Below are 280,703 nucleotides of genomic sequence, written 5' to 3'. Positions count from 1 at the left end.
ATGAGCACGGTGTTGAGTGTGGGACGGTTCACTACAATAGACAAGCTCAAATAGGAGCCCGTATGTGATGGACCGGGAGACACAAAGGCTTGGATCGAGGCACCAAGGGCTAGCAGATGGACCGTGGATGGCTAGCAGTAGCACGTCAACAAGGAAGCGAAGGGTGGTGATGAAGATGATGTTGACCAAAGTCAAGACAGGCGCGCGAGCACTTGGTTGTCCATAGGTCAAAGACAAGCTGGTATATTGGTATATCAGAGGACAAGTGGTGGCATCACGAAGCATGCGTTGAGGTAAAGCAAGGTCATGAAGACATCGGGATAGTCGGATGCACGAGGGAAGAGTTGGACGGTTTTGCCCCTCAGGTGTGTATCTATAGTAGGGGTGATTTAGTAATCAATAGTGTCACTATATATAAGATGTGGCTGGTGTCGTTAGTGGTATCTTACCATCCTAATTTCATTTCTATATATAGGCTTAGGCAAGTGCTTAAGGAGAAAGAGATCGAGAGAGAGAGAGAGAGAGAGTTGGGCACCTCTTGTTCTAATTTCTTCACTTTTTAGTGAGGATGAAGGGGAGGTGGTTAGCCATGCTTTCATACATGATATTGTGATGCAATCCATGTCTTCATTGCTTTGAATCCAAGTAAATTTCGTTCTCTGTTGTTGCATTTTTTTTCCTTTTTTTTGAATTGTCACAAGCTATTTATGTGGAATTTTGTTCTTCGCTTTTTTACTGTGATTTGGGGCAGATTTTTTGGGAAAGTCAATACTAGGACATGTTAGAAGGTATTTTGGTCCAATGGATTGAATCCTTCACAAGCACTTTTGATTACGAGTTTTCCTTAAATTTCCCTCCTCTTAGGTTTTCCTGATTTTCTGAATTTCGTGGAAAAGCTTCAATTTCCTTCTATGCTTCAGTTTGGTTTGGTGTCACTAAGATGATGTGAGGTTGTGATTCAATTTTTAGTTCAGTTGGTATTGATCCAGATCATACATGGTGATTGTGTGTGCTGCTCCATTGGCAGTCCAAATACTGTGTAGTTGTGTTTTTCAGAGTACGTAGTGGCTCATCAACTGCAATATAGTTCAGAATTTCAACATCACCTCAGTCCTTTTCTTTCTTATTTTCTTGAACTCAGTCTGATTGTGATCTCTTTGTTGCATCAGTTCTTCAGTTCAGTCTGTCTGTCTGTGCGTTGTGTCAGTTCAGTAATTTTCGTTGGAAAGTTTCATTTTTTTTGCAGATCGGTCTACTCTAGTTTTCTGCAGAGACAATTTTTGTTGGGAGGGATACACTGCAATTTTCAGTTCTCAGTAGTAGCTACAGGCTGACGTCAGTAAGTGAAATTTTGTATTGCAATATGGTTCAGTTTTCAGAAAGCCAGTTCGGTCACTCGGTGGTAGCAAATATTCAGTGTTTCAGTTTCTGAATACTATGCTGTTTGTGCAAGTCGGATAATGCAGCAGCATGCCTTAAATTTGTGAAGTACTGAAGTGTCACTTTCATGCAATAATCAATACACTATTCAAGTAATTTAAAGAATTAGTTTATTCCTATTGCATGATCAAGTCAACATGTATCTGCTCTTTGCTGCTGAATTTTTGTGAGCTGGTCAGTCATAGTTTACAGCAAGTCCTTGAGAATTTTGTGAATTGTACTTTTGCTTCCATGCTGCTTTGAAAAATTCCTAACTGTTTCTAGGATCAACATATCACTATTTGACGTATATGCCCTTGGCAATTCGTGTTGAATTATAATCGGTCAAGAATTTAAATCGGCTCCCATTCGTCTCCCCTGTGTGATCATTATTTCGGTCCTTCAAAGACACATCTAAAAACATTTTCTATAGTAGTAATCACACATGCTCTTACTTATCATGAAATCCTTACTTGTTTATGGATTTATTTATACATACCTGGACACGCTTATACTTTCTAGCGTCGGCTGCACTGACAACCGGTTCTGGAGGCACACACTGCTAGGAGCAGCAGCAACTGCTGGATACTGCAGCATCGGCGCTCCCTGCACCTTTTTTTTTTTTTTTGAGAAATCAGCAGGGCTTTTGCTAGCATATATCATATAAGAGAAGAAGCAAGCAATGTTTGATTCTGTCTCTTGCTGATGCTGAGCTGATGAATACTGATTTTAGTGAAAACTAGACCGTCGCAACTCATCATGCACAATTCCACCACACCGGCTGGTTGAATAACTAACAACTTCACGTCGTAATATTTGCTCACTCTAAACTTAGTCGTAAGGGCCCAACTAGTAAAAACTCAACCGCACTAACATTTGGCTAAAAACTAAAGCAACTCAGAGCACCTCAACCCAAGAACCAACAGGGAAAACAATTTTCTATGGCAACTAATACCAAGCACAACTAACAAACTTTGATGCGTTGTTGAACACCACTGAATACAACTAGCAAATTTGACGTGTTAGGAGCACCAACAACAACACACCTTGGAGCACCACAATGGCGACAAGAGTGCAACAGTGGGGCTGGAAAATCCTAGCAGTGCCTTCAGGAAGGAAACGGCATCAAAAGCACTGACAACACAGGGTGGATTGCAAGAGTTTTATTACATATTGTACAAAAACAAATCTCAATGTATGGCATCATGGGTCTACTAGAATGAACAAGTTTCAGTTTCAAAAAAAAAAAGAATGAACAAGTTTCCCTAGAGTTTATTATCCTAAGGAAAGGCTCAAAAACCGTAGAGAAACTGTTTCCCTAGGGTATTTCCTAAGAAAAGACCCTTAGAGAGGAATTCGACGGAAAAGGAAGACATCCCCTGCGGTTTTGGTGAAAACCGCAGGAAAAAATTCTTTTCTTAGGGGTGTATCCTCTAGGGAAACTTCCTCAGCTGGCAGCATCTAATCCTTGAAAGGTAATTTTCTTAGAAATCTTTCCCTAGAAGTTAAAACTGTAGGAAAAGATTAACAGTATTCCATTCAAATCTTTCGCATAGATTTATATTTGAATTCAAATATTATTTTATATTTGTATTTAATTACAACAATATTTTTAATTCAAATCACACATAAACACATAATTAAGAACTCATCCAATCTATAACCACAAATATAATGCATACATTTATAGTTATAATATTATCATAATACAACCAAGTCATCTCATCTGTAAGACCTGCTGCTCCAATTAGCGCTCACTAGTACTTCAAACAAATGTGCAACAAGCAATAACAACTATAACTCATGGTTTGACTACAATAAAAAATAACAAAAATTGATCTCCCTCTGGACTTGTCGCATTCACTTATAGTTCCATTCACTACCGGATGGGAGGGGTTCGCCGTATGCCTGGCGCACACGGCAAAGCTCAAATTGCACACGGTGAAGGCTTTGCCGTGTGTTGCTCACGGCGAAGAACACACGGCAAACTCTCCCACGGTGAACCTTACTTTTACTCATGGCCAAATGTTGGCACACGACAAAACTTTGCCGTGAGTCAATCTTGACACACGGACAGCTTGACGGCAGGGTTTGCCGTGTGTCACCATGCAGGCACACGGCAAAGTCTCAATGTTTGCCGTGTGTCAGGGTTGGGCACACGGCAAACCCCCTTCCCAAGTTTGGCATTTGCATCTTTGCGGCCCAGGGGATTTGAACTCGTGACCTCTCTCGCGTGCTGCTCTTAACCACTGCACCACACTATAACTTGTGTTTATATTGCATTTCGGTTCCTCAAATATTATACCAAATTATATGTAAATTAATTATTTGAGATCCTAAATGATTTTAATTCAAAAAGTTATCAACTACAAAGTTTTATAACTTTTTGGGATCTATAATTTTCATTTAGAGAGTTTCTCCATCTGAGGTCGTTTACAAAATTTGAATTTCAAATTTGAGAAATTCAAACGTAGTTTTTACATGACAAGATGATTCCAAAACAAAAAATTGTCAACTACAAAGTTTCATAACTTTTTGAGATCTACAAAGTTTATTTAGAGAGTTTTTCCATCTGAGGTTATTTAAAAAATTCAAAATTCAAAATTTTCATTTAAAATACTGCAAATAATGAAGAAATAGCAAACGATTCCGAAAAATTCCCAAATTTGAACACGACACAACCTATGTTTCGAAATCAAACTCAAATATGAAAGTCGAATCCTACTCCAACTCATACTCCTTCACTTATAATTGTGTGAAACTTCTCCGAAGATTGTCCGGTTTCTACACATCCTACATGACAACTTGTTTGAAATCTTTCCAAACTTTTTCTATGGCCTCTATGTATGATAACATGATATATGTACAAGTTTTAGGAATTACAGAATAAAATAGCATTTATTAGAATTTTTGAAAAGTACCCATTTTCGGCGTCGTGTCTCCTAACCACGGCATTCGAAAGTCATTTATGTTTCGAATGTGTGTTCTCAAACAGGGTTGGGTAACATGAATATCATTTTTCCGATATTTTTTTCTAACTATTTCACTAACTCATAGTTCAAATTTGACCGCATCCGGAAAAATGAAAATAAATGATGTTAATTGCAAAAATATAGCAAACATGTTTCAAATTTTATGAAATTTGAGTATAGAGTTACAAATGGTGAGTGTGTAGAGAAGAAAAAATTTGGAGGACCAAATTTGAAGAAAAGATAAATTGTTTGTCGTGTGTTGCACCCCTGGCACACGACAAAGTTTGTGTTTGCCGTGTGCCAGCCTCAAGCACACGGCAAACCCAGGCTTTGTCGTATGCCTTGAAAGGATCAAGATGCCCAAGAGGGGGTGAATTGGGCTTCTCTAAAAATTTAAGCAACCTATATGCTCCAATTCAACCCCTTGTGCCTAGTGTGTTCTAGAGAGCTACCGGATAAAAGTTTCCGGATAAAAGTTTTGCAACCTAGTTCCAATCCTATTCTAGCATAGCAATTCTAAGAATATAAATGCTAGAAAGTAAAAGAGTAGAGCAAGAGAAACGCGGTGATGTTTTGCCATGGTACCAGAGAGTCGCCACTCCCCACTAGTCCTCGTTGAAGCACCCGCGCAAGGGTCTTGCTCCCCACGCAAGGACCAAGTGCTCTCTACGGGCTGATTCTTCAACACTGAAAGGTCCTATTGGCTAGAGGGGGGTGAATAACCTATTTAAAAAATCTACAAACTCACTAGAGCAAGAGGTTAGTAAATAACAAAGCGAAGCTTTTTGCTCTAGCTCTAAAGGGGTGTTTGCAAGCCACCTACCCAACAATTCTAGTAGCTATGATCACTATGCACACAAGAACTAAGTCTCTACAAGTTACACTAGTGAACTATACTACACAAGGCAAAGTAAACAACTAAACTAATTACACTAGTTTGAGGTAATGTAAGAGAGATGGTTTGATCTTTATACCGCCGCGTAGAGGGGATGAACCAATCAATAATATGAAGTCCAATCATCGGGAGAAATCCAATGAACAAACACAATGGAGACAAACAATTTTTCTCCCGAGGTTCACGTGCTTGCCGGCACGCTATGTCCACGTTGTGTCAACCAACACTTTTTGGTTCGGTGGCTAGGAGGTGTAGCACGAACCTCGTCCTCACTACACTACAAGAACCTACCCACAAGTGAGGTAGCTCAAAGACACGAGCAATCCACTAATGTTGCCTTTGGCTCTCCGTCGAGGTAGGCACAAACCCCTCACAATCACCGGGAGATGGCCACGAACAATCACCAACTCGTGCCAAAGCTCCTCCGCAGCTCCAAGCCGTCTAGGTGGCGGCAACCACCAAGGGTAACAAGCAAACTCGCTGCTCAACGATCACTAGTGCCACTAGATGCTCAAACTCTAAGCAAATGCAACTAGGATCTCTCCCAATCTCACTTTGGATGAACAAAACTTGAACAAGGTGAGTGGGATGTGTGGGAGTATGCTCACAAGATGTATCAACAAGTTAGAGAGTCAAGAGACTGAGCATGAACCGGCCAAGGCATATAAATAGAAGTCCCAAGCTTCAACTAGCCGTTGGCAGTTTACCCCACTGTCTGCGTCCACACCGGACGCGTCCTAGTTCACACTGGACGCGTCCGATGTGAGCCAGACCAGCGTCCGGTGCTCCTGACCGTTAGAAAGTAGTCGTTGCCTCTGACACTGACAGGGCACCGGACTCTAGCTTTTTCACGCACCGGACGGTCTCACGAGCGACAGGACGAAAACTCAGGAAGGTTCGCAAACTTGAGCCAACACCGGTCGCCACACCGGACGCACACACCGGACGAAAACTCAGGGAGCTTCGCACGAAGAACTTGCACCGGACGCTAACTCGGACGCGTCCGGTGTGCACCTGACGCAAACTCAGAGAGCTTCACCGAGAAAGCGAACTCATCGGACGAAACACACCGGACTCTAGGAGAAAACTGTTCCTGAGTCCGGTGCCTCAACTCGGACACATCCGACCTCATACCGGACGCGTCCGGCTTGAAAGCGCTGCACGAAATGATCCTCAACTTCTTCCCTTGCTTTCATGTGCCAACACCAAAGTGTCTCAACACTTGTGCACGTGTGTTAGCATATTTCAAAAACATTTTTCAAGGGTTACTTAAATAGTTCACTAGGTCCTAATGCATATGCAAGGAATCAAATCACCTAGTGGCACTTAGACAATCGTTTTCACAACGAGATTACCCCTCTTAATAGTACAGCTATCTATCCTAAATGTGATCACACCCTCTATGGTGTCTTGATCACCAAAACCAAAACCCTAAGCAATACCTTTGCCATGATCTCCATAGGGTTTTGTTTTTCTCTTTCTTCTTTTCCAAGTTGAGCACTTGATCATCTTGTGGTCATCACCATGATCATCACTTGCTCCATCACTTGGCATGTACCAACCTCATTAAGTCTACACACTCTTAGTATAGAGGTTAGTACTAGGGTTTCATCAATTATCCAAAACCAAACTAGGGCTTTCAAACACTCCGTCGCGGTGAATCGCCCAAAACCGCTCACAAGCTTGACAAGAGCCACCCACAAGAACTCCGGACGGTCTTCATGCCTCCAATCACCACCGAACCGTCTAGGTGGTGGCGATCACCAATAGTAACAAGCAAAGAACTCTCACTTGACCCAAACAAGGCACTAGAGAGTGGTGAATGCACACTTAACTCTTGGAACTCAACTAGAGAAGGATTCACTCGAGAAATCTCTCAATTCTCAATCCTCTCTAAGCTCTTGTTTCGCTCTTGCACCACAAGGTAATTCTTAACTGATCAAATGGGCAAGAGACCTCCCATGGACGAGGTAGAGGAGTATAAATACTCCCCATCAAGTCCAAGTGCCGGCCAACCATTTTTCACTGAAACAGGAGCACCGGGCGCACATAATGTTGCTCTGGACGCACTGCACAGAGCGTCTAGTGACACATTAACGGCTAACTGTACTGCCTCTGATAGAGTACCAGACGCATCCTCAGTGGGTCCGGTGCCATCGTCCGGTGTGAGGGGAAACTTACACTCTCCCTAGGTATGGGACCGGACGCTCCTCGGTGAGTCCGGTGCTAGTATCCAGTGCCCTAGTCAACTGCAGACCTCTCTGGTTATGGGACCGGACGCTCCCCGACGAGTCCGGTGCGAGCGTCCGGTGCCTAACCCTAGGCACCCAGTCACTCTGACTCAAGTCAACCTCACCGGACGTACTCACATAGCGTTCGGTGCAGCGTCCGGTGCCTACTTAGGCACCCAAACTTCGTCGAAACTCGATCTTTCCAAAACGAAGTTTGTTCCTCTCGATCTAAGGACTTTCTCAGAGTTGCCTAGTGCTAGGTTTACCATGTGTGCACCACATCTAAACCTAAAGCCTTGCCTAGGTCAAGCTACCCATTCAATGTCTCTCTTAATAGTACGGTCAAAGGAAAACAAAGTCCTAAACTACTCTAAGTGCCCTTCTTCACCATATGGCACTTAGACCTAGTCTCGTCCCGACGATGTCCAACCATCCTTTGAAAACCGACCATTAAATCGGCATGAATGATCTAGTCCATCGATCACCATTACCATGACCTAACACTAATGACTTTGCCTCTGCAAAACACGCGTTAGTCATAGTAATCAACATTGTCATTAATCACCGAAACTCATTAGGAGCCTAGATGTTTTTCATGTCTAACGGCCACACACGGCAAACGTTGACGGCTGGGGGTGGGCGTTAGCGTGGGGTTAGCTTTTGCCGTGTGCCCTGGTTTTGTCGTGTGTTGCTCACGACAAAGGTTTGAGTTCGCCGTGTGTCTGGTGTTTGACGTGTGCAACACACGGCAAATGTCAGGTATACCATGTGCCTGGTGTTTGCCGTGTGCGTGGGCTAGGCACACGGCAAACCCGAGCTTTGCCGTGTGTTGCTCACGGCAAACAAGCGGGCACACGGCAAAGGCCGGCTCTCCGGTAGTGATTCACTGGACTTGTCGCATCCACCACTTGTAGTCCAGAGACACTTGCATTGCGGGTCATCTCCTGTTTGGCTAAGGGGCCTATTTACATGCCATCAAAAATTCAAAAGTTTATAAGATTCTCCATCACATCGAATGTTACGGTACATGTGTGGAACATTAAGTATAGATAAAAAATAACTAATTGCATAATTTATCTGTAAATTGCGAGACAAATCTTTTAAGTCTAGTTAGTTCATAATTGAACAATGTTTGTCAAATACAAATGAAAGTGTTACAGCGTATCAAAATTCAAAAAGATTTTGCGTCTAAACAAGATCTAAACATCATGACTGCATGGCGGTGAAGGTGAACCCATGGAAACATGGGGGCAAAACGGAACTATAGCTGGGGAGCGCCCAAGAGCCATCCCTCTGCACCGATGTGCCGCCTTGCCAGCATGGTAGGCAGGGGGCTTGTTGCACGACGGGGCACACTGCCACTGATGTTGGCTTCATTCCAGACATTGCCTGCAAGCATTAAGCCTAAATAGATGAGTGATATTATGGTATTACATATACGATCTAGTTGCACAAATCAGCTTAATCTTAACAAGTTTCAAGTTCCTTTTGTTTTATTTTAAAAAAAAATCTAGAAGTTCTTGATGGTCGAATGGTGTAATCATCATGTTTGTATATACTGGAGTCGTCTGACGGTACGCCTGCACTTGCTGTTGATAACTGACGAAAAATCAAAGTTATGCGCGTTCATTGTTCAGAGTTCAGACCTGAAGAATGTGCTGTTGCAGTGACTTGATGTACCGGATGGTTTGGTCCAGAGTTGAAGCTTGGTTGCTCTAAAATGTTATAGAGTAGACATCATATACTACGTACCATTCTATTATGACCAAAGTAGAGTACAATTTGTGGTGTCTAGTGTTTAGTAAAAACTCTGATCGTGATCGATGAAAGTCGTCACAAGGGGCATATATATCCCTTGTTATTAATTACTATCATCAGTCAAGGTTGTCCCGCTCGATCAACATAAGTATTACTGTGTTGGTGACTGAGACTGAGATTGAGAGGATCATATTCATATTATCTATTTACTTGTCGTAGTAGTGTTCTTACGTTGTTGGGGCATCCTGGAACGAGCTGTTGCAGGGTCTTCAACTTCTCCTTTATCTTCAACCGTCTTCTCTGCATATATGCAAAATTGCAAATTAGTAAATGCAACATGCACACATGCATGCAGCATGCTACGTGAGTGAAAGTTAAATTAAGCAACAGTAGTTAATTTATTACAGAGCAAATTAAGTTGATATTAAGTTGATATATACACACACTGATATCATCGACACACAGCACAGATAGGCACCTTCTCTGTCAGGCTGTGCGCTTCAGCGTGGTGATGAGACCGCTTTCCTCGTCCTGTTGATGATGTTTTCCTCTTCTCCTGTCAGAAGAGACGACGCAAACAGCTATCAAAACGACGCAGGAGGGAGGATACTGAAACTTATCTGTCAGGCACTATCTGAAGACACCAACACGGAGGACTTCTTCCCTTCCGTCGTCACCACGCACTCACCTGTAGCTTGTGATCCGACGACGATTCCAGCCCCTTCCCTGACGGCACCATCTGATCATCATCCACCACCCAAGCGCGCCGGCCGGCAACGACGACGGCATCACCGCCGCCAGCGACCTCCTCGCCGGCGCCGCAGACGATCGGGAAGAGCCACGACGCCATCTCGTCCTCGGAAGGGGGCGCTGGCGGTGATGCCAGTCTCTCGGGTACGGGTACCGCCGCCGCGGCTGGCTGCGACGACAAGGCCGCGACGACAAGGCTGGGCTGCCCCTCCATGCTGCCACGGCCGCCGCCGCCGCCGCCGCCGGCGGCTCGTCGCCATACCAGCTCAAAGAGATCATCACTGCGCGCGATTATTAAGGCACAAGTCATCATATAATTAAGCGCAAGTAATCTTGCATTTTTTTTTCCTCCAACATCGATCTATGCGCGATTATTAAGGCACAACAGTTTCAGGCTTTCAGCCAAGAGAAGAATTTGATGTCAGCTAGAACACGTAGTCGTTGTAACACGCGCGGCTAGCGTAGATAAATGCATGACGAGTGGTGGGGTGCTGGCCGCACACGTACGACGAGGAGTGGCGATCACCGAACAAGCCGAGGAAGTCTTGTGCGCCACCGCCGCCGACGAGGTCCTGGCAGCTCATCGTCATGATGGTCTCCATACGGCCGGGCAAGGCGAGGAGTACTAACCCAACCCACAGAGAGCGCCTATAATAATGTCTCTCCAGTATATATGGTGCAAGAGTGCAATGCCTGCTGTGCGTCACGTACATGCATGTGTACACGTACGTACATATTTATAGCGCGCGATCGGTTCGGTTGTTGTAAAAGAGTGATTATTTCTGCTCTGGATTTACCCGCGTTCACCGGCCGGTAAACGGGTGAATCAACGAAGTGTGCGCCATGACGAGCTAGCCTTATCTCCAGCTATATATATATATATAGCAGCATTTGTCTTGTAGTAGCACGAGCCGGCGGCCAGCACAGCAGCAACAGTTTCAGATGTCCACGGCTCCTCCGCGCGCGGTAGCTAGCTACAGACATTGACGGCGGATGGAAGCTACCTAGAGGTAGAGAAGAAGATGAGACCATGGTGCTTGGGGAGGTGCATCTATCGTACGTGCATACTACATGCAATATATATATATATATATATATATATATATATATATATATATATATATATATATATATATATATATATATATATATATATATATATATATATATCGTGCGTATGCTCTCATCTTGCGCCATGAGGAGGTATCTAATTTAGTTCATTAGAACCTATTCCCTCTACTTCAAATTATAAGACATTTTAAAAATATTAGAGAGTCGAAATATCTTAAGTTTGACTAAAATTATAAAAAAATATAAAGATTTATAACATTAAATAGGTATACTATAAAAATATAATTAATAAAGAATATAATGATACTTAGTTGGTATTCTGAATATTATTATTTTATCATATAAATTTAGTCAAATTTAAGATTCTTTGACTCTCTAAGATTTTTAAAATGTTTTATAATTTGAGATGAAGAGAGTATATCGTGCCTGTGCTCGCATCTTGCATCACGGAGGAGGAATCATATATAGTTCATTAGATTGACATGGTTTATCCTCTTCGCAAGAAGGAACTTCCTTTTATCTAGGCAACTGAGACTATGCATGAAATACATCAATATTTTAGATATATACATATATAAGAGCGACCCACTAAATTGAGAATAAGTGATCCACTTTTTCTCTAACCAGGAATGAAACAGGTTGAAGGTAGATGCAAGCGGGCTCTCTGCAGCTGCCCATCACCCACCTTCAGAATCTGCTTGGTCTGCAGGACCCGCCAGCTCCTTGCTTTGCTAATCGCCACCTCTTGTTTTTTTTTTTGCGAGCAAAGAGAGAAAACTTTATTAGCTAGTCTCCGGCAAATTACAATCGACTCTAAGGAAGGACCAGGCACACGCAGGCGCTCGTCCTGACCAAGTCGCAGAATGTTTACATTGTCTAGCTAATAAAGCTAATGCGTTAGCAACTTGATTGCAATCTCTCTTTACTAGGGAGCACTTCCAGTTTCTCATTAGCCGGACCAGTCCACTTGCCTCCTCCATGATTGGGCCCACCTCCACCTCTTGTTAGGCTTTGCAGAAATAAACAAGGAGACCTGCAGGAGCTTTGCATGCTAGTCCACCACGCCGAGTACTCCGTAGCAGTAGCACACGCATTCCCCAAACTGATTTCCCAATTAAAAGTCTCCAAACAACCTCGCGTATCTTTTTTTTGACTGTCAACGGGGAAGTCGTTCCCCACCTGGTTTCATATTAATTGGCCCTTTCCAAAAGATCTTCACAGGGCATTTACAATTACAAATACAAGATCACATAGAAGATGATCAACATAAAAGATTACAGAGGATAGGGGGGTTTTGGTTGCATAAACTTCAGCCTAGTCCTTGTACGTCTTGCCATCATAAAGATGTGGCACATCTGCTAAGTGTTTCTTCTTTCTCGACAGTCTTGTATCTCCATTGCTCAGAGGCTAGCTTGCAGGAAGCCAGAATCTGGTCTAGTGTGTGTAGTTCATTCCTAAAGCCCGCTGCAAACAAGAGAATTCCTCCTGCGATGCACCCCCTGAGGGCTAAATGGTATGGAGATTGTCCTTCCTGCTGCTTATCATACTAGACCTTGAACGCTACGTTGTCGCCCACCATAGTACAACTTATTTGTCCCATCTAGCTAGCACCGATATAGAATATGCTTTGTAGCCCTGTATGAGATAACACATACTCAGCAATGTATGTACCGAAAAAATTGCTTTCATTGTACATACAATGTGTACATCACTTAACTATAGTAGGAGTATTATTATATGATGAGTTTTGTTATATTTATCCGCTGCTAAGATTCTTTTTTACTAAATCTGTCAGAATCCTATTTGTTTGATTGTGCTTTGAGAGTTATGCTATAATTATCTGCTAGGTAGTATTTAGGAAAAAAAAAGGTAACAAATTTTTTAACTACAAAAAACCTATATCGACAGATAACTATGCATCAGCAACTTGTGTACATGTCCCACGGCCGGCTGCTTGCATTGCTCCTTGCTGCTGCATGCATCAGCACGACGACCGAAGGTTCTGTAGAGTGGAGGAGACTGTAGTACAGCCCCTGCAGACATTTTCCTGGTCGTCTCCTCCTGCTGGTCTTGGGCGTACACGAGTTCGTCACATGGTCCAAATGCAACGAATCAAACGGGATGATGCAGAACAATATATAGATCCGAACAAACACGTAGACGGCGCCGCCGGATAAGAACATTCTAGACGCTTAGAAGCTGTTGTACGTTCCAAGTACTTGAACCTATATCACGCCTGTGCTCGCATCGTCTTGCGCCATGGAGGAAGAATCTTATTTATAGTTCATTAAATTGCCACAGTATAATTTATCCTCTTCGAAGCACTACTGAAATGCCCCTCTTTGCTGACTGCCAAAAGCAGTCGGCAAAGACTCTAAAACAGGTGGTAAAGGTTTTGCGGACTGCTTTACACGTGGCAGTCGACAAAAAACACGTTGCAAAAAATTTATCGGCAAAGAAACCTTTGGCGCCTGCCAAGTGAAAAGCAGTCGGCAAAGCCTTTGCCACCTGTTAGCATGGCAGTCAGCAAAGGAGACGTACGCCGTTGTGAGATGACGGAGCGCATCCCGTTTGCCGACTACCACGCGACAGTCGGCAAAGGCTTTTCTTAATTTTTTTGGGCAGGTGGCAAAGTTGTTTTAATTTTTTTAGAACAGAAATTCTTTGGCGACTGTCTTTATTGGCCGGTGGCAAAGGATTCTTTTTGCCGACTGCCTTTATTGGCAGGTGACAAAGGACTCTTTGTTGACTGCCTTTATTGACAGGTAAAATAACTTTTTCTATACAATTTAAAATATATTTAATATACTTAATAGGAACATGTGTACATGACTATATATATTATTAGTAGTCCAACATGAATCCACTAAATACAAATATGTCTTTGTGTTGCATCAACATAACAACAAAGTACACAAGGCACGCAGACTTTTGGCACCCATCTACCCAAATCTTCTCCAAATATTTGGTATCAACATAAAAAACTCTTTGCACAACCACAGAACTGAGAGTACTAGCTAAACATTTACTAAAATGAGTAACATTGGACAAAGCACAGGCATCAGCCTTGCCTTTGTCGCTGCACCTCCATATCTCCCTTAGCTCGAGTTGCAGATTTGACAATTCAACCAAGACAGCCACCTAGCAAATTGGCAAAGAAGACATCTTGATCATCCAATATCTGAAATTAAGATTGCAAATAGGCATTAGTTAACTGGAATATTTCTCCTTATTTATAGACATGGTAGAAACATGGTGTAGGTCCAAGTATGGGGTCCTGATGATAGAAATAAATAGCCTAGTAGAAAACAAAAGCAAGTTTACTAAAAGCTCCAAGCAAAATAATTGCTACAGGTGGTCGGACGATGCATGAACTGCTACAGTTTATGTATATGGTTGTATTAATTTTTCCGTGGATGAAAGACGACAAGTGGTATTGACTAAATCAAATCATACTCACCACAAAATGAGATGGTAGTTTCTGAAATCATAAGGTCACTTCTGGTAAACATTCAAAGTTCCTTCACTCCCATTGTTCAAACGAGCTGGGTCATAACTGACATTCAACAAGGCAAAGGTTAACAATGTTGGATAAATCGATGGCAAGTGGCAGGACACTATAGAAGAGAAAATAAATTGCCTAAAAATTTAGAGCCTATTGTTCATTGCTCTAGCACACTATAGAAGGGAAACTAAATTGTCTAAAAATGAAAAACATTTTGTCCTCCATGCTGAAGCCGAATCTCTACATAACTAGTATTTAACTGATTATGGTAGCAATTAGTGACAAGCAATCAAGAATATAGCTAGTATTCATATAGCATGCTAAAAGCAGTTAGCATGCTTTTAGCGTCAAATCTAAGCAAACAACAGTTCTATTATCTAAATAGAAGAAATCTGAGTAGCTAAAATAGTAGCAACTACTGCGCTACTAAACGTACTGCAACTAGCAATTAACCGGCTTTAAAAAACTAGCATTAACCATTGCACTACAAATCTATAACTTGCAAGTACTTGGAAGCTCGACATGTGAAGCTATAATTATATTGGCTGCCTATTGGTCCTTATCACCAGAAGGAAGAGATAAGATGAGACAACTTACACGGCCTATTGGTCCTTATCACCAGGCCACTTTTCTAAAGTTGCTCTCTTCGGTCATATTGTTCCAAGACAATAAAAAACTGCAAGAGGCATGAAACTTACTTTAGCAACCATCCAAACACAGTAGTAAGGTTATAAACACGATGTGAACTGCTAGTCCGATATGCTACTTACCAGAAAGAGACAATTCATGGCTTCACTGCTAGAGTGTCATAATAGTATAGAATAATAACAATATAGATAAAAACAGCTCTCCATATATGGCATCAATTTCCACTTCTGGCAGTTTTAAAAGGACATGGTAAAGATATAGCAGTTCTCAAAAATTTTTATAGCCTCCACATGTGATTTTGGGACACCACGACAAATTTCGTAATTTTGTGACATTTTTTGCTATATTTCGTTAATTAATTTCTTTTAATTGAATTTTCGTCGCATAATCAAACTTTGAACTGCAGGTGCATGAAATAATGAAACTTAGGCATTAGAAAAATGATATTCATGTTGGAGAGTTTATTTTGAGTCCATGTTCAGAAATTCATCCAAAATTTTGAAGTTCTTGTCCATGGAACATGACCATTCAAGTGTGGTATAAGTGCTTTTTAATTATATAAAATTCAAACGAAGTCAGAAAATTACGAAACTTGTTGAGGTGTCATGTTATCACATGTGGAGCCTATAATAAAAATTTTAAAAATTTTGGAGAAAGTTGCGACATCAGATGTGTAAAACCCACACATCTCCGCATGTGTTCACATGTGATCACATGTGCAGATGTCTGGGTTTTGGATATTCGACATTGCATCTTGCTCCAAACTTCCTCAAACTTTTATCATAGGCTTCACATGTGATAACATGACACCTCGTCAAGTTCCGTAATTTTTCGACTTCGTTTGAATTTTATATAATTAAAAAGCACCTCTACCACACTTGGATGGTCATGTTTCGTGGACAAGAACATCAAAATTTTGGGTGAGTTTCTGGACACGACCTTAAAATAGACTCTCCAACATGAATATCATTTTTCAAATGGCTAAGTTTCATTATTTGATGCACCTGCAGTTCAAAGTAGGATTCTGCGGTGGAAAACACAATTAAAAGAATTTAATTAACGAAATATAGCAAAAAGGGTCACAAAATCACGAAAGTTTTTAAGGTTCACTCTTATTGCATGTGGAGGCTATGAAAAAAGTTTGAGAAAATTTGGAGTAAGTGACGACGTCGAATGTCTAAAACCTAAATTCAAATTTTAAAAATAAAAAATTTCATCTTTGCCGACTGCCTGACGGCAAAAGGGACGGCGATGGGCGCCGTTTGTCCCTAGCCACCTTTGCCACCAGCTTTTCTTTGCCACCTGCCAGACAGTCGGCAAAGGACGTCTTTGCCGACTGCTTAGAGTGGCCGACAGCTCAAGACATTTAGGCAGTCGGCAAAGAGTCCTTTGCCAACTGTTTTTAGAGGCAGTCGGCAAAGAGTATGTTTGCCGATTGCCCTGTCTTTGGCAGGTGGCAAAGGATTCTAGCAGTCGGCAAAGCTCAGTTTCCTGTAGTGAAGAAGAATTTTTTTTACCTAGGCAACTGAGACTGTGCATCAATATTTTGAATATATATAAGAATATCTCCAGCAAATTGAGAATAAGTGATCCATTTTTTCTATAACTAGGAATATTAGAGAAATTGAAGGCAAAATGTGATTGTCAAGATTGAGGTGTAGAAAAATTCTTTTGAAAACCATTTCACAGGAGAAACATGGGAAAGAAAACATCCATTCCCACCTCATTTTTTCAACACGCGCACGTAGGAGATCGAGGTAAATATGGCAAGCCAAATACAACAGAGAGAGAACTTCACTGAATGACCACACATCAAAATGATAGAGATTGGATACGATCAGTGCAGTACTAGCCACATGTAATTAAGTAGCTTACCTCGGTGAAGAAGTCAGTACCTGCAGTATAGATTAAATATCTGTTTGGTAAGATTTTTTTACGGCTCCGACTCTAGCTTCTTCGGAGTAGTCCTACCAAACATTTTATAGAAAAAGTTGTTTTAACGAAAAATAGAAGAACCGAAGCCATTTTAAAAGAGTCACAAATTCTAGCAACTCCAAAATAGCCTCGACTCCTCCAGAGGAGCTCCTCAGGAGGGAGCCCTACCAAACACCCCTCATACGCACAGTTGTTTCCTACGTTTTTTCTACACTCATGTCAACACTCATTCTAATAAAATTGCTATATATGTTTTGCATATACATTCCTATCATATTCCTATAATTTTTTCCTATTTCTGCATTTCTTGAATCCTGTATTCCAAAGAGGGCTATATGTATAATATGTAAGTGTATGTATGTATATGCTACATGCTACGTCGTATATGATGAGCTGCAATAGTGCAATCCATGCACACACTATATATCGTAGCTAGGTGAGAGAGAGAAAACATATATAGATGTCAGGGGACATCAGGTAGATAAACATGGAGAGATCAACAAGATAGACATGCATGGATCCGCGGTGGCTCTACTCTGCAAGTACTCGCCACTTGGTAGCTATAGGCTTGTTCACCTCGCCGGCCACTGAGGCTGGTGGCATCCATGCATGTTAGAAAAATACATCTCTAATCTTAATTTATCATTAAATTTCCTTATAGTGGAGAAAAAAATAAAATATATTTTTCTAACATAACTTATGATGTCATTTATGACCTCAAATTTGATATGAAAACTCAACTTATTCATGGATAAACAAAAAATAATTCTATTATGGTGTTGGTAATGCAGCGATATGTGTTAATAAATAATGTAGTTTGTTAATCTAAATAGCTTGAATGAAGATGTTGGGTACCATAATAAGGGATACCCAAATCAGAGCAATGAAAAAACGCAAAGAAACGTATTAACCACAATCATCAGGGCATCGGACGCAAGTTCCGACTCGCCCGACCCCTCAGGACATCGGACGCAAGTTCCGACTCGCCCGACCCCTCAGGGCCTCGGACGCAAGTTCCGACTCGCCCGACCCCTCAGGGCCTCGGACGCAAGTTCCGACTCGCCCGATCCCTCAGGGCCTCGGACGCAAGGTCCGACTCGCCCGACCCCGTCCAGGCTCGGGCGCCGGACCCCACTCCGCCTGGGCAGCAAGACTTCCACCGCACGGCGCCCGTACCCACGACATGACAGACGCAACGGCTTCCATACCGCGGCAGGGCAAGGCGATAACTATTCCAACCACCCTGGTCACTGTGGCCTTACCTCTGTCACTATACATCCTTACCCCTTTCACTGTAGCGCGCTGCCGCACAGTAGGAAGGGACTGGGAAAGGTTAATCAGCACCACTATTTGAGGTCTTTTCCCACTGTTGACAGGATGTGCAGCAGTACTGGCGATCCGACCCCCGCGACCCCTACAGGGCTCGGTAACCCTCTACAGGGGCAGCCATACCGTCAACCATCCCTCAAGGACAAGATGGATCAGCTCCAACAGGGTCGGGACTGTGGTTTCACCGTTCCACCCAGGGAAATCAACTCATGTAAATCTTTGTCTCCCCTTGAGGCTATAAAAGGGGAGCCAGGACTCATAGCTAGAGGGAGCTCAGAGAAACACACACGCACACAACACTCTTTCTCAGAGCAGCAGCCCGCACTCTTTCCACCACCAAACCGAGACCTGGGACTTAGCCCTCTCTCGCAACCAGCTTGTACCCCCTACTACAAGCACCTTTGGGTGCAAGGTTATACAAAATCTACAGCCACACTGGACGTAGGGCATTCTGGGCCCGAACCAGTATAAACTCTCTGTGTCTCACTTGCATCACCATCCAAATTTGGGCAGTCACGCAGACTTATACTCGTTAGTGCCTAGATCACGAGTCTAGACGCCGACAGAAGATATAATGACATTTTAGTTTGATGTGTTAGGGATGCTAATGTGGACACTTTGCATAGCGAGATAGTTGAATATGCTATATGCTAGTGGGATATTCTAGTTAATGTTGATGTGGATACTTTGTATGACAAGAGAAATAGCTAGTGAAATTTATTTATAAGAGATATGTCTAGACTAAGCATACAGTGGTACCACAGTAAACAACAAAACCACTAAACTCAGCCATAAATAACCATATCAAGGTGGAACCCCAACGGCCCATTACGGGAGGAAACCTCCGCCACAAGGTCTCAGGTCGAAGCCATGAGCCCATGACCTTTTAGACCTCTCAATGATTTTGAGATATGTGTTTCAAGTTTGCAAAGAAAAGATCGGAATCCACGTACTTTATTAAAAATCTTCCATTTTTCCCACCTCAACTTAGTAAAAAATCTGAAAAACATATTCCATGCATATATAATTTGCAAAGTCATTCATAAACAAGTCGTTTTGACTATTTGGTACGTAGATTTTGCTACGCATCTAATATATGTCTAGATAACAAAATATATGTACCAAAAGATTCAAAGTGACTTATTTAGAACCGAATTGACCTAGAGTCTAATTAATTTAGGCGCCAACATGTACACCTCTGCAATATACACATACATCGATACACATACATCGATCAACATTCGTTCAGTACTCATTGTGTCATTGCATATATATATATGTGCATGGATGGATGGGTACTAGTAGCTTTTTCTCCATATAGTTAATCGATATTATACATATATATATAATGCATATAACTTGTTTCCTGGAACTAAATTTGTTCTGTCTCTGGAACCTGCTGCCCTTACATGCATATGCATTTGCAGCAGGCGCCGCTGCCGGGTACACCATGAGGTCCATATATGATCGCAGCAGCTGCTGCCTGTGTCTTCAAAATTGAGTCACCACTGGAAGAAAGGGACCGAAAGGCACCAACGACGGAGGTGGTGCAAGGGCGCCAACCCTGGCCGGACATGCCCTCTCGCCGCCATGGCCAGCACCGCTGGAGGAAGCGCGGCTGCAGGCGGCAGCAGCTCGCCGGCGGCAGCGACAGCCGTGCCCTGTGGCAGCACGACTGGGTAAACTGCTGGTGGCTTGATGGCATCGCACCCCAACGAGATTGCCTTAGGTTGGACCTGGATTTGTTGCTGCAGTGACTTGATGTGCTGGATGGTCTGGTCCAGAATTGAGGCTTGGTTGCTCTGAAATGTCACAGGATGGGATCGAGCAGAGACATACAGAGATCAGACATTGATCATAATAATTAAGTGCCTATGTGTATGTTGATTTATATGTAAAATGGCGGAGTGCGACGACGACCTTGTCATCGCACCCTGGAACGAGCTGTCGAAGGGTCTTCAACTTGTCGTCTATCTTGCGCCTTCGTCGCTGCAATATATACAGATGTATATAAATAAATATGACATGCTACGTAGCTGAAAGAACTTTTTGGCAAATCGATCAACTGGTAGCTGAAAGGTATATGCATGCATCAGATCAGGATTCAGGACTATTACTGAAGGGCTCTACACACGTACTCCTTCAGTACCTTCTCTGTCAGGTTGTGTGTTTCTGCAGGATGAGACCTCCTTGCTCCTCCTGTCGCTTTCTTCCTGCTGCCACAGGAGTAGTAGTTTTCTGTTGAATCCTATCACACGAATGACACAAATCCGATGAGGATGAACACACACACGAACGCAGAGAGTTGGTTGCTGTAAAGCGACAGCGTTTTCCATTGATTGTATTCACTATATAAAGGAAATACATGATGTGTTACAAGGAAATAAAATGACCTGCTAATCCCGGCATACTCGTGATCAGTGGTTGCCATCCCAACCACCTGGGCCATGCCGCAATCCATGGCCTGCCTCTAATGGCGTTAGGCGCCTCTACATTCTATAATTAGATGCTCAAGGACTTATTCAAACATTCTCCTCCTAAGTCCTGGAGCCACTAGCCTAACTTTTTCATGCCGATTTCACTACGGAGCTCTTGAAACCGAGAACGACCGAGTGCCTTTGTGAGGATGTCGCCCAGCTGATGCTCAGTGCCGACGAACTCTATATCAATCAGCCTTCTGTCCCAGCACTCCCGGATGAAGTGATATTTTACATCAATGTGCTTACTCCGGTCGTGATGAACAGGGTTCTTCATCAGTGCGATGGCGGATTTGTTGTCCACCATGAGCTTCGGTGCACGAACAGCACCTCCGATCAGCTCTGCCAGCAGACGTGCTAGCCAGACTCCTTCGCACGCTGCTCCGGCCGCCGCTATGTACTCTGCCTCGCAGGACGATAGAGCGACCACTTTCTGCTTTGACGATTGCCAGGCAATCGGTCCACCAGCCATGAAGAAGATGAGACCGCCAGTGCTCTTGCGATCGTTTACGTCCCCAGCTAAGTCGCTGTCGGAGTAGCCTGTTAGCTGGGGCGCTGTTTCTCTTCTTCCAGCCGGACGATAGTGCACTCCCCAGTGCACCGTACCTGCCACATACCGAAGGACTCGCTTGACTGCCGCGAGGTGCTCCTGTCGTGGCGCTTCCATGAACCTGCTGAGGTACCCAACAGCGTATGCTAGGTCCGGCCTTGAGTTACACAGGTACCTGAGGCTGCCGATGAGGCTGCGGTACTCGGTGGCGTCAACAGCCGGCGTCGTGCCCTCTTTTAGAAGCTTCAATTTCATCTCCATGGGTGTGGCACTTGCGTTGCACCCTGTCAGTCCGCCCTTGTCAAGGATTTTGGCGGCGTAGGCACTCTGTCGCAGCGTGATGCCATGAGCACCCTGGGTGACCTCGAGTCCAAGATAGTAGGACAAGAGCCCGAGGTCACTCATGCGGAACGTGCGCAGCATCTGCGCCTTGAACTTCTTGACAGCGTCGGCATCACCACCCGTGATGATGAGGTCATCGACATAGACTCCCACGATCAGGCGCTCGGCACCTCTGCCCCGGGTATACATCCCGTGCTCGTTGACGCAGCGCGTGAACCCGAGCGCCAGCAGCTCGGCGTCGAGCTTCTGGTTCCATGCTCTCGGCGCTTGACGGAGTCCGTAGAGCGCCTTGTGAAGGCGCAGCACCTTGTACTTGTGCTTGTCGTCGATGAAGCCAGGGGGTTGATGGACGTAGACCTCCTCTTGGAGCTCGCCGTTCAAGAATGCCGACTTGACATCCATGTGGTGGACGCCCCAGCCGAAGTGGGCAGCGATGGCGAGCACCAGCCGCACTGACTCGAGTCGTGCAACTGGAGCGAACACTTCTTCAAAGTCGACGCCGGGCCGCTGCACATAGCCTTTCGTGACGAGGCATGCCTTGTACTTGGCGATGTTGCCCTTTTCATCGTGTTTGACTTTGTACACCCACTTCAATCCGATGGCGCGGTGCCCCTAGGGAAGCTCGACCAGCGACCATGTCTGGTTGTCGCGGATCGACTTCATCTCCTCCTCCATCGCGCCGACCCAGTTTGGATCGCCCTCGGCTTCTTTGATCGACCTGGGCTCCTCCACACTCACGGCGTGGCTGACAGTGTGGAGCTCGGCCTCAACTGCGTCGCGATGCTCCAGCCCAGGCGACGCGTCTGTGCCGAGGATGTTGTCGAGGGTGCGGTACCTGTGTACCACCTCATCGTCATCATCGTCCAGGTTCGGGTCGGTGGAGAGTGGTGTCGCGAACTCGACGTGAGCTCCGGCCCCTTGTGGTGTTGAGGGCACTCCCAAGATTGTTGGCGCGCTCTGGGCGCCTGGTGACGTCGTGCGCGGACCGGAGGACGTCGACGCTGTTGGAGCCGGCGTGCGCGGTTTGGGAGAGACGGGCTCAGGGGCCGGTCCCTCAAGCTGGTGGCGCCGCAGCTCGTACTCCTCCGCGATGGCGAAGGGGTGGGGCTCGGTGACGTCCGAGGCTGCTCCCCATTCCCAGCGCGCTCCTTCGTCGAAGACAGCATCGCGCGAGACATGGACGCGCTCGTCCACCGGGTCGTAGAAGCGGTAGGCTTTGGAGCCATCTTGGTACCCGATGAAGACCACCTTGCGCCCGCGATCATCGAGCTTCCCAAGGTGTGGGCGCACGTTCTTGATGTACGCCACGCAGCCGAACACACGGAGGAAGTGTACTGGGGGCTTCTTGCCGTACCACGCCTGGTACGGTGTCTTGTCGGTGAGCGCACTCGTGGACGCCCGGTTCAGGAGAAAGACAGCGGTGTGCACTGCCTCTCCCCAGAAGTAGCCGGGCACTCCCCGTGCGCGCAAGATGCTCCTCGCCGTCGCCACGACCGTCTGATTTCGGCGTTCCACCACGCCGTTCTGTTGTGGCGTGTATGGAGCCGAATGGTGGCGTTGTATCCCCTCTCCTGCACAATATTCACCGAACGTAACCGAGGTGAACTCACCACCGTTGTCCGTGCGTAGCACCTTCAACTTTTTTTCCGTCTCGCGCTCGACACGGGCCTGGAACGACATGATCGCCGCCGGTGCGTCCGCCTTGGAACGCAGGAGAGTGAGCCACATGTAGCGGCTCATGTCGTCGACGAGTAGAAGGAAGTAGGCATTCCCGGCCGGTGTCGTTGGCGTGATGGGGCCGCAGAGGTCGCCGTGGACCAGCTCATGCTGTTCTGCAGCCCGAAACTTAGCCGCCTTGGGGAACGGCGTTCGCTTCTGCTTTGCCAGCACACAGTCTTCACAGACTTGCTCGACGTGGTCGATGGAGGGCAGTCCGAGCACCATGTCCTTGCGCCCCAGCTTCCTGAGTGACTGGAAGTTGATGTGCCCGAATCGCTCATGCCACCTCCAGGTGACATCACCGGCGCGCGCGGTGAGACACACCGGGGCGACGATGTTCATGTCGAGGAAGTAGAGCCGGCTCGAGGAACGCTCCACCTTGGCGAGCAGTTGTCGTTGCAAGTCGAAGAGACGCAGAATGCCGGACTCGATGAGGACCTTGGAGCCGTCCTCATCCAACTGCCCGATGCTCACAATGTTGGTAGTGAGCCGCGGGATGTAGTACACGCCCTCCAGTCGACGGTGCTCGCCATTCTTGCAGGCGAAGAGGACGGTGCCCTTTCCCTCGATGTTTACCACCGACCCGTCGCCAAATCGGACGGTGCCGGTGATGCCTGAGTTCAGCTCGGCGAAGACCGACCGCGATCCCGACATGTGGTTGGTAGCTCCGGTGTCGAGGACCCAGCGGCAGGGCCCCACCGCCTCCTTCTCATCCTTCCTGAGATGAAAGAGGACCTTGGGCTCGGCGAGGTGGACGTGCGCGCGTGCATCGGCGGCGGGCGGCGGCGGCGGCGATAGGGGAGAGGAAGCAGGCGACGCGATTACCTCCGTCTCAGCGGCGATGTACATCAAGGCCCGTTCCTCCTCCTCTTCAGCCTGGGCCACATGGGCCGCGGCCTTCTTTTTCTTGCTACGGCAGTCTCGGGCCCAATGACCCTTGTTGCCGCATTTCTTGCAGGGCGTGCTAGGCGGCGGCTTCCCACCACCAGGGTTGCCATGCAGCGCCCGTGCCGTGACTGTCATGATCGTCGCGCGTCGCGCCTTGGCCACCTCGACCACGGCCGCGGCCATGGTTCTTCCCGCGACTGTTGGAGCCACCGCTGCCACCGGAGCTCTCCTGCTCGCGACGGCTCTTGCGACGCGCCTCCCAGTCCTCCTCGCAGAGTAGGAGTCGCCCCATACCATCCGTGATCTCCTTCGGCTTACCGCGTTCCTCGAACACGCGCAGCCGCCCTATGACGTCCTCGATCGACGTGTTGTTCAGATCGAGAAACATCTCGAGGGAAACGGCGGCTTGAGACAGACGATCGGGAACCACCTGCAAAAGTTTCTTTACCACCTCGGCGTCCGTGATATTGTCGCCGAGGATGCGGAGGTTGGTGGCGAGTGACGTGATGCGGATCCCGAACTCGGAGACGGTCTCGGCTTCCTTGAAGACGAGCGCCGCGAACTCGTGGCGAAGCTGCTGCGCGCTGGCGTCGCGCGCGCGGTCGTCGCCGATACGGAGCACCTTGACGGCGTCCCACGCCTCCTTGACGGTACGCTTGCGAGCAAGCGTTCCCCACATCTCGGAGGGAACCGAGCGCAGGAGACCCGCCATGGCCTGTCGATCGTGCTGATAGTCATCTTCATCGGCGTCCTCGTCAATCCCGAGCTCGACGGCGTCCCAGACCCGAAGAGTCTGGAAGTTGACCTCCATCACCAGCGCCCACTCCGGGTAGTTCGTCCGCGTGAGCATCGGCCAGGCGACGTTCGCGGACGAGCGCTCGATGACGCGCTCGACGACGCGTGAGCTGGAGCGGCGGCGACTGTGTGAACGGCCACGACGTCGCGGCGGCGAACGCGAGGGCTTGATCTCGTTCCTGCCGCTGCCATCATCCATCGGCTTCTTGTTAGATGGCGACTGAGATGTCATGGCGGCGGTGAAGAAACCAGGCTTTGATACCAATTGACACAAATCCGATGAGGATGAACACACACACGAACGCAGAGAGTTGGTTGCTGTAAAGCGACAGCGTTTTCCATTGATTGTATTCACTATATAAAGGAAATACATGATGTGTTACAAGGAAATAAAATGACCTGCTAATCCCGGCATACTCGTGATCAGTGGTTGCCATCCCAACCACCTGGGCCATGCCGCAATCCATGGCCTGCCTCTAATAGCGTTAGGCGCCTCTACATTCTATAATTAGATGCTCAAGGACTTATTCAAACAACGAACAACGCATGACGATCCGTCAGACCTTTCATCAAATTTGCGGTCTTTTGGAATCCTAACAAGAGATGGCAAGCGATCGATCGAACACGCAAATTATCTAATAATTAATTCGAATACTGAGATTATTAGTTGTGTACGTAAAAACTTCGTTTTGGCGGCACTTTTACAGAAGCAAGCATGATGTGCTAGCTGCTCTGGGCGGAAGACACAGCAAGGCTTGACGGGCAGTCTGCACACGTCAGGCCGGGCTTGGGTGGAGTTTCTACTTTCTACTTCACTTTTGGTGAACCATTCTACTTACTGTGAAGACCTCCGGCCTGTAGTTTCTCATCGAGCTGCCTGGTTTGTTCTCAGTGTCGTCTGTTTTGCTGCGTCGACTGCTTTAGGTCTCGTTTGTAAGCTGATAGGAGTTTGCTGTGGTATCCCTAGTATTAGTACTACTAGTTAGTATTTACGTTTGCACGTATCGACTCTTATGTATGTGCCTTTTTTTGATCGAAAAGAATATAATGGCAGGACAGCCGAAGGACGACAGGGCAGAACGATTGCTGCACGGCAAGCGCCACCCACTAGATCTGCAGGTCAGTGTGTAACAGCATGCGACGAACTGGTCACAAGTTTCCATCTCCTGATAGCATGTGATAGTGGCTTCCAGTCCGTGAGAAAGTGAGGCGTCTAGCGCTCTTGCAAGTTTTAAGTAGCTCGACTTTTAAATTAAAAGCTGCATTGTACTCCATCTGCTCAGAAAAGAATACAATTATAGGATTCATGGTAGTCAAAGTAACTCAAATTTGATCGAGTTTATAGTAAATAATATTAGCATTTATATCTTCAAACAAAATTTATGATAATAAAATATTCTATAACTAATTAATGATACTTATTTTATATCATGAATGATAGTAGATTTTTATATAAATTTAGTTAAAGTTCAAATTGTTTAACTTCTTGAAAAACAAAAATTCTATTCTTTCCTGGATGGAGGGAGTATCTCATAATCTATTACTCCCTTTGTTCTAATTTATAGGATGTTTTAGTTTTTCTATATTACTTTAACTATATATTGACAATATATACCTAAGTGTATAGCACCAAAAAAGCCATGTGCCTAGAAAATCCAAACGCATTATAACTTGAAATAGAGGGTGCATATTATTATGGTAGATTAAAAAAACAACATGGCTCACCATGAGAAAATAGTAATTATCACATTTATCTAGAAAAGAAAACATATACTACTCGATCTTGTGAGGAGAGATATGGCTTCAATTAAATCAAAGAGTCCATACTTAATATAACTATTAGAGAACTAATAACTTATCTTCAAAACAATCAATCAAATTGATTTCCATACAAATTGGAACAAAAAATACCTAACCACTTAAAACACACTTAGTAAACATTATGAATGAAGGAAAGATACCTGAATAAATAGTCCATAAACCTCATAGTTAGTAAACTATATAAATTCAATGGTGAAGATTATAAAAAAAATTAGTAGTTTGATTTCATATTTTGGAAAAAAAAAATAACACAAATAAAATTGTTAGTGTATTTTTCAAAAAATGAAGGACTCATAGGTACTCCCTCCATTCCAAATTATAAGTCATTTCTAAGAATCTTGGAGAGTCAAAATATTTCAAGTTTGACTAAAATTATAGAAAGAAATACTAAGATTTGTAACATAAAGTAAGTATACTATAAAAATATAATTAAAGACGAATATAATGATGCTTAGTTGGTATCATAATAATAATTATTTTATCGTATAAATTTGATCAAATTTAGGATAGTTTGACTCTCTAAGATTCTTGAAATGACTTATAATTTGGGACGGTGAGAGCAATTTTTTATATAAAAAAAGAAAACTCTTATATTCTCGCTAACTTAAAAACTTTCACCTATTATATTGAATCTATATTCTTAATTGTTCATGGCTATCAATAAATATAGCAAAAAATAAAGAGCCTAAAATACACATACCTCAGCACCACCACTGCGGCACTTCTCTTGCATGTTTGGAGCCTTCTCCCTCTTGTGATCCACCGGAGCATCATCCACCGCCGCGAGTCCGCCGGCAGCGGCAGGGTCGTCGCTTGGCTGGTGGTCGTCATGGCCAGCGACGATAGCAGTTTCTTGGCCGCTGACAATCGGGTAGAGCCACGCCGCCATGTCGTCCTCCGAAGGCGGAAGGGTGACCAGCGGCGACGACGGCAACCGGAGGCAAGGTTGCACCTCCATGCTGCTGTCTCCTCCTCCTTGCCGCACCAAATCAAAGAGATCACCGCTGCGATATCCCATAGATTGAGTTGAGATAAACATGCATCAAAAAGTTATATAATCTTTTTCCTAGAGTAATTTTATGTGATGAATGTGTGTGTTTATTAGCTAGAAATATTATATACACAAATGTGTGTGCATTCGAGAGGAACAATGTGGAGAACATTGGATAAACTTTTTTTTATCGATGCACACCAAACCAACTATGCATGCGCAGATAGATATAGCTTCTTTGGAGACAGTGTTATTAGCTAGCTAGGCCGTCATGACGTACGAGGAGTGGCGAGCTCCGAACATCTCGAGGAAGTCTTGAAAGCCGGCGGTGCTGCTGGCCTCGCCGGGATCGACGACGATGGAGTAGCAGAGCGTTGAGCGGCCTCCTCCTGAACCCTGGCCATTATTCTTCATCGTCGTCCTCTCCATATAAAAGCTAGCAGCCTGCAGTCCGGTCTGCTGCTATGGGAATACTTCCTAATCTAACATGTACGACGTACATAGTGCTGCGTCGTCTGTGTTCTCACGTACCTGTACATACATACATACATATATCTAATGGGGAGAGAGGCGAAGAATATTCAACGACGGTGCAGACAACTAACAGGGATCTTTGGATGGATTCATGTTCGGAGTGGCGAAGAATATTCAACGACGGTACAGATGACGACAGAGGTCTTTGGATCGGTGCATGTTCTGGGCTATTCGATCGATCGGTGGCACTTTGATTTGCTTGCTGCTGCATAAAATGGCAGTAGTAGTTCTTGAAATATCTAACGCTACAGACATCCATATCCATCAGATCATCAATTCATCATCCATGGAGCCCTGCAGGAAACTACCACATGCATGGAGTGCTATACCACATCAGTAGGCTAAATCTAGGTATAGAAGACGACGACCATATGGCTGCAAATATCTCTAGACTCTAGGTAAAAGATATACATGCGCGCTAGCTGCTGCTTCCCAAAGACCCAGCAGGTTTCGTCCTTGCTATATATAGTTGCCCTATATATATATAGCTGGCTGGTCGGCCTGCCCTACCATTTGCAAACAGCTGCTGCTTTGCATCAAGGCTCATGTCAGCATGTACATGCGTATGCTGGAACAGGGTATGATCATATCCACATACACGGCCGGATAGATATATGACTCAAATTTATATGAGCAGACAACAGCATCCAATCCCCACAAACAGAGAGACTGTATATCTGTGCATAGGAAAAGCTATATATTTAAAAAACAAAAATGTTTTAGAATTTGTATTGGAGGGAGTAGTATACAACCCTATCCAATCCTCGATGTTTTATTGCGTTGTGAAATCTATCCGCTCGTTGTAATATTAATAAAGAGGGAAAGCTTTATTCGTCATTCATGGTCGTTGCTCACAACCAACCCTATCCAATCCTCGATGTTTTATTGTGTTGTAAATCTATATCTGCTCGTTGTAATATTAATAAAGAGGGTAAGCTTTATTCGTCATTCATGGTCGTTGCTCACAACCAACCCTATCCAATCCTCGATGTTTTATAGCATTGTAAAACTATCTGCTCATTGTAATATTAATAAAGAGGGTAAGCTTTATTCGTCATTCATGGTCGTTGCTCACAACCATCCCAGTAAGATCCTTCCATATCTGTACGAGTTAGAGTAATAATGTGTCTAAACACAATATGAAGTCCAATTCCAAAATGAACTGGAATTGAAGTGTTTCCGTGCATGGTCCACCGTTATTCTCTCTCATGCATCACAAGAGTTATGTGTTCAAGTATGGTGCAGAGCGACATGACTTGGAATGCATAACGCAATCATCAAAAACATCTCTAAACCCCATACACATGCATACTAGTTAGAGCAACACACTTTCAACAAGAAAAAGACAGGCTTATGAGAAATGGTGATCGATTACCAAATAAATTGAAATGCATGACATAGTTAGTATATAAATCTCCAAACTACAAATCGTCCAAATAATCACGCAACAAAGCCAAACGTCTCATTGCAATGCACAAAAAAATTGATTGTTGCCTATTTACATATCTTGAGACTATTTGAAAAGGACCAAACTTGACAAAGTTGTGTGTAACTACTTGTGCTTGTTTGATATATAGGGTTCCGCCGAAGGGAGGAGCCATAAATTGTGCTTTGGCTTCTACACAAAAAATGACTCTAGCTTCTCTTTTACAAGCATAAAATACGGCTTCTCCTCTAAAGGTGTTTGGTATGTGTCAGATGAATTAGATCTAGCAACAATGCCTAGCAAAGTGATCATGTAGACGGAATAATATAGTAGCACACAAGACACAAAGATTTATACTGGTTTTGAGCGCGGTGCGCACTAAACCCTACTCCAATATATGGTGTTGCAGTTGCTCTTGTATTCGTATGCTCAATTATAGGGGTTGTTGCTCCTAACTACGTAGTAGATTAGAATGAGAGAAGTTTGATCATGAGCCCGAGGTCCCTACCCTCCTTTATATAGGCAAAGGGGGTAGGGTTATAATGAGGACGATCGGACTAACAGATTGGATTCTTAGTTTGTTACATAGAATGGGCAACAGATTAATAATCCAAGCTATCGTCTAGATACGCCTATCTTAGATATTTCTGGCTTGCCTTGATCTCCACGTTGGTCATCGATTGCCTCAGCCCTTCGTGGGCCTCTTCCTTTACTATTGCTAGGCTAATAGCCTAGACATGGTCGCATATACGGACGTTGCAGGTACCCCTGGCCCATATATCTGACAGTATGGCTCCTCTGATATTGACAGTAATTAACTCCAATTATAAACCATCAACTAAGGCCCAAGAACTAACTAAAATGAACCAAAGTGCCCTTTGATTTGATTTAACCTAATGAGTTTCACGAGTTTTGGTGTTCTCACTTGTTTTTAGATATTTGATATTCTATACATAAAAGCATCTCAAATGATGAACTAGAGCACACCATTGCGAAGAGCTTGTCGAGATGATCGAAACGGATATATCATTCATTATAATTGAAGTCGCGATGAGAGTCCTCATTGGATACGCTTTGGAACACTCTAGAAGACATCGGAACCATCACCAAGCAATAGTTTTAGGGACTAATCTAACCAATTCCACAGCTTTGGTGAATCATGATTTTTCAGGGATTAATTAAATCAGAAATAAGATGAGAAAGAGTAGGAGTCAAGGAACCAAATCAAATCACATTGGAATTTCGTAAGAATTGACGGTAAAGTTCTAGAAGACACCACAGCAAAGGAGAAGTCGACCTAGCCCTGAGCTAGGCGGGCCAGCCTACCAGGTGGGGCCGGTCGGCCCAGGTGGGACCCTCCTGTCATCTAGCTTCGCACAACGGTTCCCAATCGACCTCTTCGATGTATCTTGACCGTTGTTTTAAGTTGGTTTGATCCAAGGGCTACAATTCATCCCACTAGGCTATATAAGCAGAGGCAGACCCGCTGAGACATCTTGAAGACTTTAATTCATTATCTCCAGTCAAGATCAAGAGAGGGGTTCCCTAGAACCTCTCTAGAGCCTAGCAATCAAGAAGAAGACTAGTATACCTCTAGTTAGGTTTAGATCTAGTCTTAGAACTAGAACTAGAAGAGAGAGAGAGAGAGAGAGAGAGAGAGAGAGAGAGAGAAGATCTAGAGGAAGCCCTGGGCCTGTCGATACTCCTTCTTCAGCTTGTATCTGCGGATTCGAGTTCTTCAGGAGCTTGGATCAGAGATTTCTTCGGTCATCAACTTCTATTAGTCAGTAAGTTTATTGTTCTTTTGGTTTATGAGTTTCATTTGAGTACTTTGATCTAGTGCACTAGGTTAAAATACAATTTGTAGTGTAAGCGCGGTGCTTAGGCTCGGGTTACTCATAGATGCGCCCTATAGTCTGGATCGGTGGTAGATCACGAAGGTGATAGCTTTGTTGAGTCTTATATAGTCCACCTCCCGTCTAGAGGTGATATTCTTAGGAGACCTTTTGTTATGTGGTAGATTCACACTATGTTTGCAACCTTCCATAGTAATTCCCAAGCAGATCAGTAAGTACAAAACTCTCTAAAAGTAGAATTAGACCACCCTAGTTCTCTCCCTCAACCTTCTAGCGTCTCATCCTTTGATTGTGCTCAGGGATTAAGCTAAGATCAAGATCCCTCCATCCATTCCTTTGGGTTCGATATTAAAGCTGGGTCATCCTGGTAAAGTGCTACATCGGTATCTTATCTGTGTGCTTGCGGATAATCATAGATCTTAGTGTGCATTAATAAATACCAACATCTGACTTCTTTGTCGAACCCACTATTGGAGCCAGAGTCGGAACTAGTTGAAGACCGTATTGGATAAAAGGCTCGTTGCAGCTTTCGAAAGGAACTTAGAGAAAATAAATGACCTCGGAAACCAACAACTCTAAATCGAAGGGACATGTCCGTAGAGATTCCCCTTGGCAGGGATTTGAAGGATTGTCTAATTGTATTGTACACAACATGGTTAGCTACTCCCTTGGTTCTTAATTTATAAGTCATTATGACCTTTCTAGAGATACATAGTTTTTGCTATGATCTATAATTAAACCAGTGTGTATATATCTAGAAAAGCTAAAACAATATATATTATAATAGTTTAGAATGGAGTGATTGCTAGCCACTTGTAGCTAGTCTATACTCTATACAATGGGTTTTTATGTACTGCACACGGCGTAGATTCTCCGGTGGATCCCATCAGCACCGTACCTCATTCTCCGGTGGATTAACTAATCTTAGTACGTAGACAGTATGAATTAATTTGTATTAAATAGTTGAAGCTAAGCCTGAGAGATTTTACATGTGTTGTGCAAGCAAGTGCCACGTGGATCGCGTATGCTGTTGCGCCTTCTTCCACGATGGATGGCATATGTATATGAGAGCAAGGTCAGTAATAAAACCAAGTGCTTGATTATAAGCTAAATAATTAAAACCAAGTTATACAGAGTTGTCTCATATTTATCTCTAAGACACTTTCTCTTTTTTATTTCTCTTCACAACACTTGTTATTTTGACCCACCACTACCTATATATCCGTGTCCAGCTTAGCACTTGCATGAGAGCTAAGCTATCATATCTCTCATATCTTCTTTTCTCTACATCAACGTTAGCTTGGCTATAAGCGTATTATTATTCCTGCTCTCTGACCGGATGCTGTACAAACCTTATCCATATGCATGCATGTCCATACAAGTATTGCTTGTTCCCAAGAGCTGGGTACCTGCTGTGTTCGTTACCTACCTCTACCTTGGACTAGGAGTGATCTACGATGCCCGTGCTTGCATGTGTTCGGTCGCTTTTGTCTTTTGCACTGGTGTTTATTGCCCTTCTGATGGCATAATTCATATTGACGGTGCCAGATTGTATTATGTACTTGGTGTCCAGCGATTAATTTAATTGGTTCATTTGATTAATGAAATTATGCATTCCTGTCAAAAAGAAGGTGCTATTTGACTTATTTGTTCCCATCTCCCTCCCGAAACAATAGCCGGGTTTTTTTCGCCTACTCTAGGCCTTGTTTAGTTCGCAAAAATTTTCAAGATTCTCTGTCATATCGAATTTTTGGTCGCATGTATGGAGCATTAAATATAGATGAAAATAAAAACTAATTGCACAATTTACCTGTAATTTGTGACATGAATCCTTTGAGCCTAGTTACTTCTTGTTTGGACAATATTTGTCAAATAAAAACGAAAGTGCTACAGTAGCCAAAAACGAAAATTTTTGCGAACTAAACAAGACCTAACTTTTAAAAGAGTAGACCAGATTTTTCTTTGGATGGTTTCAAAAGTAGTTTTAGCCGATGTGGCCTCTCGTCAGCCGCCTTACATAACACTACATCGAGTTAATTAATTATGACGAAATATTGTGAAATAAACTCTCTTCCATCTCAAGATCTATGATCAAATGTGATGATGTGTGTGCGTCCGTATTGTAAGTGTGCATGCATGTATAAGTGAACACATGTGTTCATATAAAAAAGAATTGACTAAACCACACATTTGTTGATACTGAAGTCAGTTCTATGCGGTCTGATTCAGCCTGGACTAGTTATAATAAAATATAACGTGACCATCTACTATAACAAATAACCAAAAGGAGACGGTACTATATAAGTTTCAAATAATTCTAACAAGGTACCCTAATATAGAGCATGATTTTGGGAAAATATGAAACTGGTTTCTTATTTATTTTTGAGTTAAAACAATTTTCCAATGGAAAATCGTCTAAGATTAAATTCGATTAGATTTATGATTTTTAATTGACAATTTCTTTTTTCCCATTTTTCTTTTTTGATAAAAATATTTAAACAACTTTTTGAAAAGTATTTCTATAATTTATTTTATAAAGTCTAATTGACCTTGAACTATCGATATAGTCTGATTTACTTCTCTCGTGGACTCGTGGTTGATGTGGTTCTATATCAACGAAAACTATTTTTAAAACCACCCAAGGAGCAAAATCTAATGGTTTCGAAAGTTAGAGGAAATAAAAAAACATGACCTTTAGTTGTACTTTACAAAATTTGGAGAAGGTAAAATCGAGTCCCCCCCTATTGTGTTTAGAACCCATCCACCTAGGCCCAGAACCAAGGACTTGCTATCAATATAAGAAGGAAAAAGATCACATTACCTTGCTCAGCTTTCGTGAAAGTCCGCTTTTCTTGTGTGAACTCCAAAATCGGGCAAAACATCTCCCTCAACTTTTAAAACCATTCACCTTACCTCCTGGCTTGGTTATAAGCGGTTTTGAAGGCGATTTTTTCTTTTCCTTTTTTATTTATTTCGGCTAAAACTTTGAAAAATTATAGTAAATCATAAAATAGAAAATTAAATTTTATTGGACTCCATATGAGTAGTTCTATGCGTGCACTGTGTAGATCTACTCATGTAAATTCTAATAAAATTAGATTTTCTATTTTATATTTCTTATGATTTTTTATGATTTTTTTAAGATTTAGCTAAAATAAATAAAAAAGACAAAGACAAAACCGCCTTCAAAACCGCTTGTAATAGGGTTAGAGAGGTAAGATGAATGGTTTTAAAAATTGCGGCAAGTGTTTTGATCTAGTTTTAGAGTTTAGGAAGAAAAACGGACTTTTATAAAAGTTGAGGAGCTAATGTGGACTTTTTTCATATAAGAAAAAGGCACAGTAAGCTTGTGTGGAGAAGAGAATGGACCCAAAATAATAGGCCATTATTGGGCCTCGAACCTTGCCAGCCCAATAGCGATACACACCACGGTGGTATCCATTTCTACCCGTCCCACTCGTGTTGTTTGCTCGCTGGCATGCCCAAAGCCCCAAACTCTTTTTTATAGGGACAGCCCAAACTCATTTGTGTACGTATCTTTCTTTTTCTGTTTTTTTTTTGTGTGTGTGTGTGGGTTTGTGAACGGGTGTACGTATATCTATTGAAACTTGAGCTTGCTCAAAAAAACAAAAATCTATTGAAACTTGAAAGGAATTGCGATCCGACCAAACAAAAAGATTGACTCGTTTTAAAAAAAGGTTAAACTGTTAAGGACAGCACGACGGGTGGGAGAGCACGCGCTCTGCACGAGGGAGGAGGAGGCCGAGGCACAGGGACCCACCGGCCGGTGTTTTGCGACCGTCGCCCGCCGTCAAAGCCAAGAAAAGCCTCACTTTTTCAAGATTTTCTGTTACGTCGAATCTTACGGTATATGTATAAACCACTAAATATAAATGAAAACAAAAACTAATCACACAGTTTGACTGTAAATCACGAAATGAATCTTTGAAGCCTAGTTAGTCCATGATTAAATAATATTTGTCAAATAAAAACGAAAATACTACAATACCAAAATCCAAAATCTTTTCGGAACTAAACAAGACCAAACTTTATTTGGCCATGGCTTTTCACCAAGTCCGATTTACTTCCCCAATTCAGAAAACAAATAAAAACGGGTTCTTTTAACTTCTCTAACGTTTTAAAACCGTCTGATTTTGCTCTATAAGCTTACAAACGATCACGACAGTCATCTATACTGTTTAGGACCTGAGGTCCGCGAGAGACCATGCGAAATGGTCTCTAATGTCATCTACATTATTTTAGAATTAATTATATGTATATTTTTATAAAAATATTTTTCAAGATAAATCTATTTAGATAGTTTTTACATTTATAAACTTAACAATTTAAAAGTTATTGATAATTTATATTTTTATGTTTGACGGACGGAGTATGCATCTCGTTATACATGATTGTTTAGGTCTAAATGTGCTCTATGTCGAAATCTTGGCTCCGCCCCTCCAACAATGAATGTCTGTTCATGTGTGTATAAGGCTAGATAACGAGCCTGACTCGGGTCATTATGAACTTGAGTTGGCTCGTTAAACTCGAGCCAAGTATAAAAAATACACAAAATATAATATTTGCATTTATCTAAAGCTTAAAAATAGTAATAATACAAGAATGATATATCCAATAGTCTTAAGTCGAGCAAATATTCATACGAGCTAAGAGCAACTCCAACCATTATGCAAATGGACTTGGCATTTACCAAAATGCATACAACTCCAAAAAAAACCGCTCCAATCATTATGCATTTGGACTTTGCATTTTACATAGCTATGCATTTGGAGAGAGAAACTTGGCATATATGCCAAAGGAGTCCGGCTATGCAAATAGAGATCACGGGATTCTCGGTTCCACCTCGCAGGCTTTTTTCTTCCCTTCGCGCGGTTTCCCTTCGCGCCGCCACCACTTCGCGCGATAAGAGAAGCATCGCGCATCCTCCTTCGCCAGCTTCGCGCGCGCGTTTGGACGAAGCAGCGCACAATAGGACGACGCAGCGCGCGATAGGACGAATCTACGACGCCTTCCTCATCAACGCCGGCTAGGTACGCCTTCTTCATCAATGGTGAACGGGAGACGACGGCGGGCTGTTCGGCGCGGGATCGATTGGCCGCGCGGGAAGGAGTGCCGCGAAACAAAATTTCCGAGAAAAAAAAGATGATGGACTTAGCATTTTGCATAACGGTTGGAGATCACCCGATTTTAGCCTTGCCATTTTCATTTGGGGGTTTGCAATTTGCCTAAAATACATAACTTCAAATGCATAATGGTTGGAGATGCTCTAACATTTCAATTATTTGTAAGGTGTAAGACATGAAATAATACAAAACTAATATAAGTTATGATGACTTTTTCTCTAAAATTGTAGCTCGTTTGGCTCGTGAGCTGGCTCGAGTTGGCTCGTTATAGCTAATAAGCTAAAATCAGCTCATTATGATAACGAGTATAGCTGAGCCAAACCAGCTACAAGCTGAACGTGGTAACGAGCTTCAAGTTTTCTGTCTAGGCTTATGTGTGTATAACTAACACATGTATTGCCTTAAAAAAAACTAACACATCTATTCATATTTTCGATACTTCAGGGCGAAGTGAGTAATAAATAGGATTGTGTATGAAGTGGTTATGCATACATATATTGTCAATAGAAATCTGTTGAACTTCTACGTGGTCTAAGCCGTAATAGATAAATACAAGTATATATTAACAAATAAACATCTAAAGAGGACCGTATAACATTCAAAAAAATCTCATCAAGGCACTACAATATAAAAGCATGATCTTAGAAATAAATAAATAAAATTATCATTTCTTTAGGAAAACACTTTTTCAATGACATTTCTAAGAATTTAGGACTTCTAATTTCAGAACTATTAGAAAATTTTTTGGATGCCTCATAAAAAACTTGTTCTATATCTATTTTTTTTATAAAGTCCACTGATGAAGTTCAATCTACCTCCTTCGTGGTTAACGTAGTACCTTATAGTACGGCTGATATGACACTACATCAGCCAAAGCCGCTCAAAGAAGAATTCAAACACTTTTTAAAATTAGCCTTGTTTAGTTGTAAAAATTTTGTAAAATGGACACGGTAGTATTTTCGTTTGTATTTGACAAATATTATCCAATCATGAACTAAGTAGCCTCAAAAGATTCGTCTCGCAAATTACAGGTAAATTGTGTAATTAGTTATTTCTTTTATCTATATTTAAGTTCTGTGCATGTTCCGCAAGATTCGATATGACATGGAATCTGAAAAATTTTGTAAATTTTTTTTGAAAAGCCGAGCCCAAAGAGAGGTTATATTTTTTAGCTTTTCCTCGCAGGGGTGGTGGGCCCTTCACTGACCCCGCGAAGAGCGGTCCCACTGGCCGCCGTGGAGGACTACTGGGCCGGACGGGGCCGGCCTCGTTTTAAATTCAAGCCTGTGTGGGCTACCTGCGCCTCCGGCTTGACTAGACTGTAGACTCCTCAGCTGGCAACCAAAAAAAAAAAAAAACACCCTGTAATTCCAAGGACGAACAATTTCAGTTCCGTGCCTCTCAAGGTCGCAGCGGTGTTCCTCTTGCTACCTCTCTCTTTTTCTAATCTGATCTGAAAATACAAATATATTATTACTCCATAATTAAAATAAAAGTCACATGTATTAATAATTAATTAATGCATACGAGACCGTAGGCATGATTTTTCTTTAGTAGTATTCTTTTTCAAGCTTTGTACTACCCATGCATGACCATGTCCCCACTGACCGCTGTCTTTGACATTGTTGACTCCGAGTCCCAACCGAAAGCGACGCTTTCCCGAAAACACCCCTCCGGATCCGGCAAATTAGCCCCTCATATACCTCCGCCGCGCGCTTCCCCCCATTCCTCTCTCTTCCTGCTCCTGCTCCTGCTCCTGCTCTCATCCATCCTCCCTCCTCGATCCCCTCCACGCCGGCCCTGCCGGACCGCGCCGCCGCCGCCGGCCGTTCTCCCCCGCGCCGTGCCTGTGGTTCTGGAGCGGGCGGATTCGTTCGGTGCGTTCTTGGCCCGCCGCCGCCTGTCCGTGTGCCGGAGCCTCGTGCTGCGCGCGGCGTGTTGCCTCCTCCTCCTCCTCCAGTCCAGGTGCGCAATCCGGTACCGTGCTCTTTCCATGAGCCGAGGATTGGAATAATCCACCCTTCCTGAATCCTGATGGGCCGTTTCTTTCGTTCCTGTGCAGTTTGCTTCCGAGCCCTTTTGAGATTCCCCGGAGATCTGCTTAATCCGTGCGGGCTCTCTGGTTCCGATGTGCAGACGCTGCTGCCCGTGAGCGCTGGCAGGAGCCTGAGGTACGTCCGAGGTGGAAGAAGAGGAGTTCGTGGCTGGACGAAAGAACAATCCTTTCTTTGTCCACTCGGCGGCCGCCGCTGCTAGCTTCTCCATTCCAGGTCGGTCGGCTTCCAGTCCAGCCAGCCATGGAGGAGGTGGAGGTGGCCAACAGGGCCGCGGTGGAGAGCTGCCACCGGGTGCTGGCCTTGCTCTCGCAGCAGCAGGACCCGGCCCTGCTCAAGAGCATAGCTTCAGAGACGGCCGAAGCCTGCGCCAAGTTCAGGAAAGTAGCCGCCCTCCTCGGCAGTGGCAGTGGCGGTGGCGGCGGCTGCGGCCATGCTAGAGGCAGGTTCTCCAGACGAGTCCGGCCTATGGGTCTCGTGAACCAGAAGAGTCCCTTGGGGAGCGGCAGTGGTGGCGGCGGCAGCCCGCTGGAGATGATGCCCAGCACCGCTGCTGCTGCTGCTGCGGTGGCGGCTCCGTCTCCATCGACTAGCTACGCACAAATGCGAGCTCGGCTTAACGGTGTGCCAGACTCACGAGGGCTGGATTTGGCCTGCTCCAGCAGCAAGAGTGGCGGCCCTCATCCGTTCGGAGCCCCCAAGCTGGTCCAGCCGCTTTCTGTGCAGTTCCAGATTGGGAATGTTGCGCATAGGTACCCGTTCCACCAGCAGCCCCCGTCGCGGCAGAAGCTGCAGGCCGAGATGTTCAAGAGGAGCAACAGTGGGATCAGCCTCAAGTTCGAGAGCCCCAGCCCCAGTGGCGGCGCTGCTGGCACGATGTCGTCTGCGAGATCATTCATGTCGTCCTTGAGCATGGATGGGAGCATGGCTAGCTTGGATGGGAAGCGGCCATTCCATTTGGTTGGCACCCCGGTGGCGAGCGACCCAGCTGATGCCCACCGCGCACCCAAACGGCGGTGCACGGGTAGAGGGGAGGATGGAAGAGGCAAGTGTGCCACTACCGGCAGGTGCCATTGCTCAAAGAGAAGGTAAGTTAGTGTTCTCAGGGCCATTCTTATGCTTGTTGTTATGTCTTGTTGGGTGCAATATTAACTCCCTTGAATCGTGCTTGCTCTGTTTGACAGGAAACTGCGGATTAAGAGATCAATTAAAGTGCCAGCCATTAGCAACAAAATCGCTGATATACCTCCTGATGAGTACTCGTGGCGCAAGTACGGGCAAAAGCCAATTAAGGGTTCCCCCCACCCGAGGTATAATATGAACTGAACAAGAAATATTCAACTAACATGAAAATGTGTATCAAATCCTTTTCAGTCATAATGATTGATGCATTATTCCCCTTGTTGCACCATGAGAGGTGGCATATCTGCATCAGGCTCTCAGGGTGCCCCTTTATCTGTAGAATAATTGTTGGTTGATCCTCCTCTCCACTTTACCTTTTCCTTCCTCCCAAGTGCTTCTGCAACTAAGGCATGTCGATAACATAGTAGCTAGCGCAATTAAATATTTAGTTAGTGGATAATCTCAGGGTTCAACTCTTTTTGTGCCCATTTACTGAGAAAGCAATGATCTATCATGGGGGACCTAAAGTAGGTAAATTATTATTGCTACATGAATTTGAATGCCATGTTAGGCTATCTACATCCTAATCTTGATTGCGCTCATTCCCCTACCCCATATCAACCTTTAATGTCTGCCCGAGATGATAGGAAAATGTAGCTATACCATGAAGGCAAGCACATGGGGCTGATTGTTCCCCCCAATTTCACATATTCTCATATTCTCTTTGACTTCAATCCAATGCAGGGGTTACTACAAATGCAGCAGCGTCAGGGGCTGCCCGGCAAGGAAGCATGTTGAGCGATGCGTAGATGACCCAGCGATGCTAATCGTGACATACGAAGGCGAGCACAACCATAACCAGTTGCCAGCACAGGCTGCCCAGACCTAGAGGATCAGTAAACTGTCGCTCCATTCAGGAAGCGCCTGGGCCATGCCTTTGCTGAAGGATGACCTAGCTGGTCATGTTAGGATCCGAGGCCTTTGAATTTCGAATGCAGCAGCGATGAACATGGATCCATTTGAGAATTTGATGAGCTGCTTGGCCCCTCTTCTTGAGCTACACGCTGTTACAGATGCTATTGTGGGGACTGCTGCCAAGTTGTTCATCTTTCTTGTGAGCTGTGGCATGTAGTATGATTGAAAGATGGTGCAGGAAGGAAAATGCGGCGTCTGATAGCGACCGGTGAGCTTTGTCGCTGAGAGTCTGAAGGGTTGAAAGCAAAGATTGACAAAAGGAAGTGAACAACCGCGCATTGTTGTAAAGGGTGGATTAGGATGGCAGGGTTGGCTTTTAGCGTGCACAAGTTCGCTTGCCATGACTTGCCTGTGTATGCTGCTTTTTTGCTTTTCTGAAACCTCTTTTTGTTGACAAAAAAAAAAAGGAGAGAGGGAGGAGGTCCGTACTGACCGCTGCAAGCTAGGACCATTTGGATTTTCCAGGTGTAAGCATTCCAGAAGGAAAGGTGCAAAGCTGTTGTTGGTGTGATTTGCCACCCCCAGTACTATTGCTCTTGTGTAAAGCATTACGTGTTAATGATTTCCCCATCCATCTGTGCCACTCTGCAATCTTGAGAGGTCATCTAGAAGATGAATGAATGCTCTAACTAAAACTTTGTACTTATCGTTTTTTTATTTTATTTTTAGGTTTGTCATCATGGTAATATTTTTGTCAAGAAAATTCAGGAGGGCCCAAGAGAACAAAAGTAGGCAGGAAATAGTTTATTAGCATTTCCAGTGTCATGTGTGTTCTTAGCTTTGAATGCTACTAACAAGAGGTTGACAATTGAACACGTTAGCTGACGCTTACAAAGGAGTGATCCGGACATAATAATCACGCACAAGCTAGCATTATTGGAGTGGAGCAGCTCACTGGACAAAAATGCGTCACCAACCGACGATTTATTGCTTGGTCAACCACACTTGAAGTTCTTGTCTTATCCATACAGATCGAGCACCCCCTAATCTAGGGAGATCTAACAATTTCGTACAGGGAAATTAAGGTGGGTGATCTTGGTGCAAGATCTGCTTCATGAACTGCAATTAAAGTGACAGACATCGTACACTACTGTCTGGAGGTCAAGGATGGGATTTAATTTAGCTTCAAGCAATGGCCCAGCATTGTACACTACTGTCTGACGTCCAAGCAAGGACATGACATAATGGGAAGCTACTTTATTTTTCCTTATTATTATATTATATTATAATTTTTTCAAAAAAGTAAACTTTTCTTTTTTTCGAGTAAAAAACTTTTATATCTTACAAAATGCAGCTGCTTCTACTTCTTTTTTTTTAAAAAAAAATGCCTTGATTTCTTTGTCAAGGCTCTCATTATTGAGCGACAGAACAGGCTAACTTGCCATCTGTCGGCTGTCAATAATGATTAAGACACTAATAAGCTAAAACGGAAACAAAATCGATTGGAACATCCTAGCAGCATGCACAGGTTGGAGCGTTGGATACATCGACAGCTGCTTATGTCTGACCAAACATTTGATATATTTAGCATAAAAAGTCTTCTTTTACACCTATGTGTGTCTGTACTTTCATCACATAATTTTTTTCAGGGAGCATAATGATTAACGGTTGGCCTATTTTGCTAGCTGTGACATTTGAACAGACAACTGATATAAACAATTAAGCAAGTACCAAGGACCAACTCTAGTTTGTATTGATCTACTCATGGACGACGGATTTGAGTGAGTTTTTGGCTCTCTTTGTCCCCAAATGGTAAGCGTATTCGATTAGGTAAAATTCAAGCAAAATCTATTTTGACTCTTAATTTCTCTTATAATATGTTGTTATTTTAAAGAAATCAGTATCATCTCGGAGGCTCTTTGAATACAAATCAAGTGGTGCAAATTTTAGAGTTTTTTTTTATTTTTAGCCTAAATTTGAAACATATTTCAAATTTGACCCGCTTATGAAAATATTTTGGCCATTTGGACCCGCCACCATGCATGGCGGGGCAAATGCACAGAACCCCGCCATGCATGGCGACGGGGTACCACTGCTGACATGGCATGGTTTAGGGGACACCTGTTGACGTGGCTAACACGTGGCAAAGAGTACCCCGCCACTATAGATGGCCATCGGGCCGTGCCGTGCCTGCCCCGGGCCGCGCCGTGCCGTCGTGCCGGCCGGGCCGTGCCATCACCGTGCCTCGTGCCGGGGGTATGGCCCCAGGCACGGCCCGGCCCGAAGGCACGGCGGGCCACCGGGCCAAGGTCGTGTCAGGCCAGTAGCAGGCCTATATTTTCTTTTTTTGTTTAGAATTAGCAAGCTACATTTCTTAACAGGCCAATTAGGATGGATGGATGGACCAACAGACCTACATTTTCTTTTTTTAATTAAAAAGCTATATTTTTTACTGGGACATTAAACATCGGGCCGTCGGGCCATGCCTGAGCCGTGCCACGGGCCACGGTGACGGCCCAGGCACGACCCGGTAGTTGTTGGGCCATGCCGTGCTCGGGCCGGGCCAAAATGCCGGGCCGTGGGCCGTGGGCCGGGCCAACGGGCCACGGGCTGCATGGCCATCTATACCGCCACGCATCATGGCGGGATGCAACCCCGCCGCGGGTGCTCCCAGCCTGACAAAACAGGCCACCCCCTACTTTCTCGGTGTTCCCTGGTGGCACTTTCGTTAATTTGTGGTAATTATTGTCTGTAAATTGCACTAATTATACAGTTTACCTGTAAATTACGAGACGAATCTTTTAAGCTTAGTTGATAATTTTTATTAAATAAAAACAAAATTGCTACAGTGTTAAAATTTTAAAAGTTTTTGATCTAAACAAGGCTAGGCCATAGTGTGCACGCTGCGCTCCATGGGCAACAATCAGTAGTCTAGGGTGTTCGGCCTTGTTTAGTTCCTAAAAAATTTTACAAAATTTTTCAGATTCTCCGTCACATAAAATCTTTAGACGTATATTTTTAACTTCAAATAAATTTATTCAAAAAATAGATTTAAATATCTATCTAATGATACTAATTTTATATTATAAATATTAATATTTTTAATAAATATTTAATCAAAAAAATTTTATAAGAAGCGAAAATGACAAATATTTAACAATAAAGAGATAGCACAGTACAACACACTTGCGCTGCTGTGCCCTGGAGCAGCACACTGTAGTCTAGTTGTACTGCTACCTTTTTATTCCTAAATATTTGTCGTTTTCGCTTCTTATAAAATTTTTTTGATTAAATATTTATAATATAAAATTAGTATAATTAGATAGATATTTAAATCTAATTTTTGAATAAATTTATTTGAAGTTAGAAATATACATCTAAAGATTTTATGTGACGGAGAATCTGAAAAATTTTACAAAATTTTTTGGAACTTAACAAGGCCCAACACCCTAGACTACTGATGTTGCCCATGCAAGCGTAGCCTCTCTCTCCACACATACACACTATGGTATGTTTAGATCCAAAAACTTTTTAGATTTTAATACTGTAGCAATTTCGTTTTTATTTAATAAAAATTTTCTAATTATAAAGTAACTAGGCTTAAAATATTCGTCTGGTGATTTACAGGTAAACTGTATAATTAGTGCAATTTACAGACAATAATTACCACAAATTAACGAAAGTGCCACCAGGGAACGCAAAGAAAGCAGGAGGTGGGCTGTTTTGTCAGACAGGGAGCACCCCGCCATGATGCGCGGCGGGGTTGCATCCCGCCATGATGCGTGGCGGTGTACTCCTTGCCAGGTACCCCGCCACGTGTTAGCCACGTCAGCAGGTGTCCTCTGAACCATGCCACGTCAGCAGTAGTATCCCGCCGCCATGCATGGCGGGGTTCTGTGCATTTACCCTGCCATACATGGTGGCGGGTCCAAATGGCCGTGTTTTGAAAATATTTTCATAAACAGATCAAATTTGAAATATGTTTCAAATTTGAGCTAAAAATAAAAAAAATACGTCTCCTAAAATGCAACGACTGCCACTGTCGACCACAATGCAACAGTAGCTGCTCGCCAACTCCAAGCGGTGTATAGTAGTTCCAGTTGCAACACAGCTGCAGCCATCACAGCTGATTGGAGCCAACGCGTGTCAGGGTCCGTCGACCCAGATGAAATTTGTATAGTAGTTCAGCCGTCCTATTCGTTTAGGTGATAAATCATGGTAGTACTGATGGCTGATTTTTTATGAAAAAAAAAATATTACTGGATGACTGACAGATTCGGCTGATAAATTCAATCTATGTCATGTAAATATATAATAAAGTACCTCGTTGTTCTTGATTATATCCAACCACGATAAAAAAAAAGTATAGGGTCCATGCGTTTATTTTACTTGTGTATAATTTTTTTCTTAGAAATATGAGAATCTTTTATTCTTTTATATAATTATAGGACTGAGGCCTTGTTTAGTTGTGAAAAGTTTTTGGATTTTGACACTGTAGCACTTTTGTTTGTAGTTGACAATTATTGTCCAACTATAGACTAATTACGCTCAAAAGATTCGTCTCTTAAATTACAGACAAACTGTGCAATTAGTTTTTGTTTTTATCTATATTTAGTGCTCCATGCTTGTGTCATAAGATTTGATATGACAAGAAATATTAAAAAGTTTTTGAATTTTGGGACGAAGGAAACAAGGCGTGAGTGGTGAAGCAGCTAGCGAAGACAAACTGTTATCACAAAAACAATTGTTGTCCTTAGCAGCCCTTTGGCCTTGTTCAGTTGGCAAAATTTTAGAATTTCAGGCATTGTAGTATTTTCGTTTATATTTGACAAATATTATCTAATTATGGACTAACTAGGTTTAAAAGATTCGTCTCATAAATTACAGATAAACTGTGTAATTAGTTTTATTTTTATCTATATTTAATATTTCATGCATGTGCCATAAGATTTAATGTGACAGAGAATCTATTTTTTTAAAAAAACTTTTTGGAAACTAAACAAAACTAAAGTTTTCCAATAACGTGCCGCCAAAGTATGAGCTTGGGGCCCACAGTCCACTGAAAAGGTAAGTCAATTGGGGTCGGTAGCAGTTTCGCACAAGTCAAGCGTTGCGTGCAAACTTGTAGAAAAAATCCAGATGAAAAATGACTCAAATCCGTCCACGCGTTGATAGCTGCCCTGCACTTCGACGCGTTGATAGCGCTTTGATGTACTGTAGCACCTGATAATAATCTCCAAACAGAGCACGTGAATTCCATGACAGATTTATAGGCACATCAGAGATAAAAAATGTTTCATCCATTTGGAGTTCGATTTTTAAGAAGAGTTAGTGAAAAATAAATAAACACTCTAGAGCTCGAATTTCTCCGGACTAGATGATGAAATGGTTGGCAACAGGGTATTGAATCTTAACTTCTAGAGCTTTTCCAAGTGTTTCTTAAAAAAATTACTCTACTGATTATTCCAAGTGGTCAAAATAAGGCCTTGTTTAGTTTCTATTTTTTTTTCAGGTATTGTAGTATTTTTGTTTTTATTTGACAACTATTGTACTAACTTGGTTCAAAAGATTTATCTCATAATTTATAAATAAACTGTGCAATTAGTTTTTATTTTCATTTATATTTAATGTTTTATGCATGTGCCGCAAGATTTGATATGACGAGGATTCTTAAAAAGTTTTTAATTTTTGACAAGACCTAAGTAGGGAACATGTTTTTGTGCTTCTCTAACAAAAAGTCACCATTAAAATGGCTGCCTACAGGCCGCAGCTGACTGGGTGTGGCCACAGCCCAGCCAACTGTGGAGGCCCGTCATTTCGGGGGTGTTGTTCCCCTCGTGTTCCAAAAACTTTTGGGTTTTAATTTATTATTTTATAAAATAAAATTAAACACTATGCAAATTTTTTAATAAAAAGATAGTTATTCTTCATTTTGATTTTTGACTTCATTTTGGCAATAAATTCTGCATTTTAAATAAAACTAAATATGACTAAATTTTTTGGTATTTTATATTCAATCATTCCAAAATAGTTTGACATTTTTTTGAACTAAATCCTCATTACACGTTCTCGAATAGCATTGATCTCATCACACGTTCTCGCATATTGATGCGCTCATAAAAGGGCAGACTGACAAGTGGCAGGCAACATGCCAACATGCCAACACCACTAGCAAAGCTAGCAAATTTTTTCAATCCTCGTACAGGTAGGGAAAAGTTAACATTGGAGTTCTTAATATTTTTTTTTGTTTTTCTCTTGAATATTAAAAATACAGGGTTAAAGATAAACTCAGCAACCATAGAGCAGAGAGAGTATCAAGAGAAGAATCGGCACTGGCATGTGGCATAAGAAAGCAGCTTACAACACCAAAAGTAAGTTCAGAAGTCCTAACGAGGTTGAGTTCTCAAAAGATGAACAGACAAGCGAACCCATAACATAACCCTCCTTCCCTAAGTCTGAATCCAGCTCCTGCTCCGGATTAGTATCCATAGCTCGGTGGGTACGCGCCATAGCTTCCGCCGTTGTGAGGAGCTGGAGCTGGGGCGCCAGGAGGAGATCCATATGATGCTCCACCGTAAGGTGGATACGAGCTGTAACCTGTGTCCACTGGTTGAGCGGGTGGAGCTGGAGCCGGTGGTCCCTGGGGGGAAGCTTCAGCCATGAAGTTCTGGAAGAGGATATTATCACTGTTCATTAGTTATATAATGGAAAACATAAGAGTGCGATGGACAGAGAACATGCCAACCAAATGAAAAGGTCATCTATGCTAAGTACTCCCAGTATAGGGGCACAGCATGGTAACTAGCAGCCAGTGACGTGATGGCAGATTAAGCCAGTGACATGTGAAGATTATTGACCTTGGAAAATGACAAGATGCATCTATGCTGGTTAAGTAACAAGATATGATGCCAGGTCTTTTCACAATCAACTATATGTAACATATGGTACATATAGTCCAATTCATGCGATAGTTGTGTATTACCACAAGCATTGTACCAATCCAGGAAGCATCCAGCTAGAGGCAGAGTATACTTTGGTTGGAGAGGTGGCATTGATTTAGTGAAGTGCAACGATATGAGAAAGTCGGAAATGGATTATAGCAATATCATATGTGTTAACCAAATTGCTGATGCAGTTTAATAAGAAGGAAAAGTACCTTGATTAGCTGTTGAGCAGTCTGTACTTGTGAAGCACTTCCTGTTATCTCCACTGTCATCTCCCCAGGAGCACCTTCTTGAATACTTATAGTTGCTCCACTATGCCTGCGGATGTAGCTGATACTGGCACCGGCTGATCCTATCACAGCATCAGCATAGGAAAGAGGAACTTGCATGCTGTGTGTCACCTGTCATATAAAATCACAAAAAAAATAAGTTAAGTACAAATGAACATGAGATAGGCATGCAAATAATTCATCATATTAATAACAGTCAAATGTGTAGAAACTAACCTGAGAAGACCCATGTGCTTGGTTTTGATTCCCTGGGGGAACACTCGGAGGTGCATCGCGTCCATATGAAGAAATTCCATAGTGTGGTTGCTTTTCTACAGGGGGCACATCAGGCGGAGGATAATAGCTCTCTTGTGGCCGTGGAGGTGGAGGCATGTACTGTGGGTTCCCACCATAACCTGGGCCACCAGGAGGAGGAAGGTTTGGTGGTGGATGACCCCAGGGTGAGGGTGGAGGGGGACCCCATGCCTGTGGAGGAGGCATAGGTTGCTCTCTGTGCACACTGTGCACTTTCATCTGTCAAGGAAATTTATGTTTTATATGATTACCAAATACTTCATGTAAGTAACCAATATATTGCATAGTAGAATACAACTTGCCTGTGTTTCAAACAAAGGGAGGACACTACGGTCAACAAGAAATTTTCTTAAATGACTTGCAATCAGCTCCACGGCTTTGTGAGCATCAAGAGGTTCACCCTGTATCTCTACAACTCTGTCATCATTCAATGCAACAGGTGGAACATTCTCTGTGATTTGGAAAAATAGTACATTAGTGAAATGGCTGATGTACCATGCAAATATATACAATATGCAATGTGGGGCTTCCAGTGAAATTACTTGCAGAAATAAGGGTAGAAAGTACAAATGATCAAACATGATCCAGAAATAATACTAAAAATATAAAGAAAAGATTAGATAACCTATAAAGCAAAGGGGAGCGGCAAATGCCATTTGGATGTGGTTAATTAAATCATACTCCACATAACATCTATCATTTCAGAAGAGTGGAATTCTAAGGATGACTTCTGTCAGAGACATGCATGCAGAAATGTAACAGAACTAAATTGGTCAATCTTGTCAAGTCCGCTTATCAAAGATCACCAAAACAAAAATATCTCGTAACTAAGTGCACAAATCAATATGTGCGAAAAAAAGCAGACAATGCTCCTAGACCAAATAACCTACACACATTTGCCATCTACGGATTGATCCTTGGTTATCAAAAGGAATTGCAAATACAGAAATCCGCATTATCAGCAGGACTGCCAGGACATGAGATCATAAAGCCTTGCCGTAACAAAGTCAATGCAGGGAAAAATGTAAACCTTACCAACAATCCGGAGAACACACTTTGAAGCATCCTGTATTGATTTAATAGTTGCTCCTTGCTTCCCAATCAGGCTGCCAGCTTGGGAAGCTGGGACCAGTAGCCTTGTGGGCCCAGCGGTGACAGTAGCTCGTTGAGGCTGATCAGTTTCACCATCTAAACCATCTGTTATCCTTTTATGAACTCTAAGCAGCCCATCAACAGCTGGAGGTAGCACTGTGTCTAGTTCATCCTTTGCTGAAATCATTACCTTCAAACAGCAAAGCAGTATCAAAAGATATCAGCAAGTAGGAACAAAAGTATGTTAGGCAGACAAAGATTAGTTTATAGCAACATGCACAAAGACTTATGAAAGGAAATAATGGTACAAGCACAGTATTTCCATCCTGCGGTAGGTGGGATTCAACTACAATTTCTCAGACAAACATACATATTTGCATGCAGTTACTCACCAAGATAACTGATGCAATGCCCCCTGATTAAAGCAACAGACATGTCCTTAACTGCATCAATAGTTTTCCTTAACTATTGTACATGTATCAAGAATGTTACTTCTATGGGATGTATAATGGAATTTCGGATACAGCCATACAGGCGATCTACTCTCAAATTGAATGTTCATTTTATCATATATGCGATTATTAATCTCCAAAAGCAAAAACAATAGATCTATTTAGTCAGTACAGCGTATTGTTTGATGACATTAACAATTGATAATGTTGTGTTACAATATTGGTTCAGCAAAACCAACTCCCCCATAAGGAAGCATCAAGTTGAGAAATATATTCATATTCTTTGTTTGCAGTTCTCATTTCTTTATAGAAGCATTAGAGCATTAATTAGGAAATGATTAGGACTTAAAATCAAGGTTCTGTGCAATATTTTAGTCTTCCATTATTAATTAACTGATGCCTTTTTGGTCAGAGCAAACAGGTCATGGAATTACCCGACAATATATGCAGCTTCTTCACAGGGATCTTCATCCAATATTCAAAAGACTTAAATCACATGTGCAGCAGAGGAGCACAAGACTGTACTTTGGTAACCATGAGTGTACGTCTATTTTGGAATTTGGATACACAAACGACTCAACTTGAGGCCTTAGACAGCAGTAAGAACCTGCAAAGATTACTTTGTTATTTTTGAAAAAACTATTATGTTCTGTGCTTGAAGCCATTTTGCTGATAATCTGTTCCTTGTTAGTTTGAGTGCCTTTATTTGTGGACTAACTTTTAGGGTTAGCAGCAAGAATATGTGTTAACAGGCCTCATAATACACAGTTAACCAAAGAACCATGTCATAGTATTTTATTTTAGTCCGCATTCACATAAATAACTACTGAGTTGGTCAAAATCAGTGTACCATTTGATAACTGACCCAATCTTATTTTAGAATGAAGGTCATGCATGTATGCAATCATAACTGTTTGATCCATGTAGACATCGAACATTATTGATAATTCACTAGTGTACACAATATATATCTTCGAACATTATTGATAATTCACTAGCGTACACAATATATATATCTTTAGAATGATGTATAATTTGTCAAAGTTACTATTTGATCCATGTAGACATCGAACATTATTGACAACTCACTAGCGTACACAATATATATCTTTAAAATGATGTATAATTTGGCAAAGCTACTATTTCTGTCTGATTGTCATTGATAGTCATACTTCTTACAGAAGAGAGATTCTATTTCCTTTCATTTGGTTGCATCCAATAGTTTTGTGATCATTGTAAAAGATCCAAAATCATGCATAATTATTTCCACTGCAAACTTTAAAACGGATTTCACTTATTATCTTTAAATCTATGTTCAGTTTTTTTATAAACTATTTTTTTCCAAGCACATAGACATAGCCATTCTCTATAGGCAGCTACTCATTGTTACTAGTATACAACTTTCTGTGTAGTAACTTGGATGATCAAATCTCATCTTAATATAAAATTGCACTGGAGTTAATATGACGAGTCCAATTATCAGGAGCACTATATGCACCTGATCGCTAAGCTAAACAGCTTGAACATCTAAGAAAATGTTTAGAAGAGCATTTCAGAAAGGAGGCAATAATCTGCAGCTGCAGATGTATGTCAAATTACATTGTACAGTACAAAATTTCAATTACTAGTTCCTGTTCATTTCTACAACTTGCAGCAAGTTTTCCATATTCAACAAGGCTTTCACGACTAAATAACAGTTTACATTGTTAAAGTCAACTCAAGAACTTCCAGATAATACCCACCACACTAACGACTAAACTATTGCAGATCGATAAATAACCATGTTCACAAAGCATCAATTGATAGAATGCATATCATCAGTGGTCAGGGAAATATAACAGCAATTTATATGCTTGGAAACGTTTCCTAGCTGATTCAATCTTCAACATGTCTAAAAGATATGCTACAAACTATACACATGTCTAATCTAGGTATTTTAAAGTAACATTAATACATTATAGCATACTTATCGGTGTAGGCAACAAGCCATCTTCGCACATGAACACTAACATGCCTAGAGAGGGCTATTACTGGTCACACTGAACAAGAAATCATTTGTAATAGCAATGCAACCAGTTAAAGAAGAGAGTGAAAGACTCACCACTCTTTCTGGCACAGCTGGTGGTCCCTCAAGAACCTTGATGCGAGCTCTTGATTCCTCACACATTTTCTTGATGAAATCCCCTTTGCGCCCAATGACGGCACCAACCTTTGTGGTAGGAACCAGTATACGGAAAACACTCTCTCCAGGCCATCCAGGCCACTTCTTGTCATCAGGAACTGTAGCATCCTGCTGCTTCACCCCAGCTTCCACACCGTGGTCTGTGGGGGTAGCTTGGTCCTCTTTGTTCTGACCTCCCACATCTTCATTGTTCATGTTCGCATGCTCTTGGTTACCCAACTCATCTTGCATTAGGTCCTTGGATTCCTCGTCATAGAGCTTTTCTGGTTCTTCCTTGACTTGCACATCAGCATAAGTATTGGCTTCTTCCTCATTGCCAAGGATACTAGGACCTCCGGTGAGGTTGTTCTCCACAGGGTCATCAACAGGTCCATCCATATTTTCTGGAAACAAACAAGCAACCTAGCTCAAGTTAATTACAAAGATGCATAGTACATATGAGCTCTACAGAAGTCGAAAGAGGGGGAGAAAAAGGCTAAGGCAGCACAGGCACCACACAAAACCAGCTGAACTAACAACCACACAATTTTAGTACCCAAATTGATAGAGCTCGTCGCCCGCACACCACAAAACACATTCACCCCGCAGATCCACCTATCCCAATCACGGAACAGCGCAAACCCGAACGCCTCGACAACTAGCACAGACAGTAAACCCTAAATCAGCAGCAGAGCAGTGAGCTCAGACCACGAGCGCCCAAACGGGCGCTCACAAATCGATCCAAACGGCCAGACGCATACTCGTCCATCAAGCAGGCCGCACTAAGCGCACGAGCACAAGGATACTGCGCGCGAACTCAAACCCTAGTCGCTCGCCTCTGAGCTCTTCACCGCACCCTAGGGCTGCCACGGGAGCACGCGACCGCGTACGGATGAAAAGCGAAGGGGTTAGGAGGAAGAGTGAGCGCGAACCTCGTGAGTAGGGGGAGACCTTGCCGGAGAAGACGCCCGGCCGCCGCCACCACCGCCGCCCGGAGGAGGAGGGGAGGGTTTTGAGACGGGAGAGCACGGGACTTGTCCGGAAACGCGAGTGTGTGCTCGTGCGGCTCGGTTTTGATTTTAAGCTGGCCGCGGGGCCTTGCGTTTACGTGTCCTGCCGTGCGTGCGGCCCATGGGCCGAAAATACTTGGGCTCTTCTTAGGCCTGGTTCTACTGTAGCATTTTCGTTTGTTTGTGGTAAATATTATCCAATCATAGATTAACTAGAATTAAAAAATTCGTCTCACGATTTACAGGCAAACTGTGTAATTAGTTTTTGTTTTCGTCTATATTTAATGTTTTATGCATGTGTCGCAAGATTCGATGTGACAGAAAATCTTGAAAAATTTTGGGAACTAAACAAGGCCTTAGGGCACTCACAATGCAAACTCTATGATAGAGTCTAAAGTTATTTATTACCTCGAACAATGTGGACTTGGAGTCTAAATAAGACTTGGAGTCTTATTTTTTCTACCTCTTTTTTTAATAAATATGCTGCCACATCAGCAAAATACCATAAATAATATGTAATTAATTGTTTTAAACTCTATGATAGAGTTTTGCATTGGGAGTGCCCTTAGCGTTTCTCTCCACAGGCCGTTATTGGGCCACACACTGATACGCGGGTCCCACGGAACCGGATCCTGGAGGGGCCGAAGGATCCTCTGCTCCATCGGATTCCCAGATTAATATCATCACGCACAGGGTTGCAGTTGCACACGCAGGCGATCATCCGCAGAGAATCCGGACTAGCCCGCGCCGCAGCTCCACTCGTGAATCTGTTTTTCTTTTTGGAAAATAAAATAGGATATTGCTCGTGATCGTGAGGAAGCAGCCACCGCCGCCGTGTCGTCTTCCTCGTCAGCACGCAGCAGTCAGGTGACACCACCAAACACTCCAACAGCATCAGTGGTAGTGCCGTCGCGTCGTCTCCCACTCCCACCTCCCCGCCCGCCGTTCAAATCTCCCTAGCCCCACGGAGTAGCCCCCTCCCCTAGTCCCCTGTCTGTCCCATCGAACCCAGCAACAGAGCAGCCAGCCGAAGAACGAAGCATGCCGTCGAAGCCGAACGCCGCGTGGCGCCTCGTCCTCCTCGCGTTCCTCCTCGGCACCATCAGCGCCGCCGCGGGCCACGATGACGCGGCGGCGCGGCGGACGATGGAGCAGTTCGCCGGCTTCGCCGCCGCCTCAGGCGACGGCGACGGCGGCCCTTCCAGCGACTTCCACGTCGACTCCGAGGGCCTCCAGCGGCAGGTGCGTTCGTGATGTGCAGGCTATGGCTGTGAAGTGAGGTGTTGTTGGTTTCCAACGGCGTGTGCTTTTTTTTCTTTCTCAGATTGATGAGCTGGCCTCGTTCTCCGACTCGCCCGCGCCGTCCGTCACCCGCGTTCTGTACACCGACAAGGATGTGCAGGCTCGAAGGTAACCCAGTTGAGATTATCCGTTGTGGTGAGAGCAAGGGAGTGAACGAAAGAACGATTCGGCATTAGTCTCTGAAGGCCGTTGAATGTGTCACGCTTGAGAGACCTTTGATGTGCACAGCAATGATCGACCGACTTCAGTTTGCATTATTCTGGGTTCAGATAGTAGTTGATTTATTTGACAAAGTGGACATCCTTATTTCTGTTGTGATATTTATAGCCACAGTTGAGCTGCAATTATAACACACATCCATGCCCCCCTTTGCTGATTGTTGGATTGTGCTTCTGATGATGTCTAGGTATATAAAAGGGATAATGAATCAACTTGGCCTTGCCGTTCGGGAAGATGCTGTTGGTAACATATTTGGCCGCTGGTGAGTTGGCCTTTGATAGCCCTCGGATTCTCTGCTCTTGGTTCATTTCTTGGATTTAGGAAGCATACAAGGATTCTGCTCTAATAATATATATCTCGCTGAAATGTCTCTTGATTTTGTTAAATTTACTATGTAGTGGAATTCTCATGCCCATTGAACATGGCAACCTTCTGCAGGGAGGGTTCTGAGCCTGAACTAGGGGCAGTTGCAACTGGATCTCATGTTGATGCCATTCCATTCTCAGGAAAATTTGACGGTGTTGTTGGAGTTCTGGGTGCTCTTGAGGCGATTAGTTTGCTGAAAAGGTAACAGTTCTGTCTGCCTATAAGTGTTTTCACCATTCCTGGAGCACCAAGGATGATCCTTTGTATTGCATTCTTTTAATGTTGTAGTGTTGTCCATATGTAACGTGGTTGTTTTTCCCCTCTTTTTCTGGCCTGAGTGTTTGTTTACCATTATACATCTTATATATAATCATGTTTCTAGGGCTGATGTAATTGAAATCAGATGAACTGTGCTTAATCAGCTATTATAGGGTTGTTAATTTGATGAAATTATAGAACTGCTTATTGACTAGTTCTTTCTTGTAACCGTCTGGTAGACAACTGAAGACCCACTTCTGCCAGTTGTGGGATGCAACCAAATATCGGGAAGCATACAATTAAATGATTAATACTTAATGAAAATGGCAAAAGAAAAGTTGTGTGCTTCATCTCATTCTCATGTACATTAGACATGTGCTTTAGACTTGAAATATTTAGTTCAAAGCATAATCAGAAACCGGTGAACTACCTTTCTATTCAACATTGGCATCATTACATCACTCTGAATTTTAACAAAAGAGTTGAGGAATGTCAGGCTATGTAAATATTAGACAATGTACTGATTTACTTTGGATCCTTGTAGAGACTCAGTACATTGTTGCCTGATCAATAGAACCAGCAAAGCTTTTGCTGTTTGATAAAAAAAGAGGTTGACCAAGCTGTATTATTCACTTCCTATGTTGTCAGTTGTCACACATTTTGAGGTCATGATATGGGCTATATGAATATTGGACTTAACTTTGGTTTTCATCTTGAGACAAACCTTACCTGTTTGGCCTGCATGTGTCATACAGGTCTGCTTTCCTTCCAAAAAGGTCTTTGGAGGTTATCATGTTTACATCAGAGGAGCCTACACGATTCGGAATTAGCTGCTTGGGAAGGTTGACCATTAAGCAATAAGATTAGTTCCGCTTGAGCTAATGGCTGCATTGCTCTAATTTGTTGCTTCTCATCTTTTTCATCCTTTGAAAACATGCAGCCGCTTAATGGCAGGGATTGAAGAACTAGCTCAATCCCTCAGAAATGTTGTTGACAATCAGAATGTGTCATTTTCGGATGCTGCAGGATCTGCTGGCTATAAATTGCATCTAGAGGACTTGCATAGCGTATTTTTAAAGAAAGACAGCTACTCTGCTTTTATAGAACTGCACATTGAGCAGGGTCCCATCTTAGAAAAGGAAGGTAGGTTCCCAGTAAATTAACATGCTTGCGGTTTCAAATTGATGGTATACAAGTCTTCTCTTACAATAGGTATCCCTATTGGCATTGTTACTGCTATTGCTGCTCCTGCAAGTCTTAAGGTGGACTTTGAAGGGAATGGGGGTCATGCTGGAGCAGTGCTTATGCCTGCAAGGTTAGCATGTTCATTCATTTTATTGTGATTTACATTCTTGTGAAGGATCTTCTTGTAAAAGGAGTATTCTACAGAAATGATGCTGGTCTGGCAGCAGCTGAATTAGCATTAGCAGTCGAGAAACATGTCCTGGAATCAGGATCAATTGATACCGTTGGCACCGTTGGTATGTTTTATAAACCATATTTTGCTTTTTACATCGAATCCATCATGTTTGTGACATCATAATATCATGTAATACATTTGGACCATCTCAGCACATTGTTTTCCACATGAAGTGTGTGGTTTTCCTGCTGCACTTTAATCTGTGGCCATCTTGTTGGATTATATCTTCTCTCCATGCCAAAGAAAACATATCATATTTAGCCAAGTCAATAGACATGCAACTTTGGTATTCTGCTCTTTAGCTAGTGAAGAGTCTGTTAAGCATGATTTTATAATTTCTAACGTTTTATTTTATACCATTGTAGGCTAGATACTCAATTAGACAACTTGACTCCTATTTCAAATTGTAAATATATATTTGTGGAGATAATTATTAACAGCATACGAAGACAGATTCTTTCAAAAAAGCAAAGTTGAACATTTGAAAGCAGACTGTCAAGATATGGTCACCTCAGGATTAATTTGACTAAACTATTCTTCTTCAGGTATTCTGCAGTTACATCCAGGAGCAATCAATAGCATCCCAAGCAAATCACACCTAGAAATTGGTATGAGCCTACATCCTTTTAAACAAAATATGATTGTTCTCAGGAAAATATGATGATTTTCCAACTAATAAAGTCATGGTATCCTTGATGCAGATGTAAGAGATATTGATGAGAAGAGAAGGAATGATGTCATTGAGAAGATTCGCCGGTCTGCAACACAGATTTCAAAGAACCGTGGAGTAGAGCTTTCAGAATTTAAGATCATCAACCAGGACCCACCTGCTCTATCTGACAAATCAGTTGTTGATGCAATGGAATTTGCTGCAAAACAGTTGAACCTGGAGTACAAAAAGATGATTAGCAGAGCTTACCACGATTCACTCTTCATGGCCAGGTGAATTACTGGTCCCAGCTCTGATGTTTCCGATTGCTGAATTGTTCTTGTTTTTATTTCAAACTGGAACATTATCATTAAATATTCCTTTCAAAAATAACTGTCAGTTTCTGCGTTGAAATCTCTGTATGTACTACAGTACTAGATGTTTTAGGTCTCCATGTTAACATAACAAAATGGGAAAATAAATACTGATTCTTTCATCATGAAAGAAAGATAAATTTTTAGAAGATGAACTACCTCGGAATGTGTCAGTGCTCTATTTTCTGATTTTATTGACCCCTCAACTGTCCAACCAAGACAGGGCCACCATCATTTCAAACAGAATTCCAGTCACAAACTGTTGAAAGCTGTGGCTTCACAGGAAATAGAATTAGAGTAGCTCTTTTATACATAACAAGTTAAGTGACGGTATGGAACTGAACAATCACAAAAGATTCAGAATACTAGATTACGATTCCAACACTCATGCAGAAAGTAAACACTTGGCATACTTCTCTGAACTATCTATCGCACTATTCTGGTTATTCCTTCTGGAATTTGTCTTGTAATTTCAACTTTATATCTCACTGGAAAAAGTTTATATCAGTTCAGGATAGCTTGAACCCATGTTTCTTGCAATTGTTTCCTTTTTCTGTTTGAGAACAATCATACAACTGTCCTAGGGACTACCTTATTCAAGTAACAGATCATGAATTCCTTCTCATCCCATCCCTGTCACAACGGAATGGATTACAGAAAAAATTCGTCCAAAAAGTATAGAAATTTGACAAAAACATGACGATGAGCTGAGTAGAGGCTAGTGAGCCATATTGCAATGCTAGAACGTTCTCTTGTTGGTGATGGCAATGTGAATAACCTACAAACACACCTCAGCTTGATTGTGGCATCCACTGCACTGTCTTGTGCCTTGGAAGTGTAGAAGCCATAAAGTGTTGGCAACAGGCAGGGGTACAAATATTGGGCCTCACCAGGAAGTTGGTGTAGGGGTTGCCAAGGCAACAGGGAAGTGGCTGTTGCGGGCGCACCATCAGGAGGTGGTACAGTCGCAAACATGGCAATTGGATGCAACAAATTGCACCTGTGGCTCCATTCCTCATTGCAGAATACAGAGGAGAGCGCAGGGGATGGCCAACTGTGTGGCGAGGTGCGGTGGAGGTGGACTCCCGCGTTGGGAGGTGGAAGATAGGTGGGAGGGAGCAACGAGGAAGCAGAGTTCAGTTTTGAAAAATATTTGATCACGATTGTTGATCTTGCAATCCAAACCAGGGGGAATTTTGAAAATATTGGTTCAAATAACTATGATATCTTAGTTTGGCAGTTCAGTTTTCTCATGATCTAAGTATTCTTGTTCACTTCTATGCAAAACACACACACACACACACACACTTGTGATGAACACTGTACTCACAGGCAAACAATTGAGATTCCCCAATGTAGGCCAGCTTAATGTTAAGAGATTCAGCTTGTTAGTGTTGAGATGTTATGTAGGAGTTGCCAACTTTTTTTTGGCAATCTAGGTTACATATCTTTCTGATTTGCATCATTGTACTAGCAATTAATCAACTGTCATGTCTAATTATGTCTTTGATCTGCAGAGTATCACCAATGGGTATGATCTTCATTCCCTGTTACAAAGGTTTGTGCTCCATCTTATTTTCAATCTCTCAAAATAATAGCATACATGCCTATCACAATTGAAGGTGTTAAATAAAAAATATATCCTAGAAATATTGTGTTCCTTTAGGTGATGTAGGAGCAATAACGTTTCAATTATAGTGATGTAGGAGTAAAAACATTTCAATTTTACCTCAGCAACTACTTGCAAATGAATGGCTACTGAAACCTTCTGTCCCTTTCAGGTTACAGCCACAAGCCGGAGGAGTATGCATCACCGGAGGACATGGCGAATGGGGTGAAGGTTCTAGCCTTGACAATGGCTAAGCTGTCGCTGGAGTGACTTGTGAGCGTTTGGAGGAATCAAGTCATCCGGTGCCAAAACAAACGCCTAATGTTATTTCCAACAATAAGCTGCACAGCATTGGCATCATCTTCCCTGCACCAGGCCTGCATATAAAACCACCATTCATCAGGGTTTAGGAATAAAGCTGTCATCTGGATGATCTGGACCATCTGTTTCCGCGAGGCAACACGGTCTGGATGCCTTCATCGTAGTGTGCTTAATAGGTGAACAATTCACTGGAAATGTCCTCAGAGATGTAAGGAGCATTGTATATGAATCAGATTCATCCAATATGAGATGGCAGTTATCTTATGATTTTCGGTGATTTGCCAGGACTGGCAAGATAGTTTTTTTTAATTTAAAAAATTGTCAAGATAATTTGATAGATCAACAAGCACTACTTCATCATATTTTTTAGAGTTTAGGTGCTGTGGAATTCCTCAGAGCAAGAGAAGGGACTCACGTACCCACAGCGCCGTCCTGGGTGCCAGCAGCAGGGCGGTCGACTTCAGTCAGTGACTCTGCACAATTACTTTTCAAATTCTAATGGTAGTGGTTCATCGACTCCACATACTAATGAGTAATGAGAGTACAACTCAACCAAAGAAACCTAGAGCAGAGTTTCAATCACATATGATTGCGGACCTTGAAAATGCAAACCAATTGATGATTATGAAACTGAAATTAGAGACCAAGTAAAGAGAGCATATGCTTTGAGCGTGAATTTCAATTTCCTAGTATGTTATTGCCTAAAAAATTAGTGGTATGTTCTATTCTCTTCTAAATTCATAATTTGGAGGTCCATATATGTATGACTAATCAAATATATTTATTTGTATAGATTGCTACTTCGGATGATTGATATATGTCAACATCAAGCGCGCCTATAAGTTTCGTAATTTGGCCTTTCCGTATAAATGAACTGCATCCTTTATTTTTCATGATGTATTTTGTGAATTTCGTCGTTAACCAATATTTTTAATATAATAAAACTACTTTTGGTTATCATATTTGTCTATTGTGATGGATCATAGTAGAGTTAAGGCCTTGTTTAGATGCACCCAAAACTTTACAAGAATCTTACGGCACATGCATGGAGTATTAAATGTAGATAAAAATAAAAACTAATTACACAGTTTGTCTGTAAATTGCGAGACGAATCTTTTAAGCCTGGTTACTCCATGATTGGACAATGTTTGTCAAATAATAAAAACAAAAGTGCTACAGTGTTAAAATCCAAAAAAGTTTTTGCATCTAAACAAGCCCTGAGTCGTTGTATTATTTTTGTTCAGCCCTTCCTATTTTTTTTCTGGCTTCGTCCTACATCTAGTGGGGGCCCACCGGCGGCAGCTCCTTGCGACGTGAAGTGCCCTCCTGCCCAGCGTGGCGGCTTCGTGTGTGAGGTGAGTGGCTGGTGCAAACCCACACCTTCACAGGTTCGATTCGAATTCTGTCCCACCCCTCGTCTCCCTATCCGAACCTTTACCCCTTTGTCCTTGTTTAGGCTTTGTTTAGTTTTTTGCCGAAATGTTTTCGTGACATTGTAGCACTTTCGTTTGTTTGTAATAATTATTGTTCAATTATAGACTAACTAGGCTCAAAAGATTCGTCTCGTAAATTTCAACCAAACTGTGCAATTAGTTTTTATTTTCGTTTACATTTAATACTCCATGTATGCGTCTAAAGATTCGATGTGACGGAGAATTTTGAAAAGTTTTTGAATTTTGGGTGGAAGTAAACAAGGCCTACCAAAAACCCAAAATTTTTCAAGATTTCCCGTCACATCGAATCTTTGACGCATGCATGGAATATTAAATATAGACATAGCCTAGTTAGTCCATGGTTAGACATTAATTAAAAAAAACGAAAATACTATAGTGTCGCGAAACCTTTTTCATAAGGAACTAAACACGGCCTATTTGCTTTGGGGACTCGTGCCTTGTTTAGTTCCCACCAAAAACCAAAAACTTTTTAAGATATTTCACGTCACATCGAATCTTACGACACATACATGGAGTATTAAATATAGATGAAAATAAAAACTAATTGCACAGTTTATCTGTAAATCACGAGACGAATCTTTTAAGCCTAGTTACTCCATGATTAGACAATGTTTGTCAAATAAAAACGAAAATGCTACAATAGCGAAATAAAAAAATTTCGCAACTAAACAAAGCCTCGATGGGATCTATCTAATACGATCTATCCCGGTACTCTTCTTTTTCCTTGCAGCTTGTTTATTTTTTTTCTATTCGAGGACAATAATCTAGCTGTAGCCTCCCTCAACGCAGGTCAACATTGATGATGAGTTTCCGGCGGCCGGTGCATCTGGTGGTGGATGACATTAGCATCCGCAACACCTTCAATTTATTGTGACTGAGAATGCTGACTAGCACAAAAAGTACACTCTTTCCCACCTTATGTACCTAGGATCTGCCAAGTTCTGCAGTGCCACGTTCTGATGGAGGGATTCTTATGGTATATGCATGGAACATTAAATATAGATGAAAACAAAAACTAATTGCACAGTTTGCATGTAAATCGCGAGACGAATCTTTTAAGCCTAGTTACTCCATGATTAGACAATGTTTGTTAAATAAAAACGAAAGTGCTACAGTGTCAAAATTCAAAAAAAATGAATCTAAACAAGACGCCCCCCCCCCCCCCCCCCCCCTCGATCTTTAGTTGAGGTTTGTGTGGGCTAGGCTCTTATAATAAAATTGGACATCGGTCCTGATCAATCTTTAGTTGAGGTTTGTGTGATACATACAGTGATAGCAGCCTGCCTAGGCTCTTGTAATAAACTGGAGTAACTATTTACAAGCACACAACTTGTTATGTGTGCCTGTAATGATATCATAGATATAGTTTCAACTTGTAGCGCTGCTCTATGGTTTAACAAGCAGAATGTAAGTAAGTGGTGACTGAAGTTTTTTTTTTTAAAAAAAAGTTTTGGTTCAAATAAACAGATATACTTTTTTCCTCAAACAAAGTTTTGAGAGCTGTGTTCCATTTCACTAATAAAATAAAGAGTGCAATGGTGAGGTCAAACAGACCACTCCCGAACACATTCTGCATCTAGCAGTCTCAACTCTCAACAGCATTCCAGGCATCAGCAGGTGTGATCTTTACTTCCCAATGTCACTCCTATCTTATGAGTCAAACATTTAACAAAACACATGTTGTAGGCACTCCAATTCCTTGCTCCATGATCTGAGACTAGAACTTAGTTTAGTGTAGGCACTCCTTGCTGTATTTGAAAGGAGCATTTTGGTGGGAAACAATTCCTGCAAATTTTTTTCCCCAAACAGACCTTCACACCTGAGTGCTCGACATTTTTCAGCCCTCTGCATATGCAAGAGGTAAATGATGAGCTATTTCTTGTTACCTGCAGAATGTGGGCGGTGAGCAGAACCACTAGAATTAATTGAACTAAATTTGTGCTATATTAGCAGTAGGTAATTTTCGATTGGAATCTGAAATTTTACTTTCCAAACCAAATGTGGCACGGGCCCGGTGCGGCGGGCTCAAGCCGCGGCGTTTGAAATTTAAGTCCCTTTCCGGCATTCCTATTCCCATTCGCTTCCGCCAATTCCTTCTCGGCACAATGGCGTCGCCGCCCGCGCCGCTACCAGCCGCCGCCGACCGCGCGACCGTTCCGACGGCGTCGCCTTCGCTCAAGTCCGCGCTGCTCGTCGTCTTTGCCTTGCTGGTGCTTGCCGTCGCGGCGATCCTGCTGCTCCGCTGCCTCCTCCGCCGCTGGTCCGCATCGTCGTCGTTGTCGTCGCATGCGCATCCACGACGCGCGGGAGGGGCGACGGCGAGGCGGCCGGGCGTCCCGGCGGAGAGGGGTGATCAGGCCGACGCAGGTGCGGCGGGGAGGCGGCTTGTGGAGGCGGAGGCAGCGAGGATGATCGCCGTGGCGGAGGAGGAGGAGGCAGGGGAGGTGCATCCGGCGAGGGAGCAGGCGGAGCCGGAGGCAGCAGGCACGGACGACGACACGGAGCGGTTCATCGCGTCGCTGCCCTTGTTCACCATGGCGTCGGCGCTGGCGGCGCTGCCGAAGAACTCCCCGGACTGCGCCGTCTGCCTCTCGCCGTTCGACGCCAGCGCCGAGCTCCGGCTGCTCCCAGCGTGCCGCCACGCGTTCCACGCCGCCTGCATCGACGCGTGGCTCCGCACCAACCCGGTCTGCCCGATCTGCCGCAGCACCGTCTCGCCCCCGCTTCTCACGCCCTTCCCCGTCGACCAGGAGCCCCTCGGCACGCGGACGAGCTGCAGGAGCTTCCGTGTCGAGCTCGGCAGCGTCAGCAACCGACGCTCCTCCGCCGCGGGCGGCGACGAGCGGCGCACATACTCGCTCGGCGGCTCCTTCGACTACCGCGTCGAAGAGGAGGTCGAGGCCATCGTGTCCCGCATCGTGCGCCCCACGGCAGCAGCGGCGAGGCCGAGGCCAGCGCCGGCAACCGCAGCCCCCGGCGAAGCAGCTCTGGCGGAGGCGGTGGGCTCCCGCGGGTGGCTGGGCGAGTACCTCGACCACGTCAGCGGGCGGCTGAGCCTTGACCGCCGGCACGACGACTCGACGCGGTGGGATCCGGAGGCCGCGGCGGTGGTCAAGTCGGCGTCGTCTCTCTCTCGGCGGTGGAGCTGGCGCTGGAGCCAGGGCAACCGGCGCGACGAGCCCTGGGACACGCCGGAGGCGCCGCGCCGCGCTGAGGGCGACGAGGAGCCGGCGCTCGTGGCCCTGGGCCGCTGGATCTTCGGCTTATAGCTGCGATGATCAGCACGACTGTTGAAGCACATCAATCCGGGTTAGGTCATGAATCATGAATGAAAACCCAACGGCTAAGCATTTCTTTGCTTATTAATTGAGCTTAGCTAGTTAGATTGTCAACTGCTACAGTAGAATCTCTATTATGCTTTGTTGTTAAAATCATCACACGATTTCCGTATCATTGTATTAAAAAAAAGCGCCGAAAGAAGTCGACCACTAGCTTGTTATGTTAGAGAAGCTAAAATTAGCATCCACATCTCAAATAACTTCTAGGCAACTTTAGAGTCTTACAGTTAACACAACATTCTCAACTATACTGCCTCCGTCCATAAATATCTATTGTTTTCGCTTTCTCCAGTAACAACTAAATATATATTAAAAAATAATAATATTTATGATACATCATTAGTATTATTAGATAGATATTTGAATCTAGTTTTTATTAATAAATTTATTTAGAGATAGAAATATACACGTATTTTCTATAAATCGAGTCGAAGTTATCGACAAATAAATCGTGTGTGACAAATATTTAGGGATAAAGGGAGTAAATCCTAGAAATATATTGTGATGTGCCATATGTATGCCGAATGTGGTAACAGAGATCAAAGCATATCAACTCTGTAAGCTATATATTGTATTAAATTAGAGAGGTTGATCATATACTCCCTCCGCTCTAAAAACAAAATAATTTTAGACATTAAAGTATGATAAGTTTAACTAAATTTTTATTAAAAATCTAAATATATATTATACTAGATAAATATCATTAGATTCATGTGAAACAAATTTCTAGATATACTTATTTCGTATTATAAACATTACTATTTTTATATATTTGGTCAAACTTTAGGTACTTTAACTAAGAATACATTTAGACTTAAATTTTTTGCGAATAGATGTAGCACAATGATGGAGCATATCCTAAAGAGGAAAATATATTTAACATTGCAAAAAGAATACAGGTTAAACTAAGAGAAATTATGTGATTTTTATTAGTTATAAAAAAAGAAATAAGCATCCAAGTCGAATTGAGGACAATTTGAACCAGGTGGCAAAGACAGGAGTCATGACTCAAGACCAAAGAAAGCTAGCAAAAGAATTCTCTCCATCCTATAAAAATGCTCTCCATCCTAAAATAAATACACTTTTAGAAACGTGGGAGAAATATCAATACTACTATGAAATTTCAAATATACTGAAAAAATGCTCTCCATCCTATCAAAAAAATGCTCTCCATCTTAAAATAAATACACATTTAGAAACGTGGGAGAAATATCAATACAACTATGAAATTTCAAATATACCCATCAAAAGTATTAGCAATACATAATGATTATTACACAGTAGAGAGTAGTAAACCTTACTGGCATTAGGTGATCTATAAACTAAAGGTACTTTTATTATGAGATAATTTTTATTGTTAATAATGCTAGTATTAGAAGTAGAAGTGTAATTATTCTGGCACCGAGTGAATGGATGATATCATTTATCTGTTTTAGACCGTTAGATTACAATCGGATGGTTCACTGTGATCTGTTATTGAAGAAGAGGAGAAATCCAACCCCGTAATAAACAGATAACGGTCAGGTTCGCCGTTCCCGCAATAGCGCTCCCGCATTCCGTCGAGCAGTGTGATGCCGCCGCCTCCCATCGCCGCCGCTGCCACCGCGCTCCCGGCTGCCCACCTCGCCAGGGTGGTGGCCGCTTCCGGAAACGGAGGCGCGAATCCGCCGAGGACGGCCCCTCGTCGGGGGCGGCGCGGCAAGCCCGGGTTCTCGCGGCGTTCGGCAATCAAGAAGAGCTTCCACCAGGAACAGGTCGTGTTCTCCACCCCGGTCCCCGCCGACCCCACCGTCGCCGTCATCGGAGGCGGCGCTTCCGGCCTCTCCTGCGCGTCTGCCCTCGCCGCGCGCGGCGTCCGCTCCGTCGTCTTCGACACGGTTCGTATCGCTCCCCACTTTGCCTCCCCTCCCCTCCCCTCCACACCAGCCACTAGCGCGGGAGGGAGGCTCACCGCACAGGCTCGCTACTGGCTGATGCAGGGAATGCACGGCCTAGGCGGCAGGATGGCGACTAGGTTCGTCGACGGCGGCGAGCAGCTGGTGTTCGACCACGCGGCGCAGTTCTTCACCGCGAGCGACGAGAGGTTCCAGAGCATGGTCGACGAGTGGCTCGACAGAGGGCTGGTCCGTGAGTGGAGTGGCTTGGTCGGCGAGCTCGAAGCTGGCGGCCGTTTCAGGGCCATACCTTCGTTGACGCCGAGGTACATCGGTGTGAATGGGATGCGCCCACTTGCAGATGCAATGCTGCCTGAGGTATATCTGATTAGCTCCACCTTATTCAAGCTCCATGGAAGTGTAGTAGTATGAAGTTATCCGTATTAACTGCTATCCAGTTACTTGCACATCACCATGAATTCACCAAACATTCCACACCATAGCCTGCTCTAGAGACTTACCCTGATTTTGTTCTCAGAGTTCAATCCAAGTAGCATGAAGTTATAACTCAATGGTTTGCTGAACCTTTGAGTTCTATTCAGTTCTTTACTTGGCTGATGGCTCATTTTGCAGACTGATATGATTAAAGTTTTGAGGCCTTGTTGGATAAGCAAACTTGAGCCCTTCAATGGCTTGTGGCGCTTGTTTGAGAATGAAAAGCCCCATGGTGAATATGATGCCATTGTGATAGCTCATAATGGTCAGTACAAACTTCTTTAATAGGAAAAATACTGTTTCTGTAGGCAAAGCATGATTACATATTTTTTCTTCAGTTTTTGGAATTTAGACAGTAAATTTCTAAAGTTCAGACTTTCCAATTATCTTATTTCTCTACTACATGTTTTATGCAACCCTGATGGCCTACATTATTGAATAAATTAGCACAAATGGTAAATAAATATTGCTTAATTATCACATTTTGTATGATAACCTTTTTTTTTTGGCGACACGTCCATATTTGTTCATTCACCGAAACATTCTAAGTGACATCATATTCCTAGCTGATCCTTCTGTTACACATTGATCAGGGAAATGTGCCAACCGTCTGCTTTCTACATCAGGACTGCCATTACTAACAAAACAAATGAAGGTTTCATGGTTTTACTATTTCAATAATTTTGAACACATGGGACTTATATCCTTTAATTCCTATTTCTTACCAAGTTCATTCAATCAATGATCAGAGACTAGAGCTCAGTTCTGTCTGGGCACTCCTTGCGGCATTTGAAGCTCCTCTTCCGGTTCCATGTATTGATTCACGTGGAGCATTTGAAGGAGCATTTGTGAGAGATGTCGATTCTCTCTCTTGGATGGGCAACAATACCCGCAAACTTTTTCCAATGCAGACAGGCACACCCGAGTGCTGGACATTTTTCAGTACTGCTGCTTATGGAAAAAGAAACAAAGTCCCACAGGTCCTGTTTGCTGAATTTTTTCAATTTTCCTTGTATCATTTTGTTACACCCCCCCCAGTATTGATTGCTTGACAGACAATAAAGATTCCAAGTTACTTCAGCTTTATCAGTTGGTGTCTCAAATGGGTTAAGCTGTTAATTTCAGGAAAATATCCCAAAAGTCACGGCAGAAAAGGTGAAGGAAGACATGCTTGGAGGAGTAGAACATGCTTTAGGGTTATCAAAAGGATCTCTTCAGCAACCAATTTACACAAGAGTGCAGTTATGGTATAACAAATCCATTCCTTGTATCTTTTATAATTCTATTTCTCCACTGAGTTAAAACATGAGTACAAATTAGTGTTGAAATCACAGGGGTGCAGCTCTGCCGATGAACACTCCAGGAGTATCATGCATATTTGATCCCCTAGGGCGAGCAGGCATCTGCGGTGACTGGCTTACTGGTTCAAGCATAGAAGCGGCTGTTTTAAGTGGGATGTCACTCGCAAACCATGTAAAATTCAGATATCCTTTGCTATTTTATAACATACTACAGCACATCTTTGTAGCTTATAAGAAGCTTATTATAGTTGACTAAAAGAAAATAAATTTTAGTTCAGTTGCTAATGCAGATAGCTTTCTCTTTTGCGATGATAATTCAGATAGCTGACTACTTTGTGAGCAACGGAGATCGACCTGAAGAGTTTGCGATTGGTCTGCACGAGGACCTAAATGCAGTTGAAGGGCATGATATCGGCCAGTTTCCCGGGTTAGACAGTCAGACACCACAAGTAGCGGAAGCTCAACTGACGCCGAGCATATGAATGATTTTGTACTGGTCGTTGATGTAGTTTGTAAATGATGAGCTGATTTTGTTTTCTCCTTTTTTTTGGTTGTTACAAGGAACTTTTATATTGTAACATGCATAATGTACATGTATCATCGATGTAGGAATTTTGTCAGAATCTAATGTTGCTGCGCTTACTTTTTGTCTGAAGTTTTCTCGTCATGGATTAAATACAGCATAACAGTAACCACAGCTATTTGAAACATCTGAGCAAAAGAAATTTGGTGACAAAATTAGAAGAACAAGCAGCAATTCTTTCGCCTTATTTGTTATTTATACCAGGCCGCCAAAATTCAAGGGGTTTGCTAAATTGAAGACAATGCCATCTTTGGACCAGTATTTTACACAGTTTCTTTTGATGGTTTTTTTTAAGAAAAAAACATTGAAGATTTCCAGAATTATAGTGCTATGATACAAACTTGAAATTGACATTATTTAACTACTAATGCTAGAACAAGAGCAGTGTCCAAGTATAATAACCAAAGACCATCTGCAAGCAAGAAGCTTGCACAAGTAGACACTAACTTGTCACAGAAATACTGCAGCTATAATTAATAAAAAAGAAGTTCTGAAGTGGTTGCAGCGTATTTTACACCATCATTATGCCATTGTTCATATTGGAGCAGCACATGTGGTTCTGAAGTGTCCAGTCTGGTTGCAGCGGCTGCAGTGAACGACCCGCTTGACTCGCCCTCGGTCCTCTGCTCGTATCCTCTTCTTCCTCGGACGTCCTGGAGGCCTCAGCGACTTTGGTGGGTTGATGACCATCTCCATCTTGGTCTCTTCAGCCTGTCCTTGATCTGCTACTTCATGATCTGCTGTTTCATTCCAGAGGGTCTTGTCTGGGATTGGGTGTATGGTTTGCGAGTAAGTCTTGCGGTATGTTGCCACCGTGAAACAGCTCTCGGTGTAGCGGTGGACGTTCTGCCTACAGGAGAGGAGTGCCGCCACACCATGAGCACACGGCACACCATAGAGCTGCCACCCCCGGCACAAACAGCACCTGTTGCGGATGTCCACAATGTTTGTTCCCTCGTGAGCTGAGATGACCTCGAATTCTGCCTCATTGGCTCGGGCCACCTGGTAGCCCCGTGCACGCTCAATGGCCTCTTGCACACGGCGCTCGGCTGCAGGCACGAGGATTGTGTTCCACTGCATGCTTGCTTCGCGACGCTCGTTGAACCAAGTCATCAGCTGGCGACGGATGCATTCCATCATCTGAATTATAGGAAGGCCAGAGGCATCCAGTATCCAGGAATTTAGCGACTCCGTGATGTTTGCTGTTAGATGACCGTACCTTGTCCCCTCAAAGTAAGCGGTGGCCCAAAGACGAGGAGGTAGGTGCCTTATCCAGACAACAGCTTCTGATGATGTGTCCTCTATCTCCAGCAGCTTAGTTTCAAACTCTATCACAGTCAGTGCATGAGCAGCTTCCCAGAGAAGGTTGACAAGCACTGGATTGTTGAACTCCTTTTTGAAGGTTTCACTAACATGACGCATACAGTACCCATGGAATGCAGTTGGGAAGTTGAATTCAACTCCATCAGTAATGCCCTTCCGTCTATCTGACAGGATGGTGAGCCTTGGCATGTTCTCTGTGTTCTTCTCTAGCAACTCGTGCAACTCAGACAAGAACCACACCCAGTTCTCATCAGTTTCCTCATCAACCACGCCAAATGCCAAAGGAAAGAGAGCACCATCTCCATCAAAACCAGTGGCAAGGAACAAGGTGCCAAGATACTTGTTTTTCAGAAGGGTCCTATCAAGCCCAATGAGTGGACGGCATGCATTGACGAAACCAAATATTGATGCATTGAATGATATGAAGAGTCGCCGAAAGCAATTGTCATCTGGGTTTCCATAGACTCGAGCTATACTTCCTGGATTTGTTCTTTCCACCTGCCTACAGTACTCAGGCAGGAGACGGTATCCTTCCTCAAAAGACCCTCGAACCGCAGCCATGATCCGCTCCTTACCTCTCCAAGCTTGCTTGTAGGATAGGGTGATCCCATGGGCCTTGTGGATTTCTTCCAAAATTTCTTTGGGCTTGCATTGTGGGTTCTCACGTAGCCTCTCTTCGACAGTGTTTGCAACCCACTGAACAGATGCCTGCTGATGGCCAAGATGGTTGATCCCGACACAGCTGTGGTTGTCATGAATGGTTCTGATGGAGAAGGTGGGCACACCGGGGAGCTTTGCTGCATGTATGCGCCATGGGCAGGCCTCGGCAGCACATTTAGCAGTGAACCGGGACTTGTCAGACTTCACCGTCTGTATCTCAAAGTGGCAGGCGATGGCGGTGTTGCGGATGGCCCTGCGGCAGCTCATAACGTCGGGAAACTCCTGCCCCACTTGGAGCTGGAACTCAGGGCTCACAACCATGGTCCGTGACTGGACAACAGGAGCGACAGCAAGAGGACCCTGGGAGAGATCATGTGGCTGCAGTGCGAGCTCATGAGCCTGCTCGAGCGAGAGCTGATCGAGATTCTCATCAACACCCAGGTGGTGCGTCTCGGCAAGCGTCAGCTCGTGGCTCTCCGACAAGTCAAGCTCGTCATGGTGGTGGCCCTGCACTTCCAGTTCCAGTGCCCCAGAGTCCCCCTCATGGCCCTGCCTCAGAGCCAGCTCGCCGACGTGGTGGCCGTGGTGGTGATGGTCGTGCCCGAGGACCAGCTGGTGGTCGTCATCGTGGTGGTGGCCGAGGACGAGCTGGTGGTCGTGCTCGTGCGACTGGCCCAGGACGAGCTCATGGTCGTGCGCGTGGCCGCCGAGGTCGAGCTCGTGGCTGTGGCCGAGTCCCAGCCCGTGGTCCTGGCCGAAGTCGTGGTGGTTCGGCCCCAACGCCAGCTCCGCGTCCTGCCCGTGCCCAAGGACCAGCTCGTGGCTCGCCATCGCTGCCTATCACCGCGCCAAGAAACAGAGTGCCTGAGAGAGAGAGAGAGAGAGAGAGAGAGAGAGAGCAGAGAGCATCAACCAAATGAGTTGAATTGAAAGGAATCAGTGACGAAACCCATGGACAAGCAGCAGCAAATCACACGGACAAGATCCAGGAACAAAGGCAGGAGGAGCGTAGCGAAAGCTCACCGGAAAAGAAATCGCAGCGGCGCCGGCGGATATCAGTCCCGACAGACACAGCGGCAGAGCAATTCGGGCTTCTGGAAACCTCGCCAAGATCCAATCCCGTCGCCGACAGACCCAATCCAACCTTCACACAGCCATCGCAGCGGGACTAGCCACAGCCATCAGCAAGGAAGCAATCGGAAATTCGGAATCGCCACGAGAGCGCCGGGACCGACGGGCCAGTCAGTCCCGCCCGAGATCCAAGAAGCAGAGCCTACCCACCGCACGGCGCCGCGGCGCCCGGCGCTCCGGAGCTGCGCGCCAAGGGGAGGGCGGGGAAACAGCGGGTGGATTTGAAGGCCGCGCGGGGGCAGGGGCAGGGGCAGGGGCAGGGAGAGGGAGCGCGGCTCGAGGGCAAAGAGAGGAAGAGGCGTGGAAAGAAATTGGGGGAGACGAGGCGAGGGGCAATGGTGGAAGACGGGGGCGGCGAGAGGGGAGGAGATGAGACCGGACGGGGGAGGGGCATTTACGTCAAAGCCGGGGCCTCCGGGCTGCGGATCGCTGGGTCATTTCCCGATTTGCCATCGATGGAGTTAGGCTTTTTGGGTACCCAACTTGTGTTGGGTAACTCCGTGCCAAGCATCAAAATTCTCTTTGGTTCTCGGCTCAAACTAATCTTTGGTTGATTTTTCTCCTTTTTTAAAAAAAATAAATAGAACTTTGGTTGGTTTATCTGTTCCCAATTTTTGTATATGGCATCGAACTTTTATCCTTATCTACCGCCTAATAAAAACCCAAATCTTGTCAATATCACTATATGCATGTTTTAAGGACTTTATGTACATGCACGATTTAGAGCTTCTGCGCACATAACTCCGCACAACATTTTAGTAAAAAAACATAACAACTCTTCTTCTCTAACTCTGGCACCCTCGCCCCCACCCCAACCTGGTTCGACCACTCCTGCCACCGCTAGCTCTCCTAAACTGCCCATCGAGCCATTGACCATCTCCACCGTCTGGCCTACCTGCTCCCCCCCCCCCCCCCGCGCCATCCATTCTATAGCCCGTTGGAGTAGATAAGGGGGAGCTTGTCGGAACCCTAGAAAGCAGATCCAGAAGTACGAGGTCTACTTGCCGTAGATCTGGTGCCACTACTGCTAGATCCGCCATGGCTACGGGTGGTGAGGCGCGGGCGCGGGGAGGAGGCTGCCGAAGAGAAAGAGAGAGAGGTGCGTCCATTCAGGATATGCGGGACTGCGAGCCGGGTGTGCGGGCTCATCTTCAAATCCAATGTGTTTTTATTTTAGCATTTCCGATATTTTAATCCTTTTCTCGATATTGTTGGTGACATACAGATATTTTTGGTAATAGACATATCAAAAATACCATTTTGCCTTCCAACTAAACACATGATATAAATTATTGTACTAGTATCTGGCGGCCTTACCCTCCACAACCATTGCCATATTCGTAATCAAGCAGTAGAACGAGCACAAACGAACCAGCACACCAGGTACAGTCCACATCGCCCTTACACTGAGCAACTTGTATAGCCAACTGCATGGACCATCTGTTCCTCTATCAAAGATCCATCTCCACCACCATCTTCTTCCTTGCCGAGCCGTACATCCGCTTATTGTTGATCACCTCTACCATTTGACGATAACTAGTATGAACAATACTAACATCTAGATGTTCATATGCTTATATGAGAATCACATTGTTTTAGGTGGTCAATAAGGGATTTAGGTTCATGCCAATTGCATGTAAAGAATTTTCACTACAGGAAAATTTCCATTTGATATTATTGTGCTCAGGTACAATGCAAGGCCCTCATTGCTTCATTTGCTTGTGAGGACACGAACACGAGATGCGAGATGGAAGTCGATCGGATTGAGAGGCAATTTGACGAGTGTGGTACTTCTCCTGAGTGTAGGTCTCTAACTCTAATCTACTTGCTACTAGCAAAAGAGGAGCCTGCTGCAGTACTTTTTCTTCTTTAGATTCACCACGCATTCTTTTTATATCCGCAGCAGATCCTTTGCTTCAAGCTCAATGTAGGTCATTTTCCCCGTCTTGCCGATCTAGTTACAAAAATCAATTACAGTCACTATTTTAAGCCTGATAATGGGAATTTCTCCGCTATTCCTGGGTGGCTGGTGTTGCTCTCAGTTTATGTGGAACATACAAAGCATCAGCAACACCAATTGCACCCTACACAAGATTTGGATATGCAAGCGATAATAATTCTTTCTAAATTGGAACAGAAATTATGAATTAAGCGTCGTGCTTGTTACAGCAAAAAAAAAGAATCTGTACATTGTACAAAAACAAAGATGACATGATCGTTCAGAAAAAAAAAAGATGGCACAGTTCGAGAAAAAAAATGGCACAAAATGCAGTTGACCCTATCGCATTTTACTTTATAGCTTATCCATCCATGGAAATAATCAACTATACCTCCAAAAGTTCATAGTGTGCAGCAAACAATTAGTTTATGTCCATGGGCTATTTCCAGAATTTACTCGTCAGAGGAAGAAACAAGAAATACTCCCAGTCAATGAAACATCAGCTGAAGCACTGGCATGGCTTAAAAACACCTACCATTTGCTTGCATCATACACATTTCAGAACACCATTGACTAGATTAGCCAGATCATTTTAACCGACTTAGATTTATTACCATTGGGCAAAACTGAACTATAGAAAAGGGGGAAAAAGATGTAACTATTGATTTAACAAGGAAACTGAGGAACCATTCTTTATATCACTGCTATGGGGAACTATTACAATTACACTCAGCTCAGAAGCGAACAGCATGGACTCGACCACACATTATTATCAATGCAACCATTAAAACTCTCAATGCCCATTGGCAGGGCGATACGATGGGTACCTGCTTGCTCTATTAGCTGAACTCGGGAAATCCTGCGCCTGATAAGGGTAGCCACTTGTGTCTGACTCAAAACTAGGCATGGAGATGTCAGTGCGGCTGTATGGCCACTGACTCATCATCAGATCATCAAACTGGCTGCTGCTGGAGTATGATGGGAGATCAAAGTGTGAATAGCTCCGGTCCCTCAGCCTCCGAGGAGCACTGCTCAATGGACTATAAAACCTTGGAGGCTCCTCGTCAAAGTATTGCTCAGACTGGTCAAACAGGTATGGCTCACTAAACAAACCATACTCAGGTGTGCTGGCACCATTAGGCATAGAGAATTGTTGAACAAAACCAGGTTGAAGAACCCTTCTCCTGTCACTCTGCTCCTCATCCAACAAGTCGTTGATGATGTCTAGGTGTGGGAACTCATCAGCGACCAAGCCTTGTGGCTGATAGGGAGTAAATCTGGTAGAAATTTCTGACAACAGTTGCTTGCTTCGTGATCTTCCATTCAAATTGAGCTTCGCAATCTCGCTTCTGATGTTCGAATTCGATGGCATACAATCACTACTGCTGCTGCTGCTGCTGCTCGCTTGTTGTGAGGTCTCTTCTCTGCCCTGATATGGGTTCAGTGACTCGGGCTTTACAGTTCCAAATGTAAACCCAGGTCTCAATGATGTTTCCTCTTTCCTAGACAAGGTCTCTGATGACGGAATGGAAGGTTGCGATGTAAAAATCGATTGCAATGGTGTAACTGCTTGCTCGGACGAACCTTGCTGATGTGTGAAACTGCTTCCACCACCAGAACTTTTCTCCATCATGGCATTGCGATATGTTCGTGACCGGGGAATGAAACTAGGAGCACTGGCAGAGGGTTCATTTCCCAACCGCCCAACAGCACTCATTGAACGAGAAAGAAGAGGTGCATTCGGAGCTGTTGAAGTGACTGGTGCACTTTGTTTCGCCGCAGGGACTTGTGGGGCACTCAAGGGCCTTGATACTGAAATGTCCTGAGTATTTGCACTGCCAGTTACGGAAGCCTGTTTCTGCGCTTCAGATTTGGATGGTAAAAGAACCTGCAGGGGTCTACTTGTAACTAGAACTGGCTTCTCATTCTGGGTTGCAGCACTGGATACAGGTCCTTTATTCGAAACTAACTGAGCTGCCGGGGTTGAAGAGGCACCTGCTGTTGTAGTGGCAGTCACAGCGCCTGAAACTTCGCTTGCACGGTGATTCAAACTATTGGTGCTTTCTAGCAAAAATTTTGGTTGATGAGACATGTTAGGTTGCTTCTTAACAGGGCTCACAGAAGAAAATGAAGACTCCGCCATTCTTGACTTAGAGGGGCTAATGACATCAATGTGCCGTTGTGCATGTTGCTTCCTCTGCAAGACAACTTTATCATCCTGCAAGGAATTAATTTGTATGGTTATTGAACCAAGTTGAACACAAATAGATGAAGACAAAAAAAAAGGAAGAGAAGACTTTACTACAACACAAGATTATCTTAAGATTTAGGGGGGGGGGGGTTGCTTCATGGCACATTATAAATCCTCGACGAATCGACGAATAGCGACCATTATCTGAGATATCCAAGAGATGTATACCTCAGGTTCGTGTCTTTCCTTTGAGTGGCTAGAGGCATTGCTGCCAGATCCTATAAAACCATTATGCGCTGAACTTGATCCACCTTGTGCAAATCCTGCCCGTGCTTCAGTATCCTTATTCCTCCGGTTGTTTCCCCTGAATCACAATACAGCATGATCAATACTACAGCATGACCAATACCAACCTATAGTAAGATTGAGGAGCTCAAGAAGATTTACCTATTGGATGAGGATCTCACGCTTGTCCAGGCACCTCCTGTATATGATCCGTTCACGGTAGCTGAAGGGACCGAGTCTGATGAACAAGTTGATGAGCTATCATCCACAGTAGAGGTCCTCTTCCCTGCATGGTCATTTTGCACCTCACTACTTCCAGGAACAGTAGCTTGTGTTTCTGCATCTGTCTCCCAATTAACAGGACTAGATTCACGGTCTTCAATATCAACATGAAGCACATCTGAATTATCGTCTCTGCTGTCAGATATATCAGAAACTTCTTCAGGGTTGTCAGCATTTGAGGACATTTCTTCCGTTTGTCCAGAAAAATCATCCAGGATTCTATCATCTGAAGGACTGCTGTCCATAAGTATTTCCTTATTGATGTCGGACTTGCCACTTTTCCCCTTATTACTTTTTCGACTATTTTTCTTCTGTTTCGCCTAGAGAGATACAGAACATTATAAAACTCCTCAACAAATACAAAAAGGATGCTAAATAACTAATCATAGTACATTCAAAAAACAAACTAAAGAGAACAGTTAGGACTAGGAACAGAGCAATCACTAATTTCACATACAAAATAAATGAAACATGCCAGAAAAGAAAGCAGAAAAATAGTATTATTAATAGGATGGGCATGACATGCTTGCCCCAGAAAATAAATCTAACCTGTTTTTTCTTGGCACGTTTTTCCTTTTCAGCAGCATTACGCTTTGCCTTAAGTTCAATTTCAGCTAGTCCAGCTGCTTCCTCTTCACGAATGAGTTCCTCTTGGCGCTTCAAAGCCACAGCCTCTTGATGTGCCACTTCTATTCGGCTGTTTCAAAACTTCATAAAGTAAGATATGCATAACCATAACTGGAGTGGGATTTGAATTCACAGATTTCATCAAGAAGAATTATCTTTACCCAAGAAAAATAATGTTAATACATACTATCATAACCTGATACAGCAATTTACTTTACATAAACAAGAGATAGAACTTCTGCAGCTATCTGCTAACACATAAAACAAGCAACATAAAAAAAAAGGCATCTCAAACAAACCATGCATCACTAAGAATCAACAATTTATGTTGCTGACATCAACATATGATCTGAGTATGCATTTGTGCACCAAATATTGGAACAAATCATCTAGAAAAGTTTGCTTACCTGAATATATGAGCCAAGGCAAAAAGCTCCAATGTCTTCCAGCCTAGCTCTATAAGCCGTCTATCATCACGCTCAATAGAATCTTTGCTGAACTCCTCACCTGAGTTGCCATCCTATACAAGAGCATCTGTTAGGGCTCTATACATCAGTAGGATAAACTTCATGGAGAGATAAATTGGGTAAGGAAATGGACATTATGAATACTCTTCTTTTTCAGTTCATAACACGTTAAGATACAAATAATAGACTATTCCTAAGTCCTGGCCCCACTTCAGAGCAATACAGCAAAGAAGTGTTTTTTTCTCGAATAGGCAGAAGAGCTGCCTGTCATTATATCAAGGAAGAAAACACCAATGCAAAAACAAAGCCGGAAAACACACACAACAGCTGCCTGTCATTATATCAAGGAAGAAAACACCAATGCAAAAACAAAGCCGGAAAACACACACAACAGCAGCAGCAACTCAATCAGTAAACGCAGATACACACCATGGCTGGAAGGTGCGGAAATGTTAAGTTCGTTTTGTGAAACGATTTTCAATTTAATATGAACAACATCTGAAAAACTGTGGACCTTTGCGGTCTGCACAACATAAAATGCACGCCATGATAAAACTGCTGTCAAGTTTGATATTGAACGTGTAAAAAAGGGGTCAAAGAAACAAGCCTACCTTCGTGCGGTTTTGTGAACTTTTATCATCCTTTGTAGGCAATGGTTGGTGTGGCAGTGTGTCCAATGCAGCTCTTTCAAGCAGAAGTATCACATCATCAGCCAAAACAAACATGTCCTGATCAATAAGTACCATTGGAGTGCTCCGAGCATCTGTCTCTGTTAGTTTAGGTATCGCCTTTTTGTTCTTGCTCTGGTATTCAAGTGCCTTAAGTCCGCTATATAGTGAGTCAATTACCAAGGTTGATGTAACTTCTTTCTCTATAAAGAATTGTTTCACTAGAACTTTCAATATAGTTTCAGTCTTTTCCCTTGTCATGTGTCGACGCACACTTGGATCCATTGCTAGCCAGAATCCATTGAAACTGCAAAACACCAAAAACAAACAATTTTTTTTTAAAAAAAAAAGGCTTGGAAATGAGACTGGTTGTAAAACACTAATGTGTCGGTTAGAAGTTTATCTAACCTGGACCACCCCAGTTTATCCTCAATCAACCTGCTAAGCTTGCTTCTTCTTTCATCAATAAAGCGCCGGCAAATTTGTTCCACATTTGATAGATACACCCTAATTAGTTCCCTTCGGTACTGCCCATCAAGGCAACGAAATGGACGGTCTGTCTTCTCCCTCGAATATTATAATGCAGAAGCAGAAATGGTTATGCAAAGCAAACAGATACCTCCCACTTGAAAATAATTGATGCTTGCATTGAATGCAAGACGCAAAGAAAACAGATACCTGATAACTTGAACTTGGGCTTTGATGGTAAGAACATCCTCAACAATAAAGCCATCATGTAATTTTGACAGCTCCATAAACTTTTTCCACCCCCAATCATGCTCTTTCTTCCAAAACCGATGCAGTGTATCTGAAATGCTACTTTCCATAAACTACACTTGCAGATGGCAAGCAAAAGCTTGCTTTTTTAGCTCTAGGCACTAGGAAAGCGAGATAGTAGTTCATTGGACTCACCAGAATACTTCGATTTCTTAGGGTCTCTATTAATTACAGCTATTGTAAATTGCGCAAAGTGACTCCATCCTGAGTAAAAGCAAATCATATTGAAGATATATAGAGTAGTCACAGACTGAAGTGAGTCAAATACAATCAAATTATGCATCTACCTGGGAGTAGCTTATCATGGTTGGCAACACAAAGAAAGAGTGAGAGGTGATTGCAGACATCACATCCTTGTGGGTAAATTAAGATATACCTGAAAATCACCTGATAGATCTCAAAATATGATGCAGAAACTATATAAGCATAAAAAACATAAGCAAATTAAAATATCAAATTGAAAAAGATGTACCAAACAAAAAATGGCAACAAAATTATATGCATAACCGCTCATGTCCCCCAATTGGCTTATTCCATGTGTAATCAAATATAAAAATAAGACAAAGAACAGTTCTTCTTTTTGTTCTTCAGTATGTAAGAACTAAGGTAACATGAAAACGAACTTTGTAAACAGAAACTGAGAAGGAAACAGAACACTGTATGCTCAGGACTCCAAGAAAAATATTCACATAGGAAACATGTCAACAGAAATGGACAACAATAGAGAAAATGCTACTTTAACTATAACAATGGTATTCCTTCTCCATGAATACAAATGCTAAGATTACGATTTGCTGGCAAAATGCATATCACCATGAGAAGGCAGAACACAAATTACAGCTTAATTGAACAGCTGCCAGTGAGTTCAACTGTTGACAGCTGCAGTCTGTGACACCCAATGAGCCTATTCAACAATCAGGCAGCTCACAAGGTTACCTGTGCTTGGTACTAGTTTCTTTTCAACATAAGCTGTTCGATCACTTTTCAAATGGATGGTCAACCTTCAGAATTTATAGTTCAAATAAAACATGCAAACAGTAGAAACTGTGCTGAAAATTAAACACAGTGATTGTGTTTACACCGTCTCTAATTAACAGCTATCTCCTTGCAAAGACACTAAAAAGTAAAAACTACTCCCTCCATCCATAAAAGAAAGTCATTCTATTTTTTTCCTAGACCAAATCATCTTAAGTTTGACCAAATTTATACAACAGAAAAATACCTATATTTATAGTACCAAATAAGTGTTCTAAGATATATCATGACATATATTTTCGTGGTATGCCTATTTGGTGTCACAAATGTAGATACACTTCTCTACAAACTTGATCAATAGATATTTGACTTGAGACGATATAGAATGATTTTCTTTCAGGTACAGTGGGAGCAATAGCCAAATCACAAATAGCAGGCAAGTAAGAAGCCCAGGTGCACAGTAGAAACATGTTTGTGGAACCAAAAATCTAAAAAGGAAATGATCCAATTAATGGCAATAAGACCATACCACTTAAATCCACCAACATCAAAGGAATTACTTCTTAGCTCTCTCTTGTTGATTTGGGAGAAATTATCAATTCTCCATGTAAACTTCCCATATAGCTCAGAAGGCCTAGGTCCTATACAAGACAAATAGACAATGGAATTACTAGGTCAAGCACCAGATGCCAAAATATTTAATATTGCAAAAGGTTGAAATGCACAGATCATATAAACCAGCTTATCAGAAACATGTCATCCAGTAGGATAAAAACTAGGTAATCATCATCTCATAATTACAAGCCAATTTTAAGAAAAGAACATGTCCAACTCAACAATGTTCACGCAAAACACAAGAAGCTGAATACTCGCTCCCGTTACAAATAAGGGGTGCCTTTGAATGTTTGGAAGTGATATAAGTAGATTTGTTTTGAAAAATATGTATTTCCAATAATTTTTTGTTGTGCATAATAACAGAAAGTTTAAGTTTGCAATAGTTGACTTGGGAAAACACAAAAATGTTACTTATTTGTGACTGTAGGTAGTTGTTATATAATGAAACCCTATAGTTTTCTAGTACAAGTACAAGCACCTAAGCGCCAACCTTTTAGAACAGTGAACTACAATGATAAATGTTCTTGAATGCAACTTCTGGTGCTCTAAAAAAGTTACATGTGACAAGTTTCAAAGCAGCTTAACTACTTAGGCCCAAAAGGGACCTCAGGCTTGAGTGTACTTGATCTAAATAACTGAATATTGGGATTGCTGGAAATCTCTTGCACACTAGACATAGCTTTTGGTACTGCAACTCACAATGCAGCCTTTTATGTTACACTAGCTTATAGTTGTAGTGCAGAGGATTAAGTTGGCTTGACAAAGCAACTTGATACTACAGACCTAACTCTGCCACAATAGTTCAGTGGATTGTACTTAGCTTGCTGCTGGGAAAAAAATCAACTGGACTTCAAAGTCTCCTGCAGCAGGACTATTTAAATTGGTAAGAAAAGGCATTTCGTGATCAAGATTTATCTACCACAGACAGATCCCACGACCAAACAAGTCACAAGTCAGGACAGTCTCCCTATATTTAGACCAATCATGACAAGTATCACAGCTATCATCTTTTTAGTACATCTCTACATTTGTTGTTCTTGCCCATGCGAAACCAATGAATGATCCATTGGTAATACTCCAGCAATGCTCCTGATTCCTCAAGAAGTTAGTTATCGTAAACCTAAAAAAATGACCCAAACAACTGCAGTGAAAAACTAAACATCCTAAAGGCAATACAAGTATCTAAAGGTAGCATCTTATTGCATGGGCAATTAATTAGACATTTAGACTGCACTGAATCATACCTAAATGGGTTAAGTAGTACCTTAACCAAATTAGTTGAGACTCCTCATGGAACAAATTACCTAGGCATAGATAAATCTAGCTGGTCCACATATTATCATAACATCAGAAGGAAGATTACAAAGATCTAGCTAAAAGCATTTGCAAGGAAGAGATGCTGACAAATGTGAGAAGAGTTGGAAAACATACCACAGTCGTCATCATCAGTGTCTGAGTACGCTGGTGAAGTGGATGGTGTTCCATTCTCAACTTGCTCACTCGACCTCCACTCAGCTAAAGAATCCCCAGAATGACTCTGTTGATCACTTGGCATCTCTTCAGTTGATGAGGATCTAGCATCCGCACCATTGTCCTCAGTCAAAGTGCCAGCCATTATCCTGTCACCTGAACAAGTACAGCTTCGTTGCACTTGTCGTTTTCGTTCCTGCCGTTTCAAGAAACAAGAATGGTAAGTATCCGTTTCACTAGACGACCAGAGATACAAAAGAAGAGGAATCCAAAAGTGAGTCTACAGAGAAAGATGCCAAAAGTAATAAGCCTTGTAGACAGTACAAACAATTGCTTAATTAAAATTAGAAATGTGCTGTGGGGATCTCCCCCACAGTTTTTGCCCTAAAAAACGACAGTATAAACAATTGCTAACTAGCCACTCTACATAACTCATCCCGCGTGCATCTCGTGCCTAGTGGCCGCAGAAGCATGCATGGTTCCAAGCAGGCATTGCAGACAATGGGACAACCATAAGGAAATGGCAATCGAACCCCTGGAATCACATAACCTCGAAGCAAAAGTGACATCCAAAAGAGTGAAGTCATGTCGCACGATATCAGGAACGCTTTCTAATCCCCGTAACGCCATTCCTGACCGCAAAACCTCCTCAAATTTCAAGAGGAAGTAACTGGTCTTATCCGAAAGCAATAATAAATCTAGCGTCAAAAGAGCTGAAAGCCTCCAGGGGATCAAACCATATACATAAATAAAAACTGAAAGCCTCCGCGGGATCAACCCATACATAATAAATCATAAATCGGAGCTGGATTACTTTCCGAAACCGCAAGAATAATATACTGCAGCTGCCTCCGAAACCACCACAGAATGAACGAACGAATTGACTGGGAGTCTGGAACAGGGCCCGACTACCCCAGCCCAATCCAATCCAATCCAAGCGCGCGCCGGACCCGTTCTCGCGAGGGAACGCAGCCTACCAGACCGAACGAGCCGTCTCTAGATCGGGAGGAGCCGCGCCGCAATGCTCACCTGGCCGGGAAATCTCCCCGATTCAGCTCGGATCTGACCCCCGACCGGGGAGGCCGCCACGCGCGCCGTGCGTGCGCCCCCACGGCCCGCGCCGGAGATCGAGAGCTCTCCCTCTTTCCCTTCCGCCCGTCGTCGTCGTCGTCGTCGGCGGCGGCGGCGGAGGGGGGGCGGCGGCGTGCGCGAGCGCCCTAGTCGAGTCGGAGAGGGGGGCGAGGGGGGGAAGAGGTGTGGTGAAATGGAGTCGGGGGAGGGTGGCTGTTGAATAATCGGATCGGGTTTAGGTTTAGCTCCCCTTCCCTCTCCTCTCTCCTGTGCTCTGCTTTCCTTCTCCTTCCGTCCCTCTACGTTTGGCTCGTTTCTTTGTCTTGGCTAATATTCCACGGTTTTTTACATTTTGGCAGTCATTTGCGGCCATCGATAATTATCTATCTCACGGTTTGGCCATGATTTATGATGATGGTTGTATCTTTAGAAGTTGTTTATGGTGGTAGATTACTTCTTTTGCAACGAGTCAACGATGAATAGCTATATATCCAGAGAAAAATAGATTAATGTATATTGATACAAACACAGCTGTTTGACTCTACTATTGGCAACGCAAACATAAATGATTTAAACTTGCGGACGTTACCAATCAGAGATACGATGGAACTAATTTTCTTTACATTTATGTTACTATAGAACTAACCAAACAATATGTTAGACCGTGTGGTAAAAGGCCGTTAAAACGGTTGTAGGGCGTTAATGTCACGTGGTTGTAGTTGTAGAGCACAACACGTGTTAGCTTAAATTGTTGTGGAATGAATGTCAATAAGAGAACACATATTGGAGCTAAAATGTTATCCCGTGCAACAAGTTATTTAGTGCATAAAATTGTAGAGTAAATCATCATCGATGAGAGAGCTTATTTAGATCTCCTAAATTATGGTATTGAGCTGAAAGAAATAAAAAGGAGATCTAAACATATGAATTCAAGGGGACTCTTATATAACCTAATCACCAAATTATGAGAATTCAGTTACCGGCATCTGGTCTACTATTTAAAGATAATAGGCATAAAACATCTCAATCACTTATAATCCAAGATCCAAACATATCTTATTTAGCTATAGCTAGATTTTACAGATATTATCTAGAATCTAGTCTATATCATTAAAATCTTTAAGCAATCTATAGTCAAAAGACTTAGTAGACAGGAAAACAACATCATTCTCTTACGCATTGCTAAAAATTATTCATGCTACAAGAGGGGAAATAGTTAGAATAACTCAAAACTATGATTTGGCGACACAATATCTTCAAATCAAGAGCCACCAAGTTCACAGACATTGAGGCTTTTGATTAGTGAAGAAAACAATTTTACCGGAGGAAATCAATCACCACTCAGTAGTCAGCAAGAACTTCCAAATCCTTTTGAGAATGAAGCTGTTAACAAGACACATACATGACTATTTAAACATGGGAAGCGGTGGAGTGCTATGGTGACAGCACTACTAGGGTTTTAAGAAAAGAAGCAACGCGGCACGAAGCTATGGCTATATATATATATATATATATATATATATATATATATATATATATATATATATATATATATATATATATATATATATATATATATATATATATATATATATCAGCGGAGGAGGGAGATACACTATGGGTTACTCTGTCATTGTTGTTGCATTTTCAATACATATAAGAACCCATTATAATGATATCACCACTGTCGCTTGAAATAACCGCAAGAGGTGGAAAATAAGTGGCGAGGAGGCTTACAGGTGTGGCCAGGCTACTAGCGACCGACTTAATTTTTTTTAACTGGCTAGTTTGTTGGGCCGCTGCTGGGCTTAGGTGGAGAGCATAGGAGTGACCAGGAAAGAAGACCAAGTTGAAGAGTGCGAGAAAAAACAAAAGATACACATGCAGATAAACTAGCTAGCTTGTTGGACCACTATGTACAGCAGGACCCTAAGGAGTAGAGGAAAAACCAAAAAGATGGCTAGTGAATACGTTAAGCTAAAAAAACAAGTTGAGCTAGATTAATTGTTGGTTTCAAAAACAAAAAAGAGAAAATAGTAAAGAAACTCCTTTTCTTTTTACCGAGTTTAAAGTTGAATTTGGTACAAAACTATTTTGTATGCATGAAAAATATTTATAAGCTTTATATTTAATTTTAGTTTCATAAAAACATATTATTTGGCCTATGTTAAATCAAGAAAAAATGAATAAAAAAAGGGAAATTATTTGCTAATTAGGAAAGTGATTTTTAGGGTGTTCCGTATTCGTGGGATTGAAATAGTTGTTATGTGGAAATGGAATGAAAATAATGGGATGGTATAAGATATAAAGCGAGACTAATAGTACAAGGGTTCACCTAGAATTCGACATTGATTTCAATCAAACCTATTCTCTGGTTATGAGTGGAATAACATTCCTATATTCAATACATTTATCCGTTCAAAATCATTTATCTATATCATTAATGGATGCATTGATGGCATATTTATATAGTTCACTTGATTTGGACATTAATATGAAGGTCCTTGTTAGAATCTATATTTCGACCCTAATGCAAATCGCACCATATATTATGTAAAATTGAATAAGTCACTATATGTTTTAAAGATTTAGGACGAAGGTAAGACAGCCGACTAATTGGATTCATTTTATTAAAGCAACATACCAATAATGATGATTACCCATGTATTTTCGTAAAGAAATCTCAAATGGAAATTTGCATTACATATGCATATGTGGATGACTTAAATATCATTGGAAAACCACGTGTTATCAAGAAGCATGTGATCCTTTAAAGATAGATTTTGAGACGAGGGATTTGGACCAAACCAAAATTTGTTGAAGTTGATTGTAAGGGATCGTAATGCCTAAAAGGTGAGGTGAATGAGACAACATAAAACAAGGGCTCTATTTTCTACTTATGAAAACCTATACAAGATATCAGTTTAGATGTGTATTGTGGTTTTGCTAAGTACTACCATCTTTGATGTAAAATTTTTTTGTGTCCTTGGTTTCAGTTCTATCACTAACCTACCAAGCAAAACTAGAAATGTAAAATATACAACCTAGAAAAACATGAAAGTACAAAAGCTGAAATGAGATAGAGATGCAAACTCTCATTCATGACTATATTTTTACTCGAGGTATTGAGAAGCTCACGCCCCCTTAATCCTTGTTGGATCCTTTCACAAGGGCCAAGCTCCCAATTAGTTAACTCTTAGGATCCCATGAGCCCACAATCTCCACGCACAAGTGGGTTTCCATATACGGATTTCTCCCGGACTACTCTTCACCATCTTCACTATCAAGCTTTTGGCTCAAATGTTACGAGGTCTCATTCCCTTTGGTACAACCTAGACGGACACACCACAAACATAATTGGTGTGATATCGCAAGATTATAAAGCCCTCAGTATCCAATGGTGTGTATAGGCACCGAGTGACAAGAGGTATGCAAAACTCAGTAACACTAAGTCTAAGCTTAAAGCAAAACACTAATATGATCATCTAACTAGCCTAAGCACTTTGCAAAAGCACTACCCTAATTGTCTAATCTTTTTCCTAAACACCTTTGGTGGTTAGAGAGCTAGAAATAAGCCTTAACTTGCTAGTAACAATCCATAACTCAAACAACATTTAATTGACTGGTCGTAGAGGGTATATATATAGCCTTCACCCCTTAAAGATTTGTTGGCCAAAGGACTATCTTCATGTAGTGCCCATCAGAAAGCTTTAGTGAGGCCACTAAGGAATTTGGTGCCTGCTATGTCAGGTAATAGTTGGACTAGCAGCTATGACAATTGGAGTAGCCTAAACTACGGTGGGTCTCTTTAGGATCACCAGAGTTTTCCTATGACTCTGGGAGCTCTATTTTGAGAACTAGAAGGTGAGCTCTGTTTTGAGAACCAAAAGCTTTTTTCTTAGGTGCCTAACATTGAACTTTTCTGGTGCCTTCATTGAGGCCTCCAACTTCTTTGCAAAATCTTCTAGGGCTGCACTGCTTTCTCCTATGCTTCCCATTATGTAACACTAGAGAATTCTAGTCATACTGTAAATCCTCTGTAGAACTATCTTCGCCCGAGCTTAAGCTCTGGTGCCTCTACCAAGGCGCCATCGGTGTGAGTATGGGCAATGTCAGTTTGGCTGCATTATGTTTGCATCTTTTTTCAAGGCTCCTTTCTACTTAATGCCTTGAACTTCTTACATGTTTTCCAAGTCTTTAACAATAATTCCTTGTCCTTTTTTGAAGTGTTGATCATTTGATCTTCATGTTGTCTTTGTCCAAGCCTTCCTTGCACCCAATAGACTAAATACCTTATATACTAGTAAATAACATTAGTTCATTGGTAACATTTGCTAATGGAAATTGAAAGTGGAGGCCAGTTGCTAGCGGATATCCAAAGTGGAGCCATTCGCTAGAAGACACTCTCATTGCTAACAATTATGCTACTGGACACCACACCCCTTATTCTATTCATTGCCACTAGTTGAAAGAGAGGAAGGTGGGGAAATGTCATTCTTGCCCATGCCTCTTTTAAACCATTAGTTTAGTTTTGATAATTGATGAAACCTAGGTACTAATCATTATGCTAAGTGTGTAGACATAGAATGATAAGTCTCATGCCAAGTGGTGGAGCTAAAGGATCCAGGTGATGGTGGTGATGACCACAAGATGATCAAGTGTTCAACTTGAAAAAAATAAAGAGAAAACAAAATCCTATGGAAATCAAGGTAAAGGTATAAATAGGATTTTGGTTTTGATGATCAAGACACCATAGAGGGTGTGATTATATTTAGGATAGATGGTCATACTATAAAGAGGGGAATTCTTTGGCTAAATGGTCTATCGAGTGCCACTAGGTATCATTGTTCATGTGCATATATTTAGAACCTAGTGTGCTAACATAACTCATGAAAAATATTTGTGAAAATATGCTAACACATATGTACAGGGTGGTACGCTTGGTGGTCACACATTTGAGCAAGGGTTGAAGAGGTAGAGAAGAGTGGAGCTCGGCAAGATTCAATGAAGTCGCGGAAGTGTTTCTCACTAAGAAACACTCACCGAATGCTGGCACCACGATCACTGGATGTTGGGTGTGCGTTCGGTCAATACTGTCTTGTAGTGCATATAGGCTACAACCTAGGTTTGAGTACAAAACGCAGGGACCTATGTGTCCGATCACTTTTTGAGAGTATCAGACGCAAGCAACCGAACACTAGGGAAATACTATTCATTGTCTGGTCAAGCTGACATGGCAAGAACATGCAAGCTAAGGAAGCACCGGATGCGTCCAGTAGTGGAAATCGTGTTCTAGAACCTCTCTGAGTAGCAGTCGAACCATAATATCCAGCGTCTGGTCATTTACTGAAGCGAGTTCGGTGTGAACTTAACCCTTGAGATCTAATACGTGACATTCAAAGGGAGTTGACATGTGGCAGCAATTCGAGCACCAGACGCTGGGGTCTGCGTCCGATCGCCCCGAGTTTTGTGAGAACAGAGAGCCAACAACTCTATTCTTTTGAGGACTTATAAATAATGTTTGGCTAGCTTTGGGATCACTCTCTTAGAACTTTGATGTTCTTGACATCTTTATGAGCCTAAGCAAAGACCTTTCACTCATCTTCTTCATAGTTTCACTATTTTTATGAGATTGAGAGTGATTCCAAGTGTATTTGTATGAGTGATTGTATCTAGTGGCACTTGGGGATCATTGTGGATGCAGAGTTCTTGACAACTTGGAGCAGCAGAAGAGGTCTAGCATGTGTTGGTGATTGTCTGTTTCTAGCTCTGATGATCTTGTGAGGGCTTCTTGTGCCTTTCCCAGTGGAGCACCAAAGGCAACTCTAGTGAATTGCATGCGTCATTGAGCTACCTCACTTGTGGGTAGGTTCTTACAGTGTCTAATTGTGTGGACGAGACTTGTGCAACACCTCTTAGCCACTAAATCACCAAGTGTTGGTCGACACAATAGAGACTAGTGTGTCGGCAAGCACATGAACCTCAGAAGAAAAATCAATTGTCTCTTGCCTCCTTGGTATTCTCCCAACGATTGATTGATATTCATATTGATTGGTTCATCCCTTGTACATATCGGTATAAAGATCACAATCTCTTTTTTTACATTCCCACAAACTAGTTGTAACAAGCTCTTTGCTGTATTTAGTTTGAGAGCTTGTCTTGCTTGTGCTAGCTTAGTTCTTCCACCTAGTTGAGCTCTTTAGTGTAGCTAGTTATGAGAGCTCATAGCGACATAGCCTTGGCTTCACTACAGATCATAAAAACTAGAATTATTTGATAGGTGGCTTCCAACCCTTGTAGAGCTAGAGTAAAATTATATTTCACCATTTGTTTTACTAATCCTTTGCTCTAGTGTTTTGTAGAATTTTTTAATACGCTATTCACCCTTCTTCTGGCCATATTAGAACCTTTCACTCTTTATTTTTCCTCTCTCCATTTCTTTTTTTCTTGCTCCTTCATCTCCTTGCGAGCGTGCATGGTGCCCTCAGGCAAGCGCACAATAGCAGTGGTGGTCGTGGGTGAGCGCACAATGAATGCAACATATGGCCCCATGGACCCCTGTTGCCGCTAGCCAAATTCTCCCACCCTACTCCATCTCCCTCAATTCCTCTTATCCACAAATGCGTCATGGACGCCTATGATTTCCTATCTAGAAATGTCAAAGGTCCTCATCTTTGGTGAATGCATCTCTCCCCATACTTGTTGTTGCCGCCATTGCCGTGGAGGCTGGGGCTTGAGCTCGCTCATGTGGGGCCCTTGTTGCTCATGAACTTGCTGAGAAGGCTCGCTAAAAGCTCCAGTTTGGTTTTGATAATTAATAAAACATAAGGACTAATTATTGTGCTAAATGTGTAGACATGAAATGATAAATTCCCACACTGAGTGGTGGAGCTAGAGGATCATGGTGACAATGGTGGTGACCACAAGATGATCAAGTGCTCAACTTGAAAATAAGGAAGAGAAAAACAAAACTTTATGGAGATCAAGGCAAAGGTATTGCTTATGGTTTTGTTTTGGTGATCGAAACACCGTAGAGAGTGTGATCACACTTAGGATAGATAGCCATACTATAAAAGGGAAATTTTTTTGGATACATGGTTTATCGAGTGCCACTAGGTGTCATTGTTCTTGTGCATGCATTTAGAACCTAGTGAGCTAACTTAACTCCTTTGAAGAAAATAATTTTAAAAATGCTAACACACATGCACATGATGGTTTACACATGGTGGTGTTGGCACATTTGCAAAGAAGGTGGAGTTTGAGGGGTAGAGAGAGTTTAGGTCTCTCTCTGTGAACCTCAGGAGAAAAATCTTGTGTCTCCATTGTGCTCATTGGATTTTTCCCGGTAATTGGATTTTATATCATTATGATTGGTTCATCCCCTCTACTCGACGGTATACAGACTACATTTCACTCTTTTACATTTCTGCAAACTAGTGTAGCTTTCTATCTTGTTTAGAAACTTTAGGTAGCTCTCTAGTGTAAGTAGAGACTTAGTCATTGTTTGAACATAGAGATTATAGTAACTAGACTTGCTTGGATAATGATTTGCATCTCTTGTAGAGCTAGAGCAAATTTACATTACACCATTTGTTGTACTAACCATTTGCTCTAGTACTTTGTAGAATTTTTAAATAGGCTCTTCACCCCCCTCTAGCCATATTAGGACCTTTCACTTGCCTGGGCCAAACTTGTTAGGGGCTCGCCCATTGCCCAAGTGCTATTTTTTTACTCATCCATCATCAATTTGTTGTTGTCGACGAGGTCACCGCCGACCATGGCGTGGTCGATCGTGGCTGCATGCTACCTCACGTGGCAAACATGCGACAAATGGAGCTCGCACACCCAAGCATGGGGCATGGCACAATGCTCTCACGCTCCCTTTGAGCACCTACCGCACCAGAGCGTCGTCATTGTTGCCATCGACGCAGCATCACCTATGGTGCAGCCCAGCCCTTCATGTCCCTCTAGTGCGTCCTGGCCCTGTGTGTCCCTCCGGAGAAGCTCCGCCGTCGGCGCGCCCTCACGTGGTCGGAACTATCCACCGGAGCCGCCTCTGCCTGCTCGCAACACCACATAGGGAAAAAAAGAAAGAGAGAGGAAGAAGAAAGAGGCAGGGGGAAGAATGACATTTCCTCACCATCTCTCTCAACTGGTGGAAATGAATAAAACAAGAGGCATGGTGTGCAGTAGCATAATTGTCAGCAACGATAGTGTTTTCCAGCAAATGGCTCCACTTTGCATGTCTGCCTGTAAATGATCTCCACTTTCGGTGTCCGCTGGCTGCCTAGTTCATTTGATCATATTGTCATACAACCACCAAAAACAACTATATGGCCCTAGCCTAGTGCCATTTCCTTACGTTCACAAATTGAGCACTTCCCCTCATGATTTTTAGTGCACCAATCTAGTTATATGTGGAAAATATACTAACAAAATTTAGTATGGACAAATCATATCCATCTAAATCAAGCTGTTCAATTTCTATACATGGAGAAATATCTAATTAGACCAAGGGATAAGGACATTGATATACTAGGACCCGAGGTTTCATATCTCAATGTCATTGTAGCACTTTGTATCTTGCAAATTGCATCAATCTTGGTATTGCATTTGTAGTGAATTTACTAGCTAGACATAGTGCCGCTCCAATAAAACATTATTGGATGAGAGCTAAACATATACTCTATCCATGTTCCTAAAGAAAGTCGTTTTGATGTCATCTTAAGTCAAACATATGAAAGTAATGTAAGTAGATTCATCTCGGAATATAGTTTTATAAAGGTATATATTGATATATTTTATAGCAAAAAGTAATGGTTAAAGTTGATTTTAAGAACCATATCGATGTCCAAAACGACTTTCTTTAGGAACATGGAGGGAAATAAAGATCCTGGATTATCTTTCCAAAGAAACCAAGACCCAACCATGATTAGATATACTAATGCTGGATGTATGTTAAATCTCCATAAGGATCCCAAACATCCTTTGTATTTTTATATGGAGGAACAACCATCTCATGAAAGTCATCTAAGTAGACTCTAGTGGCAATATTGATAAATCATTCTAAAATTATTGCACTATATAAAACATCACACGTATGGCTTCCTGAGAATGATTAACTACTTACAATGAAGTGGTATTGGCTCTATTTAATCGCCAGAAATTATGTACGTATAATGTTGTTTGTGTTACACATGTGCAAATATGTTAAGTTATTCTATCATTCCCATGAATTATAATCAAGTGAAAAATTAACATTTTACAATAGTCTTGCAATATTCTTGCAGATTTATTCATGAAGTCATTACCGCATAGTACGCTCTAAAAAACTTGTTCATAGTATTAGTATGCCATGACTTCGAGACTTGTAAACACATGGGTAAATGCTCTCTAAAAGTAATAACATGTACTAGCATAATAAGGTTTTGCTGAGACAATATTAACTCAAGAATGCATTATATTCACTTTATCTCTACGAGTTTTTAGGGAATATCTAAGACATGTACTGTTGTTTAAACTTGCTTGTGTGTTTTTTCCCAATAAAGTTTCTCATAAGTTTATTAGAGCAACTCCAAGAGCTTGGCTAAAATTAGTAGCCAAATTATATTGTTTAGCCATTTTGTAAAGTACAAAAGTTTTTTTAAAAAAGAGATCTGCAACCGCCTTGCTATTTTACAAAATCATATAGCTTGTGTCAGTGGTTGGCTATATATGGCCAGCGAAAATCAAGGAATAACCAACTTTCTATTTTACAAAACTAGATATCACATCTGTTGGAGTCTACTTTTTGTTATGCAAATTCTAAAATAACCTCCACAACAAGAATAGCCAAGCTGTTGGAGTTGCTCTGACAACAATAGAAATCCATAAATGTGTAATATTGTTTCTCCCTATTTTTGAAATGGGTTTTTTTATGAGAAGCTTAATGGCGTATCAACATTATTGCACCATATCTTTCTTGTAAGGTTTTTGGAAGATTGAATGCAATCGATTAATGTCAAGTTGATCAAAAGGGATGTTAAGAACTAACCACAGGAGGATGATCTCTTCCCTCCGATCAGGACCCATACAGATTAGTGAATATGATTAGATACAGCCACGTATCCGTTCAAGGATACGCTTTACTGACCCGACCCGAGATCAATCAATTCAATCTTTCTTGTTCTCGTTCTTACTATATTCTCAAAGAGAATGCACGAGATTAGAATCTAAGAACGGTGGCATAAGTCTATTCACGGTAAATGAGGGATTACAGCATATTGCAATAGCATAGCATATCTGATGAATTATGGCCTTGTTTAGTTCACCCCAAAATCCAAAAAGTTTTCAAGATTTCTCGTCACATCGAATCTTGCAGCACATGCATGAAGCATTAAATATAGACGAAAACAAAACTAATTACACAGTTTGTCTGTAAATCGCGAGGCGAATCTTTTGATCCTAGTTAGTTCATGATTGGACAATATTTGCTAAATAAAAACGAAAGTGCTACAGTAGCGAAATCCGAATTTTTTTCGGAACTAAACAAGGCCTATATTGCTGTGTTTCTTTTTTTTTCGAAAATATAACACTTCACATGTTCTTGCCACGCCTTTTCTTATCAGCAGCACTACGCTTTGCCTTAAGTTCAATTCCAGCTCGCTCAGATGCTTCTTCAAGAATGAGTTCCTCTTGGCGCTTCAAAGCCATCGCCTCTTGGTATGCCACTTCTATTCGACTGTTTCAAGAGTAGGAAGAGCATGTAAAATAACCATAATCGAAGTGGGATTTGAATTATGAATTTCAACAGAAGATTTATGTTTCTCCAAGTAAAAGAATTTTAAAACATATTTTTTCCAAAACCTGATGAAACAATTAGACACAAAACAAACTGGACATAAAATTTCCGCAACTCTTCACTAGCACTCCCTCAGTGGCTTTTCTAGATACATTGCTTTTACAATGTATCTACATTAGTAAAAGTACATTAGTAAAAGCAATGTATCTAGGAATATTATAATTTGGAATGGAGGGAAGTATTAAAATAAGCAACATAAAAAAGGCATGCACCTCAAGTGAACCATGAATCAACAATGTGTGGCTGACCTAATATCTATTCATGAAGCAAAATATTGGAACAAACAACTAGAAAAGTTTGCTTACCTGAATATATGAGCTAAGGCAAAAAGTTCCAGTGTCTTCCAGCCTAGCTCTGTAAGCCATCTATCATCACGCTCAATAGAATCTTTGTCGAACTTGTTGCTTGACTTGCCATCCTACATACAATAAGGGGATTTGTTAGGATAGGGAAACATGGATGCTGAATAAGTATATCTCATTTTGTAACTACGGAAGATAATAATCATAAATGACTCATAGGTTCAGGCCCAATTCCAAAGCAAAATGGTACAAATAAACATTTATTTCCTCCATAGCTTCACGGCTGAAAGGCATTATGTGAATTCATTATGTGAAAGTAATTTTGAATGTAATATGAATAAAATTTCAAAATTTGTGGGCCTTTGCACAACAAAAAAATGCACACCATGATGAAAATGCTTTCAGTTTGATATTGAACATGTAAAAAAAAACGTACATCTGCAAATAGTTGTTCTAGTCAACTGCCCACAAGATGGAATCATCTAGGATAGACGTTACCTTATAAAGCAATGTGTAAGGGATCAAAGAAACATGCATACCTTTGTGTGGTACTGTGATCCTTCATCATCTTGTGTGGGCAATGGTTGGTGTGGTAGTGTGTCCAACGCAGCTCTTTCAAGCAAAAGTATCACATCATCAGCCAAAACAAACATGTCCTGATCAATATGCACCATTGGAGTGCTCTGAGCATCTGTCTCTGTTAGTTTAGGTATCCCCTTTTTGTTCCTGCTCTGGTATTCTAGTGCCTTAAGTCCGCTATATAGTGAGTCAATTACCAAGGTTGATGTAATTTCTTTCTGTATAAAGAATTGTTTCACTAGATTTTTCAATATAGTTTCAGTCTTTTCCCTTGTCATGTGCCGACGCACACTTGGATCCATTGCTAGCCAGAATCCACAGAAACTGCAATACACCAAAAAAAATCAAAAATAAAAAATGGCTTGGAATTGAGACTGGTCATAAAACACTAATGCACCGTTCATAAATCATAAGTTTATCTAACCTGGACCACCCCAGTTTATCCTCAATTAACCTGCTAAGCTTGCTTCTTCTTTCATCATTAAAGCGCCGGCAAATTTTTTCCACATTTGATAGATACACCCTAATTAGTTCCCTTCGGTACTGGCCATCAAGGGAACGAAATGGACGGTCTGTCTTCTCCCTCAAATATTAGAATGCAGAAGCAGACATGGTTATGCTAAGTAAACAGATACTTCCCACTATCCCACTTGAAAATAATTGATGCTAGCATTGAATGTAAGAGTAAGATGCAAAGAAAACAGATACCTGATAACTTGAACTTGGGCTTTGATGGTAAGAACATCCTCAACAATAAAGCCATCATGTAATTTTGACAGTTCCATAAACTTTTTCCACCCCCAATCATGCTCTTTCTTCCGAAACCGATGCAGTGTATCTGAAATGCTACTTTACGTAAACTAAAGTTGTAGAAGGCAAACAAAAGCTAGCTATTTTAGCTGTAGGCACTAGGGAAGCCAGATATTAGTTCATTGAACTCACCAGAATACTTGGATTTCTTAGGGTCTCTATTAATTACAGCTATTGTAAATTGCGCAAAGTGATTCCATCCTGAACAAAAGCAAATCATATTGAAGATATATAGAGGAGTCACAAACTGAAGTGAGTCGAATACAATGCATCAAATTATGCATCTACCTGGGAGTAGCTTATCATGGTTGGCAACACAAAGAAAGAGTGAGAGGTGATTGCAGACATCACATCCTTGCGGGTAAATTAAGATATACCTGAAACACAACTGATAGATCTCAAAATATGATGCAGCAAGTATCAGCCGATAAAACTAAAAGCAAATTAAAATATATAGATCGAAAAGGACAGAATAAACAAAAAAAGGGCAATATAATTAAATTTACCATTACAATAGCTTTTCTTCTCCATGACAGTAAATGTTCAAATAATATTGTTTGAGAAAAAAAATTATATCAGACCAAACAAACAACATATGGCACAAAATTAAATACATAATTTTACCGTTACAATAGCCTTTCTTCTCCATGCAATAAATCCAAAACCTATAAATTCTCCCCAAATTATGGATTGCCAATCTCCCTAGAAGAGTCCGAGGAGGACCTATACGATATGGATTTAAAGATACAGCTTGAGCGTACCAAACCTGCAATCAGCAAGAGAGAAGAGGAATATCAAAATGACGAGTACATATCCCTTCAGCGTGCCCTGCTGGACAAAGCGGTACAGAAAGAGCATTCTGACTTAGGCAAAATTATGGAGAAAGCACAGATTGCCATGCTGAACAAAGCGTTATTTGATCAGCGTGTTCTCTATGCACAAAAGATAGAACAAGAACGTGATCTCACAAATGAAGTCTTACAAAAGGCCCATGAAGAAAATTATGACAACATAAAGAACGAGCGCCAAAAATTTGACTCCACGATTAATCAGGCAAGAGCACAATTGGTTGAGTTGGAGAATGAGCACTCAAAGATGAAGCCCTTGATTGAGTCCTTGATCCAACAACAGGAGGTCCGTGGCAAGATGAATGTGGAGGTAACTACGGTACTCTATGCAGAATAAATTAACAGAGTACCGCAGTTACCTCGACATTCATCTTGCTACGGATCTCCTATTGTTGGATCAAGGACTCAATCAAGGGCTTCATCTTTGAGCGCTTATTCTCCAACTCAACCAATTGTGCCCTTGCCTGATTAATCGTGGAGTCAAATTTTTGTTTCTCGTTCTTTATGTTGTCATCATTTTATTCACGGGCCTTTCATAAGACTTCATTTGAGAGATCACGTTCCTATTCTATCTTCTGGGCATAGAGACATGCTGATCAGATAACACTTTCTTTAGCACGGCAATCTATGCTTTCTTTGTTCTTTTGCTAAGTCAGAATGCTCTTTCTGTACCGCTTTGTCCAGCAGGGCACGCTGAAACGATATATACTCATCATTTTGATGTTGTTCTTCTCTCTTGCTGATTGCAGCTTTGATATGCTCAAGCTGTATCTTTAAATCCATATCGTACCAGTCCTTAAGTTTGCTAACCTTCTCCTCGGACTCTTCCAGGGACCTCCGAACTTGTTGCGTCTTGTTGCTAGGAAGTTTTATACTACCAATAAGTTAAATTGTTAACAGATGCAAGGCCCCTGTGAGTTTGTGATACCTAATGAACCTATTTTCAACAACCAGGCAACTCACAGGGTCGTCTGTGCTCAAGGCTACAAATTATTTTCAACCTAAGCTGTTCAATCACTTGTCAAATGTGTGGTCAGCTTTCATAATTTGTAGTTCAAATAATATATGCAATAATGCAAATAGTGGGACCGGTGCTGAATATTAAACAACTGGTTCTGTTTACAACTTCTCTACTTAACAGCTATTCCTTGCAAAGTCACTGAAAACTAATAGCCAAATCACACCCAGCAGGCAAGTAAGAAGCCCATATACAGCATAGTAGAAATATGATGGTAGTAGAAAAAATATTAAAAAGGAGATGGTGAGTCCAATTAATGCAAACAAAAAGACCATACCACTTATATCCGCCGACATCAAAGGAATTACTCCTTAGCTCACTCCTGTTGATTTGGGAGAAATGATCAATTCTCCATGTAAAGTTTCCATAAAGTTCAGAAGGCCTAGGTCCTATACAATAATACAAGACAATGGAATTAACAGGTTAAGCACCAACTGATGGCAAAAACTTAAATATTGCGAACGATTGAAATGCACAAATGACACAAATTAGCTTGTCAGAAACATGTAATTCAGCAGAATATTAAAAAAGCAGAAGTAATCATCATCTCCACACAATTACAAACCAATTTGAAGAAATAACATGTCCACCTCAGTCATGTCCACACACCATACAAGAAGCTACATAGTTTATAATGTAAAAACCTTTTTAGAATAAGCATCGCCTAGGTTGAAGCTTTTTAGGACAGCAAATTATAATGCTAAAGGTTCTTGAATGCAACAGGACAAGCTGCTAGTGTAACAAATGTAGGGCTGCATATACACCAGTCCCTGGAAGAGTAATGTTTCTGGTACTCTAAAAAATGTTTAACTTATGACATATTTGCAAGCAGCTTAACTACTTAGTTACATAGGCCCAAAAGGGAACCCCATAAGTTTTAACTGTGTAACCGTAATTGATCTAAATGACTAAATATGGGGAGAAACCCCACAACCAAAAAGTCAGAACAACGTCCATATGCACTCCAACAGTTCCAGTTTCGTGGACCTTCATCATAAAGGACACTTCTAGGGTGTTTGGTTGGTGGAATGATGTGGTCCATCACCATCTCACTCTCTAGTTTTTTGTTTGGTTTGTGGAATAGAATGAGTTGATCCATGACCACCCCATTCCTCACAAGCTAATAATTAGTACTAGTATGAGGAATGAGGACATTCCACCAGGTTTGAGGAATGGAACGGATGCATCACTCCATCTAGGATAAGTTGATTCCTCAAACCAAACACACCCTTCAGTTATCACCTTCTTAGCGCATCTCTAGCTATGCTGCTCTTGCCCACACCAAACCAGTGAATGTCCATTGGTACAAGGCTCCAGCAATGGCCCAGGTTCTTCAGGCAGCTCATTATGTAATAACCCTAAGCCTAATATAAGTAACCCAAACAAACTGCAGTGACCTACTAAACTCCCTGAAGGTTATTCTAAGTCGGCATTCATCTTGTTGCATTTTGCAATTGTTATTAAGACTGCCTAAGCCGCTGAAACGTACATGGGTTTGGGTTAAGTATTACCATAACTAAAATCAGTTTAATTAGAAACTTTATGGAACGGTTTAATTAGGAATGGAGAGATCTAGCTGGTCTACTTAGGTCATAACATCAGAAGGAAGAATAGAAAGATTAGCTAAAAGCATTTGCAAAGTAGAAACACAGATAAATGTGAGAAGAACTAGAAAACACACCATAATCATCATCATCATCGTCATCAGTGTCCAAGTAAGCTGGTGAGGTGGATGGTATTCCATTCTCAACTTGCTGACTGGACCTCCACTCAGATAGAGTATTCTCAGAATGATCCTGTTGGTCACTCATCTCTTCAGTTGATGAGGATCTACCATCCCCAGCATTGTAAGTGCCAGCCATTATTCTATCAACTGTGGAAGTTAGTTCTGTAGCACTCCAACTTTTCCTTCCTGCACAACAAACTGGAATAATAAGTCTCTGTTTCAGTAGTGGATCAGAGTTGCAAAAAAGAGACATCCAAAGTAAGGCTACACAATTCCAAAGGGTTTTGTGGTCTTTTGGACAGTGCACATAATCACTAACTACTCAGTCTGTAGAGTACATGCTGCAGGCATCTAGTGCCTAGTGGCTGTAAGACATGCATGGTACCAGGCAGGCATTGCAGAACAAAAGAAACATACATGGGCCTTGTTTAGTTCAAATTTCGCGACACTGTAGCACTTTCGTATGTTTGTGGTAATTATTGTCCAATCATGGACTAACTAGACTCAAAAGATTCGTCTCATCAATCCCGACCAAACTGTGCAATTAGTTTTTATTTTTATCTATATTTAATACTTCGTGCATGCGTCTAATGATTCGATGTGACAGAGAATCTTGAAAAAATTTGGGTTTTTGGGTGAAAGTAAGGCCTTGTTTAGTTCCAAAATATTTTGCAAAATCGACACTGTAGCTTTTTCGTTTGTATTTGACAAATATTGTCCAATTATGGACTAACTAGGCTCAAAAGATTTGTCTCGTCAATTTCGACCAAACTGTGTAGTTAGTTTTTATTTTTATCTATATTTAACACTTCATGCTTATGTCTAAAGATTCGATGTGACGGGGAATCTGAAAAATTTTGCAAAAATTTTAGGGAACTAAACAAGGCCTAAACAAGGCGATATTATATACGTTCACATGGTATCTGCAGGAATACTGTCCAGACTAGAATCTTAGTAACACCACTCCTTCCGTAGAACCTGTGATCCCCAGCTAGAGTAACAAGCCAATCCCAAATCAATAGTCCAGTGTCGGAACTCGGAATAACTGTAAGCCTCCGCAGGACCAAAACCAACCCGCTGGATTATTTTCCTACGCAGAGGAAAGAAAATGCAGTGCCTATCGAAACCATCATGGGCTCACGGCACGAACGAATTAACAGAGTCCGGAACCGAACCCCACTCATGACTAACCCAATCCAATCCACTCCAATCCAATCCAGGCGCCAAATGAAACTGTTGTTTGCGGGGGAGATAAAAGGAAGAACTGCGGCGCATGCTCACCTGTCTCCTGGAATCACCACGATTCAGGTCGGATACAGCAACCGACCGGGGAGGCGGCCCCGCACGTCGTGCGTGCGTCCCCCACGCCCGACGGAGATCGAGAGCTCCCTCCCTCCTCCGTCCCGCACGACGGCGGTGGAGGGGGCGGCGCGGCGGCGGCGGCGGCGGCGTACGAGTGAGCTCCTAGTCGAGGCGAACAAATCGGATCGTAGCCGCCTAAAGCCTACCTCGTTCTCTCGTGTCAGCTGTTGAGGTTATTTATAGGAGCAGTAGTACATAAATTTTTGGCAGTTATTGTACAGCTATATATTCGGTGATTATCTACCCGCATTTGGTTTTTATAATATACTATATCTGCATTGCGTTCAACGGAGAATAACAATATCCAAGTCTATCTTGGTTTAGAAACGATCTTAGAGCAACTCTAAAAATATATAAATTTTAACCTCTATATATCTCTATTGTTTTCGATAAAAAGGTATTCAATGATTGTTTTCTTTGTATGTGTGTTTATCTATATTGCATTTAACAGAGAATAGCGGCACCGAAGTATACCTTGTTTTAGAAATGATCATAGAGCAACTCTAAAAATATATAAATTTTAAATTTTTATCTATATATGTATCTCTCATATCTCAAATAAATATGCATTCAATGAATGGTTTATTTGTATGTGTCTATCTGCGTTGCATTTAACAAAGAATAGTGACACCAAAGTCTACCTTGTTTTGGAAACGATCTTAGAGAAACTAAAAATATATAAATTGTAATATCTATATATCTTCCTTTTGTCTCCAAGAAAGAGACATTCAATGAATGGTTTCTTTGCATGTGTCTATCTACATTGCCTTTTACGAAGAATGGCGACACCGAAATCTACCTTCTTAAGTTTTAAAAATGATCTTAATGCAACTTCAAAATATATAAATTTTAATCTCTATGTATCTCTCATAAAGAGGCATCCAATGAATTATTTCTTTGTATTGTCTATCTGCATTGCGTTTAACGGGAATTGCGACACCGAAGTCTACATTCTTATTTAAAAAATAATGTTAGAGATACTCTAAAAATATATTAACTTTAATCTCTATATATCTCTCCAATCTCCAATAAAGTCATATTCAATTAATTGTTTTTTTTGGTATATGTCATGTTCCTCCAACGAAATCACTAATTATTATTCTTTTAGATAATAAATACACTAAAAGATTGGTACATCTAATATATCTCAAGAAAAAACAAAAGCTGGTACAAGAAAATGAATACTAAAACACAAAATGACCTTAAAAATAAGAGTACATCAAAGATCAAATCGGTCATCTTCTTCCTTTAAACAACCATTGTCTGCCCTGTGAAGACAACAAAAAAAAAGGACACCCACAAATACTCTTACCAATCTTACTACCAAACAAGGCTTTGAAGACCAAAAAAGGCACTTACGCATCGGTCCCATGTAATCACAGGAAGGAAAGGAAAAGAGAATTTTTTTCAATCTGATGTAGCCTATCTCCTCGTCTCCTGCTATCTAGTATTCTCAATCCCCTGTACTAAGTTTTAAGGAAAAGGGGAAAGGGGATCTGATGAAGATCCCCATACTAAGTTCGAAAGGGAAAAGGGACTCTGATGTTAGGCCATTGCTTAATTGTCGTAGCAGTCCAGGGTTACCAAGAAAGGTAAATGCAAGGCAACGCCACGTCGTGTTTCTTCCGTGCCGTCGCTCACTCAATTCCTCCATTGCCCACTTGTTTCATCCATCTCCAGCTCGATTCTACTCTTATTGCTTGTTAATCGCTCGGTCTGGATGGGGATGAAACGAGAGGCGTGTGTTACCGCTAAAGGTTCTGTGGTTGCAGGTTGAATTCGATTGTACACAACATATACATTTTGGAGAATACAGACACTTGAATTCACATGATCCAATATATAATATCGTTCCATGGAATATGCATATATGCACCATGAAAATATCTGTCAACTCAGAAAAAAAAGCATGAGACAAACTGAAATGCTTGGAGAAATAATAGGAGAAAAGAATGAATTTCAGAAAAAAAAAACCATATATATTTTGGAAAACTAATGGAAGCACACAAGTACACAGCTTCAACCAAAAATATTTCTGCTCGAGCCACTACTTAAAAGAAGTCCAAGCACAATACAAATCCTTAAACCGCTGTTTCCATTCCTGTACAGAAGACAGAAGATTCTAAGAACTGGATCCGATTGCGGGCCAGCCAAAAGATCAAAAAAGGGGAACATTGGGCATATACTACATATCTTTTCCAAGCGCATCCAGACATGCAAATGAAAGAAAAAAGGTTGAAAAAAAGATTCGAGTTCTCGAATCCAGTATGCAACATACTTCGGAGCACTACAATCTCGGCCAATCCAACAACCCAATATTAAAAAATGAAAACCATATCAGAAACCCACGAGCATATCTTCTGATGTTTCTTGTCAAAATAATCCCATGAATCTCAGTTATCATCGACTTGAGAGTGAAAGACAAAGCTTGGAAATGTAGTGGTAATGTCCCTGTCCAATTATAGCAATGCAAACTTGTGAGATATCTCAAGAAGGCAATGGCGATCTCTACTATGAACTGACAGCATCCAATACAGAAACTAGAAAAGGACAGGTTAATTTAAAGCATGATGCATTTTTTAATACTATGAGCCTGATGCTTCTCTGACAAGTTCTTAGACAGTGGTTTGCCTTCCCCAAAACTCATTCAGCATATTTCCTAATAGAAACATAAACAATTTTGAAGTTCGTCAACAGTAGCAAGCCAGTTGCAATCCTGATTTATTGCATTTCAGTTGCATGCCTCACTACACTACAACATTGTATTGTTTTCCTCAGAATGATATTGAATGCTTAACACCAAATTGTGCATCACAAATCTTATTACTCCTTAACCAATGCATATTTGGCGCTCGCGGGGGAGGAGGACGAGGAGGGGGGTGAGAGACTGGCGCCAATGTTTGAAAAAAAACATTTGTAGTACAGATAAAGTTAGGTTTCGTTGCAACAATACAGTTTGAAATTCACCATAGATGTCAAGAAACAAAATAGACAAGCAGTCAATCTGACATTGTTCATCATGCGCTGAGAGTGATACTGTGTTTTTGGAATCTAAACATCAAAGGTGAATTTTAAACTGAATTTTTGAAGCATTACAACATGATATTTTAGCTAAGGGAAAGGAGCCATATAAAAATTTAAGTTAGAGCAAAGAGCATTATACCCAGACTTCTTAAGATCAAGCAAAAAAGGACAAAACTACATAAAATAATATGACAGTTTGGCAAGCAATACATACAGCCAAGAAGGTTCCTTACTTGAGGTACTGAAGAGTCATGTTCTTGAGCAGAGATGGATGCCGAATGACTAGACTGCGCCACTCTTCCTTGTCAATTCTTCCGTCATGCTTTGTGTCTGCCTCCTCAAATGTCTTATAATGACAAAGAAACAAAATGAGCGAGGGAATTTGATATCAACAAGCAAGAGGATGACAATCTGATTATTTCTCATGCCAAACCCACTGAAGCCATACAACAACAGGGAACAATGCAGCAAGAAAGAAACAAGATACATTCATGGAATTGACATCTTGTGATCTTGATTCTTGACGCAAGTGACTGTAGAAAAACAGAGAAAAGCACTAATGCACTTTCTCGAAGGATGCACCAAACAGTAACCAAAAGTGGTGGAATGGTACGTCCAATTACATTTGCCTACTGCATCATATCCTGGACTCAAATAAACAAGAAAGACATGGCACGTGTCTCACAATTTGATAAATGTTTACCAGCCTCCCCTCAGTTTAATATAATGCTCGCAAATACTCTATTGGAAATGTATGTATGAAACGGTATTATGTAGTTGAACAGAGGAAGAGGCACAACATTCTGAGACGTTTCAGGTCAAACTTGCTGTCTGAAACATCATATAAAGCTCACTGGAGGAGCACTACACTATACAGATAAATTGGATATACCATAACATAAATGCACAACTTCAGCAAACCTTGTCAATTATACTCTCTACAATTTCATCTGAAAGATTCATCCCTGACTCAGCAAGTGTCGCAACAACCATCTGCTTAACCTGAAAGCCAAACGCAATAAACCATTAAGGCTAGACAAAAAAGGGCATAATTCAATCCAAAGATGACATTTCTTATGAAGAGAAGTACTTCAGAAAAGAAAAGGAAACAATTCAATCAAAAGAAATCAGTTCTTGAAAATTGAACACGCGGCAGGTATGATTTTCATTTGGTCATTACTTAAGGGGAAAAAACCTACTAATACAATATGCCACAAAGACAACTGAGAGTTCACCTATATCAAGCTATTAAATCAATTGGCATTACCAACGCTACTGCTGCTACCCCATAATATAAGATTTTAATGATATTACCATATTTGGGTCGGCCAATGTACATAAAAGCTAACTCCTACCATGTAAAAACCTTTGGCAGCAATACTATCCACAGTTCCATACCTCTTGTCTCTCAATGTAGCCTTGCTGCTTGAGATCATACAGCCGGAATGAAACTGCAGTAACGATACATGATTTTTTCCTTCAGAATTTAGCGTTAAAAAAATACAAGTGGAAAAGCAGGAGCACTACATAAAATAAGTTTGTTAAACTTCAGCTTTACCATAAACTCAGTATATTACTAAAGAATGTTGAATAGACTACACATTAGTGAATCCAAGTACATCCAAAATTTGGAATGGTATTTTAAATAAGCTTCAAGTTATTGTCATGAATTATCCCTCAACCTGCGCCGGAAAGACAAAAAAACTTGAGCACAGGGTGGGCACTGCAATAAGAAGCTGTACCAGGATTTGAACGCAGCCTGGCAAGGGGAGACCCCCAAGCACACTACAACCGGTATAACTTGTGACAAGCTGGTACCAGCTGGGGAAAGACCACCCCTGCGGCATTGTATTAAGAAGAAATTTCTCACACAGGCTGAGAAACACCCTGAAGGCTGGCTGCCCTAGACATGCCACTGAGCGCCCAGGACACATGCCTACAGGCTACAGCCGTGTGCGTCTCGCTGAAAGTGACACAGGTGGCCCATGGGATATTGTCATTTTGGCTTAAAAAAGGTGCTAAACAACACAGGTGGGCCCAGGATTGATGCAGAAAAAAGCAGTGCTACTAAGGCAGTAAGGCTCCTGTGACCAACTGACTATTAGGCCAAACACGTATAATAGAAGTTAGATTAACATTTATAGTGGAGAGCCAAATTATCAATTTACAAAACGCAGGAGCTCACAGTCAATTTTTTCATCAACGGGAGCATTAGGATGAAATACTGAGAGAGCACGAGCAAATTCTTCAAATCCTAAAATTCCATTGTGTTTTGTGTCAAACAAATCAAATACCTGCAAGGAACGAAAAAATATTAAGGACATGATTTACTTTTATATCAGTAGCCAAAAGCAAGATCAGGGATCCACATTTTTTTGTGCAGCTAACTTTTCCACACAAAACATGGTTCTAAACATCCTAGCTTCAATTGATACATAATTGGATCATAAGTATCCTATTTGAATAGCTTCAAGTATCAAGTGATATGCACAGAGAGTCATTTTGCTCACAACACACAAGAATTATGAAAGGCAACAACCTCCTCCCCCCCCCCCCCCCCACACACACACACAAAAAAAAAAGAAAAAACAGAAGCATGTCAGTCGAGCCAAAAAAAGACATGTATGCCATTCCTACTGAATACTGATGCATTATAGACTAGTAACCAAAAAACTCATTTGTCTAAGTACGAATTCAGAGTATATTTAGATATATAACAGCACTATATCTGTGACATATGAGCATTCTGAAATAAAGAAATCATACAGAAGTACATGCATATGCATTGTGTAATGCAACACAGCGCAGGCATTGCATGGCATAAGATATAGGGCATTTCTACAGAAACCAATCTAGACAAGTCATACAAAATTTATTCACATAAGCAGTACGCACGCTCAACTTCCATTCAGATATATACAGCATTAGAGCTCAGTGCATTTGCATCACACACGAATGTGAGGAATTAATGAGGAGACTAGCAAGCATTTCATGTTGCAACATAAGTAGGTGCTATGTGCAATATGCGAGGAAAGGGGTCAATCCAAAACTCATATTACTGCAAAAAAATTAACAAATAAGAGAGTCCATTGATTTGAAACAAAAATTCACAATGAATTAATAATTAACAAAGAATAAGCAAAATAATAGCCGAAACTAGGATCTTGTCACATTGGCTAAAACAAGGTGCTAAACAACACAGAGGTGGGGCCCAGGATTGACGTGAGCCACGATAGAGGGATCCTAATTCCTAAACCATATCTAGATAAAGGGTTTATATCATCCTTACATGACTAACTAATGGTCGCACTCATTTAGCAAGACAATTGGTGGGAAAGCATAAATAGCAATAGATTCTTAACAGAAAACAGGTAACTAAAGCATATATCAATAGGACCCTGGATAGCCCCTCAAAAAAAATCAAATGCAATCAGAAAAGACTACAGGAGTCAACTCTCTGCTGAACTCCCACCCGTAATTTTTTTTATAGCTTTCATCACCTGCACAGCATTAACGATCGAGCAATCCTGATTCTCATCGATTTGCAAAATTCCCAGAAACGAAATTGTAAAGCACAGCAAATAGGAAGACGTAGCAATATAGCACAGCAATCAACAATGTGCAACAATTAAGACTCACACGATCCGCGAACAGGCTCTCCTTCTTGCTGGTCTTAAATAGCGCCAACTGAAACTCCTCCTGCACAGAGGTGACAAACAAGAACAGCCATCTCAGCATTGACCATCACAATTCACACGCACACGCATGCTAACAGGAGTACAGGACCATCCACACTTGCACATACCACATACAGATTAATAAAGAGATTACATAAGAACCAAGCAGTGAACCAAACACCCATCGCTGACCTTGTTAATCAGCCCATCATCGATGACGGCGCTGCTGATCTTCTTGAACAGCTCATAGAGCGCCTCGACCTCGCTGACGCTGACTGCAGGAACAACAAGCAGGATTGGGCGTCAATTCAATCCATTCCCCCGTGCGTGCGAAACGAAGCAGCAGGGAGAGGGAGGTGAGCGGATTGGGGCTTACAGACGGTCTCCCTCGCGAGGACCTGGGGATCCTCGAGCCCCCGCGGCTGCTTGAGGTCGACGTCGCAGCACTTGAGCAGGACCGCGAGCAGCTGCCTCACCCCGTCCAGGCACTGCACCATGATATGCGCTCGCCGCCACCGGCTCCCGCACCCGCCGCCCCCCACGCCACTCACTGGTGCTGTCACCGCCCCATCCCACGGCCGCGCGGAGGGCTCGGCGGCCGGCTCCTGCGAGGATCGAGCACTAGATCAGTCAATCAATCAATCAGCCAACCAACCAACCAACTAACCACCAGTCCCGAAACCGAAGCCAGGCGATGGGGTCGCCGAGGCGCGGCGCGGGGTTGCTGGAGGGAGAATCGGGTTGGGCGGGCGGGTGTTTACCTCGAGGGACGGAGGGATGGGATTGTGGGAATGGGGGGGCGCGATCTCTCCGGCGGTGGCGGCGGCGGCGGCGCGGGGGGCTTGGGGTAGGGCGCGGCGGGATCGGGGCCTGCCCGAGGCGGAGGGCAATGCAAATCGCGACGGGGAAGTGGTGGGTTGCGGTTGCGGGGTTCGGCTCGGCGCTGCGTTTCTTCCTCTCTTCGCCGTCGGTGTCGTACGCTGCCTGCCGCGCGAGGCGTGTGTGTGTGTGTGGGGTGTGCGCTCGTGCCGCGCGTGTTCTCTCTCGCGGGGCTCTCGGCGTTGCCGTTCCGTGCTCATCATTGGTGTGGGCCCGGTCTTCGCGCGGGGGACGAGGTGGGCCCCGCCAAGTGACTCTTGGCACGGCGAGCCGCCGCTGCGCGCCCGTGGGGCCGGGACGTGGAATATAACCAATTTGATAATATAGCATTATATTATATTAGGCCTTGTTTAGTTCCAAAAATTTTGGCAAAAAATTTCAGATTCTCCGTCACATCGAATCTTGCGGCACATGCATGAAACATTAAATATAGATAAAAATAATAACTAATTGTATAATTTACCTGTAATTTACGAAACGAATCTTTTGAATCTAATTAGTTTATAATCGGATAATATTTGTCAAATACAAACGAAAGTGCTACTATTCCTATTTTGCAAAAACAATTTGAAAGTAAACAAGGCCTTAGTAGATAGTAACATCTTTCTAGAATCTGTCTCAAATAACCAAAATAAGTGTCGGTCTAGGCCTTGTTTAGCTGCACCTAAAATTAAAAAAAAAATTCAAAATTCTTTGTCACATTGAATCTTACGACATATGCATAGAGCATTAAATATAGATAAAAAAAAGATAATTATTTGCATAATTTATTTATAATTTGCGAGATAAATCTTTTAATTTAATTAGTTTATGGTTAGATAATAATTATTAAATACAAATGAAAATGCTACAGTATAAAATCCAAAAAAAATAGATCTAAACAAGGTCTTATTTTCATTTTTTCAAAAAGTCAAATGTTTTTAGTTTTAACTAATGTACTCCTCTGTCTTAAAATAATAATCGTGTTAGATTAGAAAAGTCAAACTTTATAAATTTTGCCAAACAATTAATCAAATTGTACGAAAGTTTAGAGCATAAAACTTAGATCAATAGAGTTGTATTAAAAGTGCCTCTAAGATGATGCCTCTCTAGAATGCCCATGTAGAATATACTAGATTGCTACGGATTTTTGCTTAAATTGCTTTGTAAGTAATGATTTAAAGAGCGCATCGAGAAAAACGAGAAGTAGATACAAAGGACTAGGAGTTTGGCCGGTACAATGGACGGCAGTGCCATTTACAGAAGGAATATTCAAGTTGTTGCTAGATAAGGAAGTTCAAAATTATGGATTAAATCCGTCCTCTCGGCGATCCCCATCTACACTATTATCGCGAACGGGCTGCCATCGTGGGCGATTCAGGAGATAAACGCTATCTGCCGTAGGTTCCTTTGGACAGGGAAGGAGGGATCAGTCAGGAGAAAATGCGTGGTCGCTTGGCCAGTGATCTGTCGGCCAATAGATCTTGGAGGCCTTGGCGTCCCCGACCTGCGCCTCACTTCCATCGTCTTGCAGGCCCGGTGGCTTTGGCTCAAGCAGACTGACGACACTAGAGCCTAAGTGCAGCTGCCCATCGCGGCGTCCAGGGAGGTGTCCGCCTTTTTCGACGCCTTCACGTTCACCTCGATCGGCAACGGACAGTTCACAACTTTTTGGACCAGCCGCTGGATCTAGGGCAAAGCTGTGAAGGACATAGCACCGGCCCTGCTGGAGTTTGTTAGCCGAAGGGACATCAAGGAAACAACCGTCGCTGCGGGCCTGGAGAACCGAGCATGGATACGCCAAATCGCGGGAGGGATCATCGTTCCAGCCATTATTGAGTACCTAAGGCCTTGTTTAGTTCCTCAAAAATTTTGCAAAATTTTTCAGATTCCCCGTCACATCGAATCTTTGGATGTATGTATGGAGTATTAAATATAGATGAAAATAAAAATTAATTGTACAGTTTGATCGGGATTGACGAGACGAATCTTTTGAGCTTAGTTAGTCCATAATTGAACAGTATTTATCAAATACAAACGAAAGTACTACTATTTCTATTTTGTAAAATTTTTTAGAACTAAACAAGGTCTAAGACTGTGGGATCTCCTGTCCACAATAACCTTAGGTGAAGGCGAGGACAAACTCATTTGGCGCTGGACAACACATGTGACCTATTCCTCCAAGTCAGCCTACCGTGCACTCCTTGCGGCTTCTAACCCGGTCTACGGCTGCCCTCTGATCTGGGGAACATGGGCACCTCTACGTGTCAAAATCTTCGTATGCTCGCCATCAGGAGACGTCACTGGACGACCGACAGAAGATGCCGACATGGGCTAGAGGCAGCAGACCGTTGCTACCTATGCGACCAGGAGCCCGAAACCATCGACCACATCATCGCCTCTTGTTCGTTCTCGCGACAAATCTGGTGGAACATCTTGACTATCATTGGTGTCGATGCATCACAGATCGAAGCCGATAATCTGCTGGCATGGTGGGAGCGCTGGAGACACAGATGGCATGGAGAAAAGCGTAAAGGAGCTGACACTTTGTTCGCCTTGGTAGCATGGGAGATATGAAAAGAGCGCAATGCGCGCTGCTTCAGGGGCACCCCGGCCACCATCAGCTTCTGTCGACCATCAAGGCAAAAAGTTTTCAAGATTCTCCGTCACATCGAATCTTGTGGCACATGCATGAAACATTAAATATAAACGAAAACAAAAACTAATTACACAGTTTAGCTGTAAATCACGAGACGAATCTTTTGATCCTAGTTAGTCCATGATTGGATAATATTTGTCACAAACAAACGAAAGTGTTACAGTACCGAAATCTTTTCACTTTTCGGAACTAAACAAGGCCCAAGATCACCGGAGATCTTTTGATCGATGCCGGGGCTCGAAACCTAAGTTGTCTAGTTCGGGAGTAGTTAGCATAACGTGTCGCGGGGAGGTCAAGTTCCTTATAACACCTGTCAAACCTCTGCCGCCAGCGTCACGGCGCTTTTGTAAAAAACTTTGCTTCTATTTAATACAAAGATGTGCAAACCTTTTGTATTCGGGAAAAAAGAAAGTTCGAAATTTTCCCGTTGTCTTATATACGGATGAGTGATTTTGTTCCGGTGCCAAATTGATAATTCTCTCTAACAAAAGAAGGTCGGTATCATACCTGGTACGCACAACCATTTCGGGCGCAACAATATATGCCAACTTGTGTACACGTCAACCTTCCACGTTTTATTTATGCCTCATATAAATTGTTTTCGTGCCGTTCATTCATGCCACACAGCGTGACATACGTTGGCTGTGCAGTAAGGTCTAATTCCACACCAAAATCTAAAATTTTTCAAAATTCTATATCACATCGAATCTTTAGACGTATGTATGAAGTATTAAATATAAATAAAAATAAAAACTAATTACATAATTTGGTCGAAATTTACAAGACAAATCTTTTGAGCCTAATTGGTGCATGGTTGGACAATAATTACCACAAACAAACGATAATGCTACAGTGTCATGGAATTTTCTATTCACAAACTAAACACGAGGAAAAAAAATTAAAAAACTGGAGCCGATTCAATTCAGACCACACGAGGCGACGGATTGGATAGCCAGCGACTCAGAGCGGGGGTCTTGATCAGCCACGTGGGAGCGACGACGACGGCTTTCATTATTAGGCCGGTAAATAAGAGCAAGGTCAATAATAGAGCCAAGTGCTTGGCTATAAGTCAAATAATTAGAGCCAAGTTATACAATAAGTTGTCTCCTACTTGTCTCTAAAACACATTTTCTTTCTTCTTTCTTCTCACAACATTTGCTTTTTGGGCCCACTACTACCTATGCATCCGTGCCCAGCTTGGTGCTTAACTAAGAGCCAAGCTATCATCTCTCTCCTCTCTTCACTCCTCCACATCAGCATTAGCTTGGCTATAAGCCCATTATGTACCTGCTCTAATGCAAGTACCCTGACGTGGAGATTAGTGTGTGATCGTCAAGACTCAGATCGGGACAGCAGGTACAGATCGTCAAGACCGCTAGTTTGTTTTAGGCCTTGTTTAGTTCACACAAAAAAACTTTTCAAGATTTTTTGTTTTGTGCACATGCATGAAGTACTAAGTATAAATGAAAATAAAAACTAATTATACAATTACTTGTAAATTGTTTCATAAATTTTTTTAAGTCTAATTAATTTATGATTGGATAATAATTACTAAATAAAAACGAAAATGCTTAACAAGGCCTTAATTGTCTGCCTCGCAGAATGGAGCTACCGTAGGTGCCTCAGGGCCTGGCCTCTGCAGGCTAGCTTTCGCTTGCTAGCATAAGCGAGACAAATGGCGAAGTTCTCATTATCTGCGTTGATGAGAGCTGAGGAGAGGACAATGCTTCCTCGGCAACCAAGCGCACCCCTGTACGTGAGACAGATTCATCACTACTTCAATTCCCCTCCCCCCACCCCTTTGTGAGTGATGCAATAAGTTGTTAGCCTACCTCTATGGAGTGGAGTACATAATTAGTCTTGGGTTGCAAATTTTATTAGATCACTCGTTGCAAAAAAAGGAAAATGCTCCGATACTCCTATTTTCTAAAATTGCACATATCTTAAAGCAGCCCACCTAATTAAATGATTAATTATTTTCTTAAGTAATTTATTCTGGATCCTGGTTCCTGCCACCGCCCAGCCCAAACCCAATCGACATCGCGTAGCGGCAAAAAAATAGACTTCGGCAATCGCACTTCCGTAGCGGCACATGCATCCCCTCTAAATCCCTTTGTTCAGCGCCGTTCATTTCGCATGAGGAGGTCTGCAGCGTCTGCTGCCTCTTCGTCATGAATGCCGCCGCGCGAGGCCACAACGAAGTACCACCAACATCTGAGATTGCATGGTTGCCTTCACATCCGTGGCACTAGTGAAGAGGGCCATCCATGGATGGCTGCGGTGATGGCCGGTGATACCAGGAGAAGCCTAGGCCGGCGCCCGGCAGCGTCCTCACCTACCTGCATCCGGGCTGGGCTCGTTTTGGGGCTGGGCCTTGTGGGACCCAAGTTATAATACCTCGAATTGAGAAAATAATTAACTAATTAATTCGGTAGCTGCTTTAAGATACATATAACTTTCTAATAGAGGAGTACCGTAGCAGTTTCCAAAAAAATATTAGATCATTTTTTTTGGCAAAACGTTGTCTTGTGCATTCCTGATAGCAATCGATCACCCACTTTTATTGGGCTTCTAAACCCACTCCCTCTTTTTTTTCTTTTTTTTTGTCACGGCATTTGTACACCTATGTTCAGTGTAAATCAAATCTACACCTATGTTCAGTGTAAATCAAATCTCTTAAGACTCATACAATGTACATACAACAGGTAGCTATTGTACAACAATACTTGCAACAGCCTACATAATGTGCTATGATGGCAGCCAGTGAGTGAAAATTGAAGAATACTTGGTGTCTCTTTAGAATTTGAATTATTGCATATTTTTGGACTGCTTATGTTTAGGTATTATTACAACTACTATATATGGTGGTGACGTGGTGACATCGAGTAGCTTGCGGATGCGGTTGCCGTCATCGGGGAGAAGATGAAAGTGGAGCTTTGAGAGCAGACGCCAGAGTGCGAGCAAGCTGGTCCGCGCAGCCTCGGTGGTGGTGTCAAAGCACTCAAGGATAAGGACAAGGACTTCGTTAGGGAGCACGCTGAGGCAGTCCTCGCCGCTGTTGGGGGGCTTGGCAAGCTTGGCGGCGATCTTTTGCTTCATGGAATGGGGAGGGATTTCGGATTTGGGGGAAAGGGGAATAGTAGCCGAGCAGACCCCCCCCCCCCCCCCCAAGGTGCACATCTGACAGATATGGGGAATATGAGATCATGCAAAAACTTTTATTTTTTCTAAAAGATGTAGGAGAACTACACTTCATTGTGTTAGGCATTGTTTAGTTTAAAAAGAAAATTTTTGAGTGTCACATCTTATGCGTTGAAAATATGTCAAGAGTGGTTTTCGGATACTAATAAAAAAAATAAATTACATAGATCGTGTGAAAACTGTGAGATGAATTTATTAAGGCTAATTAATACGCCATTAGCACATGTGAATTATTGTAGCAATTATGGCTAATCATGAACTAAGTAGGCTTAAAAGATTTATCTCGCGATTTACAAATAAACTATGCAATTAATTTTTTTTACATTTAATGCTCCATGTATGTGTCTAAAGATTTAATATGATAAGTAAAAAGTTTTTGGATGGGGAACTAAACATGACCTTAAGAATTGTGCAAAAACTAACTACAATGAAAACCCATGCAAAGGAGACTGGGGGGGAGGTCAATCCATGGATAGTTGCGAGTTGCAGGGATAAGGAAAAAGAACATTTGCAACACAAATTGTCGATAGTTGCGAGTCGCAGGAATAAGGGGGAAAAAAACGTTTGCACCTATTAGTTGCTTGGGTGACCATTTGGTTTGTGCTCGCACAGTATGTATTCTCGTACTTCGAAGTTGGGAAGATGCTTCATTGATCTAAAGTTGATGCTATAATAGTTTTCAGTATGGCAATCAGTTATCTGAAAATGGGATGTCTCCTGCTCATGATCTTATTCTTCTACTTATTATGAGTCAACAGGACATTAGTAACGTTTCATACTTGATGGAAGACATAGAAATTAGATATATTGACACAAAGGAAACTTCAAACTTCAAAGATGTTAATTCTATCGTTAGAAATCCTAAAAAATCCTAGGGAACGAGCCATTCCATAGGAATTTAACAAGCCGATCTTTATCGGAAAATTTCCTTTGTGTCTATAATTGAAATCACTTAGTGGAATGAAAGATTATAAATGCATCAGATGGTTTAAATGCATTGTAGTACTCCATCCGTCCCTGAAAGCTGCAATTTCTAGAGTTGTCCTAAGTCAAACTTTTACAACTTCGACCAAATTTATAGAAAAAAATGCTAAGATTTATAGTACCAAATTAATATCATTAAATTTATTATAGAATATATTTTTGAAAGATACTTATTTTATGTCATAGATATTGATACTCTTTTCTATAAAGTTGGTCAAAGTTAGAAAAGTTTGACCGACACAGATTCTAAAAGTTAAAGCTTTCGGGGACGGAGGGAGTACTCAAATGGTTGGTACCATGGCATCAATTTCATACCATTGAACGACTACCGAGACAAATATATATAACCTTTGTTTCTATTCTAGTTATGAATAAGCCCTCACAGAGGCCAGTGGTATTGGAAGTGGTAGTAATTTGATGCCATGAATCCCATCAAAAGAAAATAAATTAATCGCTGAGATGAGACTATTTGTGATTCTGTATCAATCAACATTTTGCTCTGCAACCATGTTGTAACACAATATAATCAGGTTTCCTCCTGCAGGTCCAGACTGTCAGGCAAGACAGAACAGCAAACACTCCTGACTCCTGAGAGTTGGGGTCGCAAGCTGCCTTACCTAAAACAGAACAAAAATTGTATTATTTACACGGCATAATAGCTTGCGCCTGATGCTTCATCTATTAGACTTCTTTATTTTTTTTTACAAAAAAAAGTAGGAGGAAAACTTGCCTTCTTATGAGACGATGGGGTATTGCAGCTTTTGACTCAGACTGCCTCAGGAGCATGAACTGAACTTGAAGTAAATGATTTTTCTTTTGGAACTCCTTTTCCATCACAAAGAGGAACCCTGATCTGGTCCTTGTCTCTATGTGATTGGAAGTTTGCAACTCCAATTCAATGGAACTTTCAGAGACTCCTCTAGTGCTAGCAAAATTAATGGCAACTAAATTGTCATTTGCAAGGACGTGTGGATGCATGGAGAAAACTTTACTGTCTCGCATTTCAGTATTTGTGTAAAGAAAAAAAAAACTGGACCTGCTAGGACCCTAAGACGTCAAAAAATTAGAGCAGCTAAGACGATGGACATGGAACAAACAAGAGCTGAAAGAAACGTGATGCTAGATACAAATCCTATGTGGGCCTCATCTCCACAGGGTATCCGCCATGCAGCTTTCTCCAGGGGTGCAGCTTTGAGATTCTTAATCACCCAAAGACAGGAATCAGAATGGATTTCCTTTTTTCTGTACTGGAGGAACAAATCTGGGTTACCAAACTCCACCGTGGCATAGCCACTGGCATCAAGAGGCTGCAAATAAGCATCACAGTCAGTAGTCAACTAAGTTTATTCAGAAATGTTCTGACAAATTGTTACTAAATATGCCTATGAGAAGTTGACCAAGATAAACAGTGAAACATGTATTTTATTAAAGAAAAACACCCATTTCAGGCATGTTTGCAGCATTGCAGAACATGAAAGCGGCAAGGTGGGGAACATGATCATCACAAGGAAATAATGTTTTCTACTTTTTTTTTCTTTTTCCCATCACTTGGACCATCATCAGTCTCTCCTAAACATTGAGCATGAGCATCTCATATATAAGTATTCCACCACCTATTATTCCCTAGCAAGAGGAAATCATAATCATATGCAATAATAGAACTTTCTCTTCACAACCTGAGTTGCCTAATCACATAATTCAGTTGTACGAATATGTTCTGTGTATCCCAACTTTAACACTTTCCAAGATGTAAATTAAGACATGTACACAGTAGAACAAAATACAAGGATATACAATGCAGCAAACGTTTGAAGCTCAAACTTAATTTAGAAAAGTAGGGCCTACAAAGCACAACTATATGATAATAGTCATTTTCAGTTTGTTACTCATATAATCATCTAACTCTCATTTCCCTGTCTCCCAGTTGACTCTGCAACCAAAGTTATTTTTACAGTAATCCATCAGAATTCTAAACAATGCCAGGATTATTTTTTCCCTAAAATTTCTTGGAACCTTTACAGGTACCATGCACAAAGGGTGGCCCCCATCACAATGCATAAATCCATAGAAACTGGAAAGATATTTTTTTGCATTAAAAGCAAAACTGGACAGAAATTATTAAAGTCGTTGGATAGCTTATCTATATATTTGGCCCATGGTTTGTACAAAACATGCCAAAGGGAGAGGCAGACATATATCTACTATTATTATGCATTAGCATGGCCCAATATAAGAATAAGAGCTTCTATGTTCCGGCATGCATTGTTGGATGTCCATCATGGTAATGAAGAACCACTAATCACCACCAAGTTGTTGAATTTTTAAAACATTAATGCAAATCAATTTCTAGGCAAATCTGAATGTTCTATTTGCAGGTACAGAAGCATATCCAAAACTAGTAGGTTACAAGGCAAAAACAAGTAATGTTCAATTGCAGATAGCAGGAACTAAACAATTCAAAGCAACTTTTTTTTTTTTTTTTTTTTTTTTTTTGCCACTGGTAGTTTATAGGACCTTACCGGGTATCTAGCATGGAGAGGCAAGTCTATTTCAAGGTTACAGTCGGTTGAAATGATTAGCCTGAGATCAAAATGAATCTCGACAGATGACCGATTGGATAGAGCTGTGGGAAGTTCAAGATTGGTGTCTCCAAAAACAGCAACATCCACGAAAACTGCAAGATTTTTTAAATTAGCAGAATGCAAATAATAACTCAATTCTGTAGTCTACCTCAGATTCAGATTTTACCTTTGCGCTCAACAAAATGCTGTAGCTCAAATGGGTCAGCAAACACCCCATCCGGGAGTTTTTCAAATATCACCAGATGGGCATCATAGCCATCAAGAAAATTAACCATAGCACCATCACAGGCACCAAAATCCATAGAATAGACTAAACGGCGGTGAGAACCTTCACCAACCAGTTGCCGGCGCAATTTTGAGAGCACAGGCACTTTGACATCTTCAGCAAGTCCTTTGCACAATTCACCAGAATCAGACATTTCCACTAAGTCACGACGCTGAGCAAGCTGGCCCGTCAAGGTGTTGTCTAGATATGCATCACCAATGTACGGCCTAGAGCAGGGCATGCATTTGACGGATTTTTGCCTTCCGTCTGCCTGTGCAATGCATTAATTAAAACTTACCCACATAAGCACCAACCAAATCAGAACGGAAATATCATTAGAAGCAGGGTGCATCTTAAAATCCAAACGAGATACAGCTAATTACCCTCAGGCCACCCAACTCAAACAAGCATATATTTAAGCCGAACTTGGGATAGATCGACACTTGCACTAAAAGAGTACAAGTACAGTAAAATTCAGCATCAGCTAAAACCGAACGATTTCCAAACCCCTTCCAGACCCAGCTCCAGCAAATCCGAATTAACGAACCATCACAATTCCCGCACAAAACCGCGGACAAGTAAATCCGCGTGTACCAGAAGCGCCTATCCAGGCCCACGTACCTGCTCAGCCGACGACGAGGCTGCGGCCGCCGCGCCGGAGATCCAAGCGGCGGCGAGCGCCACGGCGAGCAAGCACCGCCCGCCCCCCGCCGTCATTTGTCAGGAGGAGGAGGAGGAGGAGAAGGCGGCGCAAGGAGCTTGTGGGTAGAGATCGGAGAAAGAAGCAGGGGCGCAACCCTCTCGGCTCTCGCCGGCGTCGGGGAGGCGCGGATCTCGTCGCGGCGGACGGCGGAGGGCCGGCCTGGTCGACGGCGATGGCGGGGCCTGGCCTGGGCCGAGCTGGTCCGTCTCAATCAATTTGGTTGGGCCGACTGGAGTACTTACTAGGCCATTGGGGCTTTCCGGCATTGCACGTGGTTGTGGTTGATACTGCCTCCATTTTAAAATGTTTGGGTTGTTGGAATATTATTAGATTTTTTATTTATTTGCCATTCTTAAGTGAACCAACCTTTGTGACGTGTGTGTCAATGACATGTGGGACCATATGAGTCACTGACATGTGGACCAGGAATGACAAATCTGCAAGAACTATAGATGGCCACCGGGTCGGGCCGGGCCGGACCGGCACGGGCCCGAGCCGGGCCTGTGCTGTAGCGTGCCGTGCCGATTTGGCCCACGTGCCTGACGTGCCGTGCCTCTGCGGCCCGCGTGCCTGGCCTTCGGCCCAAGCACGGGCCCACGGGCTGACTTCGTGCCGTGCCGGCCCGCGTAGCCCGGCGGGTCGGGCCGGCCCATAGCCTGGTTTTGTAAATAAAACAAAATAACCACACAATGACAATGATCACTTCACCAACATAATGGCACAATCAATTTTTTACAACTCTCAACTTCTCAGATTCACAATCTCAGTCTTAAATTATAGAAATGACATCAAAAAAACATGTAACATAAAAATGACTTGTTTGTGCAATGCCCGCGAAGGTGGTACCGGGCTATTATCGGGCCAACCCCTAAAACTCGGGCCGGGCCGTGCCAGCCCACGGGCTTAGAGGTCGGCCCAAGTACGGCCCGCACCACCGGCCCGGACCCACGAGTTACCGTGCCGGGCCAAAATGTCGTGCCGTAGGCCGGGCTGTCGTGCCTCGGGCTGTATGACCATCTATAGCAAGAACCCACCCATAACGATGGCATGTGGTGGCAAATAACTAAAAAGCCCAATATATATATATATATATATATATATATATATATATATATATATATATATATATATATATATATATATATATATGTGTGTGTGTGTGTGTGTGTCATGAACTTTTTTTTTCAAATAAGGCTCTTACATAACTGGAGCAGCATATCTTGAGATTGGTAAGTGACGAGTGGCGTCTCATTATTAACGAGAACGTCATCTATCAATGCAAAAAAAAAGTATCGTTAAATCTAAATATAAATCCTAACAAATATGAGCACCTAAGTTAAAATCAACAACTTTAAAAAGATGACAAGTTCCACCGCAAGTAATCTAACCAGTTGAGATATGATTAGTTTGCTAAATCATGAAATTTGATAATTAGTTAATCAAAATATATGTACAATGTTTTATAAACAATGTTTCTCATATCTCTTTTTAAAACATTGATTTCTTAGGTCATTCTCAATGGAGAGTTTTATAACGTTGTTTCTAATAAAATAGAATGCAATGAAACTTGGATGAAACCATCACTCTCAATGTATAGTTTTATTCTTTTGTTTCATAGACATTTAATTGTATGACTCATCTTGAGTTGGTAACCGAGACGAGAGAGTTCTATCCCCATGAAACTAATTTTTTCTCTCCCATCTTAAAAATGTTACCACATCATCGAAAACGCTTACGTGACAGATTATTAAATGTAAATAAAACTCTGATGGAACTCACACCGAGAACGACCCTAGCAACTAATAACATAGTTTATAAAATACATTAGTTTTCAAAACATACATTGTGTTGAAACAATAAATCAACATATTCATATTTCATAGCAGTATATTTTAATGAAAAAAAAAATGATTTTGTACTACCAGGAACTTTTGCTTCTCCTCAGGAGTAAATTGTTCTGGCTTCCCCTCTGCGGCGTGATAGCAACTCATAGCAGTCAACCACAAAATTATTCTCTCACGCCACCGCTTATAGTTTGAACCATCAAAATTATCCGATTTTAACGCAGCAGCAAAACCACTAATAGAAAAATGTCTTATATCAGGTTTTTGGATTGTAACTATAACATATTTTAAGATACACTAATCGTGGAAAGCACATATTCACGCCTTATAAAAGATAAATGTAATGAGTACGTCCTATTAGCGCTTAAATCTTTTGGATTGGCAGTAACTCTTGGTTCTAGTTTGGCGACAGTGAACTAATTGACCGTTGTAATTTCTTAATCTGAGATAATGAAATTTGAGTTTTACCCGTTGTGGGGAATAAACGTAAATGTGTAATGGGGAAATGAACTAGAAAACTGAGCAAAGAGTTTACCATTACATATGGTCTTTTCAATTTCCCTATCTGAAAACTTACATGTATTGTTTTCCTATAAAAAGTATAAAGACACTTGCAATAAGTTTTCGCAGCAGCGGGTTCTTTCGCCTCTTGATTTACAGCCAAATTCCCCTCATTTTGTATGTAACTATGTATACCAGTATATGTATAACCGAAACCAAAATCCTCCAATGTGGAGTATCCTCACAAATGGAAGAATGCCCCCTCCTTTACTTCAGTTGCTTTAATATGGGAAAGTCCCTGTCAACTTAATATGATCAAGGGTTCTTTTCAAGCCATAGCGCTCAACAGCCGGATAGCCTGCTCTGAAACCACCTCCATATGCCTCAGAAGAATCTGTTTCGATCTGGTGCTTGATGAATGCCCCAAGCTTCTTCTCGAATTCGGTCTTTGCACCCTTCTTTGAAGAGGTAGGACCTGAGGATGACGAAGATGACGATGCTTCTGAACTGGATGCGACGTTGCTACTAGAACCAGCGATGATTTCTGACTCTAACCACAGGTGGGCCAGAACTTGGCAGATGCCTTCTTCAACCTCAATACTAAGATTTCGGAATCCTACCGAAAGAAAAATCGTGTCAGCAACAAGAGTACCAATTATCTATCTTTCTTTTGGAAGAAAATGAGTGTAGAAAGTGATAGTGATGCATGTGAGGCCCAAAAAATTATTAGCATAAATAAATTACCTTTGAGACGAAGATATGCATGCATCATCTCGTGGGCCAGAATGGAACCAGTTTGTAATCTGCATAGCCATCATATTAACAAGTAAGTAGATCTACCTAGCTATGCTTCAAACATAAGAACTTCACGACTTCATGATCCATTAGAGGTTCATTCACAATGGAAGTGGCAGAAGCCTTGAAGGATGACATTAATAAATCAACCAAGGAGGGAAAAATAAAGGTAAAATAATTTACCTTGGCAGACCATATAATATAAGGATTGCAGTCACTTCACACAGCCGAGACAGCTTGTATGGTCCTATAATCATATCTATGATTCTGTTTCCTGGTCCAATCTGTGGTCTTTTTAAGATCTGGAAGAATTATATCACTCAGTACATGCATCTCTTAAAGTTTACCTGTATTAGTAGTCAAATCAGCAGAGAAATGCAACTAAAGAACTCACCGTTCTAACAATTTGCTCTTCAGAAAGACATAGACCTCTGGTTTCTGGTAGGTGGTGCCCCTTGAACGAAGCAAAAAAGCAAAATGAAATGTCATAAGTTAGGGAGTACATCAAGTATTGTGCACCAAATAACCAGTTCATGTCACTTACATTTTTCTCAGCTTCCAAGGCTTCATTCAGAGCCTGCCTCTCAACTAAAAGTAATGGAATTTGCTGTTCTACTTTCATGTTCAAACCTTCAAAAAATTCCTGAATATCCATGTAAAGATGTTGACATTCTGGAGTATCCATTACTGAAGAAGTGAGACATTCCAAGCAGAGTTTCCTCCCATCATCTAATGTTATGTACTTGATCTCCCTTGGCTGAATTTCAGGATGGAATGAGCATAAGAACATAGACACACAGGGCAACTTGTAATGTCATAGAAAGAGCAAAAATGAAAATGAATAGTTGCAGAAGAAATAAAAGAACCAATAAAGGCCCAAAACTTAATTGCAAAAGAACTGTGTATTGCCTCTGTATGCTGAGCCCACATATTGCCTGGACTTAGAAAGAGCACCCTGCTTACACTTTTGTCATTATTTGTGCAAAAGGATTAAGTGAGAGGTCAGAAGCTGGGCTATATATGCTGGCTCCAACATATCTAAAATATCCATGCAGATCTCTATTTTCAGACCACACCATAACAACAGGTGACACAGGCCAATATCACTAGTTGGCTTGGGTATTACATACCATGCTGGCATTCTAAAACTAGCAGTGAAGTGCAATGGTCGCAACTGAGAATTGTAATGACAAAATGACTCAATGATGTAGCTACTTTCAGTGATGATGTATAGGGATCTATACTGGTTCCAAGAAAATCTGCTGTTTTGTAGGCCCTGTTTGGTTCCCCTTACTAAATTTTAGCTAGCTAAACTTTAGTCACTTTAGTAGCTAAAGTTCCAAACACATTGACTAAAAGGAGCTAAAATAGTTTAGTTCTATTAGTCACTCAAGGGTAGCTAAAATAATTTTAGCTAGCTAAAATTTAGCAAGGGGAACCAAACGGGGTCTAAATGTTAGCCAAACTGACTGGCTTCCAAACAGGAAATTGAAAAGTGGTCTCGTTAACAGATATAAAACCCTGTACTGACCTCCATTCGTTCACAACTGCAGCATCTAGGAGTGCCATCATCTTCATGGGAAGGACAGTACTTCTGCATCCAGAAAGGATGTGCTCTGTATTCAATGAGGCCATCTCTATTTGTTGGAATCTGGGGAAGAAAGACATGATAATTGCAGTTACACATACGGATCAGAAATGTAATCTGACACTTGAATTGTGGGCACTTACAAAGTTGTTGCAGACATCACATTTTGGATGAAAAAACTCTTTGTAGCAGGATTTGTGGTACGGCTGATCATCATGCATAGCAAACTGCACAAAGATGCATTATCATCAATTAGTTGATCAATTTGAAGAACAGTAAATGGAAAAAAAATATACTACTCTGATACTCTCATACCTCATACTCTGATATGGGCTTGTTGCAAGCAAAACATCTGAAGCATTGAGGATGCCAAACTGAATCCATACAGCTAAGGAAACGCCCATGGCCAATTGGGTTGTGGCATCCAGCACAAATCCTACACAAATAACAGGACTTCTGGTCAAGTCAATGCTGGAAAAGAACTACTGACATCTAACAATGATAATAGACACACAGAATGGGCCATGAAGCTGATATATGCAAGTAAGCATATGATGACTTAATTGCACACGCTGTGCTAGCATATGTGCAGAGCTAATCATTCCATGAGTTCTTTTGGTACTAGCAAGATGACACTAACAGCTACTTCTATGTATCATCCAATTAGCAGTTGAATTCAGATCACCTAAGAGGGTAGCATGATAAGGCCATACATATTTAGATCATTTTTTAATATGGAAACAAAACAGAAGGAGACTTGTATGACTTCTTAGTTTTTACAACTAAAATATCAAATAAATCAGCGCAAAAAAATAAGTACCTGGATCCACTCTGTGAATAAACGTGTGGAGGTGGTTCATTTGCTGGAACATACTGCCGAGGAGGCACACGCTCAACAGGAACATCCCATCGAGGAGGCACTGGAACATCCTCAATAGGAACATTCCGTCGAGGAGGAGACTCTGAATTCAGGCTCTCCTGCAGAGCCCGTGCAAGTTGTTCATCTTCCTCCAAATTATAGTCAGTATCTACATTAAAATTCAGCAATGGTGCAGTCTATATCAATTTCATTTACAAAGCTACTGTTCCCAAGGAGATGAATTCTATCATATGGAACAAGATGGTCAACAATGATGGCATAAACAAAGAGGTAACAGGATATGAATAACTAGGCAAACACTAACCAATAGCCGCTGCCTTTCCCTTATTCTGATCTTCCTCAGCTTCAGCTAGCGATAATGCAATAGCACGATCTATATCTTCATTATCACTGTCATTGTAGGTATCCTACAGTAATGAGGACAAAAGCAACATTGAATGCAGTATCTTTTATCTCAGGATAATGCATTCTATAGAACATGAACAATCACGTTACAAGGTGAAAGATTAAAACTTATTTGTTTAGGTATAGGTAAGATGAACAGATACAACCAGCTGCAGTAGAAACTAGGAAGGATAAAGGAATGCACATGACAGATTTTGTTCAACAGCAGAGCACATGGGGTAGAGGCTTACTCTGGTGTGATCAGATGAATGTCCTTCATGCCAGCCTCCATCATAGTGACCCCTTGAAACTCTTCTGTTTACTGAACCCTTGAAAATTTCTTTGAACCAACTCATGATCTTGAGCTTATGTGATGATCAAACCTCCTTTAGCCTGCAGCGAAGAACAGAATGAATCCAGAAGAAATTGGAGAAACCTTTGTAGTCACAAACTGAAAAGATTCTCATTCGTCACTGAGCACTTTTTCTGTACTTGTAGTCACAAATTAAAAAGACTCTCATTCATCACTGAGCGCTTTTTCTGTACTATTAGCAAAGGGAGACCTTTTTAATACCTTACCTTAGGAAGAGCTGAAGGATAAAACATAAAACTACCAAAAATTTCAGTGAGCCCAAGCATGTTCTCAACAATTCGCACGTGTAGCAAAACAGAAGCCGAATCAGCACAGTAAAGACAAGCTACTGAGCTGAAGGGACAAAAGGGAACAGCTCATAATTGACCTCACACGAACAAGACGAAGAAACATGGATACCAATCCTCGGGCTCCCGATTAACTACGAGTTCAGTGAAAAAAAAGGACCCAGCGTTCTATCCAAACAAGCCCAAATCAGTGGCGATCACCCTATCCTCCGAGCTCCCGCGATTAACCAGTATCATACCACTAAGCCCAATCCCAAGACACCATGAGAAGCTTCACAATTCAGCAAAGGTGCTCACCTCGAAGTGATTCGGAACCCCCCAAAACGGCGCTCGAGTTCCGTAACCCGTTTGGCCACACAACAAGAGGGCGCGGATGCAGCTGCTACACGGCTTCAGCGAGCGAGCGACGGGCGAACCGCCGGCCACAGAGAGAAAGCACTGTTTTTTTTGTCCACCCTTTCTCCTTGATCCGAGAGCAACGACTGCCCCACTCCACCCGCCCCGCCCGCAGGATAAAGAAAACGGAGACGGGAAAGCGAGAAGGGAACCCGAGTAGGTGCGCGGCCAGATTCCGGAGGGGGTGGGGAAGAGGACAAGGGGCAGGGGCAGGAGCCGGGGAGGCGAAAGGAAGGAGCCGAGGCGTGACATGGACGGCAGGGGTGGGACGGGAGGCGGAGTAGTGGAGACGCAGCGTAGCATCCGGGTCTCAGTCTGAAAAGCTAGGCGGGGGCTGGGAGGTGAGGTGACGTCCGCCTCGCGCTGGCACAGCGACGTCTCCGGCCCTCACGCACGCGAGCGACGGCGCGAGGCCGGAAGAGGCGGAGCGAGCGGGGGAGACGCCTGGCCACATGGGCGCGCGCCGCGCGGTGTGGCGTCGCATTTCGCCGAACGCCTTGCGGGACGTCGAGATCAGATGGCGACGGGGAAGAGGTCGCGGGTGGGGTGGCGCGCGGTAACTGGAAGGAATGGAGGCGTGGACCCGGGTGGACTGAGTAAGTTGACTAGTCAACCATTTTTGATGCTACTGCTCAATCGAAGGTAGGTTGACTAGGGCCTTGTTTTCTCAGAAAATTTTGCAAAATTTTTCAGATTCTCCGTCACATCGAATCTTTAGACGCATGTATGGAGTATTAAATATAGACAAAAATAAAAACTAATTAGGCCCTGTGTAGATTCGAGATGAAAATTTTTTGGATGTCACATCGGATATGTCGGAAGGATGTCGGGAGGGGTTTTTAGAAACTAATAAAAAAACAAATTACATATCTCGTCAGGAAACTGCAAGACAAATCTATTAAGTATAATTAATCTGTCATTAGCACATGTGGGTTACTGTAGCACTTAAGGCTAATCATGGAGTAACTAGGCTTAAAAGATTCGTCTCGCGATTTCAAACCAAACTGTGGAATTAGTTTATTTATTTATATATATTTAATGTTTCATGCATGTGTCCAAAGATTCGATGGGTTGGATGAAAAATTTTTGGGTGGGAAACTAAACAGGGCCTTACACAGTAGTTTGATCGAAATTGACGAGACGAATCTTTTGAGTCTAATTAGTCCATGATTGGACAATATTTGTCAAATACAAACGAAAGTGCTACAGTGTCGATTTTGCAAAAAAAATTGGAACTAAACAAGGCCTAGGGCTTGTTTACTTGCAGATTCGTCTCGCAAATTACATATAAATTGTGTAATTAGTTATTTTTTTACCTATATTTAATGCTCTATGTATGTGTTGTAAGATTCGATGTGACGGAGAATCTGAAACATTTTGCAAAATATTTGGGGAAGTAAACAAGGCCAAGTCTACGTACTAGTAGCACTTGCAAAATGGTTCATCCACTTTCAATTGAAGGAAACTTTATGTTGGTGTAGTCTTGTGTATTGACCACATAAAAAAAATTCATCGAGTGTATTTTGTAATGGTTTATTATAGGTCAAATTGACATGCTATTTGAACCATGAAGTCTTGGTGTGAAAGCTGATCATCATTGTGGATCCACTACCTAAGGTGATGCATGGTGATTTGTCTATAATGTTTTTTTAAACTGTTTAGGTAGCAATTGATTGTTCTAACACTCGATTTTTTTCCTTCACTATTCTTCTTTCTCATCACCTCTACCGTCGCCAACCGCCCACCACCCCACCACTGTCATGCTAGGGTTTTGTCGGTCGTCCCACCTCTGGCCACCATAGCGCGCCCACAGTAGCCTCTTTCTTCCCCTTTCTTGATCTCCGGCTTACGCGGTGAGCTTCAGCCATAGTGCCCCCACCCCAACCTGGCCCACCTGCCTCCACTGTCACCAGGCCTCCTCACCGCTTGGTCGCTGTCCCTACCGCCTAGGCGGCCTACCTCCCTCTTCCCCCGATCCCCATTGTACGACCGCTGGACTTGGAAAGAAATATTGGGAGAGGCCGAAAGAGAGATCCGCTAAACTTACTTGACACCAGCGAGCTCGTCGTCTCTCACGCCGATGAGTTCCTCATGTGAAACCCTAGCCGCGGACGCGGGCGTGGAAAATCAAGTGCTAAGAGGGAGAGAAACAACCAAGTGTTGTTTAGTGTTTCTAATTTTTTTCTATTTGGTATTGGTAGGACATACAAGTGAGAGGACAAAGGTGTTGTTTTGCTATCTATTAGCTCTATTGGGATAGATAGTGAGACTTCACAATAAATGTTATCTATCTAGAGGTTAACTCGTACCTGCAACGCAAACACTAGTATTTTGAATAATTGTATGTCTACAACAAGATAGAAATAAAAAAGGTAAAGAATATGTGAGTATGGCTCTAGCAGGCATATCATTGTCGCCTGCGTTGTGAGTATAACTCCAGCAAACAACAACATTTTTTTTATCACAAACGAACAACAACATTGGTGCGTGCACCATGAGTACATCTTTGATGAGCCCATAGATGGTATTTCTTTTTATGACCAATTTGGTAATTAACTGTGAAGAGAAGGCCACCCACGTTTTACTAATTCCATTCACACAAGAGGAAAATTGTTGTGGCTTCTCGCTACTTCTACACCCCAAAGCTATTTTTGGTTTGCATTGGTGCATGCTTTAGGAGTCCTGCCAAGTACACAAAAACAATTTCACAACAAGAGAAAAGAAACGACATGTGCAACCTGTTACTCAGCTAGCACGCAGCCTACATCATTCATAATATTTCAAGGTTCCATGATCCCTCCAACTGAACAATAATCGTGTTACACCACGTCACACCTGCACATATATAATTAGAGAGCAATAACGCCAATCATATAATGGGTTAATATAACATGTGTCTACTCTAGATAACCACTAACAAAAGTTCTGCACCTCCATTGCATAAAACATATAGCTACATGTCTTATTTTCTATCCTGCTGGTGACATGTTACTTAACTAGCAAGTTGCAAAATCATGCATGTTTGTTTTTTAATTCCACAAGTCACATAGATGCGTGGTTAGGTCGTCATGCATATAGTCAAGCAACAACTTTGCTGGCTCTACGGCAATACCCGTACCATGTGAGCAGGAGTAGTTGCTTCGTTCTGCCCATGTTAGGTACTTGCTCATGAGTGACAAGAAGCATATACTCAAAACACATGTCATTAAACTTCCACACGCAACATCACACCATGACAGACACGGCAAAAATTGTTGCTAAATCGTGTCCTGTCGGTACGTGTGGCCGTGTGGGACGATTTTGGCTGGATGATATAAACAATTTTACACGCTTTCGAAGTGTTTGTAACCATAGATTATCAACCCTGTTGTTGATCCTTACCTCACACAACCTTTTATTTCTAGTTTTTTTCTTTTCTAATTGACTGATGACTTCTGAGAAGAGATAGCCGTCAAAAGGAGAATGTGCAGATGCATGCTATGATGTGACTCTGGCATGGAGCATATCAGGCGTGTTCCAAACAAATATGAGTCTCAGTTCAAAACAATAAGTGAAGGTCTAGCATTTATTGTCAACATTTTAAAAGATAATATCAAATATATCAATATATTACAAAGACAATATATAAAAGATTAACTAAACAAAATAGGGGTTGTGCATGGAATTTATACCAGGCAATGATCATCGTCTCGCGTCCTGATCTGAGTCTGGCCATCTAGGATTGCTACTAGGTCTCGACTCTCGAGCGACGAACAACACCAAGGGCGAGGCAAGCGACGAAGCCACAAACTCACGAAGGGTTACAAACTTACGTGAAGAAGAATTATGGACTCAAGGTGCTTCCTTTCAAAGCTAGTAATATGCCACGTTTATTGAGTCTATGACTAACTTACTAACTAAAACAAGTCTAAAATTATTATATATACTTAGGACACTTAGTAATTTTTGGGGCCTAGTTCGGTCGCATAGCCCGCACATGCTCCAGAACGCCCTTGGAGCATATGATTTTTTTTGATAACCAATAATATTTAACGTGAATGCAAGCTTTGCAAATCCTCATTAGTAATTAGTTAATCACAATAATCATGAAGTCATCAATCGCGGAAAAATAGGCGTCAAAAGAAAGATAATGACCATTTGGTTATGTGGATTATATATTTGGCTGAATTGTATACTCCCTCTATTCCAAATTATAAATCATTTTTACTTTTTGGTATATCAATTTTGCTATGTATCTAGATATATGTCTAGATATATAGCAAAATATATGTAGCAAAATTTAAAACAACTTATAATTTTGAACAGAGGGGTACTATGGTTGTTGGATAACTAAGAGTTAATGTGAATGCTTTGCATTAGGGGAGTTAATATGAATGCTTTGCATTAGAGACTCCAGCTCATTAATCATGTCTACTAATAATATCCAATCTCTACAATCCAGATGTCCAACCACAGAATATACATACTACTCCTACTCATGAAGTCATCAGTCGTCGACATTAAAGTGGTTTGGCGAGAGATGACAACCCAATTGCCATATATTTGAAGCTGATGTGTGCCCCCATCCACTTTCTTCTTCCTCCTAATCATACCCCAGCTACATGCATTTGCAACCTCTCCAACTCAACTCTATCCAATTTGCCAAATAAAACCAACACAGCGAAAAAACCAAACCATGGGCCCACAAAAAGAATATACTTTTGAGTCAGCACACAGCACACACGGAAAGAACCAAATTTAAGAAAGCTAAGGCCCTGTTTGGTTCCACCAACTAAATTTTAGCTAGCTAAAATTATTTTAGCTACTCTTGAGTGACTAATAGAACTAAACTATTTTAGCCCCTTTTAGTCAATGTGTTTGGAACTTTAGCTACTAAAGTGACTAAAGTTTAGCTAGCTAAAATTTAGTTGCTGGAACCAAACAGGCCTAAAAAAAAAAGCTCCTCTCGAGCTGAAAGAAACATCTGAGAAAGAAACTGTGCAAGTTTTCTCGTCATAATTTATCTGGAAAAAAGCTGGGCTTTGACACTTACTTTACGTCTATTTGTCATTGTCGGCTTCATTCTCTTGACCTCTTCAATTCAACGTTACAACCATTTTTTATGATGAATTCAGCCCGAACTGAGGCCTTGTTTAGATTAAATCACAAGACAAATCTTTTAAGCCTAGTTAGTCTACAATTAGATAATATTTGTCAAATAAAAACGAAAATGCTATATTATCAAAATTCAAAAACTTTTTACATCTAAACAAGGCCTGAAAATGTGTGTGTTTCCAGTGTTTGCCTAAATTCTAAATAGTGTTTCATCCATTGTTTAGGCCCAAAAGCAAACTATTCTTGGAGAGGTTAATCATGATGCTAGCCCATCACCAAGAAAGGCCCAACATCACCGCCGCCGCCCCTGCGCCCTCTTCTCCTTCCCGGCGGCGGCGCAAAGCAAGGGCAGCCCAACCTATCTCCGGCCGCCGCGCCGCCCCTGAACGGCGACGGGTATATGGTCGTATGGAGGAGACGGCGAGGCAGCTCATCACTCGCCTTGCCGCCACCCCGGACTCCGCCGTGCGAGACCTCCCCTTCCTCCACCGCGCCCTCACTCTCCCCCTCCTCTCCGCCGCGTCCGCCGCGCTCCGCCTGTCCCTGCTCCCCTCGTGGCTCCGCCCGCGCCGCGCGCTGCCCGTGCCCGTCGTCAGCGTCGGCAACCTCACTTGGGGTGGCAATGGCAAGACGCCCATGGTCGACTTCTTGGCCCGCAGCTTCCACCGCCTCGGCGTCTCGCCACTGATTCTGACGAGGGTTAAGCTCCTGCTCTCCTCCTTCTCTTCGTCATTTTCTTCAAAAACTAGGGTGCACTACATTGCTTTAAGTGTCTGTGTTTATGAACAATCCTGACCCACTTGGTGTCGCAGGGTTATGCAGGCGGTGATGAGCCAAAGATGCTCCGGAGGCGCCTTTCCGATACTTCGGCCAAGATTGGGGTCGGTGCAAATAGAACAGCAGTGGCTTCTTCCATGCTGCAAGAATATGGATTTATCCATCATTTTCAGAACACCTGTGCCGAGAAGAAGTTTTCATCAGCCTGCAAACTGGAATCTGGTAGTAGGATTGGAGTAGCTATATTAGATGATGGTATGCAGGTACATATGGAGATGCATTTTGTCTTCTGTTTTCTGATTTAGCATTAGTAATTGTTTGACAACGTTATATGGGATTGTGGATGGAGCTACATTATGGCAGTTTACTTATATGCTCTTTATACATCCCTTCCTTTTAGGCAGCATTGGAGCTTGCTCCGAGATGTTGAGATTGTGATGGTTAATGGGTTGGCTCCATGGGGAAACTCCCATTTTATTCCGCGAGGACCCATGAGAGAACCTCTGAGCGCACTTGGTCGAGCTGATATTGTGATCATTCATAATGCAGACATGGTATGTGGTAATATGTAATAGAGAAATTGTCGTCTCTTATCTTGTTTTGTTACAACTTACTGTTATAACATTTACTGTAACACTCATGGTGTGAGTCACAACTCTGGCAGATGCATAAAACTATGCTGTTGAAGTGTGTAGTTAACCTTGACAATAAATTTGAGGGTCAAGTTAGGTTAAAGTAGTTTGAGAGATAAGATGACCTGAAGAAATGAGAAGGGTTTTCCTTCCTTTTTCCCTTTTTGTGTAATTAACTGTTTGAACTTGAATCAATATGCACAGTAACTGTCACCTTCCCATATAAAGAATATCATTGTTAGATATGAGTGATTGTTGTAGATTAGAATATGTTTGCCTGGCCAGAAGCAATTGATCATTGCTTGAAATGTTCTTGGAATTACCATTTTCTACTTAACAGGCTTCTGAAGCGCAACTCAAAGCAATAAGGTCCACAATAGAGGAGAATAGCACAACATGCTCAGTGTTCTACAGCAGATTGGCTCCATCACATTTTTTTGAAGTTAAACAACCATTACAGAGAATTCCCCTTAATGTGTTGAATGATAAGATCGTGCTATGTGTTTCTGCAATTGGCTGCCCAAATGCTTTCATTCATACAGTCAGAGAGGTACGTCCTTTTTTATTTTACTTGTGTTTCTTTCCATTGTGCAGAACCTCTTGGCATTACATATTCTCTGTCACAATCCTGTTTGTGGTGGGAATACAATATGCACTATTGGCAACTTGTTATTGTTTGCTAGTGTTGAACCTGTGAATGCCCTGCTTAGAAATTTGTTGTAGCCTGCACTAGTTATGACACACCTATTTCCTTAACCGACCAGAAGTGTTTGATCCTTTCCTGTACTAAACATAAAGTGTAGTAAATTATTGAAAGCATAAAATTCAAGCCCCTTCCATCCTTATTCAGTTGTGATATCTATCCTTGCTGCTGCAGATTGGTCCACTCAAAATTGATAGGTTGGATTTCAGTGACCATCATTTCTTCAATGGTCATGTAAGTGCAGCCATCTCTTTAATTTTTTTCTCACCACTGCTAAATTCCGCACAAACAAATCAAGATGACTACTTTCAAAAATCAAAATGAACAGTGAATTAGAACACACTCCAATATGTAGAGAATGTATATGCACCCTGTTCTGCTTATTTGACTGCAAAGTATATGAACCCCTGCTTGCAATAATGCAACGAGCTACTTCTGTTCTCTGCTAAAGTGCTAAAGCAACAGAATACTCATAGATTCTGTCATTCTGTGATTATGTATTTTTATTAGTGATGGCTATTTCCCATCCATCATATGATGGTTGTCTTTTCTCTTATAATTTACCTCCAATAGGACCTAGAGATAATCCAAGAAACGGTGAGGAATCTCATGGACCAGTACAGCAAAGATACCATAGTCATAGTTACTGAGAAGGTAGTGTCTTTTGAATCCTTGGTGTCTAATCTTTTTCTTGACCATCCATTGTAATTCCAAACTGTCCTTTGTTTGGGCATGTAGGATTATGACCGTGATCCAGCTGCCCTTAGGACATTGGATGCAAAGGTTTGGGTGCTGTCTTCTTCGTTGCAGATTATGCCTCACAAGGAACAAGGAGAAGATGAATTCATGAGGAAAGTTAACGAGATTATCACGATTACTGGGTGTGCAAAGTCACATGCGGTGGATCGGGCCACGAATTGCTGATGGTGAACAGTTTTGCTTGAAGATATGAACATTAGCATGCAGGGTATAGTTTTTCCTTACAATTGAGCCAGTGTCCTTAGTTCTTAAGTTACATTTGGCCCAGGTGATCCTTTGTACTGAACTTATTGTAGGAGTGATAGATATTCTCACTTCATTCGTGAGAGTGTTTGTTAAATGCTTATGATCATCATTGAATATTGATTTGTGTATGATGAATTAAGTTGACAACAATGAGCGATGCTACTAAATTCATGCATTCAAACACCATGGTCACAAGCTATCTTCTGACTTTGAGACAGTTTTTTTTTCCCCTGATGGGCAAGTTACCTCTTTTTCCAGTTTCTGGTATATCATATTGTATGAAAAAACTTCGCGCGGTTAATTTCCCAAGAAATTTTATCAAGTATTTTTGCAACTTGGTCATCCATTGTAATACCCATGGAACCTATGAGTTTGTGCTGCAGGTCCAGACATGTCCAACATTGACAGTATGAACCAGATCTCCGAACTCACTTCAAATGCAAAGAGGGCAAGCTCCATGGGTATCAAGTATCAACACTACAGATCAAAGCCGCATGCCGATCGGCTACTCTGACATGTCATGTTGACGAGTAACTCTTTCTCACATCTAATCAATGCAGAAGCAGAAGGAAGGTGAATTGGATAGAACTGTTCCAGAATCACTGAAAAATGTTCAAGTTACAAAAACTAGAAAGAGATGCCTCTTTGCTTGACTATACTATCCCTTCGCCCATATACAACACCGAGTTCTGAATTGCATTGAAATTTGGCTTGCCTCTTGGAACTACTTGTGTGCTAGAAAGGGTGAGTAGTTTTGTTGCAGTTTCAAGATCTATGGCTTCTTATGTATGATAGTCCCATTGTAGTATGCTAGAATAATACTCCATTCAATTACAAGTCTTTTGTTTTGAATTATATAATTGCCTACATCTCATTGAATTACTCCTTGCAGTTACTAATGGAATAAGGTTTCAAAGCATAAAAGGCATACTAAACTGGATCATCAATTCAATACTAGGGGCATATGATTGAAGACATGTTATTATCTAAATTTTATCAAATATTTTTGCAGGTTGCACTGCTAAAACTCTAGCTTCCTGGCCGTGGCGGGAACAACGTGACGGTTTGTTTATCCACGGCAAGGATATTCCCACTCAAACTTACAGGATTTAAACATGACCAAGTACTCAATTTTTTTTTCATTCAAAGAGTTCATTATTGTCCAACTAGTTCCACCTAATGTTTAATTGTTTATGCTGTTGAGTCTTGAGTGCTAGTAACGAATAAGGTCCTGATCTGTATTTACTAACTAATTGCTACCCTCTTATATTCAACTATTATTTTGGTATGTAGTTCTCCAGTCCCGGCACAAGCATGGTTTTTCATGGACTGAAGGCTCATTCACGTGCAGACCAAACCAAAGGAGACGGATAATTTAAAATCATTAAAAAAATTCTGGAAGAGGTACACTGGAGTATTAGTATTCCAATCATTGATGATGATTTTCCTCTTACAAACAGAGAAAATCATCTGATTTTACACTCGGTTAACAAACATCGTAGCCTTGCTTGCAATTGCAAACCATCAAACTTTACACATTAAAAACACCCAAATTCTTGCCAACTCTCCTGTCAGATGAACTAACCAAGACAATAATACCCTCAAGATTCAGAAACGGTTTCCGTTTCTCCCAAACATTCTATGATTAGCAGCTAAAGTTTAAATTCCGCTACCATTTCAAGATGAACCTCTATCTGATGGCCAAACATCACCTGCGTCAGAATCAGGCTGATGAAGAACGTACGGCCTGACGAAAGTCCTCCTCCACCACACCTCGAACGCCCTCTGCAGATTCGGGCAATCGTCGCCGAGCTTCAAGAACCTCCCGAACCACGCCAGCAGGATGGACCTCTGCTCCTCCAGCGGCAGCGTGAGGATCGTCTGCCCGATGCCGTCCTCGACGAGCCTCCTGTCGAACGCTGCCGACGCCGACGTTGACGGCCGGGAGCCGCCGCCGCGCTGCAGCCACGCGTAGTCGTCGATGAGCGGGTGCAGCCAGACCTGGAGGAGGCGGAGGCGGGCGTCCCTGGGCGGGAGCAGCTCCCCTCTCCCGACGCCGACGAACAGCCGCGCCGTGACGCGGCTCACGGCGTGGCGGGAGGGCGCCGGCACCCTGGCGTGCGACGCGGCCAGCTCCGCCTGCCCCGACCACAGCGCCACGAAGCCGTCGCCGCCGCCGCCGCGCTGGCTCGCCACCAGCATCTCCACCAGCCACAGCAGGTTGTCGGTCTCCAGCGCGATCCGCCGCGTGACGGCGGCGGGGCAGTAGTAGTCCGATTCGGACGACGACGACGACGACGCTTCCGCGAACAGCTCCCGGAGCCGGTCCAGGCAGCCCCGGCACGAGGCGTACAGCGTTTTGGCAGAGGAGATGTCGTTGTCTGGTGGTGAACCGTCGCCGCCGGCGACATGGCTGCTGCGGCTGCTGTCTTTAAGGAGGTTGAGGACAAGTGCCTTCATCTCGCGCCGGCCCCGGTCGTCGGTGCTCGTCAGCACCATCTCCGTGATGCTCGCGAACGTGTCGCTGGGCGGTCTCAGACAGTCGTCGGAGGCGGCGACCCTCTTCAGCAGCGGGCTGACGACTCCGCCGTAGTAGTTGTTGCAGCAGCCGTCGTCCTTGTCCCTGTCCTTGCTCTGGAGACAGCGGACCGACGACACGACGCTGCGCTCCTCCTCGTCGCCGACCCACGGGACGGCCTCCAGGTAGTGGAGGCAGGACGTGACGCAGGCGCGGAATCCCAGCGCGTCGGCGGCCTTGATGATGCGGAGCACGCGCGGGACGCTCTCCTGCTTCAGCAGCAGCCGGTGCTTGGCCTCGTCGCAGTACATGAGCCCCACCGTCTCCACGTACATCTCCGCGTCGTCGCAGTCGTCGATCTCCACCACGCAGGGCTGGTTGGGGGCGGGGCCGCCGCCGCCGCCGGCGGCGGAGAGGCGGTGGGCGAAGAAGGCGCTGCTCTGGGAGAGGACGTCGCTGTGGACGCTCATCCTGACCGCGATGCCTTCTTTTCCGTAGAGCATCACCGTCAGGTCGCTCGTCTCCGGCCGCCCGAACCCAACGCAGACCTTGTGCTGCTGCTGCTGCGGCGGCGGCGGCGGCGACTCCTGCTGCCCGCCGTCCGGCGCCGGAGCCGGAGCCGGAGTCTCGGTTGTCGCTTGGCTTTGGTTGTGGTGCTGTTGGTCGTCCGTCACGGCGGGCGCCGGGTCGTCGGTGACGGACGGCGCGGTCTGGACCGAGGGGGCTCTGGACGGAGGGGCCGAGGAGGTCTTATGCGCCGGCGGCGCGTGCTTGGCGTGGGGATGGTGGTGGTGGTGCGGGTTCTTGACGAGGCTCTTGTGCAGCGCGGCGGGGGACGGGCAGCACCAGAAGCCCTCCGGTGTGACGGCGATCGGCACGGTGCGGGGCCTCCCCGCCGCCGCCGCTGCCGGCGAGCCCTTCCTCCTCTGCTGCCGCCTCGATCCGTCCATCTCTACGGAATGGACTGGAGCACATCCGACTCACCGGAAGAACCTGCGCGGCCGGGCGATTGCAAGATGAGCGACACTCTGAACAAGACGAAGACAGAATTAAATCGGCGCTAAGATCACAAGACCCCCCGCCGAGAAGGAATTGGACAAGGCAACGTCGCAAGACGATCGAGACTGGTGGCACTTGGCAGACCCATGATTGCATTGCATCCACTCAACAATCGGGTTCGCCTAATCACCTGAACCTGACCCCCCGTATCTAATCTAATCTATCCACAATCAATCAAAATCAACCGACTGAACAGTGGAACAAGAACACCTGCGGATGGCTGCCTAGTACTTGTCGACAGCGACATGCCGGCAGCGGCGTCAAGAACACACACACAGCACACAGCACAGCGCGGGGCGCTGAAGGAGATGGATGGATGGGGGCAAGTTTTCTCACCTGGAGGGTCAGGGACTCAGGGACCGTCAATCCACGCTGCTGCTGCTGCAATGCCCGAACTGCTGCAGCGTCCTGGTGGTCTACCACTCTAGAAGGTAGGAGTACATTCCGGTTGGTCTACCACTCTAGAGGGACCGTCAATCCACTCTAAAGGCAGTACTAGCATCAGCAGCAATTGCCAGTGGAGTGTAGAGTCGCGCAAAAGCGAGTTGCGCTTGTCTACGTATTAGTGATTTAATAGTGTTTTTTTTCTTGTTATAAATTGACGAACAGTATTTGTAATAATAACTTTTTTCAATCAAATGAACAGGCTCAGCGAACAAGATATTCTCACGATAAATCAGTGAACACCATTGCGGACCTTCCACATGCACAGTGCGAGCACGCAGCTGTGCTTTTCTTGACCCTTTTAGCATGAAATTTGACCCCCTACGGTTGATACTGATTTGTTATATAAGAGAAAAAGATTATTTGTTCACTAAAAATAACTACAGATAAATTGAGAAAATCGGACGTCGAGCATCATAGAAGAACGAAAAGTTCATGCGCATTTGGCACGCGTGAATGTCCATGAAGTTTTCACCAAGACGTTGTGGGCTGCCTGGAGTGTCAAGTTCTCTCCCCCGTTCAGGAGGTTGGACAACGGACGGAGAAGCCGATGATGCCATGCAAGAAACATGTTTCTTGAGACGTGTACTGCCTAGGTGTAAACTAAGAACTTTTCTAAATTTGACCAAATTTATATTATAAAATAATTATTATTATGGTACTATTATTAGATTTTTTCTTAATTATATTTTTATATTTTCATAGTATACTCACTTTACCTTATAAATTTTAGTATTTTTCTTTATAACTTTGGTCAAACATGAAAATACTTTAACTCTTCAAGATTTTTAGAAATGACTTATAATTTGGGATGGAGGGAGTATTAATGAAGCAGCGCAAGGATCTGGGACGACGGCATCATTTGCGTTTGTGCCTGAGGGAGCGGGGCCACTGGACATTGCTGCTGCTCAGTAGTCACGTGAGGTTGCCGTTTGCCGTTGGCCGTTGCAGTGCAGGCTGGGCAGGGACAGCCATGGAGCTCTGCCTGCGTCTGCGTGTGAGACCACAACAGGGAACAGGGATGAACTAGGCCTTGTTTAGTTCGTAAAAATTTTCAAAATTCTCCATCACATTAAATCTTTGGTCGTATATATAGAGTATTAAATATAGACGAAAATAAAAACTAACTGCACAGTTTACCTGTAATTTGTGAGATGAATCTTTTGAGCCTAGTTACTCCGTGATTGGACAATGTTTGTCAAATAAAAACGAAATGCTACAGTACCCAAAAACAAAAAATTTTGCCAACTAAACAAGGCTAGTTCACCCAAAAAGCAAAAAGTTTTTAAGATTCTCCGTCACATCGAATCTTGCGGCACATGCATGAAGCATTAAATATAGACGAAAGCAAAAATTAATTACATAGTTTAGCTGGAAATCGCGAGACGAATCTTTTGATCCTAGTTAGTCCATAATTGGATAATATTTGTCACAAACAAACGAAAGTGCTACAGTACCGAAATCTGAAATCTTTTCGAAACTAAACAAGGCCTACTACCAGCTACCACTGTGCTGCTGTGCATGCATGGAGGAGTTGGATCTCAAGACTTTTGAACCATCGCGAGCTACTGTCGCGTCAGGCCGTCAGCCATCATTGTCTTCCTCCATTTCATCTCATTTCATCGCAGGAGAAGAAGGTTTCTCCAGAGCGGAACTCGAAGGAGATCCAACAGGAGATGGTTTGGGCAGTAAGGGCAGATGATAGCTTTGATGGTCTGTCTCGGTTTTGTGGCAATGTGGAAGATCGAGATGTCTGACGGTCACGAGATGGCCAGCACTGTGCAGCCAGTTTGGTTGGGGTGCTCAACAAAGCCGAGCGTGCGTGGCCTTTGGCTTCTTTTCACACACTTGTTTTATTCCTTTGTAGTAGTATAGAACCAAAAAAAAAAGGAGAGGTTGTTCTTAAGGAAAAAGGAAAATTAAGGAAAAGGGGAGCAATGTGTCTCGCTTGAATCGTGGCACAGTAGGTTCAGCACACAAAAAGTAGTGCACCAGTATTTGTTTGCAAGCTAGACCGTGTTATCCATGGCCGGGTTTATGACAAATATGGCATTATTACCAAAAAGTATATATTTGGTACTCATAACAACAGAGTAGTTGAGTGGATTTTACGGCCGTTGGGTTATACGGAGTAGTAGGATAAGTTATGCACTCCAGCATCAAATCCATTGTCGTCTAGTCCGGTTAGGATACCTGGCTTTCACCCAGGCGACCCGGGTTCAAATCCCGGCAATGGAACTTTTTATTTGGCGCTTAGTATACTTCTTTTCAGATATGTTCACACAACGTGTTCGTTCATCTACATTTTTACTCTAGTTTACTTTTTTTTTCCTGCGCTGAGTATGCAGAGTACTCTTCTCAATGTTCATCTACATTTTTACTCAAGTTTACTCTTTTTTGCAGGACACACTGGATTATTTCAATGTACAGCTGCTGCAATCAATGTAGTGGAGATCAACCATTGCAGTTTAATTTGCCAATTGGAAAAATTGGGACACCAGGTAGATTTAGATCTACTTTTCTCGTCAGGAAGACAAGACCCAACAGTCAAAAGATGCATGAAACGGGACACAAGCTTCACTAAAACTGAAAGTCTGGAACCATCATGTACAAGATTTTGCTTCAGTGAGGGTAGGAGAACAGAAAGTCAACAACTAAAAATGAGAAGCACGTAAAGACAAGCAAGGATTTCATCTCGCAGTATGCTGAATCACAGGGTTACACGACGTTAAGCGTTTACAGACTTTCTTCACTCTAGCAGCTGATCTAAGTCATCAAAGTCGTCCTCCTCGTGATTTTGTACTCCTGATTCATCATTGTAAATCGCCATGATCTGATTGCTATGGGATGCGTCCTCATGAGCTTGTACTCCTGGTTCATCATTGTCAACCACCATGAGCTGATTGCGAGGGGTTAATCCTGTTCTCTCGTAGAACCCCTCCTTCTGGGCATCCCATTCTTTGACGACTTCGTCTATCTTGTCACCCAACAGCTTGTCACTCTGAAGGAGGTGCTTAGCATCTTCAACTTCCACAATCTGGCTTGCCTCTGTCCAGGTGATAGGGGCAAACATAGCAGTTGGGTTAGGAACAGTGTTTGTCCAGAGTTTTACATAAATAAAGGAGAAGAAAATGCACACATATCCAACAGTGACAATTGACAGGCACCTGCAAGGGCCAATTCCTTTGCTTCTGCGTACTCCTTTGACAATTTCTTGATGCTATCAAGCTCAAACTCAGCACCCTAGAGGAAGCCGAATAAATCAGTAACGGAAGCATACCTGCATAGTGTTTGTAGTATAAATAAAAGAAAGGATTGGCAGGCTGCCTTTTGTTCTTGTGATGATATATTTCCAACCGAAGACAGCACAATAATTCGTTAATAAGATCTTATGGAAAATAAGAGGAAGCACAGGTCCAATTTAAGAGCTTGTATTAAAACATAAAACTAGAAGGATCACGTTCTCGCTTGCATGTGCAAACCACGGAATCGTGTCATCACCATGCTACCATGATAGGAATAGTCGAATAGAACTATATAATAGAAGCACAGAACTTACCAAGTCCATGTGCATATAACTTTCTGCTTGGGTATTTGCAAATAACCTGCAAACATAAAAGTTACAGGAAAATATCAGCAGGCAATAAATTTAGCCTTGTTTTTTAAAAAAAATTAGCCAAATTATATCCTTGTTTGCAGAGGAAGAAACATTGGGTAATAACCTGCACTTTGGAACAACATGCAAGACAGTGTAGCAAGGCGAAGGAACTTAAAGTGAAAAATTGTGTCACAATCTTATTTCTTAGGCAAGATTGCTTACAGTACTAACACTCACATGGACATCATATCAAAGATGCTACGTCTCGTTTAGATGTCTATTGGTGCAATTTACTCAAAACAAAAAATACTAATGCTAAAGATCACGGTGGCAAAAGTCACACGTACTTGTCACAGGCAAATTTTACTCGCTTGTTCTGCAATGCAGTCAACTCCTCAACCTGCTTGTCCCCATTGTCATCAATCAAATTCATGTAGCCAAGCAAAAACATGCCTTTATCGAGCATCCTTTTGACAAGTGCAGGCACGAGCTGCAGTCCATTTTGCTTAGCCATAACAACGAAATCTTTCAGTTGCCTGGACTCCTCTGTTTCCAACAGAAGAAAATATTTAATACATTAAAGAATAGTTTCTACCTGCACCAGATCATTGGCTCAAATATATGTGCCTTACCAAGAGACAAATAAATCTTGAACTGTGGCTTGTATGGCTGGCACTCATACAGACAGTAAAGGCAGTAAAGTCCAGCCAATCTTTGGGGTAGTGAACTTTGAGAAGTCAAATGACCTGGACACACACAATTAAGTGGAAAATAATTCAGCTGTCACCACAAAAAGGATCATTAGTAAGTGTGGGTTCAGTTCAGAAATATGTGCTTCCAGGAAACCAGCACCTACCAATACAATGCAGAAAGAGGGACTGCATGAATAAACCCGAGTTTGTCTTAGGTCTGCCTTCATATATATAAGAAAATTTCTTGGCCATCCACACTCGTTTAAATTCAGCAAGTGACGTACAGTTCTCCTACCAATCAGGAACGCACAGCTGTTATCATTCATCTAAAGTTAATATGCGCACAACACACGGAGAGAATTTGACAAAAATTACCTTGGCATAATCAGCTACCAGCTCATCGATGTCCAGCTTGAAAGGAGCGATATCTATATTTACAGGCATGGCCAAGCCTGAAACTGTATAAGAAAACTATAGTTCAGCTGATTGGAGATAAAAACAATAAATCGGCACAGACAGCAGTGTGCAATGGAGTTGTATAAATAAATAAAGAAAGAAAGAAATTTCGGCGACCACTAACGGTGACAACACTCTGCAAAAATCCTTGTGTTGGCTTAATTTAACGCGGGAAAAGATGTTCAGTGTTTGAGAAGGTTGACAAAGGGACCAATTGCCGGAGAATCGCAGGGGAAGGGCAGGAGGGGGCGCTGAACGCCGACGGAACTTACGGCTACGAGCCTGGATGAGTGGACGGAAGACGGGAAGAGTCAGTGCGGGCCGCGACTGGTGAGCGGAGGGGGGGACCGCGCAAGTGCGGCGTCTCCTCCAGGGCCGTCCCTTGCTTGACTGGATTTTCCAGTGCCGCCGACCTGGCGGCTGGCCGGAGAGGGCGACGGCGGTCGGCCGAGGCTCCAAGTCGCGGCACGGCACCAAAATCCAGGCGGCGCAGCAGGGGCGGAGGGGGTGTCTTGCCCCGCGGCTCCGTCCTCTCCTCGTGCGCGCGGGCGTACGGTCGGAAGGCGGCGGCAGGCCGTCTGCCCGTCTCCGTTTCGCGGCGGAGCTGACGACGATGAAGGAAAAAGGAAAACAAAAAATTTATTGTTCTCGGCTTTCTATTTGGGCCTTACGGCCCGTTTTTCTCCTTAAGAAATATTGGCCCGTGTGATTTGGATTTCGGCTATGGCATTGGTATACTAACGAAAAATCTTGAATATTTGATTTGATTTGACCTACATAACCCTCCGGCCTAAATACATTAAACATTTTTTACTTCTCTCATATGCATGTCTGTGTATGATACATATGTATTTATAATGTATTTGGCTAGGATATATTAGAGTATTCATTTATATAGCTAAAAGAGATGATCCAAACATGGCACGATATAATTACACATGACACTCACACTGTTAGACACGAGTCATGTTGTGTCATGGTGCCGTGCCGGCTTCTCAGTCTAGGCACGACACTAAAGTTACCTGCAATGGGTGACTCATAAAATAGCTCTAAACATTTTTTTCACATATTAATAGAAGAGAGAGAAAAGCCAGCTCTTGATCAAGAGTCAGGCTCATACACACCTTTGAAGATCATGTGACTTTGTCACATAAGGCTATCCATGTTATGAGCTATATGCTAAAAGTTTGTATTATTGAGGAAGTTGTCTTAAAGCTACTAACTAACTTATACCATTGAGGTAGTCCCGGTGGGAATGACCGGCCATCAAGACTGTGGTGGCCCCGACACAACTAGAGCAACGCTACCATTAATGCTGGAGTCGATGCGCATCACACAATTGAGGCCCTTTGCAGTGCCACCACCGTCACAGCTGTTGCGTCTCATCAATCATCACTGCTATAGAGCCGTTGCCCCGTATCGTGTCGCCACTCTTTAGGGAGGCCAAGATGACGAAAGGTAGCTAATGAAGGTTGGGATAGGGGAACATGGCGAGATGGATCCGGCGGCACTTGGGGAGAGACGACCGGCGGCACAAACCCCTAAGAAATACAAGAGAAAGCCATGGTAGGGAGGAGTGAAGCATTGGGTGTGACATGGAATAAATTCAGAGATACGAAGGAGGTTATGTTGTAGATAGGTTTTACAAAACCCCAAAGGTGAGGGAATGATATAATGCTTCCAACGACTGATAACGATCGAGCTCGCATAGTGTCATTTAACCAGGTCGTCAATCGTCATGCCAACAATGCAATGTCGCACGGGCCTGTTCGCTTGTGTGAAAAAACGATGACTGACTGATTTGTTGTGAGAGAACTAATTATAGATTAGCTGGTTGGGTTCCTTGTGGTGGAACCTATCCATCCTGGGTTCAAGTCACCAACTTGACACGAGTGCTCGCATTTTCCTAGATTTATTCCAGGATTTAACGGCACTATGCTTTCAGTGGTAGACGACGTGCCTGTCGACAGCGAGGCGCATGTGGTGACTTCGTCAATCTCGAGATTTACCAGTCCAACTCGGTTTTTCAAAGGTGTTCATAGGGGTAGGATGTGCATACATATATTCATAGGGTTGAGTGTGCACTTGTATCATGAGCATACGTCTGCGTCTATAACTAGATCTCAGAAAAAACACTACTAAATAGCTTCAGCAAAATAAGTTCAAGGAAATAAGGTAAAGGCCCAATAATATTGCCTAGGCATGACACTACGGCCGAATGAGCTTAGTGGCGCGCCGAGCTCTAATCGTACCTTTTCCTGGCTGGGCCCGTGCCAGTCCATCAGGCTGCAACCGTTTGGCCATCTATACGTGTTCATATCATGGAATACCGGGGACTCACACTCACGAGTGAAAATGTGAGCTGCGTGAACGGAGTGTTTGTTATGGAGGTGGATGATGTGGTCAAGACTAAAGAGGGCTTTAGTGATTTCTTTCTATATATAACAACAGCATATCATTGCCGATTTACGGTCGCTTCGTTTACTTGTTTTATAAGTCATATTTTTCTTTTAACAGTCAACCATATTTTTCTTTTATATAATAAATTAGCGAACAATATTTTCAGTTATGACTTTTTAGAGAGGTGAACACGGTCTCAAGCTAAATTCGCCACGAAGTGTCTACCTACATGGCCGTGCATGCACGAACAGGCGACGGCGGCGCACGGCATACGTACATTTTTTTTTCATGATCGAAGATCGATCTGTCTCCGTCCTTCTACTAGGCCGGCGTCCGTCTGTCACCCAGCGATGAGCGAGCCTATGACGCCGGCGATGAGCGCGGTGGGGTCGCCGAGCACGGCGGAGATGACCACCTGCGCGGCGAACCCGGCGATCTCGCAGCAGCGCTTCACCTTGCCCTTCTTCCTGCCCCAGTACGAGTACCCTCCTCCTCCCCCCCTGCCGGCGTGGCTGCTCTTCGCCGCGCCCCTGATCGCCGGCACCCTGTACCCGCCACTCCCGGGCACCACCATCCCGCCGTCGTACACGTTCGCGCCGGCACCGCCGGCGCCCTTGCGCCGCCCGACGCCGTGCCAGCTCTCGACGAGCATGTCCATGACGCACGCCACGTGGAGGCTGTAGCACCTGCACTGGCTCCGGTAGCTCCAGCTTCGCCCCCGGTGTCCGCACCGGTGGCACGGCGGCACGCCGGCGGCCCTGGAGTCCGGGTGGAGGTACAGCCGGACCCCGCCGCCGGCGTCCAGCGCGTGCGGCAGCGCGGCGCAGCACGGGTGCAGGTCGAACCCGCAGGCGCGGCAGTGGTAGACGTAGCCGGCAACGTCGCGGCCGCACGCGTTGCAGTACCGGGTCCCGGGTCCCCCGCCCGGCGCGCGCGCCAGGAACACGAACGCGCAGCGAGGGTAGAACGGGTGCCGCAGCGGCGGCGGCGGCGGCGACGCCGGCAGCGCGCACTGCCGGTGCAGGTCGTGGTCGCAGCCCCGGTACGGGCACCGGAACCGCGCCCCGATGCCGACCTCCCGGCAACCGTCGCACCGGAACGGCGTCTCCGAGTGCTCCAGACGCAGACGGTGCTGTGGGTGGCTGAAGTGCGCCACCTCGCCGTACCTCATCGCCGCCGGCGTTTGCACTGTTGGTCGGAGAGTGAGTAGAGTGGTGTGTGTGGGCGAGAGAGAAGCAGGAGGCAGGCAAGGTTTATAAGGAGATAATGGAATTAATGGCAGTTGGATTGGGGTGGTTTGGTTTTGGTTCTAAGCTTGGACAAGAAGGGTGTCGAGGAATGGAATGGGATATATTTTCTTGTACGTGTCCTTCGAATTTTGGATGTTTGTGATTATTGTATTTCTTGGATTGGGAGTATCAAAGCATATATATGGTTATGCATGGTCAATATGTTCGTTTAAAAGGATCATGGACTTCAAATATTCCCTTTAAAAATCGCAACTTGTGGTGTAATGCTTGCTTAGGCTTTATTTAGTTCACTCCAAAATCCAAAAACTTTTTAAGATTTCTCGTCACATCAAATATTGCGAAACATAGATAGAAAAAGTAACTAATTACACAGTTTACCTGTAATTTACGAGACGAATCTTTTAAACCTAATTAGTCTATGATTAGATAATAATTGACACATATAAACGAAAATGCTACAATAACCCAAAAAACTTTTAGCAAAGAACTAAACAAGGCCTTAGTATAAATTCCAACGAAGTTGAAGCTCTTACTTGTTTGTTGTCATACAATATATATATATATATATATATATATATGCCGGTTATTTGCTTGGCAAGTTCAAACATGATGAATTGTCTGACGAAAAGGGACATGCTTCTTGACGACACATATGGGCATCTCAAGCTTTCGTGTGTTGGTACAGGCATCTGTTCTTCCTCCCCATCATCCCACGTCAGATTGTTCAGGTTCTACTCTTAACTAACCCAGCTGGTAATCCCGCACGGCATTCCCTTCTAAACCAGGAGCATTGGGTCCTGGATTTCAGCTATCTACTCACTGATCTTTTTGAGAAAACATCTACTCACGGATCTTGCCTTCATAATGGAGGCTGAGCATCAGAGGATAAGAACGCACAAATTCCATACTGCATAAGATTGGAATTGGAATGTCCTTAACACCAACATACTGAAACAAAAAACTGTAGTCATCAGGGATTAATGTTGGTGCAGCGAGAATCGCTTGCGCGAGCAGCCAGGAATTTGGCGGGAAGAGATATCTGAAACAATTATTGGGACACCATCAACATGTTGGAATTCTAGGCGACATTCTTCAGTTGAAGCCATGAAATTAGGCTTTTCGTGTCGGTGTCAGTATTGTGTCGCACATTGTGCCCAACATAGTGATAAAAATCTGTAACATTTTTGTTTGCATGAACTAGATGTTACTACAGTCCAGTGTTCACCTTCAGAAACAGAATACGAGAGGAGTTCTGAACAAAAACTTTTCAGTCGGAGAAGTATAGAGTGGATAGAAGTTCAGTTTCAAGTTGTCAGCTCTGCTTTGGCCATTTCTGATGGAAAGTTGGAAACCCGGAGCATCTGATCTTCCCCTGGATACTCTACTTACTGTCGTGTTAAAACTTCTACTCATCGACCAGGATTAAGCAAGGAATTGGTTCTGGGAACTGGAATATTGTGCCCTCATCCGTCCGTATGTCAAAAAGTGAAGAAAAAAGAGGAGCAATGCTATGCTATGTGCTAGTAGTAATGCACTGAGACCGAAATTATGGAGCAGAGAACATTGCAAAGCAGAGAGTCTCATAGCTACCTAGGGCACTTATTGATTGATATCGCCGCTTTATCTTGATTCTCGGTTCTTTGCCAAAAGCAAGACCCCAATGGCCACCCTGAGAATGAGAGACCCTCTTTTTGAAGGGACCAAGGTTGAGGAGAATGTGTTCTGCAGGGTTCACTCACTCCAAGCTCTGATGAGTCATGAGTGCGGCACAGCATATGGCGATGCGGATCAATTCTGGGTGAGTCAGATCAGATCACGGCATGCGTCGAACATGGAGTGGCTGAGTGATGCAGATGAAACTGATGTGGAAATTTGCACTGATATATGCTAGTTATGTTAATGAGTTTGCTGAACCATTTGCACATGGAAACAGTCAGCTGTCTTGGTTCTGGAGACAGAGACATATATAGATGTAGAGTTATTTTCAGTTTCAGTTATTTGTAAACCAAAGTTTACCAAAGTTTCAGTTATTTTCAGCTGTCTTGCACATGAAAACAGTCATCTTCACCGTACTTGCCCATAAGGCCATAATCCAGGCACAACTCGATAGTCCTTGTTATACGGCTAGAATTGCAAGCTTTAAGGTCAAATATAGATGTATAGAGTTATTCTCAGTTCCAGTTATTTATAAACCAAATTTAACTTTTAAGATTGAATTCTATCTGATTACAAAGTTATTTTCAGTTTCAGTTATACGGCACTGGAGGAGAGCTCATGCTCATCTCCACTTTTTTCTCTAGGCTTCGAGAGCCTAGACTTTGCAGCCCACGATCTCGACCCCCTGTAGCTCCACGACCGAGCAGTTTGTGGTTAACGTTAGTTGGTTACCATATATAAGGGACGGATGTGCTCATGGCCTCATGGGCACACTTCGGGTCATCGACCTTATCATCCATAGCTATGGAGAGCACATTAGATGTCTAACGTGCTGGATTAATGGTTGAAGTTGCTAAATTATTTTGGAGCATTTGCTGTACTCGATGACGATTCAGCCAGTGATGTTCTTTCGTCGATTCAGATACATCAAGGTTGGAGTTGCTAAATCTATAGCATGTGTTGTACTCGATGACAGTTCAATCGACGGTGTTCTTTCATCAATTCAGATATGTTTCGCTCTAGTTCTAGAATTGGATATTGCAACATGACAAAGGTTTTGGGTTAGTCTGCTATATATAGTTCTGGTGTTTGACGTGGCTCCCGTCTTAAGCATCAATCAAAACCACTGATGAGAGTATTTGATAGAATATTGTTCTTCTTTTTTATTAGACAAGAGTATTATTTCTTTTTTATTCCTAGTTCTTTCATGTAGTATAGAGATGTACATTTTGCAAGTTTCAATATTATTTCCTTTTCTCTAGAAAAAAACTATCAGTGAATTCATATTTTTCGAAGTTATCCTTTCTTTAATCATCAATCAGTTATGCACTTGCAATTCGAATGCTTTGATAGACCTGTTCATTTGGTTGATAAGCTATAACTAAAAACATTATTTGCTGATTTATTATGACAAAAAAGTATTATTGAATGACTGACAAATTATGACATTATTTAATTATAGTTTTTATTTTTGCAAAATAGACACGGTAGTATTTTTATTTGTATTTAACAAATATTGTTCAATCATGGACTAACTAAGCTTAAAAAATTCGTCTCGTAAATAATATTATACAATTAGTTATTTTTTATCTATATTTAATGTTCTATGTATCTACCGTATATTCTGACAAGAAATCTTTAAAAAATTACAATTTTTTTTAAGTAAACAAGGCCTATGTAGATAATCTTTTTAGATCCAGACAGGAATGGAAGTAAATGAAATCGGCATTCCATAATAAATCAGCCCACCAACCCGCTGTACGCTAGCTTGAGACTTGAGAGGGGTGCCGGTGCGTGCGTGGCCGCTCGCAAAGCCCCGCCCCGGTGCACCGCATCGCACTCAACCACGTCCACGCACCATGCCGCGCCGCAGCTGCCTCACTTTCACCACCACCACCAGCAGCAGCAGCTACTGCCGCCGCGCCATGTGCTCGCCACCTGCGCCTCCGACTCCTCCTGCAACGCACTGACTGACCCGCCGCCCAGCCAGCCAGCCAGACGACGACAGACAGCGCCAGCCACGACCACCATGCGGCGGCGGCGGCGGCCGTCCACTGCTACCCCGGCGCCTGCTCCGTCCGCCGCCTCCGTCAGCTCACCGCCTTCTCCCTACCCGGCGGCATTCGCGTCGCTGGGTCCAGCTCCGTCGCCGGGTCCCGGTCCGGGTCCAGGTCCAGGTCCCGCCCCGGCGCCCGAGCCGTCTGCTGCGGCGTTCGTGGGCGGCAGGCGTGGCGGTGGCGGCGCCGGATCGAGCCTGAGCCCGCCGCTCATCGCGATGCTAGCCGTGGTGGGCGCGGCGCTGCTGGTGGTGCTGTACGCGCGTCTAGTGAGCCGCGTGTTCCGCGCGGCGCGTCGGCGGTGGCGCCGGCGACGCCGCCTCCGGCTGCTGATGATCCCGGGCTCCCCCTCGGCGCGCGGCGGGGACGACTCGTTCGCGTCCTTCACCACGTACGACAACTACTACCACACCTTCTCCCCCTACTACGGCCTGGGCCTCGACGACGCCGCCATCAAGTCGCTCCCGTCGGCGCAGTACCTGGGCGCCGGTGGTTCGGCGTCGTCGTCGGCGTCGGCGCGGGGATCCGGCGCGTCCAGGGAGTGCGCGGTGTGCCTGCTGGAGTTCGCGGACGGCGACGAGCTCCGCGCGCTGCCGCTGTGCGCGCACGCGTTCCACGCCGACTGCATCGACGTGTGGCTCCGCGCGCACGCCTCCTGCCCGCTCTGCCGCGCCGCCGTCGCGCTCCCGCCGCCCGTGCCGTCGCCGCTGCACCCGGCGCGCGCCGCGCGCCGCGTGCGCCCCAGCCTCGACGACCTCCTCTTCTTCCACCCGGTGCCGCCTTCTGCTCATGCTCATCCGGCGGGGGGCGAGCAGCAGCAGGCGGAGATCGCACCGGCCAGCCCGGACCAGCAGCAGCAGCAGCAGCTCGCGGCGGGTGCCAGGGACTTTTTGCTCAAGCGCTCCTACTCCTTCGGCTTCGAGCGGAGCCTCGCCATGGTGGAGGCGGCGTCGACAGCATCACCTCCATGGCGGTACCGCGTGTTCTCCGCCGCAGGCGCCGCGACCGACGGCGGGACCACCTCCCGGGGCCGCGGCTTCTGGAGCAAGCGCTGGCCGTCCCCGTTCGGCGGCGGCGGCGCGGGCGGATCCGCGGCCGCTCGCGTATTCTCCTTCCGTTCGTACCACGTCGGCGGCGGTGGCGGTGGCGGTGGGGTGGCGTGCAAGCCGTCCCCGTTCTCCCGGCGGTTCCGCGGCGGCGGTAGCGGGTTCTTCATGTCGCTGGCGTCGGAGCCGCCGTCGATCCTGGCCGCCGCGGCGAGGCGGGGCAGCCGCGCGGCCGCCGCGTCGAGCCGGCTCCGGTGCGGCGACCCCGAGGCGCTGCTGTCGCCGGACCGGCTGAGCCGCTGAGCGAGGCATGGGGACGGCGGCGGATCTCGGGATCAGGGCGTGGTGGTGGGCCTGGCGCCTGCGTGGAGACGGGGGCGGGCAGTAATGGCGCGATAAATGCGAGGCCCTGCCGCGGTTTTAATGGCGGGAGGACGTGTGCCCAGACCGCGTGGTGTCGCTTGCTGCAGCCGGCCAGCCACCCAGCAGAGCAGCTCGGGCGGGCCCCAGCTCTCACTCCCAAGTGGCCACTGGCTCGGCTCGGCTCGGCTCGGCTCCGTCTGATCCATCACCTTTTTTTCAAATCTCAGCGCTGTCTCTCCTCTCGTCGGTGCGGTGTGGGCGTGTAGGGCCGGTGGGGCACAGGCATGTCTGGGCCGTCCGATCAGAAAACGACGGCATCCGGGGTGGAGGCCTCGTTTTCTCGCCGGACGGCTCGTAGTCATGGATCATCATGCATGCTTCTTCTTCCTTCGTTCCGTTTGGTTTTTCTCTCAAGGCCATGACTAGGCCAAGCCATCTCCTGTTTTCGACTGTATTTCCAGCGGTACCCTATAATATTGTAATTTTTATACTAGCTTGCTTTTTGTACAAGTTATAGAACGTACTGTAAAGACTGTTTGGTACGCATGTCATGTCTCACGGCACCATCGGTATGTGATGCAGTATATAGCATGGCAGTTAACTCCCTTCCAATTTCCAAAAATATACTTCAACTCTTGAGTTTAGATTAGCTGGACCTTGTTTAGTTCCTAATTTTTTTAAAGATTTTACGTCACAACCAATCTTTAGTCGTATGCATGGAGTATATTAAATATAGATAGAAACAATAACTAATTGCACAATTTTGCATGTAATTTGCGAGACGATTTTTTTTAACATAATTAGTTCATGGTTGAATAATAACTGCCAAATACAAACAAAAGCGTTACATTCGCTGAATCTAAAAAATTTCACGAACTAAACAAGGCCTCAATTTCATGGGGTTTTATAGAAAATATCATTAATATTTAGGTTGTCTAAATAGATATGATGTGAAAATATATTTCATAATAAATCTAATTTAATTATTTGATATCATTATTCATACTAGTTATATATATATATATAGATATATATATATATATATATATATATATATATATATATATATATATATATATATATATATATATATATATATATATATATATATATATATATATATATATATATATATATATATATATATATATATATATATATATATATATATATATATATATATATATATATATATATATATATATATATATATATATATATATATATATATATATAATCAAAGTTGAAAAAGATTGATTTGGTAAGAACCAAGAACTGTATCCTTCTCAGACGGATAAAGTAAGACATTTGGTTGCACTATTACAAAAAATAACTAAGTTTTTTTTCATAAATAATGGTAATAAAGTAAGACATTTGTTTGCATTATTACAAAAAAATAACTAAGTTTTTTTCTCATAAATAAAGATATAGACGTAGAGGCTCATATATACTCCCTCCTAGAAAAAGGTGTTATAAGATGTGTTTAGGTCAAAAATTTTCAACTTTAACTAGGTTTATAGAAAATACATGCAATATAATTTATTATAAAAATATATTCAATAATCTATCTAATGATACTAATTATGTATTATAAACATTAATATTATATATATAATTGGGCAAAGTTAAAAAACGTTGACTTTTCAGGAAATGAGAATGACTTTTATTTTAGAAAGGAGGGGTTATATGTCTATACACTTACTCTTACAAACAAACGCACACCCCGCAGCCGACCACTATAAGCATCTCTAGAAGACTAAGCATTGTTGACGGGTACATCACCTACCAATAAAAAATAGTGCCACAAAATCTATAGTAAAATGGAACAAGGAAAAAAAATTCAAACACACATGTTAAGTTAGGGACACAGGACCAAATAGACAGGTTTCACCACAATAAACCTAACTAGTTGAGCTACACTCTCTTTTGAATTTCGTTGTTTCGGCTTATCTTTTTTTTCTTAAACAAAAGAAAATAGTTTGCTTGACAACGGGGGATGTCCTGGAAATATAAATTCAAAAAAAAAATCTCGCAATTGTTTGGATTCAGTATGGTATTGGTTCATTGGGCTATATAGTCACATTGGTAATAACAACCACTATATATTGTTTTCTAAAATAAATACCCACCTCTACAACATAGAGTAGTCCTTCAAATATGCATAGAAAACTTGCTACATTATCGTACATATAATCTTAAGCATACATATACCTTCCAAATTTGCATCCAAATTACTCATACTGCCATTACAATATAGTATAATCTAAGTAACCACTTATAGTTTGCTTGACAAATATATATATATATATATATATATATATATATATATATATATATATAAGAAATTATGAAAAGTATTCCTTTGATGACTTTTATATAATCAATTCATTTAAAATTATACTAATATCATGACATCGAGTCAAAGTAAGTTGTTGCTTTTAGATAACTATATAGCTTTGATAATATAAAATATATAATTATATAAACAATTTATTTTCTAAAAAAGTACTAGTGCACATATAATTCGATAATGTTATCCTACGTACGTCTGACGCGAGCAAATTTATTGGACGCTCCTCCTGCAGGCCCACCACGCTGCTCGTCCTTTTGGCCGCTCACTCATCCTTATCCCTTTTCGCTCTTTGTCTTCCTCCCCCTGTTGCCGCATTCTCTTCCTCTGTTGCAGTCGTAAGCCTTCCTCCTCTGCTACTGATGCATTCTCCTCCCTTGCCATAACGTTTTGCGGTTGCCTCGTCTTGGACGTGGGATGCGCACCCCACACACTCCCCTTTTGCTGCTGTTGTGCGCCCATCCATCACCGTTTGCTCACCACCGTCCTGCGCCCTCTCACCTGCTCCCGTCGCGCGTGCTGCCAGCTCCCTCCTAGTCACGCCTGCTGGTGTTTGAGCCCGACATGCCTCCTTCACCCTGGCGCGCCCTCCCAACCTTGACGGCAGCCATGGTGGCCTCCCCATGGTGACCTCGACGATATGCTGGTGGGTGTTGTTGCGCCCTCCCCCTTTTTGGATCCATAGAGCACAGTGCAGATCTAGCGGCATGGTGGTCTCCTCCACCCAGCAGGCGACGGCGGCCTATCCCTCATCACATCCATAGAGGTGGCTCGATTTGCACCGGCGTCGGTGCCCCCAATCCATGTGCTTTCCCTCTTTCCCCTTATCTCGTGGCTGCAGTGGATTTTACGGTGTTTCAACAGTTGTTTTGAGATGTTGCAACATGCATTTTTAGATGTTTCAGCTGTCGTTTTGAGATGTTGTAACATATGTTTTTTGGATGTTGCAAGATATTTTCTCCAATGTTGCAACTACCGATTTTGAGATGTTGCAGCATGTGTTTCCTAAATGTTACAATAGACAATCTAAAATGTTGTAACATGTTTTTTTATGTTGCAACTGTGGATTTGAGATGTTGCAACATGGTTTCCTGTTGCAATAGTTGATTTTTTCCAGATGTTGCAACATGTGTTTTTTTGATGTTGCAACTGTGGATTTTGAGATGTTGCAACATGTTTTTTTGCTTGTTGCAATAGTCGTTTAAGATGTTGCGACAATCGATCCTGGCCACAGCAAGGGCAATCGCCACCATATCCTCACCACACTCTGACGTGCGCCACACCGACCTCAACCATCAACTTGCTGCAACGGCCCTCAACCTGGACTTGCGGCAGACATGACGAAGCCATGGTAGTTCCCCAGGGTCCAGTTGCTTAGGTCGCCATTTTCTCTCGAGCTACATCGAGACGTGGCGATCAAGTCGATGGCGAACTTGCTAGCTTTAGATGAGGGGATGGAGGAATCGGTGAGGGCGACAGTGTGGTCCGCGCACGGAGGCCGACGTGCGCTCGTGGGTTCATGTGTTGTGGGTGGAAGGGCGTCCGATGAATTTTTTGTCCATGGAACGTCCGGGCGCCAGCACAACCACATATAATTGTACAATAGAGAAAATATGATATCTTTGGTTGATATGTCAGTACCGACTAAAGGTGGCCATGGCCGCCTTTAAAAAAATAAAACATCTTTAGACAGTAAACTGTGGTGGTAAGGTAAGTATTAGCATATGACTATGCTAAACAAATGATGGAAGAGAGAAGTCATTTTGTTTTGTACGGTGTATAGGTGTACGTACAAACGACGTGTTTTTAGACTGGACGTGGTGTATCCGATGCTGAAAAAAAATATCCTGGTGTCACTTCATCACAAAGCCAAATTCCACGTATCGCCACAGTGTCGACATACGTAGAGTTGAGTGATTAGAAGATGGTTAGAACAATACGTCCGTCGTGAGAGCGCGCTTGGATTTTTTTTTCATTTGGCCAAGCATCGAGGCAAGCTACTTGATCCGATGCCTAGCTTTGAGCATCGACAGCTGCAGTGGCATGAACCGATGCTTAAATTCCATTTCTCTCGTTTCAGCATTGATCTTTCATAGTTCACCCAAAATCTAAGAAATTTTCAAGATTCTTTATCATATCGAATCTTGCGGCATATGTATAAAACATTAAATATATATTAATAAAAATAATTAATTACATAGTTTATCTGTAATTTACGAGACGAATTTTTTAGTCTAGTTATTTCATAGTTAGACAATAATTATTAAATACAAACGAAACTGCTATATTATCAAAATCGAAAAAAAAAATTGAATCTAAACCAAGCCTTATGTCTTGCAAATTTATAAACCTTGAAGCTGGTTTTTTTTCCCAGAATCAAGGAAGCTGCATCGATTTGGGTAACACCCAGCTTGAGTACATGTTCCACATGCTGTCTGTAGTTTTTGTAGCACGGCACTCCTATACTGCTCGGAGCGGCGGATAAGGCACGGCAAGCTTAAGCCTTGTTTACTTAAAAAAATCCAAATTTTTTTAAGATTTCCCGTCACATCGAATCTTTAGACACATGTATGAAGTATTAAATATAGACAAAAATAAAAACTAATTGCACAGTTTGGTCGAAATTTATGAGACGAATTTTTTAAGCCTAGTTAGACCATGATTGAACAATAATTACTACAAACAAACAAAAGTGCTACAGTGTCACGAAATTTTTTCCTTCACCCACTAAACACGACCTAGCCGTGGGCTTGTGGTGTGAATGGATAGCCGGCGCTTTGCAGCAGTCGTGCAAGCAGGTGCGACTGCACCACCCACAAGTCTGGATGGATCATCTGCAGATCGAGGCAAAAACCAAACCGAGGCAAAAAAAAAAAAAAAAGGAATTGAAGGAGGTGGTGGGGGGTGTGGGGGAGCGCGAAGCGCGGAGCGGCGTAAATTGGCTGTCGCGTAAAGTGGCGGTCCTGCGTGGACGCCACCAGCCTGGGCCCTGGGCTGTGTGGCCCATCCGTCGTGGCACGCACCGCAGCCCGCCCAAAGCAAAGCTAAGGTGGCTTTGTTCAGTTGAAGACAAATTTTGGTTTAGTATTTTCGTTTGTATTTGATAAATTTTATTTAATTATAGATTAACTAGATTTAAAAAGTTTATCTCGTAAATTATAGATAAACTATACAATTAGATTATGTTTTTATCTATATTTAATGTTTTATGCATGCGTATAAAGATTCGATGTGATGGAGAATCTTGATTTTGGGAAATTTTGAGAACTAAACAACGGCTTAGTTCCATCCAAAATTTATTTTTTTTTAAGATTCTCCGTCACATCAAATTCTTAAACACATGTATGATAGATAAAAATAAAAACTAATTGTATAATTTGTCTATAATTTGTAAGATAAACTTTTTGAGTCTAATTGGTCTATGATTGAACAAACAAAAATGATACCAAATTAAAAAAAAACTTTTCTCAACTAAATAAGGTCCAATTGGATCGCCCACCTGCCTGCTGGGCCCCTCCTCCTTGTACTACTGTTACTGTGTCCTGGGCCCTTGGTGATGACGTGTCGTACTGTCGTCGTGCGCGTCCGTGCCCCCACCCCACCCCTGCTCAACTCGGATCAGCAGCATCAGCGTCATCAACTGGTGTTCAAATCGCATCATCAGCAGATCATTGTGATGGGATGGAGGAAGATTAGGAATATGATCATGCATTGATATTTTGGAGTCCCCCCCTCCGGGCCTGTACGGACCACCTTCTTCATTGTAACCAAGTATTGCGTTTTTTTCCGTGTGTTTTCGGTAGGATTTATTTCAGAGTTGTTTGTCATGTTGTCTCCACTCTGTCGTCTATCCTACCCAGTGCAAAGCTCCAAAGACGACCAGGGAGGCCGTTTAGCTGCTGTACCATGGTAAATTTGTAGCAAGTTCCAACTAACTGTGATGATAGCTCCCACGGCCCCGTCTACAAACCAAGTTTCTATGGCGGGATGTGCACATTGCCTTATCTACAATCCAAGTATTATACCTCCTTTGAATGTCTACTACTCGTATCTTGTTGTTGTTGTACATCACAAGGAGGTAAAAGTCCAAGTCTTTTTTTCCTTATGTGGATAAAACACACGGAGGTAAGAAAAAAACATTCATCCAAATCTCTATCTTTCGTAGAAATAGCCATTTAGATATTGTTTGTATTTTCAGATTCACCTCAATCCACATTTTCCAGGTGGATTGCCGTGGAATTTAGTTCAGGTTTTACTGCAATCCACCCCAACACATTTAAATTGATACGAATTCGACTACATCTAAACAAGGACTTAGAGTATATAGATAGCTAGAGAGCCATGTTTTTAGATAAAATCATTTAATATCTGCGGATAGAAAAGTAAAGAGCCAATCTGCATATCAAGGATTTGCTAGAAGTCTGGAATAACAACGCCACATGCTCCAACTGACTAAAGGTCTATTTAGATCTAGGCAACAAACTCTTCATTTCTAGCAAGAAGAAACCAACTAATACCCCTCCATACAATTATAGAATAGTGTCATGTCAAACTATGTAAAATTTGACCAAATTTATATAAATGATTAATATTTATCATACCACTAGATACCATTTAGAATTCAACATGAAACATACTTTTATATAACCATACAAATTTGGCGTCATTAACATTAATATTTTTATCGATATATTTGGTATTCAAGCACTTTATTTAATTGGTAATGCACCTAAAATCACATTCTTTTTGGATGGATGTCGTAGTTTTTTGCTAGTTTACTATTTACTACTAGTATAATAGGGCTATTATTAGCTAGGTTCCATTTGGATCTTACAAATTAATAGTTAGTAGAACATAAATATTCCCAATTAACAACTTTAAAATTAGATAAATAAATAATCTTTTTATAAGATATTATTATTAGTTGGGTATTAGCTGAGGACTGAGGTATCCCGTATTTTATCCACTAGAGCTATCAATATCTTTTTTTTTTTTGTGGGTATGGGATCCAAACAGGCCATCGATAGACGCCGGCCCATGTTCTGTTCTACAGGGTGCTAGGCCCATGGCCCAACGATCCTCCGTGGGCCGGATCCTGACTTCCAAACCGCACGAGCCTCCGACGCCGAGCGTTGCGCTCGCCTCGGCGCCTCCGCCCATCGCCGCCGGCGCACGGGGGAGCATCAAAGGGACCGTACCCGTCGCGCGCGCCCCCATCGCCACGCGTGCAACGAGGCTGGCGCCGTCGCCATGGCCCTGCTGCCGTCACCCCTCTGCTCCCCGTGCCACCACCGGGCCGCGCCCGCGCCCTTGCCGGCGCCCACTGCCGCCTCGGCGCGCCACCGGAGGGGAAGCCTGCGCCTCGCTGCGGCCGGCTCCCGCTCAGGCCCTACCGCCGAGACGAAGCCCCGTCCCACCTCCGCCGACAGGAGGAGGTATGCGCTCGTTGATCCCTTGCGTTAGTGTCGCTTTACTTTTGGGGTTTATTAGGCGTTCCACTTCCAAAGGCTGGATCGATGTTAGTTGTGTGCCTTCTCAATTGCTCCATTCGGTGATGCAATTCATGCTTCTGATATAGCAGAATTCAGCAAAGCTGACTGTGTAGTTGCTTGTTTCACGAGCTGAATCATCAACAGTTCTCCTTCACCCATGGATATTCAGAATTTCAAATGTCTAGAAACAGTTCGCGCTGCTGTTTCAAATTTCAATACCATCATTCTTGTGCTACACCTAAGTCAAATACTCGGAACATAATGGTTTTTGTGGCTGATAAGCCGGCTGATGTAACATTGCTGATAAGTCGTGCTGATAAGTGATAAGTTCAAGAATGTGCAGCACAACCTGCTCCTAAATTTTATTGCTTCGGTCTTGTTCGTCGGTGATGATGCAAGCAGGTGCGAATGCTTTGACCTCCATCGGCAGTTAATTCCTTATGCTGAGGCTTACTGTTGGCAGAAGTCTATCGTTGAGAGGAGGAAAGGGTTGATAGACACCCGCGAAGACCACTCTGACACCTTGATTGCTTTGCAACATCCACCAGTTTATACGTTGGGCACTGATAGCAAGAAGGAATACCTCCATTTCGACAAGGAAGATGCTCCTTTCGAGATTCACCATACTAATCGTGGTGGGGAAGTGACGTACCATGGCCCTGGACAGGTATTTATCAGCTATGTTTTGGTAGTTGCATGTCTAGAAGTGTACTTCATAGTTCATACTTTGGTGGTGTGTTTACTGATTAGTTGCTTCTTAATTGTGGTTGCTGTTTAGTTATAGCTCCTAGTAACTAGCATAGACTCCAGCTTTGGTCATGTGTCAAGTCAGGATACAACTGATCTTGACTCCATACTGCATACTCTTGTTCAGTCTTTAGTTCAAATATATACATTGCAGCTATCATGACTGAATACTCCATAGTTGCTTCTTACAGTCATTTATTTTGTTTTTCCTAGCTTGTTATGTACCCGATTATGAATTTGAAGTATCACAAAGAGGATGTTCGCTGGTACTTCAGGTCACTTGAAGAAGTGATCATCCGTGCACTGAAATCCGCCTTCTCTATCAAGGCAACAAGAGTAGAAGGTCTCACTGGTGTTTGGGTTGGTATGTGCAATCCTTCACAAAATTTCAAGTATTGTACCAAAGTTTGCAGTTATCCCATTCATTGGGATTTTCAAATGCTTGTAAAATCGAGGGGTGCCATATGGTATTGCTAATGATTCATCTCCATTTCCTCTACAGGGGATCAGAAAGTTGCTGCGATAGGGATTCATGGTTCGCGGATGATAGTTTATCATGGTCTCGCACTAAATGTCACAACTGACCTAGCTCCGTTTAAAATGATTGATCCTTGTGGCATAAAGGACCGTGGCGTGGGGAGCATTAAGGAGATACTACAGAAGGCATCTGGTGCAAGAGAAATTGATGATGCATCACTGATGGATACAGCATATGATTCCATGATGAAAGAGTTTGCTGAACTTTTCCAACTCAGTCTAGACTTCAGCCCTGATTGCAGTTTCCAGTAAAGACAACAATTTCAACTAACCGTATGATGTTCTAGTCTGGACGAAATGTTTGCCACAGCCTTTCATGCTGAATCATTCTATGTTGTAGTATAGCACATCCACCTTTCAGGCGCAGGATATCTCTGGAATCTGGAGTAGTCGTGTCGGTTTCTCGTCATGGGCTCTCCGGTGTTTATATAGCATCAATGCTCTCTCTTTTTTTTTTCTTGGTATGCAACAGTGTATACTTACCGATTCTTCCATTTTACCCGGTAATAATATCCCATTGAGCGTTTAAAATTGTGTATATTGTCATTTGCATCCACTTTTTATGTTCAAAATACTGTCGTTTCCTTAATTTTTTTTGAAGAACTAGCCTCTCAGCGGCACCATGGATTGCTCGCTTCAGATGCAGCTTCACAGGGGCGCACATATCATCTGCAGCAGTACTTAGCGAGGCCGTGATACAACCGATTTACACAAAGAAGAGTCCAACAACATGACTATCAGTTTCAGCACTTACAGCATTGATCCCTGTGGCATAAAGGATCGCACAACATGGGGAGAGATGATGACACAGGAGGATCAGGTTCAGTCGCTGAAGATGAATCGAAGACACATGCATTACTGATAAATCGATATGGTATGGCATACAACTCTTTGATCAAAGAGTTTTCTGAAGTCTCACACTCCCTCGAGACTTCAGCCTTAGCAACTAACTTAACATCGCTTTATATTTTATTATTGGACTTCTATATAGAAACCAGAAACCAGTACAATCAGACAGAGAGGCAAAGCATCATTTTCTCAAAGGGCAAAAGCTCCTTCAATCGAATCTCGGCAAAACTAGTGGATCTCTTCCATGGAATTCAAGCTTTCGCTTCACCTGCAAACCATCCACAAACAATCGAAGTTCAGCAAACTGTTCAGCTGCCTGTGTTATCGGAACTTCAGACAAGGAGAAATTCAGCAAGGCGTCTCACTCTCACCTTCTTTGGCAGACGATGTGGATCCCTCTGCCGCCTTGGCGTCGACGCCTGGCCATGGCTTGCAGCTGCAGTGCTTCCCCTTCTCGATCCCTTGGTACACGGACGCCACGTGCTTGCCGCAGCCGTTCCAGGTGAACTTGCCGCACTTGCTGCACTCCACCTTGTAGCACATCTTCTTTCTCTTTTTCTCTTATTTCAATTCAGATGTAGCAACAGGAGTACAGGACGGTGTTTTTCAGGTTCTTGAGTGGTGGTTTTTCCTTTAGTGTCTTCAGTCCTTGCAGGATTCAGTGCTTTATATAGATAGCTTCATGTCCTGCTGGTTCCTTGTGAAAACCCACTGTATTCCCCAATGATTCCATGTGGCCCAGTGCAATTGGTGAAGGAAACAAAGTGTGGATGTTGTTCTTGTGTTTTACAGTAATATTTTGGCCTGTTCAGTTCACTCCAAAAACCAAAAAATTTTCAAGATTTCTTCGTCACATCGAGTCTTGCGGCAGATGCATGAAACATTAAATATAAATAAAAACAAAAACTAATTATACATTTTGGCTGTAAATCGCGAGACGAATTTTTCAGCCTAATTAGTTTATGATTAGACGATAATTAACAAAGAAAAACAAAGTGCTACAGTGCTCCGATCAAAAAAATTTTTTGGAAATAAACAAGGCCTGTGTTCTAGGTATCTTGTGGCCAAGACCGTTTCTTGCTTGCATGGTAAACTACGACCAAGGAAACCAAAGATGCCTTCTCTCATGACGCTGTTAGCAATACCATGGGCAGTTTTTGTACTAACTAATGCCAGTGAGATAACGCTGCACAGTACATTATGTTTTTTTTTTAAAAAAATTGTAGCTATACAACAATGGAGGGCATCTTGGACACTGAATTTTACTTGAGAAAATGAGGGACAAAATTTTTGTTAAAATCACATTGGTTTCCTCATCAGTGTACAACAGTACAAGACCTCTATAGCTTACGCTATGCAGCAAAGCGCGGCATGGAGCCGTTGGTCGACGGCGAGCTGTGGTCGCTGACCCACACCTCCTGCACGGACACCGGCGAAGCCGCCGCCTTCTTGGCCACTGCGTCCGGCCCGTCCAAGCTCACGTCGATCTGGATGTCCATCATATTCACAGGCCGGAGCCTCGACCCGGGCTCCTCGGACTCGGAGTCGCCGTCGACGTCCGGGGCGGCGAGCCTGATCCGGTGCAGCTCGGCGGCGACCTCGCTCATGGACGGCCGGACGTCCTTCTGGAACGCTAGGCACCGGAACGCAAGCTCGCTGACGAGGCGGACGGAGCCCATGACCCAGTCCTCGTCGCCGGCGAGGAGCGCCGGGTCGACGATCTCGCTCACCCTGCCCTTGCCGATGCGGTCGAGCGCGAGGGACGCGAGGTTGACCTCGGCGGGCGGGCGGTCGAAGTCGACCACTTTCATGGCGGTGATGAGCTCCAGCAGCACGACGCCGAAGCTGTACACGTCGCTCTTGTCGGAGAGGTGGAAGTTCTGGTGGTACTCCGGGTCCACGTACCCGGGCGTGCCCTGCGGCGCCGTGGACACGTGCGACCGCGCCGCCTCCAGGCGGTCGACGGCGCGGGACAGCCCGAAGTCGGCGAGCTTCGGGCGGAGCGCGCCGTCCAGGAGGATGTTGCTGGACTTGACGTCGCGGTGGAAGATGGGGGGACGCATCCCGTGCAGGTACGCGATGGCCGCCGCCGTCTCCGCCGCGACGCCCAGCCGCGCGCGCCACGTCAGCCGGCTGCGTACGCCGCCGCCGCCGCCGGAGGAGGAGGAGACGAGGTGCTGGGAGAGCGTGCCGTTGGGCACGTACTCGTAGACGAGCACCTGCTCGCCGCGGTCGAGGCAGCAGCCGAGGAGGCGGACCAGGTTGGGGTGGCTGACGGCGGAGATGAGCTTGATCTCGTTGAGCAGCAGCGCCGCCTCCGCCGCCGCGTCGTCGTCGTCGTGGTGGAGGCGGCAGCGCAGGCGCTTGATGGCCACCAGCGCCGCCGCCGGCGCGCTGCTGCTGCCCGGGAGCTTGCCGACGTACACGGTGCCGTACGCGCCCGTGCCCAGGCGGTGCGTGTGCGAGAAGGAGTTGGTGGCGCGCGCGATCTCGGCGAACGAGTACACCGGCACGCCGCTCGACGCCGCCGCCTCCGACAGCAGCCGCATCGCCGCCAGCCGCTCCGACGCGGACCGCCCGGCCTTGTAACGTCGGCATCGCCGCCGCCACAGCAGAAGCAAGCCGGCCGCCGCCGCCACGCCCGCCAGAACACCTGACGTTGAAATTGACAGAATAAAATCATTTTCTTGGTCAAGAAACGCAACAAAAATCTGACTTTCAGTACATAAAAGATTTTTCATTTTTAAAGTTTGTGTTTGCAGAATTATTCCAGGTCCAAGCGGTCAGCAATCAACGAGCTTGAAGCTGCACGTAACCGGCGGCGAAAAGAGTAGACGAGACGAGACAAGCTGACTTGACTGACTCGTCATGCCGTACACACCAGGATTACTGCCGTCTTGTACAGTAATAGTAATAGTAAAAGTCAAAGCAGAAGAATATTTTCTTTTTTACCTGCTGCTATGAGGAAAACCTTTTTCTTGGAGCTGCCTGCTAAAAAAAAGAAAAAGATGTGAGCATTACAAATAGTAAAGTTTATAGTAGTATCTGTTTTTGATAAAACAAAAGTTGTAATGCATTGACGTGGTAAGATCATAAATCGAGGCAGATTCTGGTACTTGGTGGCAGTTGGTAGGTTTTCTGTTGAGGAGTAATATACCACTAAAAATGCTTCATTTATATGACCTGTCTGTCTGACTCAATGATTCTGACAGATTCATACTACTCAGTTCATAATTTGAATTTATTAGAGGTTTGGTCAAACATCTTGCACACCATAGTCAATTAGTCATGACCTAGTAGCATATAATAGTGTTTATATTTGATGTCCATAAAAAAGAAAATTCTTGGCCAAAAAATATTTCTTTCTCAAACTGTAACTAGATTATAAAAAAAACTAGCGCACCATAATTCCTTCCCAAGCTATGGAATTACACTGCCAGTCTTTGTTGATAGCTCGACTCTGGCTAAGATACGGTTGCCACTTGAGAAAATTCAACCGGAAAATCTTCTAGTTCCAGACACAATTTGTTGGACCCGGAAGAGCTAGTCAATGTGGAAACGTATAGAAAAATACAAATCCTCCCGTTTCGTAACTCATGCCGGAAGGTTGAATTCAAGAGAGACTGAGAGAGTATGGAATTAAAAGAAAAAAAAACACCAATGTATTTTTTTTCACTGAAGGCTAAGATTAGATCAAGGGTTCCATGCGGTCATTTATCAGCTGCCTTGAGGATCAAGTTGTGACTGTGTTCAAAACACGTGGCAGACTGCTATCCCAATCCTAATCCTATTTGTCAAACCCAGTCTCCATCTTTGGCACCTGCCTTATTTAAAGCGCTACAGAGTCTAAATGATGTGAAATTAGATGAAAGGGCACAGCCATCCTATTATCTAGGCCTTGTTTAGTTCCCTGGCGACAAGTGTTTTTTTACTGTAATACTTTCATTTGTATTTGGTAATTATTATCTAACTACAGACTAACTAGGCTTAAAAGATTTGTATCAAAAATTATAAGCAAATTGTACAAGTACTTAATGTTTTATCTATATTTAATACTTCATGCATATGTCGGAAGATTCGATGTGATGGAGAATCTTGAAAAAGTTTTTGAATTCCAGGTATAACCCTAATCGGCAAAACACAAAATCAGATTTGTTTTTGTTTATGAATGAAAAAGGTAGAGCCAACATGAAGTATGAATTATGAAAACGCACTCCTGTGCTCGATGGATTCATCAAGGTTTGAAGAAAGCTTGATGAGATCCTCCAGAAAGATTGTGACGTCACTATAGCTACATTAACTTGGTGGGTTAGTGATGAGTGTGAACTATGATTAGCTAGCTCCCGCGTGATTGACCGCAGGGAGGACTTTCCTGGCCCTGCGCTGACGTGGCACGCCAGGCCCCACTTACCAACACCCTTACGGGATCCTCTGTGGCACGCGTGGATCCCCCCGAGACGAGACGTACTCTTTGACTGACCGGAGCAGGAATAATCAGAAAGGAACTCACCCGCGCCGCCGAAGTGGCATCCATCGCCGGCGGCGTACCCGTCGCCGGACATCCCGTCGACGCACGCGCACCGGTGCCCGCTCCCCCCGGTCGGCGTCTCGACGTCGTAGCACGTCGCGTTCTGCGCGCACGTAGCGTTGCCGGCGCACGCCCCGTTGAGCCACCACCCCAGCTCCGCGGCGGCGAGCTCCACCGATAGCAACCCCTCCGGCGTGAACGTGTACACCACGGACGTCAGCGCGTCCTCGCACCCAGCGTCGTCCACCTTCTTCCATGGTAGGAACGACGACGACGACGACGACTGGCCGTCCTCGCCGCCCCTCGCCGCCGGCGCCGCCGCCGCTGTGGTGCTGCTGCTGCTGTTGGGGGACGACCCCGATGACAGCGGCAGTTGGGCCACGCACGTCCATGCGGTGGTACCATTGTCGCCGCACCCCGCCGTGCGGAGCACAGTTGCCATCACGCTCGCGGAGACGGAGCAGTTGGCGGCGGCACTGTGGCTGCGGCAGCTGCCCCTGAGGAAGAGCCCGGTGTGGTTCGTGACGCCGTATCCGGAGCCGTTGAGCGCCGCCCTGGCCTCGCCGACGGTGCGGTTGCACGACGTCGGCAGGGAGACGAGGAAAGTCGAGGCGCTGGCGTTGAACGAGAGGATCGTGTACGGCGAGGCCGCGGTGCCGGCGCTGTGCGGGAGCAGCAGCGACGCGGCCGAGCTCGTCTGGTTGCAGGTCAGGGTGATGGGGCAGTCGCCGGAGAAGCCTAAAGGGTACGGCACGGTGGTGCTGCCGCACTGGCGGTCGCACCGGACGCCGCCGTTGACGGCGGAGGTTGCATGGAGGAGGAAGGGTAGGAGGAGGAGGAGGAGGAGGAGGAGGAGGGAGAGTAGGCGGCGCATTTAGGCACCGGTCGCTCGGTCTCCGCTGTGTGCTTGCGACGACAAGTGTTTTGATTGCTTGCTTTAGCTACTCAGTCATATACGGTTGCGAAGACAAGCACAAGCTTGGAGAAAGAGAGCCGCGTGATTGCTGCTGCAGCCGCCGCGCCTGGGCCCTCTAAAGGCAGGCCTTCTCTGGAAATTCGGATAGCTCAATCCTCACCGGAGCCCGGCCCAATCCGTGGCCCCGTGGGGGCTTTAGCATTTGGATGTTGCTCGAGCCAAAATTGGCACGCATCTTTTTGCTCCCATCCCGGGCAATTTTAGGCCTTGTTTAGTTCACTCAAAAACCAAAATTTTTTATCACATCGAATCTTTCAGCACATGCATAGAACATTAAATATAGATGAAAACAAAAACTAGTTACACAATTTGTCTATAAATTGCGAGACGAATCTTTTAAGCCTAGTTACTCTATGACTGGACAATGTTTGTCAAATAAAAACAAAAGTGCTACAGTGTCAAAATTCAAAAACTTTTTGGATCTAAACAAGGCCTTAGGCAAGGGACGCGTGCTCACACGCAACCTTACATTAAGCATCAACCGCTTGGTAAATAGGCTTTGCATTCATATGTTAAAAAAAAAGTCTAAAAAATATCTATTCAACGGTTTGACAAATTAGGCTTTGCATTTTTGTTAATTTGGCAAATAGAGGGGGAAGGACTCGCACATATGCCAAGCCCCTCCGCACTTGGCATCACGTCTCTCGCGCGAAATTCGTTGCTTCTCGCGCGTGGTCGCACGACTACTCCCTCCTCCCGCCGCAAGATTTTTTTTGCCAAGTGATTAATGTAACTATACAAAACGAACTATGCAAAACGGTTGAGGTCAAACTCGGTTTGATTTCACGTTAAAAAATTGAAAAAACAAAATGGTTGGATCAAAAGATCAATTATCTGTTTTTTTTGTTTTTAGTACTGTAGCATTTTCATTTTTGTTTGACAAATATTGTCCACCCATAGACTAACTAGGCTCAAAAGATTTATCTCTTGATTTGTAGGTAACTGTGCAATTAGTTTTTTTTTGCCATATTTAATACTCCATATATTTGCCACAAGATTCGATATGACGAGAAATCTTGAAAAGTTTTTGGTTTTTTTAGGTGAACTAAACAAGGCCTTAATACGTTGAATATAAGTCAAATATGCTAACTCCTAGGATGGAGTAGATACAGACGAATATTACACATACCAAACACATGTAGTTCTTTCTTTTTGGTATTCAAAGTCAAATATGTATAGTGTTGGATAAGATATAACATACCTTTTTTTTTTACTGCTAAGGAAATGTCTTACTGCTAACCCTACAAATATTCTTTCTTGTTTGCAATGCGGTAAAATTCCTACGTAGCGATTGTCCCGTCCAACTTGCCTATGAACCAAATGTTCCTCAAACATGGACCGCCATCCTCAACGTTCCATCTATAGATATCTATCAAACTAAACGTATACTCTTAATGTCCAAATTCACACTCTATATGGATTATCCATGTTTTCTTCCCCCACTAAAGACCCCTTTGGTACAGAGGATTAATTTATGAAGAAAATTGTAGGGTTATAGACATATGGATTTTTTCATGTGTTCTTTTGGAACAAAGGTTGGTTATCCTCAGATCTTACAAAATTCTTATGGAATGGCTCAACTGATAGAGATCTAACATGAACATGAGATCTAACAATGTTGGAAACTTTCCTTTGTAACTCTCTTCTAATTCCTATGTTATATCCAAATCCTTTATACTCTCTCTGTTCTAAACTATAAGTTGCTTTGATTTTTTGTTACATCTATTTTGTTATTTATCTAGATATAATATATGTCTAGATATATAGCAAAATGAATGTACCAAAAAAGTAAAAGTGATTTATAATTTGGAACGAAGGGGTAGAAAATTTCTCACGTTTTTCAAAGTCAGTAGAATTACAAATGACATACTATGTAATATTAATTCTATGTTTGACATGTAACTTTAGGCCTTGTTTAGTTCACCTAAAAAACCAAAAACTTTTTCAAGATTATCCGTCATATCAAATATTGCGGCACATGCATGAAGTATTAAATATAGTCAAAAATAAAAACTAATTACACAGTTTGCCTGTAAATTGCGAGATGAATCTTTTAAGCCTAGTTAATCTATAATTGGATAATATTTGCCACAAACAAACGAAAGTGCTACAGTGTCCGAATTTTTTCATTTCGACAACTAAACAAGGTCTTAATTCTATGTTTTTTCTACTCTTATGTTTTGATGAATATCTTGTGTTTCCAATGAGGTCCTAACTCCTTTGCTCCGAGCTGTTCGTGTAGCCTGTTTCAAGCATGCACGTGGTGAGTGGTGACGTGGACATACGCTTTTGTAAGGCCCAATGGCCACGACTTCTTCAATACTACACAACAGTTTTAGGGCTCGAGAGCAATATTCTAGGGCTCTAGGCTTATTTATGTAAATTGTACAGTACCGTACTAATCACTCTCGTAAGCCTAACATAAGCTAGGTCGCGTCGCGTATGATTGAGCGCAGCAGGCCGGGCTGACATGTCAGTGTCACGCCTGGCCCCGCGCCCCCGCCTACCAACACCGGTCGAGACGAGAGAACCTCGGCGGCACACGCAATGACGCGAGCACAGTTCACCATGACGAGAGCAATATATAATAACTGAAAACGAAGCACGAGCACTGTGCACTCACCGCTCGTCGCGTCGTCGTAGCGGCACCCATCGCCGGCGGCGAACCCGTCGCCGGACATCCCGTCCGCGCACGCGCACCGGTGTCCCCACGCCCCGCTCGGCGTCTGCACGTCCTGGCACGTCGCGTTCGCCGCGCACTGCCCGGCGCAACTCCCGTTGAGCCACCAGCCCATCTCCGCGATGCCGAACATGATCGACGGCACGCCCTGCGCCGTGTACGCGTACACGGCCGAGGTGAGCGCGTCCTGGCACCCGGCGGCGGCCACCTTGTCCCAGCCCAAGAACTGCTCCTCGCCCATCGTCGCGGCGGGGCTCCCCGGCGCCGGCGGCGCGGAGAGCACGCACGTCCAGGACGTGTCGTCGTTGCCGCCGCCGCCGCACTGCGCCGTGCGCAGGATGGCCGACATGGCGCCCGATGGCACGTTGCAGCTGCTCGCGTTCGAACTCGAATTCGAACCCGACCCCGTGCAGCCGCCGCGGAGGAAGAGCCCCGTGCGGGAGGAGACGCCGTAGCCGCCACCGCCACCGCCACCGCCGTCGAGCGCCGCCCTGGCCTCGGCGACGCTGCGGCCGCACGACGGCGCGAGGGAGACCAGGAAGGTGGAGGCCGTGGCGTTGAACGAGAGCACCGGGTACGGGTCCGCCGCCGTGCTGCGCGGGAGCAGCGCCGTGGACGTGGTGGCGTTGCAGGCTAGGAGGATCGGGCAGCCGCCGCCGCCGCCGCCGGAGAAGCCGAAAGGGTACGGCACCGTGGTGCTGCCGCACTGCCGGTTGCACGACGACGACCCGGCGGCCGGTGCGGAGAAGGTTGCATCGGGGAGGAAGAGGAGGAGGTGCAAGAAGAGGACGAGCTGGTGCATGTAGGCAGCAGCCCGTGAGCCAGTTCACTGTGCTGGTCGTCGTCTCCGCGAGCTCTTTACTCGCGACAAGTTCAAGTACGTAGTAGTGATTTGGTTGCTTGCTTAGCTAGTCATATACGCCTGCAACATGCCAATGGAGGGAGAGAGGTGTCATCCATTTGCACGATCGATGTGACCAGAGCAGAGGGAGGAAGAAGAAGGAGAAGAGACCGGGGATGATTGGAATTGAGAAAGCAAAGCTTGTTTAATCAGTCAGTCAGTCAGAGAGGACGTGTAGTAAATGGTCAAGAAAATCCTGAAAAAACCATATCTTTTGGGGGGCATCAGTCTGAATTCTGATTCCCCGAGTTGTTTTTGCTGTAATCTTGACTTGACGACGCGGAGCCGGGTCACCTGCAATCCAACGCACAGATCAATATGGCCGTGTGAATCACTGAATGATGAGAGTGCACTTTCGCTCCACTCTGGCATGCGCGGGAGCATGCGTGCTAGTGCTACTTTCTGCATTTCTGGCGTGCAGTGTAATCCCAGCTCCTGGCGGCGGCTAGCAGCCTCTTTTTTTTTAAAAAAAAAAGTGTTGTTATTTTTAGGGTTCGTGGCAGTGGCAAACTAGCACTGAACTATTCAACTTGGTGGTGCATGTCAACGGTGAAGCAGGCTGGCCGTTTCCAGCCATCAAGCGAGGAATATGTAGTCAGTTTTTTTTTTGTAATGTTAACCGTCCTAATCACGTCGTATAGTTCTAAGCCAACCCCTTAGGTCTTGTTTGGCCAATAATCCACGTATATTAGGGTTGATTAGGATAAAAAAATAGTAAAATTTTGTTTTAATCCACGTTGAGGTAGCTAAACAAGCCTTTAACGGAGCAATTATTAAATTGTGGAACAAAATGTTTACTCTTAGTACCATTATGCAGGTTGATTTGATGTTTTAGGCGCAATCAAGGAGCGGAAGGGACGGTCGATCGGAAAATGAGAGTCATTGATGCGCGGGGCAACAGGTTCTTATAAGAAGATGAGGGCAATTTGGTGCAGAAATTACGATGAACACATCAAAGGGGTAAGTAGTTGTATATTTCGAAGATACGAGAAATTATAATGGCACGCTTCTAATATCATGAAAAGTAACAGTATATCTCCAAAGCGTGAAATTTGTAATGACATGTATCCAATTAACCTAAAAATTGATTGAAGAATCAAATGCAAAAGTACAAACCTCGACACACCTTGTCCCGGACCATGGCCTCTGGGACGGGTGCTTGGTGCGCTGAGCAAAGGGACTACACCATGCGGAGTAGTTCTATGAAAACTGTCGTCTCATATGATTCTACTGTGTTGCCATGATGGCGACGATGGCGATGAAGAGGGCGGCAATGCCCATGGCTCCCACAGTCCACCAACAGTGCGCAGACACTTTTTTGTTGTTCATGAGTCCTCTATGTGACAAGGTGGTGGCGGGGGCTCGAGCTCTGATCCCCTACCGCCATTGGTGGTGCCATGGAGCCCCGTAGGTCCCTCCTAGAAATTTTAGCCATGTAAGTGTTGTTTCGTGGTGCGTGTGTATAGGAGGGGCTAGAAAGAGCTATCGTGAGGTTGAAGATGAGGAGATCCGTTCTAGGACATAAGCTCTGTTTTGACTTTAAGTGGCCCACAAAGTCAGTAGAAGCCCAACTCGGCAACACCCATTCCACTTCCCTATTCCTAGACCCAATACAGTTCGACGTTCTGTTGTTGTGTGCGGGTGTACCTCCGCCTTACCCTACACCTAGTGCTAGTAGCGACCCAATGGCAACGAACAAAGGTGCAAACGGAGTGTTGAGTGTGTGGTTGGGAGCTTACCCTATATGGATATAAGTAGTGAGTCCTTGAGGCCTTTAATTTGTTTAAATGCAACCTACGAGTCTTTTTTTATTTGTACCTTCAGTTAGGCTCTATTTTAATGAATTGACGTAGATATTAAATTTGAGGATTGATAGGACAATGATTATTTATACGCTTGCAAGGTATTCATTTAGTTAGTTTTTGTTAAAACTAGTGATTGGATTGCCGAAGATTTTGGGACAAGGTATATATGTGGAAACTTATGCAATAATAAGCGAAAAGAGAAAATCATAAGCTAGGTCTCTATGCATTGAACTTTGTGGCGCACGTGCAAGTTTGTTTGATTAATATTGCCCTTCAATTAGTCAATGAGGTTCGAATATTGTTATCTTAGTGTATCTATGTCCTGGTAATGTTTTATAGTATTTTTTATGTTGCCCCCCCAAAAAAAAAAACTGTCTATATATGTTAGCTTTATTCAGTTATTGGCATAGGAATTTTTCAGTTGTGAGATTGTCGAAAACGTACCTCAAAATGTCAGTCATTACTAAAAAAAAATTGTACCCAGAGTGTCTCCGCAATACTCCAGTTCACATTGGATGCTCTTTTAGCTATGTTAAACTTTAGCACCTCAACCAAACATCCTATAATGCACAGGGTACTAAGGTCATTTCTCTTAACACTAATCAACTCATCTGCAAGAAAATCTTGGATATCAAGTTTTCTTTATTCGAGGGAGCGAGACGTTCCCATCCACATCCACTCCACCCTACGGGTGCGGTTCTGTTTTGTCTACCGTGATGATTAGCAGTTGCTTGTTCCACCTTCCCTCTCTACATGTGTTGAGCCTGTTTTTGTCTAAAAAATCATGATCAAAATACTAGTTACTAATTGATCATAACAAATATTATTAACTAAAGAAAAAAAAATACTGCTTATAAGAAAAGCGAACCTAGCACATATGTCAATTCGTCATCATCAAACAGTTACTGATGAATCCCGATGGCAGGGCCTATTTCCGTTGGGGCCTGCGATGCGACGCGAATGCGACGCCGGCCGGCCGGCCGGTGTCGTGTCGATCGGCGTATACGCGCGCCGACGACGAGTCGACGACAAGGGACTTGCCATTTGCCGTGGGCCCTGTCGCATGACTGACCTGCAGCCTGAGGAAGAGTGAAGCCCGAAGGCCATTAGCCTGAAGAGAGGAAAGGCTGTATTCTTCTTCTTCCCTTCTCTCTCTCTCTCTCGACACTCCATCCGTCCCCCTTTTTAAGCGCCATCTAGATTTTCTAAAGAAAAAGTATTATAAAAATATATCTAATAATTAATTTAGTAATAGTTATTATGTACCATAAATATTAGTAATTTATTGTATATATTTAGTCAAAGTTAAGCATTTTGACTTCTCGATACATGTGAACGATACTTAGAAAGGGGGAAAAGTACTCCATCCGTCCTAAATTATAAGTCATTCCAAGAATTTTGAAGAGTTAAAGTTTTTTAAATTTGACCAAATTTATATAGCAAAATAATAACATTTTTGGTATCAACCAAGTATCGTTAGATTCTTTGTTAGTTATATTTTCATAGTATATCTATTTTATGACATAAATCTTTATATTTCTCTCTATATTTTTGGTCAAACTTGAAAATGCTTTGACTCTTTAAGATTCTTGGAATGACTTATAATTTGGAACGGAGGGAGTACAAGAGATCTTTTCTAATTGATAGAAATAAACAAATACCCCCTCCATACCATAAAGAAAGTCGTTTTGGATAAGGTTTGAGTCCAACATTTTGAGAATATAAATCATGAATAACTTTTAAGTTATGTTGTTGAGTTTGGAAATGTGAAAACCATATGAATAGATTTGTCTTGAAAAATACTTTCATAAAAATATACATATACCATTTTTGATTAAATATTTTTATAAAAATAAGGAGTCAAAGTTAGGCTTTGGAGACCGTGTCATTGTTGTAAATGACTTTCTTTATAAATATGGAGGGAGTACTCTTCAACATCTTACTCCCTTCGTCCGCAAAAGAATACAATTATAGGATCCGTACCGGCCAATGTAGTGCAATTATGGGATCCGTATTGGCCCATGTACTGCTCTTCAACCACATAGTTTGGTTGAGTGAACAATGGCATTATGCCCTGCTTAGTAGAAAAGGAGGAAGATTGCTGCTCTAGAAGGGGCTTAGGGGGACTTATCCCCCCTCCTTGTCTTCACCTTTGGGATGGAGGGGTGAGGGGTGGCTGGCACACCCAAAGGTTCTAGTGGCCCTAAAATGCTCCCCTCAATTAGTTAGTATTTCCCTTGTTTGTTCTCCCTACGTATTTATTTGTAACGACATCTATTATTTAGGATTAACGTTCATGTTATCTTTTTTATCTCTCCTCTATTCCTTTTCTTACCGTGATTCTTAGCACTTGTAAAAATCTAGGATGGAGGGGAGTATTAATTACACTATAAGAACGAGTTATTTTTAAAAAAACCTTAAAAATAAACTTGGTATTACATTAATAAAAGCTAATAATTATCTTCGATCAGCTGGCAACACTAATATGTCAGATGATTTGAAGCGGTTTGGAGTCATATACTCATGCATGCATATACCAGACAATGATGAGATTGTCCCATCAATTTTTTAGATTGTTGGCTACGACGATGATGAGAAGGACGTCACATATATTATAGCTCTCCCCACCCTGTAGATATATAGACGTGACTGTTGCTTTGTCTCATCGTCTAAGTTGTGAGGATGAGTGCTTGGTCGTTTTTCTTGCACGCGCTCGCATGAACAAAGAAGCATGTGAAAGCGTCGCGGGTGGAGTCCATCGATTGGCCCAGCAGAATTAATAATAAACAGATACACATGTTTTTTTTTAAATTTCAAAATTTGTGTAGAGATGGAGCAGAATTTGGAAAGGAGATGAATTTAATAGTATAATAATATATGCATACACATAGAATAGAATTATATATGTCTGTCAATAACTGATTTGATACTTCTGTGTATCCTCAAAATTCAGCTTGGATGAAAAATAAACCATTACACTCTCACCCTACATAAGATAGAATATGAATTTAGAAAAAAAAAACTGAAACTCATTTCGTGAAAACCAGTTTTGTATGATTTTTCTAACAGTTGATGAGATTTTAGGATTCTTATTTGCATAAATTTTCTAAGAACAAATATTTGGATAGTATTTAAAAAAATACTTATAGTTCGATTTACCTCAGAATTATCAATGAAGTCCGATTTATCGATGTTCATATTGATGTGACGGTATATGCGATGTCCAACGAGACAAACCATATCTTCGATGTAATCGTCAAACAACTTCAGATACAGACGGATCCCTTGCGTTGATCTGTCCTGGGCCACAGACCAGACGGATCTGACGGTACACGTGAGCCCATGGATATGGCTGCTTCAAAGCACAATGGATTATGTTGGCCCGTGGACTAAAAAGATGAGCAAGACGCTTCAGATACAGCTCGACATATGCACTCGCCAAGGCAAAGCTGGGACAACGTACATGAACTTTGTACGCCGAAATGGTTCAAAAAAAAAAAAAAAACACGTGCCCGTGACCTTTTTCCTGTTAACATCATTCTCCTGTCCCGTAGACTATAGTCTATATAGTATATACACACATAGGGGAATAGGGGTAATGAAAACAAAACGGAGAACCTTGGATTTCTGTTTCCAAGCATTAGGAAGCAATAGACACCTTTTGTGTCACACTCACACAGCAGGAAGGTTATTATATATCAGTTCACTTCTGTCTGGAAACTAGTACTAGTATATATATGCATAGCGCAACTGTTTAAAAGCTACCGTTTGCTCAATTGGCAAACTCACAGCTCATTTACACTTCAAAGATCTTACATGCCCACTTATTTACACCTCATCAAAGATCTTACATGCCATTAGTAAACCCCCCATCCACTTCCCTTTTGCTCTAACCTTTACTCGATCTACCCTAAAAGGAAGAGAAAAATAATGACTAATCATACATCATACATTTTCCTAGGTTGTGGTAAAAAAAAACTCCAAGCTCCCTGCTTGTGATTCTCACTGGGGAGGAAGAGGCAGAGACTGGGATGGAGGGGGGCTAAGATTAGACTGCCAAGATGGTTTGGAAAGGATCTTTGTGTAGAGAATTTGGTTCCACACGTCCGGCACGCCGGGAAGGCACCAGTGGATGCAGTCCGCGAACTTCTCTGGGTCCGCCTTCTGCTTCGGCGTCAGCAGCTTCCCTTGCCGGATGGAGTACAGTGACGTGTGGGCATCCTTCCGGTAATCTGACATCTTCGTGATGTTGATCACTGTCACTGGAACCTTCTCCATGGAGCTGGCCACCTTTACCACCAGGTCATACATCCGCATGTCATGGTACAGGTCTAGGGGCTGGCTGTAGTTCTGATACGGAAGCGTCTCCTTTACGCATCTGATCCCGTCCGGGTTTCCCCAGTTATGTGGGCTGGTGTCATAGAAAGGAAGCAAGTTTAGCAAGGCCAGCACATATATAAATAAAAATGAGTGAATTACATATGGTGCTAATTCGCAGCCAAAAAGCAACAGAAAACATGAAGTCAGTTTTATGCTAACATCATCTAATCACAATTGCTCTTAATTTTATTCATTTCTTCTTTCAACTTATACACGATTGCATCAAAATAAAATAACTGATACTTGAAGAAAGCAATATGATTGAGTGCCAAAGGAAAGCTAATTTGCAAATATATGGTCATAAAAGGTGTGAAAAAATTCAAAGTACAGCATGCAGCAATGGTGCCTGCTTTCTCTTATGATGTCCAGAGCATGACAATGTGGAGGCATGTGGGGTAAGCTTTCTATGAAACATAAGTTGTATATAGACACCGACAGTCACTTTTGTAAAATACTGGCTATGGAACACTCAAGACTCACATGATACTATTTTTGACTCTGCTGATCTACTCCAGAGACACTGGATATAATAATTAGTTAGTTGTGTCTAACAATGCACAAGACTCCAAACCTAATGACAGAGCTTGCTAACTAAATTTATCTACCATGGGTAACAGAGCACATATATGCTATTTAAATAAGTCATTCATCATGCATTAAAAGCATTATGTTTTTTCAAACTTAAAAAATACCACATTGATTCAGTTAACATGAGGCTAGTCAGTATGTAACAGAGCACATCTATACTTATAGATGGAGGATGTAGGTATGTAATATATGCAAAAAGTAAATGATTCTGACTGGGAGAGGCTAAACATTCAGCAAAATGGCTGGATTACTAAGTATCGACAACAACAGAAATGGTATGGGTAATTGGGTATTTAACTCACTGCATACTGCATTTATAGTATTGCATCTAGATATAATTGCTGTATATGAGTTGATGGTTTCAAATTTTGAAGGGATAAAATTTCCGGCATTGAAGTTGAGGGGCGATAATTAAACCATGAGTCCACGACTTCAGTTGAGGGATGAAAAATAGACTATTTTCTATATAATATTGTATTCATATTTGATCGGACATTGCTACTTCATTTTATAGGTTTATTAAGAAGCTGAAATTTTTAGACCAATCGTAAGTACACAGAGAACATCCCTTCAACTTTGCTACTACCCAGTATCAATTTTAAACATTCATTTGTATTTCAGAAAATTAGTGCTCAGTTCCTGAGGTGTGCATAGTGCATACTATATATGGTTCGATATTACTACTATTTACAATGTGTATGATAGCTTTAGATGTTTATATCAAACTTATTGGTTGGATTTACGAAAAAGTTCCCACTTCCAGTTTAGCATATGAAGTTCATTTTTTTTTAAAAAAAAGGTAAAGAAAATCACTATGACCCTGTATATAGGAAGTTTACAAGGTCACATATTAGTATTGTATATACCTCACTATTTGTACAGAGTAATTGGTAATATTCTTCTCTATCCGCTTTGGTGCCCCTAAAATGTTCAATGAAATGCTAAGCTAGCACCTACAATGTTTTCTATTCAGTTTGGGTTGTAACTTGCGCTCGCATTTTCTATATTTCCTAGCTGCTGGTATGGCAATGGGACAGCAGGAAGCAAGCAAAAGCTTTGAGACTACTCAGGCACAGTTCCTAATTGTTCTCTCGCTTCAGGGCTCAAGGTCCCAATAGCTTCCAGCGGTGCGTCAAGATCTCCTGGTGCAAGCAACCTAGGCTCAGCAAGGACATGTTGCTATGCTGGCACGAAGATAATTAGATAAATGATCAAACTTTCAAACCATGGTGAGAGATAACATGGTACTGAAGTCATTTCCACTGAAAAGAGATTGTATCGGTTAATGGCAGTGGCCAAGATAAGGGACATCTTTGGGGTCCTTCAAATTTCAAAACAGGGAGCTTCAAATTTTCTTTAACATGTCGTATGCACATCTCTGAACCCTCAAACACTGCTGCACTGTACAAGCAACTTTCTATTCATGCCTTAGAGATCTGTCTTTCTCAGCTTCCTACAAGATAGTTTTCATATACGAATATGGAAGTGTATTAGATGTTCAGATTATCGATCATTAGTTCATTACTATACCCACGCGAAAGCACAGGGTACAGAGAAAAATCTAGATTGTGAACTTGCTGCCTGCCAAGTGCACAAATGTGCAAATGGTGGTATACCTAGTTCTGGACCTATTTAGGGTGTGGCAAAGCCGTGCTTGCTTTTCTAGTGTACTACTATAGGCAATTGAAGTAGATAAGTATTTCAAATTCTCCTAGCAAAGGTAGAGTTTTGTAGGAGTGTGGTTCATATACTCCAACATCACAAGTTCAACGTACAATGGCATCAGGCACCCAATTGTTTTAACTGACTAAGAAGCCACTTCTTTGTTAGAAGTACAATAAGACTTTTAGTAGTTATGGCATGACATAACAAATGGCAAAAAGAGCCTTGATCAAGATATCATATACCAGAAACTAAATTTTAACACGTCTGTCCATTTTCTAGTATGCATCCATGTATAGATATTTCTCAACCGTTAAAAAATCCAACATATCATCAGTACTCAAAGAGTCATACTAAGTCTCTGTTAGGAATCAGGACAAATACAGAAGCCAATTCCAGAACAGCAGGACTCCTTTCTCTTGTCAAATCCCGATTTTCATGTTGCTTGTGATGCAAAAAAAGGCACAGAAGTCTCAGCTAACCCACACCACACCACATGTGGAACATTATTTCTTTTGCTGTTGTACCAAATAGTGCCTTTTGCCTTCCTAATTGCGAACGAGACCCACATAGAAGTTTGTTGAGATCATAAATAAAAGTCTCGCCACCATCCCTAAGTGCTAGTTTTGTTGTACTTTAAGTCTACAGATGCTTCTTACCTTAAAATTCTCATATAACATTTGAATCACACCACCTGGAATGCAGTCAGAGGTTTCAATGAAGTTTTAAATTTTATTTGGTCTATTTATCTTTAATTTTGCAAATGCTCAAAACTCTAATGTTTAGTATCATCTATGTACCATGGTACCAAGTCTACAATACCCTCCTTTTTTATTGCATAAGCATAATGCAAATACAACAAATCCAAGAAATATCCAACCACAACCTGCTACTGAGTACAGAGTGAAGTCCAGAAAACTGAACTAAATTTGGATTTTGTATCCATGCAAATGTTCACTATCAGATCCATAAGCTAGGCCATCACTTTCCTTGTGGGCCATGAACCAGCCTGACAGCTGAGTCTTATATTTCGTTGACTATGACCACATTGTTGGTTGAAAAAGAGGAAGCTTGCTGCTCCAGAAGAAAATTTGGGCTTAAAAAACCCCTTCGATCAAGCCTATGTATGGTGTCCCGAGCAACATTGGTTCACAAAGTTCAAGGTAGCATTGGAAATCACTCATAATGGTACTAACCAATCAGAGTCCACAGTGAACCACCACTGCTTGTACCAGAGGAAAATAAAGCAAATAATGCAGCAGCTTTCAGTTACCTGATGTGAAGTGGAGAAATTGTCATGAAGAAGACAGACGTGCGGGCAGGATCAATGTTGTCATTGAGCCAATCAGACCACGTCTTGAACACCCGGCCATACGCCTCAATCCTGGGAACCTCGTCATGCTCAGACCAATACCTCGAATTTGGTCTCCTGCAAAAATCCATCCAGCATCCTCAGAACACGAACCAACTCATTGCTCAATTGCAAGTTACAAAAGGCAGCAAAGAAGCTACACATTTGCAGTCCAGACGGGGGAGACAGGAGTCAATCCAGTCAAGCAGAAAGGAAGCGACAAACGGCCGAGGCTGATGCTGACCTGACTTTCATGTCGGCCGTGTTCATCCACCAGATGTAGGTGTTGAAGATGAGGTAGTCGACGCCCCTCCAGTACCTGGCGTGCCCCTCTATCCTCTCGGGCCTGATGATCCGGTGCTCGATGCTGTGGATCTTGGGGTTATCGGAGTTGGACTCGACGAGGAAGGGCGCCCAGTAGAACTCGAGCGTGGCGCGGTACTCCTTTGCGTGGAAGACGGTGAGCGAGCCCCGCTTGACGACCTTCTTCCTCCCCTTGGACAGAATGGGCTGCACCAGGCACACCAGCGACTCCCACTGGTTGCGGTTCAGCGAGTCCCCGACGAACATCAGTCGCTTCCCGCGCATCGCCTCCATGAACCTCCGAGCGTCGAACCTGCTCGGATGGATTGGACGCATTCAGTCGAATCGATTGGATTGGAGGGCAACAAAGACGCACGCAACCGAGCTCGCAATGAGGTGAGGTAATGGCGCAGATCTGGACTGGAGTGTAGGGAGGAGACGTACGTGGGGAGGGAGCAATCGTCGGGCTGCCATTTCCAGTACTGCCACAGATGGTCGGGGCGGCCGTTGGCGAGGCAAGTGACCTGCTTGGTGAGGAAGGTGCAGTCCTTCTCGCGGTACGCCGGGAGGGAGACGTTGTCGAAGACCCAGCGTCCGCGGGAGAGGTCGCAGGCGGGCGGCGGTAGGGCCAGCGGCGGGAGGCCCGAGACGTTGTAGAAGTCGGCGTCCGGGTAGAGGTAGTCGTCGATGGAGAGCTCGGCGATGGTGCGCACGTCCTCGCCGTACATGAAGAGCGCGAGCAGGAAGAAGGCCGCCACCAGCGTGGTGACCGGGGAGCGGCGCGCCGCGGCGAGGAGGGAGTAAGCGGAGGTGGTGAGGGAACCCAGGAGGCCGAGCCCCCCGGTGGTGGTGGTGGTGGGTAGCGGTAGTGGGAGGTCGGAGGCGGAGGTAGAGCTGGAGGTGTGCGGCGGTGGCTTGGCCATGGCTGCTGCGGAAGGGAGGGGGTGTGTTGGTGTGGTGGGCTGGTGGCGCAATGCCCCGCCCAGGCTGGTGAGCTGCGGGCAAGCAGTGAGTGGCGACGCCGGGACAGGAGGGAGGAGACCGTCCGTGGCCTAGGTAGAGGATGCTAGCACCGCCGTGAGCTGCTCGCGCATGGCGACGGGGGAGTCGGCCGCCGCCATGGCGACAAGGGGATCTGATCTCTCTGGTGTGAGGAGGGGATAGCCACGAACACGAAGCAGCACAGCAGAGGCAGAGCAGTGTGAATGCAGGGAAGAAGGAGAGGGGGGAGAGAGAGCAGAGGAGGAGGCGTAGCGGCGGTACGGCATCATCAAGGTGGGGGTTTAACCACACCTAAAACCCTCGACTAATCAAGGGAGGGTGTCTGCTTCCTTCGTCACGTTAAGGGCACTCTGTATTAATAATAGTTTCTATTTCTATTAAATAATAAGTTGTTACCTAAGTAAAATGCTGACGTAGCAGTTCAATTAATAAAGAAAGAGAAGGAAAACACAAGAAATCGTTTCTTGCGGAAGAAATCGTATCTTCACTCGCAACGAGGCACAAAGAAACAATGATTTCACAGTTGAGAAGAAACCGACAGTTTCTACACAGCGTCTTCCCTCACAACGTGTGCTCGCCGGCTGTCGCTGCTTCTTGCCTGTTTTGCGCACACTTGCCCGCTGGCCCGCCGTGCTCGCATCCGCTTGCTCGCTCCTGTGCCTGTTCGCTCACATCGCGAGCGCTAGCTCGCTAGCCGCCGCACTCACGTCCACCCCCTCGTCGACTAACACGGCTTCTCGCCCGCGTTGAATGCACTGGTGTGTCAGTGGCCCACCGCTGAGCTTGCATCCGCTCGCTCTAAGCCTGGGCATTCGGGTTACCTGATTTTTTCGGGTCGGGTAATTCAAAATTTGGGTAATGAAAATTGTTACCCGATATTAGTTCTGAAAAAATACTACCCGCAATTTCGGGTACCTGATAATTCGGGTTCGGGTTCGGGTATTCCCGAATTTTCAAAAAACAACACACTATACAAAATTTCAATAGCAATTTATATAGAATTTCAGCAGCAATTTGTATAGAATTTCAATAGCATTTTGTAGAGAATAATATATTACTATCACTTGTTCAAACAAAGAGAATTATGTTCTAATAAATTGATAAGTTCTAATATTTAACTAACAACACATGATAAATACAAAGATATAGATAAAAATTTGGGTAATTCGGGTACCGGGGGATATTACCCGCATTACCTAAACTAATTTCGGGTAATCAAAATCGCTATCCGAATTTAGGATCGGGTACCTCGAGTTCGGGTAATTCGGGTCCGGGTCCGGTTAATTCGGGTACGGGTAATGGGTATCGGGTAATTTGCCCAGGCTTAGCTCGCTCGCCGGTTGCCGCGGCTATTGGCCCGCTGGACGCCGCGCATACTCGCTGGCGCCGCCGAGCTCAACCGCGCTGCTCTTCTGACGATGCGCTCGAGTTCGTGACTCTCTACGGCGAGGTGGAGGCTAGCCAAGGCCCATCCGTGCTATAGCCACGGTCGCCACCGCCGAGGCTGCTCGTCGTCCACCTAGACATACTATCACGCTCGCCGGACCTGTGTGTGCTCGTCAGTGTTGCCGCGTCTGCTTGCCCACGCTGTTGCGTTCACGTGCCAGCCGCCGCAATCGCTCGCTCACGTATTCTCTGGTGATGTTGTGTGTTGCTTGTATACTGCTTTTGATCGGTGTAGAAACGAAGGGAGAGAGCATCAGAGAGAGGAAAGGATAAGGGAGAGAGAAAATAGATCATATATTTATTATTTGAAGACACTGCCATTGTGTGAGTGATGATTTTTGCTGATGTGGTCACTATGAAAACCGTGCTAGTTTTTACCATTGGGACTGCCTTAAGGCTTTATTCAGTTCCCAAAATTTTATGTTTTCGGATACCGTAGCACTTTCGTTTTTATTTGACAAACATTATCTAATCATAGAGTAACTAGGTTTAAAAGATTTGTCTCGCGATTTTACAAGCAAATTATGCAATTAGTTTTTATTTTTATCTATATTTAATGCTCCATGCATGTGCCGCAGGATTTGATGTGATGAGAATTTTGAAATTTTTTTGAAACTAAACAAGACCTAAAGTTGAGGCCTTGTTTAGTAAATCTAAAAACTTTTCAAGATTCCTTATCACATCGAATCTTGCAGCAAATGCATAGAACATTAAATATAGATAAAAATTAACTAATTGCATAATTTATTTGTAACCTATGAAATGAACTTTTTTAGTGTAGTTAATTCATGGTTAGACAATAATTGTCAAATAAAAACGACAGTGCTCCAGTAAAAAAAATTCACCAAGAGAACTAAACAAGGCTTGAGTTTTTGGTTTGTTATTAGCAATCAAACAAAATATGCTTCCACCACTCTAAAGTTGAGATTTATAAAGGCATTGTTAGCTTTCTCCATTCCATTTTGGGGTATGTTGAGTGTTGTAATCATTCTATCATCATCTTATTACCTCTCTCGTGAGATCATATCGAGGGATCGAGCTTGTAACAGACTGTCAAAGAAGGACAAAAAAATGAAGGCGCTAAGGGAATGAGGAATGTGATGTTTCTTTTCACTAATCAACTGTTTGGTCCTAGGTTAACAACTACTCTCTAGTAGCAGAGCTATGAGGTTTTATGAGCCCGAGCAATCTTCATGATGTAAAAGCATTTACTTGACATATTATAGTGTTTTTCAATGATATAAAAAAAGTTGAACTTTACTGAGGAGCCGAGCCAGGCCGCCCAAGGTGGCGGTACAGTGGCGAGTCACCGATCTATTGTTCTAACTACAAGATGTTTTGGCTTTCGTTTTTATTATATACTTAAATATACACTTTGTTTAGACATAGTAAAAAAGATATATTTATAAAAAATATAATTTGAAAACGAGAGAACAATAGCTAAAAATTAGCACGGACTCATCTAAACAATAGGGTCAATGGAATAATGGGTGGGCAGTTGGCCAATATAGTTAATTTAAGCTAACAAAAGAACCATAATGCAAATGTCCAAAATACCATACCATTTACATTCAATTTCACATTTCTCTCTTCTCTCTTAGGGGTGTGTTGGTAGAGCTTCTATCTTAGCTTCATAAAGCCATTTCACTGCTGACAAATGGGTCTAGATAAAACTGCTTCTCTTTATAAATTGTTTTCAACTCCTCTCACATGCACGATTGTCTAGGGGAAGCTGAAAATACTAGGTTTTTTCTAGCTTTCTCAATGTTATCTCCTCAAAGAAGTTATTTTACCAAAAGTTTATGAGATTCAACTCTACCAATAAAACTGCTTTTGGAGCCAAAAATATCAAAAATTACTTCACTAGTGAAACTGGGTTATACCAAATAGACCCTCAGCGACAACCGCCTCCTACATCTACGCGTCCTTTTTGCACACTGCCGCACCTATGTTGGTTCACCATTTGTGCCCCCACGTCATCGCGAACCTCCAATTGCGCCAACCATGATCTCATGTAGCAAGAATGCTAAGCTCCACGTTGCGCAACCATTATCTCATGTGTCGCCTTGCAGGAGCGGCATCACCTATATATGAGGTCTTGTATAGTAGCTCCACTTCGTGTTGTATTAGTACTACGAAAAGGAAAATAGAATTAATCTTGCATTTGCCAGCCATGGCTCTATATGGCAATAGAGAGAAGGAGAATGGGAAGAAAGAGGAAAACCCTGAATACCTTCAATAAAAACGCCTCAACCAAGATGGTGTTGCCCGAACGAGCTATGCAGGAGGTCCAATCCACACAGGAAATCTCGACTACTTGTCGGATATGACAAAAGTACTAAATATACTTAGAAGCCTATCAATATATAAGAGATCTACTCTATGTAATCCCTATTCATTGTAACAAACTAGAAAACAACAAGATACGATCAAGATTACCCGATGTAAAACCTATCTTTCAGACTATATAAGCAAGGGCAGAACTAGAAATCGAGCATAGAGATCGTGAGAGGAGGAGCAACGCAAAAAAAACTAGTTTTTGTGCACCTGGGAAGAAGGGAGAAGAAAAGGGGAAGACGAAGACAACATGGCAGCTAGTTGTTTGGCAGCTAGCTTGCTTCTAATTGGGCTGATGGCTTGCTTATATCATGGGCTTCAAATGTTACTTGAAACTTGGGCTTAAAACTAAGGCCATGTTTGGTTTCACCTATTAAAGTTTACCATCTAATGTTTAGACACATGCATGGAGTACTAAATATTGACTATTTACAAAACTAAAAACATAGCTAGAGAGTAATTTGCGAAACGAGTCTTTTGAGCCTAATTTGTCCATGATTAGACACGAATTGTCAAATAAAACAAAAATGCTACAATATCAGTAAATTTTAACAACTCCAATCAAACACCCCCTAAGGAGGGCAGGGCCTATAATTGTGCTAAGAGGTCCATGTATTTAAGTACATTATAGGGAATTCACAGGCTATTAGGAGAGGCCGGACCCCCCTCTACCCCTGTACCTAAGGAGGAGCGTCTCCTATATTGTCATCTTGGTTCTAAACTAAAGAAAAATTCACCGGCGGTCCCTCAACTTAGCTTAAAGTGTCATCTGGGTCCCTAAATTTTTAAAGTGATATATATGGGTCTCTAAACTTGGCAGATGTTGTCAGGTTCCTAAACATTCAAGGTGATCATCGTAGGTCTTTATACTTGGTAGAAGGTGTCATCCAAGTTTCTAAACTTGGCTGATAGTGTCATCCTGGTCCACATGTGATCTAGCCCACTCTATAAGCTGGTATGACACGTTGATTCTATGTTAGACGTGGATCCAACATGTGTCAATTAATCAATCATTACTTATATAATATTTATTATGAAATTATAAATTATATAAAATAATTTACAACAACAAATGGTATAAACCAAAATAGAAAATAATAAAATTAATTTAATATTTATGATCATTAATAGTATTAAAATAATATTAAATTTAGAAAATAATAATATTTATAGTATTACTGTATAATATTATACCACGATTAATAATACTCTTATTAAAATTTCTAATACTAGTATTCTAGTATTAAAAGTTTTAATGAAGGTATTATAGTATATTTGTATATTTATTGTAATTTTTTTTGCCGATATAATTTTTTTGTTGTTGTAAGTTTTTAAACACTTTACTTTATTTTTTGTTGACATAAATTATTTTATATGATTATAATTTTATGATAAATATTATATAAATAATGATTGATTATTTGACACATTGTGGATACATGCTTACAGTTAGTATGTCACGCCAACTTATAGAGTAAGTTGGACCATATTTGGACCGGGATGACATAGTCGACCAAGTTTATGGATCTACAGTGACCACTTTAAGAGTTTAGAAACCTGGATGACACTCTTTGCCAAGTTAAGGACCCATGGTGGTTACTTTGAAAGTTTAGAGACCTAAATGACATTCTCTTCTAAATTTAAGGATCCACATATATCACTTTGAAGTTCAAAGACCTAAATGACACCTTTAGCCAAACTAAGGGACCGCTGCTGAATTTTTCTCTTTTAACTATAACCTTCGCATCATCAATACCCCTTCACCCGAGCACAGGATGCACTAGAGAATCAATTCTCAATTGAGCTTATTAGGGTACCATGTACCTGAATCAGTGCGAACTTTCTCTTGTGCTACCCTATTGATTTCTTATGCGCAATACATTGATCACTACTCGGATGCTAATTCGTCATCTTTAGTGGATGGTCTAAAATTTTTTAGTGACTATTAATAATGTCTAAAAACTCTTTTAGTGACTATTAATAATTCTAATGTGTCATTTTAAATGTCACCTTCTAATGGTTCCATTTATATATACTATTATATTGGTTTTGTGGAAATAATTATATATGTTATGGACACTATTTATTAGTACCTTGAGAACACATTGGTGAATTAGATGTTTAGAGCATCTCCAAGAGTTTGTGAAATGATTTTTCATCCATAAATTTTTTTAGCAAAATAAGAAAAAAACCTTCTCCAACGGTTTAACATCTCAATTTCTCATCTTTTCTAACTTGATATATCTCCCTCTCTAGCGTGCAAATATACGCGCGGGCTCCGTACTTGGCATCAGTCTTTCTCCTCATGCTTAGAGGGGCTCTTGTTTCGTTAGCGGGTTTTTGAGTTTTTATAAATTAAATTTGCCGAACGGTTAGAGATGAGATCATTTTTTTCCTCCCATATTGTTTTGGGAGTTGGCAAACAACAAGATTTGAAAAATGCATTTTGCCAAACAGTTGGAGATGGACAACAACAAATTACAATTTTTCCTCAACTATTTTCAGTGTCAGACTCAATTAATAATATACGTGAATAAAAACAATATGTTTTTGTCCATAAGCTAAAAATAATATTTACTTATTGAACTGAAAAAATAAAATTACAATTGAAATATTTAAGGACTAAAATGCGCTTGGTAGTTTATAAGAATAAAATTTAGTCATGGAATACAAACTTTAAAAATTGAAACAATCACTTCGTTGAAATTAAGCCTAAAAAGATTTTGTTGATTGATATCGTTATTTAAAAATTCAGGGACCATCTGTATCGTCCAAAAGAAACCTTAAACTGAAGGAGTAAGGACCATATCACTTGACTCTAACCTTTTACGCCTTGTTAGTTGGACTAAAAAGCCATGATAGAAAGTAGTGTTCATTGATTTGTTATAAAAAAACACTGCTAAATGATAAATAGATTCGATTGATAAACTCATAAATAGAACGCTAAAGGATAAGGATTTATTTATTTTTATCCACCAAATACTTTGGAACTATAGTGTGTGTGTGTGTGTTTTTGCAGGAAACAAAGAGTTTGATCAGGGTTATCAGTTTACATTTTACAAAGCATATACTTGCGCTTTGTGTATGCCTAACTCCAAGGAGAAAGCGAAAGTACCAAAATTTCCACTAACGACTACCGTTGCCTGATTCCTGTGATGGTTTCTCTGATTCCAAGCAAAGTTAGGCCTTGTTTAGTTCCTAAAATTTTTTAAGATTTCTTCGTCACATTAAATCTTTGCACGTATATATAAAGTATTAAATATAGATAAAACTTAACTAATTATATAGTTTATCTATAATTTACGAGACAAATCTTTTAAATCTAATTGATCTATAGCTGAACAATAATTACCAAATATAAATGAAAATACTACAATAACTGAATTAAAAATTTTCGCGCTTACGAGCAGAATGCCAGAATCACCGCACACAAACTGACAGACACCTCCAAAATACGCCCAAAACGTCTACCCCTCTCCTCCCTTCCGTGCCGTCGCATTTCCACGTTCTAATAATCAAAAGGATTTTAAAAACGAACAAAAAATTTTAAAATCCCAGATTTGGAAGTACTGCTACGGTAGCAGGAAATAAATAAAAAATATATATATTTTTTAAAAAATTGCGCGTTCGTTTGCACGTCAAATTCGTCGTCGGACTTCTTCCCATCGTCTTCTCCCCGTGCCCCGTACCTTCCGTTCCCTTTCTCCCGTTCGCACGCCGCCTCGTGCCCTCTTGCTCCCAGATCTCGTGGCCATCGCCATTCCCCCCTCCGCTACACGCCGAGCGCCCGCGCCCAGATCAGGCGTCTCCGCTGCTCCTCGCGTCCTCGCCCCAGCCCTTGCGGCCTCGCCCCCGTCATCTCCCGTGGAGGACTGCCGCGGGGTGGTGACGAGAGGAGATCCGCCGGGGCTGGCTGCTGGTTGGTCGGCTGGTCGATCCCTTTCCTTCGTTTGTTGGTGCCTGAGCCCGGGGTTTGGATAGTTTCTTTCGCTCCGTCTGTTGCGGATTGGATTCCTGCGGCTGCTGCTGCGTCGCCGAGTGCTGATTCCAGCTTGTTCCCCTCCCCCCCCTGAGATTGTACGAGACGGACCGCCCTCTGGCGCGGAGGCCGCACAGGCAAGGCGGCGCCGGCGGCGAGATGAAGGGCGCGACCATCCCCTCGGTCGCGATCATGCCCTCGCCGCTCTTCCTCTGGCGGTTTAAGGTGCCTCTCAGTCTTTGAAATATTCCCAACTCCTTTTCTTTTCTGCCTGGCCTTTGACATGCTCTGAAGAAGTAGTTTAAGTTCAGTCCCTGTTCACATGGTTACATGATTTCAAGTTAAGTGCTCGCTGCTTTGATGAGGTTTGGCTATATGCATTGAGTTGCTGTTAGTATCAGGTTCTGTCAATGTCGACTTGAAACCATGTTAGTATACCCTGCATCATATTCCTAAGAAATAATATCTGTTGAAGTTACGTTTGTAACTAACCCAATTTCATTGGAGTTCGTAAGGGGCTGTTCTTGTAATCAAAAGTCATGTTGTAGTGGAAACAAACAATAACTTGGGGACTGTTGAGTTAACGGTCCCCTTTCTGTGCTGCGAAATGACAAGAGTGTAACAACTGTTCAAACTTATGGAGAGTTAGTTTAGGAGAAATTACCAGTCAGACTAAACATTTCTGAACATTTACTTCACACCTGATCTCCTGTGTAATGGTCTGTAACTTTGACATGGATGACAAAATTACGTTATGAGCTTATGTTTTGTGTTCTCCTGTCACTTAGTGTTGAATTACCTATGTTAGCATGTCATTTTATAATGCTACTACTACCAACAATGCTGAACAGCAATTTCTTTATTTTTTTCTTTGCTTCAACATTATTGTGTGTAAAACTAACTGCATGCAGTATCTGTAATGTTCTGTACCTAAGCTGCTAAGCATCATCTCATCATTACACAAATGTATGATTTGAGCCATACTTTAAATTGCTGGCCCTCCTGTTCCTTTTCAGGTTGTGTTGTTTCTTCTCTGGGGCTTATGTTGTTGCAAGGTCAGTCTTGATATGCTCCATCAATGGCTTCCAATTATGCATGACATGAGATTCTCGTTTGTTAATTTGGTAATTCTCTTGGCATTACAGATAAGTTGGGACTCAGTTATGAGAATGAGTGTTGATCTCAGAGACTTATTTCTTTACGAGGCTTTCTTGTACTATAATCCTCTTCTTCTTGTGGTGAGTTATCACTGCACTCCTGTTATGCTAATAAAAGGTTATTCCTATATAGGGGGTGTTTGGCACTGCTCCACGAACTCTGCTCCACAAACTCTACCATGGAGCAGCTCCACAAAAAACTGGAGTTCGTGGAGTACCTCTTTAGGTGCTCTCACAACTCCACTATTTTTTTATCGAACTGAGTGCATGGAGCTAAAACTGTTTGGCTAAAAAACATGGAGCGGAGCTGAAAAACATGGAACAGAGCAGTCCCAAACACCCCCATAATAGGCACCAAATTAAGGCCCTCTGTTTGCATCTATGTAACTGTAATTCTTGACTTTATTGTAGGCCTTGATGATTTGGTTGTGGGGAGTAAATCTATGGGTCTTTGCACAATCATCTGTGAATTATGCAAAAGTGTTTGATCTTGCACAAACACATTTATCTCACCGAGAGATATGGAGGGTATGCTTATCAGACTCTGCTCTTTGCATTTTCTGTTTTTTTTAAATACTTCATTTTGAATTTACTGTGATTCCTTTTCCTTTGGAAGTGCATCTATACTACTGGTTTGACTTGAGTGCTCAGTTCACAACTATCTGTCCTGTTGAGTTGCACTGCAATAGTTTGCACCACAACTATACTTGCAGATTTCTGCGAGCAAGCATGATGAACTTGCTTTCCTGTGTAAATGTACTCTAATGTGTTTCTTAAGCAACATGATTTACTGGTACATTTCTAGTTCTAAATCATTTTGATGATTGGTCCTCTTTTCAATCCGGTTCTCTTATATAAGGATATCAGGATTTCTAGACGCATATCATGTTTGTTGTTTCTTCCTTTTATCAATATTCTTTATGCTACCTTCAACTCTTTTCAATCTGAAGTTATTTTTTGTAAGTCCTTCCGTATTATTTGTATTTGACACATTATTCTGCTATGATGACACACAGTGTTTTTTGTTGTTTTATTGACAGTGTGCTACTTGGCTGACTTTAATTGTCCCTACTAGCATGACAGCCTACCTATATCTGTACTCACATGGAGAAGTGTCTCTTGCAGCATCTCAACCAGTGTAATATCTAGCCTATTCAGCATTAATTCATTCACTGCTTTATTCATGTTCCTTTTGTGCTTGAGCTCATGAGACACTTTGGTTTATTTCTTATAATTGCTTATTATGTTTTTTTGGTAGTGCTTCCATCAAACCAGTATTGCTTAAAATAACCAAATGTATATAATAAGAATATAATTCCCTGAATTCACTCATTCAGTATCTGTACGCTAAACAGTGTTAATTAATAACTATCATCCCGTCGTAATAAAAAAAATCTGAGTAGTAGTTTATGCAAGGTATTAGTTTTACAGAAGATCTGAGTGGTAGTTTCCCTTTCGTATGTGTTAGCTTTACAGAAATCTGTGACGACTTGTCTCTGTCAAAAGAAATGACCCAAAACAATTCAGTGAAACATAGCAAGGCATATCTTGGCAAAGTATACACAAGATTGGTGCACATACTGATGGTTGCATGTAATGCTTTTAACAAAAATAAAATAAAATTGAAGAACGTGTTACCCAGTCATTCATTCAGTTGAAGAGTACTAGAGTAGAATACCATGCTATATATTATGCTCGTGCGCCAATTTTCAGATCCATGGTGGTGAACTAATTGACATATCTTCTTGCATCTTTGCAGGTTCTCTTGTATGCTATTCTTCTGATGATCCTCCTTTCTCCTTTTGATATGTTTTACTTATCATCACGCTTTTACTTTCTGAGGACAGTCTGGCGTATAATACTGCCTTTACAAGTAAGTTGTACAATTTATTAGTATTTTTAGTCATCATGCTACGAACAGTATGATATGGCCTAGTGGCTAGGATTACCTGATTGTACCCATGGAGGACAATTGGATCATAACAAACTACTAATGATCCCCTGTCCCCTTTTCTGTAGGCAATTACATTTCCTGACTTCTTTTTGGCTGATATTTTTACATCCATGTCAAAGGTATGTATTATTTTATCAAGAAGTATTGATTGTAAACTCTTTTCTCGTTTATCGAGAAGTATTGATTGTAGACTGTTTTGTTGTTTGACACATCCCAACTTGGAGACAGGGACAGGACCAGTTGTTTATTAATATGACTCTAGTTCTCATATTGGCTATAGTATAATATTTAATACATTTTTGTAGTACAAACATTACCTTTTGACTATATGACACAGTAATGCTGTTCCTTAATTTTTAAAAGTAGAAAAGCGATTCTAAGTTGTAACTCTCCCATCGTCTTGAGTCATAACATGTTTTATCTTTGATGTTCTGTTCTGCCATTTCTTGATTTGCTTCAACTCTACACAGGTGTTCTCAGATCTGGAGCGTTCGGTTTGTCGTATGGTAAATCGCCAGGTTGGTTTCGTGCATGTGCTCTTTGCTATGCACATACTTTCGTCATCAGTTTAAATTCTTGTTGGGACTCAAATCTCTCATTCCTGTAATGTTTCTCATTTTCGTATTTTACAGGTTGCAACAATCGCTTGGTTTGAAGCAGATTCTGTTTGTGGCAGTCATTCTGTAGCTATTCCTCTTGTTCTTGTGTTCCCCTACTTGTGGCGTTTCTTCCAATGTCTCCGGCAGTACAAGGATACAAAGGAGAAGACATGTCTCTTGAATGGTATTCATTCATCAAGCATTAACTTTGATTGTTTATTTGTTTTGCAGGAAACTTGTATGTTTACTTCTATACCTTTCTCTAGAATAACTTGCCATTTTTTTATATCCTGAATCCAGCTCTCAAGTACTCGACAGCAATTCCTGTGATTTTTCTTTCTGCTCTCAAGTACCATGTATATCCTGATCAGTGGGTTGGCTTCTACCGGCCCCTTTGGCTTATCTCTAGTGTTATTAATTCACTGTATTCCTTCTACTGGGATATAAAGCGAGATTGGGATCTGAGGTTTGTGGCGCCTTTACATATTACCTCTACTATTTGTTCAGCATTTCACACATCCCTATTGCTGCTGCTAATGAGCTTTTGCTTTATATACCTGCAGCATCCTAACCAGGATTTTCATGTTCAAAAACCCAAGCATATGGACTAATCTTCTTTATGGGCAGAACTGGGTATGAACTTGAACACATAAATGCTTCTTGGTTAACTCCCTGGACAATTTTGTCACCGGTCTGTTCTGTGCAAATTCTACAGGTATTCTACTGGGTGTTGGGCAGCAATTTGGTTCTGCGATGCACATGGACATACAAGCTCTCAGCGCATCTTCGGCACAACTACCTGACAGTGTTCACCATAGCAGCTCTGGAAATACTGAGACGGTGGCAGTGGGTGTTCTTCCGAGTCGAGAATGAGTGGAACAAGATGACAGCCAAACAAAACTTGGAGATGTCATCTGACATGCCTTCCGAAGGAGACAGGCTACTGGATTCTAGTAACCATACAGTATGAGCTGAACAGAACAGTAATCTCATATTTTGTGATACAGATTCATCACCATTCTTTTAGAGTGACCATTATAGCCAATTTTACGTCGACGGTTCAGATTTTGTCTGTAGAGCTCAAAAGGTCAGGGATACATGATAGGTTTCTATATAAAAGAAGTTGAAATTTGTTGGCGGCTACGGATGTAATCCTCTTGTGGGGATGTATACTGTTGTAACCCACTTGAATCCAACGAGAGGTATTTGTTGACACATGAAAGAATAATAGTAATGCTGAAATTTTACGAACTTTTTTCAGATTGTCTTCGCTTACGACTAATGCCCTGCTTTTTATCTTTGATGTGTACCAAATATGTACCAGCACTTCTCTCTTTTATCTTGTTTCTTATTATATCATATCTTTGGTGAGTGCCGCATAGGCTCACATTGGCTATAACAGACAAACTGCTTCCGTGAGCGCACATTATCACCAGTCTATCAGATAGCTGGGACCTGATGAAGTAACATCATAGCACTATAGAAAATATAAAAGACAAATCTTTGAATCCAAGGAGCTGAGTCTAATTGTATATGATGAGATCCAATCATTGTGTCTTCCCCCCACAGATTGAAGAAGATATTTTTGTGAAAAAAAAAACGCCTGAACCCAGAACACAAAACGAAACATTTACACAAACATACTTTGTCTAATTTACTTTAGCATGATTCATAGAAGGTAAGCAATTATACAGAGATGCTCCCAAAAACAATCCTTGCATATCCATGGCTCCATCCCTTGTTGCACTGACTTTTACATACACACATCTACTGCATTAGCACTATACTCGATTATTTAATTTGCACCTGTTATTGACAATCTACACAAGAAGAGGCGAGTAGGGCGGACCCACAGGGTCAGCCTTGTATAATTAACAGTCTATTATTACTACATATATTTATTTGCAACAATGTATATTGATATGTCTTGCCAACCCAATGGTATATCTTTTGGTCTATAACCAAGAGGTGAAAGGTTCAAACCTTAGCAGCTGCAGTTTTTGTCTTCATTTTTCGTTTTTTTATTTATTTTCTGTTTTTTGCCCCTTTAAAAATTAACTATTTCTAATATATTTATTTCTTTAGTTTTTATATTTATTCCATCTTGTTATGTCGTATAAAACCTCACCTACAAATAGTTTTTAATTTCTAGTTTTTTGTTCTCTCGATATATTAATAACTAATATAATATGTTTACTCTTTTACTTTCTAATTTTATTTATTCTAAGTTGTTATTTCCTATGAGACACGTCAGAAAATAAAAAAATAAATAAAAATAATATAACTTTGACTATGTTTTATATGACTTATCAATAACTTTATACAATGATATTTTAATTTTCTATTTTCTTTTATAACTTTTAAAATTAAGTATGGATTAGTTTTTTCTATTTTTTTGTCCCCTCCCGTTGTATCCCATGACACTCTATGTGTCTCTATTTTTATTTTTTTTATCCTCTCTAGATATTATAACTATAAATAACATATTTCATCTTTTCTTTTGCTATCTTTTCATTCCATCTTGTTGTAAATCTCTTTTATGGCTATTATTTTAAATTATTTGTATTTTTTTATATCATAATTTGTTATAGTTTTTAGCTAATCTTTAAATTTAAAGTTTATTGTGTTATTTAATGCACATGGTTTTGTAGTTTTACCGATTTCGAAGTGATTTTAGCGAATTGAGTAAATTTTTTTTGAGGGGCGTACCCTATCATAAAATTGTAGGTCCGCTATGGCCGAATGCCCCCACCGCCCGACGCCGCCGCCCTCCTGCTTCCCCAATTCCCCTCGGCCCCGCCGCCTCCCATCGCTTCGGTCCTCGGTAAGGTAGTCTATCGGCAGCGCGCACTGCCGGTGCAGGTCGTGGTCGCAGCCCTGGTACGGGCACCGGAACCGCGCCCCGATGCCGACCTCGCGGCACCCGTCGCACCTGCTGGGTTGCCGACTTCTTTTTTTTCCCCCCCTCCAATCAACTGAACTATACATTTCTTATACAATTTCAGGCTTGGTCATGCCTGTAAATATAGATATTGCTCCTTTCAAGCTGGACATCGATGAGCTCATAGCTGATTATGCCAAGGTAATTTTGCCAAATTCTCCCCGTGTGTTGTGCGCATATTAACTTTAGATGAATAATAACAGCTGTGCGTTCCTGATTGGTAGGAGAACTATATGTCACTTGCTGAATTTAAACGAGTGTGGATGGCCAAGAAATTTTCTTATATTTATGAAGGCAGACCTAAGACAAACTCGGGTTTATTCATGCAGTCCCTCTTTCTGCATTGTATTGGTAGGTGCTGGTTTCCTGGAAGCACATATTTCTGAACTGAACCCACACTTACTAATGATCCTTTTTGCGGTGACAGCTGAATTATTTTCCACTTAATTGTGTGTGTCCAGGTCATTTGACTTCTCAAAGTTCACTACCCCAAAGATTGGCTGGACTTTACTGCCTTTACTGTCTGTATGAGTGCCAGCCATACAAGCCACAGTTCAAGATTTATTTGTCTCTTGGTAAGGCACATATATTCGAGCCAATGATCTGGTGCAGGTAGAAACTATTCTTTAATGCATTAAATATTTTCTTCTGTTGGAAACAGAGGAGTCTAGGCAACTGAAAGATTTCGTTGTTATGGCTAAGCAAAATGGACTGCAGCTCGTGCCTGCACTTGTTAAAAGGATGCTCGATAAAGGCATGTTTTTGCTTGGCTACATGAATTTGATTGATGACAATGGGGGCAAGCAGGTTGAGGAGTTGACTGCATTGCAGAACAAGCGAGTAAAATTTGCCTGTGACAAGTACGTGTGACTTTTGCCACCGTGATCTTTAGCATTAGTATTTTTCCATGTTTTAAATAGCGAGCTAAGGCCAAGGTGTTTAGCGTTTTATAAACCGTAATTAGCGTACTTTAGCGGCAAAATTGTGCATGAACGCAAATAGCGGCACAATTTTTTTCAAGCCATTTCGGGCTATAGCGGCAAAAATAGCGGGCTATTTTTTTCCATGGTATTTTTGTTTTGAGTAAATTGCACCAATAGACATCTAAACAAGATGTAGCATCACTGTTTTCTTTGATATGATGTCCATGTGAGTGTTAGTACTGTAAGCAATCGTGCCTAACAAATAAGATTGTGACATACTTTAAATTCCTTCGCCTTGCTACCTGTCGTTGTTCCAAAGTGCAGGTTATTACTCAATGTTTCTTTGCAAACAGGGCTATAATTTAGTCAATAAAAAAAAACAAGGCTAAATTTATTGCCTGCTGATATTTTCCTGTAACTTTTATTTTGCAGGTTATTTGCAAATACCCAAGCAGAAAGTTATATGCACATGGACTTGGTAAGTTCTGTGCTTCTACTTTATAGTTCTATTCCTATCATGGTAGCATGGCGATGACACGATTCCGTGTTTTGCACATGCAAGCGAGAACATGATCCTTCTAGTTTTATGTTTTAATACAAGCTCTGTAAATTGGACCTGTGCTTCCTCTTATTTTCCATAAGATCTTATTAAAGAATTATTGTGCTGTCTTCGGTTGGAAATATATCATCACAAGAACAAAAGGCAGCCTGCCAATCCTTTCTTTTATTTATACTACAAACACTATGCAGGTATGCTTCTGTTACTGATTTATTTGGCTTCCTCTAGGGTGCTGAGTTTGAGCTTGATAGCATCAAGAAATTGTCAAAGGAGTACGCAGAAGCAAAGGAATTGGCCCTTGCAGGTGCCTGTCAATTGTCACTGTTGGATATGTGTGCATTTTCTTCTCCTTTATTTATGTAAAACTCTGGACAAACACTGTTCCTAACCCAACTGCTGTTTGTTTGCCCCTATCACATGGACAGAGGCAAGCCAGATTGTGGAAGTTGAAGATGCTAAGCACCTCCTTCAGAGTGACAAGCTGTTGGGTGACAAGATAGACGAAGTCGTCAAAGAATGGGATGCCCAGAAGGAGGGGTTCTACGAGAGAACAGGATTAACCCCTGGCAATCGGCTCATGGTGGTTGACAATGATGAATCAGGAGTACAAGATCACGAGGACGCATCCCATAGCAATCAGATCATGGCGATTGACAATGATGAATCAGGAGTACAAAATCAAGAGGACGACGACTTTTATGACTTAGATCAGCTGCTAGAGTGAAGAAAGTCCGTAAACTCTTACGGTCGTGTAACCCTGTCATTCAGAATACTGCGAGATGAAATCCTTGCTTGTCTTTACTAGCTTGTCATTTTAAGTCGTTGACTTTCTGTTCTCCTACACTGACTGAAGCAAAATCTTGTACATGATGGTTCCAAACTTCCAGTTTTGGTCGCGTTTCAGATCTGGAGCGTTCGGTTTGTCGTATGGTAAATCGCCAGGTTGGTTTCTTGCATGTGCTCTTTGCTATGCACATATTTTCGTCATCAGTTTAAATTATCGTTGGGACTGAATCTCTCATTCCTGTGATGTTTCTCATTTTTGTATTTTACAGGTTGCAACAATCGCTTGGTTTGAAGCAGATTCTGTTTGTGGCAGTCATTCTGTAGCTATTCCTCTTGTTCTTGTGTTCCCCTACTTGTGGCGTTTCTTCCAATGTCTCCGGCAGTACAAGGATACAAAGGAGAAGACATGTCTCTTGAATGGTATTCATTCATCAAGCATTAACTTTGATTGTTTATTTGTTTTGTAGGAGACTTGTATGTTTACTTCTATACCTTTCTCTAGAATAACTTGCCATTTTTTTTTATATCCTGAATCCAGCTCTCAAGTACTCAACAGCAATTCCTGTGATTTTTCTTTCTGCTCTCAAGTATCATGTGTATCCTGATCAGTGGGTTGGTTTCTACAGGCCTCTCTGGCTGATCTCTAGTGTTATTAATTCACTGTATTCCTTCTACTGGGATATAAAGCGAGATTGGGATCTGAGGTTTGTAGCGCCTTTACATAATGACTCTACTATTTGTTCAGCATTTCACACATCCCTATTGCTGCTGCTAATGAGCTTTTGCTTTATGTACCTGCAGCATCCTAACCAGGATTTTCATGTTCAAAAACCCAAGCATATGGACTAATCTTCTTTATGGGCAGAACTGGGTATGAACTTGAACACATAAATGCTTCTTAGTTAACTCCCTGAACAAATTTGTCACCAGTCTGTTCTGTGCAAATTCTACAGGTATTCTACTGGGTGTTGGGCAGCAATTTGGTTCTGCGATGCACATGGACATACAAGCTCTCGGCGCATCTTCGGCACAACTACCTGACAGTGTTCACCATAGCAGCTCTGGATATACTGAGACGGTGGGCAGTGGGTGTTCTCCGAGTCGAGAATGAGTGGAACAAGATGACAGCCAAAAAAAACTTGGAGATGTCATCTGACATGCCTTCGGAAGGAGACAGGCTACTGGATTCTAGTAACCATACAATATGAGCTGAACAGAACAGTAATATCATATTTTGCGATACAGATTCATCACCATTCTTTTAACGTGACCATTATAGCCAATTTTACGTCGATGGTTCAGATTTTGTCTGTAGAGCTCAAAAGGTCAGGGATACACGATAGGTTTCTATATAAAAAAGTTGAAATTTGTTGGCGACTCCTCTTGTGGGGATGTATACTGTTGTGACCCTCTTGTGGGGATATTTGGTACACATGAAAGAATAATAGTAATGCTGAAATTTTACGAACTTTTTTCAGATTGTCTTCACTTACGACTATTGTCCTGCTTTTATCTTTGATGTGTACCAAATATATACCTGCACTAAATCATGAGTAATTTGGCACAGCACTTCTCTCTTATCTTGTTTATTATTATCATACCTTTGGTGAGTGCCACATAGGCTATAACAGACAAACTGCTTGCGTGAGAGCGCAAGACATTTCATATCGCATTATCACCAGTTTATCAGATAGCTGGGACCTGATGAAGTAACATCATAGCACTATAGGAAATATAAAAGACAAAAACTTTGAATCCAGGGAGCTGAGTCTAATGGTATATGATGTGATCCAATCATTGTATCCACCCACAGAATGAAGATATTTTGGAAAATAGAGGAAAAAAAAAGGTCCTGAACCCAGAACACAAATGAAACATTCAGTACAAACATAATTTGTCTAATTACTTGAGCATGATTCATAAAACACCAAGCAGGCAAGCAATTATACAAAGATGCTTCCAATTCCCAAACAATCCTTGCATATCCATGGCTCCATCCTTGTTGCACTGACTTTTATATACATACATCTACTGCACTAGCACTATGCTCGATTATTTAATTTGCACCTGTTCTTGACAATCTACACAAGAAGAGGCGAGTGCACACTGACACTGGACCATGGCATTTGCTTAATCTGCACAAGAGACTAATTCTATACTCAAAGCTACGGCGCCGAGAAGGCTTCGTCGAGCGGCCACGGGAGGTGCCGCCGTTCGACGTCGCCGTCCGGCTCCGCCGGCTGCGGCGGCGACGCCGGCGCCTGCACCATGGAGCGCAGCGTGTCGCGGAGGCGGTTGTGGCGCCTCCGGTGGCGGATGCGGCGCAGCACGGCGTCCCTGTCCAGCGCCCCCGCCCCTGGGCGCAGGTACAGGCAGCTCGTCACCGGCGCCGCCTCACCCTCGGCGCTGCCTTCCCGGCCGTCGCCGCCGTACCCAGCCGGCGGCGGCGCGTTCTTGGACACCATGGAGGACGACATGGCTGGCGAGGCAACTAGGCAAGTGTCTTCCTCTAGTTGGTTTTTGTCCCTCCCCTGATGAGCTAGCTCGAGACAGAGAGAGCAAGTACGCTAATGGCGACGCGAGAGAGAGCAAGAGTGATGAGTGAGATTGAGAGGGTTGAAGGTGGCAATGGCAAGCGTATTTATAGACGGCGATGGAGGGGGAGCTAGCGTGCTTAGTAACCACTCTAACCGCAATTATTTACGCTTAATCATTCATTTAAAAAATGGAAAGGGACTTCAAGCTCGAAACAGGTAGCTGCCGGACATGGTTTCACGTGTCACCGCCGCCTGTTTGCTTTGTTTATTTTCGTCCCGTCAGTCATTGACAATTTGACACTGATGATCGATGATGACGACGACTCCAGCACATTCCACTATCGTCTTCACCTTTTTACTGCATAGTAAGCATATGCTAATGACACGCGTGTGCTCCCAGATTCGTGCTGTCACGCGTCAGGGCACCTGGTAAAAAAGGCCGGAATGGTAGCACACTATATTTAGCATATAGAAAAACACATTATATTTAGTGTGAACGAATGACCGACCAGATTTACCTTTTTTCTCCTTTATTCTTTTTTGGTTTGGAGGCACTTGTTACTGTACTTGTTAGGTAATTCCCTAACCAAGGCACCAATGGAATCATGGAGACGTACTGTACTTGTTAGGTAATTCCCTAACCAAGGCACCAATGGAGAGAAAGGGGGGAAAAATCAGCTTTCAGTAGCAACACTTTACTGGTTTTGCAGACAAACCTAAAAGAGTTTGGTCAGACCAGAGAGATAATTAAGCACCGAGCACTAAGCAGTGGCATCCAACGTCGGTGACCACTGATTTAAACTAGGACTGGCTACAGTGCCCTTGGGCTTGTCTCGGTAAACTAGGGCTATATCCCAGCAAGAATCCACCGTCCAAAGCATGGAGTAGCACGGTGACCCAGGTACACGTTCATGTCGGTAACACTAGCTCCATAACCGACAACGCACGGCCAGCGCCTTTGTTCATCTGCAGCACAGCAGCAATTGCCAGGAAATGCGGTGAGAAATCAGGACCAGGACCAGGACCAGATCTAGTGTCTCAGATCCAGATATACCCATTGGACGGAATCACGGAAACGGACCTTATCCGTTGTAACTGACAACATCTGAACGGGATTAGCCTTGTCAGGCCTTGTTTAGTCCCACCTAAAAACTTTTCAACCTGTACATGTATTTTGCGAAAACTTTTCACCCTATACAGTCCATGATTATTATATCATCCTAAAAACTTTTCAGGATGCAAACTAAACAAGCCCTGACACAAAAATCAAACAAAGTTTATATCATGTTCCTGTTCAAACTTCAACCCCTGAGCTCAGCCACAAGCTGCTTGATGTTCAGCAAAACGTTCCATGTATATTTCTCAATTTCAAAGTTCCAAAGGTGGCATGCCAACCAGTATAAGTCAACAATCCATCTGTTACACATAATTACAAGTTTCAAGCTCATATTTTTACAACCCATGGCCCCCAAAAAGCTTGAGTAGTCCACACATCTATCTGGTAGACCCTCACAACCTATACACACAAAATTGTTAACGAGAGGCCACCACAACCCGCCTGCGCTACTTTTTTCACTCAGATACATGTAATTACATCAGAAACCCTCAACATGGGGTCAAAAAGCATATTTACGTCAGGATAGAATACACACCATGACCAATAGTAAGTACATGTATATATATATACTCTATGCACACATAAGAGCCTCGCGGGTCAGTGCAGAATCTGATTGTTCATCCAGCCCACTGCAGTTAAATAATCTGCTGGCTGATGTTATAACACTTTTATCTGTTCGCTGGAGCCTGTCCTCTTGACTGAAGCACTGGTGGCATGGCTCGTAACCTGTCAGTGACCTCGGTGAATGAGGGGCGAGCATCAGGGTTGGCCGACCAACATTGCTCCATCAGCTTTCGCCAATCAGGGTCACACTTTTCAGGGATTGGAGGCCGGAGAGTGTTACTGACAATACCGCCTTCTCGCAACAAATAATGCTAGTTAAATGGAGGATTCAACAAGACTAAAGAAATTTCAAATGCTCAGGGCTAATGAAGAACTGTATTTTGATTGCTTCCTTTCTCATTAAATGTATCATTGCTGACGTTCGAGGAAAAAAACATTCGAGAAATGTATCGATGCTGAAAGGCAAACAAAAGGTTGGATGCACATTTGCGGATACATACCTATGATAGCGCCACAATGCATATTTGCATACGGTTCCTCACCAGTCAAGATCTCCCACAAAACTATCCCAAAAGAGAATACATCCACCTGCATGTATTACATACTCATGACATATCATGTGGCCATGGTTGCATATGCAAGGAATGATCAGGAGTTCGGTGGAAAAAAAATTGCCTTCTCAGAGACTTTGCTGCTGCTACCATTCAGTAGCTCTGGTGCCATCCATGGAAGAGTGCCGCGAACACCACCAGAAACCAAAGTGTTGCGCTTGATTCTTGACAACCCAAAGTCTCCAACCTAAGAATTAGCAATGAATTATTAATGTAACAGAGCAAACAACATGAGAGTTGGAAGGCCAGACCAAGGTGAAACTTTTTGTTTTGTTTTGTTTTTTTGTTATTTTCTTTTGGAAAGAAAAAAACCAAGGTGAAACTTTGCTGTTCACTGGCAATGAACACAAACTCCTAATAATTCACCCCAGCTCTTGATGAACCAAACCTACCTTGCAAATTGGCCTCTGAGGATCTCTCAAATTAACAAGTAAATTGTCGCATTTCAAATCAAAATGCACTATGCTTTTGGAGTGCAAGTATTCCATCCCAAACGCCGCATCCATAGCAATGGTAAGTTTTCTCCGACGATCAAGCATTCTACACAGATCTAGTAAACAGTCACATCATTGTGCAGAGTGGAAAACATCCAACAGAAACATACAAGACCCACCTGTCTTTCCTTAAAAGAACATTTCTCAGTGAGCCATTCACCATGAATTCAGTCACGGTTGCCAGTGTTCCTCCAGTTCCATCAGGAACCACACCATAGAAAGCGACAACATTTGGATGATGTAACTTTGAAAGAATCTTTGCTTCCCTCCAAAAGTCATTGGTCTGTGGAAAAAAATAAGTTTTAACTTAAAATCGGAAATAATTAAATAATAATGAATGTAATAATATATTAAAAGGTTTCCGTTCCAACAATCACATCAAACCTTATTGTCAGTGTTTTCCTGTTTGGTGTCCCCTTTTTTTGCATGGATGATGAAGAGATCAAATGGTTAAACAGATTAAAGGAACAATACTCACAAGTTTCTCTTGTTCAGATGATCTTCCAGCAAAACAACTTTTTTTAATGCGCTTGATAGCAACATCAGTTCCTCGCCACTTTCCATAGTATACAGTTCCAAATGTCCCAGATCCCAGTTCACGTAGCTCCTCGAGGTCACCATTTTTTATGATCTGTTCATCAAATCACAACCACCACATGTTTCTATCACTTGCATGTCATTGACAAAACGCATGTCAATGTTGTTTTGTATATCAGATAGTAATCTTGCTTAAGACTAAATTAAGACCATGGGAGAGCTGCACCTGTAATCCATGCATGCTGGCTTCAAGTTCAGCAACTACAGCATCACTAATGGACCCATCAGCAACGCCATCATCATGATCCTGAGATTTGGAACAATGAACGTGAGAGATGCTCAAACATCAATGTGGATGAATAATAATATATAGATATAGGCTATACCTCATTAGCTAACTCTGGCCCGTCACTCCTAGTATCATCATCCTTCTGTGATGAAAGAATCACCTCTTGCTGTTCTTCAGCTGCCATTACAACCTGAGGAACAACTGGTCTCGATGATGGAATGCCTGAAGGCACATTATCAGTCACGTCCTCAACTATGACAGGTACATTCATTTGAACATTATCGTGCAGCCTGTGTGCTAGCTTTATGTGTTCATTATTGGTGGTGGTATGGTCAAATCCAATTATTCCTTTACTGCAGGAGATATTGCCCCAATCACGAAGGGGATCCTCTCTCCTAGAAACACCATCCACAACTGGAATATGAAGCGAAGACAGAGAGAGGCCACCATTACCGTGCAAGTTCATATTCAGATCAGTATCAATCAGCCCAGTATGTAGAGAGGTAGCCAAGCCAGGGCTATGCACTGATGACTTGCGCAAATTATCATTCTGATATACACCAGGTTCTCCATTGCCCATTGATCTTTGTGTGACAAAAGCTTCAGAAGACTTTATAGGCAACAAAATGTGAGGCTCTGGAGCAACTTTATCAGTTCCATGCACATAACCAGTAGTTCCATAATCTTTAGTAACAGGCCCTGAATTCAGTTTCTCTACATGCGATCCACTTTCTGAATTGTCTCCTTGGGATACATTAAGGAGATATGAAAGGGAATGATCAGTAGCATGCATCGGCTTTGGAACTGAACTTTCTAGAGCATCTAACTCATCTGAGGACAACTTTGCACCATGTGCGTTGTAAATTAACCCTGTATCAACAAAATTGCCCCAGGGAGCAACATTGGGACCTGCGCTTTTATCCTGATGAAAAAAATTATCCTGCCGTTGCACTACAGGATCACCACCATGACATTTTTGTGTCACATTAGTAGACAAACTTTCATCTTGGTAATATACTGGTGGTTGTGAACTGGCTGGGCCAATAATTCCTTGATTATACTGTTGGTCAAAATGATTAGAAACAAGGTAATTTGATTCATCTGTACAGGCAATGTCAGGGGCTTTAACACATTCAAAAGCTGGCCCAGTCCTACTTATTGCTCTCTCCAACTCATTAGTTTGACATATTTTCTGGGAAAATGATTGGGTCATGTAGGAACCAGCAGGTAATGACAAATTCGATGCAGGTAAGTCATTGCGATTGTTTAGCAAAGGATCGGAGAAGGCATGAGGCATGCCTAGAATTTGGCCTCTGTGTTCCTGCAGCCCAGATGCCCATCCTGCATTTTCTGGATGCATGGTGACCTTTTCAGAATAGAAGGGTGCTTCCGCTGGAGTAGAAACATCATAGTTGGTACGTGGAACCAAGTCAATACCATTTCCAGCCAAACCTTTTACCTGCCTTTGAATGTGAAGATGTTGCATGGGAGATCCAGTTCCAATACCCTTGTTTGTATCATTTTGCTTCTTATCTAGATGGTCGGGAAGCATGGTATTCAAATTTGGGCCATTGCAGATTTCACTTCTATTCACATGTTCTTGATTTGTTGTCAATTCATCTGCAGGGGGTTGCATCCTAGACTGTTTCATGGTCCTCTGCTGACCTAAACTTGGGGATGAAGTTGTTGACGACTCGGCCACCAATTGTTGTGTGTATGGAGCAAGGAAAAACTGAGAGGAAGGATCATTAGGAGTTGCTCCAATAGAATCTTTGGCTCCAACTTCTGTATTGATTTGGCAGACAGGTGAGTCTCTAAAGGGGTTTGGAGAAGGATCCAATTGATGGTTCGATTGGCTCATTAAATTGTTGCCACTAATGCTCCGGCTCAAATGTGCAAGATTGTTCACAGCAACAACAAAATGATACTCTGGTTCACTCTCCAAGCTCTTTGTGTCCAATGGCAAATCTTCACATTCATTGAGGGAGACAAGAAATATCCTTAGTCTAATGGAGCCATTGGCCTTTTCAAGACTGCAGTATTCTTCCATCATATTCTGGAAATCCTCATCACACGAAAGAGAAATGAGTGCGTCCAGATCCTCATCAGGAAGTTGATACTTGATGATATGAGGCTGACTGTAGATTGTGAGAGTTTTCTGCACTAGTTCATTCCACGAGAAGTTCCTAGTTATCGAGATGAGACGTGTCTCCCCACCGACATACCTGAGCTTCCCATCACTTGGCCTAGGCAAGATTTTCCCACCAAAGCTGCACATGAACTTGATTTTTCCAGCAAGGGGGCTCTCACAAGCCATATCCTGTAGATTGTCGCTTGAATTTTCAACCGGTTTGAGTCCATTCTCAGATGGGACAGTCCTCAGATGCAACAAATTTGTAGGATCCATAGCAGCACCTTTCAGTGGCAAAACTGTAGTTGAGACATCCGAAAGGTTCTCAGAGTCAAACCTACTCAGAACTAGAACTTTGGTCAGATCTTAAATTCTTAATAGACAACCTGGTTATTCATTCATCACAGAACAAAAAGGAAGGATTGCTGTGCAAAAGGCTTTTCCCTGAGCAGGAGCAAAGGCTTGAAGGCGAGACACGGACAATGCGCATTCCCTTGACTCTGTAATGACAATTTTATCAAATTGTAACTGTCCCAGTTCTGAATGATTCGTCTCCTGAGAGACAACCAGCGAGTTGCTGCTTGTGATGTAGTCCCCTGCAACGTCGGCTTTCGCTAATAACCAAGAGAAGGGGATCGCTGTGACAAATCATCAAGAGCACACATTGTATACCCTCCCCTGGTCCCTGCAGCAAAATGACAGATTGGATTGAGCTATAAAATTTCCCCATTTACATGCGAGATGGATTGATCAAGTTGCGCAATGACGAATAAGGACCTAATGGAACCATAAAATGTGTGAGCACTTCCCATTGCTAGGGTACCACCGGGTACGCAGCAAATGAGTACGGGGGTTAAAAGGTGGAATTTTGATTTAATCCCTTGGGGGAAAGACAGATCCCAAAGAACAGAACACCACATCGAATCAAAGCAAGGGTTCCTTACCAGGGGAAACGGGAAGAACTCGACCCCGAGCCGGCCACACCGGCGTGATCCGCCCACTGCGGCGGCCGCCAACGCCGGCGAGCTCCGGCGGCTACGCGCGGGGCACGGGTGCGCGCGAGTCCTACCGGCGGAAGGCGCTGGCGGCACCTCGCCCTCTCAAACCGCGGCGACGATGCCGCGCTCCTCGTCAAATTTTCTCCTTTTCTGTGTTTTTTCTTAACCTCTCTTTTCTTCCGGTGGGTGGTGGCGGTGGTGGGGGCGGACGGCGACGACGGGGACGAAGCTGTGGGCGGTGCAGTGATCGAAGCCACCAAACAACGCAGCGACGGGTGGTTTCCTCCGCTAAAAGGCACTCATGGCCTCCGACCAGGGGATTTGATTGCAGCCACAGAAAAAGGGCAGACCCCGTTTGACAATTACGTTATGATTTGCCAAATTAAGGGCGGTGGCGAACGGCGTGCCAGGTCGCCGCTGCTGTGCTTGCTTCTTGCCGCCGCGTTTTGCACTTGCCTCTTATTTTTCTGTTTTTTCCCCCCTGCTGCTGCAAATGAAATTTAGTGTGAAATGTGTGGTATCCTGGTTCTTGGTCGGTGAAGATAAATATTGTCAGCAGGTTCTTTCGCGCTAAGGATTCACTTTGATGGAATTGTTCTCTAGAGATTCTCCTCAAGAATTTTCATCAAGAAGACAAAACCGACCTTTTTTTCTATTGGTTAGTTCGCAAAAAGAAAAGTTTTTCGGTATTGTTGCACATTAATTAGTATCCAATCATGGACTATATTTATCTCGCAAGATGCATTTAATATGCAATTAGTTATTTTTCAATTTATATTTAATGTTCCATACATATGTCCAAATGTTCGATCGGACGGGGTGAAAAGTTTTTGGGTGAGAACTAAACAAGATTTATACTATGTGAAGCTGACCCCACCTTAAATTAGACTCCTTCATTCTAGAAATGGTATAATTCTAGCATATTGCTAAGTCAAACTATTTTAAGTTTAATTAAATTATACTCTATCTATTTTAAAATATAAGAAGTTTTGTCTTTTCCAAATATATATAGATTTTGATATGCACTTAGGTGTGCACTATATCTAAATACCTAATAAAACAATGTATCTAGAAAACAAAGATATCTTACAGCTTGAAATGGATTGAGTATAAAGTTATAATGATACTAATATATACTCCATCCATTCATCATACTAACTAAATAACAGTAGATTCGCCATGTATAATGTTTTCACTATATATCTATTGGATCCATAAATACCAATTGTATTTTCTGTAGATTAGTTGAATCTAAGATAGTGTGTTTAAGACCAACCATAGGTTACATCATTTCTGAGGTGAAGGCAGTATGCATTATCTCCATCCTTTAACATTTGGAATTTTAAAGTAACTAGGGGGTGTTTGGTTTGGGTTGTTAAAGTTTAACAGGTAGTGTAGCATTTTCGTTTTATTTGGTAATTATTGTCCAATCATGGACTAAGTAGACTCAAAAAATTTGTCTTGCAAATTACTCTCTAACCACATTTTAGTTTTATAAATAGTTTACACTGACTACTTCATGCATGTGTCTAAACATTCGATGTGACGAACGGTAAACTTTACCGCCCGCAACCAAACAGGCCCCTAGATTCAAACAACAAAGAGGGATGTAGCATCAGATTTTTCTTTGTCATTGTTGGATTATAATTAACAGATAAATTTGCAGAGAAAACTCTCACTATGAAATGATTCATAGCGTTCTCTTAAATTAAATGAACGGCAAAAGTGCTTCTTTTGTAAACTGAAAAAAATACCTCATTGACTTGCTGGGATAGCGTGCTCAAATATTTTCTTCAGCCCTTTGACAATTAGACACAAAGGAAGAGGGAGAAGATAGGCATTGCTCAAACTTTTTCTTAATTTCCTGCCGACCAGCTTTTGCTCGATCAGATGGTGCCCTTTGCTTCATTTCGATTTCGAGCCTGTTCGCTAGTCTGAAAAATTATAGCTAAAAATAGTATTCGCTGTTTTATTATAAGAGAAAAATATTATTAGTTAGTAGAAAAAAGTACGACTTATAAGACAAGCGAATAGGCTCGTACCAAATTTTGAAAACAGACAAAATTTTCTTTGGAACGTTCCAGAAATGGAGAAAAATAAACTGCCACGTCGGATCCATGTGGACAGAGGACAGTGGACAGCTACCATGACAGCCTGCATTGTCCCAGTGCTTGCTTCCGGCGGAAAACATCCACATGTGCTCGCGTCGTGGATACAGGTAGCAACGTTCGCTGGCAGGGTCGGGCTGGTTTTCGTAATAAAATAAATAAATAAATAAAAATAGCATCTTGTGGGCTAGAGTAGGCCTATAAAAAGCACGGAACTTTTCAGGGCATCTAGCAACGTTCGCTGGCGGGGTCGGGCTGGTTTTGGACCGGATCATGTGCCAGTTCAAAAGTACTCTAATTTGAAAGGAAAAAGGCTATATTATCTCTCTTATTTTTTGTGAAATCTGTTTTTTTCTTTAAATTTCAAAACTGAGCAAAACAGCTCACTTAACTTTTAAAATCATTCATTTTACCTTTCTAACCATGTTATAAGCGGTTTTGAAGATAATTTTGTCTTTTTCTTTTTTATTTAGGTTTATACTTGTTAAAATAAATAACTAAGCTATATATATATGATCTAATGAGTATGAAATACAATTCAATCATATAATAATTAGCTCACCATAAAAATTTCATCACAATTGGACCATAAAAGCCACAACTACGAATTATTGTAATTAATTACGTAAAAGCATAGATCTAAAACTTTGTAATAAAGCATATCATATTATATGTTCACTGTTTCTACTCACGTGGAGTCCAACAAAATTAGAGTTCCTATTTTATATTTTTTCGATGATTTACTATGATTTTTTAAAGATTCAACCAAAATAAATAAATAAATAAGAAAAAATGACAAAACCACCTTCAAAACTGCTTATAATATGGTCAGGGAGGTAAGATGAATAGTTTTAAAAGTCGAGGGAGGTGTTTTACCATATTTTAGAGTTTGGGAAGGAAAAACGAAAATGAGGGATGTAATATAAACTTTTTCTTCAAAAACTATTTTGGGTTGATGAATTTATTAAGATTCATGTTAACGTCCAAGTTCGGCCCTACAACTACAAGAGCCGTGGGCCAGGCCTGTCTTTCCCCGGTATATTTGGAGAAAACTTAAAAATACCTTGTGACACTATCCAAAAGTAGTAAATAAAATATGACGTGCGTAGTGTGCTTTTGCTTCCTCAAATGCAAAGAAACTAGACGCAGTCAGCGTGACTTACCACATGTTTGTTTAGATACACATGACTAGTTACTAGATGGACAAACAAATTAGTCCAAATAAACTATAGTTGCCTATCTAATTGGCACCTAATAGCTCTTCTATTTGGGTGCACTAGAGCTTATTTGGGCTAATTTTACCTAGCCAACAATTAGCCATTGAATCCAAAGAGGCCCTTACCACTGGAGCCAGTCCAACAACAGCTGCTATCAGCTATCAGCAACATCAGCCCAGGAACAGGAAGGGGTGAGACAGCTGCTGAACCTGAAGAAAGAAGTCTGCATTAAGACAGTGACCTTATTATGGAAGCGGTGGGAAGTGACAAATAATGGAACTGTATATGCACTCCTTGGTGATCAGAGTGAAGGAGTGATCATGAAGATTTCAAGAGTGTACGAAGGGCTGATACTAATGGAACTCACAGAAATACTAATGGAACTCACAGAAAAAAAAAAGACATGCAGCAACGGTGAAATACTAATGGAACTCATAGAAATTTCATTATATTTTTCACCACACTTGTGCATCTCTATGTGTTTGTCAAACAAAACTCACAAGGGAAAAAAACAATCACCATAACACATTTCAACAAATTAAACTCAGTTATGATATCTTTATCATCATATCTGCAGAATACATCTTCAGAATATAGTACAAGTCAATTACTATGTTTGCAATGCGGCAATAAATATCCATGCATGGATGTTTTTTTTTTTAAAAAAAAATCATCTTGCAAACTCTATGCTCATTGAGGCTTTCTTCTGAAGATTGTAGTAGTCTGTGGTTTCTTCACTAGTATTGTAATTCGACGTATTGTTTGACGACCGTCCCCGCAACATGTGTGTGCTAATAACACCGTGAAATGCTCGAGAGTTGTGTGGGATTGGACCAGCCAATTGGTGGAGCTCCTCTGCAATCTGGCTCATCGTTGGCCTGTGTTCACCAGTAATGACCAAGCATTGGCTTGCCACCGCAGCCACCTGAAGCACTACATCCATGTTTTCTTGGTTGGCTATCTCCCTGTCTATGAGATCATCCCAAAGCTTGTCCTCCTTCACAGCTTCCTTGAATATAGATACAAGGCTCTCCTTTGTTTTGGACAGTGCCGTCCTACGTGTTAGGAGCTCCAGAAGAACAACGCCGAAGCTGTAAACATCACTCTTATCAGTAAGCTCAAAATTCATCAGATACTCTGGATCTAAGTAGCCCATTGTGCCCTTCACTACTTGGGCGGTCTCATTTCCTGACCTAATCATTGAGCATCCAAAATCAGAAACTTTTGCTGAGAGGTCATCGCTTAGCAGGATGTTGACAGACTTAACATCTCCATGGAAGACCGGGTGATTAAGTGAATGCAGGTATGCAAGTGCTGACGCTATCTCATTGGCAATTTTTAGACGGATCTCCAGAGTTCTGATGGATGCATCATCTTGGCTGTGAATTAGGTAGTGCAAGGTTTGATTCGGTACGTATTCGTACACCAGAACTGGAGCTTCAAACTGCAAGCTGCAACCTAGAAGCTGGACAATGTTTCCATGTTTTACTCGAGAGAGTATAAGCAGCTCCTTACCAAATTCCATTCTCCTACTCTCATCATATCCCTTGCAGATCTTGATTGCAACAGGATTATTTTTTTCATCAAGATTTTGCCCTATATAAACAGTTCCCTGACCACCTTCTCCAATGATTGAGCTGTTGTGAAAGTTATTGGTGGCCAACTCAATTGCTTCTCGGCCATACAACTGAAATGAAATGTTGCTCTCTACTTTCATCATATCCATGAGCAGTTGGCCTCCGTTCTGCTGAAAACATTCATTCATTTTGCTTAAGTACTCTTGCCTTACTATTCGTCGTTTGTGCTTGATCCATTCTTTACCAAGGAAAAGTAGTAGGCCAACCAAAACTAAAGCAAAAATTCCTGCAAATCAGACATGTATATGACTTGTAAGTCGGTAGTAGGATGCCAAAATTGTTTTGAAAATACTCCATGGTTGGAACAATTGACTGAGACAACAATTGGCATGCACTTTGACTAAATTATATGCGGCTCTGTCATTCAATTGCTGCTCGAAGTGGACACCATGAGTATAGATTTCTTTTTCAATCATGCTCTCAAAACTATAAATGAATCGAAAAAGATATGGGTAGTACCTATTGGTATTGTGACTTTAGGGGGAATCGTTTGGTCTTTCTCACATGTGCCATTGTAAGCATTGCCTTTGGGGTAATGTGGAGGGCAAATGCACTCATATCCACCTGGAGTATTCTTGCAAATTCCATTCACAGAGCAAGGGTACTTTGCCGGATCGTCATTACATTCATCAACATCTGTAATGTTAGAACTTAGAAGTGGCATATAAAGAGTTGAGTAAAAAATTACATTATGGTAGAAATATATTATTTCTAGGACATAAAAACATTTCATGAATTCAGAAACTCCAGTTTCAGGTCACTAGATCTTGCAACAGACTTAGTTTTGATAATTTTTTCTAGTAAAATCCTACTACTACTAGTTTCATTAACATGCATCCCATAATTGGGTATCAGCTTGTAATAGGAATCTCTTCCATCTCACTGATCACTAACTAATCCCTTCGATCTCGCAAATTAATATAAGTCCTTTTGGACTTATTCAGTAATAACTAAAGTGTGTTGTATAATGACTATATTGCCCATCAATCGTTGCTATAGTTAGGACTGGTGATAAGCCTATTGCACTGACTAGTGTGCATCTGAAGTCTCCACAAAGACCAGATATATATTCTCTCAGTTCCAAGTTGTAAGTTGTTCTTACTTATATATTTGGGATCAGAGGAGTAATTAATCAAGTGAAAATGATAACTGTAACAGGTAGATGTATACACAGATTTGTTACCTTTGCATCCATCGACAAGGTACGGATTCCCCTGGAACCCTTTGGAGCAGTTGCAGATGTAGCCTGGCCCGTTGGCTGAGTCGAAGCACTCGCTGCGGTCATCGACACAGGCGTACAACCCGCCAGGCTTTTGCTTGGCTACCTTGCATGTCTCGTTCCCGATAGCCCAGTCCACCAGCAATGGCGGCTGCCCACCGTACGCATCAAAGAACGCCGCCGATGTAGCATAGCTTGTAGAGAATGTGAAGCTGGATTCCTCAATCAGCGCTGCATAGCTGCAGCGGCTGGTGTTGTAGATCTCCGACGTGTTGAAGCCTGGATCAAACCAGACCTTGTAGTACTGCAGGTCCTTGGGGATGGCTGTTGTGCAGCAGCCAATCCCGGAGCAGGAGCCATTGGAGAGGGAGCTCACGTCGGCTGCTTGCCGGCACATGGACACACAGCCACTCATGTATCTGCCAACGTTGTCCTCGTCTCCGATGTACGCCAGCGTTCGGCACCCCACAACTGTGAACATGTTGCCTGTGTCAGAGAATCTGTAGGGCGTACCTGCCAGGTTCAGAATCCATGTATGGCCCTCCATTTCCTTAGCGGACGTGTTGTAGCAGTAAGTCGACATGTCCATCCTCATCCTGGCCTGACCTTGCTGCAGCAAGATGTTCTGAATCTCCACATCTATGTAAAATGGCCTGAGGACTCCATGGCCGTCGTCCTTGCAGCTCAGGTTGAAGCCGGGCAAGGAGCAGTGGTCGGGCGAGTCGTCTGGCCCGATGCCGAACGGGTAAGGGATGTCGACTCCGCCACATTTTCTCTGGCAGCTGCTGCTAGGCCTAGGCGGCGGCAGTGCTCCTATGGCTACGACAGAGAGTGTTGCTACAACCACTATGCTGATCCATAGCTGATGCACACCTAATCTATGCAGCAGCATGATTTGGAAGAGCTGTCTGAACTGAACTCAGTGGAACACTTGCCTTCTATGCCTCAGAGTTTGAGGAAGGACAAAAGATTTATGTATGCGAACTCTATGCTGAGCATCAAGATGGCTGGGCAATTGTATGGTCCAGAGACTCCAGACCAGGTCCTATCCTTGTGTGTGCATTGACTTGGAGGTCCAGAGACTCCAGACCAGGTCCTATCCTTGTGTGTGCAATGACTTGGACAGACCGCAAGTCTTTGCATCCTGTCGTTGTCGGGATTTCTGTTGGGTCAAGTCCAGGAATCATCATAGCAATTAACTGTCTAGAATATGTTCCACTACATCCTCTCACTTCCGCTTTGCTTTTTACTCTCTCCACTTCAAACTATAAATAGTTTTGACTTTTCTTCTAAATACATATATTTTTAGTATGCACCTCAATATACGCTATATCTAGATACACAGTAATAACAAATGGTTTATAGTTTTTTTTTATATGGAGAGTATTAATTGAGGGGAAAATTAAATGTCATTCAGTTGTTTCTATCTGTTGGCACATAGTTTTTTCCCCGCCTGATAGCAAAGCTGCCTCTGTTTTTGATCCAATTTGTGTAGGAGTATGGATGTATGATACATGCTGCTGCTTGTTAATTATGTTTTCCGTCATTCACAGAAGTAGTTTGTGTCTCATCCGAAGTGGTTTTTTTTTTTTGTGCTAAGTCTGATCCGGTGTCGACTTTTGTGTTGTGTTCTTTTGTATTTCCCTGAATGGCAAGGGGTTGAGACTGCAAGGGTTTTGATTATGGTTTCCCCAACCAGTTCTTAAAGGGAAAATTGGCTGGTGGACACTCTTCAAAGGTGACTTTTCCCATAGGTCATTAAAATATTTCCTTTGCTAAAAGACTATAAATCAGTACTAATTTGCTAGTGGACAGTATAGTTCTTGTAATAATATTTCCTAATCAAATAGATCAAAATACACTTATTATAGAGGACAAGTAGTATGCCCCTGCTGTTCAAACCAACATTTCAACAATATATAACCAAGCAGAGAGGCCAACATAACATTAGGTTGATTTCACTTTTCAGCAAGTTCACAAATACATGACGGTACATAATTTACCCTCATAAAGGGAAATGGATCAGCAAGACCAGCAAAATAAAATGTCAGGTTTAAGCCAAATCTGGCTATCTTGACGCTACCAAATCCACACAACTGTACTGATGAGTGATGACAATTAGCATATCCTTCCAATTTGTGCTATCCTGTCTAAAATCTTAGGGTTGCTACAAGCATCGCAGTACTCACGATCGCCATCATCAGTAAACTTTACCTAAGCACCTACATGAACAGCAAGCCTGTAGCAAGAACTGGGATCCATCCTACACAGACAAGGCCATAAATTGGAGCAGAATCAACAAATTGTGCTATTTGTTTTGCAAACCCGGGTCTACAAGTTGCAATAACCAAGGGGGAAAAGCAATGGCAGAAGATTTACCCATCGGGAACCCAGGAAAGGTCGCTTTGTTCATACGGAAAAATCTCGTTGAACAGTCTTGGAGTCTCCATCTGTGGAACTCCGTCGCCGGGAGGGGGCGCCGCCGCACTGCCGGGAGTGGCCACAGCCGGGAGCAGCCTCCGGCGCCACCGGGAGGGGTATCCGTTGCCGCCGCCGCTGCGCGAGCCAACGTCGTTGTCGCCGGCGGAAAGGCCCACTGCCATCTGGATCGGTCACCCCAGCAGATAAACCCAGCGTGCGGCCGTGATCGGGCGAGATGGTGCGATGTGCGGCCGTGTGACTGAATGGATGGGAGGGTAAAGTCGTCAATTCATCTAGCATTCCACATTTCCACTAAGATTTTTATTCACTTGAGATTATTCTACTTAATCTACTAGTTATTTAGCAGTGTTTTCCTCTCATAGTAAATCAACAAACAATACTTTTAGACATGGCTATCAACCAAGCAAACAGGCTCTGGTCGAGGTGGGCGGGGCGGGGCGGGGCAAGGCTGGCGGGTGAGGAAGAAGAAGATGTGCGCGTGCGTGTATCAGGTAAATAGGGTCTGAGTTTCACGCACCCTTTGGAACGCCAGATTTTTACCTCTTACTGCATTTTTTCTGCAAAAAATAAACTAGATCATGTTTCTATAGAATTTATGTGAAATTCCTATGTTCTAAAAGGACATAAGCATGCAAGTATAATTTTCTTTTAAAGGCAAAAATTTAAAAGTTAATCATGCCATCAAAGTAGCGTACTCCAACGCATTGATTGCATGAGATGGCACTGGTTAGGTGAACGACGGGCATGGAAGCATTGGGAGAGAGCAACTGAGATTTTTTCTTGAAATACAGAAGAACCAAGATGCTGGTGGCGTGGTCTTATTCCTGATCAAGCTCACACCATGCAGAAATTGTTAACCAATTACTGAATTACCATGGTGATTAAATTTGGAAAGTTTAAGGTCAAGACTAAATATATAGAGAGAAAGAGATTAATTTCATCACTACTTAGTGCTGGACTAGGGTGTTGTAGACATCAATACGATAGATGACGATTATATGCGCCGTACATGCATCAAAACCGAAATCTCTAATTCATGTGCAACCACCAACGGTTATATTTGAGGTTGGGGCTAAATATATCCTCCTTGGCCGGCCATTTAAGGGGTGTTAGAACTAAAGAAAGGTGCTAGTGAGCTGAGACTCATCTTTAGTTGCTCTACCAATCAACATAGTGCTTAAGAAATCACTCGGCGATTAGTGTAGGTGTTTTACAAAATACTTAGACTAGTTAAACCACCACTTTGGTGCTTGCGTTAAGCTTAGGTCTAGTGTTCAGCATGATCTGCATACGTCCAAGCTATCGGTACTTGTGTGCACTAAGAGTTGCACACCAAGGGCTTTATAGTCTTGTGAGACCCTCCAGAGTGTGAAGTGGTCACTTAAATTATACCAAGGGAATGTGTGACCCATGATATATTTGGTCAAAAACATGATAGTGAAGACAGTGGGAAGCGATGCAAGAGAAGGTCATCATGAGATCCACTTGCTGGAGAAAGGACTGTGAGCATCTGGTAGAGCTTGTTACTTGCGATGACATCCTTGCGAGAGGCTCCAACAAGGATTAGGGGGAAGAGAGAGCTTCTTGATATCTTGGGAAAAATGACCATTGTGAAACAATAGTTTGTATTCTCTACCCTTTAGCTTCTGTATCTACATCGTCACTTAGGTTATGTGCTTTACCTCCTAGTTTAGCCTGCTAGGCTAGTGATAACATTGGAATCTATGTTGTATAACTCCTTTGTTGTGACAGAGAGATAGCAACACACTTAGCAAAACTTTGTTGCATATTTAGATAGTTTAACTTTCTTGCAATAGGTTTTGATAAGGAGGAATTAAAAGCCATAGTTTAGAGTAGAAGTTTTGAAAAGCCTAATTCACATGTCTTAGTGTCATGGTCCCCTCAGTGAGGACACTAGGGAGATGATCCAATTGGTAAGCAAATCTTTGGAGGTGGTCGCTCTGGATATCTTTGTCAAGAATGAATGCATTTGCTCATAATTTTCATTCTAAAATGTGCTCTTTCCCTATTAATCAACATTTATGCTGAAAAACTTGGTAAGAGAGTTGGTTGTGCATGTTTGTAGATATCAGAATTATTCCTTTTTTTTTCTAAAAAAAGTTCTTGTAAGATGTTACATGGTGTATTTTGAGTAATATCCATGAGATGTTCATGATGTATATCATGGCCCGAAAACCCAACCTTGTTAAAACTTTTTACTAAACCCTCGTAAAACATAAATCCTCCTCCTTAATCAAGTCCAACTAACCGCGCTGTTGCGAGGTCATGCTCATAGTCATAGGGGAAGCACACCATCGAGCGAGGGACGAGCTGCATTGTGGGGAAGATTCCAGGTAGGAGAGGATATGGTGGAAGAGTTGCATTCTTTCTTTAAGGGAGCATTTGGCAGCAACCATTTTGGGAACTGTTTCACTGCTCGACCAACCAAGCACTCTCTAGCAAAAAGCTTCACGCGAGAAGTTCCCGTGCATGCCCCGTGCAAAGGTACGAGCAGATTCAATGGCCATGCGGCGGAGAACTAGAGATAACACGCGGAAAGAGAAAAATCCGAGAGAAATAAGGGAAAAAAGAAAAAAAAAGAAGGGTGTTATAGATATGTTACAGTTTTCCACCACTAGGGAGAAGCTATAATTTACCAAAAGTTTCTCCATTCAGACAAACTGAAACTAAAAAGAGCTACTTCACTGAATCCATAGCTCAAGCTGTTTTGGCTGAAGTTGTGTACCAAACAAAGCCTTGAAAGTCGAAAATTGGATTCTTACACAGATGGAGGGAGTAATATTTGTACATTGCCCTCTTAGGAAAAGGGTATCATATGGTGGAGATATGATTGGAGAAAGGGGACTGTGCAGCAATGCTACACAGTACCAACACATGCCTTTCTTGAGAAATTAGAAATATAAGAAAGTAGAGAACAAATACTATCAGGCATATATATGTGACTACCATTACACATAACTAAAAAAAAGATGAGAAAACCCGGTTGCACTTGGCCTATACCTTTCGACGAATGAACTACAGTTGGAGTACAAGACTCTGTCCCAATGAATGAAAAAAAACAGGAATGCAAGTGGCCCAGAATATATGCCAATACAAATGAGCTATAGGCAGCACCCATAATATAAAGGACTAATTAAACAATCAGCTGCCACATCAACATCTCCCACTTCCATGGAAGCTCGAATAAGGAAGCTGGCATGCTTCCGTTCAATCGATTGTGCAGCAGTCCTCACTCCGTCCCCATGTCTCGGGGACTTCCAAATTCTTGGCCTCCAACAAGGAGGATCTGATGCGCATAAGAGCAGTCCTCTTCTGGGAAAGTTAATTTTGTCCTTAAGGGCATGTGCTCCCACTCTCTCTACCACTGGATTCGCATTGAGAAGCATAGTTTTTCGAACCGGACCGGACCGGCGGTTGAACCGCTAAAAGACCGAACCAGAGACTACAGCGGTCTGGTTCGCTTAAAAGATCGTCCGTGCAATCGAACCGGAAAAAACCGTCTGAACCGGCCGGTTTTTAATGAAACCGGTGAACCGGGCGGTTTGTTACGAACCGGGGCGGTTTTGTAACTTGGGCAAAAATGCCCCTCTGTTTGCTCGGGAGAAGCTGATTTATTCAGGGGTAATACTGGAAAAGTGAACTAATGTGCCCCACTGCCCCTTTAGGGCTTCTCGTGCGTGAGGGAGAGAAAATTCCCCATTTTCGTTTCGTACTTTCGTTCCTGGCGGCGGCGATCCGGCGACGCATCGAGCTTTGGCGGCGCGACGAGAGCGGGCGGCCGAGAGCGAGCGGCCATGCGGCGAGGCACGTGCGAGCGCAATCGAGCAGAGCCAGGCTGCGGCAGTCAGCAAAGGTCGACGTTGCGAGTTGCGACGCGCAACGGGCGAACGACGGCGGCCGACGGGAGGTTTAGTTCAGGTACGAGTACGATGTCCTCTCCTCCGTCTCTGTGATTTTGTTCCCGTGTATTGCTGTATGCCTGTATGCATTAGCCTAGGCAATAGAGAATAGACTCATTCGTCCAGCAGTTCAGCATGCCCATGCGCCCAGCAGTTCAGGCTTTCAGCATGCCGGCAGCTCGGCAGTTGTTCGTCCTTCGTGTCTCTCTGACTCTCTTCACTCTTCAGTCTTCTTTGCTGATCTGCTCCACGGTCCACGCCTCCGACACCAGTCCACCTCCACGGCAGGCTCCAGCTCCAGTGCTCCACTAGTTCACTGCTTGAGCCGAGAACATGGCTAACAGTGAGTTAAAGCTTTTATCTTTTGCTGTTAGTATGTCCAGATCTGATTAATTTATGATTGTCACTGAGTTTAGGTGTTCAACATTTTCATTCATGTCAAAATTGATAACTTTCTTACTATTTTTTTTCACACGCAGTGGATTCTTCAACCACTCCTACTCCAGCTAGTACGGGAGGTTCTAATCAAAATTCAACCCCATCCCAAGAGGCTGCCACAGAAACAAAAACAAGAAGGAAAACTGATCCAGCATGGGATTATTGTATAGAGATTGTAGAAGGAGGCAAAAAGAAGATCAAGTGCATGTACTGCAACATAACTTTTCAAGGAGGAGGAATCCATCGTTTCAAGGAACATTTGGCCAAATGGCCTGGTAATGTAGCTGCATGCAAGAAGGTTAATCCTGAGACTGAGCATACAATGTATAAAAATATTGAAGACTGGAATGAGAGAAAAAAGAAATAGAAAGAGGAGTATGTGGAAGGGCACCCATATGGGCCAGAACCTGGAGAAGATGTTGTTGAAGTCTCCAATACCAATATAGCTGCATCAAACAAAGGGAAAAAAAGACCTGCTGCAACTCCTAGTCTTGGCAAGTACTTCAAGCCTAGAACTGGACCAGGGGATCAACCAACAATTAGGAGTGTTCTTCAAGGAGAAGCGGTCAAAGAGAAGACAGATATGTGTGTGGCAAGATGGTTTTTTGATGCTTCTATTCCATTTAATGCAACCAATTCTGTTTTTTATCAGCCAATGTTTGATGCCGTGGCTGCATTTGGTTCTGGATACAAGGCACCAAGTATGAGGCAGTTGCGTGGTCCTTATCTTGCAAAATGTGTTGAAGAGACTAGAAAGTTTGTGGATGAATTCCGCAAAATTTGGAGGGAAACGGGTTGCACTATTATGGCTGATGGATGGACTGACAGAAAGAGAAGGACGCTCATCAACTTCTTGGTTTACTGTCCCAAAGGTATTGTCTTTCTTAAGTCAATTGATGCCACTGATAGTTCCAAAACTGGAGATTTTTTGTTCAGATTGTTCAAAGATGTAGTTAATCATGTTGGGCCTCGAAATGTAGTTCATTTTATCACTGATAATGCATCAAACATGGTTGCTGCTGGTAGAATGTTACAAGATGAGTTCCCATCTATTTATTGGTCCCCTTGTGCTGCCCATTGTGTGAATTTGATATTGTCAGACTTTGGTAAGGAGGATTTAGTAAAGAGTACTGTAGCTCATGCATCAACTATTACAAAGTATGTCTACAACCATTGCTACCCATTGTATCTAATGAGAAAGTTCACTAAAGGTCATGAGATTCTCCGCCCAGCTCAAACTCGTTTTGCTACTAATTTTATTGCATTGCAAAGCATATATAAGCACAAGAATGCGTTGCAAGCAATGGTTGTCTCCACTGAGTGGATAAATTGTTCATACTATAAGGAACCACAAGCCAAAAAGTTCACCAAAGCTGTGCTAGATCAAAAATTTTGGAAAGATTGTGCTGTTGTTTGTCAATTATCAGAACCAATAGTTCGAGTGCTGAGAATAGTGGACAACGATGAGCGCCCTGCAATGGGCTACCTATTTGGAGCATTCCATTCTGCAAGAGAGGAAATTGTGAAAAGATTTCAGAGAAAAAAAGAGTTAGTAAAGCCTTTCTTGCAATTCATGGATGCACGGTGGGATAAGCACTTCGATAAAAATCTACATGCTGCTGGATTTTGGTTCAATCCTAATAACCAGTACGATCCTGATCTTATGGCCAAGTACAACTTCACCACTTCTGGAGTTCTTGATGTCATAGAGAAATATGCTGGCAAATATATTGCCCTTAGAAGTGCTTTGACAAAAGAAATGAAAATTTTCAGAAATGGAGAAGGTGATTTTGGGCGTGCAACTGCTAAAAATGATCGCCATCTCATGCTTGCTGGTAAGTCAGCTATTGTAGCTCATTTCAGTCACGCTTATTTTTGTTTCTTCACACATTTCAGCAGCAGTAAATTTTATTTTTTTTCACATAGATGAGTGGTGGCAAATTTATGGTTGTAGTGCACCAAATTTACAGAAGCTTGCTCTACGTGTGTTGAGCCAAACTTGTAGTACATCTGGATGTGAGAGGAGCTGGAGCTATTTTGAGCATGTGCACTCCAAGAAAAGAAATAGGTTAGAGCATCAAAGGCTAAATGATATTGTGTATGTGCATTGTAATCTAAGACTGCAACAAAGGTAACCCTTCTCTTGTTCCTTACCCTCATTGTCATTTTTGTTAACTGTTTGCATTTGCATAAATAATACATATTTGTGAATTAAAAAATTAGGTCCAAGTCGTCTACTAGAAATTATGACCCAATAATATTTGAAGAGATTGAAAATGGAAATGAAGTTTGGATTTTAGAAGACAATCCACCTTGCCTTAACTCTGAAGAGCTAGAAGCGTTTCGCACTAAATTGGATGAGCTGACTATACATGAATCTGATGGTAATGCCTCTTCTATCTTCTCTCTCATGAGTTCTGAAATCATTTCAGCATATATATAAGTTTTTACTCATATACCATCACATCTAAATTGATAAATGAAATTTTAGATTTCGAGCTTAACTTGGATATGCTGGAGACTGATGCCCTTGATGAAAGTGATGAGATTATGGAGGACCGTAGGCATGAAGATGCATATGATTATGGTGGAATTGCAATTGAAGTTGGAGGAGCAGATGCAGAACCTCAAGTTGATTACGATCCATTAAATTTTTATTGAGTGCCATGCTTCATGTGTTTCTATCTTATTATTACGCACTTGTTATTTGAATTTTTGAACTTGTGGCTGTGGGCTATAGCCTGTGAAGGTGATTGCAAGACTATGTCTATGTCTGATGTGTGACGGTGTGAGACACTGAGATCTTATGTCCAGTGTATGTTGGCATGTTGCTATGAACTTTATGTTTAGTGTATGTTGCTATGAAGTATAAACTATTCAATTATCTTGTTCCATCTGTGATCTGTCAATTATATATAAATATATATAATTATATATCATATGTATATGCACCGGTTCAAACTATTTGTGGCCGGTTCGATTAATCGGTTCAATTAAATTAAACCGGCGGTTTAATTGGTTTTTAATGGTTGGACCAATGAACCATTGAACCGATGGCCTCGCCGGTTCGATCTCCGGTCCGGTTCGAAAAACTTTGTTGAGAAGTGTGTAAACACACATCTCAATGCGAATCCAGTGGTGGGGAGAATGGGAAACTGCGTTCGTCCTCTCCTCAACAAAGCAGGCACGCGCGTGCCATGTGAAACATGAAGTGCAAAACGAATAGGACCCAGAGCATGGTACCCAGTGGGAAGTAGCAGCTCATTGTTTCTTCTTGGTGAGTGCTAAGCAGTGGCAAACAATCGAAAAGGCTTTAACGCCCTTGGCCGGCGGACAAACTATGCAGTGCATGGTGATATATTTATGGATTAACTAGACTTAAAAGATTCATCACACGATCTATACTGTGCAATTAGTTTTTATTTTTATCTATATTTAATGTTTCGTATATATGTTGTAATATTTGATTTAACGAGAAATCTTAAAAAGATTTTTTTTTGGTTGTGAACTAAACATGTGCCCGATTCCCACGAAGGAACCACTTGCGTGAAGGAGACGGGCGCGGAGATATTTTTGCATGCCCATGCATTATTGTCCTTGGCCGAGGGTGGCCGGGTACCAGCGACGTGCGTTGACCTCAAACGACCGAAACTTTCCATGAACAAAGCGAAGAAGGTGAGCTTGAAGTTTTGCAAAAATTAAACAACCAATTATTGCAGGAGGTTTTTATGCCTGTGCATGCTTCAGAGTCGTTAATCTTCATTTCGTCCGGTGCATGATTTGATCAATACACAGGACTCGAACTAACGCAAAGGAATGGCAGAATAATTAATCTTCGTGCGGACTAGTAGTCTGAGTAGCAGCTGTGAGAAGCTGATATATATTTTCAGCTCTATTTGTCATGTACTCCTTGTGAGAGCAGATTCTTAGGAGATTTCATCATGTAAAACTGTTCGATTAATCTTACTACTTTATAAAATAGCTTCTACGTACTACCGGAGAAGCTGTGCCAAATATGTATGATCTAGGCCTTGTTTAGTTCTAAAATATTTTGCAAAATCGACACTGTAGCTCTTTCGTTTGTATTTGACAAATATTGTCTAATCATGTACTAACTAGGCTCAAAAGATTCGTCTCGTCAATTCCGACCAAACTGTGCAATTAGTTTTTATTTTTGTCTATATTTAATACTTCATGCATGTGTCTAAAGATTCGATGTGACGGAGAATCTGAAAAATTTTGCAAATTTTTTTGGGAACTAAACAAGGCCCTAGCTTGTGTATTCACGTGGAGTATCACTGTATCAGCATGGCTTGTAGGCTCCCGGCCGCGGGATCCAATGTGTGCATTGACTTGGAGTCTTCTTAGGCCCTGTTTAGTTCTAAAATTTTTTGGAAAATCGATACTATAGCACTTTCGTTTGTATTTGACAAATATTGTCTAGTTATAGACTAACTAGGCTTAAAAGATTCGTCTCATCAATTCCAACCAAACTATAGAATTAGTTTTTATTTTCGTCTATATTTAATACTCCGTGCTTGCGTCTAAAGATTCGATGTGACGGAAAATCTGAAAAATTTTGTAAATTTTTTTGAAAACTAAACAAGGCCTAATAAAGCAAAACAAGTCTTTGCATGGTCTTGGTCATCCGGTCTTCATCGTCTGGATTTTCTGCTGAAACGTCACGTCCCACGATTCCTCTCCTTCTTAGATAATGATTTCTGTTGAAACGTTCTTTTTATTCTCATGTGATTTACCAATGTACAGTTTAATTGTTGTCAGTATATATATACTAAAAGAAGGTGTAAGCCTCCACACCCCCCTTGGAAGTGGACTAAAAAAATTTAATATTTCTCATCACATTGAATCTTGTGATACATATGTATGAAATATTAAATATAGATAAAAAATAAATAATTACATATTTATCTATAATTTACGAGATGAATTTTTTGATGGTTAGACAATAATTACCAAACACAAATGAAAGTGTTACAGTAGTCAAAATCTAATTTTTTTCGCGAACTAAACAAGGCCTAGGTAAGTATATTGAGACTATTTCTTGTATATCACTAAAAATTTTAAAGTTAGATAAGAGTTGTAATGAACTTTTCGATGGTGTATATGGGTCAACCAGTTTTTAGTGGAGCACAGGGAACTGTGTCAAATATACTTGACCAAAGGTGTAGCTATATCACTTCTATATCTCTATATATGCGCGAATTACACTACTGAAAACTCTCGAATAGCCCTGTGGGTTACGGTTTTTTTGGTTTTTCAGTACACATACAAAAATTAGTTATTAACGTGCCGGTTTTAAAAACCCTGATAGAAAAATATGAAAACCAACAGAAAAATTATAACCTTAAGGCACCGCTCCCTCTTTTGTGCAGATCACTGTGAAGCGCTTTACTGGTTATTATTATTATTATTATGTCTTTATTTTTTTTCTTCAACACCCAGTTACAGACGTAGACGCTTATATACAGGAGCGCACACTCATCTCTATAAACGCACGTATGTATACCCTACCCCTATAAGTATCTCCGAAGAAAGAACTGAGTTGGACTATCACTTTCTCCAAACACAGATGTGACTTTGTGAGGTTTTCACCTGGGTATCTCATGTAATGTATTATAATAGTTTATCACAATGCTAGTCTGTGCTTTTAAATTGTACTAGTGTCTTGTAAATATTTCCCTCTTAGCAAAAGGGTACTATACTGTAGAAGACAACAGGTTTTTGGAGGCTCCTTTTTCTGAGGAGGAGATCAAGGAAGCTGTCTTTGGATCTTATGCCAAAGGTGCTCCTGGTCCGGATGGTTTTCCTTTCCTTTTCTATCAAATCTTTTGGGATACTGTCAAAGATGACTTGATTAATCTAGTTAGATCTTTTAAAAGAGGGGATTTAAATTTGGAGAGACTCAATTTTGCTATGATTACTCTTATTCCTAAAGAACCTGAGGCTAAGACCCTAAAAAAATTTCAACCTATTAGCCTTCTGAATTGTAACTTTAAATTTTTTGGTAAATTACTCAATAATAGATTGATTGCAGTAGCAGATAGGCTGATTGCTTCTAACCAAACTGCTTTTATCAAGGGTAGATACATTCTTGAGAGTGTAGTTGCTGCTCATGAAATCATTCATGAAGTTCATAGAAGTAAGGATTCAGAAGTCATTTTGAAATTGGATTATGAGAACGCTTATGACCGTGTTAGTTGGAGTTTTTTAGAAGATATGCTCAAATCTAGAAATTTTGGACCTATCTGGGTGAGTTGGATTAAACAAATTGTAGAAGGAGGCTCGGTATGCGTTAGAATTAATGATGAAAATAGTTGTTTCTTCAAACCAGGAAAAGGTCTAAGGCAAGGGGACCCTATATCCCCTTTGCTGTTTAACTTGGTAGCTGATGTCTTTTCTAGGATGCTCATGAAGGCGGCTAGACAGGGATTGATCTCTGGCTTACTGCCTCAAGTGGTTGAAGGGGGGATTATTAGTTTGCAATACACTAATGACACTTTACTCTTTCTAGAAAATAATATAGAAAAGGCTAGTACTTTAAAGTGGTTTCTAGTGTGTTTTGAACAGATGTCGGGTATGAAAATTAACTATGATAAGAGTGATTTGCTTACGATAGGGATGAGTGATGATGATACTAATGATTTTGCTAAGCTTTTTTGCTGTAAGAAGAGCGATTTCCCTATTAAGTATTTAGGTGTACCTTTGCACTATTCTAAGTTGAAAAGGGTTGATTTACAACAAGTTATTGATAGAATAATAAAAAGGATAGCCGGTTGGAGAGGGAGATTGTTATCTTATGATGGTCGGCTTACCTTGCTTAGAGCTTGCTTGGCAAGCATACCCATTTACTTGCTATCCATGATTAAATTTCCTCGTTGGGCGGTAGATATGATAAACACTCATATGGGGCATTTTCTTTGGGATAACACTGAAGAAAAACATCGGTATCATCTTGCCAATTGGCCCTTAGTGGTACAGAAAAAAGAGTTTGGGGGCTTAGGAATCCCTGATTTGAGGAGTATGAATCTTGTCTTATTAAGTGCTTGGATTTTTAGATACTAGCTAAATAAAAATGCAATTTGGACACACATTGTTGATTACAAATACAAAACTGAAAAACCAAATGTCCTCTGCAGTTCTACAGTTGGGGCTTCTCCTTTTTGGAAAGGAGTGGTGTGGGCTATGCAGGCTGCTAGAATGGGCATTCACTGAAAAATTGGTAATTGTGAAAAAGTTAGGTTTTGGGAAGATCAATGGTTAGGTACTATCATGTATTGGCCCTTGTATGTCATTAATGAACAACAAGGTAGTACTGATAGGGAGGTGTGCGATGGTGTGAATCTGAAGCTTACCTTTAGGAGAACTGTTTCTGAACAGGTTATGAACTTGTGGTGGGAATTAGTTGGTTTGGTGGATAATATTGTTTTATATGATGAAGATGACACAATCATTTGGTCTTATAACTCATCAGGAAAGTACACAATTCAATCATTATATGTTGTGCTGAGTTTTAGGGGAATTACCCCAATTTTTGTTAGCTCAGTTTGGAAATTGAATATACCACCAAGAGTGCAATTTTTTCTTTGGCTCTTGTCCCAAAACAAGCTGTTAACTAGGGATAATTTAGCTAAGAGAAGAAGAGTGAGTGATCCCACTTGTCTTTTCTGTGCTGATAAAGAATCAATCAATCACTTGTTTTTTGACGGTTGCATTGCTAAAATTATTTGGGAATGCATCTCTGAGTTGCTGAATTTAAGTTTGGGTCAAGATTTTGAATCGGTTGCTCGCTTTTGGTTAGCAAATAAGAGACATGGAGTTACAAATGCAGTTTTTTCTGCTGTCTTATGGTCTATTTGAAAATTTTGAAATGAATTGTGTTTTCAGGGTCGCAAATGGAGGGGAGTCACGGATATATTGTTCAAGATCACAAAGATGTTAAGAAGGTGTGTGCCAATGATGAAACAAGAAATGGGAGAAGGTATAGTGGGGATGGTTACCCAGCTGGAGTTAAAAGCATCATCACCGCCTCAACTGATGTGGCACAGCCTGGGGGGTTTGTCATCAAGGTCGGGGCCATTGGATGTTCAGCTTTCGGTTCCCAGCGCTGCAATTTCAGGCCTGCATGAAGTAGTTGATATCCCTGAATAGGTTCTACTAGCTGTTAGAAACTATTTGGGTTCTCTGATTGCTTGCCAACAGACACGTTTTTTTTAAGGCGGGCACGCCTCTACATATGAACTAAAACACTGTGTTACTTTTTGAAATACAAAAGCAGGGGAAACCTCCTTTTCTAAAAAAGGTACTATACAAGGTTTTCTTTTTTGGTAGGAAAATTTTTTCGGCACCTGCCGATAAATAAGAAATTTCGGATGAAATTTAAATAAATTCAAATTGATTTTTTAAAAAGTTTGACATTATTTTACTAAAAAAGCTTTCTAATATATCACTCATCACAAATTTATATAATATTAACGAAATAACATAATATATTATTGTGGTAGTACAGCGGGCTGACGGTGGGCGAGCTGCATATGCTAGTGTCACGGAATATGTGAGTGAGAAAATTAAATAATTTTGAAGAAATTTAGGGCTTTGATAAGACTAGAAGATACGATGGGTCATTTTATTATTGTTTGGAGTAATTTTGAAGCGAAATATGAATTTAACCGAAAAATGTGACCGATATAAAAAAATTTTCGAACCTCAGAAAAATGTGAAATTTTGGCGAAATTTCGCCGAAAAAGAAAACCCTTTACTATATAGTGGAGACATACATGTGGGGAAAAGGTGACAGTGCAGCACTGCTACATAACACAGACCTTTCTTGAGAATTCTAAAATATAAGAGAGCAGAACATCAAACACTATCTGCACTCGGCCCACTAGCTTTCGATAAACTACAGTTGGAGCACCAGACGCTGTCCCAATGAATGGCAAAACAGGAATGCAACAGTGGCCCAGAATGACAATACAAATGAGGCGGCACTGATAATATAAAGGACTAAATCATCAGATGCATCATCCACATCGCCCACTTCCATGGGGCCTGTAGTAAGAGTGCACTTGTTCCCCTCTGTCAAATTGTGAAGGTTAGCGTTGCCCAAGTAGCTGTCCCCGCTGAATGAGCTAAACTGGGCAAGGTTTGGTATGCAACCTGACAAGTTGTTGTAGGCAACCGAGAACACCTCCAAAGATGACATCTGAGTCATTTGCCAAGGTATCTGTCCATTCAGCTTGTTATGGGACAAATCCAGGCTTTCCACGGCGCTCATGTTCGCAATGGTAGCTGGAATTTGGCCACTAAATAAATTGTGCGATAGATTGAGAGACTTGACATGGCTCAGATTTCCTATCTCCCAAGGGATCTCCCCTGATAGCATGTTTGCAGATAAGTCGATGCCAGACATTAGATTGAAGAAACCGCGGCTGTATATGTAAACATTTCCTTTAGTGGAGAAGGTAAAGCCTTGGAGGACATAATCAGTATCATACGAGAACTTCGGATCATCATTGTCCATAACAGATAGCCCCACATCCAGTGACATACCAGAGTCCATGGGCAAAAATTCATCATTAGTAAGGTATCCGAATGAGATGCCGCCAATGCAAGGTGGTAATGAACCCGAAAGTTTATTGTGGGATAAGTCAACTATATTCAAGTATTCGAGATGGCATAGGCTTGGGGGAATTTGCCCATAAAACCTATTCCCGCCTAAGAGAAGCATCTTTATTTCAGAGAGATCTTGTATCCAATCAAGAGTACCCTTGAACTGGTTATATCTTAGGTCCAGGGCTAGAAAACTGGAGTAACTGAGAAAAAGACCTGGGAAGCCTGATAGGGTATTGCTTGACATGTTCAAAAAGTATAGTGGTAACTTGCTGCTACAGTTTGGTATAGACCCTTGGAAATCATTGTCTGATATATCCAGATAACTAAGACCAGTCATATTGCAAATCGTTGGATAAATTTGACCATTTAAATCATTACTAGCCACACTAAAAAATTCTAAGGATGAAATATTCCAAAATGATAAATCAAGTTTGCCGGACAATTTATTATCATGAAAATCCATGATTGACACAGAATAACCTGATAGATTGTTAGGCAATGCTCCTTCAAAATAGTTGCTATCAAGGTATAGTTCATCAAAACTGAAGACATAATTATTAGCCCCACCAAGTATCGGACCCCCGAGATTGTTGTTTGAGAGCTTCAGGAAATTCAGCCACGAACAATCAGTGAACAAGCAAGATGGCACCTCTCCTGTAAGTTTATTGTTTGACAGGTCTACAAATTCCAAGCTGCTAATATTGCACAGAGATGATGGTAAATGTCCAGAAATATTGTTATAAGAAGCATCTAGAACTGTTAGATTGGGAAACACTGAGCTGATGTCCGTTGGAAGCTGTCCCCTGAAAAAGTTCGTAGATATGTTGATCATTTGGAGATTGCATTGTTGCTGCCACATCAGATCCAATGATCCTACTAGCAAGTTATTTGCAAGACCCAGATAAATCAGAGCTGTTTCATTTGAAAGCATCCAGTTAGGCAGGCTCCCAACCAAGTTGTTGTTGGATAGATCAAGGAATTGCATTTGATGTTGTCTGACAAATAAATTTGGTCCTGCAATGATACTATTGTCAAGGTTACACCCAGAGAGCATTAGTGCTCGCAGTTGAAATGATGGAGTCGCACTTGTAAGGAACTTCACATCAATAGCCAATTCAGTGTTCCCTGATAAATCTACCTCCTTTAACATGGCACAGTTCCGTAGCCAAAAGAAATCAAACTTCCCATTTAGATTATTTGCTGCTAACATGAGAGTTTTAAGGGACAAAGAAATATTCGAAGACAAGCTTATAGGTATATGCCCTTGAAGGAGATTTTCTGAAAGATCCAAGTACTCTAGGCGTGGAAGCTCGAATAAGGAAGCTGGGATGCTTCCATTCAATCGATTGTATGGCAGACGAAGTTCTCTCAAGTTCTTGAGATTTCTAAAGGCTGTCATCAAGCAAACATGTGCTGCGATAAGTGAAAACCACTGCAGCATGTATCCAAAAGGGAAAGAAACAACAGCAACATACAACAATATAAGGCTACAATTTCTATATGTATGTACCTAGGTTCTGAAGAGCACCGCTCATGCTGGTATCAGCAAAATTTATGGCTTCAAGAGAACCCAATCTACCAAGAGATTCCAAGACATTATCCCCAACCAAATAGTTTCCGCTGAGGTAGAGATACCGAAGCAGAGTCAATCCTTGAAGCCCTGAGACCGGAAAAAGTTATTTTTAACTATGAATGGGTTGCTTTGACACAAAGTTGCACGAACAAAGTAGTCAAGCAGAAGAACATGCTTGTGCACATACCATCAAAATTCTGAAGACAAGCATAGTTCCGAGATAAATCCAGCAGCTGAAGCTCATGAAACGAGGAAAAGATGGTCAAATTAAGATACCGCATTCCTGGGCCGACAGAGTCGAAGAAGTATATAGAGTCGAGCTTGAGACTCGAGACTCTTGTGCTGTTGTTGCAAGAGACCCTCTCCCAGGAGCAGCAGTCATCACTCTGGCCCCATGAGGAAGGAACATCAGCATTTGCCTGCATCAACAAAGACCTGATTCGCAGAAGTGCTGCCCTCTCCTCGACAGCGCAGGCACATGCCATGGGAAACATGAGCTGCAAAACGAATAGGACCCCGAGCATGGTTCCCGGTTGGAAGTAGCAGCTCATATTTTCTTCTTGGTGAGTGCTAAGTGGCAAACAATTGAAAGGGTTTTGCAGGTCATATAGATATATATAACCGGCGGACAAACCATGTATGCTTGATGATATATAGACCAAGGTCTCTTTTAGGAGAGTGAGAAACCTAATTCTGTTTATATACTCACTTCTCCATTTTGACGAAGGTAAAAGGTAAATGTGGTCATTTTAATTAAGGCATCATTGGTGGTCGAGCTCCCTCGTCTTCAGCTCTATGTTCCAAATTATAAATTATTTTGATTTTTTTTTTAAATACATAGTTTTATTATGCAGTAGATACTATACTATATCTAGATATTCTCTCCGGCCTAAATAGATGACGTTTTATGTTTGGACATAAGAATTAAAGAAAAATGAAAATGTGTTGTGTACAAAAAAAAACAAGGACAAAGATCGAGAGAAATAAAGATAGAAATGTATTGAGAAAAGAAATATATTTATTAAAAGAAGAGAAAGATGCATTGAAAAGTGTGAGTGTCAAGTACTTTCTCCATACTAAAAAACTAAAGTTATTTTGATTAGCGATATGGTCTCCAAAGTATAACTTGACTATTTATTTTTATAAAAATATTACCAAAAAGTTATATACTTCCTCCGTATATGATTTAGAAGTTGTTTAGAAAAGGTTTGGGTCAAATACTATGAATATAAATCATCAATAACTTTTAAATTATTGAGTTTGCAAATGTGAAAATTATATGAATAGATTTGTCTTGAAAAATACTTTCATAAAAGTATATTGTAGTACTTTCGTTTGTCTTGAAAAATACTATAGTTTAGTTGGCGAAAATTTTTAGGTTTAGTTATTGTAATACTTTCGTTTGTATTTGACAGTTATTGTCTAATTATGGATTAAGTAGATTTAAAAAATTTATCTCGCAAATTATATATAATTAGTTATTTTTATCTATATTTAATACTTTATATATACGTCCAAAGATATGATGAAAAATTTTGAATTTTTTTTTAGATTTTAGATAAAACTAAACAAAGCCATTAGCATGGCTGGGTAATTATTGTAGGCTCCCGATCGCGGATCCAATAATGCATCTTGCGTGCATTGACTGACTATGGTGGTAGTACCAAGCTGAGGGTCTATTTTTTGAAAGTATTCCGCTATGGTATATTTGAAAGATTGGTCTATTTTTTTAAAGCATTCCGCTATGGTATATTTGAAAAATTGGTCTATTTTTTGAAAGCATTCCGCTATGGTATATTTGAAAGAATCTTTCAGAAAAAGTGCTAAGGCCTTGTTTAGTTTCGAAATTTTTTTGGTTTTGGGTACTGTAGCATTTCGTTTTTATTTGGTAATTATTGTCTAATCATAGACTAACTAGACTCAAAAAATTTATCTTACGATTTACAGACAAATTGTGTAATTAGTTTTTATTTTCGTTTATATTTAATGCTTTATGCATGTGCCGCAAAATTCGATATGACAAAGAACCTTGAATTTTTTTTTTTAGTTTTTGAGAGAACGAAACGAGGTCTAAAAATAGAAAAGACTGCCAGCCACGACCACGACTCACGACAGTGTTTCCAATAAGCTAGTCTTTTCTGCAGCGATCTGATGATATCGGAAAGGGGCCAGGGTTTGGGACTTAATGGGGTGGGTACGAAGCACGGGCTGCACGGCCTGACTAGTATATACACTAATGGCTACTTGCAACCATCTCTTCTCTTAATACGATTTACGCACCAAAAGCGAGCCAATGAGCCTGGCCACGTCGCTCGCTGTTCCCGGCCGTCGGATCGGGCTTGTTGACGGTCCAGATCAGAGCACTGATAACGCGGACCATGACAGCGACAGAGAGAAATCGAGAAATAATAAAGTGGTAAGTACTGTGACAGTCTGAATGTAGATGTTGTTCAACGCTGCATTCAACAGATAGGTAGATGCGCACTACTAGTCTACTACCAGTCTACCACTCTTTCTCTTTAGGCCATCTTTAGTTCACCCCAAAAACCAAAAACTTTTCAAGATTTTCCGTCATATCGAATCTTGCGACACATTCATGAAGTATTAAATATAGATAAAAACAAAAACTAATTACATAGTTTGACTGTAAATCGCGAGACGAATCTTTTAAACCTAATTATTTCATGATTGGACAATATTTGTCAAATAAAAACAAAATGCTACAGTATCAAAATTCAAAAAAAATTTGATCTAAACAAGGCCTTACTATCCGGATGACTCTGGAAATAATCGGTCTTAACATGGAGTCTTGCCGCACCGCGTACGCGCACTATAGTTCTCACGGAACGGGAACCGAACCGTTTTAATCCGATCGGATTCGTATTTTCTTGTCCGACTTTACCATTTTCGCTTTCGTATTTTAGATGTTTCGTATTTCAAATGTAAAAGTAGAAAACGGTTTAGACATTTTTCGACCGTTTTCTACTTTTCTACTTTTAATTTGAAATATTTCGAATTCAAAATTTAGTTTAAACCGAATTTCGTCAACTGCATGGTCACACAGCCCAATTACAGAGTACTCACCATGCATCTGTGTTTTTTCTACTAGTGGCTACCTATGTTCCTGCTAGCTATTAATTGCTTGTTCTTATTTATGTGTGGGCTATTGTATTAAATACCTAAGACCAAGAATCATGTACTTTTTAATTATTATATGCACTTAAACTTGATCGTGTATATACTTAGTTATGCACTTGGTACTACACATCGGTATTTCGTATTGAGTTTTCGTATATCGACCGTGTTCGACATAAATCCGCTCGAATTGGTTCGTTTTCGAAATTCTTGATATTTCGTAAGTTCGCGTTCGTTTTCGTGTCCGACTTTACCGTTTTCGTTTTCGTATTTCAAATGTAAAAATAGAAAACAATTTAGGAGTTTTTCGATTCTCACCCATCCGACTAGAATTTTGGGATTAACTAACCTATCTATAAGCCGCACCGGCTCAGGCCTTGTTCAGTTTGTAAAATTTTGAGATTTCAGATACCGTAATACTTTCATTTGTATTTGATAAATATTATCTAATTATAGACTAACTAGGCTAAAAAGATTCATATCATAAATTACAGATAAAATGTATAATTAGTTTTTATTTTTGTCTATATTTAATACTTGCCGCAAGATTTGATGTGACAAAAAATCTAAAATTTTTAACAAAATTTTTTAGAAACTAAACAAGCCTCATTGGCGTGCATAGATAGTGACACTATTTAAATGCTTATAAACGACCCACAGTGGATCTTTCGAAAAAAATCCACAATAAGCTATAGTTTACATAACCAACTGATTACGTGTACTCCATCCATCCCAAGTTACAAGTCATTCAAAAAATCTTGAAGAGTCAAACTATTTCAAGTTTGACCAAAATAATGGAAAGAATTATAAAGATTTACGAGATCAAATTGGTGTACTATAAAAATATAATTAATAAAGAATCTAATAATATTTAGTTGATATCATAATTGTTATTATCTTATCATATAAATTTGATTAAACTTGAGATACTTTGACTCTCTAATATTTTAAAAATGACTTATACTTTGGAATGGAGTGAGTATTATTTAGAAGATGCCTCAATTCAGCGCATATTTATACAACAAAACATGCAAAAAAACATGAAGTGGTAAAAAAATAAGTATCTAATTATAGACGATTATTTAGCTCAGTGGCAGAAGCTTCACCACGGAAATAGAGGGGGGCAGTTCATTAAAATTATGAGTTAAACAACATGGAGCAGTACCGATTTTACCGTTAACTAGTGCAAAATTGCATTCACAGGGGTGGCCATTCCTGCTTTGGCCTTAACCAAGCTTCGCGTATGATTTGGTTCATCCATACCTACCATATCATCTACATTAGTAGGTGAACTTGAACCTACAGACGAAAGTTTAAATATTTAAAATCGGTATGGATGCAATATAAAACTACAATTTATTAGTGAACAAAAATTGATAACATGGAACACAACATACTAGAAAATAAAATGAATTTCAATGTATTGGTCATTTTCATTGTGTAACTCTAGTTGTATAGTCTACAGATTGTAGCATAAATAACCCGTGAATTTAATTTGTTTAATTGAAAATTTGAAGATAGAGAGGATTGGACCTGGGCATAGAGACTATCAAATGAGGAATAGAATACTGACTTGCTTCATTACTGTTTGGCTATCACTCGACACCGATGCACCACATCTCGTCATCCCTCGTTGTCGTTTGGCTGATAAGCCATGACAGAAAGTATTATTGACTAATTTGTTGTGAGAGAAAACACTGGCTCGGCTGAGGCCTTGTTTAGTTTCCGAAATATTTTGCAAAATTTTTTAGATTCCCCGTCACATCGAATCTTTAGACACATGCATGGAGTACTAAATATAGACGAAAATAAAAACTAATTGCACAGTTTGGTCGGAATTGACGAGACGAATCTTTTGAGCCTAGTTAGTCCGTGATTGGACAATATTTGTCAAATACAAATAAAATGCTACAGTGTCGATTTCCCAAAATATTTTGGAACTAAACAAGGCCTGATAAGCTCAAGCAATTATCAATAGTGATAATCTACCAAATTGGTAGCTATTGATGATTATAAAATTAATATACTGTCTCCATTCTCTTGCGCGCACACATAAAAAAAAGGTGACTTTAAAATCTTTGACATATAATTTGATTAATAATATTTAATTATTATAACACAGACTTGGTTACATTTGTAATTAAATCTACTATCCAGCTATCATAAGTTTATAAGTATAATAAATAATATAAAATAAAGTAAATAAATAATCAAATTGTAATTTAGAAGACCAGGTCATGCTAAGTTGTGCTTTATAAAAAAAGAAAGAATGGAGGGATGATTAATGACTAGATCCTTCTTAATTTTTTGAGAGCATTTAGGATTTATTTTTTCTAGGGCATCTTGTGAGAATTGACATGGGTTTTATTGAAATCTCTATTTAGTAATAGTAAGATAAAATGGTTAAATAAATGAAGAGTTTCAATCCTGGTAAGATAAAAAAAAAGAACCTGAAGTCAAGGGGCATGGATTAATTTTCGTGTTTGTACATCAGCTTAGGTGCAAACTTGATTTCCAGATGCACGAAGTAGCGAACGTTTAGGCCACGTCGAAGGCACCCAACGGAAGTTCCGTCGATTTGCTTGCCAGTTGCCACTCGGGAGAACTGGAACTCGCGACACTGACGGAGGGTCACTGCACGGGCGCTTGGAACCTTTTTCATAGCCATGGCTAGCTATCACATTAATAACCAGGAGTCCATGACAACAAAACTAGGGAATAGTAATTATAGAATTACTGCCCCAGTGTTTCTGTACACCAAACGTGCGCCCCCCGGCGCGGTTAAACTTGCTGTACAACTCTATGCCATGACCAGTCACGTGCAGTACCACATATCTGTTCTCTGTACCTGCCCGCCTATTCGTTACCCCTATTTTCGATGAAGCTCAGCAGAAACCCGCTGACGATCCTCCGGGATATGGGGTTGGGTATGTGCCGGCACAGCCGACCATCTACATAGGCGACCATGCCCGAGACCGCGAACCTCCCGACAGTCCACAGCCTGTTCCGCTTACACAGGACGCCACCAGATGACGACGAGTCGCCTTCGCCCTCTTCTCCGACGGACGGTTTCTTCACTCTCGACATGGCTCCAGAGATGGCCTTGCTGGCTTCTCGGTGCAACACGCGCACAGCGAAGCTCACAAAAAGGTGCTCGCACAGGGTGAGCACCGTCGGCGCAATCCTCCATTCCTACAGGCAGTTATAAGGTCGATTACTCTCACAGCAGGAAACGTACCAGTGTATGGCTTCAATGTGAAAACAGAACTTACAGGTTCATTTCTCAGATGGCGCAACGGTCGAACTGTGGAAGAATCTCCTTTCAACAGTGCCTTGCTCACAAGAAAGCTTTTCACACTGTCCACGATTTCGTTTATCAGAGCACTATTTGGTGGTAGATTCTTCAGGATAACCTGGAAGAAAAAGAGTGCACTGTCAGATTGTTCAGACCACCACAGTATTTCTGTGCACGCCCACACAGGGAAAAGAAATTTTGTTTCACACAGGGAAAAGAAAACAGAAGTTCTAGGTGAAAACATGCAGGAGGTCACAGAAAACAAATTGATATACGAGGAAATTACCTGATCATCAATCACCCTGACTCGGAGGTATTCTTGCTTATACATGACATCCAACATAGCCTGTAGGTACCCTTCAATGTATAGCTGAACAATGGCACAGGATATGTCATATATTTATATGGTGGTAACATCATTCGGAAATATTCAACGTGAGTAAAAGATGGGGAGAACCTCATCAAGTCCAGGGCTATGATCGAGTTTGATCTTTCTGTCAGGACCTCCCTCCATTATAGCCTGTCCTAAAACAGATGGCTCCATCGCCAACCTCAAAATGCCTTGGTGGAAACCAGTAACCTATGTACACAAGAGGAAAAACTGCTTCATAATGTTCTAATGGACAGAGGGAAGTCAGTTTACCTAGTCTAATTGCATGTGTTTTAGATACGGGAACAGAAAAGGAAAAGTGGCATGAGTACATCATGTAGACAAGGAGTAATACCATGCCATTCAAACCATTTGTTTCTGCTCCTCTCACAACACTATCTGAAATTTCTGTGACGGCAGCAAAGAGAGCATTCGAACTTGCAGTTTTAACCTGCAGAAGACCCAACATTACATTGACCCCTTGGAAGAAAATGTTGATAGTATGTTTTGGAAGCTCACAGTTTTCCCAAGATCACCAAGGTACCGTTTTGTTCCAGAAAAACCACCTGACTTCATGTTCTTGCTTATAAATTTAAACATGCCTGCATAATCCAGAAATAAGTAAAGCAAAAGGTTCAAATCTATAATAGAGGAAAAATAGTCCACATTTTTAGATGGAACCTGATAACCCATTATCCATAACCATAATACAGTAATTCAAATAACGTCAATAAACATGCTATTAACTATTGTTCAATTATCATAGTGAGCATCTTCCAAACTACAAGACTAGAGATCCAATCGAGTAATTTTCTTACAGTCAATGACAATGGAGTATTCCTACAAATATCTGAACATATTTTGATTGTTTACCTATGGTAAGCCCAGGGACGTTGAGCGATCCATCAGAAGGGTCGAAGAAAACATCAAGAACAGATGAAGCAGAGTCATCAAAAATCGAGGCAAAAGATGGAGGAAGCAATGAGCTTCCTTTTGTTACATAGATTGCCCTCAATACATACCTATCAATTATTCATTTGTGGGTAATCAAGATTCAGCAGATGACAATGTAATAAATGGGAAAGATTTACCATACCATGAATAGTGCTGAGCGCATTTCAGAAGTAGCTCACGAAATGTAACTAAAGCATGATTTAGGAGAACCCCATTGAGCTCCACAGCTGAGTTGCTAATTTCAGGCACCTGAAAATGAAGAGGTAAGAGATGAACTGTGATGTAAAGTAACGAAAGAGGTCCTTTTATGATAAAAAAAATGTGTCCACTTTAACAACAGATGAAATATGCTTTAAAACATACCTTTATAACACTATGCAGTAGTGCTCTCAGAGCCTCTTGAGCAGAACTATAAGTTGTGCGTCGGCCACCAGGCCGAAAGCTTGCTATGATCTTTAGACCATTGCATTTCATAAAAAAAAATCAGTATTTTAAAATTAACACTACGAAATAATTACAGATGTGAGCAAAAGCAAGGAACCTTAATTGGATGTACTTCAAAATGTCTGAAATAAAACTGTGTACTCATCGTGCCTGAAGGTGCAAGGGATGCTCTCCAAAATGGTACTAGCTTCATTAACGTTTCCTCATCAATCTTAAGATCAACAGGCTGTGACATCATATCTTCATTAGAGGATTTATGATTCTTGCGAAATTGCATTAGTTAACAATGTCTGAACCAGCAAGCCTAAGAACATACTGTTGTAGATGTTAGCAAGGAGCAAGTGTGCCACTTAAGTTACCTGTAGAATGATGGAACAATACTGTATTTGTTTGACACTGGAGTGGGTTGAATTCAGTACAAAGACCATATGAAGAATATTTTCGTCAAGACTAGCATCCTGAAGCTTGTTCCTCCTAAGAATTGACCCGAATGAAGCCCCTTCCCATTTTTCATCCACATTCAATGACTGCAGTTGTTTTAAAAAAGTCTTTATTTATTTACATACTAGCAAAATTGCTCTTGCATTGCAACGGAACAACAGATAAAACAATTACATGTACACATGATTAAACATTTAGATAATTCTTAATGCATGCAAATTAAATAAGACAGTGAGTTCCTAATAATCAGCCTCTGTGGTGGTGATGGCATGGCAGCAGGTACACCATCATCATGAACTCTAATAGGTAAATCTCAAAAAAAAAAGTGCAAAAATTGCAAACTTTATTCCAGCCAATAGGTAATCTAGTTACATTCATTTTTGCATTGAAATATAAAATTGCGAAGGGCCAATACTTACATGAATTGCAACAGATACATGCTTGAATCTGTTTGTGATAACTGAATCAGAAGAAACATGCTGAAGTCTTGCTGTTAAGATTGTCGATGGCAATTGGACATTTTCCCCATTCTTCAACAAGGTGGCCATGAAAAGAAAAGGATATCTGAGACCGTGGTAGACTTGCAAGTATGAACAGATTACTGGCATAGTTCATGAAGAAATGGTTTCATGCTTAGGCTGGCTGGAAGTCAAAAGGAACAAACCTGGCCCTTATCAAGAAGATGAATACACACATAAGAAATTCTGAACTGTACATTTGCTATTGGCCGTTGAATTTTCTCAATTTTGGGATTATCTGCATGTTCACATATTCGAAGAACTCTTGTTAAACCATCGGCATACACTTCATAGCCAATTTTGAACATTCTCAGTCCAAATGATTCATCAAATCTTTGTTTTCTTGAATTGAGTCCATCACTGAATGAGAAATCCAGATTAAGCCTGCTATTTTGGCGCATCTTCAAAAATGGCTTCCATGGGCTGATTTTATCTATTTTAATTTCACGCAATGCAGGTGTATCTGGAGAAGATCAATCATAATGTTATTCATTAAAAACTATGATTAAAGAACCATAACAAAGATGAAAAGCACTAATGTGTTAGACAGGGACAAAGAAGTTAAGAGCAAAAGGTCATGTGAATAACCAGGAGGCATCTCACCAAAAATATCTTCCTAACTATACACACTGCAACTGAATCAATGTGTTGCAAACCACTGATGTGGGCATGTGGCCAATTTAGCTTTATGTTATACTAGTTTAAAACTTTAAATAGCGTGAGGGGTAGTTCGAGCTCACATGTGAACTACCCACTTATATTTCAAATCACCCCTCACTGTACTCCCTCCGTTCCAAATTATAAGATGTTTTAGCTGTTCTAGATGCATTACTTTAACAATATATCTAAGTGCATAGCAAAAGCCAAAATGACTTATAATTTGGATGGAATAGAGGGAGTAGTTATTATCTAGACCCTAGAGGGGGTTGTTTTCTTCATATGTATATACACATGATTGTATATCTTCATGATTTGGGGTATTGCAAGGGATTGAGTTGCACATTGTACAAACCATTCATGCTAACAAACTAACCTCCAGCCAATAAACCACATCATGCCAAACAAACAAATCGAAATCGACTTAATGACGAAGGAAATAGTAAATGCCTAAGTTAGAGACATGTATAACAATATAATATTGAAAATTAATGTTGTTTCTTTATGCTTTTCCAGTTTCATTGGTTTTGTAATTAGTAATAACCACCAACATAATACATTAATCAGCAGAATAAGTAACTATATGTTATTTGGAGTTAAGAACTTGCCAACAATGCGGACAACCAGTTTGCGAGGTGAACTGAAATCATCCCAAGCATATTGTTCTGACTCTTGAGGGTGTAATACATCTGAATCAACTGAATCCTAGAACAGATTAATATATGTATCAGTAATATCATGACAATGATTGGTTCCCTGATAGAATAGAATAATAACAGAGCTAAAAAAGGATCTGCACCTTCTGGAAATACATGATAGATGATTCACTCAAGTAATTTTCTATTCGATATGGGAGCGTAACCTTCGGTGGTTTAGTGAAGTGTAAGACAAAAGAAGTTGTCTCTTGAACAACATCAACAGAAGCAAACAGTTTCAGCTTCCCAGCATTCATAGGGTCTCTTTTAATACCATCTGCCACCATTCCTTCTGATCTTCTAAATTTCAAGAAAAAACGACCAATTGATGAAACACAGATCGGTCCAGACCAACTGTATCCAGGTTCTTTTAGCCAGAACTGGATAAAAATGTGAGAATCCTCAAAAACATTTCTGTGCTTCTTAACAAACAAATCAAAGTAATTTACTTCTCGCTTTTTCCCAGGTTTCCATGTCTGTAAGGTAGCCCGCTGTTTAGCTTCAACCGTCAATCCATCAATGTCGTGCTACATAATTGGTAACCAAAACCATTAGTATCAGATGAGGGCAACTACAAATATATTATCTTGGATCTCAACAAAACATGTTACAGCATAAGTGACGCACCTCAACAAAACATTGACGAACAGCAATTGCAGCATCAGACTCATTTGAAATAACATATCTTGGAACTATTAGTACTACTTGTGATGGCACAGGCAAGTTATAAAGAACAGGTTGCAAAGACACTCCAAAAGCAGCCATACGATGGGGTAATATATTTTCTTGGATCTCAAGAAAAAATTCAGTGAAGCCAGACAGTGCTTCCAAATCAATAATAACTTCTGATGCTTTCTCGCCAAGGCTTATTCGTAATTTGCTTGACCTGCCATGTATAAGTTACATAGTTATAAACATGTTTAGAGAACTCACTACTCAGTGCCAGGGAAGCATATTGCATTGCATTTACATTTACAGTAACACCAAAATATCTAACAAACAAACAAAATGGAACCACACTTTCCTGACTTAATATTCTATATCATCAATACTCAAAATTATCTTAGCCAATGAAGAATGTTTCACAATAAACAAAGTGTTAGCCCAAACATTTAAACGGATTAAACAGTCACCTATCATTTAGCTGTTTATTCGGGCTAAACGGCCATTTAAATGGACTAAACGGTGATTAAATGGGATAAATGGCTGGTTAAATGGACATGGCAAGCCATTGTGTAGCATTTACACGGCCTGCAAACGGGCTAAACGGCCGTTTAGGGAACAGATATGAATTAAATGGTCCTCACCTTGAATAAGACCGAAAGATAAGAAAAAATGTGTGCTTATAAGTTGTAACATTGAACAGACGATGCATGTTGCTGTTTATGAAGAACTTTCTGGCAGGAACCATTAAACCAGCCATATGATTATAATAGCACATCAGGTGGACAATTGTCCATATAACAAACATTATCTATAGTCCTAAAATAATTTTGTTATGATCAGGCAAGTCTATCTTTGGGCTAGAGCTAGAGCAAACAAACCAGCTGAGGCTTAGGTGAGGAACAAAGTGTTCATAACCATAGCAGATTGACTATTTGCAAAAGCAAATTCTACGATACAAGACATAGTGACTCAATGAAATTTTGTGCAAAATAGCTAGCTCCGCTGTGTTGAATCAAGAACCATTTTCAATCAGCAGAGAACAAAGCCAATGTGACTGCTTACTTTATAAACCAGGAGCTCATTGACATTGAGGGCAAAATACAACCATGTTGGGGAGGAAGATTGATACTGTTCATTCCAGATTCCAACCTGCATGATTTCAGCATTTCATGAGCAACCATGTAAGATTGCTTACCTAGTACTCAAATTTACATACAGAGGTAGTGGTTTTTGATGTGAAGCTGTGCACTGTAGCGTGTAGTCACTGGTATTGTGTAATGTGTATTTTGTGAATACAGCAACCTGCACAAGCAAAAGACTGACTATCAGGTAGATCATTTGATATCTTCAAACTTTTTATTCCCAAAGGCATGCAGTTTCATCAGATATTCAGATGTCAATGGGAAATTAAGAAGCAACAACATCAAAATTGTCATCCTACCTCCAACAAGCCTTTCTCCTGACGTAGTAATCTTAAAGAAGAATGAAACTTCCCAGGAACAAATTCTAATTGCATGTCAAGAAACTGAGCTTTACTCGTCTGCTTTTGCATTCTCTTAACCCAGTCACTACTATTAACTGTCTTAGACTTCGAACCATATGAAATCAGTGCGACTGAGAAATTAAATAGTGTAGGATTCACATAGAAATAAGCACTTGAACCACTTATGATCGTTGCCTGCTTGCCAATACCGCCAAAGCCATCTTCTATGACAGTTCCTGTATTATAGTATATAAACAAATAAGTAAAACATATCATTTTTTTGTTTACTTTCTTCAATAGGAACATTCACTCTTCCAACACTAAATGCTCGTAGATAAGAGTTTACCTTGTTGGCAATCTGTCAGAACCACATGTATGTCTGTTTGCAAGAAATTATACACTTGTACAGTTGGATATATGAAAATTTCTCTCTGGAACTGTAAAGCAACTGGTGCACTTCTTTCAGAAACACGAGTTCCATTTGTAGGTTGGACAGGCACATCTCTAACAAGAATATGAATTAAAAAATGAAGATCTGTAACATGATGCCCATTGGAAAAAACTGGGCAACTTAGAGAGCTGAAAGAAGACTTCATGGAATCAACATTGAAGGCTTTCCTTAGGTTATAGTTAAGCTTTTCTATAACCCCAGATATTCGGAAGGTTTTTTCACCGGTGATGTCCTCTGACCACTTCACTGAAGCTAGCTGGCCAATATTTTCAGAATTTTCCAAAATATCAGGTCTAATTGACAACATAAAATTTCCTGAAATGGATTGGACAGCCGTCAGATAAGTGTCGTATAATAACTACTACCTCTGACCTGAATACTTGACATTTTAGGCTCATGTGCCTGGATGCTCAATAAAAAGTTGCAACCACAAGGAGCATGGGATGATAATATTTGAACTTCGTTTATGACTGGGATTGCATTTTTATCAAAATTCGAATATTGGAGCACTACCTGGCTATTTAATTGATAACAATAGCACTACATACAAAAGAGAAAAATGCATGATGAACACATGGGTTATGGAACACATAAAATTTATAATTTGAGAGAAATCCTGAATGCAAGTATGCACCTGTTAGACTTCACAAGTGTTCATGTTATCAGGTGCAAGGTAAGTAGTGCCTAATAATTTACCCATGAAGGCATCTGAAAGCACAAGAATGACTGTTGTGTCTTTAATAGCGCACAACCAAGCATCCTGGTAGTACTGCAAGAAGTAGCCAATGAGAGGGCCCTTCAGCGCTTGGCTGGGGCTGCAGCACTCCAGGATTGGCTAAGGATGCTTACACTGCAATCTAGTTGTGTTAGGTGAGTTCATCGCTAAAGCCTAAGGGACTGTTTGTTTGAGCTGCAGCTTTTGACAGCTTTTGTTCCTGCTTTTGGCTTCGGCTGTTGCCTTTTTGCTATTTACTTTCGTAATAAACTTTTAGCTTCTCAGCACACCAAAAGCCAGAAAATCTCCTCTCATAGTTTATTTCCTCAAAAGCCAGCTTTTCAAAAGCCACCTCAACAGTTGGCCTGTTTGTTTCAGCTTATGACAAACAGGCCCCAAGTGTGGCGAGCGTTCATCATTGCTGCTTGGCAGATTTGGAAGCAAAGAAACAACTTCATCTTTGACAGGGGCCGTCCTTCCCTGGAGTCTTGGAAGCGCCTCTTTTGTGAAGAGGCCAGATTGCAGGCTTGCAGATTTTGTGAAAACAAACGTCATGAGTTCCTCCTCTGTATAGATTCCCTCTCCTAGTTTCACAGGTCTCCTTGCGTGTTTTGGCTTGGGTAAAGCATCCCTGTTGTACGGTGCCTCTTTTTTCCTAATAAATCTCTACAGTGGGGGCCTCCCCTGCTGTATTTTACGTTCAAAAAGAAAGTGTGGCAAACATTTTTAGCTTTACCCTAGGATGTGGTGGGTGGGTATCTTTGGGGCAGAGATTGGATTTAATCCCTAACCTTCCCATTTGTACTTATTTCTTCTTAATGAAATGACACACAGCTATCCAACGTGTTCGAGAAAACCCATGAAGGCATTAAACACGGAAACTCTTTCTTGCGCAAGCTACATAGAGGAGTCTGGGGAATAACTGGAAAGTATACAAAGAATGGTATGCAGAATTAACACTACAAGTACTGTTTGCTTTTTATAAAAGCAGGGTTTACCTCTGTCAAAATAAAAAAGAATTAACATTTAACACTACAATAATGTGTAATCAAAATCATTTCTATGTACTACCATTTTCCAAGGTAAATAATGCTATTGCTAACAAGAATAAACAACACTGCTGTTATGGGCAGCCAGCTGGGCCCTTTGAGCTGGGATGGCATTGTAGATAGCCCAAGTCCTGTAGCACTGGACGGTACTGTAGCACTGTGGGTTGTCAGTAGGGATAAGATTAGGTTGTTAGGGTTAGGGCCAGCTATAGCTCTATATAAGCAGGCACTGTGCACCATTTGTAACCAAGCAATGAAGAAGAAATAATCCTAAATGCCTCGATCTTCTTGTCTCCCTTCAAGCTGACTTTGCTAATGATCTATGGATCATAACATCTGGCATCAGCCATCTTTAAAAGGTTGAGAAGATATAATGTTTGAATATACACTAAATAGTGAAGATAATACCGAAAGGAAACTAAGTAAAGTTTATGTACAGTGTGGTCCTATGGAGGACCTTTCCTATCCCTTGTCTCCAATAGTTTTCCATGGATCATCATGAAATAACTTAGCAGCTAATAAGAGCTATTTTGTCATGCAACATGGGAACTAACATCATGCCGAGATAATGTATAGTTACTTGCCTAGAGCTAGAGACATCAATGCTCTTTTCGGTCCACCAGACAAATCCATGGCGTCGAATACTCCAGTAGATTCATCAACCATATCTCCACTTCTAACTGTAACAAATACAGCATCTTCACTAGCTCTGTTTGGCCTCTGAAACCGAAGTTCAAGAGGAAAGTCACTCTTATTATGGATCCTTAACAAAGGTTGAACTGAAAGAGATAAGCCTTCCTGCATTTAGTTAACATTAACTATGAGAAGACAAAATTAGAATGCAATAATCAATATGTAAGGGAAGGTACAAAAGCATTTGCTTTCCTACCTCAGAATTCTGGGACACCTTGACCACAATAAATGGTCCAGAAAAGGTTCTTGGGTCTACAGAGGTAATGGAAAGTAGTTCAAACCAAAAGGTACTTAGCAGATTCCGAACAAAATTATAACTTTGGAAACATATATCTAAAAAATGCTGAAATTTCTATGAATGAATATTCTCTGAAAGAAATACCTTTGACTGGTGACACGCGGGTTCTCCATGCAAAAATACCAGAGTCATGGAGAGAAATGCTGATTGGAATAGTTGAAAATACCCCTTCCTTGAGTAAGCAAATAGAAACCACATTTTGATCATGTGAAGTATTATCATCAAATGTTAAGTGCCTGGAGGATGTGTAAACATAGTATCAGATAAAACAGGAGTACAATACAAAGCGCAAGGGAAGGATCAACATCCAGAAGACTGAATGAGTCATAATCGATTGTCCAATATGACAATGTGCAAAGCATTAAACATATCCTTTGCTAAGATTACAAGAATTATCTAAGTAACCAACAAACTAAACAGACCTCAAGAAAACTGAAGTTGACTGTTGCCCAGGAATTATTGCATCCCCATTATCTTTGAAATGACACACAAGTGCCAGCCTTGAGCCGTTCTCTATCTGCAGAAGCAATGGTTAGTATGTATAGTCATACCTCAAGAAAGAGGCAACAGGAAAAGCCAGAAAGAAAAAAAAAAGAACAGAAGTTTATATGCAATACCCTACTGCGAAATAATGTGTAGAATATGGCAAAATAGGATCGCAGAGCTGTCAGCCATATCGTTACAAAGGTAGGAAAAATAGGTTCATATTCATGCATCCAAAATAAAATTTAACTCTGGTTGTCTTCAATATATAAACAGACGTTTTTGTTTATACCTTGCAGGAGTTAGGAAAGATAGCCAAGCTTTTGACAGCATATGGACCCATCAAGTCTAACTTTCCAACCAAATATAGAAGGATGTCAAATGAAAGCTCGTTAATAAATATATCCACCTGCAAGAACGAAGATGAACCTTCTGTCAAAAGAAAAAAATGAAGGTGAGATTAACTACACTGCAGCTAAACAATTCTGTGCAGTTGAAACAAGCATATTATTAAAGTATCGCACCTGCTTTAATTGAAAGAAGAAAGAGAAGGCTGTCTTTCCATAGTTAGTTACTGGGTCTGGGGTAAAAAACCTAGATCGGAAGAATGTATAGGACGCGATAGGAGAGATGAGTTCTTCCCTGTGTGTCAGATAGCAAGAACTCAATTCTAAATCTCCTTGCCAATTTGTAAGAAGCCAGCAAAATACAATTATACAGGGAAAAAAACATAGATATTAGCACAAGACTGACCACAGATTTCTTCGTGCGATGAAGTACTGTGCTGAGACTTTGAATGAACTTAGCATCCTGATTTTAGATGGGAATATTTGTGTAACAACACGGATATCACTTATGCAGGTTTGGACAAGTGGGAAAACATTATCAGTATCAGAGACTTCATGAGTGATGGTAAAAACAATCTTGTCAACATTGATGATTACATGTTGAGAACTTGCACCACTTGCCAATCTATCCCTCACGGAAAAAGGCACATCATCGTCCACATCTAAGTAAGTGTTACTGTCCAAATTCATATGGTTAACAGTAAGTCTTGAAGCATCAGAAAAAATAGATTCATCAAAAACCTGCACTTTAAATGGATTTCCTGGCTTTTTCACAAACTCTAGCAAGCCATCAACAAATGCAATGCCATAATTGTTTTTCTTGTTGACAAGATGGTACGAACTTCTTGGTATAACCTTGTAAGGTTTTCCAACATCGCTGTCATCCTCAGAACTATCAACCCTGAAAGGAAGTGTGCTCCAAATTGAACACGGCTTGTCAACATCAGAAGAAATTTCAACGAAATCTGATCCTTGAGAAAAACTAAGGGCCAACTCTTTGCCTTCATTATTCTTTGCACATAAAGACAAAAGAGAAATACATTGTGTGTTCGATCTCCAGCTCTTATGGTGTTTCACCTGGGAAAAAAAAGGTGATATAGTCTTTCTGACAACCACATAGGTGCAACATCACTTGTAGATAACTATGATTAATAGTGAGAAATCAATTCCAGTATATAGGATTATAGCTATCAAGCGATAACCTTAAATAGAGAAATTATTTCTAGTATAAGGTATCAAGTTATAACCTTAAACAATGCACATTCACCAGCAAGGGAATAATGGTATGCACCAACCACTTGGTATGTACTCCCAGTGTTTTTGACTGATACATACATCTGTTGATTAAGATCCCTTATAGCAACAATAGCTCCTGTTATGGCAGTAATATGTGGATTAGCACAGTATTATTTAGGTCTATAAGATGCATGTCTGTCATTAAGCAGAATTACCATCAGGTATAGTATAATCCATGGGATCTAGCTGTGCTTGGTGACTGGTGCCATCAGACTGTATTTTCTTCTGTGTTGAACCAGAACTCATTATCCCATAAACAGGAGCAAGTAGCGATGAGATCATCTGCAGATAGAACATAATGTGACTTGGACAGCTATACTCATTGGATGATTCATAATTTGAAATTTCATAGAACATAATGTAGACCTGGACCAAATCTGACTTGGATAGCCCTGACCAAATGTTTTATACCATAATAAACTGCAATGGATGCATTTCCATCTTCCTGATGAGATATTTTTCTCAGTTTATGTCTCCGAAACTGAGTGCTTGTCACAGAAGTGGATGCAAATGGCACATGTTGGCAAAAAAAGATATATATTTTTTCTTTGCAAGGAATCATGGTTAAATGGGGGAAAAGTGTTCAGAGCTGAAACAATGGTGTTAGTATATGACACTATCCATGGAATTATAATGATGAAAATAGACGTAATATGCAGTCATAAATGTGCCAAATAAGCTCCAATTCTGAACATGGAGACAAAAGAACAATTCAAACCATTTGGTCTAGAATGTATAACAGTGTGTCAAATGATGCTAGTTCTTCTAATTTTTCTCATATTCTCTACTTGTTTTCCTAGAACTATTAGTCTCCCATAAATTACAGACAGAGCATAATAAGCACAGGAGAGAGATTGAGGCATCACCTCAACGTTTGAGAGTGACATTGCCACCTCCAAACCAGAAAGAGACCCGCTTCCAGCCCAATCACCACACAAATGTTCCAAACCAGAGTGACCATCCAATTTTTTTCTCTCGATCTTGAGATAAGCAGAGAAATGCTTCAGGATCTGATTTTCATGTGACGAAAAATCAAGTGATGTGTTGCCTGTTAAACTTCCAAGTGCAGAACTTGAGCTTGAAGGAGCTTCATGATCATAACTACGCAGATTATCTGCTTCTACAAATGGGAGATATTCTTGAATTTCAGACTGAGGTGAAAGATCAACAGTCTTGCTGGACCGAAAACGAGGTCCTGGTACATCTCTTAATTGTTCACGGGAATTCTTGCAGATACTACTAACAGTGGAGATCGAAAGGCGCTTCACTTCAAACAAAAACTCCATGCCAAGATTCATTTGTTGAAGTCTCGCATCAACTTCAAAAGTTAATCCCTGATGTATACCTAAATGCAAGAAAAGATATATAATTTATTGGCAGCACAATTGAACTAAGGATAGGCATATAAAACAATTACCTGATTTATCCACGACAACAAGAGTCGGGGACAGCAAAGTTAATTCAATATTAAGGCATTTGATGACACTCAATTGGGATTCCTCACTTTGAACATGAGCACCTAAAGGCACTGCTGTTGCCCCTCTCTCAGTATAGTCACCTCCTGCAGAAATTGGAGCTACCTTATCTTTGACTAAGTTTGATGTTGCCCGCAGTGAGAGATCCACAAGCAGCCGTAAGTAAACTTTGCAACACAGAACAAGCTTAGCTAGTGAAATTGTTTCCAGAAAGATCAAGCCACCCTGTAGATAGCAGTTATAAAGTATGCCTTAAAAGCGAGACAACAAAAAGGAGGGTGCCAATTAGGAACAACTCAGAAATAAACTAAATGCTTCATAGCTGGACATTTTCATGATAAAAGCATGTGAAACAATGTCAATATAGCTAATCAGAAACAATGTTAGCAGAATCAGCAGAAAAGACTTTAAGAGGAGTGGTGCACCTGGATTTTGGATTTGACAACCTGAAGATCATCATGGATCAACAGCGAGATTTTATGTTTGCTGTGCTGCCTCAATTCAGAAAGGTAACTGTGTATTCTGTAGTCTCCAACAAAAACCTCTGTAAATTCAATTTTAATTGAATACCGATTTCCTAGAGAAGCAGATATGTGATGACTTCTAGATTCATGTTGCAATTTCTTGTCAACCAAGTTGATATTGGAACCAACACTAATACGAAAGATACATTCTGATATAATGAGCTGGTTCTTGCTATGCAGTAAGCCACTAGATATGTACCTATGCTGGAGTATATCATTATAAGTACTCATTTGAGGTTGGTTCTCAAATATCACACACTGAATTCCAGATAGACTAACGAGGAAGTCTGTGCATTCTCCATTAAGCAGAACTTTCACAGAAGAACTTTTGATGCAGAACCCAACACCTAGAGCTAATACATCAAGTAATTCCTGTGTTGATATGCCCTCAAATACAGGAGAGCTGCAGATGTAGTTTACAAAACTATTGATAAACACAGAAGGATTTATCAAAAGTCCACCACGTGAAGCACTAAAGATAATGTCTGCTGACTCCAAATCAAGTTGCATTTCAACGCCGAGTTCTACATGAGGATCCACTGTGCCTTCCTGGGCAATATCTTCAACAAGCTCCCTTGTGCTCCCCTTGATATCCTTTTTATAAAACGATGCTAGTCTTCCAATAAAATCTCTGGAATACTTAAAGTTTCCAGGATCAGACTTCAATGCCTCCAAATGCATGCTTTCGATAAGCTGCAGAGTATTGATAACCAACACAAGTAGAGTAAAGCGAGTTAAAGCAGACATTACAAGGAGTAGAATACTTGGTTCAGAAATGTAAGCCATGAAATGATTTAGGGAAAAAATCTGTTTGTTCTTAATTCTAATTCTCACGTGTACGCAAATCTAAGCTATGCATATTCGTCTCTTCACAAAACCCCCTCACAAAGCATAGATAATACAAATAAAAAAACGATTTAATAATGTCAAAAAGAATGGTATAATCTGCTGTGCATACCTGGCAAACCATGAAGAGTTCATCCATGCAGAAGAAAGCTAGGAACCCAATGACCCTTCCTTCTAAGTTAGTTGAGATGACGTTTCTCACCCCAAAGAAGGAATAGACATAGCTCCTGCAAGGCGAAATAAAAGAATCAAATGCAGTTGAAACATGCAACCTGATTCCACAACAAATTGCAGTTGGTACAATAAACAACTTTAATTGTTCATCATAGCTTGTTGGATTACATGCTACTACTATAACAGCTCTCATAAGACAACCTTTCAGAGTCAACTTCTCATGCCAAATACCAGACCAAAAATATAGTTTAGGTAACATACAGAACTCAAATCTTTTTTGAGTCACACATCCATAAAAATGAAAGGTCAACAAATGCTACCTGCTAGCTGAAATCAGGAAACTGCATGACAGCGGTCCACAAATGTGAGACTGCTGACTTGCCTCTAGATTATCTATCAGAAGATTTAAACCAGCAAAGATGAAGCAAGCATCAAGCGTCACATGCCCTCGATAGACATTCCTTGCACTACTTTCTATTTGTAGCTGATGATGTTCTTGGGGCTCCTTCGCACTAACAAATGTTTTATGTGATTCTTTGGTATGAGAATTTGCTCTTGTAGGAGTTGAAGAAAGAGATGCTGGCCAAAGAAAACATTCCACATATGCTAGACTGAAAACTATGCAGGACCTGCTACTCATCTGAGAAAGCAAGGGCTTGTATACGTCTTTGCTATTTTGCAACATATTATACTTATCAAAGAATAACCGTATACTTGGACCAGCAACCAGTGCTACAATATGAAGAGTGTTCTCTGGAATCACATCCAACATTGCAACCTTTATCCTATGATTCGCTGATCTCAATTTGTCAACAAGTCCACTTGTAGACTCTAGATAGGTATCACCACTGTTTGAAAAATCAGCTGATCTTTCAGTTAGTTCTTTTGGCTGTTTGTGGTGCATGAACTGTCTGTACAGCAGATAAGTTGATGAAGCACATAAATAATCCAAATCAAGGTTTAGTCTCCCAATTGTGAATCTACATTGCTGGTAACCACTTATACTTTTGTAAGGATCAATGAGAGAAGATTTGAATTCAAAAATAACAGAAGGTTTTTCATGATGAATCACACCCGATTCATTGTATGCATTGCTAATTATCATCCAATTTGACCATAACTCATCCATATTACTCTTTATAAGGGCAGTGGACAGATCATCATTGAAGTAAAAAGATCCATCGGCTTGTTGTCCAGAAAATGAGCTCATACTAGCTAAGTCACACCAGAGGATTATCCTAGAGTCAGTGTCCTTGGTGAACTCTGCTGTTCCAAAAGATGAACTCCTACTGGGACTGTTGCTACTGTCTGCTTGTACCAACTTTGGGACACTTGAAAGGTATGCCTTCAGTTCCCCGAGAACTAGAAAAAATGCTTGTGTGGTGCAACCAGCTGAGTAAAGTAAGCATGATGACTTCATTACAAGATGCACCGAAGCTAACTCAATCTGAGTGTTTGTTCTGTCTGATCTCTTCGTATCAGTGAAACAATCAACAGCTGGTAACAAGGTTACAGACAGTTCCCCAAGGTATACACTAACATGAAACTCCATGTCAACATCATAAGTAGAACCAGGAAAAATATATGGGTATGATGCTTTGTTTCTGGGGCCCATCGTCACCCACACTGACCTCCAAATGAACACAAGAAATCTCCATAAATATAAGAAGGGTGTAAGAATTTTCAACAGGGAAGAAACCAGAACTGCTTTTGATGATTCCTGCTTGATCAGCTGCTGTGACGCAATCAGTTTTGAACGTGCAGCACACCGTGCTCTAGCAATAGTTTCGACAGGAATTTTATCCTCCAGACCAACAACAGTTTCCCACTGATGTCTAATAGTATCCAGGAGTTTCTTGTTCCTTGATACCCCACCACAGTTCCTTGCTACAATCTTGTCTGAGGGATACCCTAATAATGTCAGCAACAGTACATAAGCATGGACATAGCTCCGCCAAAAAGCAGCACAGCTTACAGCTTTGCTTAAAGAAAACCTTCGGCACACTACTGAATTGTCAACCTTTTGTGCAGCGACTTTCCAAAGCTCTCTGCCATTCCTAACCGCATAATCTTCCTTTTGGCTCGCAATATCCAGTATCACCATCAAAGAAGGAGCAAACTTAGGTGAAATTTCGCAGCATGCTTTGGGGACATGAATGCCAAAGCCAGAAAGTTGTAGATTATCCAATCGTACTGAAGCAGATACGCCAGTGAAGGATGCACTGCAATCTACAGAATCATTCTCCTTCATCAGGAACTCAAACTCAGCGCATTCAACAGACAATCTATTCTTCTTTCTGGATGACACTAAAGACCCAACCAGTCCTCTGAACAGAGTGCTGCGGAAAACAGGCTCAGAGCCAAGCCGTAAGTCGGTTGTCCTCAGTACAAAAACATGGGAGTCATCAAGGTATCGAACTTGTATCGTGACATCGTCAAACCGCACCTGACCACAGTTCAGAAGCACAGTCGAGAACACTGAAGCTAACTTATCTTCCAGGGAGTTAACTACACCTTCAATCATCTCATGCAACATTTCACCCTAACAAGTAGAACAGGAGGCGGAACTTTTTGTCGGTGTTTAAGCAAAGCGTCAAAATAACTTGACTGCAAATACAGGCGGCTAATGATGCAAGTACCTGAGGGTCCAATGATGCAAGCACTCGCTTCTTCTCCTCAGATACCCACTCCTTGTAGTCTGGCCGCTGCTTCCTCGGCGCAGGCTCCCTTCAGAATAGACACCAATGACGCGTCACTCTTTTAGTTAAGCAATCAATTTCACAAAAAACACGATAAGAGATACTCCATTATAGCACAATGCCACAACGGTTCGGCGCGAACGCAGGGGTCGGCAATCGTACCTGAGTGTGAGCGCGACGTCCACGCCGCGCACGACGGCGTCGATCGCGGGTGCGGCCCAAGGCGAGGCGGCGAGCTCGACCTCGGCGACGGCCGCGCGGTCGAACGTGGCGGGCCAGGACGGGGATGGGGACTCCCCGGCCCCGGCGGCGGCGTTGAGCGCGGCGACGTCGAGCTGGAGCCCGCGCGCGACGGCGCGGGCGCGGGCGAGGAGGCCCGCCTCCACCCGCAGCTCCGCGGGGTCCGCCGCTACCCACGGCCGCAGCGCGGCCAGCAGCCGCGCGCGCAGGGCCTCCGCGAGAACCATCGAGACGTGGGGCACCACGCGCCGCTAGGGCTCCATTGCCCGGGCTTCGCTAGCGGCAAGCTGGGCGGGGAGGAGTCCGGGTTGCAGTTGCCGCGGTTGCGCTTGGGGCGGGGCGGCGCGGGGAGAAGGGATGTTCGCAGTAGAGACAAGGGGCGGAGACGGGAACTCGGGCTGTTTGATCAATGGGGACAAATGGGGGGATAACGATACCGATAGTGACGACGCGTGCAGCTAGAGCTTTCCACAAGAAAAAGGACCAATCAGCTGCTGCCATTTTCGATTACTATTTTTTTCTCATTTTTATTTCCAAATATAAAAAAAACATTTTTATTTTTTCTAAAAGATTAAAAAAATCCCATGCGTTCCGATTATTTCTACCTCGTAGAAAAAAAACTTAACAATTTATTAGGATTTAATTTTATCTTAAAATCTTAGCATTTGGACAAACAATGAGTGTAACATAATTAATTTCTTTTTCCAACTGATCTTCTCTCTTCGGACTCATTGAACCTTCGGAACTAGAAGAATTCTCCGCGCGTTGCCGCGGGTATGAAGGAGGAATATAAATATATAACTCTTTTATTAGCATAATCATGGAAAATTGTATCCATAGTGGATGTCATAATTCTTGTGCTAGTTAACTTTAATGCAAATAATAGTAGGTTGCTGAGGTGGACACTTTGCATGTTAGGAGAAATTGATAGCGGCAAATGATAGTGGACTTCTGAGGTGGACGCTTTGCATTTTAAGAGAGATAGATAGTGGGGTTGATAGTAAACTGCTGCTGAGGTGGACGCATTTCATGTCAAGAGAAATAGATAGTGGAGTTTTACTTTATAAGAGTTATAGATTGTCGGTGCGACTCAAGAAGAGACCGTCGAATGTTGATGCTAGAGCATGGATACATGCGGATTTCTTAATTATGGCAATTACATGTTTTGTTACCAAATGATAGCCCGTGTTTCTTATAGGAACTACTTCTAGTAAATACTTCTATGGACATAAGGATAATTTTTACCTCCATGTTATTTTCTTTCATAATAATTATACATGTGAAGTTTTTTTGACAAAAATACTTCTATATATATACTCCTTCTGTCCTATAATATAAAAGATAAGAGATGATCCAAGGTTTAAAATTTATACCACATTAAGGTATTCTGGATCCTCAACCCCTTTCTCCTCTATCTTCTTTGGTAGAGAATACTAATATCCCTTTTGAATTTGCTGTCATCTAACAAGCCAGCTGGTAACTAAAGAAAGTAAGAACTCACTACTCTATGTCTTAATTAGTGAGGGGTAAGGACACAAAGTGGTTCTTCGCTGGGCTGCTTATTTTGTGTATAAATCGCTTGGACCCCTTATTATATTTTAAAGACGAAGGAAGTACTAGTTAGAAGTATTAAGGCAATGTTTAGACGATGATAAAAAAAAAGGGCAATGTTTAGATCTTATTCTTGCGGTGATTATAGATGGTGATCGTTATGGTAATCACTACTTCTGATCCAGGATATGAGCACGAAATAAGATATAAAGTCAGTATGATAATCACTGTTTTGGACTGATAATCCCAATCATAAGAACTAGAAGTAGTCCTTCCAAAAGGATGGGCTCCTTTGGGCTAGGCCACTTTCTCCAAAAGGATGGGCTGGTGGCTGCAGCATGGGCTGGCCTAAATGTTGAACCCTATACTCCGTACTTTCCAAAAGCCAGCACCTTCAACATCTCTGAGACTTAGGGGGGTTTGGACTGGTCTGCTCTACGTTTTTCAGCTTCGCTCCATGTTTTTTAGTCAAACGGCTTCAGCTCCACGCACTCAGTTCGAGGAAAAAGAGTGGAGTTGTGAGAGCACCTACAGGGTACTCCACAAACTTCAGTTTTTTGTGGAGCTGCTCCATAGTGAAGTTTGTGGAGCAGTCCCAAACACCCCCTTAAACTTCGCTTAGTGCAATCCGTACTACAAAAAGGTTATCAGAGTGTTATTTGTCAAAAAAAAAAAGAGGTTATCGGAGTGTTACGTGTAGAAAAGTTTAACACTCTGATGATAACTCCGATAAACTGGCAAACCTTCAACATCTCCCTTACGAAATCCAGTCGTCCTTGCACTTTTATACAGAACAATAGCCGTATGTTGTATTGTATCGTTGTATATGTATGGCGAACTGAACTTGGCAAAACGGACACAACACGCATGTCGCATTGGGTGGGCTTATTACCTGGGAGCTGGGAGGTACAGTACAAGATGACAGAAAATTAAACCCCAGCAACCTCTTTTTGACTGGCAAACAAACATGGAGTTCTGGCAAGGAGGCGTGGTGGGGTTCTGTGGCACCGGATTTGCACCAAGAAATGGAGTAGTGCTAATTAATGTGGTTCTGCACTGCATGCCTAGCGCATGAGCTGAGATGGGCACGTACGTACAGCATGGCTCCCTTTTGCATGGTCGAACTCCCTACTAGTAGTACAGTTATGAGTTATCTCTGATCAAAATAGCAAGTGGTATTAAAACGCTTTGGAACGAGACACACACGAACAGCAACACGTACTCGATCTGATAATAACAGCAACACTCTGGAGTGCAACATGTACACACAACATGCAGTAATTAAAACGCTTTGTGAAAAGACTAACACACACGAACATTTCCATTAAAAAAATAAATAACACACACGAACAGCTTGGAAAATAAACTCAATACAAAAACTAAACAACTTACACAAACGACAATGAAAACACAATCCATGCTGCTGCTGCTACTAGCTAGCCCTAGCCGTACGTCGTCGTCAGCTTATGATTCTCGCCTAGCTAGGGAGAGTGAGAGACTTGGCTAACAGCATGAGCTGCCTTCCTTCATCATTGCAGCAAGCACGTTCGCGGCGACGACCTCCGCGTGGCTGCCCCCGTTGCCCACCGCGGTGACTACCACTAACCTGATCTTGTCGCCGCCGCTGGTCTGCATGCCGACGACCATGTACCGCTCGTCGTCGCCCGCCGCCGCCGGATCGCTGTCGTCGTCGTCGCTGGCGGCAGTGGAATTCACCAGCACACCCAGGTTGTTCCAGAGACTCTCAGCTGTGCGACGGCCGCCGGGGGACCTGTTGTTGTTGCTGCTGTCGGGCTCGGCGGGGAGGGGAAAGAGGCGGCGGCGGCGGCGGCGGTGGTGGTTGCCCTCTCGGTCTCAGACGCCGGAGTAGAACCAGTTGCCGGACCGGTTGGCGATGGCGGAGATGCCGGAGGGTTGCTTGTTCCTCTGGTCGGCTAGTAGCCTGATCTCCTCGCCGTCCTTGTTGTGGAAGGCCACCAGCATAGGGCTCGGAGGCCAGCGGATGGCATTGCTTCTCATCCACTGCCGCAGCATCGCCGCCGCCTCCACCGCCATTGGCAGCAGCGACGAGCACAAGCGTGAGGAAGAGGAGAGCAGCGGCAATGGTAGAAGAACGTAGCCTGTCCATGCTGGATCAGCCGGCGTCGGTCGTCTGAGCAAAAGCAGTATGCATGCTGTGTTGTGTGTATAATAAAGTGGCGAACTTGGCAAACGGACACATGCATGTCGCATTGGATAACTGTTACTAGTAGTGAGTTGAACCATGCAAAGGGAGCCATGCCAGCTCATGCACTTGGCATGCAGTGCAGAACCACATGTTACTGTGGTGTGCCCAGTGCAGAACCACATGTTAGGCGAAGGCGGTTTTTTTTTTCTCTTAAAGGCATATGCCCTCGCTCTCTCACTTATTGGATTCACTTTAAAAAGTGTGCAAATACATATCTCAAAGCAGTTTTGCATTGAGATGTGTGTTTGCACAATTCTCAAAGCGAATCCAATGGGTGGAAGAGTAAGGGCATATGCCCTTAAATGCAAAATTAACTTTACCCATGTTAGCCTTTGTTTGGATGTTGTCGTATTCACTTCAATCCATGTGTGTTAGTGTGGGTTGGGGTGGAATTTATTTCAAATTCCACTCCAATCCACCTTAACACATGTAGATTGATGTGAATTCGACTACATCCAGAGCAGAACCACAACATGTTTTGTTTGTCAGAAACTCAGAAGCACATTGGCCCTGCCCTGGGATGCTGCGGAGCTAGATAGGATGGACATATGCATGCAAAAGGTTTCTGGCCGGGGTTTCATTTCTCGTTAATTTATCTAGGAAACCTTAATTAAACTATGCATTGGCATACACGATCGATTTGGCATTATTACAGAAAACATCTCTAGAGAGATGGTTAGAAATGATTTCCACGGAGGAAAACTAGCTGTGTCTCTCCAGTGATGGATGGGTGTCTAGAAATAACCATTTTATATAATTAGGCCGGCTCCTTGACCTTGAAGCTCCAAGTTTCATTTGGATTTTATTTTGGCTCTTACATGAAATTCAATTCAAAAGTTTATTTCAAAACCTTTCTAAACAAATTTCCCAAAGGCCTTCAAGCGGCGTAGGCCACTTCATGCTCATACCATTTCTGCAGGTTCCTTGTCCCCTTCAGCTTTCTCAGCCTCGATCGCTAGCCTGCCGTCTCTCCCCCTTTTCTTCTTCTCAAACCGGCTCTGTTCTCCATCAAGGACCATGGGGATTAAGAGAATCTCCAACGGTTTTGTAATTTTCGTTTTGCAAAACAAGGAGTTTGCAAGTCTTAAATCAATATGCCAAGTCACAAAATTGAGTGTCTCCAATAGTTTTGGCAAAATTGAGTTGGCAAAACCAAATGGTGGACCCGGTCATTATTTTTTCACGCGCTTTTTCTCTTCACGCCATCCACTCTGTCGCGCGGGAAGTCTCGCGCGTTCTCCCGCGCACTGTGTTGCGCTGCCGCCTCCTTTAGTTCGCGTTGTGTTGCGCGTTGTGTCCGGCGTGGGAGGGACGAAGGGCGGCCTTGAACTCATGGCTTCAGGCGGCGCGATTCTCCGACTACGGCAGCGGACAGCGGCGCGTGTGGAGGTGTTTTTGTCGCGAGCCGAACGGTGGCACGTGCTGACTTTGTGTCGCGATCGGGACAGTGGCGCGTGTGGAGGGGTTTCTTCGCGAGGCGGACAGCGGCACGTGGTGAGACTTTGTGTCGCGAAGAGGAGTCAGAGGAGAGACCGATCGGCCTTTGCCAAGTCGTCCGGGGTTTGGCAAAAATGCCAAGTTTCCTCCCTCATTTGCCAACTTTGTCAAAATGCAAAACTCAAATGCAAAACCATTGGATACCTCAATTTGAGTTTTTTTTGGCAAATTAGTCAAATGCAAACCTCAATTGCAAAACCATTGGTACCACCGTTCTCCCCTTCCCTACTTGTTATCACCTGACAGGTCATAACTAAAAAGATATAGACGGCACTACCAAAATAGTGGAATTCTCCTAATGTTTTTAAGTAGTTATAAAATACTACCACTAGTCAAAATACTAGGAAATCCTACTAGGAGACATTTAGTAGGGAAAATTTATACTAAATTTTGAATGCTAAAACACTAAGAGAAGTCCACCTCACTAGGAGAATTAATAAATTGTGGTTGTGCGGTAACTTAAGAAAAGTTATAACTTAACTACCCCTGGCAAACTTCTCGTGTTGGAGGTGCGGTATTGGTTGTAAACATTTAAAACTTCGTCTTAATGAAAAACAAGTCTAACAGATGTGTTCTAAAAAAAAAACTACTCTCCCCTATCGTAATTAGTAAAGAGCAAGGACATAATGTGGTCTTTTGCTAAGCTCCTTATTCTGTCTAACAATCGCTCAGACCCTTTACTTTATTTCAAGATAGAAGGAGCATCACTAGTAATTAGAAGTATTAAGGCAATGTTTAGATCTTATTATTCTTACAGTTATTGTAGATATATGGTGATCACTATGGTAGCCACTACATTGTGATCCAGAATGTTAGCACGAAATAAGATACAAAGTCACTATGATAATCACTGTTTTAGGCTGATAATCCAAATCTTAATAAGAACTAAAAGTAGTCCCCTCTCCTCTTCATCCAGCCACCATATCAAGCAGCTCCTTAATTTGGGCTCCGCCACTTCCTCCAAAAGGATGGACGTACTGGTGGCTAGAACATGGGCTGACCTAGCTAAATGCTGAAATCCCACTCCGTACTTCCCAATCTCTGAGACTTAAACTTTGCTTAGTGCAAACCGTAAGTGGTAACTGGCAAACGAATAAAATGAAAGTAAAAAATATATAGGTACAAAGCCAACAAGTGTTCTGAAAGAAGTTTTGCTGATTGTTGTGTGCAAATATAATCCTCGTTTCAAGCTGTCACCAGATGCAAGTCATCCTGGCCTCCATTTGCTCGGCAGATCAGTGTTGACAATGACACACAACATAACGCTTTGCGGCTGCTGCTGCTGCTGCTGCGGCCGCATTTTGGACTCTGCTGCTGCTGCTGCTGAATCACAATCACTTGGGCTAGAGAACAGAGAACTGCTGGAATTGCATGCAACACTACATGTACTACACACAGCAGTAAAACTTTGGAACACACACAGACACAGGTTGGAAAATTATAAACTAAACAAAACATAAAAAGAAGAAGAAATTAAACAAGTTACACATAGACGACAACGAAAGCATAATTAATCCATACTACTGCTAGCTAATTAACCGTCATTAGCTTGTTATTCTCGCGGGAGATCAGTGAGACTGGCAGTCTGGCACTGCCGCCTTAGCTAATAGCATGAGCAGATCACTAATAACTCACTAAGCCTTGCCGCTGCCGCCGTTAATTAGTCTTCAGCCCACGAAGCAGGTTGGAGGCGACGACCTCTGCGTGGCTGCTGCCCCCGTCGTTGGCCAACGCCGCCGTGACGACGAGGCGGTGGCGCCTGCCCTCTCGGAAGAACCAGTTGGGGCAGTAGCTGAACCCCTTGGCAAAGCCGGTGATAGCCACGTAGCGCTGGTCGGCTACGGCGACTAACCTGATCTTGTCGCCGCCGCTGGTCTGCATGCCGACGAGCACGTAGCGCTCCTCCTCCTCCTCGTCCTCGTCGTCGGCCGCGGCCGCCACCGGATCCCTGGTATTCGCCAGCGCACCTATTGAGCTCCAGAGGCCCTCTGCGTTGGACAGCTGGGGGAGAGGGAGGCGGCGGCGGCGCTTGCCCTTGCCCTGCTTGCGGATGGCGTGGAACCAGTGGCCGGACCGGTTGGCGAAGCCGGCGGCGGAGAGTGTCTCCGTCCCTTTGTCGGCTAACATCCTGATCTCTTCGCCGTACTTGTTGTGGAAGGCGACCAGCATGTAGGGCTCCTCATCGGCGGCCAGCGGCGGATGCTCCTCCTCCTCCACTGCTGCTGCAGCATCGTCGCCGCCGCTGCTGGCAGTTGCAGCGAGCACAACAAGCGTGAGGAAGAGGAGAGCGGCGGCAATAATAGAAGAACGTACCACCTCCATGGCCATGGATCAGCTAGCGTTTGGGGAGCAAGAGCAGTATGATGTATATAAAAGTGGCGAACTTGGCAAACGGACAAACTTGCAACCACGCATATCGCATTGGACTGTACTACCAGGGCCTTGTTTACTAAAAAAACAAAAAACTTTTTAAAATTCTCCGTTACTTTAAATTTTACGGTATATGCATAAAGCACTAAATATAAATGAAAACAAAAACTTATTACACAGTTTACCTATAAATCACGAGATGAATCTTTTGAGTCTAAGTAGTCTATGATTAGACAATACTTATCAAATAAAACCGAAAGTGATATAGTAACGAAAACCAAAAGATTTTTAAAATTAAACAAGGTCTAGCTAGGAGTGTAGTTGGAGCATGCAAAGGCAGCCATGCATGCTGTACGTGCCCATCAGCTCATGCACTCGGCATGCTGCATGCAGAAGTGCAGAACCACATGTTGGCAGCAGCACCACATGTTTGTTTGTCAGAACCACATGCATGCACCCAGTAGACGGGTGTTCATCTCATCTTTGAACTGTGTGCCTCGCGCGCTCGCCTAGCTCCAACATGCATTATGCCTGACTGGTCAAAATGTGCCTTCCAACAAGGACCAGAGTCCCAACTTTTTATAATTTAGCTCTTTTTTTTAAGAAAATTTTATTTTGGACCTCTAAAAAACTTAAACGCAGTTTTAGACCCAGGGGGTCGACGCCATGCTTTATGACGTCGAGGTTACATGTCTCGACGCCATGGATCACGGCGTCGAGCTCCCTGGCCGAGCCCAGCGTGGCGTCCGACCTGACAGAGAGGCCGACGCCGTAGATCACGGCGTCGAGCTAGCCTGTTGAAGGGAAGGGTACTCTAATTGTGGTCGATGGAATGTTTGTCAAAGCCTCAAAACTCCCGCGGATGGCAAGGCGGCATCCTCGACCTCGAGAGAAACTTTTGCTAGCTAGCAGTAGCACAAACATAGGGCATGGGGACGGGCGGAGCGGAGGCATGCACTGCACGGAGATTCCAATCCAATGCCTGCCTCGTTACTGCAGCCTTCCGCCCCCTTGCGAAACACGCCTTGTTTAGTTCCGAAAACCAAAAATTGTCGAAACTGTAGCATTTTCGTTTTTATTTAACAAACATTATTCAATCATGGAGTAATTAGGCTTAAAAGATTCATCTTGTGATTCAATTAGTTTTTATTTTCGTCTATATTTAATACTCCATGCATGTGGCATAAGATTCGATGTGACGAGGAATCATGAAAAGATTTTGGTTTTTGGGTGAACTAAGCCTTGTTTACTTCCAAATTTTTTTTGCAAAATAGGAACAATAACACTTTCGTTTTTATTTGACAAATATTGTTCAATTATGGACTAACTAGGCTTAAAAGATTCGTCTCGTCAATTCCGATCAAACTGTACAATTAGTTTTTATTTTCATCAATATTTAATACTCGATACATACGTCTAAAAATTCGATGTGACAGGAAATCTGAAAACTTTTGCAAAATTTTTGGAAACTAAACAAGGCCTAAACAAGGCCACAGAGACCTGACTCCTAAGAGCTTTTGAATGCTCTCCTTCTCCCTCCTTCAGCCACTGTAGCGTCATCATCACCCGGACGGACCGGACCTCCTCTGCACAGGCAGCCCCTGCTGGATGCTGCGCTTTGTACTGCCACATTTTTACGGCTTGTTTAGTTCCAAATTTTTTTGAAAAATAAGAATAATAGCACTTCCGTTTGTATTTGATAAATATTGTCCAATTATAGACTAACTAGGCTCAAAAGATTCGTCTCGTCAATTCCGACTAAACTATGCAATTAGTTTTAATTTTCATCTATATTTAATACTCCATGCATATGTCTAAAGATTCGATGTGACGGGAAATCTGAAAAATTTTGTAAAATTTTTCAGGAACTAAACAAGGCCTAAAGCAACCCAGGGCAGGCCACTGGTCCACACTCCACAGCGTGCAGCTGCCCCTGCCCTGCCGCGTCCCCATTAGAGTACCCTTCCCTTCAAGAGGCTCGACGCCGTGATCTATGGCGTCAACCTCTCTGCCACGTCGGACGCCATGTTAGGCTTGGCTAGAGAGCTCGACGCCGTAATCCATGGCGTCGAGACGTGTAACCTCGACGCCATGAAGCATGGCGTCGACCTCCTGGGTCCAAAACAGAGTTTAAGTTTTCCAGAGGTCCAAAAGAGATTTTTTTTCAAAAAAAAAGTCAAATTGTAAAAAATTGGGGACCAGAGTTTGGTGTACCTGTTCATAATTAATCATCATGAAAACGGAATCAGAGTCTTCACACAGCGTATTTTTATGTGGTTTGCATGATCATTTGATGATTATACTATACATTGAAGTAAAAACATGCATGCATGCTGCTTACTGCTGCTTGCGTCGAGGTCTGCAGTTTGCTAGCTTGTGTGTGCCATCTACTCCTAGCTACCACCAAACTGCTAAAGAGTTTGTTGATGGACGCAAAGAGAGATTGGTTAGTTCAAATGATCAACCAGACCAAATGTTCACTCCGTTTCAGGGTTGCACATGTAACAGACCTACATTTTTGTCGTATGGTTTTGGAAATTACATGTTTTTTTTTGAGGGAAGTCATTTGGCGCATTTTATTACTCTCCAAAGAGAGTTACATCATTTACCAAAGCTTGTAGGATAATACTAGGGGGTTCATCTACCCAATTATATGATGATTTCGATGCCATTGCTTCTCTAGCTATCTCATGTGCTACTGTATTGGCTTCTCGATGAACATGATCAATAGAAATCGATGCGAAATCTTGCCACCCTTAGACGCATTCTTCATAAATTAGGCCACTAGCAGTTGCAGACATTCCTTACTGTTTCATTGTCTCCACCACTTCCATGCAATCTGTCTGGACCATTAACCGGTAGCATCTAATTTGGCTTGCTAATCCCAGTCCTTTCCTGTTGTTTAACAAAAGATAACCCAGTTTGTTAATAGGAATTTCTTCTGGTTACGTGCGAGCGCAGTTCCTTTGGGATGGGCCACTTTCTCCAAAAGGTCGTCGTTGGGCTGGTGGCCGGAACATGGGCTGGCCTAAATGCCGATCGTCTACCTTCAACGCACCTGAGACTCAAATTTTGCCTTAGCGGTAGCGCAAACCATATATGTGGCAAACGAATTTTAAGGAAAAAAAAACAACAACAGAGGTGCAAAGCGAACAAAGCTTTGTTGATCGTATTGTGCAGACCCTCGTGTGAAGCAAAGCTGTCGCTGTAGAACCTTCTCGCGGTCGATGGCAGGAGTTCAGGAGCTGCAGCTGAAGGCGATCCGTGAGGCCAACGACTAGGTCAGGGCGGGGTTCAGATCGCTATCACTATTTGCAGCTCACTGGTAGCACAATCAATCCGTAATGTAATCTATAAAATTAGATGCAGTAGATAGGGGTTGTACACTTGTTGGCCTAGTTTGCGTCATTTGTGGGTAGAGTCCCGATCGCGGAAAAAAAAATGGAAGAAGCAAAGCTGTGTCACCAAAGTGAAGACAAGATAGCCGGCCGTGCAGTTGCAAGTAAGTCATCCTGGTCTGTACTGTGGCCTCCATTTGTTCGGCGGATCAGTGCTGAGACAATGACACACAACTCTTGCGGTCGCTGCATTTTGGACTCAGAGCTGCTGCTGAATCACAATCAGTCAGTCACAGTTGGGTTAGAGTTAGAGAAGAGAAGAACCCTTCCCATAGGTGCTTCTCCTGGAAAACAAGTGATAATCCTAGCTGCCTTGCTTGTCCCGGGTTACCTGCCGGTTTCGATGGTTTTATTAGTCCACAATTTCTGCAGGGGTATGACTCATCAGCAGAAATAAGATGCCATTGATTTTAGGGTAACTTGACCGTCCGCCATGTTGGAGTATTCCTCTGTCGAGACCGGAGGTGATGGCGATTTCTGTGTTGCACTTGGGGATAAAAATTGCTGCCCCTTAGCTGTACTGGAGCACTCATCACATAATACTCGTATATAGACAAATAATTCATGCCAGTTTGAGAAATAGAAAAAGGAAGAAGAAACCTCCCCGTTCCTTCATGCCTGCCTGACTGACTGACTGACTGAATACAAAGAAAGACTACAACATACAAATTCCCTGCCCATTTCCGGATGGAATTGATCGAAGGGCAGGCAAGTCTTTGCACTCCATCTTTCCTCACGTAAAGAAAGACCCCCTCAACGCCCTGCTCTGTGTGTCTGGTCTGACCGGCCAGATGTGAAATTGCCAGATGTGGGAAGCGGTTTGGCATCTCTTTTTGGGCTTTGTTTAGTTCCGAAAAGTTTTCGGATTTCGGTACTGTAGCACTTTCGTTTGTTTGTGGTAAATATTATTCAACTATGGACTAACTAGAATCCAAAAGATTCGTCTCGTGATTTGCAGGTAAACTGTGTAATTAGTTTTTATTTTCGTCTATATTTAATGTTTCATGCATGTATTGAAAGATTCGATGTGACGGAGAATCTTGAAAACCTGGATTTTCGGGCAGACGAAACGATCGAGTACTACCTACCTACTCGCTGAACTGAGTTACGTGTGTGAATGCAGAACAGGCGTCGGATGATCCGGCACTCTACGTGCCTAATTTCCGGCTCTGACTCCGCCGGGCGAGATCTCGCATCGCATCCATCTTGCACTGTGACGATTCTTGTCGCGCTCCGTGGTCACTGGTCAGACGCCGGTTTTTTCTTTTTCAGCGGGCCGCTCCGTCCCAAGGATGGGGATCGCAGCAGCGTTAATAGCCAGTCAATCAAATGGATTAGGGATTACAGCATACTATATGCATGCATGCGACAAGTCACAACTTTTCCCCCCCCTTGCGAAATCCAGTCCTTTATCTACTACTACTCCGGTCGTCCGTGTGAAATACTACTAGCAACGTCATTATTACCGATTTTTCTAGTGTGGTGTGAAATGGTATAGGAGTACGTACGTACGTAGTACATACACACTGCCACCAGTTAAATCTTGGCCAGGTAAAAACACAACGAAGCATAAATATACGGACATGCATGGGCGGTGGAAATGGTCGTCGTCAAATATATGCACAGACGAGGCGCACCAAAAACAAGACTCATCAGAGAAATTTCACGACGGACTTTGGGAGGCCGGCCGTATGTATCGCCCCTTGGCCGGTGGCCGCAGCTTGGCAGCCTCTCCACATGCATGCATGCATATGCATTTGCTTGGCTTGGCACGCAAGGAACTCCGTTGCACTGCCTTGCATTGCATCAATGGAACGAAGGAAGGTACCTGTCGCCTACAAAAATTGAAAAGAGGAGAACGACCGGCCGGTTGCTATATTGCGCGCTGGTGATGCTTTTTGTACTATTACACTAGCATTTATTAGCAGTGTAATAATGTAAAAAAAGAAACTGTAGCTTCGTGGACCACCACCTCCACCTGGCCGGGGCGTCTCTGTGTCTCTGTCACAAACGAGATAGATCAGCTGTATTATTATCTTTTAATCCGTTCGAATGGGATGGTTCATCGCCTATCCATTAATTTTTTTTCCCCGTACCGCCTTTCCTTTATCATTTGGTACTAGTGGTGGTGAGTGTATACAAAATCACTGTCGGATTGTCGCGGAAAGTGCATACACATCTAGGGTTTCTAGCACGGCGGCTACAATGATTTGCATACAGGCGTGTGTTTATATATATAAGTATATAAATGAAGCCAATATATTTCCTTAGGATAGGATTTTTTTTTTCCTTCACAGAAAACGTCGACATATATGATATTACATGATCACGGGTACGTAGTAGTAGTATCTTTCAAAAGTTCTTGTTTTTTTTTTGTTGTAAAAAAAAAGTTCTTATTTTCAACAAGAAAGAATGCCCTTTTTTTTCCTTTGAAAAAGTTGTTCGAAGGCACTGATCCGGCCAAGAGAAATCTATACAAAAGCTAGATGGATGATATATGATGCATTTAAACGCGTCAGCGTGGACGATATAATGAAACAGGAGCAAACCGACAACATTTTTTTTCCTTGTTTCCTTTGCCCACAAGCCACAAGTAAAATCAATATGTACATCTTTTCTCTTGCAAACCAGCAAACGCAAGCCAAAAAAAGTCCAAAAACCACACAGAAAAAACGTTCACATCTCCAACTAGAATCCTCCCATTTTCCTCCCCGCCTTTAACTTTCGTGCCAGCAGCTTGCTTGGCAGCTTCCACAACCCCCTCCTCTCGCACCATCCTCCGGGCCCCACCAGCCGCAACTGGCCACCGACCACATCGCAACCCACACACCCAGCCGGCCACGTCAGCGCGCCAGCTCCTAGCTACAAATGGATGCAATGCAACATTCTAATACACAGCGCCATACGTACTACGAAGTAGATACGGCGTATAAAAAAACACGAACTTTCTACGTACGTACACACCGTCGTGTACCGCCGCCTAGGCTAGCTACGATCTACTCTCTCGGCGGCGCACGGCGCGCGCGCGGCATTTGTCGATCATGCCGCGCCCATGTGCCTCGGCTCCGGCGTCGCCGCCGCCGCGTACGGCGTCCACGACCGCAGCGGCGAAGGCGAGGAGCCCTTCCAGCTGTAGCGCGTGGGGGTCGCCGCCGACGTCGTCGTCAGGTCGGGCGTCGCGATTCCACCGCCGCCGCCGCCCGAGTCCGACACGCGCCAGACCTTGACGGACCCGTCGAGGCTGCCGCTGTACACGACCCACCGACGTGGGCCGTCGGCGTCGTCCTCGTCCACCTCCTGGTCCATGGCGACGCACTTGACGGGGCCCGTGTGTCCCGTGAGCACGGCGAGGCGGGCGTGGTCGGCGCCTTCCTCGCGGCGCCACACGTTGATGGTCCGGTCGGCGGACCCGCTGACGACGACGCGGCCGCCGGCGACGGCGAGGCACAGCACGGCCATCTTGTGCCCCCATAGCGCGCCGCCGTTCCTCGGCGCGGCGCCGGGTCCCGCGCCCCGCCGCCACTGCCAGTGCGACACGGCGCCGTCGGAGGAGCCGACGTACACCACGCGGGCCTCCACGGCCACCGCGATCGCCGTCACCGCGCTGTCGCCCTCCCGCAGCACGCGCTCCATGGTGTGCCACGTGTCCCCGTCGTCCCGGCGGCCCTTCTTCTTCTTCTTCTTGTTCCCGTTCGCCTTCGCCCCGCGCCGCCACACCTTGACCGTGCCGTCGGCGGAGCCGGTGAGGACGAGCGCGTCGAAGCCCACGGCGGCGACGGCGTTGACGGCGTCGGTGTGGGCGTACACGGACTCGAGGCACTTGGAGTCGGACACCCGCCACACCTTGAAGGTGCGGTCCCATGACGCCGAGTAGATGAGCCCCGCCGCGGCGTCAAGGCTGAGCGACGAGACGGCGTCGAAGTGGCGCATCCACAGCCCGCTGTGGCGCCGCCGCGTCTGCACGTACTGCGACGGCCGGAGCGAGCTCCGCAGCACGTCCCGGAACCGGGGCAGCGACCCCACGCGTTGGTGCTCGACGGCGGGGTCGTCTTCTTCCCCCTTCTTCTCCGACGACGACGCGCGGCGCCGCCACACGCGGACCTTCCCGTCCTGGTGGCCCGTGTAGATGCGGCCGCCGTCGGCGGCCACCACGACGATGGCCTTGACGAGGCCGCTGCCGGACTTGAACCCGCCGCCCAGCTCGCGTCGGTCCCGCCACACCCGCACGTTCCGCGAGTCCGTGCCCGTGTACAGCAGGTCCCCCGCCGCGGCGAGCGAGTAGACGTGGCCGCCGCCTTCCTTGACGAGCGAGCCGAGGAGCCCCGTCCGCCGCCTGCTGGTCGCGTCGTCCGCCGGGCCGCTGCGCGGGCTCATCAGCCCCGGGAGCTGCGTCCACGGGGACGAGGCGTACGGCGACGCCGCCGTGCTCGCGCTCGCGGTCGTCGTCGGAGTGGAACACGACGTGTTGTCGTTGTCGCCGTAGTAGGAGTAGTCGTCGTCTTCCTCATCGTCCGACGTCGTCGACGACGACGACTTCGTCGCCGGCGCCGCCGCCACCGCCGGGTCCGGCCGCAGGAACTGGAGCAGCTTCTTGTGGTTCCCCATGGCTGACGCGCGCGGTTCAGCTGGATTAGCTAATCTTGTGAGTTTGTGACGAAGGAGACGACGCGATGGAGCTGCACAACAGCCAGTCTTTGTTGTTTTCTGTGGTGTCGTGTTTTTGCCGCGGTTTGGTGAATGATTTTGATGAATGAATGAATGAATGAAGGCGGCGTTGAGGTGTGGGAGGGTGGGGTATATATAGAACAGCTGGGACGGTTGTACGGTCAGCGTGAGGGCGTTGTGACAGGTGGACGGCTGGGAGGTGGGTGTGGACGCGTTGCGCCTCGGCCTTCTCGGGGGGTCCCGGCGCCGGCGGCGGGCCTGCGGCTGGCTTGGCGGGAAGGGAAAGCGTGCGTGCGTGCGTGCGTGGTCCGATGGGGGGTAGTGGGACGCGTGGCGGGACGACGAGACGGCCAGTAGGAGTACGTACAAATGATTGCGGCACTGGTGGCGGCCGGGGTCAGCACAGCAGGGTCAGGGCGTGGTGGTGCGCGGTGCACCTCGACCTACACGTATATGTGTACTGTACCAAACTCGGTGATGGGGTGGTGCATGCGTGAGGTGATGTCTACGGCTACGGCCTATGGGTAACGGATCTACTGCTACTGTGCTATCACGCACGCTACCATACGGTACACGACCACGCGTCACGCGTCCGCCCGTGCCAGAACAGCGGTGGCCGGCACGAGGAAAATACTCTCTCCGTCTGAAAAACGGTTGTTGTTAACTTCCAAACATCTTGTTTAACCATCCATCTTATTTAAATTTTTTATATAAATATCGTCTATTTTGTTATGACTTATTTGACCATTAAAGATTTTTTAATAATAGTTTATTTATTTTATAATTTGCACAACAATTTTAAATAAGATGAGCGGTCAAGCATGATGCATTAAAGTAAAAAATAATAGTTTTTTTAGATAGAGGAAGTATATGCTACTAGAGGAGTAGTAGTATTTTTATATTCTATACATACCCGTAAAGAAAGTCGTTTTGGATAAGGTTTGGATTTAGAAATATGAAAACCATATAAATAAATTTATCTTCAAAATACTTTCATAAAAATACACATATATCACTTTTAGATAAATATTTTTATAAAAATATCTTATTTTAACTTTGTAGATCGTGTTATTGTCCTTAACAACTTTCTTTATGGGTATAAATACAGTAATAAGCTCCTGTGTCCTGCAATTACCGCATGACTCGCAATTTTTACTTTCTTTATGTACTGTACTACTTCTGTAGAAAGATTTGGAATTGATCCGCTAGCTCGTACTGTGCTTAATTACGTGATGAAGGTGTGAAGACGATGGTGCCACGTCGTCACTGCACGTCTCTCAACTCAACCTGCGTGACAGGGACGCATGCAGTGCCCAGGTGCAGATCGATACGTACTAGTATATGAGTATTGGTATTTATTATTGTGTGTGATCCATCATGTGGGGAACGGCAAACATGTGACTCGTGCTGCCGCCACGGGAATAAAACGCTGGCACCACACTTCACACGGCAGGCAGCTAGCGTACGCAAACGTAACGCCACCCCCCCGGCCGTGCGAACGGAACGGTCGAGAGGGAGGACCAGTGAGGCAGTGACCACGCCGCCTGATATCATATACGTACGCCGCGAATCGATCGGGTTCCGTCGTCATCGGTTGCGCACGTCGAAAAATTTACCAAACCGAAGTTCTTTTTTTTGTTTGACTATCATTTGATTGACTACCAAAACTTACCAATCTTCTTACATCATGCCTGCTAAATCTATGGTAATTAATTTTTTTAATGTAGCTTTTGGGGTTGTTAACTTTTTGGTATGGTAAATTATGCTCGCAAACCAATGGGGACCTTATTAATACAAATCTACTGATGTGCGCACACAGAGGGGGGAAATAAATGTATTTCTACGGTCGTCGATTCTACTCCTGATTTGCGTTTAGCGTATGCGGTATAGTACTACACGAAGACCTGAAACTGGAAACTTTTGAGCTGGAGGAACGTTCTAGAAGGCATCTCTCTGTGGACGGTGCATGTGCGTGATGGTGGTAGTAGTAGTAGTAGTGTTGTGTCTGACAAAAGGCAGAAAAAAAAAAAGGTGGTGTTTCATCAGAAACAAAAGGCGCAGAGGTTGTCCGCTACTCACCTTCTACTTCTAGTGAGCTAGTGCGTGTACGACGTCTCACGGCACATGATGGCCTCCGTCCCGCGCATATACGTGTCGACGGCCAAGCTTGCATGATGTACTACTCGTCCAAAGTCCAACTCCAGTGGGGGCCGTGCACGGGAATGCACTGTGGTGGTGGTCCGGTCCATATCGTCCATGGGTGGGGTGCGCCGAGCCATCCCAGCACCAGCACGGATGGATCCGGCGGTGACCAGGCGAAAAAGCGGTATCTCAATCCGTGCATGCATGCAAGTGTGAGCCGTTAGCTCCGCGCCACCTGTCGGAGCGCTCCCATGTGCCGCGGGTCGACGACACGCGACGCCAACGGCCCGGGAAGACGCGCGCGCCATGTGCCCGTTGGATCGGCCGGCACCGGCACGACTACTCGTCGTCAGTTGCGTTGCGTGCCCTGCAGCCGCGGTCGTCTCCTCACATCGCAGGTTTCGATTGGCTACGTACGTACTACTACCTCCGGATTCTCTCCGGATGGATCGACGAGGGGACGTGCGCGCGCTCTCGCTCTCGCTCTCGGAGCGCAGCGCGGCGGATGGTGTGCGGCGGGCGGGCGTCGGCCGGCACGGCTGATCGGTGCCTTTTACGGCGGCTTGCGGGAGAGAGAGAGAGAGAGAGAGAGACATGACGGCAAGAGGCGGCCAAGAGCAGCTCTGCCTGCACCACCGTACCGCCACCAGAGAAAACTGCCTGACCGATCGATCGTCTCGTCGTTGGGGCGTGCCTGACCAGATGATGCATCAGGCGACCGACGCCGAGAGGAACGGCCCCCTGACTGGGCCGGCCCCACGGGGCGTGTCCTGATACGTCGCCGTGAGATGGTTGGTGACCGGTCCCGGAAACAGGAAAAAGGCCATCCCTCGCTACGTGTGTTGTGTCTTTTTCTGCAGCTCCCGTTCGCGTTAATTTGGGTGGGCCACGCTTTGCGCCCGAGCACACGCATGCCACGTCGCCGATCACACAAGTGCGGCCGTACGAGCTCCAACTTACAACTTTAATACCTATAAATTACAAAACTAAAAACACACCTAGATAATAATTGATAAGACTAATGTTTTAAATTAATTAGTCTATAATTAGACACTAATTATTAAATAAAACGAAAATGCTACTATACCCTTTAAACTTTAATACCCCAACCAAATACACCCTTAGACTTTTTTAAAAAAAATGTCAAAGAGACAAGTGGTTTATTGGTGAGCCGATAACTGTAAGTATCCATACAACGAACAAAGGACTATATTATCAGCCTTATTTATCAGCTCGCATCTGATTGAGATCTATGGAGTCGCGTGAAAGATTTCTTTCGTTATTTTGTTTTTTATCACTACTAGTATCATCAATTATACGATTGTCTATATATAGTAGCAGTAGTATAAAAATGGGTGGCAGAGATCTGTTGTACCGTGAGGAGGCAGAACGAGAACATGCTGTACACGTTCTAATTAAATAACCAAAACCAGCTAATTAATAAAGTGCACCAAATAAGCGAGATTACATTGAATAAAGTTCTTCACACAGCCGTTCATATACGTCGACGTGCGTAGTATCTTTGCATGATTAATTTGTGATGCGAAGATCCGTTTTAATGCCAGAGCAGGGGACACGTATATGTGCAAAGTATACAGTACTGGTTTTTCGCTACAGTATACACAGGAACGTGCATGGTTTCGTACTCTGACTAATCGTAGACATTTTGTTAGTCGTTATTGCCGCGTTTTTCCTTCGGTCGGTGCCCGTACGCTTATACGTAGTGTACCCGTGTAAAGTAAATCTGGCGAGCAAAGCACGTACGTATAGACCTGTGCACTGCTGTTGAGTACGTGTTGACTGCAAAATGGCATGCGTGGGGCAATCTACGGTAGCGACTACAAGAAGAGCTCGGCAGCATGTATACACAACATGTATTTTTCAGGGACAGAAAATAGTTACACATATACCGAGTAAATAAAATGGCTGTACGGACCTCTACTTTTGTCTTTATCTAATAGTTGTTACTACTACCTTTATAAAGCATAACTCTCATATTACATTTTGATATTTAGTTATTTTATATAATAATATTTATGTCAATAAACTTATGATATTTAATAGTGGTGGATTTCATTACGTCATTTCTACATAACCTTAAACATTTGTAAATACCTCTACATCTTTGTTAGAAACATTAGTTCTTGATGATAGTTAATAATCGATAAAATAATTATGTGTCAACGAGTAGGGCGTAAAACGGTTATAAAATGTTTATGTTTACTTGACACATGTGTACCTTGACCTATTTTATCTATGTTTCTCTAATATATTTCATTGTATTTATATGAGGTTCTATATTAATTATTTGGAAGTTTTTCAGTTCTTTTTTAGGTATGATGAACGGTGGCGGAATCACATCTTGATTGCGCTCTAGACAGTGTGTACAAAACATACAGTCATACACTCGGTACCTATCTAGGCGCCGAGTCAATAATTCAGGAACATGGAGAACCCAAAACCGGCCGGCGTATAGATAACGCAGCGCCGTTGTTTCTGACAATTACCACTGCACGGGATATAATATACTGTACTAAACATCGTTCCATCATTCATGTCCATTTCAGTAATCACCGAATCCACGGCGAGCAATGCAATGGCTTCATGGCTTGGGCTGGGCTGCCCGCCCAAACTCGTTTTCGTCACCTACCTGTAGCAATCGAGCAGTACTGTCACTGTACACTATACTCTAGACAGCCAGCACAAATCCCTCTCCACTGTTGTCACTCTACAGTATTCTTGACACTTTGACAGCCAGCATTATTACTTATCTTGACAGGCAGCCATTTTCAGCAGCCATCCGAAACTGTCAATGAATGCACATGCATGCCATTTCTGAGTTTTCTGACAAAGAGGTAGCTACCACTGACGGAGACAGAGCGATGCTCACCCATCTATCATCTATATCCTTTCAGAACCTGCTTATTTAGTCGTCTACCAATGATTAAAGTTGTCGTAAGCCTTGGAAATTTGTGCTAACTAGTAGTAGTTACAGCAAGCTTCTCTTGGGCCTTACTTACAGTTGCAGCTGATTAGTCGTTAGGAGTAGCTTTCATGTCCATTTTTGCAGACTTATATGTGTGCTACCTGGCTATTAGCTTAGCTAGCTAGGTCCTTGTCCGCTTTCAGGTCTTGAATTTCTTGGCAGCCCTGCCTGCTGGTGTGTGGTGCTGGTGCACCTGCATGCTAGCTGCAAGATTTTCTTGTTGTGTGTCATCTGCATCATATAGGTGGCATCATGCACATTGCAAGAGATAGGAATTGGATGGACCTCGCCATCTGCCGTGGTGCCGTCGTGCACGCTCTTGCCTTCCTGTCCCAAATTAAATCAACATCTACTGTTGTTATAAGTTAAATTATTTTAAATTTAACTAAATTTATAGAGAAAACTAATCTTTATGAACCAAATTAAATAGTATCATTCAATATATCAATACAATATATTTTTATAATATACTTATTTTGTGTCATAGATGGTAGCGGTTATCGTTTCTTATAAAATTAGTCAAATTTATTAATAGTTTAACTTAAAGTGATCTTAGAAATTTATTTATTTTGGGATGGAGGGAGTAGCAGTTGCTACTACCTCTGCTTAAAAAATAGGTTTTTTCCCTAGTTCAAACTTCAAATTTGATGAAATTTTAGTTTTATCAAACTGATGTATATATATACTCTTTTATGATCTATAGTGACATACTTACATACATATATTATAATTTCTCTATGTGTAATTGAATCATATAGAGCAAATAGAGCGACGGTTCGTCAATCGTTTGAACACACAACAAACCATAGAGCAAGACCGCTCCCCTCTAGTAACCAACAAAGGTAGAGGCAGGGTTCTAGATACATTTTTAATTAGGGGGAAACAAGAAGATCAAACACCGTGACAGCATGCAAATGTACTAATAATAACACAGTAACGTGTAGCCAACACCAAAATGACTACTATTTCTATATATAAACGCATCCGTTGACTATCAGATCATTAGCTAGTGCCGACGTGCCAAATCGATCTTTTGCTTTGACGTACGTGTACTGCGATGGTGTCATCCATCCCTGGTTCCTGCACGCACGGAGGAGTATTTCTTAAAATCGTTTGCGCAGGGTTCGTGTCGTCCCTCTACTAGCTCCCAAAGATCCGTCATCCGTGTGCATAGATATTCGTATATATAGAAATGGCGGCAAAGCAAAGATTTGCCGTCTTGTCGGGTAACAAGCTAGCTAGCTATTATAATAATGTAGGTGACGACTTCGACAATAAATAAAATGATCTATCAACAAGCAGATCCAAATCCAACTATACGTACTCTACTCCACGTCACATAGTCTGTCGAGTATAGATATATATGCATGTGCCATGTGGTGTGTGTGCAGACGTGCATTGCATACTTTAATTAATTTGTGCGTACATATTTGGATGCGTCAGCAAGGAAGCAGCAGATTTTTTTGGCGCCAAGACAGGGGGCTGTTATATTCTAGATCATGCGACAGATCATCGCATGCACTTAGTAGGTAAGCAAACAGCAACGTCAGATTGTATATGGGCGATTTTTTTCCACCTTCTGATTTCTATTTTTATCATGCGACAGATCAGCGTATACTTACTTAGGACCATGAACAATTTTCTTTAAGGGCATGTACAACCCATAGACAAGGGGTTGTCTATAAGTTATTGGAATCCGACATACATACAGTTAAATAGACAAGTCATACAATGGGCTGTCTATTTGACTATCTGTAAGCTGTTTAATGCTTTCATGTATCTATGATCAAGTATAAATATGATCCCTATATACCATTTTATGGCTAGCTAATCACAGAGACCAATATTTAACTCATGCTAGCAAAAAAACGCTCATACTAATATCAAACGAACCTGAACATTCATACTACAAGACTTAGAACTTCATGAAAAGATCACTGGTAGTACCTTAAGTCCATCTTCAGAAAAAAGCACTCTTACTGCTAGTATTGTGAGTTCTTAAACTGTTGGTATTTTAAATCCATCTTTAGTAAAAAAAAAAATGCACTGCTACTGCTAGTATTGTGAGTTCTGAAATCGATAGTATCTAAGTCCATCTTCAGCATAAAAAAGCACTCTTAATGCTAGTATTATGAGTTCTTAAAAAATGCACTGCTACTTCTAGCACTTGTATAGTCCGATAAGAAAATGCAACTGGAACTGACAAAGAAAACGCCGCTGAGCCAGATCCGCGATCGATGGGGAACAGGCCGGCTGGTGAGCAAGATCTACGGCCAACGGGGATGAAGCCCGCCGCCGAGTTGGATCCACGACCTGCTGCTTTTACCTTGCCCTTCCACCCCGCCGCCACTCCCAACGCCGCCGCAGCTGCCGTGCCTGTACTCTTCTGCCCTGAATCCGGTGGCCTCTGGTGGTGGTCCATCTCCCTAGAGTTGAAGATCACCGAGAAGAAGGAACAATATATAGATGAGGAGATGGATTTGGCGCGCAAAATCCATCTTCCACGCGCCCTCAACTTCTTCGCGCGCGTGCGCCGTACTGGATCCTCCAGATCGTCGACTCGCCATACAATGCGACTCTAGATAGACGAGAGCTCCTTGCACCACGAGCCATGCTCGTCGTCTCGTGAAACGACAGGGGCAACTCGTCTACTGGTTTACAGGGTTCTTTTTGTAACATAAACAACATACAGACAGATCTTATAGCCCCGTTGTACATGCCCTAATACGGGCTTGTTTGGATGTGTCTATATTCATCTCAATCTATATGTGTTGAAGTGAATATTTAGAGCGTAATTAAACTAAATTTTATTCTGATCCACTCTAATACACATGTATATTGAAGTGAATACACATATATCCAAATAAGGTCTAATATAGACAGTTTTCCATCTTCGGGCTGGTTTCTATTTTTATTGTATCGCATATGAAAGCTACTCCTACATATAGTTTCCGTTTTTTAAACTGTTCTTTTTTTTTCCTAGAGAAACAGTTAATTAACCACGTATGCTCACATACACACGTGCCTATAAATACATCGTGCTGCATATATATTTAACTAGCTTCTTCGTCTAAAGACAGAACAACGTAAATTGGTCAATCGGGCCGGTTTCTATTTTTATTGTATCGCATATGAAAGCTACTCCTACATATAGTTTCCGTTTTTTAAACTGTTCTTTTTTTTTCCTAGAGAAACAGTTAATTAACCACGTATGCTCACATACACACGTGCCTATAAATACATCGTGCTGCATATATATTTAACTAGCTTCTTCGTCTAAAGACAGAACAACGTAAATTGGTCAATCTTTTTAGAACCTTCTTCAACTAGAGCCTGTTTGATCAGTGTCGTAGTTTATCATGCCTAACTTTCAATAAAATGTGGCTAGTTGTGGCAGAGAACCGAATAGTAGTTGCCGAAAATACCGGTGACATGATCTTTAGTGTGGCATTTTTTTTTTGATTCGTTGGTGTGACAAGTTTTGGTCACAGATCAAATATACCATTAGTTTTGTATTAATTAAAAACTGGTTCATATCACTTTTTTGTTCCACGCTGGTGAATCCATCCGCGTAAGGCTTTGTTTGGACGTAGTTGGATTCACATCACTTGTGTTGGGATTCCACCCTAATCCACTCCACACATGTGAATTGAAGTGAATCCGACAACATCAAAACAAGCACTAAAAATGAAACAACACACAGCAGGGAGCAGGGGGTGCGCTGTGGCACGAATTGAATACCGGCCGGCCGGTACGTATACGTACGGTACCACAGTCGCGTTGGTCGGTGCGGGCGTACAATACGTGGTTGGGCACTGTCTACCCGGTCTGGTACTCGATCGTACGTACGTCGTGTTCGTGTATCTAGAGAGTAGAGACACAGAGAAGTACGTGTGTAAGTTCATCAACACGCGGCACACGCGCACGATACGGCGGGGCAATAATGCAGATTAAA

The 280,703-nt window shown here is 42.5% G+C and overlaps 28 protein-coding genes, 3 long non-coding RNA genes and 1 other non-coding gene across 45 annotated transcripts; 12 read left to right on the top strand and 20 right to left on the bottom strand.

The window, feature by feature from the left end:
* Positions 19,804 to 20,821, bottom strand: LOC8076635. The gene is made up of 3 exons (XR_002455552.1): positions 20,663 to 20,821; positions 20,434 to 20,502; positions 19,804 to 20,315 (listed from the first exon to the last, which is right to left on the bottom strand). It is a non-coding gene; the product is annotated as an uncharacterized LOC8076635 (long non-coding RNA).
* Positions 38,792 to 41,769, top strand: LOC8069747 (probable WRKY transcription factor 74). Its single transcript, XM_002443438.2, has 4 exons — positions 38,792 to 39,021; positions 39,119 to 40,198; positions 40,295 to 40,420; positions 40,977 to 41,769. Exons 2-4 carry the CDS (start codon positions 39,354 to 39,356, stop codon positions 41,119 to 41,121), a joined length of 1,116 nt encoding a protein of 371 aa, XP_002443483.1. The 5' UTR covers positions 38,792 to 39,021; positions 39,119 to 39,353; the 3' UTR covers positions 41,122 to 41,769.
* Positions 47,354 to 53,459, bottom strand: LOC8076634 (flowering locus K homology domain). The gene is made up of 7 exons (XM_021446286.1): positions 53,313 to 53,459; positions 52,321 to 52,784; positions 49,711 to 49,957; positions 48,978 to 49,126; positions 48,598 to 48,894; positions 48,304 to 48,492; positions 47,354 to 47,814 (listed from the first exon to the last, which is right to left on the bottom strand). Exons 2-7 carry the CDS (start codon positions 52,777 to 52,779, stop codon positions 47,626 to 47,628), a joined length of 1,530 nt encoding a protein of 509 aa, XP_021301961.1. The 5' UTR covers positions 52,780 to 52,784; positions 53,313 to 53,459; the 3' UTR covers positions 47,354 to 47,625.
* On the top strand, positions 54,239 to 60,185 carry LOC8076633 (probable ureidoglycolate hydrolase). The gene is made up of 12 exons (XM_002443437.2): positions 54,239 to 54,632; positions 54,715 to 54,800; positions 55,099 to 55,173; positions 55,350 to 55,478; positions 56,291 to 56,377; positions 56,476 to 56,678; positions 56,748 to 56,850; positions 56,925 to 57,016; positions 57,501 to 57,563; positions 57,657 to 57,897; positions 59,496 to 59,536; positions 59,760 to 60,185. Exons 1-12 carry the CDS (start codon positions 54,432 to 54,434, stop codon positions 59,855 to 59,857), a joined length of 1,419 nt encoding a protein of 472 aa, XP_002443482.1. The 5' UTR covers positions 54,239 to 54,431; the 3' UTR covers positions 59,858 to 60,185.
* LOC8076632 (E3 ubiquitin-protein ligase ATL4) lies at positions 62,928 to 64,850 on the top strand. The gene is made up of 2 exons (XM_021446637.1): positions 62,928 to 63,646; positions 63,686 to 64,850. The coding sequence occupies exons 1-2, from the start codon at positions 63,468 to 63,470 to the stop codon at positions 64,629 to 64,631; spliced, it is 1,125 nt and encodes a 374-aa protein (XP_021302312.1). The 5' UTR covers positions 62,928 to 63,467; the 3' UTR covers positions 64,632 to 64,850.
* LOC8069746 (renalase) lies at positions 66,212 to 69,025 on the top strand. The gene is made up of 8 exons (XM_021446085.1): positions 66,212 to 66,577; positions 66,680 to 66,952; positions 67,208 to 67,334; positions 67,663 to 67,724; positions 67,819 to 68,049; positions 68,195 to 68,316; positions 68,404 to 68,542; positions 68,691 to 69,025. The coding sequence occupies exons 1-8, from the start codon at positions 66,272 to 66,274 to the stop codon at positions 68,850 to 68,852; spliced, it is 1,422 nt and encodes a 473-aa protein (XP_021301760.1). The 5' UTR covers positions 66,212 to 66,271; the 3' UTR covers positions 68,853 to 69,025.
* On the bottom strand, positions 69,186 to 72,407 carry LOC8069745. Its single transcript, XM_002442408.2, has 2 exons — positions 71,960 to 72,407; positions 69,186 to 71,800 (listed from the first exon to the last, which is right to left on the bottom strand). Exon 2 carries the CDS (start codon positions 71,765 to 71,767, stop codon positions 69,488 to 69,490), a length of 2,280 nt encoding a protein of 759 aa, XP_002442453.1. The 5' UTR covers positions 71,768 to 71,800; positions 71,960 to 72,407; the 3' UTR covers positions 69,186 to 69,487.
* LOC8069744 (MATH domain-containing protein At5g43560) lies at positions 74,375 to 83,720 on the bottom strand. 2 transcript variants are annotated; one of them, XM_021445981.1, is made up of 13 exons: positions 83,393 to 83,720; positions 82,325 to 82,559; positions 80,808 to 80,919; positions 79,591 to 79,679; positions 79,439 to 79,507; positions 79,205 to 79,334; positions 78,935 to 79,093; positions 78,470 to 78,833; positions 77,799 to 77,911; positions 77,314 to 77,461; positions 76,645 to 77,084; positions 76,426 to 76,561; positions 74,375 to 76,224 (listed from the first exon to the last, which is right to left on the bottom strand). In XM_021445981.1, exons 2-13 carry the CDS (start codon positions 82,506 to 82,508, stop codon positions 74,800 to 74,802), a joined length of 3,369 nt encoding a protein of 1,122 aa, XP_021301656.1. In that variant the 5' UTR covers positions 82,509 to 82,559; positions 83,393 to 83,720; the 3' UTR covers positions 74,375 to 74,799. The 2 variants fall into 2 exon arrangements, with proteins under 2 accessions (XP_021301656.1, XP_002442452.2); XM_002442407.2 differs by lacking the exons at positions 79,591 to 79,679; positions 80,808 to 80,919; positions 82,325 to 82,559; positions 83,393 to 83,720 and having other exon boundaries at positions 79,205 to 79,342; positions 79,439 to 79,480.
* Positions 93,695 to 101,076, bottom strand: LOC8069743 (MATH domain-containing protein At5g43560). 2 transcript variants are annotated; one of them, XM_021466263.1, is made up of 10 exons: positions 100,839 to 101,076; positions 99,513 to 99,755; positions 98,109 to 98,220; positions 96,254 to 96,342; positions 96,098 to 96,166; positions 95,864 to 95,993; positions 95,580 to 95,738; positions 95,116 to 95,479; positions 94,580 to 94,692; positions 93,695 to 94,154 (listed from the first exon to the last, which is right to left on the bottom strand). In XM_021466263.1, the coding sequence occupies exons 2-10, from the start codon at positions 99,691 to 99,693 to the stop codon at positions 94,010 to 94,012; spliced, it is 1,362 nt and encodes a 453-aa protein (XP_021321938.1). In that variant the 5' UTR covers positions 99,694 to 99,755; positions 100,839 to 101,076; the 3' UTR covers positions 93,695 to 94,009. The 2 variants fall into 2 exon arrangements, with proteins under 2 accessions (XP_021321938.1, XP_002442451.2); XM_002442406.2 differs by having other exon boundaries at positions 99,513 to 99,743.
* LOC8076631 (calcineurin B-like protein 2) lies at positions 102,938 to 108,663 on the bottom strand. Its single transcript, XM_002442405.2, has 9 exons — positions 108,382 to 108,663; positions 107,997 to 108,225; positions 107,813 to 107,895; positions 107,583 to 107,642; positions 106,129 to 106,237; positions 105,342 to 105,394; positions 104,865 to 104,945; positions 104,177 to 104,289; positions 102,938 to 103,370 (listed from the first exon to the last, which is right to left on the bottom strand). The coding sequence occupies exons 2-9, from the start codon at positions 108,115 to 108,117 to the stop codon at positions 103,313 to 103,315; spliced, it is 678 nt and encodes a 225-aa protein (XP_002442450.1). The 5' UTR covers positions 108,118 to 108,225; positions 108,382 to 108,663; the 3' UTR covers positions 102,938 to 103,312.
* Positions 115,761 to 119,132, bottom strand: LOC8069741 (phosphatidylinositol-glycan biosynthesis class X protein). 3 transcript variants are annotated; one of them, XM_002442404.2, is made up of 5 exons: positions 118,791 to 119,132; positions 118,071 to 118,440; positions 117,842 to 117,996; positions 116,053 to 116,629; positions 115,761 to 115,939 (listed from the first exon to the last, which is right to left on the bottom strand). In XM_002442404.2, exons 1-4 carry the CDS (start codon positions 118,884 to 118,886, stop codon positions 116,378 to 116,380), a joined length of 873 nt encoding a protein of 290 aa, XP_002442449.1. In that variant the 5' UTR covers positions 118,887 to 119,132; the 3' UTR covers positions 115,761 to 115,939; positions 116,053 to 116,377. The 3 variants fall into 3 exon arrangements, with proteins under 3 accessions (XP_002442449.1, XP_021321835.1, XP_021321834.1); XM_021466160.1 differs by having other exon boundaries at positions 115,761 to 115,934; XM_021466159.1 differs by having other exon boundaries at positions 115,761 to 115,930.
* LOC8076630 (protein DA1-related 1) lies at positions 121,210 to 126,189 on the bottom strand. Its single transcript, XM_002442403.2, has 12 exons — positions 125,822 to 126,189; positions 125,116 to 125,257; positions 124,785 to 124,887; positions 124,421 to 124,628; positions 123,916 to 124,036; positions 123,744 to 123,827; positions 123,544 to 123,663; positions 122,557 to 122,769; positions 122,407 to 122,466; positions 122,196 to 122,314; positions 121,962 to 122,020; positions 121,210 to 121,833 (listed from the first exon to the last, which is right to left on the bottom strand). The coding sequence occupies exons 2-12, from the start codon at positions 125,218 to 125,220 to the stop codon at positions 121,499 to 121,501; spliced, it is 1,527 nt and encodes a 508-aa protein (XP_002442448.1). The 5' UTR covers positions 125,221 to 125,257; positions 125,822 to 126,189; the 3' UTR covers positions 121,210 to 121,498.
* LOC8069740 (probable tetraacyldisaccharide 4'-kinase, mitochondrial) lies at positions 131,265 to 134,323 on the top strand. Its single transcript, XM_002443433.2, has 7 exons — positions 131,265 to 131,713; positions 131,827 to 132,054; positions 132,196 to 132,345; positions 132,764 to 132,973; positions 133,301 to 133,360; positions 133,700 to 133,780; positions 133,865 to 134,323. The coding sequence occupies exons 1-7, from the start codon at positions 131,273 to 131,275 to the stop codon at positions 134,048 to 134,050; spliced, it is 1,356 nt and encodes a 451-aa protein (XP_002443478.2). The 5' UTR covers positions 131,265 to 131,272; the 3' UTR covers positions 134,051 to 134,323.
* Positions 135,547 to 138,397, bottom strand: LOC8069739 (BTB/POZ domain-containing protein At3g50780). The gene has a single exon (XM_021446462.1). It carries the CDS (start codon positions 137,597 to 137,599, stop codon positions 135,809 to 135,811), a length of 1,791 nt encoding a protein of 596 aa, XP_021302137.1. The 5' UTR covers positions 137,600 to 138,397; the 3' UTR covers positions 135,547 to 135,808.
* TRNAE-UUC lies at positions 140,317 to 140,390 on the top strand. The gene has a single exon. It is a non-coding gene; the product is annotated as a tRNA-Glu (tRNA).
* Positions 140,708 to 143,545, bottom strand: LOC8069738. The gene is made up of 8 exons (XM_002442401.2): positions 143,171 to 143,545; positions 142,818 to 142,900; positions 142,607 to 142,733; positions 142,383 to 142,496; positions 142,098 to 142,296; positions 141,712 to 141,757; positions 141,320 to 141,395; positions 140,708 to 141,200 (listed from the first exon to the last, which is right to left on the bottom strand). The coding sequence occupies exons 2-8, from the start codon at positions 142,884 to 142,886 to the stop codon at positions 140,902 to 140,904; spliced, it is 930 nt and encodes a 309-aa protein (XP_002442446.2). The 5' UTR covers positions 142,887 to 142,900; positions 143,171 to 143,545; the 3' UTR covers positions 140,708 to 140,901.
* Positions 145,401 to 146,681, bottom strand: LOC8076629. The gene has a single exon (XM_002442399.2). It carries the CDS (start codon positions 146,467 to 146,469, stop codon positions 145,639 to 145,641), a length of 831 nt encoding a protein of 276 aa, XP_002442444.2. The 5' UTR covers positions 146,470 to 146,681; the 3' UTR covers positions 145,401 to 145,638.
* On the top strand, positions 150,073 to 152,275 carry LOC8076628 (RING-H2 finger protein ATL65). The gene has a single exon (XM_002443432.2). It carries the CDS (start codon positions 150,234 to 150,236, stop codon positions 151,608 to 151,610), a length of 1,377 nt encoding a protein of 458 aa, XP_002443477.1. The 5' UTR covers positions 150,073 to 150,233; the 3' UTR covers positions 151,611 to 152,275.
* LOC8069736 (plastidial lipoyltransferase 2) lies at positions 159,086 to 161,334 on the top strand. The gene is given in 6 exon segments (XM_002443431.2): positions 159,086 to 159,118; positions 159,120 to 159,194; positions 159,196 to 159,455; positions 159,915 to 160,179; positions 160,473 to 160,623; positions 160,762 to 161,334. Coding segments are annotated over 6 exon segments (1,071 nt in total). The 3' UTR covers positions 161,049 to 161,334.
* On the bottom strand, positions 161,627 to 162,129 carry LOC8069735. The gene is made up of 2 exons (XR_002446830.1): positions 162,017 to 162,129; positions 161,627 to 161,913 (listed from the first exon to the last, which is right to left on the bottom strand). It is a non-coding gene; the product is annotated as an uncharacterized LOC8069735 (long non-coding RNA).
* Positions 162,822 to 171,129, bottom strand: LOC8069734 (wall-associated receptor kinase-like 14). Of its 4 annotated transcripts, none has more exons than XM_021446200.1 (3): positions 169,773 to 171,129; positions 164,598 to 164,636; positions 162,822 to 164,298 (listed from the first exon to the last, which is right to left on the bottom strand). In XM_021446200.1, the coding sequence occupies exons 1-3, from the start codon at positions 170,629 to 170,631 to the stop codon at positions 162,998 to 163,000; spliced, it is 2,199 nt and encodes a 732-aa protein (XP_021301875.1). In that variant the 5' UTR covers positions 170,632 to 171,129; the 3' UTR covers positions 162,822 to 162,997. The 4 variants fall into 4 exon arrangements, with proteins under 4 accessions (XP_021301875.1, XP_021301876.1, XP_002442442.1 ...); XM_021446201.1 differs by having other exon boundaries at positions 164,598 to 164,633; XM_002442397.2 differs by lacking the exon at positions 169,773 to 171,129 and adding an exon at positions 166,156 to 167,379.
* LOC8076627 (protein trichome birefringence-like 28) lies at positions 176,243 to 182,077 on the bottom strand. Its single transcript, XM_002442395.2, has 4 exons — positions 181,264 to 182,077; positions 180,761 to 181,132; positions 180,439 to 180,594; positions 176,243 to 176,946 (listed from the first exon to the last, which is right to left on the bottom strand). The coding sequence occupies exons 1-4, from the start codon at positions 181,740 to 181,742 to the stop codon at positions 176,538 to 176,540; spliced, it is 1,416 nt and encodes a 471-aa protein (XP_002442440.1). The 5' UTR covers positions 181,743 to 182,077; the 3' UTR covers positions 176,243 to 176,537.
* On the top strand, positions 189,275 to 194,555 carry LOC8076626 (SPX and EXS domain-containing protein 1). The gene is made up of 12 exons (XM_002443430.2): positions 189,275 to 189,808; positions 190,600 to 190,638; positions 190,729 to 190,821; positions 191,152 to 191,268; positions 191,781 to 191,876; positions 192,500 to 192,613; positions 192,760 to 192,813; positions 193,165 to 193,212; positions 193,327 to 193,477; positions 193,594 to 193,759; positions 193,857 to 193,926; positions 194,009 to 194,555. The coding sequence occupies exons 1-12, from the start codon at positions 189,743 to 189,745 to the stop codon at positions 194,261 to 194,263; spliced, it is 1,269 nt and encodes a 422-aa protein (XP_002443475.1). The 5' UTR covers positions 189,275 to 189,742; the 3' UTR covers positions 194,264 to 194,555.
* On the top strand, positions 196,002 to 199,979 carry LOC8076625. 4 transcript variants are annotated; one of them, XM_021446165.1, is made up of 12 exons: positions 196,002 to 196,117; positions 196,299 to 196,375; positions 196,459 to 196,585; positions 196,696 to 196,809; positions 196,896 to 197,094; positions 197,590 to 197,635; positions 197,945 to 198,020; positions 198,142 to 198,658; positions 198,772 to 198,922; positions 199,129 to 199,206; positions 199,304 to 199,373; positions 199,456 to 199,881. In XM_021446165.1, the coding sequence occupies exons 1-8, from the start codon at positions 196,036 to 196,038 to the stop codon at positions 198,438 to 198,440; spliced, it is 1,020 nt and encodes a 339-aa protein (XP_021301840.1). In that variant the 5' UTR covers positions 196,002 to 196,035; the 3' UTR covers positions 198,441 to 198,658; positions 198,772 to 198,922; positions 199,129 to 199,206; positions 199,304 to 199,373; positions 199,456 to 199,881. The 4 variants fall into 4 exon arrangements, with proteins under 4 accessions (XP_021301840.1, XP_021301842.1, XP_021301841.1 ...); XM_021446167.1 differs by having other exon boundaries at positions 196,053 to 196,122; XM_021446166.1 differs by having other exon boundaries at positions 196,074 to 196,173.
* On the top strand, positions 198,644 to 199,710 carry LOC8069732 (SPX and EXS domain-containing protein 1). Its single transcript, XM_002443428.2, has 5 exons — positions 198,644 to 198,658; positions 198,772 to 198,922; positions 199,041 to 199,206; positions 199,304 to 199,373; positions 199,456 to 199,710. The coding sequence occupies exons 1-5, from the start codon at positions 198,644 to 198,646 to the stop codon at positions 199,708 to 199,710; spliced, it is 657 nt and encodes a 218-aa protein (XP_002443473.2).
* Positions 200,268 to 201,135, bottom strand: LOC8069731. The gene has a single exon (XM_002442394.2). The coding sequence runs from the start codon at positions 200,977 to 200,979 to the stop codon at positions 200,668 to 200,670; it is 312 nt and encodes a 103-aa protein (XP_002442439.1). The 5' UTR covers positions 200,980 to 201,135; the 3' UTR covers positions 200,268 to 200,667.
* On the bottom strand, positions 202,373 to 208,263 carry LOC8069730. 2 transcript variants are annotated; one of them, XM_002442393.2, is made up of 9 exons: positions 207,727 to 208,251; positions 204,749 to 207,467; positions 204,589 to 204,669; positions 204,304 to 204,456; positions 203,945 to 204,108; positions 203,724 to 203,871; positions 203,396 to 203,518; positions 203,221 to 203,308; positions 202,373 to 203,012 (listed from the first exon to the last, which is right to left on the bottom strand). In XM_002442393.2, the coding sequence occupies exons 2-9, from the start codon at positions 207,056 to 207,058 to the stop codon at positions 202,825 to 202,827; spliced, it is 3,255 nt and encodes a 1,084-aa protein (XP_002442438.2). In that variant the 5' UTR covers positions 207,059 to 207,467; positions 207,727 to 208,251; the 3' UTR covers positions 202,373 to 202,824. The 2 variants fall into 2 exon arrangements, with proteins under 2 accessions (XP_002442438.2, XP_021301837.1); XM_021446162.1 differs by lacking the exons at positions 202,373 to 203,012; positions 203,221 to 203,308; positions 203,396 to 203,518 and having other exon boundaries at positions 203,743 to 203,881; positions 207,727 to 208,263.
* Positions 211,532 to 216,632, bottom strand: LOC8069729 (wall-associated receptor kinase 2). The gene is made up of 4 exons (XM_021446163.1): positions 216,341 to 216,632; positions 213,926 to 216,224; positions 213,202 to 213,378; positions 211,532 to 212,968 (listed from the first exon to the last, which is right to left on the bottom strand). Exons 2-4 carry the CDS (start codon positions 214,851 to 214,853, stop codon positions 211,776 to 211,778), a joined length of 2,298 nt encoding a protein of 765 aa, XP_021301838.1. The 5' UTR covers positions 214,854 to 216,224; positions 216,341 to 216,632; the 3' UTR covers positions 211,532 to 211,775.
* On the top strand, positions 222,893 to 223,652 carry LOC110429583. The gene is made up of 2 exons (XR_002446684.1): positions 222,893 to 223,145; positions 223,253 to 223,652. It is a non-coding gene; the product is annotated as an uncharacterized LOC110429583 (long non-coding RNA).
* Positions 229,552 to 232,533, bottom strand: LOC8069728 (probable LRR receptor-like serine/threonine-protein kinase At4g36180). Its single transcript, XM_002442391.2, has 3 exons — positions 232,152 to 232,533; positions 231,902 to 232,051; positions 229,552 to 231,783 (listed from the first exon to the last, which is right to left on the bottom strand). Exons 1-3 carry the CDS (start codon positions 232,513 to 232,515, stop codon positions 229,679 to 229,681), a joined length of 2,619 nt encoding a protein of 872 aa, XP_002442436.2. The 5' UTR covers positions 232,516 to 232,533; the 3' UTR covers positions 229,552 to 229,678.
* On the bottom strand, positions 237,551 to 256,334 carry LOC8069727. Of its 3 annotated transcripts, XM_021445690.1 has the most exons (36): positions 255,835 to 256,330; positions 255,613 to 255,700; positions 253,294 to 255,515; positions 252,912 to 253,026; positions 251,855 to 252,646; positions 251,372 to 251,654; positions 250,821 to 251,299; positions 250,110 to 250,236; positions 249,906 to 250,030; positions 249,065 to 249,735; positions 248,836 to 248,953; positions 248,604 to 248,720; positions 248,251 to 248,345; positions 247,913 to 248,064; positions 247,727 to 247,782; positions 247,422 to 247,635; positions 244,969 to 245,388; positions 244,581 to 244,858; positions 244,356 to 244,441; positions 244,202 to 244,288; positions 243,101 to 243,359; positions 242,578 to 243,000; positions 242,387 to 242,483; positions 241,268 to 241,584; positions 241,023 to 241,133; positions 240,522 to 240,689; positions 240,260 to 240,388; positions 240,082 to 240,171; positions 239,861 to 239,967; positions 239,638 to 239,786; positions 239,284 to 239,366; positions 239,120 to 239,215; positions 238,852 to 238,974; positions 238,681 to 238,764; positions 238,372 to 238,512; positions 237,551 to 238,291 (listed from the first exon to the last, which is right to left on the bottom strand). In XM_021445690.1, exons 1-36 carry the CDS (start codon positions 256,137 to 256,139, stop codon positions 237,956 to 237,958), a joined length of 9,543 nt encoding a protein of 3,180 aa, XP_021301365.1. In that variant the 5' UTR covers positions 256,140 to 256,330; the 3' UTR covers positions 237,551 to 237,955. The 3 variants fall into 3 exon arrangements, 2 of the variants coding, with proteins under 2 accessions (XP_021301365.1, XP_021301366.1); XR_002446677.1 differs by lacking the exons at positions 237,551 to 238,291; positions 238,372 to 238,512; positions 238,681 to 238,764; positions 238,852 to 238,974; positions 239,638 to 239,786 and having other exon boundaries at positions 239,150 to 239,215; positions 255,835 to 256,333; XM_021445691.1 differs by lacking the exons at positions 237,551 to 238,291; positions 238,372 to 238,512; positions 238,681 to 238,764; ... (2 more) ...; positions 239,284 to 239,366; positions 239,638 to 239,786 and having other exon boundaries at positions 240,313 to 240,388; positions 255,835 to 256,334.
* LOC8069726 (protein JINGUBANG) lies at positions 269,491 to 271,722 on the bottom strand. The gene has a single exon (XM_002442389.2). It carries the CDS (start codon positions 271,558 to 271,560, stop codon positions 269,995 to 269,997), a length of 1,566 nt encoding a protein of 521 aa, XP_002442434.2. The 5' UTR covers positions 271,561 to 271,722; the 3' UTR covers positions 269,491 to 269,994.

The sequence above is a fragment of the Sorghum bicolor genome, chromosome 8 (assembly GCF_000003195.3).
Source record: "Sorghum bicolor cultivar BTx623 chromosome 8, Sorghum_bicolor_NCBIv3, whole genome shotgun sequence".
NCBI classification, from domain to species: Eukaryota; Viridiplantae; Streptophyta; class Magnoliopsida; order Poales; family Poaceae; genus Sorghum; species Sorghum bicolor.
The sequence above is the reverse complement of the archived record's forward strand: the minus strand, read 5'-3'. Positions and strand labels throughout refer to the sequence as shown.

Bases quoted from the DNA above. Each gene is read 5' to 3' on its own strand.
- LOC8069738 (XM_002442401.2), bottom strand. From the start codon at position 142,886: ATGCCTGTAAATATAGATATCGCTCCTTTCAAGCTGGACATCGATGAG. The intron at 141,758-142,097 runs GTACGTGTGACT...TTATGTTTGCAG, and splicing joins GTAAAATTTGCCTGTGACAA to GTTATTTGCAAATACCCAAG. The intron at 141,201-141,319 runs GTGCCTGTCAAT...TCACCTGGACAG, and splicing joins AAAGGAATTGGCCCTTGCAG to AGGCAAGCCAGATTGTGGAA.
- LOC8076628 (XM_002443432.2), top strand. From the start codon at position 150,234: ATGCGGCGGCGGCGGCGGCCGTCCACTGCTACCCCGGCGCCTGCTCCG.
- LOC8069745 (XM_002442408.2), bottom strand. From the start codon at position 71,767: ATGGCGAGCCACGAGCTGGTCCTTGGGCACGGGCAGGACGCGGAGCTG.
- LOC8069730 (XM_002442393.2), bottom strand. From the start codon at position 207,058: ATGGATCCTACAAATTTGTTGCATCTGAGGACTGTCCCATCTGAGAAT. The intron at 203,519-203,723 runs GTAGGTTTGGTT...GCTAATTCTTAG, and splicing joins CTCAGAGGCCAATTTGCAAG to GTTGGAGACTTTGGGTTGTC. The intron at 203,309-203,395 runs GCAATTTTTTTT...TAATACATGCAG, and splicing joins GCAGCAAAGTCTCTGAGAAG to GTGGATGTATTCTCTTTTGG.
- LOC8069739 (XM_021446462.1), bottom strand. From the start codon at position 137,599: ATGGACGGATCGAGGCGGCAGCAGAGGAGGAAGGGCTCGCCGGCAGCG.
- LOC8069727 (XM_021445690.1), bottom strand. From the start codon at position 256,139: ATGGTTCTCGCGGAGGCCCTGCGCGCGCGGCTGCTGGCCGCGCTGCGG. The intron at 248,065-248,250 runs GTCTGTTTAGTT...CACATCCTCCAG, and splicing joins TCAACTTCAGTTTTCTTGAG to GCACTTAACATTTGATGATA. The intron at 244,289-244,355 runs GTATGTAAATTT...GAAATCATGCAG, and splicing joins CATCAAAAACCACTACCTCT to GTTGGAATCTGGAATGAACA.
- LOC8076629 (XM_002442399.2), bottom strand. From the start codon at position 146,469: ATGAGGTACGGCGAGGTGGCGCACTTCAGCCACCCACAGCACCGTCTG.
- LOC8069743 (XM_021466263.1), bottom strand. From the start codon at position 99,693: ATGGCTGGCACTTACAATGCTGGGGATGGTAGATCCTCATCAACTGAA. The intron at 96,167-96,253 runs GTAGATGCATAA...GCTTTTGTTCAG, and splicing joins CCATGATAAGCTACTCCCAG to GATGGAATCACTTTGCGCAA. The intron at 94,155-94,579 runs GTAAGCAAACTT...CTCTTGAAACAG, and splicing joins GCCTTAGCTCATATATTCAG to TCGAATAGAAGTGGCATACC.
- LOC8076625 (XM_021446164.1), top strand. From the start codon at position 196,199: ATGCCGACCTCGCGGCACCCGTCGCACCTGCTGGGTTGCCGACTTCTT. The intron at 196,376-196,458 runs GTAATTTTGCCA...CCTGATTGGTAG, and splicing joins TCATAGCTGATTATGCCAAG to GAGAACTATATGTCACTTGC. The intron at 196,810-196,895 runs GTAAGGCACATA...TGTTGGAAACAG, and splicing joins CAAGATTTATTTGTCTCTTG to AGGAGTCTAGGCAACTGAAA.
- LOC8076634 (XM_021446286.1), bottom strand. From the start codon at position 52,779: ATGGATGGACCTGTTGATGACCCTGTGGAGAACAACCTCACCGGAGGT. The intron at 49,958-52,320 runs GTGAGTCTTTCA...TGCTGTTTGAAG, and splicing joins CAGCTGTGCCAGAAAGAGTG to GTAATGATTTCAGCAAAGGA. The intron at 48,895-48,977 runs GCAAGTTGTATT...TTTCCTTGACAG, and splicing joins TCCCTTTGTTTGAAACACAG to ATGAAAGTGCACAGTGTGCA.
- LOC8069732 (XM_002443428.2), top strand. The intron at 198,923-199,040 runs GTATTCATTCAT...TCCTGAATCCAG, and splicing joins GAAGACATGTCTCTTGAATG to CTCTCAAGTACTCAACAGCA. The intron at 199,207-199,303 runs GTTTGTAGCGCC...ATGTACCTGCAG, and splicing joins AAGCGAGATTGGGATCTGAG to CATCCTAACCAGGATTTTCA.
- LOC8076632 (XM_021446637.1), top strand. From the start codon at position 63,468: ATGGCGTCGCCGCCCGCGCCGCTACCAGCCGCCGCCGACCGCGCGACC. The intron at 63,647-63,685 runs GCATGCGCATCC...GGCGACGGCGAG, and splicing joins GCATCGTCGTCGTTGTCGTC to GCGGCCGGGCGTCCCGGCGG.
- LOC8076631 (XM_002442405.2), bottom strand. From the start codon at position 108,117: ATGGTGCAGTGCCTGGACGGGGTGAGGCAGCTGCTCGCGGTCCTGCTC. The intron at 105,395-106,128 runs GTGAGCTCCTGC...TCGTTACTGCAG, and splicing joins CGTTGATGAAAAAATTGACT to TTTCATTCCGGCTGTATGAT. The intron at 103,371-104,176 runs GTAAGGAACCTT...ATAATTGGACAG, and splicing joins ATGACTCTTCAGTACCTCAA to GGACATTACCACTACATTTC.
- LOC8069729 (XM_021446163.1), bottom strand. From the start codon at position 214,853: ATGCTGCTGCATAGATTAGGTGTGCATCAGCTATGGATCAGCATAGTG. The intron at 213,379-213,925 runs GTAACAAATCTG...CTAACATTACAG, and splicing joins CCTTGTCGATGGATGCAAAG to ATGTTGATGAATGTAATGAC. The intron at 212,969-213,201 runs GTACTACCCATA...TCTGATTTGCAG, and splicing joins TAAAGTCACAATACCAATAG to GAATTTTTGCTTTAGTTTTG.
- LOC8069726 (XM_002442389.2), bottom strand. From the start codon at position 271,560: ATGGGGAACCACAAGAAGCTGCTCCAGTTCCTGCGGCCGGACCCGGCG.
- LOC8069731 (XM_002442394.2), bottom strand. From the start codon at position 200,979: ATGTCGTCCTCCATGGTGTCCAAGAACGCGCCGCCGCCGGCTGGGTAC.
- LOC8069741 (XM_002442404.2), bottom strand. From the start codon at position 118,886: ATGACGGCGGGGGGCGGGCGGTGCTTGCTCGCCGTGGCGCTCGCCGCC. The intron at 118,441-118,790 runs GTACGTGGGCCT...TGCATTGCACAG, and splicing joins CCTCGTCGTCGGCTGAGCAG to GCAGACGGAAGGCAAAAATC. The intron at 117,997-118,070 runs GTAAAATCTGAA...AAAATCTTGCAG, and splicing joins GCATTTTGTTGAGCGCAAAG to TTTTCGTGGATGTTGCTGTT.
- LOC8069746 (XM_021446085.1), top strand. From the start codon at position 66,272: ATGCCGCCGCCTCCCATCGCCGCCGCTGCCACCGCGCTCCCGGCTGCC. The intron at 67,335-67,662 runs GTCAGTACAAAC...CACATTGATCAG, and splicing joins CATTGTGATAGCTCATAATG to GGAAATGTGCCAACCGTCTG. The intron at 68,543-68,690 runs GTAAAATTCAGA...ATGATAATTCAG, and splicing joins GGATGTCACTCGCAAACCAT to ATAGCTGACTACTTTGTGAG.
- LOC8076633 (XM_002443437.2), top strand. From the start codon at position 54,432: ATGCCGTCGAAGCCGAACGCCGCGTGGCGCCTCGTCCTCCTCGCGTTC. The intron at 57,017-57,500 runs GTATGTTTTATA...ATTCTTCTTCAG, and splicing joins TGATACCGTTGGCACCGTTG to GTATTCTGCAGTTACATCCA. The intron at 57,898-59,495 runs GTGAATTACTGG...TTTGATCTGCAG, and splicing joins GATTCACTCTTCATGGCCAG to AGTATCACCAATGGGTATGA.
- LOC8069734 (XM_002442397.2), bottom strand. From the start codon at position 167,047: ATGCGCCGCCTACTCTCCCTCCTCCTCCTCCTCCTCCTCCTCCTCCTA. The intron at 164,637-166,155 runs GTGAGTTCCTTT...TCTTTTTTTTAG, and splicing joins ATGCCACTTCGGCGGCGCGG to CAGGCAGCTCCAAGAAAAAG. The intron at 164,299-164,597 runs GTAAAAAAGAAA...TTTCAACGTCAG, and splicing joins GGTTTTCCTCATAGCAGCAG to GTGTTCTGGCGGGCGTGGCG.
- LOC8076630 (XM_002442403.2), bottom strand. From the start codon at position 125,220: ATGAGTTGGTTCAAAGAAATTTTCAAGGGTTCAGTAAACAGAAGAGTT. The intron at 124,629-124,784 runs GTTAGTGTTTGC...ATTTTAATGTAG, and splicing joins GGGAAAGGCAGCGGCTATTG to ATACTGACTATAATTTGGAG. The intron at 122,021-122,195 runs GTAAATTATTTT...ATGGCTATGCAG, and splicing joins ATATTATATGGTCTGCCAAG to ATTACAAACTGGTTCCATTC.
- LOC8076627 (XM_002442395.2), bottom strand. From the start codon at position 181,742: ATGGCCAAGCCACCGCCGCACACCTCCAGCTCTACCTCCGCCTCCGAC. The intron at 181,133-181,263 runs GTACGTCTCCTC...CCATCCGAGCAG, and splicing joins GACGATTGCTCCCTCCCCAC to GTTCGACGCTCGGAGGTTCA. The intron at 176,947-180,438 runs GTAACTGAAAGC...CTATGACACCAG, and splicing joins ATTTCTCCACTTCACATCAG to CCCACATAACTGGGGAAACC.
- LOC8069740 (XM_002443433.2), top strand. From the start codon at position 131,273: ATGATGCTAGCCCATCACCAAGAAAGGCCCAACATCACCGCCGCCGCC. The intron at 131,714-131,826 runs GTTAAGCTCCTG...TTGGTGTCGCAG, and splicing joins CGCCACTGATTCTGACGAGG to GGTTATGCAGGCGGTGATGA. The intron at 133,781-133,864 runs GTAGTGTCTTTT...TTGGGCATGTAG, and splicing joins TAGTCATAGTTACTGAGAAG to GATTATGACCGTGATCCAGC.
- LOC8069728 (XM_002442391.2), bottom strand. From the start codon at position 232,515: ATGAGCTGCTACTTCCAACCGGGAACCATGCTCGGGGTCCTATTCGTT. The intron at 232,052-232,151 runs GTATGTGCACAA...TTCCGGTCTCAG, and splicing joins TTGTCTTCAGAATTTTGATG to GGCTTCAAGGATTGACTCTG. The intron at 231,784-231,901 runs GTACATACATAT...GCTTGATGACAG, and splicing joins CGGTGCTCTTCAGAACCTAG to CCTTTAGAAATCTCAAGAAC.
- LOC8076626 (XM_002443430.2), top strand. From the start codon at position 189,743: ATGAAGGGCGCGACCATCCCCTCGGTCGCGATCATGCCCTCGCCGCTC. The intron at 191,269-191,780 runs GTATGCTTATCA...TTTTATTGACAG, and splicing joins CTCACCGAGAGATATGGAGG to TGTGCTACTTGGCTGACTTT. The intron at 193,927-194,008 runs GTATGAACTTGA...CAAATTCTACAG, and splicing joins TTCTTTATGGGCAGAACTGG to GTATTCTACTGGGTGTTGGG.
- LOC8069744 (XM_021445981.1), bottom strand. From the start codon at position 82,508: ATGGCTGGCACTTTGACTGAGGACAATGGTGCGGATGCTAGATCCTCA. The intron at 78,834-78,934 runs GTTAGATAAACT...GGTGTTTTGCAG, and splicing joins GATAAACTGGGGTGGTCCAG to TTTCAATGGATTCTGGCTAG. The intron at 77,085-77,313 runs GTTAGATTTATT...GTATCTCTCTAG, and splicing joins AACGTGCCAAGAAAAAACAG to GCGAAACAGAAGAAAAATAG.
- LOC8069747 (XM_002443438.2), top strand. From the start codon at position 39,354: ATGGAGGAGGTGGAGGTGGCCAACAGGGCCGCGGTGGAGAGCTGCCAC. The intron at 40,199-40,294 runs GTAAGTTAGTGT...TCTGTTTGACAG, and splicing joins TGCCATTGCTCAAAGAGAAG to GAAACTGCGGATTAAGAGAT. The intron at 40,421-40,976 runs GTATAATATGAA...AATCCAATGCAG, and splicing joins AAGGGTTCCCCCCACCCGAG to GGGTTACTACAAATGCAGCA.